The sequence below is a fragment of the Schistocerca gregaria genome, chromosome X (genome assembly GCF_023897955.1).
Source record: "Schistocerca gregaria isolate iqSchGreg1 chromosome X, iqSchGreg1.2, whole genome shotgun sequence".
In the NCBI taxonomy this organism is placed as follows: domain Eukaryota; kingdom Metazoa; phylum Arthropoda; class Insecta; order Orthoptera; family Acrididae; genus Schistocerca; species Schistocerca gregaria.
The window spans coordinates 794,011,743-794,300,100 of NC_064931.1; the positions used below are offsets into that span (position 1 = coordinate 794,011,743).

Genomic DNA, 288,358 nt, shown 5'->3' on the forward strand with positions numbered 1-288,358 from the left:
GGTTCATAAACATTTTATTTTTATTTGTTATTACTCTTATGTTGTAATTTCATGTACTAACACGTTCTATGACCTTGGAGATTTGCTCCTCAATTTGGTAATATGGAATTTGGCGTGTAAATAAAATAATGATAATATTTTAAAGTGTCTCAGACTGCAACAGGAGGGGGTGAGGCCAAAGGAGGAGGTAGCAGAACGTAAGACATGTAATCCACTGTGAAAGAATATAATTAACATAGCTTGCTTTTACATGACTGTATCATTTTAACTCATATCAAAAAATAATCTTGTGCTTCACTTTTTAAATCAAGTTAGCTCTTCAGATACTGAATTTTTTACATTTCACTTGGACAACAGAAATAACCTTAACATTATATGTGACACACATTTCTGCAAATCCATTTATAATACTGACAGTAATTTGTAACATATAGTGCTTTATAGAATAAATAGTTTGATAAAAAGAAAGACTGTAGTAGTGCTTGAGCATTACTCTTGTGGAATGCGATCTCGAAGGTAAGATAGCAGTGATTCAGTGCCCTGCAATAATACGCACTGACGGGGATGACGAAAGCAATTTCCTTCCAACTTCACAGTCCTGTAGGACAGAAAAACCATAGCAAAAGTATACAAATTACATAACACATTAGAAACATTTTGTGCAAAGTTAACAAAGCACTAAAGAACAACTGTGGCCCATCAACCTTCTTTGGAAAAGAAGTCATTCATAAATAGCAGTGCAACAGAAAGGAAACTTTTACATGTAATATTGTTCACTATCAGGACTAGTTAGTTGTTTGTTTACCCCAGGCACAGTTCATGATTTCCATCCTGGGGAACACAGCAACAATTATGTTTTGGAACTAACCTAGTAGACATCTGACTAGCTACACATCAATCTGTCGCCACAACCAATATTTTGAGGAAGCAGGGGAGGGGGAGGGGAGGGGAAGGGGAGGGGAGGGGGACGGTGAAGGGGGAGGGGGAAGGGGGAGGAGGAGGGGGAGGGGTGGTGGTAACAGTATCACACTGTAGCCAAAAGTTTATATACTGTATCTTTTTTCCATTTCATACTCTACCACTAAATAACACCAATGTTTTACACGATTTCAGTCCTAAATTTGGGACAAAATGGTTCAAATAGCTCTGAGCACTATGGGACTTAACATCTGAGGACCTAGGATCTTTTTGCAAGGACTGTACAGAAAGAGGACCATGTAGTGATAGTGGATTGGGCATATGACATAGGTGGTGCCCTGGACAAGATAGCTTCCCTGACTCATGGCACCTATGTGCACTTTGTTGGGCTGTTCCGGCATCATGATGGAGCTGAGAGGTGAATCAGTGTGGGGTTAGGGATGGCTCTGAGGACGGCCAGTTCAGGTTTCTCTGATGCCTGTCGACACTATCAACAGATGGGGTTTCACTAGCATTGCCAACACCTAAACGGGATTGAGAAGGGAACATTGGTACAGCTGATTCATGAAAGTATAGGGGGATGGATCTCGGGCCACACATGGTCAAATACCTGTTGTCATTGCTAGGAAAAGTAGGTCTTTTTAGGGTAAACCCAGACAGCGGGTTCCCCTGCCTAAAGAGTATCTCCAGCAGTTTCAAAAATACTGAAACAATCACTCACAAGGCAGATTTTAAAACTTCAAATACCACACATACCAGATGTCACAAAGAGAAACAAACCATTCGAAAGATTAACCTGAGGCATTTCACAGAATTAACAATCCTCCATCAAAACAATCAATCAATAAAAAATAAAATACAACTATTAGAAGTTGAGCTCCCATCTTTGAACTGCACAGTAGTTTGTGTTACTGAGCACTGATGCAGAGACACAGAAATCCAACATGTAGTATTATCACTGTATGAAAGGGCAAACTCTCACTGCAGAACTGCTTCAACGGGTGGAGGATCATGCATTTACATCAGAAAAGGAACAGTTCAAACAAGACATGACCTCAGTACAGTAAGTGAAGACAAACACTTTGAAATATCAGCTATTCAATTAACAGGGCTTGATATCACCAAGAAATTAATGATTTTGTGTGTGTATAGATCTCCCAGTGGTAATGTGGACTTTTTTTTCAATGAATTAACAGAAGTTCTAGATAAAGTCTCAAGTATAAAGGTCAACATAATTCTGTGTGGAGACATTAACATCAACACTAGTATCATAAATGAATCCAGCAGCACCTTCATAAACATCCTTTCAAAGTTTTGACACGTCCCTATTGGTCAATAGTGCAACAAGGGTTACAACAATGACTGCATCAGCAGTTGACCATGTGGCCACAAACATGAACAGGGAAAAATGTGATGTAGCTGTAGATGATCTAGGACTATCAGACCATCTATGTCAAATAACAACAGTAACATCAGGCATTGAATCATTCCCTAAACTCCAAGCCTATAAACGACATCTATCAGAGATTTTTCAAAAGAAATAGCAAACAAAAGCTGGGATGAAGTGTGTAAAGAAACCAATGTGACTAGGAAACTCTCTAAATTCTCCACATTATTTAAATTGAACTTTGAAAATGCATTTCCAAAAGTATGCATGTCTGTATCAATATCTCATAAAAACAGATGGGTGACAGCAGGTATTAAGAAGTCCTCCCAAACACTTAAATACCTCAGTTCCATGAAAAAGAGCAACAATGATCCAAATTCTAAAATATCTATCACAGATGCAAAAGATCTATAGGAAGGTGCTGATTGCTGCAAAAAAGTCATTTGATGACAAAATAATATATCATGCAGAGAATAAAAGCAAAGCAATCAGGAATGTCATAAAAAAGGAAACAGGGAGATGCAAACAAATGCAGAATAACATGCTGCTAAGGGAGTGGGATAAGGTAATAAATGATCTATAAAACTTAGCAAACTATGTAAATGAGCATTTTTTCAAGTATTGCAGAGAACTTAAAAAAAAAATCTCCAAACAAATCTAACACCTGTAAATAATGTTGCATTAAATACAATGATGTTACTTCCAACCACTGAGAATGAAGTCAATAAAACTGTTCAAAAACTAAAAAATAAGAAGTCAGTAGGCTTAGATGAAGTACCAATGTGCGCACTGAAACAATGCATACAGATTATACAAGGCCCTTTAACAAATATAATAAATTAATCCTTCACATCGGGGACATTCCAGAGTAGTTAAAACAGGCAAGAGTTGTACCTTTGCTCAAGAAAGGTAACACAGAAGGCATAGAAAATTACTGGCCCGTCTCCCTGCTGTCACTATTCTCAAAAATAATAGCAGCAATTATGAAAGACAGATTAATGAATTACCTGGATAAATACAATCTTTTAAGCGAATCACAATTTAGTTTCCGAAGTGTCAAAAATACAGAGTCAGGCATAGCAGAATTCACACAAGTTGTACTTGATGCTCTAAAGATGAGTGTGTCACAGGCATATTTTTTGATCTTTCTAAGGCCTTTGATACAGTCGACTACAAGATTCGATTAAATAAATTACAAGTATTAGGAATAAGAGGGGTAGCTAATGACTGGTATCAATCATACCTAGCATATAGGGTACAAAGAGTAAAAACAACACATACTTCAAATAGATCCAAACATTTAGTAGAACACTTATCAGAACCAAAATACATTAATATAGGGGTTCCGCAAGATAGCATATTAGAACCAATACTATTCCTGATATACATCAATGACATTCCCAGTAGTGTTACTCGTGGTGAAAAAATTCTCTTTGCTGATGACAGCAAATGAAAGCAAATGAAACTCTCAAGGAAGTTTATGATTGGTCAATAAGCAATAAAGTGACATTGGACATAAAGAAAACTAATGCCATGAATTTCAGTTTGAAGAGGAAAAATGACAAAATTAAATGTAGATGGCACCTCTATAGACTGTGTAAAACAGGCAAAATTTCTAGGAATGAATATTGATTCTCATTTGAAGTGGTGTGAACATACAAGTGTACTTGCAAACAGAATGTCATCAGCTTGATATGACCTTAGAACCCTATCAGTGTGTAACATGCAGCGTCTTTCAGTTACATACTATTCATATGTACACTTAGTTCTTAGCTATGACATTCTTTTTTGGGTAACAAATCCACAAAATATGAACACAATTTTCAAACTCCAGAAAAGAACAATAAGAATAATAACCAAAAATAGTAGTCAAACTCATTGTAAAGATCTGTTCAGAAGACTGGGCTTTTTAACTGCTCCATGTGAATACATTCACCATTCAGTTGTACACATCAAAAATAACATTGTTAATTACTGCACAAACAGCTCTGTCATGACCATGGAACAAGAGCTAGACTCAACTTACACTTACCAAGAAAAAATAAACATGAAACTCAAAACAGCATTTTCTATCAAGCAATAAAACTTTACAATAAATTACCAAGAAAGATTAAAGAAATTACAAAAATACACTTACTTAAAAAGGCACCTAGAAAGTACCTGTTATGCAACACACTTTATGCATAGAAGGATTAATTAGATAAAACAGATTTGGGGTTTGGTAAAAAAAAAGTTATACAAATAAATAATGATGATAATGATTATAAAGCATCCAACATCCAACATCCCACATAATACCTTCATATTATTATTTTTTTCCTTCTTTTTTCCTTTTCTAGATGTACTTAACTGCAAGCTATGCATAGCACAATACTAACATCTCTTCCTCGTTCTGAGCTCAGCATCTCACTCACTGTAGAGGGATGCCAACTCAGTTTTTCAAGATATCAAATGGGAAGTTGCGAATTGTGGTACAGAAAATGGCCCAGAGATCACCAGTGTGTGTGTGTGTGTGTGTGTGTGTGTGTGTGTGTGTGTGTGTGTGTGTGTAGTGAGTGAAGTGTTATGAAACGATGTGTGTATAGTGTGTGCAGTGACTCATGGTGAGATATGAGTGAACAGTGTGGCATTGCATTATTTAATAAGTTATTTGCAAAAAAAAAGTATTGTATACCAGGAGTAAATCTAATGATTGTGTCCAACTAGAAGTCCGTAAATGTATGTGTATACGAATTAGCTTATTTCAAATTGGTCTAAACTTGTAAATACTTTGACATGTCCTATATCCTTGTAAAAAATGACCTACATATGGATAAAGCTGCTGCTGCTGCTACTACTACTACAACATATCTTTTAAATGGAAATTACACTGCAGATTTATCAATTATATCTTAAAATGCATGGAGCCACTTTGAACTAAAACAGCAAACAGTCTCAGAAAAAGCTAAAAAACAGATGTGAGATTTGCATTGTCCTTATGGTAGATTATGGAGATTATTTGTTTTTGCCTCTCTTTCAGTTAAGTTTAATTGTAAAAGAATTTCATTGAGAACAATGTGGCTTGCACAATACTAAGCTGCTAAATCAGTTTTATTTCTTTTTTATTTTTGTAGCTGTATTCTCTTGTACCAAATTCAGTAACATTATGATATTGCTCTTCATGATGTATTGCACAAAACTCCAAATTTCCAAACTTCCTAATATAGATTAATATGAAACCAAGCTGCAAGCAAGCTGTTCAATGTTTCTTGCAAGACTGCACTGCAATCTAACATGGGGCATTCAGAGTTCCCCCATATTTCTTATCATTTGCCATAGCTATTGCAAATATCTCATTCTAGATTTTTTGGCAAATACCAATTTAAACAAAGTTACAATATGGAACTCGCCTTAACTGCCTCAAGTTCCCAAGTTGTGGTGGAACAGATGATATGTTATTGTTTGATAAATCGAGTACTGCAAGTCTTCTTAGCTGAGAGAGGACTTCCATATCAATTTCTGCCAAGGTGTTCCCTTTCAAATCCAAAATTTCCAAACTTTGTAAGGTTGCAATAATAGGTGGTATATATTGAAACCTGTAATGTCAAGAATTCTTTCATAGCACAAATACATAATAATTACTCTTAAAGAAATCTGTAATGTGAATAATTATGTTTCTCCAACTAGATTTTTGATATCAACAATTATTAAGAACACAGATAAAAATCAACGCTCTTTCTACCAATAATCTTACAAGATGGTGCATATGCAATTTAAGACAGGAATAACTAAATGCATTATGTCAGCATTTTAAACTTCAGCTAAAAACCATAACTGAAAACAAAAATAAAGCAATTTAAGCAGTTACAGTTCACAAAAATCAGGAGTAAGAATACTGTGTACAGATGCTAATCTGATATTACGCAGAGGTATCTTCAAATGACTTATGACATTTACTTTTCAGTAATGTTTGAGATGAACAATCCAAGTATGTTTCACATAAAATATGATTTGCGCATCCAGAACACGACCTGTTCTTACAGTGTAGTGTGCAGTGCCCTAGCTTGTGAGACATGGAGGTGAGCCATATCCGGATTGAATCCATGCAGAAGATTAACAACTGTTGGCTGGTACACTGACCAGTTGAAGAGTGGATTTTGGGCAGTTTCCTACACTTGTTGAGGCAATAGCACGGCTGGTCCCCACATCCCGCCTCAGAGAATACAATACACAAACAGTTAAAATATGGTATCACCCAGAATTAAAGTTCACACGATTCACAGACAGATTTGTATCCTGACACAAATTAAATAACGAGAAGCTTCAAAACACAAATACAGAAAGAAAACCTGAACTTGTAAAATTTTGAAAAGTTAATTGAAAGTACATCTTTTTAATGGGGTCTATTATAATTTTAGAATCTGGAATGTTAACCTAAAAATGCTTATTGGCATTCTGCAGCATTATATAATTGTAAAATATGTTTCCATGGTTGCAAATATAAACAAAATAAGTTTTGCTCCACATCTACCTATGTCATGATATTTGGTGTTTATGCTGGTTCAGGGTCTGGATACAGTAATATTTCTGGTTATTTATGCTTTATATATATTTTTTCTTTGCCTCCTAACACTCTAGTCATCAACTAATAGAAGTCTGAAAACCTTAGGTAACCATTACATCTCAACTAACAGTCACCAAGTTTTGCATTTAAACAATACTTTAGTGCTATAAATGCTTTTCTTCCCAAATTGCACTGTTTTAATTTATTATTTTTGTTAGAAGTGATCATTACAAAAGTGTTAAATCTTTCATGGTCACAAATTGCAGAGTTAACACATGGCAAGCCTTCTTACATAGGGAAAGGTCACTGATGACCAGGTCCTTACATACTAAGTATTCAATCAGGATGGACAAGTATGGAGGAGGAAATTGTTTGTGACTTTGTTTAAGGTAACATTGTGCCATCGCCACAAGTGATGCACGAAATCCACAAAATATTTCAGTCAAGGAGGTCAGGTATGGTTTTGAGCCACGCTCCTCCCAACTGCATCCCAATCATTAATCTTATCTCATCAGAGGAAGGGCCACCTTTGAAAATAGCCATGTTTGCTGCAGTCACTGCATAGCTCTTTACACTAATATGACAACCTACCAGCTGCCCACCAGAATGAATGGCCACTGGAAAACTGTGGCCAAGAATAAAGTTGATGAACCATTGGCACAACATGCAGCTGAGCACAACATGCTGAATTTTAATGTCTGCTTCAGAACCTGGGCAGTCTGGTTCCTTCCCTCCACCACAAGCTTTTCTGAGCTATTCAGATGGGAGTTGTCACATCCTTCATTCCCATAACCCTTCTGGCCTCAGTCTCAGTTAACTAACTGTCCATACACTCTCTGCCCAACAGTTTCCCTTTTCTCTGTCATATCTTCCCCTCCCAATCCACATTTTCAGATCACCATCTTTGGGCGACACACCTCACTGCCTATTGTGCTTGTGTATCACATGGCTAACCTGTGAACCTGCCACCCCCTCCATTACACATTCCTAGATAACCAATCTGCTGTCACCTTCCAAGCTGCTCACTACCTACCGCCAATCCATTTTTCTGCCTCCCACCTCTCTCCCTTAACCACTCCCCCTCCCCCCCTCCCCACCAGACACAAACCCCACATCACCAGTCAAAGTGCAATCCTGGCATTGTGTGTCCATATGTGGGGCAGGGGTTGTACTGAGGCTCAAAAAGGATTTATTCTGGAAACTAGCTAGTTTTCTTTCCCTTTTTTGTGTGACTGTCGACATCCTTTACCCTTAATGTACTTACATTCCGATAGAACTTCCTTTACATATTTATAGCACAAAGATGGTATATCATGTCTTAAACATAAATGTGTTTCCACAGAAGAGGAGTGGAGGGGGGGACACAACTTCACAACTTTGTGGCAATTTGTTAATTGTCTCCGACAAATTCAAAAGCATACAATCCTGAAGTCAAAAAGTTACTTTAAAATTTCTTGACACAATGCAAGTTGCACATAATGAACATTTAATCATAAAGTAAAAAAATGAAAATTGTAATGCTGCCTCAGAAACTGTGGAAATGAAAGACAACAAAGAACCTCCAATTTAAACCACAGAAAAATAAAAATTAATGAAAGACAAGACAAGACACAGTATTTATATTAACTTAATGTACTTAAATACAGTGTACTCCATGATAATTACTTTAATACGACATCAAGTATTCAAGGAGACACTGACCTGTTATAAAATCTTATTCTATGCAAACAAATAGAAATCTCAGTATTGTAAAAGGAACTGGAATTTTTAAAAAAGTCCCTGAAAAGATAACCAACAATGAAGGAGATCTGTACTAACCTGTTGCAAGCAAGTACAAGTTCACGAAGCATAACAAGCTCTGAAATTGATTCTGGGAGATCTGTTAGTTTATTAAACTGCAGATTAAGGTACTGCAAGTATGGAAAGTCTCCTATTGAGACTGGCAGACTCTCCAGTGAATTACATTCAAGATTAATTTCTGTGGCAATCTTATTCAATTTAGACATTCTGAAAAAGAGCACATAATTAATGAAATATTTTATGTTCCTTCCTTAGTGTGAATCTACAGACACCAACTCTATTTGTATAGTATTCTAAACAATTATTTGTTAATGTGGAAAATGCCAAACTTCACTGTGGTTCAGGGTCCAAGCTTCACTATGGTTCAGGGTTCACTCTAAACTGTAGCTCCTTCTGTAAAGGTCGGAGAAAGGCAAAGGCTTATCCCCTCCGATTAAAGTATATCTAAGAAAGCACTGCTGTGTTCAAATAGCTTTACATCTTACTTTTACTACATAATGCACAACAAGAAATTGTAATTAAAATAATTATAATAATAATGAAATAAATATGCTCTGAACTACGTCAAACAAATGTTTTTACAGAAATGCACCAAATTTATTTGTTGTGATTGCTCTGCCAAAACCCAATCCTTATGGTGGTTGACTACATGCACTTTACCATCTGATCTCAGCACCTATAGGACACACTGCAGATCAACCAACCATATGCCACTCTAAAATCTACCTTGGATATGCAGAATTGCCATCATAAAGTCATAAGTTGAACAGAAAATCATGACAGTTACCAAACTACTTTTGTAGCAGCTTGTTAAGTTACAATATGTTACATCCACTATGGTTTAATAACAAAATTTGGAAGATGCTGAGAAAGCAGAGGCTGTTGCACTCTCAGTTCAAAAGAGAATGCACAAATGACGGCAAGTGAAAGTTAGTAGATATTCGGATGTCTGTTAAAAGATCTACACGTGAGGCATACAACTACCACCATTGCAACTTAGCAAAAGATTTGGTAGATAACCTGAGGAAATTCTGGTCCTACGCGAAATTGCTAAACAGGTCTAAGGCTTCCATTTAGTCCGTTGTCGATAAGTCTAGTGGCAGTTGAAAATAGCAAAATGAAAACCAAAGTTTTAAATTTCACGTTCAAGAAATCATTCATGAAGGAGAATCATGCAAACATACCATCATTTGACCATATGGATGATATAGTAATACAAATACCTGGCATAGAGAAACAACTGAAAGATTTGAAAGCAAATAAATCACTAGGTCTGGATCGAATCCTAATTTGGTTTTACAAAAATTCTACAGCATTGGCCCCTTATTTAGTCTAGATTTATTGTGAATCTCTGGCCCAACACAAAGTTCCAAGTGACAGGAAAAAAGTGCAGTAGACTCCTGTATATAAGAAGGGTTAAAGAACGGACCCACACAATTACAGACCAATATCCCTAACTTTGGTTTCCTGCAGAATCCTTGTGGACTTCCTAGGCCTGATATACAGCTAAACAAATAAATACATGAAAACTGCAAAAATACACAGAATACCCGGATAACAGACTCTTACATCAGCAATAAAAACAAACTGGTCAGTACATAAATTTAAGTATTTAAAACACATTTCACTAATGATTTTAAATATAAAGTAAACTGATGCTAGGAACTCATGCCAGCACTACATGTTATCTTGCTGTTCAAAGGAGAATCTCTCTCTCTCTCTCTCTCTCTCTCTCTCTCTCTCTCTCTCTCTCTCCCTCCCTCCCCCTGTATAGACAGAATATAAATCCTACACAATCTTAAAACTGTGCTCATCAGGAAAGTGAACAGAGGGTTTAGATCAGCATAGGTCATCAACATACAGTCATTCATAAAAGATAAAACTGAATCACTTCTTATATACACTGAAGAGCCAAAGAAACTGGTATACCTGCCTAATATTGTGTAGGCCCTCCATGAGCATGCAGAAGTGCCACAACATGACGTGGCATGGAATCGACTAATGTCTGAAGTAGTACTGGAGGCAAGTGACACCACAAATCCTGACACCACAAATCCTGCAGGGCTGTCCATAAATTCCTAAGTGTACTAGGGGGTGGAGATCTCTTCTGAACAGCACATTGCAAGGCATCCCAGGTATGCTCAGTAATGTTCATGTATGGGGAGTCTGGTAGGCAGTGGAACTGTTTAAACCCGGAAGAGAGTTCCTGGAGCCACTCTGTAGCAATTCTGGTTGTGTGGGGTGCCACACTGTCCTGATGGAATTGCCTAAGTCAGGCAGAATGCACAATGGACATGAATGGATGCAGGTGATCACACAGGATGCTTATGTACTTGTCACCTGTCAGAGTAGTATCTAGATGTATCAAAGATCTCATATCAGTCCAACTGCACACACCCCACACCATTACAGAGCTTCCACCAGCTTGAACAGTTCCCTGCTGACATACAGGGTCCACGGATTCATGAGGTGGTCTCCATACCCGTACATGCTCATCCGCTCGATACAATAATGAAATGAGACTCGTACGGCCAGGTAACATGTTTCCAGTCATCAACAGTGCAATGTCAGTGTTGACGGGCCCAGGCAAGGCATAAACCTTTATGTCATGCAGTCATTAAGGGTACACGAGAGAACCTTTGCCTCCAAAAGCCCATAATGATGATGTTTCATTGAATGGTTCGTACACTGACACTTGTTGGTGGCCCAGCATTGAAATCTGCAGCAATTTGTGGAAGGATTGCACTTCTGCCACATTGAATGATTCTCTTCAATCATTGTTGGTGCTGTTCTTGCAAGGTCTTTTTCCGGCCACAGTAATGTTGGAGATTTGAAGTTTTACCTTAATCCTGACATTCACAGGACACTTGTGAAATGGTCGCATGGGAAAATGCCCACTTCATCGCTACTTCAAAGATGCTGTGTCCAATCACTCGTGTGCCAACTATAATACCACATTCAAACTCACTTAAATTTTGATAACCTGCCATTGGAACAGCAGTAATCAACCTAACAAGCGTATACCAGTTTTTTTGGCGCTTCAGTGTATATAGAAAAAAGAAATATATTCTCATAAGTATCAATATATCCTATACACCCTTTGAAATAATTATAATCGGTTTGTGAACAATTATATTCCTGTATAGAATTACAAAAGTAGCAGAAAGATAAGCAGGCACAAAGGAACCTCTATACCACAGCCAGGCAATTCACTGGGTCACACTAACTTTGAAGAGGTATCAACCATTAACAATTTTCAATTAAATTACAAGATGAATAATTTTTTGGAATAACAAAAAAGATTATGGACTACGCCTTGTCATGTTAGGGTAGCTCAGAACCCAGCAATCCAGATGACAAGACGGCGAAGTTTAGCTCATTGCATTGTAAGAGGTGATGAGAAGTGAATTGGTCTACGATGTGGGAAATTCAACAGCAATGGAGGCAGCGACAGACACCATCAATATGGCAGATGAGGAACATCAATAAGGCAGAGTAGGCAGGAGAGATATTTCACAAAATCCACTTTACATCTGACCTGTAGCAAGGAGCAAACTGATCTGCATCTGACCACTAGAGTGTGGAGAGAATTCTTTTTTTGGAACTAAGACTCCACTCCTAAAAGACTGAACTTCAGTCTAAAACTTGAAACAATTAAGTTCTATGATGCATGACAGGAAATGAACCTTTACTGTAGGTGCTAACCTAGCCACTGCAACCAAGAACAGTATGATCACCCTGTCGGATTCTAGGGCATCTGGTATGACACGCAAAAAGGAGGGAGTTGGAGACCTCCACACAACTTGCTGCAACACCAAAGTGGCACACTAAATATAAATACCCTCTTATGTACAGGGAAGTTGTATGAGCTAGAAAAACCCCTAAATGAGCAAAAAATACAAATACTGGCACTCCAAGAAACTAGTTGACAAACAATAATGCAATGGATTTTGGGAACCACTGGCTTTTCAAAGGTAAAACAAACAAATACTGAAAAACGCACCACTTTTAGAAGTAGCTCATGCTGTCAAGAAAGGCATATTCACCCCTATAACACATTTGAAGCTTGTAAACAACAGACTAATGACAATCACCTTTGTGTGTGCAAATAAATCATGTCCACTAATCAATGTGCACATGGCAAAGTTGAAAACAAAACCAATCACAATAAAGTAAAGATATCATGGGAAACAATAGAAGAAATAGTGTTTAAAACTTCAGAAGTTCACAATAAAGAAGACACAGTTCCCCAAATTTGACACTATCTGGATCCAACCATCTCAAGAAAATGCAGCCAAAAAAATGGCAACAACTCAAAAACAAATTGATTGAAACAACACAAACACTAATATCTCTGCAGAAAATGAAAAAGTATCCCTGGTGGAATAAGAAATGCGAGCATGTAATTCAATCTCCACAGGCTGCATATGACGACTGGAATAGCAGTAAGACAGAGAACAACTACAAAACATTCCTTACTGTGAGGAAAGAGACAATCAAATTAATTAGAAAGACCACAAGGAAATTCATAAAGGATCAACTACTTGAAATCAAGAAAAACTTTGAAAGAAACAATACATATAATTTCTGTAAAATCTTCAAAACTTTTTCAGTCAGACAGGTTCCAACTGTTGCCTGCTACACACCTGCTGAGCAGCAAGTTATGCAATTAGTTCTTCTCTGTACTTTCTTAGTAGTGCTAGGAGGAATACGATGTGTTCACACTGTGTGTGGACACAGGAGGAGCTGTCCGCAGCTCACGAACAGATGAAGGTGCTTTTGGCTATGGTCAGCCATCTTCAGGCTGCTGCCTCAGAGTGCATCAGTGGCAGACCATGTGGCACATTGCATGGAACACCTCAGGTGTTTTATTTCACCCATAGGCTCTGCCGCCAAGGCACCTTCCAGTGGACCTGACACGGAACATCTGCCTTCACTGCAGGGTGAGTTGTGATTGGTAATGCGTTCACGTCACTCAAGGCAGAAAGCCAATGTGGAGTCCGCCATATGGCCTCACCTATTCATAATGCAAAACGACAGGTGACAACTTGTTCAGAAGGATCTGAGCAGACAGACACAGATGGGGGTGAGAGGGGAATTGGGGGGGGGGGGGGGGAGTTTGCAAGTTACTGTGAGTTACAATGTTGGATGCATTATGGAGCCTCTTAGGAAAATAGCATTCAGGTCTGGAAAGAAAGCCAAAGTGCACTCAGTATGTCTGCCAGAGGGCTTCACCTGAAATGTGGAGATCTTGCCTGTGGCTATTGAGCACACACAGAGTGTTGGCATCATGATGCCTGTTGCTTGGTTTCCAAGGCAATCCTCAATTCATACAGGCAGCTGTTAGTGGTGAAGGCTTAGCAGAGCTTGCAGTTTGATACAGTGTTCATAGGCTTGAACGGGGCCTTTAAAGTGGTGCCGAGTGGAGGATCTAAATAAAAGGCCTCATCGTTTCTGACAGTCTTCACTGCAGATATCTGGATGTGCATTAACAGGTGGGGAATTGGACTCGCATTTGTGCGTCAGAAATGCATTGCACAAAGGAAGCAGCTACCCAGGTGGCAAAGGACTTGTGGAGTGCACATGGGGGTTGTCAAGTCACAGTGATAGTTTGATTTACTCTGATTAAAACTCACCAGTCAAACATGCGGATGGTGAAATCTGACCACACTCAGAATAATGATATTTTGACCATCAAAATTTTATCAATAAATTGTTCAAGTACTCACAACAAAGTTCCTGAATTTACTGCTCTGCATAGAATTTGTCGCATTCAAATTATTCTTGGGATGGAGAGCTGGGTGAAACCTGAAGCAGGAAGCTCTGAAATACTTATCAAGTCTTGGAACATATATCGGAAACACAAATCAAACACCACAGGAGGGAAGTGTTCACCTAAGTCCAAAGAAATATTTTCTCTAATGATGTCGATTTTAAGTGGGACTGTGAAGTCATGTTGACATGCATAAGAGGTCTAGGTGGAAAAAAGATAATTGTAAGATGTTTTTACAAGCCTCCCAATTCTGCTGAGACAGTTTTAGAGTCATTCAAAGGAAGTCTACACTTGGTAGTGAGGAAATATTCAGGTCATGCAATATCAGTTGGAGATGACTAATCTACTGAGTACAGACTGGGATGTCTACAGATTCATTGCAGGGGTATGGAGAGGCAGTCTTGCGAAGTACTTTTAAACACATTTTCCAAAAACTGTTTTCAGCAGCTAGTTCAACAGCCCAATGCAATGGACATATTTTAAACCCTGGAGCTACAAACAAGCCTGAACTTCTTAGCAGTGTCACTATAGAGAAAGGGTTTGGTGATCATGTCATCATCATCATAGCAACGATGATGATGGTTACTAAAGTTATTAAATCAATCAAGTAGGCTAGGAGAATACTTTTCTAGAAAGAGCATATATCTGTTGCCAGCATTCCACTCACACAATGAATGGGCATCATTTGGTCCCAGTATGATGCAAATAAGACTAATTATGGACAAAGTTTTAACAGATTGCAGACCATGCCTTGGAGAGGTATGAGCTGAGTACATGGATTAAGGATGGGAAAAATCCACTGTGGTTTAATAATAACATTTGGAAAATGCTGGAGAAGCAAGGACTATTGTACTTTGGATTTAAAAAAGAACTCGCAAGTGAAGATAGGCAAAAGGTAGTAGAGATTCGTGTCCCTTTAAAAAGAATGTTGTGTGAAGGTTACAACAACTACCACCATCATACCTTAGCAAAAGATCTATCCAAGCAGCTGAGAAAGTTTTGGTCCTATATAAAATTGCTACGCGGGTTGAAGGCTTCTTCCACTGACTGACCTGGTACAGCAGCAGAAGACAGCAAAAGGAAAGCTAAAGTTTTAAATTTCATGGTCAAGAAATTGTTCATACAGGACGATTGTACAAACATACTGGAATTTAATCATCACATAGTCTCCTGTATGGAGACATAATAACAGGCATCCCTGGTGTAGAGATGCACCTAAAAAAGTTGAAAGCAAATAAGTCACCAGGTCTGGACACATTCCCAATTTGGTTTTACAAAGAGTACTCAGTGACATTGGCTGCTTGCTTAGCTTGCATCTATCACAAACCACTTACCAAGTGCAAAGTCTAAAGTGACTGGAAAAAAAGTATATATGACTCCTGTATAGAAGAACTGTCCCACAAAATAATAGACCAATAGGCTTAACATTGGTATACTGCAGAATTCTTGCACATATTCTCAATTTTATTACAATGAAGGCCCTCGAGAAGAGCAACAGAAAGATTCGATATTCCCAGATTTCAGAAAAATGTTTGACATGGTGCACCACTGCAGACCTAATGAAGGTACAAGTATACGTAATAGGTTCCTGATAAGAGAGTGGCTTGAAGATTTCTTAGGGAATAGGATCCCACATATTGTCTTTACTGGCAAACCACTGCGAAGTGCGATATGACCGTTATTCTTCTCTATATACATTCATAATCTGACAGACAGGGTGAGCAGCAGTCTGTGGCTGTTTGCCGATGACGCTGTGGTATATAGGAAGGTGTCACATCATTGAGTGACTGTAGGAGGATATAAGATGACTTAGAAAAAAATTCTAGTTGGAATGACAAATGGCACCAAGCTCTAAATGTAAGACAAATGTGAGTTAATGCAGATAAGCAGAATAGCAATCCCATAATGTTCAAATATCACATTAGTAGTTTGCTACTTGGCACAGTCAGGTCAATTAAATATTTAGGCATAACACTGCCAAGTGATGTGAAATGGAACAAGCATGTAAGGAATGTAGTAGGGAAGGTGAATAGATTACTTTGGTTTACTGGGTGAGTTTTAAGAAAGTGTGGTTCATCTGTAAAGGAGATTGCATATAGAACACTAATGTAACCCATTGTTGAGTACTGCTTGTATATCTGGGAACCCCATCAGGTTGGAATAAAAGAAGACATCAAAGCAATTCAAAGGCTAGATTTGTTATCGGGAAGTTTAGTCAACATTCAAGTATTGTGGAGATGCTTCATGAACTCAAATGTAAATGGGAATCCTTGAAGGAATGATTACATTCTTTTCGAGGAACTCTGTTGAGAAAATTCTGAGAAGAGAACATTTTTGAGGACTGGCATTTGAAGCTGACTGCAGAATGATCCTACTGCTGCCAGTGTAAATTTCACATAAGGACCATGAACATAATGAGTTATTAAGGCTCATATGGAGGCATACAGACAGTTGTTTTTCTCTCACTCTACTATTTGTGAGTGGAACAGGAAGGGAAATGATTAGTAGTGGTACCAAACAGAACAAATTCCAAAAGATTGTAAAAAAAATGTGTTAATTCACATGTTACACAAAAAGGGAGACAGAACAGATGTAAATAAATTCTGAGGAATTTCCCTTATATTAGTTGCATACAACATTTTATCCCAGTTTCTTCTCAATAAAGCACAGAAACAACTTGAACCTACAACTGGAGAGTATTGGGCAAGATTCAAACCAGGCTATTGGTGTCCAGAGCAAATCTTGAATCTAAAGCTAATTCTATGACATCAGGGTATTTGTAGCAATAATTTAGTCTCCATAATTGTTGATTTAAAAAAAGCCTATGACTCTGTTGACAGCAAATCACTCTTCCAAGTATTAACAGGACAAGGTCTAGATCTGAAAACACTTGCAAACATAAAACAGATGCTGACAGGCAATAATTCCAAGATTAAATTTAAACTCAAAATGGGAATAAGACATGGATATGAGCTCTCTCTGTTACTTTTCAATTGTGTCCTCGAGAAAGTGAAATGAGAATGATGCCAACAGGAATCAATCCTCACAACTGACCAACCAATTACTTTATACAGAAGCAAGTTATCTATAGATTGTCTACAATTTGCAGATGATTTAGCAATATTACCCACGACATTTCATCAGCCCAAAATTGAAAGTAACTGCAAGAGACAGGCGGTCTCCAGACATCCTCAAAAGCCAGAATACTTGATATCTAACAAAGATTTGTAAAATTTCCATATTCTGGCCCTAGATGGGCAAACTGCATCTGATTGACTGCTGTGTTATCTTCTGCCAACGGTGTCATCAGATGCAGTATGGAGTGGCATGTAGTCAGCACACCACTCTCCTGGCTGATGTTGGGTTTTTGACCTAGGAACCCTTGCTAATTTGTTGAGTAGCTCCTCAGTTGGCCTCAAAAGGCAGAGTTCTCTCACAAATGAAAAATCCCTGGCAGTACCAGAAATCTAATCTGAGTCCCCCACATAGCAGTAAGCCATGATGATCACTCAGCTACGGATGCAGACAATATACAACAAACAAGCACTAAAATTCATGGAGATGAAATATGACATGATTAAAAAACAAGTTCCAGAATTTAAAAATCTTTTTGTAGCCGTTCAAGAAAATAATGGAACAAAATTAGATGCCAAAAGATGAAGACGGCATATTAACTTACCCAAAATTTCTGTAACAAATGCATCACCAAGAACATAAAACTAAGATATTACAATACAGTAATTAAACCAGAATGCCTCTAATGCTCAGATCAGGATTTTGAATAAGAAAATAGCCATTGGAAACACTGAGAAAAGGGAATGCAAAATGGTAAGAAAAATTTTAGGTCCAAAACTTTTAGACGAAAATACCGAATAACAGGCAAACAGGAAATCAAACAATACACAAATATCTATAGTGCCATTTGAAAACCTAGCTTAAAATTCTATGGACACTCTAAAAGAATGAACCCACACAGACTTACAAAAACAAATAGCTCAGTGTAAAGTCAAAACAGACACGATGAAATGGATTGGCAAGGACAAAAATGATATGAAATTGGTAAACTTACAACAGAAGATATTCAACACAACAAAATTTGGCCCAAAATTCACAAATGGCAAGTTAACCAAGAGAAAAAAACCAAACAGCAACAACATGGTCTGAAGAGAGAAAAGAAAGCCATAGGAAAAGAGTGAAAGAAATATGGGCACAAAGGAAGACAAATGGCCACCTCTAATTACTTTCTGTAGTCCTAATGGGCTTATTTGTAAACAATAAAAAAGGAAATAGTCAATTTTATGCATGGGAATTTTTTTCTTTTTACACGCAGCACTGATATATCATGGAAATGAAATGGTACTGATGTACATCTTACAAGGATGGAAACCCTCCAAACAATGAGATTAATTAAGTGGTTATAAAATGTAGTAGTTGAGGTCTCTGTTAGAATGGCAAAAGAAAAGCTGTTGAATGTAACTCATTAATAACAAAAACAAACATATGGCAAGTACAAATTATCACAGGAATTTTGATACACTTACAATTTAATATGTTCTTGAAAGCAACAGATTATTCTTATTTCCTTTCTTTCACAGCCTCCCACCCTCAATTATTTGCTTACTTTGTACATTAGCCTTCTCTCCCTCAATCTCAATACTTTTGTTTCCCTCATTTTATTTTATTGTTTTATTATCTTTCCCTTTTTATATTTTATCTCCCACTCATTCCTTTCTGAGACCTCTTTTGCTTCTGATTTGTTTTCCTTTCCTGATTTGTTTCCCTCTCTTTGTTGGACACTGTGGAGAGATTTGGGATTTACGTCATATATTGGTGGAAGGTCTGATAATCAGGAACTTTATTCCACCACCTCTCCTATCCTTGCTAGCTAAATAATGATGATAAGCATTTTTCCACTACCAGAATTTGAACCAGCTACCTCAGAGTCAAGTGTCAACACACATGCATGTATTATCCCCTCCCCTTCAGTTCCACTTTTCTCCTAATATTATTTTTGCATTCACTTCTGATTTTGTTCATTTGCATCTTTCCTCATTGATCATATGCGAGTAATTTATTTTTTAAATTTTTTCTTTCCACATTTGGCTGATAAATCACTTACAGCACAATATTAGAAGTACTACAGTGTTTGAAAATATGTGGGTTCCAGTGTTTACTTGTACACTGAAATGAGTCTTCAACTTTTGTAGTCCTCAGTAGCATATAATATTATGGTTTGTTGATAAGTATTACTTTGGGAATGTCTAACGTGAACAAGTGAAATGAGAAAACTAAATTTCAAATGGTACTTATCAGCAGAAGAACAGCTGTAACAAAAAGACTAGAACACCTCATGTAGATCTATATCCATAAAACCTAGGAGTAGATTAGTTGGTTGGTTGGGTGTGGGATTGAAGGGACCAGACTGCTAAGGTCATCGGTCCCTTGTTCCACGATAAAATCACACGAAATAAAAACTGTCACTCGTTAAAAACGGAGAACTGAGACAAGGGACGACACAATACAAGAAAGACAGACAAAGACCAGACAAACGGAACTAAAATCACACCGAGTGTGAAGGTGGTTGGCCGACCATGAAAATAAGGAAAAGCCAACCACCAAATGACATTAAAACCTACAGTTTAAAACCACAGGCCAAAGGCCCAAGTCAATACAGGAAATAAAAGGACAAACACTCAAATCATACGATAAAAACCCCCTGCCCGAATAAAACTCAACACGAGGTCCGCCATAGCAACATCATCACATAAAAGGGCAGGGAGGGTATCAGGCAGCGCAAACGTCTGCCTGAGTCCTGTTAAAAGCGGGCAGTCCACCAAAATGTGGACCACCGTCAGAGCTCCCCCGCAGCGACATAGCGGTGGGTCCTCCCGGCGCAACAAATGGCCGTGCGTCAGCCACGTGTGGCCAACGCGCAGCCGGCAGAGGAGGACAGAGTCCTTCCGAGAGGCCTGCATGGAGGAACGCCACACACCGGTCGTCTCCTTCACCGCCCGAAGTTTGTTGGGCGTGGGCGGGGTGCGCCACTCGTCACCCCAGGCACCAAGCACTTTCTGGCGCAAAAGCGACAGGAGATCACACTCCATAAGGCCGAGTTCCAGAGCCGGTGAACTCACTGCCTGTTTAGCCAGCGTGTCAACCCGCTCATTGCCCGGGATGCCGACATGACCTGGGGTCCAAACAAAGACCACGGAGCGGCCGCAACGGGCAAGAGCATGGAGCGACTCGTGGATGGCCATTACCAGACGGGAACGAGGAAAGCACTGGCCAAGAGCTCGTAAACCACTCAGGGAGTCACTACAGATGACAAAGGACTCACCTGAGCGGGAGCGGATATACTCTAGGGCGCGATAGATGGCAACCAACTCGGCAGTGTATACACTGTTCCCGGGTGCCAGCGACCGCTGCTCACAATGATCCTCTAGAGTAAGAGCGTAACCAGTGCGACCAGAGACCATCGAACCGTCGGTATAGGCCACGGCAGATCCGGGATACTCGGCAAGGAGAGAAACAAAGCAGCGGCGGAGGGCCGGAGGAGGGACCGAGTCTTTTGGACCCTGTGCCAAATCCAGCAGAATGCATGGTCGGCGCACACACCAAGGGGGAAGACGGAGATTGGCCCGGAAAACAGGCGGGAGAGGAAAAAACTCAATCCCACACAGTAGAGCCCGGATGCGAACCGCGATCGTACACCCTGACCGGGGCCGCCTGTCTGGAAGATGGACGATCGAGTGCGGGAACAGGAGACGGTAGTTGGGATGCCCTGGCAAGCTACAAACGTGGGCAGCATAAGCGGCCAGAAGTCGGTCGCGCCGGATCCGCAATGGAGGAACACCAGCCTCCACAAGTAAGCTGTCAACAGGGCTTGTCCGAAATGCTCCTGTGGCGAGTCGGATCCCGCAGTGATGGATGGGATCCAGCAATTGCAACGCTGATGGCGATGCCGAACCATAAGCCACACACCCATAATCAAGGCGGGACTGGATCAGCGCTTGATACAGCCGGAGAAGGGTGGACCGATCGGCACCCCATCCGGTGTGGCTAAGGCAACGGAGAGCATTTAAATGCCGCCAGCATGTTTGTTTAAGCTGCCTAATATGAGGCAGCCAAGTCAACCGGGCATCAAATACCAGTCCCAAAGGCGTGGCTCAGGGTGAACCGTGCGACGCCGGCAGAAATGCATAACGCAGGTCTTAGCGGCCGAAAACTGGAAGCCGTGCGCTACAGCCCACGACTGCGCCTTGCGGAGAGCGCCCTGCAGCTGGCGCTCAGCAACTGCAATGCCAGCGGAGCTGTAGAAGAGGCAGAAGTCGTCTGCATACAACGAAGCTGCGACGGACGATCCCACCGCCTCAGCGAGCCCATTGATCGCAATTAAAAACAGGGAGACACTGAGGACAGACCCCTGTGGGACCCCGTTCTCCTGGACCCGGGAGGAACTATGGGACGCAGCAACTTGCACGCGGAAGGAACGAGACGACAGAAAATTCTGAATAAAAATCGGGAGAGGGCCCCTAAGACCCCACCCATGAAGTGTGGCCAGGATGTGATATCGCCAAGTCGTATCGTACGCCTTCCGCATGTCGAAGAAGACGGCAACCAGATGTTGGCGGCGTGCAAAGGCTGTATGGACGGCAGACTCTAGGGAGACCAGATTATCGACGGCAGAGCGGCCTTTACGGAACCCACCCTGAGACGGAGCCAGAAGGCCTCGAGACTCGAGGAGCCAACTCAACCTCTGGCTCACCATACGTTCTAGCAACTTGCAAAGAATGTTGGTGAGGCTTATGGGGCGGTAGCTGTCCACCTCCAGCGGGTTCTTGCCAGGTTTCAACACGGGGAGGACGATGCTTTCTCGCCATTGAGACGGGAACACACCCTCAACCCAGATGCGGTTGAAAACATCTAGGAGGCGTCGCTGGCAATTCACAGAGAGGTGTTTCAGCATCTGGCTGTGGATGCGGTCTGGCCCAGGAGCCGTATCAGGGCAAGCAGATAGTGCACTCTGGAATTCCCAGTCGCTGAAAGGAGCATTGTACGACTCCGCGTGGCGCGTGTGAAGGGAAAGCCTCCAACTTTCCAACCGCTCTTTCCGGGAGCGGAAGGCCAGTGGGTAATTCGTAGATGCGGAACACTGAGCAAAATGCGCTGCTAACCGGTCCGCAATCATGTCGGAGTCAGTACACACCCCTCCATTCAGCGAAAGGCCAGGGACAGAGACAGGCGGCCGATAGCCATGGAGTCGCCTAATCTTAGCCCAAACCTGCGATGCAGAGGTACGGACGCCAATGGTGGAAACATACCGTTCCCAGCACTCCTGCTTCCGTTGGCGAATAAGGCGTCGGGCACGGGCACGGAGCTGTTTAAAAACGATGAGGTTCTCCAAGGACGGGTGCCGCTTATGGCGTTGAAGAGCCCGCCGGCGATCTCTAATCGCCTCTGCGATCTCGGGCGCCCACCAAGGCACAGTCCTCCGCCGAGGGGACCCGGATGAACAGGGAATCACAGATGCTGCTGCAGAAACGATGCCGGTGGTGACCGACTGAACCACCGCATCAATGGTGTCAGGGGGAGGAGGTGCGATAGTGGCGAGAGAGGAGAACAAGCCCCAATCAGCCTTATTCAGAGCCCATCTGGAGGGGCGTTCAGAAGAGTGACGCTGTGGTAGTGACAGAAAGATGGGGAAATGGTCACTACCACATAAGTCATCATGGACACTCCAGTGGATGGATGGTGAAAGTCCGGGGCTGCAGATAGAAAGGTCGATGGCCGAAAATGTGCCATGGACTACGCTGAAATGTGTCGGCTCTCCCGTGTTTAAGAGGCAGAGGTCAAGCTGCGAGAGAAGAGTCTCGACATCTCTACCCCGGCCAGTAATCGCGGCGCTACCCCACAGGGGGTTATGGGCGTTAAAGTCGCCCAGTAACACAAAAGGAGGAGGCAGTTGTGCTATCAATGCAGCCAACACATGACGCGAGACATCACCATCTGGCGGAAGATACAAACTGCAGACAGTAATAGGCTGAGGCGTCCACATCCTTACAGCGACAGCCTCTAAAGGTGTGTGAAGAGGTACACATTCGCTGTAGACAGAGTTAAGGATGTAGACACAGACTCCACCAGATACCCTCTCATAAGCTGCCCGGTTCTTGTAATAACCCCGATACCCACGTAGGGCAGGGGTCCGCATTGCCGGAAACCAAGTTTCCTGTAGGGCAATGCAGAGGAAAGGGTGACTGATGATGAGTTGGCAAAGCTCAGCAAGGTGGTGGAAAAAAGTGCTGCAGTTCCACTGGAGTATCGCTTTGTCCATGTCCGAAAAAGGTGTGCAGAGGCCGAGGAGGCAGATCACGCCACTGGGTCACCTGCTGCCACCGATGGAGGACCAGTACAATCTGCTTTCATGGTGTCTGAGGGTCCGGCGAGATCCAGATCCGCAGCGGACGCCTGGATCTCCACCTTATCCTCGGACGCAGAGCCTGTAGGGAGCAGTGGGGTGGATGCCACCGCGTGGTCCTTGGCCTTAGAGGTCTTCTTCTTCGTCTTGTCTCTCTGGTCCTTGGGTTTCATTGGCTGGGAGGGCTCCAGAGAGTCAGTCTCCGGGACGGAGGAGGAGCGGGAAGCCCTGCGACCAGCCGCTGGTCTGCTTTTCTTCCATTGGCTGACGTCACCCTTCCCAGAAGCGGAAACCTGGGAAGGAAGGGACCCAAGGGACCCTTTCCGTGCTATGCGAGCCGGGGAAGTTCGAGGCTTCCCCAGCTTAGAAGTGGGGACTGATGTCCCCGATGGTTGGGGGGTTGCTGCTCCTGAGGCAGGTAGTGCAGGAGCAGCAGGGAGTGAAGTGCCCCCCACCATCAAGGGGGCAGGTGTAGCATTCCGGCTCTGAGAGGTGGCAGTCTGAGGGAGAGCTAATGGGGCCATAACAGTAGTAGCCGCGGCGTAAGAGGCAGTCATTCGAACAGGATGGAGGCGTTCGAACTTCTGCCTGGCCTCAGTGTATGTCAGGCGGTCCAGGGTCTTATACTCCATGATTTTGCGCTCTTTCTGGAAGATCCTGCAGTCCGGCGAGCAAGGCGAGTGGTGCTCTCCGCAGTTTACACAGATGGGAGGTGGAGCACATGGAGTATTGGGATGTGATGGGCGTCCACAATCTCAACATGTGAGGCTGGAAGTACAGCGGGAAGACATATGCCCGAACTTCCAGCACTTAAAGCACCGCATCGGTGGAGGGATATATGGCTTGACGTCACAACGATAGACCATCACCTTGACCTTCTCAGGTACGGTATCACCCTCGAAGGCCAAGATGAAGGCACCGGTGGCAACCTGCTTATCCCTTGGACCATGATGTACGCGCCGGACGAAGTGAACACCTCGCCGCTCTAAATTGGCGCGAAGCTCGTCATCGGACTGCAATAGAAGGTCCCGATGGAATATTATGCCCTGGACCATATTAAGACTCTTATGGGGCGTGATTGTAACCGGAACATCCCCCAGCTTGTTACAATCGAGTAACCGGCGGGACTGGGCGGAGGACGCCGATTTGATCAAAACCGAGCCCGAGCGCATTTTGGACAAGCCCTCCACCTCCCCGAACTTGTCCTCTAAGTGCTCGACGAAGAACTGAGGCTTCATGGATGTAAAGGATTCACCATCAGCTCTCGTACACACCAGGTAGCGGGGCGAATATGGTTCGCTGGCATCCTTAGTCTTTCGTTCCTCCCATGGTGTAACCAGGGAGGGGAACGATTTGGGGTCATATGTAGTTGCGTTGTATTGAGCCCTGGAACGCTTAGAGACTGCTGGCGGCTGGCCGCCAGCAAGAGATGATGTACCACGCTTCATTGCGGGTCATCCGCCCTGATGCCACCTACTCCGACCAAGGGCCCTCCCCACGGGCGCCACCCAGCCTCAGCAACGACCACCTGGCAGGATGGCCATTACCAGGAGTCCCAATGCCCCAAGGAGATAGGCATCTACTCCTTGGCATACGTGGGGAGTTAACGGCGCTGGCATCAGCAGAGCGATCCCTGTGTAGTCAGGGGGCTACAACCAACAGGGTACATGGCGGCCCCACCACAACGGACTGGCTACCGTGCTGGATTTCAGGTGATGTAGTCCAATATCGTCATTGGCGCATAAAGCGACACAGCATAGCAGACTGCAATAAACTGCACCCAGGAACAAATCCACGCCCAAGAGATGGTAGGTGAGCGGGACTGCTAAGCGATGACGACAAACCTGGCTAGAGATGGTAACGCATGATGGACACATCGCTCCTTGTAAGGTGCCCTTCCCCAATCGGCTCGCTCTTCAGAAAATTTAGAAGGATGGAGGTCAAACCCGTTAGGGGACCATCTCACAAGGCCAAAACGTTTGAGACTCCTTTTAGTCGCCTCTTACGACAGGCAGGAATACCGTGGGCCTATTCTTACCCCCGAACCCACAGGGGGGCTAGGAGTAGAGCTTCAAATTATATCAATATGACAGAAAAACAGAAAGTGCCACAAGTGTTTATAAGCTATATATACAACATCCTAAATGTAAACTAAATAGTATAGACAAAATATAGTATGAACAAAAATATGTACATATTCCAGGCCACTGAAGATCGCATGCAAAGAATAAAGGCCAAATGCTTGTGGCACAAAAATGGTGTTTCATTGAGTTATGATTAGATGGTCACAAAAATAATAATTACCAATGTACTGAAATAACTGAAATGAATATTCATGATAGCTGAGCAACAGACTTGCACTCAAACCTGGCTTCCTGTCTTTAATAGGCTACCTAGACCCATGCGTACCTCATGGGTTAGTTCAAAGCCTTAACATGTTGTGGTAGATACCACAACTTCTTACATTTCAAAGAACCCTTTCTGTATATCTTGCTGGACTAGCACAGCTAGGAAAAATAGTACAGTAGTGTAATAACTTAATAGGGTAGTTTAATAACTTACTCACTGCATAGAGAGTGGTCCCTAAATGAAATATTCACTCTGATTCAAAATGTACACTGAAAGAGATCTGCCACAGTACTAAAATTCGTGAATTTTTTTTTAAATTAATTATGCATGTGTATGCGTGTGTGTGGGGGGAGGGGGTTAAGATTACACTTAGTTGCTTTAAAAAAGTATGGAAAATTCAGATTTGAAGTTTGTTGCCCATGAGGTCGTTAGCACAAGCTCCAAATAAACAGCGATGGGGAAGGGAAATGGCAATGTCATTTTTAAAGGAGCCATCCCAGAATTTTCCATTAGCAATTTAGAGTAACCAAGGAAAATCTTAACGTAGTGGGGTTGGATGGTTAGCTCGACCTTGGTCCTACCAAATGTGAGTCTATTGTCTTACCACTGCACCATGTCACCTAATACATGCATGTGTGTTGACACTTGACTCTGAGGTAGCTGGTTCAAATTCTGGTAGTGAAAAAGGCTTATCATCATTATTTGGCAAGCAAGGATACGAGAGGTGGTGGAATAAAGTTCCTGATTATCAGACTTTCCACCAATATATGACGTAAATCCCAAATCTCTCCACAGTGTCCAACGAAGAGAGGCGAACATATCATTACTGAAGGGGATTGGTATGTTAGATTGGGATGTAAAGCTCAGAGGACACACTTCATGCTATTTGGGAGCATTATGTCACATGTGGACATTAGACTGTACCCTCTCCCTTCTGTCCCAACAACAGCTACAGCAACAATGATGACAACAATAACACAAACCTGAAACTAAACTTTATGTTCACTCTTCACTGTTACTTACATCTAATAGATACACTTAAGAAACATCACTAATACCTCAAAAAGGACAGACATGATGGTATGTGAAGAAAGACAACCTTTACAATTAAATGACTGAACACAGCCCGTCTCCCATCCAACAACTCAATATGAGTTTGAATTTCAACTAGCTATGCTAATAATAAGAATCACTTATTTCAGCAAGATATCGATAAAGATACTGAGCACACCCTCTCCAATTGCCGTCCTTGCAAGCAACACCAAGTAGCTTCAGCCAGGAAGTACTTCCAGCGGCATCCACCTATACAGCCATGCCCACGAATTCATTTGTACCTTTCAGGCCCCTTCATAGGTACACAATGGCTCATCCTCAAAAATACATATAGCAAATTTCCATATGGCTCAAGCATGTGGTCCATAAGTGCAGCAAAAACTAGTCAAACTATGGTTCGAATCTTCTTCATGCAGTGTTTACCAGTTGTGATCATCATGGATAATTGTCCCTAATTTTATTTCATTAACTTCTAATGGTTTCTTGAAACAAATAGTATTCAGCACCATTCCACCCTGCTTCTAACAGCGTGGTAGAACAGTTTCTGCACACTTTTAAAACACAAATGGCCAAGCAAAACTAAGACTACAATATAGAAGATGCTCTCACACTGTTCCTTGCTTCAAATCAGTTCACAACCTTATGATGGATCAGCTCATCTGAGTAGCTCCATGGTCACCCTCAATGGATCAACCTGTCAATAGTTAAACCAGTCACCCACAGCGACCCACTGCCAGTAGACTGCCCCCATTATTTTAGGCTCCACAAGAACGTTTGAAAGACAGTGATCAACAGGGGCAAACACAAGTGAGTTCCATCACAGACTGTGTTCCTTTTGGCCCAATCCATGGTAGAGATTCAGCTACAAAATGAGACTATAAGCAGAAAACACTCTGTCCTTGTACAGACTCAGGTGTCACCATTCACAACTCCTCCACATTTTCTTTTCCACAGATGCCACATCAATCCCCTAGCTGCTGGAGCAGGAGCAACCTCAGCCTCCAGGGCAGAGATGCACCCACGATGGAGGCCCCCATTCCAATGGATGTTCACATCAAGGGATTCAGGAACCACCACCAGAGGACACAACCACTGCAACAGGAATACAGGGAAAAAGGGGGGGGGGGGGGGGGGTTTAATGCTATGTCCTGCAACTCTGTCTATCCGCAATATGGACACCACTAGTGGGCTGCCTTAGCCCATGTTCCCTGCCAGCTTCACAACACAGATTAAATCTAGTGTATGTTAGCAGTAGGCCACTTATGCCCACTTCCAGCCTGACATTTCTGCACATCATATGGATGGACACATACTTCAGCCTGCTGGGTACATAAGATCAGGCACAGCCTCCAGGAGGCTGGTTTCAGTTCATGTTCCAGTTGAATTCCAGTTCAAGTTCTGGTATGGTTCATGGCGATCACTAAGATAGGCCAGGATGCTCAGTTCTGCTTTGCACCATCATTATGCCTACGATACTTCATGCAGGGCGCAGCCCACACGGACGGCGCCCTACAGCCATACGGAATAACTCCCACGGAGCTGTTGCCGTGACAGTAAGCTTTGTGTTCGTTAATCCTGTGATCACAAATGACCATCCAGGTTTTTTTTTTTTTTTTTTTTTTGGGGAGGGGGTGGTTGGAGACAAATGTCATTGTGAATTACTGCAGTTAATAAAGTGTATGTTTTGTGACATGACATTACTCTTGTAACACAGGAAGCAACTTTGTATAAAAAATATAATAGAAAAGTGGCAACAACTCTGTGCCTACTCGTGTTACAGTATGTTGTTCTAGTTGACTTCTCTTTCCTCACCTGCCTTGAGGTGACAAGCATAAAGGTATCTGTGTTCATACTGTTAGTGAGGTTTTTTGGTGATCTTCTCCCATCTGCCATACAGGGTACTGATCATGAGACTGTTTTCATGTGTGTTTCATTGTTCTTGCTGCAACTTAGTTTGCTGGAGTAGTGTTTTGTTTCTCTCATTGGTTGAGAGATTTTCAAGCATATTTATTTTTGCTCATATGTTGAGTCTTTTTAATGAGATAGGTTATTCATGCTTTTGGTGTTGACATAATCTGTATTCCGTGGTGTTAGTAACATTCTACAAATCTTCCGACGGTATCTGTGTCACACTGGTTGTCTTCCACCCACGTGTTGTCTCCAAGGAAATTCTCTAATTGGTGCTTTTTGTCTGTACTGTTTTCACTAGTTAGTGCCTTTTTTGTATTTCTGTGAGAATTAAAGTTCCAAGACTGGCAGTGTATTTTCGCCTACGGTTTGAGTTTCCTCATCCCACGCCTGTCCCATCGATGGAGCTGTCTGTCTCATATCATTCTGTCACCAGAGTAGCAAATTCAGACGTTGTTACAGGGCGTACTTCAGCTCACTCGAGTATCTGCCTCTACAACCATGTCTCGGCACACCATTCCCACATCTGTGTCACTTTATCGTGTGTTTAACAGTCAGAAAAAGACTGGGAGCTCTATATCAAGAGTTGGAGTTTGATTTTATGGCCTCGGGCATCAATAGTAAGCAATGCATTCCTCATTTTCTTGCCAGAGCAGATGCAGCAATTTTTCATTTGTGTTGTCAGCTTTCCCCCATCTCGCACCAGGAGGATAATGACTATAAACTCGATGTCATGCCATGCGTCTGTCTGTGTCCGTATGGCAGCAGTAGCACCACTCTCACCCAGCCCTTGCCTGTGGTGCCATTGGACACCACCTCTCTCTTTGTCAGAAGCCCTGACCCTGTTACGGCTGGCCCTCCTCTTGGCATCACTCCAGTTGGCATCATCCCTGTCCGGGCAATCCTAGTGTCATTGCCAAGCCTGTCTGCAATACATCAGCCCTGTTATTAGTCCAGAGATCGATGGCCCTCGTATAGTTGGCCATGCTGTTGACACCACTGCCAGCCATCTCGTACATCCTGTCACAGTCGGCCCTGTCTTGGCCAAATCTTATGCAGTTGCTAGCCATATTCCAGCTGGCACTCAAGTCGTCATCAGGCCTGTCTGCAACGTTATCCATCCCTTTGTCAGTCTTCTTGCCACTACACCTACTACAGCCAATCCTCCTGACACTGCCAGCTCTCTTGACTCTGATGCCAGCTGTCTTGTCAGTATGTTCAAAGCCGGCCCTGCTGTGGCTGGTCCTCTCGTCACCACCGGTGCTACTGCCACCACCACTGCAGCTGGCCCAGTTGTTTCCACTGGTGTTGCCGCAGCTGTTCCAGTTGTGGTAGCAAATCCAGCCACTGGTCTCACCATAAACTGCCTATTTCCACTGCCAGCCCAATGTTTCTGGTGTGTGGTGTTGCCTAACCATCGTCCGTAAGTGCCAGTCCTCCAGCAACTGTCTATTCGTACAAGACGGGCATTACATGTCACAACCCTGCGCTGTACACAATCATTTTAATATGTCATTTGTTCCAGTCTCCACCACAGGCAACAGCTATGCTTCTGAGCAGTGCACACACACAAAGAAACCAGTGGCACTGCTAGTGAAGAACAAACACTGTATACACACATCATGTGAACAGAAACACAGTTCTGCATGGTGGGTATGTAAGGCCTGGCACAGCCTCCAGCAGTATGGTTTCAGTTTGGGTTGCAATTTGACTTCCAGTACAATGCAGTGCAATAGGTGAGACACGCCAGGAAATTCCACTTTGCTTCGCACCACTGTTGTGCCTACGCAACTCTATGCAGCGTGGTCCCTCGTGGGTGCTGCCCTACAGCCATACGGGATGATGCTTCCCGCAGGTCTGTTACTGTGACAGCACACTTTGTGCTTGTTAATTCAGTGATCACGAATCATCTTTCAATAGTTGTTTTGGAACAAAAGTCATTGCGACTTTCTGCAGGTAAAAATAAAGTGTCTGTATTGCAATGTGCAACTTATCTTTCAACATACAATTCGTCTTTTAACATAGAAAGCAACCACATACAAAGAGCGGGACAGAAAAGAATCGTATATGGCCAACCAAAACAGGCCAGTCCATTTTCAAGTTAGATTCAAGTGAACACAACAGAAATATGCAGTGTCAGCTTCATCATCCATGGCATTTGCTTCATCACATGTGGTGCTACATGCACAAGACTATTTGCTTCCGCTGATCACACATCCGCAAGAACACCGAGCAAGTATCAACCATCCAGACCTGTATCTATGGGGCTGTCCAATCACAGAGTGGCCAGCTCCAACTGCAGCACCAACCAAGGAGGGTTACCACAACAGCAGCACAATTAGCTGCCAGCAGTTTCAGCCGGAGCCATCAACTCCACCAGCCTCGGCCTCAAGTGGACAGTGAACTCCTGGGATGGTATACATTGGTAAAACTTTGATTTTGTGATAGTGCCCAGTAACTGTCATCACTGACAGATGTCCAACCAGACTTACGTCAGAATAATTTCAGTGTTGTCCATTATCTCTGATGAACTAGTAACTTCAGAGACTTCCAGTTTCTTTTGTGAAACAAAAATCAAAGAGATTACAATTTGTGTGTGTTTAGATTTTTTGGAATTGCATCTCCGAGGACACTGCCATAAATGACTTCATTTCGTGATTTTGTAATAAATAGTTATTTATTAGTACTTCCTGGGAATCTTATTTGCATGCATGTACACACTCTCTTCGCTACACATGTGGTACTCAGTTTTTTTACGTCGTGTGACGAGGCCTCCCGTCGGGTAGACCGTTCACCTGGTGCAAGTCTTTCCATTTGACGCCACTTCGGCGATTTGCGCGTCGATGGGGATGAAATGATGATGATTAGGACAACACAACACCCAGTCTCTGACTGAAGAAGATCTCCGACCCAGCCGGGAATCGAACCCGGGCCCTTTGGATTGACAGTCTGTCGCGCTGACCACTCAACTACCGGGGCGGACTGGTACTCAGTAAACAGCATAAATGTCATGGAAGCAGAATTTACATTTGTTAGAGGAGGAACTTCTTGTGAGGACATGTTTATAAACGGGATTATGAGGCAGTTCCAGGAGAGGAAAGCTTGAGAAAAGTTATTGGTATAGGAACTGAGGGATTTGGTGTTGGAGCAGACATGTTTACCATGAATACCTGGGTAGGTGCTATGGGTTTATTGAAATAAATCAATAAAAACATAAAACAGATGCAAGATCATGGGTATTGACAATACAGAATCCAGAGAATTATCCTTGGCTGCTGAAGTCCAAAGCACAAGTAGTTGACAACGTATACACATTCATTTGTGTAGTAGTACTAGGGTGCATCATTACAGTCAGAGCAGTAACATCCAAAATAATGTAGTTTTTTTGAAAAGGGGGTAATGTGAAGACAGAGACTGTCTCACTTTCTTTTTCAGGGAGGTTTGTTTCAATGGCTGCTGAGTATTGTGTGGCCTTTTCTGGGAGCAGAAACAGTAGCTGTGACACTGGATCGATGGCCAGTGTGAGGTCAGCACACAAGGATAGGCCATGGAGGGTTTTTTGATGATTATAGCAACCAGAGCCCTCTGTATAAAACTGACAGTGTTAGAGCAAGCAGCAGCATGTCAGTACCAAAGACGCTGCAGCTGCTCCTGGAAGAGGCCACTGAGGGTTAACTCATTGGTGGATGAAGAAGCCTGGTGCCTGTCAAGCCTGTGAGTCCCTATTCTGGTGGCAATTGGCCACAGTACTGCAAAGTCATAGATGATATACCCAGAACTGCAGTGGCTGGAGCAGTGCAGTTAGAGCTCTCTCTTGTGGCTTCACTGGTGGAAGATCTGAATCAAACCTGACACTGCTGCTGGGTGCTGTCTGTGGCAGGGCTCTGCTGTTTCCCATTTGGCTGGGACCGGCAGTACACTCTTCCATTGACTGCTTGTGGTAGGTCCTTCTGATGGTTTGCGTTATATACAGTCTGAGTTCATGGGTCTGGGACAGCCAAGCTAAGACCCAGCTCAACTGATGGCTGAATATTCTCAAATATACTTGAGAGTTGAAGCTGTGGCAGGTGGTCATGCTCAGACATAAACAACAACAGTTGCAGATAATTACAAGCTGTTTTGGATGCACTGAAGTGCTTTCTAAAATTTCTGGATAGTGTTTGTTTAATACTGTTGTTATAAGTATCATGATTTTCTCGGTTTTCATTTGTTTCGTGTCTTCCATTATTTAAAAACTATGTCCAGTGAATACTGGTGGTGTGATTACAAGCTTGTGTTAATGTCTGCTCTCCATCTAATCTTTATGTGTTGTTTTGAATTCATTACATTTCGTTACACAATTTCCTGATACTGTCGGTTTTGCCTGGAAATCAGCTGAACAGTTCACCGAAAGGTTAGTTTTACTGATTATTACTCTATAATAGTTTAAGTGTGTTGAAGTGGTTTTTAGTTTACTGTAAGAGTAGGGTCATGAGTGACAAATGTGGATGTTGTCATAGGTTAATTGGTATGGGAGAAACATGGCAGGATTGTGGGTTGGAGTTCACTAGGGAGAATGTAGCAGGGTAGCCTAAAAAGTATCAGATGAGGCTCTTCTATGGAGTTGAGTATTATGTAGTTCAGACAAGAAAATCTTTGAACAGGGGCAAAAGATTTGTGCCCTTCATGTGGAATTACAGATGACATATTTTGAATTAGGTAGACTGAAGGAGGAAAGAGACAATGGGAGCTGGAAAGAGGTGCCAAGTAATTGGCAGAAGGGGAAGACCTCAGAGATCACATCTCAAATTCTGGTTAGCAATCAGTTTGACTTGGTACCTGAAGTAGGAGAAGAGCCTCAACCAGTTTTTGAGCAAAGTACAGTGCAGCAGACTTGTAGAAATATCTTTAAGGCTAGGTCAGTAGAAAAATCACGTAGAAAGAAAATGGACCTTGTGCAGAAATTTTGGTGGTGAAAATAAGATACTTTTAGTAGGACGAGCAGCTTAAAATATAACATTAAAGGTGACCTGAAGGAAATAGGAGTAGCAACAGCACACAGTCATGTGTGATTTGTGGAGGTTTTGCAGTGACATGACCAGCAATGGGATATCATAGCTATTGACCATGTGAACAAAGATCTGGGTGGATTGTTTGTGATGGAAACAAAGTTTCATACCTGTGTCATGCCTGTTGCTGCAGTTTTCACAGGAATACACAAATCTTAGCCTGCACCTGAATAGGTGGGGAAGGAAAGATTAGCTGGGCATCTTGCGAAAAGTGTAATGGGCACTACAAGCACACAACAGGAAATCCCTGTGATTACTTGAGTCAAAGGGGCAGATATTTTTTAGGTTAGAGTCAGTGACAGTCAGTCAGTATTGAAAGAAATTAGAGCAGAAAAGGGCAACAATATATGTAGCAGTATCAAGAAAAATAAAATAAATTTGTCTCATCACAACATCAGGGGGTTAAAAAACAAGACAGATGAGATTCTTGTATGCTTAGATGATCTGTGCCTCTCTGAATGTCATGTAACCACAGGGTTGGAGTATTTAAATATCAGGGACAAACCGAGTAGCATCATTTTCATGCAGAAATATCACAGAAAGAGGAGGAGTTGCAACACGTGTAAAAGTCGAACACTAAGTCAAAAACACTGAAACAAATTGTTTTTCTGTTGATCAGAACCTAGAAGCATGTGCTTGTGAGCTGTCACTGTAGAATACTTCTCTTATAATTTTAGCAGTCTACAAATCCCCTCTAGAAAATTTTCAGCTAGTTATGAGAAATCTAGATGCATTATTGAGCTACATGTCAGACAAGAAGAAACAGTTAGTAAATAGTTTTCACTGGTATTGGGTCACAGTCACACAATATTTTTTTAAAAGAATTAACTGCCATTTGACTGTGTATTACTATATTTAGCTTCTGTACTATACAGATTTCGGTATTTATGCCATTCTCAAGTAAAATGCTAAAAGTTGCTAGACCATTATTATGTCATACCTGTTAAGGCAGTCCAAAGCAGGTAAACAAGACTGAAAAAAATGTCTCTTCAAGTCCAGGTGAAAATAATTCTGCAGATTTAGTAGAATGATTATTCAAGTTTTGGAATGAGAAACTATCAAGCCATTATGAAACTTCCTGGCAGATTAAAACTGTGCCCGACTGAGACTCGAACTCGGGACCTTTGCCTTTCGCGGGCAAGTGCTCTACCATCTGAGCTACCGAAGCATGACTCACGCCCGGTACTCACAGCTTTACTTCTGCCGGTATCTGTCTCCTACCTTCCAAACTCTACAGAAGCTCTCCTATGAACCTTGCAGAACTAGCACTCCTGAAAGAAAGGATATTGCGGAGACATGGCTTAGCCACAGCCTGGGGGATGTTTCCAGAATGAGATTTTCACTCTGCAGCGGAGTGTGCGCTGGTATGAAACTTCCTGGCAGATTAAAACTCTGTGCCCGGCCGAGACTTGAACTTCAAACATCAACAGGAATGTAGGCGCAATGCTGTTAAACAGGAATCATTCAACAGAAGATGTGACATCCAGAAATACTGGGCATGATGGTGATGATAATGTGGCAAGGGTCAAAGGGCCACCAGCTGTGTGAGAAAGTCAGTCTGCCAAAGGGGCCACCAGGACCCACATTACAGCAGTTTTAATGTGGTTACATAAAACTGATCTTTTATATGCTGATCTGTTGAGGATGACACTTCAAATCATTGAAAAATTTTCACTATTGCTGACAGTATGATGTGACAGGTTACTCACACAACTATCATCCATAGATCTGATGATGATCTACTTTGACCAAAACTAGTTACATCACAAAAATCAATGTGCAACTGAGATAGAAAAATAAACAATAAAATTTTAAATCCTGTTTAACTGTTAATACTTTGTCCAACAATGGAGCAAAAGATTTAATAGCTGTAGAGAGAACACTCCTATTGCAGACAAAGTGATCCTACCCTTCACAGATGAGAGTGTCTGCATATGATTGTGTGCAGGCAGAGTTTGTGTCTACAAGCTAACAATGACAGCTAAGGCCGTATAAATCAACTACCGAAGTTTTTTATTGTCGTGACAGTAATTCATGTTAGTTAAATCCTAACCTAGTGGCTACCACGTGCATGTGTGTAATGCAATGAGTAGATGATCTGTCACGTTCCTGTAAAGGATAACATACCAGGACCAAGTCTGGGAACAATTTATGCAAATATACAAAACTTCTGGAGGGCAAAAGAACAAGAAAATTGCACCATGCTGCTCTGGCCAATTTACCTTGAAGGCCTCAAAATCTGTGATAAGTGTTGCAATAAATATCACATTCCAGTGTAGCTACATTAAATGGAGTAAAAGTTGAAAGAATTACTTGCTGCATTGTTTTCTGCAACTGCTGCTGGAGTGAATCTAGTTGTGACAGGGTCGGCATTGCTCAAAGTGTTGATTTTGCTGTTATAGAGTGTATAATTGCTTTCGAATCTCTCGTAGCTTGCCCGTTTTATTGAAGGAAGTCGAAGCAGATAGCCATCACTTGAGTCTATAGCTGAAGTGCAATAAATATATATGCAGCCATTGATGTAGTGAAGTTAGCATGCTACATTAGGCTCAGAGCAGTAAACTGATCACCAGGGCTAGAGTTGGCCATCTAAAATAAGGCTGACAGTCATGTGGCATGGCCAGAATTGGTCACATCCACTGATCGTGATACAACTGTAACTATCATGCTGAGGAAGTCACAGTAGTCATCTTTGCCTCCTTCATCGATACATTGTGTCCTCAGAGGCAGCTACTACAATAGGGAAAAGGCAATTTGATGTGGAATGGGTTGCAGTTGTCAAAGTTGATATTGTGCGTTATTTTGATGTGGAATACAGTTTGGGTTGAACCTCTGTAAGGTGGAGATCAACAGCAAGGGATGTGGCTCTTGATTTGAAGAAGGACCATGGAGGTTTAAACTGAAAACAGATGATTAAGCAGTTACAGGACATGGAGCAGTTGTTCATTACCTTGAGTCCAGACCATTATCATCAATGTATCTGTACCTAGCCAAGGTGGTCTGCTTCCGGAAGTTGAAGAAGGCCATTTCCGTGTCACCCATGAAAGTTGGCACAGGAACATGACCATTCTTTTTCTAACAGTGAACAGAACAGAGTGAACAGAAAAATCACTACACAGACAGAAAAACAAGATCTGCATAATAGTCAATATTTAGTTAATGGTAATGATATGTGCAAGATAGCTAAACTTAAGAACAAAATACTACTGATTTTAAAAATACTAAATACTTAAAGAATAAGGAATGGTGGTCATTAACATCTGGTGTAACTATGGCATACGCAGGTGACAAAAGTCATGGGGTAGCAATGTGAACATGTATGGATGGCAGTAGTATTGTGTAGACAAGGTATGAAAGGGCTGTGCATTGATAGAGCTGTAATTTGTACTCAGGTGATTCATGTGAAAAGGTTTCTGACATGGTTATGGTCACATGATATGAAATAAGTCTTTGAATGCAGAATGGTAGTTGGAGCTAGAGGCATGGGATATTCCATTTCAGAAATCATTAGGGAGTTTAATATTCTGAGATCTACAGCGTCAAGAGTGTGCTGCGAATACCAAATCTGAGGCATTACAACAGACAATGCAATGCAACACCTGAGAGTCTTCATGTAACGACAGAGAGCAGCGGCATTTGTGTAGAGTTGTCAATGCTATCAGACAAGAAACAATGCGTGAAATTAATGTGGAACATACAAAAAAGTGGATCCATTAGACAGTGCAGCAATATTCAGCATTAGTGGGCCATAGCAGTAGGTGACAGACATGAGTGCCTTTGCTAGTAGCACAACAGTGCCTGCAGTGCCTCTTCTGGGCTCTTAACCATATTGGTTGGACCCTACATGACTGGAAGACTGTGGTCTGGTCAGGTGGGTCTCAATTTTAGTTGGTAAGAGCTGATGGTAGTGTTCAACTGTTGTGCAGGGCCCCAAAGCCATGGGCCAAGCTCTCAAAAAGGAACTGTGTAAGTATGGTGGTGGCTCCATAATGGTGTAGACTGTGTTTACATGGAATGGATAGGGTCCTTTGGTCCAATTGAACTGATCACTGAATCGAAATGGTTATCTTCAGCTACCTGGAAACCATTTGCAGCCATTCATGGACGTCATGTTCCCAAACAAGGACGGAATTTTTGTGGATGACAATGTGCCACGTCAAGGGGCCAAAATTGTCCACGATTGATTTGAAAAGCAGTCTGGACAATTTGATCTGACCACCCAGATCACCCTACTGAACATTTATGGGACATAATGGTGAGGTCAGTTCATGCACTGGCAACACTTTTGCAATTAAGGACAGCTATAGAGGCAGCAGGGCTTAATATTTCTGCAGGAGACTTTCAATGACTTGTTGATCCCACACCATGTAGTGTTGCTGCACTATGACAAGTAGGAGGTGGTCCGACATGATATTAAGAGGTATCTGATGACTTTTGTCACCACAGTACATGTACACATAGTACAAGTATCACAAAGAATTATTTATAGAAGAATTCCCACTGAAATAATTTCATGAAGTACCAATGACTCTTAAATGAAATTACCACTCAAGAAATTATATCTAAAATGAAGAGCAGTAAGGCCCCAGGCCTAGTCAAATACCTGCCTGATTGTGGTTCTACTCAGAATAGACTATGGCATCTGCCTCACAGAACTCATCAGTAAAACCTTGAAATGCAGTGTAAACTCCAGATTTATGGATGGAAAGTACACTAGTACTTTCTATAACAAGTGGTTTGACACGGTTACAGATATTACAAAGGAGTTTCTGATCTGTAGTGTCAAAATCTGGGAGAGAACTGTAAATGACCACTTTCAAATTATTAACACTGACTGGAAACCAATGTGCTTCATGTAAAGTAAAGGCACTAGAGATCCAACACACTGAAAGAAAATTAACTGAAAACTCACATAAATACAGGGTGTTACAAAAAGGTACGCCCAAACTTTCAGAAAATATTCCTCACACACAAAGGAAGAAAATATGTTATGTGGACATGTGTCCGGAAACACTTACTTTCCATGTTAGAGCTCATTTTATTATTTCTCTTCAAATCACATTAATCATGGAATGGAAACACACAGCAACAGAACGTACCAGCATGACTTCAAACACTTTGTTGCAGGAAATGTTTAAAATGTCCTCCGTTAGCGAGGATACATCCATCCACCCTCCGTCGCATGGAATCCCTGATGCGCTGATGCAGCCCTGGAGAATGGTGTATTGTATCAGCCATCCACAATACGAGCACGAAGAGTCTCTACATTTGATACCGGGGTTGCGTAGACAAGAGCTTTCAAATGCCCCCATAAATGAAAGTCAAGAGGGTTGAGGTCAGGAGAGCATGGAGGCCATGGAATTGGTCCGCCTCTACCAATACATCGGTCACCAAATTTGTTGTTGAGAAGCATATGAACACTTCGACTGAAATGTGCAGGAGCTCCATTGTGCATGAACCACATGTTGTGTCATACTTGTAAAGGCACATGTTCTAGCAGCACAGGTAGAGTATCCCGTATGAAATCATGATAATGTGTTCCATTGAGCATAGGTGGAAGAACATGGGGCCCAATCAAGACATCACCAACAATGCCTGCCCAAACGTTCACAGAAAATCTGTGTTGATGACGTGATTGCACAATTGCATGCGGATTCTCGTTAGTCCACACATGTTGATTGTGAAAATTTACAATTTGATCATGTTGGAATGAAGCCTCATTCGTAAAGAGAACATTTGCACTAAAATGAGGATTGACACATTGTTGGATGAACCATTCGCAGAAATGTACCCGTGGAGGCCAATCGGCTGCTGATAGTGCCTGCACATGCTGTACATGGTATGGAAACAACTGGTTCTCTCGTAGCACTTTCCATACAGTGACATGGTCAATGTTACGTTGTACAGCAGCAACTTCTCTGACGCTGACATTAGGGTTATCGTCAACTGCACGAGGAATTGTCTCATCTAGGTCTTCCCCAGTCACGAGTCATAGGCTGGAATGTTCCGTGCTCCCTTAGACGCCGACCAATTGCTTCGAACGTCTTCCTGTCGGGACACCTTCGTTCTGGAAATCTGTCTCAATACAAATGTACTGTGCCACGGCTATTGCCCCATGCTAATCCATACATCAAATGGGCATCTGCCAACTTCGCATTTGTAAAACATTGCACTGACTGCAAAACCACATTCGTGATGAATACTAACCTGTTGATGCTACATATTGATGTGCTTGATGCTAGTACTGTAGAGCAATGAGTCGCATGTCAACACAAACACCGAGGTCAACATTACCTTCCTTCAATTGGGCCAACTGGTGGTGAATCGAGGAAGTACAGTACATACTGATGGAACTAAAATTAGTTCTAACATGGAAATTAAGCGTTTCTGGACCCATGTTCACATAACATCTTTTCTTTATTTGTGTGTGAGGAATGTTTCCTGAAAGTTTGGTCATACCTTTTTGTAACACTCTGTATATTATTTCAGTAGTGAATCAATTGAAAATACAGAGAGAGAGAGAGAGAGAGAGAGAGAGAGAGAGAGAGAGAGAGAGAGAGAGAGAGAGCATAGGGGGTGGAGGCGGGTGAGGGAGCATGAGTTGTGCATCCATGCTTTAGCTCTCAAGATGTATTTTGTCAGGAGTCTTAGCAATTTATTGCCCTTTGTTTGGTTCCTATCTCGTGCTCAAATTTCTTCTATTTGGTGAATCATGATGTATCCTAATGATTTGATTTCTTTATGATTGTATGCAGCACCATGTAAACAGTGTGTCATTGTGCTTCAGACACATTCACATGGAGATCTCTCACCACTATGTAAACTTATACTAACTTGTATGCAGTGATTATGTGATGTTTACAAAACAATAGTATTTACACACTTCATTATATTGGGAAATCAGGTAAGCTATGTGACTGTTTTATGACAAGAAATAAGTTTACGAACTGTATATATTTGTTTGACCGACAGGAAGAATTGCTGTTACAGAAAGGGGCAAAGTATATTATTAGTAAAAGATTGGTAGGTAAGCTATTAAAAATACTTTACCTCCCATAGAATTTGCAATGGACACAATCAAGATTTCGAAAGTTGATCAGAATAAAATTGCTATTGCAGCTGATAAAGTGATTGGTAGGGAGTCTAATACGACTAATGGTTGAATAAAAAATGATGTAAAGGTAGTAGAACGCATTAACAAGACGTTAGGTGAAAACAGTGCTATTAATGTTAAAGCAGATAAGGGTAATTCATTGACTGTGGTTACTAAATGTGAATATATTGAAAAATCCTTTAAGTTCTTTCAGGAGAATGGTATTAAAAGTGTTAATAGGGGCCATACTAATGAGACTAAAAATAAACTAACTGATTAGCTTAAGTCATGTAATGGAACTATCTCTTCAACGGAGTTGCAATATATTAAAGTAATGAACTCGCTAGTTCCCAAATTGAGGGTGCAGATTAAGGGCCATAAGGAACTGAAACTGGTGAGGCCAATTGTTGATGGTAGTGCAGGCCTCATATGTGAAGTAGCTACAAAAGTCTATGCTTTCTTAATGTGTATTATAAATTGAATTGGGAGTTTTCAATTAAAAAAACAGTGTTGAGTTGACAAGTTTAATTAAATATGTACCTATAACTGATGATATGACTTCCATTTCACTTGACATTGTGAACTTATATACTAATGTACCTGTGGATCAAACTCTTGATATTATCATCAACGGTCTTAGAAGACTGTGCACTTTTTTTTAAGCTGAAATCACTGAATTCATTCATTTGCTTTCTCTCTCTGTTTAAGATATATTTTTTTATGTTTAATGATAAAACATGTGTTCAAAAACATGGCCTAAATATGGGCAGTACAATATCTGGATTTTTAGCAGACATTTTTATTAATTACCCTGAAGACAGATTCTTTCATGAATATCCCAATTTGGCTAGTAAAATTATTTATTACTACATATACATAGATCACAAACTCTTGTTAATTAAAGGAAACAGAACCAACATTGATGAGATTTCACCTAAATTTAACAGTCTGCAAGAGAATATTATTTTTACAGTGGAAGTGGGTACCAGAGGAGCGGGTTGGGGTGGGGTGGGAGGGGGGGGGGGGGGGGGGAGGATGTTCCATTAACTTCCTTCACCTAGTCATAAGAAATTGAAATGTGAAAATAGTAATCATGATGGAATTTTTAGCAAGAATAATTGCATAGATGTTACTCTGGATTACAACTCCCACCATCACAAATAACATAAGAAAGCCTTTTTCAGTTTTACCATTAACACAATGTTTAACCTCCAAGTATCAGAACCTGACAACGAAACTGAGCTTCAAACCACGCAATTTATAGCTAAAATGAATAATTATCCTGATGACTATATAATGAATATTTACAATAAAATAGCTACGACTTATGAGTAGGGAAGAGTGACCGTAACAATTAATGAGAGACAGTGTAAAAAATTTGTTATACAACTATACTACAGTATTATGAGTACCAGGACAGCTTCCATTTTCAAAAAAATTAATGTTGCTGTCTCACTTATTACTGAAAATAGACTGGGCCATTTACAAACCAATAATACAAATAAATTTAATTTTCTTCGTGAATGAGGTTATACAGGGTGTACATAAAGTCTGGGAACACTTTCAATTATTTATTGCACAAGAACCAAACATTGCATATATATCTTACATACGTCACTTTGAAGACAAACCCTGAAAGTTTTTTTTCCCATGTATACCGCCACAACGTAGTTTGGTAATTTGCTGATAGTCAGCACTAGTCGCAAACATGGCAAGTTCAGATGCGGAGCGAGCTTTCTGTGTGTCAGAGTTCGACAAAAACAAGTGTGCTACAGTTGTTCAATGGATGTTCAGAACCAAGTACAGTAAGAAGCCACCAACAAGCAAGGCCATTTACCACTAGTACAACAAATCTGTTACAATGCGTTGCTTGTACCCAGCAAAGAGAAGCAGACGTCCCAATGTGAGTGAAGTGAATGTGGAGCATGTACGAGAGACATTCATAAGGAGTCCAAAGATATCGGTGCATCATGCATCCCGTGAACTAGAAATGGCTTCAATGACAGTGTGGAAAGTCCTGCACAGAAGCTGCCTTTGATAGCATTCAAATTGGAGCTAGTGCAGAAGCTCAATGATGATGACAAAGAGAAGCATTTTGAGTTTTGTTCGCAATTGCAACAATTGAATGAGGATGGGAATGGCATTATTGATTGTTTAATTTTTAGTGACGAAACCACATTTCACATTAATGGGAAAGCGAACAGGCACAATTGTCGAATCTGGGATACAAAACACCCACACGAATGCATTGAATTTGAGCGTGATTCCCCAAAGGTAAATGTTTTTTGTGCCTTGTCACACCGAAAACTGTATGGGCCATTCTTCTTCGCTGAGAGCCCTGTCACTGGACATTCCTACTTAGACATGTTGCAGCAAAGGCTGATGCCTCAAATGCAATTGGACTCTCCATTCATCTTTCAGCAGGATAGGGCACCACCCCATTTTCATTGTGAATTCATTGGTATCTGAACATGGAGCTGCAGCATCGAAGGATCAGCCATGCTACACAAGGGGACAGATGTTTCCTGAAATGGCCTCCCCGATCACCAGATCTCAGTCCGTGTGACTTTTTTCTGTGTGGACACATTAAAGATCTGGTGTATATACCACCTCTAGCATGTGATGTACCAGAGCTCCAGGAGAGAATACAAGAAGTGACTGCCATACTCAACAAAGCCATGCTGGGATGGGTCTGCTACACTGATGAGAAAAGGGCAGATAGTCCAATCTCCTTGAGAAGATTGGAGATATTCTGTAATCAAAAATCACCTGGTTACACCTTGCTTAATGAGCAGAGAGTAATTAGGAGCACCCATTTTTAGGGGTACTTTAAATGTGATCCAATTATTTTGAAAGTATGGGACAATCCACCAGTCCATTGGTGCCCACGATTACTCACGATGTGAGTACACATGATATAATTGATGTGTTAAGCTTCTCCTCCAATAATTTTCATTTTCATCTTGTTTTAAATGTTCAATAACATCAAACTATGTGATCATTTGTCCCACTGAGGGTTTGTTATGTACAATTACGGACATTTAAGGTATTTTTCTATGAAGTGTACCACAGTCGCTCACTACATTTTTTTCACTTAGAAGTAATAATTTACAGGTCAAGCAAAAATTAATATTAATATAAAATGATGGTGTGAAAACTGTTATTACTTATTGTATTTCTTCAATTATTAAATTAATTACAGTCATATAAACTTTGTTAATAAATGTTGGAGGTTTTGTGAATGGCAAGTCAGAGGGTGTCATTTCTCCTATTGATGTATCTTTTGTATCTTTTATATTATTTATATTCTTGATTTCTCAGGTTAAAAATGGCATTTTTAATTTTAATTAGTGTTTTACTGTTCTTTTGTATAATGTCTTGGCCCCCGTTTAAATAAAATATACTCTGTGTAATAAGTTATTTGAATAAAGAGGTTCTGTGATGCCTATGTCATGCACCAAACTTTGCTGCTTGTAATTGTAAGTTGCATGCTCAGTTCAAAATTTGTTTGTTAGCTGCTATGTTGTTCTATATTGACGCCATGTTGAAGTTGTAAATGGTGCTTTTATTACATGAGTCTTCAAGACTCTAATATCTGGAATGTACCATGTGTCTCATAAATGTAACCATGTGTCTCATAAATGTAATGTACTCAATGTGACTTATGCCTATGTTATCAATATGGACTTAATGTCTGATTTTATGTCTTATACTTTTCTTAGCATTGAAGTAGTCACATGATGAATGAAATCAACTTGTTGTAACAAATGATTTAAGACCTCTTATGACTGATGCTTACAATTTTCTTGTTTACAATACTAATATTTAATTAGCTTCCATAACTGGTTTTGTAGTAGGCACCAATCATCAGATGGCTATGAGTAATTTTTTCACCATCTTAACTGCCTGTGTTAAAGTGTACAAAATTACAGTCACCTGTAATTTAATACATTTTTTAGTTCCAGCGATAGCAGCAATCCAAATAAACAACAACAATGTCTCACATTGTTTATTACACTCACCTCAATGAAATTCCAACACATGATAAAAAGGAAAGACTTCCATTCAAATACACGATATAGTATTGCACTAATCTTAATTAAGGTGTATTTAATATGTCAGAAGAAAGATTACAGTATCTTACATGAATAATTAACTTGAGAAACATTTGTGCTAGGGGAAAGACATATTTATGGAATACTCATCAAATGCAAATATGAAAAAAAAGAATACCAACGATGTTTGGACCATTTTGAAAGAACCCAGAATATTTTGTATGTCAATGTTTTACCCTGGTTGATAGCCAGCAGTCCTACACACAACAGGCAAAGTCAGTTTCATCTGCCATGAATGTTAGCTAGTGTTTTATGCAATGCAAAATGAATTCTTCTTATTGATTACCTCTGAAAAGGTAAAAGAGTGTGTGTGTGTGTGTGTGTGTGTGTGTGTGTGTGTGTGTGTGTGTGTGTGTGTGTGTGTTTGAGGTTTACGGGCGCTAAACAGCGTGGTCATCAGCGCCCAAACGCATAGAAACAGGAACACAAGCGGCGAAGGGACGAAGACGGACGCCGAACAAGGAGAACGGCTAAAAGACACAGGCCTGACGCAGTTCCAAATGCGCACATACAGAGGCAAAACAAGAGGAGAAGAAACACACTAAAAAAGGAAAGGAAACACAAGGAAAAGAGAACAGATACCGAAGGGAAACAAGGAGGTAATCGTGACTGGCGGACCTCTTACCTAAAACCTGGGTGAGCCAGTCACCCAGCAGCACATTAAAACCTTCTCCCTAAAATCTGAGGCAACAGATTGGACAGGACACAAAACCGTAAGACCTTAACCACAGTCGCTGCGTCGTCTTGCAAAATAGAGGGCAAATCCGGTGGCAAGGAAACCACCGCCCTCTGGTCAGAGAATAAAAGACAGTCAAGTAAAATGTGGCGGACAGTAATCTGGATGCCACAAGCACTGCAGATTGGGGGGTCCTCCCGCCGGAGTAAAAAACCATGCGTGAAGGGACTGTGTCCAATGCGGAGGCGAGTGAGGAGAACCTCATCCCGCCTGTATGACTGGTAGGACGTACGCCATGGTCACGTAGTGGCCTTTACCAGACGCAGCTTATTGTCAGAAACTGCCAACCACTTCTCTTCCCATTGATGCATAACACGAAAACGCAAAAGGGAGGTTACAGCATGGAGGGGGACGGCACATTCAACAACGTGCGGGAGGGAACATGCATCTTTGGCAGCCACATCCGCCAGTTCGTTTCCCCTAATACCCACGTGCCCCGGCACCCAGCAGAAAGAAACCTGCCGTTGCAGGTGGAGTAGGGCATCATGGATGTTCTGGACGACCGTATCCGCTGGGTACAAGTGTTGCATGGTCTGAAGGGCACTCAGGGAGTCAGAACAGATGAGGAACTTAAGACTGGTAACACATCTCATCTGCTCCAATGCCCGCAAGATTGCAAACAATTCGGCATCGAGGATGGTAAACGCCGCAGGAAGCCATAACTTGACGACTCGATCAGGGAAAACAACAGCACAACCAACAGTGTCCCCCTGTTTAGAGCCATCTGTGAATACAGGTACATGGTCCGGATGCTGGTTTAAAATATCGTAAAATAAGGAGGTAAAAACAAACGCCGGAGTGCAGTTCCTCCGGTTCTCCGACAAGTCTAAAAGGATGCTGGGCCTCTGGAGCAACCAGGGAGGCAGGCGAGTAAAACCTTGTCATTGGGGGGCCACACGCTCCACACCAAGGGACTCAAGCAAATGCTTGGCATGAATCCCAAATGGTTTTGTTGCCCTGGGACGACTGGAAAAGAGACGTTCCATAGGCGGTCGGGCAACGGTAGGGTATGCAGGGGAGGTAGGACAGGCAAGGAAATGACACACCCGTCGCACCATGAGGAGTTTCCGCCGGATGGCGAGCGGCGGTTCCCCTGCCTCAGCACACAGGCTGGGGATGAGGCTGGTACGGAAGGCACCAGTGGCCAGCCTGATACCCTCATGGTGTACTGCGTCAAGGATCTTCAGATACGAAGGCCTTGCTGACCCATACACGGTGCAAGCATAGTCAAGACGCGATCGGACGAAAGCCCTATAAAACTGCAGCAGACGCGCCCGATCTGCTCCCCAGGACCGATGGCTCAGACACTTCAAAATATTCAGTGCCTTCAGGGCCCGCACCTTGAGGTCTTTAAGGTGAGGCAACCACGACAACTTGGAATCAAAAGTGAGGCCCAGGCACCTCACAGTGTCTCTAAAAGGAAGAACGGTGTCCCTCAGACGCAATTCAGGGGAGGTAAAAAGACGCCGAGAACGATTAAAATGAACACACACAGATTTGTCTGCAGAAAAGGTAAAACCCGTCTTTGCAGTCCATGCCTCTAAGCGCTTTATCGTAAGCTGTAACTGCCGACTAGCACTGACAAGACTGGAGGAAGAACAGAAAACAGCAAAATCGTCCACAAACAAGGAGCATTGGGCAGGACTCCGGATAGTGGACGTGATACTGTTAATAGCAACGGCAAAGAGGGTGACACTTAAAACGCTGCCCTGAGGAACACCATTCTCCTGCACGTACATATCAGATAGTACATTACCAACCCGATACCGAAAGAGGCGGTGAGAAAGAAAGGAACGAATGAAGATGGGGAGACGGCCACGAAAGCCACACTCATGGAGTTGATTGAAGATAAGGCGGCGCCAAGTAGTGTCATACGCCTTGTTAATGTCAAAGAAGACCCCTAGACAATGCTGGTTACGTAGAAAGGCCTGCTGGATGACCGCCTCAAGTAGGGTCAAGTTGTCTATAGTGGAACGACATCTCCTAAAGCCACACTGAGAGGGGCTAAGGAGCTGCCTGGTCTCGAGCAGCCAAACCAGGCGGCGGTTGACCATGCGTTCCAATGTCTTCTCAATACAGCTCGTCAAGGCAATACTCCGATAACTACTGGGATGCGTTCGGTCCTTCCCTGGTTTGAGGAGCGGAATCAAAATTGCCTCCCTCCACGAGTCAGGGTACGTGCCAGATAACCATATCATATTGAAACAGTTCAGGAGAACTTCCTTGGATGGCAGCAACAGGTGCTGCAGCATGCTGTACCGGATTTTATCATGACCAGGTGCAGTATCATGAGCCACAGACAGCGCAGAATCCAGTTCCCACATTGTGAAGGGGCAGTTATAGGGTTCAGAATTTAGAGACCAGAAGTCCAAGTGACCACTTTCGATGGCAGTGTGGTAGCGGCAGAAATCTTGATCACAGTTAATAGAGGCGGTAGATTCCGCAAAATGCATGGCCAGTGTCTGGGCAATGTCTCTCGGCGCCGTGAGGAGACATCCCTGATGCAGCAATGCCGTGACAGGTAGCTGGCCGAGTTTCCCGGAAATCCTCCTGATGGCTTCCCATACTTTCGTAGAACTAGTGGAGCGAGAGATGGAATTCAAGAACGATTGCCATGACCGTCGTTTGCTCTCTTTAATCACTCGCCGCGCTCTGGCCCTTGCCACCCGAAAGGCCGCAAGATTGTCAGCTGAGGGACGGCACTTGAAGCGGCGCAGTGCTGCATGGCGGGCGCGGATGGCTGAGTGGCACTCAGTGGTCCACCAAGGGACAGAACGCCTCTTGGGATGACCGGATGACCGTGGGATTGACAATTCAGCAGCATGGGAGATCACGGCTGCAACATGGTCTACCCATTCGTGGACGCTGGCACGGTGTTCCAAAACAGCCAGTTGGCTGAAAAGTGTCCAGTCAGCTCTGCAAAGGTGCCACCGGGGCGGCACTGGTAATGCCACAGCCTCATCCAGGAGGCGAATCCAGAGGGGGAAGTGGTCACTAGAATGGAGGTCAGCTGCAGCCTCCCACAGAGCAGAATCCGCGAGTGCTGGAGAGCAAAAGGAAAGGTCAATAGCCGATGACGATCCGGAAGCAGTACAGAAATGAGTGGGAGCACCAGAGTTGAGGAGGCACAGTTCTTCAGACATCATGATGCTTTCCAGAATGCGACCTCTGGGGCAAGTAGTCTGAGAGCCCCATAAGATATTATGAGCGTTGAAGTCCCCCAGAAGAAGAAATGGGCGAGGGAGTTGGCTAATAAGGTCCGTGAGAGCCTCAGAGTCTATCGCATCCGGAGGTGGTAAATAAACAGAACAGACTGTGAGCCTCCGACCCACAAGAATGTCAACTGCAACTGCTTGCAAGTCGGTGACGAGAGGGAGCTCAGATGAGGGGTGCAAGTCACGGACAAAAACCGCAACACCACCCTTTGCCCTTTGCCCCGTCAGATCATCTTTTCGATATACGGTATAGCCGCGTAAAGAAGGAGAATCAGTGGCCCGAAAATGTGTCTCTTGGAGACATAAGCACAAGGGGCACTCTCGTATAAGGAGTTGTAATTCGGCCACATGCGTCCTGAAACCATTCAGGTTCCACTGTAATATGGGAGCCAGTGATCAGGGTGGCTGAACTTTCACCCTGCCTCTGTGCTTTGGAGGAGAGACCGTACTGGCCGGAGATTTATTCCTGGGGCGAGAAGATCGCCCCCGGTCTACATCAATGTCCATAAGATCCGATGACGACCCATGGGAGATGTCAGACAGTACGATGGCATCATCATCGGACCGACGCTGACTATTCTCCTCAGGTGGCAGAACCTTCATCTTCTGAGGCTTTGTCTTGGGGGGCTTGGAATGCAGAGCCTTGTCAACAGTTGGAGGTTGACTCGCCTGGGCAGAAGGCGCCATATGGGGGGGGGGGGGCTGGAAGTACCTCAATGTCAGCAACCACGGCCTTGTCCGATGTAGCGGGGAGAGCCGCAGATTGCAAAACAACCGCAGCAGCACAAGTGCACTGGCAAGCGCAGGTTTTAGTGCTAACACTAGCAACCTCCGTATGTGTAGCAACAGTGGCCAGTTGTACCGGTTTTTTGAGACCGGAAGCGAAAGATGTTGAAAACACAGGAGGTTGCATGGCCTTAAAGAGCTTCTTGGCCTCACCATAGGGGATGCGCTTAGATGTTTTAATCTCCTGTACCTTCCGCTCTTCGAGATAGATGGGGCAGATCCGGCTCCAGACAGGGTGACTCCCAGAGCAATTCACGCACTTCACAGGCGATGAACAATCGGCTCCGTCATGGGCAGGCTGACCACATTTACCACACGTGGCTATCCCATTGCACCCCAACGTAGTATGCCCAAAGCGCTGACATTTAAAACAGCGCATTGGGTTGGGGAAATATGGCCGTACAGGCAAACGTAAGAACCCCGCTTTAACATGCTCCGGGAGTCTCGGGCAACTGAATGTGAGAATAAACGAGTCAGATTTGACGAGGTCCCCATTGACTCGTTTCATAATGTGCTGCACGTCAACAATTCCTTCGTCAGCCCACTCAGATTTTAGCACGTCTATGGGGATATCCACCAAGTCCCTACACGTCACAACACCCTTACTATAATTCAAAGTGGAGTGGAGCTCGGTCTCGACAGCGTACTCTCCTAGACAATTTGCTTTCCAAAGGGCAGCGACTTGACGGGAACTAGAAGTTTCAACTAACAGAGTCCCATTGCGCAGTCGCTTTACAGATTTCAGTGTTCCTGCAATTCCCTCAAGACCCTTGTGGATGTAAAAGGGAGAAACCCTCTCAAAGCTACCCTCCTTCCTTTTAATAATCAAAAACACATTCTGATTATCAGCATGTGCTCCGTTACTACATTCTGTTAAATCTCTAGCAACACCAGGCGCTGGAGGACTCGCAGCACGTAGCCGCTTTTTCGATGGGGTGTGTTTTCCTACCAGCGGCCCACCCAAGCCACTGGTAGGGGGAAATGTTGAGGTCGAAGGGTCCATTGCGGTCCCACGAGCAGCTAGGGAACTAAAAGTCCACTCAGACAGAGCCCCGCGTGCCTGAGTAAGCCTTATACAACTGGGGTGCGGCAGGTGCCCCAGAGGTTGCCCGCTTGCGACTGTTCCACCCCAACAGCCATGCATCTTCTAGGCGCGGAGCACACCGAAAGATTGAGGGGTTTTTATAGAGGTTGGCCTTCCTCGCAATCCAGGCGGTCAAGCCAAGATTACCATTCCCCGCACCACACAACATTTCACCGCCGCGCCGTACGGTGGTCGCTGAAGCATGTTCGGGGGTTACGGTGACAGGACACTGGCGGCGCAGACCAGTCCCCAGCTCAGGACCCCGGGGTCGCCAAGCCCGTACTCAGCAAGTGAATGCTGAGCCCCTGGGGGTAAGGTAAAAGAGTAACTGATGATCAACTAGACGGAAAAATTGAGAATATGTGTGGATTGAAGTAGAGAAAAGACCTTTCCTCAGTACAATGCACTTTTATCAGTGGGAAAACTGAGCAATCTGAAATACAAGTTGCTGTAACATCCACCTTGTGCACTGTAATTAGCACCCTCTGACTTATACCCACATCTAAAAAGAACTGTAGTTGGAATATGTTTTCAGGCCAATAATAATAATATGGCAGTCATACACGGATATTTTTCTTACCTACCAGAATAACACATTGTGGATGGAATCTGCAAAATGGAAAATTGTTAGACAACTTGCACTGACGTAAATGTGGCCTATGTCAAAACTGTGTATATTTTACCTAAAAAAACTAACCTTCATTGCCAGAGAAAAAGCTTTTCACCTTGTCCATGCATTTACTGGTGTTGAGTTATGGCTTTTCCATGTACTAATTTAATAATAAAAAAAAAATATGTTACAGAGGCATGTTTACTGAGAAGAAGGAAGGATCTCATCAGTAACACAGTTAGAGATGGAGCACAGGCTTAAATTGTGCAAGGGTGATGAAGCAAATTAGCTAAGTGGTTTCGCAGGAATCGTCTTGACATTCACCTAAAGTCATTTAAGGGAGTCACAGAATAGCTAAATCTGGCTCACTGGATGGGGATTGGAACTGCTGTCCTCAAATACAGTGTCTTATCACTGCACCACCCAGCTCAGTATTTCAGTGAGAAAGGATAAGCATAAAATTAGATACACTATAAAAAGTACTTACCCTTCAGGTAATTCAGTGAGTCTGTTTCCTGACAAATCAACGACTGTTACAGATGCAAAAGCAGCTTCATCAAATACATATGGGGGAACATCTGCTAGATTTTTCTTTGCCAGGTTCAGACAACGAGTTACTCTCAAGTTAAACCTGAAAGAAAATAAAAGCAGATATCTGTTGGTAGCAACACCATATAAAACAGATAAAGTAATTCAATAAAAACTAGGGTATAGGTAAAATAGTCATGGTTACTGAGACCATATATCATTTTAAGGCTGGTAATGAAATTCAAAACAAATGACATGAATGGCAAGGATGGGAAAGGAAATGGACTATGCACTTTTCAAAGAAATCATCCTGGCATTTACCTTCATCAGCTTTGGATATTTGAATGTCATTCTTCTCGCAAATACAAGTTTTAAGATGTATGTAACATTCCCAAAAATTTATAAATTGCAAAGCAAAAAGTAATTTATTTTAATAACAGTATAACTTATGCAATTATGGTCATTTGAAAGTAAGTGAGACATGGTGTCGATGATATTCTTGCAGCTGTTGTGTGTACACGTTGTTCCTTCAGTCTAATTATCACAACTATCTCAATGTTTCGTGATCAATGAAGATTATGTAAAAGTAGTATGTCCAACATTTAGACAAGATAAATATGATACACAGATCACCAATTTATTTTCACAATAAACAATTAACATGAATTATTTTATCAATTTAACCCTATCATAACTGTCCTCAGATTCATCCTGATCTCCTTACATTTTTACTGACCCCTAGCCCAGTATTGATCTCATTGAGCGTAGTATGCTAACCGCTGCACCCCTCAGTGTGCTGAACACTGCATGCCTACACTAAATAAATAAAAAATAAAATTACTGTTTCTGCTAATTTCATAAATGTTCTGACCTGTGTAATACTGTAGTGTGGTCCACTATATCAGATGCTTTTTCTTAAATAATAAAGAAATCTACTGTCCTCAACTTATCATTTAGTCAGGTGTGTCACACACAAAAAAATAATTTAAATTGGCGACAATTCTATCCTGAAGACAAACTGTGGGTATCACTACAATTCCACCTATCAAGATGTATTGGTACTCTTTTTATAGACGACCTTCTTAAATGATTTGCAAATCCTGTTAGTAATGAAATCAGTCTGTAATTGTCAGCCGGCCTATGTGGCTGTGCAGTTCTAGGCGCTACAGTCTGGAACCGCGTGACCACTACGGTCGCAGGTTCAAATCCTGCCTCGGGCATGAATGTGTGTGATGTCCTTAGGTTAGTTCCGTTGAAGTAGTTCTAAGTTCTAGGGGACTGATGACCACAGATGTTAAGTCCCATAGTGCTCAGAGCCATTTTTTTGTAATTGTCAATATTATCCATTTATTAATTTTTATACAATGGATTAATAAAGAGTATCTTCATCTGTCTGGAAACTGACTGAGGGGGTGGAAAAAGAGAGGAGTCCACAAATAGAGGACAGCACTAATTTGTCACACCATTAATTTCTTTGCTTTCCCAGGAAATATATGTATTATACCAAATAAGCACCTCATTATCGGTTCAAAATGAAGATTGAGAAATTTGTTATGGATATTTAAAAAAAAAAAAAAAACCTATCAGAGCTCAATTCATATCTAATAAAATGCTGAATGAGATTCCACAGAATGAGGCTGACTTTTTGTATATTCCTAGGACAGACTGAGTGTATGTTACAGAAATCCAATATGAAAACTATCTACATAATGACAAAACAAACTAGTGGGTGCCTGAGACTGACTATGGACAAAAAACATCTGCTCATAACACTGGAAATATATTTCATATCATGAATCTGCAGAAGAGTTTAAAACATAAAATAATCTATAAATAGTAGGATTCTGTTCACACACTGTAATGAATTCAGGCAGCAGCATCTAAACAATTCTGCCATACCAAAGTAAGTGTTATGTAGAGGTGATTATGTCATCAATTTCAGTATCTTAAAAATTTTGCCTAACATTGACAATTACCACATGTTGCACAATATAAATTATGTGCACAAAATATAATCTGTGCACTTTGTTTACAGTAATTCCTTTGACAACAAATGTTCATCATGTTAAACAAATTCCTAGAAGTTACAATGTATAGGTGTAGGTAATACAATAGTCAAATAGTTCAATCATTACTCATGTAATGGACTGACTGAACGTTCATTTCCATAATGTTAGGGACACTGTAGCTGGTGTAAAAGAGAGAGAAGTTATAAATTGGTCACACAACCCATATTTAATGGCAGATGAAGTCTGTAGGATAAACATCACATTTCATTATGACAAAATAATTTATATATTGATATAAGGCCAGCAAAATTTTCTGACTTACAGCATCACAGAAATAATGGAAAACCTTGGTTGGTTGGCACTCAAACAAGTACAGTAATTCTCTTATGAGGCCATACTAATTAATGCTGATGATGTGATTATGGAAAACAATTGCAAGAATATCCTGCAGTGCCCTACATATCACTTTTGTAGCAATCATGAAATAAAGATTAGGGAAACTACACATTGTACACAGCATATATGCAATCATTTCTCTGATGCTTCATCTGTGAACAAAATGGGAACCTCAATCAAAAGTTATGCTACATATTTTAAGATTACTATCAGGATACAGATACAAAATGTACCATAAAAAATCACAATAAAAATAGAGGCAAAGTACAAAAGGAAATAATGCATTGTAACTTCCCATTTCATATGCCTGAGAAGTTTATAAACAGCACTTGATTAAGAGCTAATCACATACTCAAATGAAATGCATCAAAGACAGTTATGCTGAACAATATAAATGCTATGATAACAAGAACCAAATTAGCAAACAGCACATAAAAAGATTAAACTATTGTGCCAATCTCCCCCCCCCCCCCCCCCCCAACATATACAAACACTTTAAGACAAACAAATTTATATTATAACACACAAGCTTCAAACAACTAGAGTACAAACAATTGATGAAGTGCAGTTAACTAAATAAAGATGTTAATTTTGATCTCAACAGTTGTTTAGTTATGACTTTGACAGAGAGAAACACAACACATAACATTCAAAACAGGCATTTTCTGTAAAGGTTTGCTTATCCACAATTTATGTGACCTATAGTCCTTCAGATTACAAACTAAGAGCAACACTGTGAAAATTGAAGAATCTAAGCTCTAAACATTTTTGGTGACATTAAAATCTCAAACATGTTCTTCCAAGTTTTACATCCATTTCATTTCATGAAACTGTAATTACCTGTTGGGAAACTCCACTTCTTCAACCTCATCAGCCCTGCCTTCAGGATGATTTGCCTCATCTAACTTCTTACGCAACCACTGCAGTAAGTAAGGCGTTCCACATAATACAACATCCCTACGTACTTCTGACAAAGGGTTACCATCTACATGCAAGCTGCTCAAATGTGGTAGCAGGGACAGTGTAGCAGGCAAACTGTAACAAAAAAAATATTAATTTCTATAAAAGCAGTACCCGTATAAGAAGGCGAGTCAGTAAATAATAGTATTATAGCTTAAATTTTTAATAAATTTTAATAATGTGTGTAGAATCTGACACTTTGAATATTAATGTGTTGATGAAGAGTGGTACCAGCAGGTGTATACTCCTGGATGACTCAAGACATTGCTTCAGACAGCCGCCACTAGGTGTTGTGTTCTGCTTGGTGTAACTAAAACTAAGTTTACAATCATTTGCACAGGCACTGACACAGAGACCAACGGAACAAACAGGCAGTACTGTGGTTGATGAGGAAGATGATGAAGATGAAGATGATGATGAAGTTCAAAAAGTGAATGCTTCACCAGAAGTGAAGTTCAGAGCATAACAAAAGGCATTGTAAGCATACGTAAACAGTCCTGGGAATGAGCCATACCAAAAGACATCAACAAAGACAAGGTCAAAAAATCTACTACCAACAGCACATATTGAAGGCTTCATAAGGAAAGGAAGGAAGATTAGGATTTGATTCCTCATTGACACTGAGGTCATTAAGAGACAGAGAACAAGCTCAGAATGAGTCAAGAATGGAAAAGGAAATCGGTCATGCCCTTCCAAAGGAATATCTCAGCATTTGCCTGGAGCAATTGGGGGAAATCACGAAGAACCTTAATCTGGATGGTTGGATGTGGATTTGAACCACCATCCTCCAGTGTGCTAACCAGTACACCAACCAACTCAGTAAATGGCTTCAGAGAACACTAGAAACTGTCAGGCAAGTGGAGGGCCCTACATTCTACTAGCAGTCTTGTATCAGTGGACAGGCCCAAGTTGTATACCAATAGCAGCAACATCTCTGCTTGAGCAAGTTATAACCAAAACACTAAGCATGAATATCTTTGACTTGACCTCCAAATCAGTACTCATGCTGAATGGGGAATCAAAACCACTGTCTGATACTAAACCCTCTCCCCCCTATAATCTGCAAGCAGGGTCATATAGGAAGGGGCGAGACTGGTGGTGGAACCCCACCAAAGGCTTCCATCATACTACACCTGAATCGGCTGGGCTGGATGTCAGTACCATCTGAGGAATTGTTAGGTGATAGACAATTCCAGTGGAGCAACTATGTCCTGCCTGGAGGAGAGTGGGTGCCGGCTGCAGTCCAGATGCGGACAGTAATTCTGCCTTTACAGGCACTGCAATCTGTGGATGCTCAACCTCTGCAGACTGCTTGGGGAGTGGATTGCTGGCACTGGTGAGACCTGAAAGTGGCTTATGGGGTGGAAGCAATTCCACCTCCATTGGATCCAATCACTGGTTATTGTTGACCCCCATGTTGGTGCCTACATTGAGACAGAGGTTGTAGCTGTGACAGGCAGGCTTGTCCCAGGTGTATTTGCCTGAATCATGCCCAGTCAGCTGCAGTGGAGAGGGGTGGGGATGGGGGAGGGGGGGGGGGAGGGGATATATTGCAGTGTGGGCAGAGCTGATTTTGATGTTTGACTATATGCTCCTGGCTAGCTGAAACCTCAAACATTTGTTGCCCCCTATTGCCGATGACGATGCTTTGGCTTGACTCAAGGTTCCAACTGAAAATGCATGTCCATATATGGAGGTCACAACGTAATAAGGCTGTGTGCACGGGTGGTGGGCTCGAGGAGTTGGGTGCACCAGGTAGAATAGGGGGCGAGACCTGTGCCTGTGTGGAATTTTGGCTGGACTGTGTACATTTACAGAGGGGGGAGGGGGGTCCAGTATGTTATGAGGGAGTTAGTGAATGCTTGCCCAATCAGCTGTCATCATCATCGTCATCATCATCATCGTCATCGTCATCATCATCATCATCATCATCATCATCGTCATCGTCATCGTCATCATCTCCTCGTACATCAGCATTTTGAAGGTCCTAACCATCTGCTCAGCTTCAGACGTGGATGCTGGATGGAATGAGGCGGTAAAATGCAGATGCTGTGAATTGAGAGATGTTGTCAGAAACCAGGATGGAAGGTGGCCCTTCTATTGCAAATGTGGTGGTGAGGGCACGGTTGGTAGCTGTTGTGGTGGTCAAATCCCTCTGTGTCACACATGGAATCTTAGAGAGGGCATTGACAAATAGCAACCACACTGATCCTCAGAATGGTCTGGCAAAATCAATATGACTCTTTTCCAGGGGTGATCAGGGCGGTGCGGATTGATTACGGGCATAAATGTGGCAGCTCTGGCTCTTACCTTCTATGGTGGCATCAACACTGGGCCAGTACACATGATGTTGCATTACTGCTTTCACTCTGCACATTCTCCAACATGCAGCTGAAGAGGCTTCAGCATGCAAGAGTGTAACTACCATCCGGCATTCAAATTCCCCCACAGCTATCTATCATTGGTTTCAATAATTCAGCATCATAACGAAAATCGTATGTGCCATCCCAGGTCTGCATCTTAGGCAAGTGCATTGGCCAACCCCTCCATACAGCAGACAACACCCTGGGAAGTAGCCTGTTTCTGTTGCTAGTTCATGTGCCATAACTGGAAATTCATTGAAGGTGTGTTACGAGTGGTGCCAAAAGTAAGAAACAGCCCTTTATGCTTATCAATCTCTGCATCTAGGCCATACATTAAGTAGGAAAGTGCACCAGCATTCGAATGCTGCATCGGGGGCGTACAATGGATCTCACAATTATCGATACCGAGGAACAATGGCCATTGCTGCAGCCACTCCACAATTTTATTGGGAAGTTTTGAGTGTGAACTAAATAGCAAAAAAGGGGGCTTGTGATTGTCGATCATGTGAAATTTAGTACCACTGCAATATATGTGAAACTTCTTAGTGGCATATACAATAGCCAATGCCTCTTTCTCTATTGGCAAATACATTTAATGTTCTCGATTAAAATGTAATGGGCTGTTCTGTGCAATCGATGTATTTATGAGACAGTATGACGGCAATGCTGCAAGCTGAGGCATCAGTCACTAGCTTTAAGAGTTTACCCATATTGGATGTTGCTAAACAAGAGGCCAACTGAAGGCACATTAAAAGATGCAAGAAAGCTTTTTGGCATAGTTCTGATCACACAAATGTAACTCCTTTTTTACAGAACTGTTCACGCAATTTATTACTCAAGCAGAAAATCAGGGCAGCAAGGTATAAATTCATCATAATCATTATCATCATCATTATCATTACCACTTCCAATACCACTACCACCACCACCCACCAAAAGTATTATGTCTTTTTTTGTTTTGTTTGTCATGGTACCCATCGCTTTCCTGGGCATTGATCCGAGACTGTTTTGGATACTACTAGTAACTGTGGAAGTTCACCTGGCTGCCTTACAAGTGCTGCACAAGTACAGTTGGTTAGGGGGGCTGATATTTTGCTGCCTTCTGACCTGCCTGATTTTCTTTTACGGGTTTACTCCCCTACGGAGGATGCCTTCCCTACACCTAAGAGTCCATCACACCCTTTACAGGGAATAAATTTCGCATTATAAACTACTGGCCATTAAATTTGCTACACCACAAAGATGATGTGCTACAGTCACGAAATTTAACTGACAGGAAGAAGATGCTGTGATATGCAAATGATTAGCTTTTCAGAGCATTCACACAAGGTTGGCGTCGGTGGCGACACCTACAACGTGCTAACATGAGGAAAGTTTCCAACCAATTTCTCATACATAAACAGCAGTTGACCGGCGTTGCCTGGTGAAACATTGTTGTGATGATTCGTGTAAGGAGGAGAAATGGGTACCATCACGTTTCCGACTTTGATAAAGGTCGGATTGTAGCCTATCACAATTGTGGTTTAAGTATCGTGAAATTGCTGCTCACGTTGGTTGAGATCCAATGACTGTTAGCAGAATATGGAATTGGTAGGTTCAGGAGGGTAATATGGAATGGCATGCTGGATCCCAACAGCCTCGTATCACTAGCAGTTGAGATGACAGGCATCTTATCTGCATGGCTGTAATGGATCGTACAGCCAAATCTCGATTCCTGAGTCAACAGATGTTGACGTTTTCAAGACAACAACCATCTGCCCAAACAGTTTGACGACATTTGCAGCAGCATGGACTATCAGCTCGGAGACCATGGCTGAGGTTACCCTTGATGCTGCATCACAGACAGGAGCGCCTGCGATGGTGTACTCGTTGACGAACCTGGGTATACGAATGCAAAACGACTTTTTTTTTTTTGGGTGAATCCAGGATCTGTTTACAGCATCATGATGGTTGTATCCATATTTGGCGACATCGTGGTGAATGCACATTGGAAGCATGTATTCGTCATCGCCATACTGGCGTATCACCCGGCATGATGGTATGGGGTGCCACTGGTTACACGTCTCGGTCACCTTTTGTTCTCATTGATGGCACTTTGAACAGTGGATGTTACATTTCAGATGTGTTACGACCCGTGGCTCTACCCTTTATTCAATCCATGCGAAACCCTACATTTCAGCAGGATAATGCACGACCGCATGTCGCAGGTCCTGTACGGGCCTTTCTGGATACAGATAATGTTCGCCTGCTGCCCTGGCCACCACATCCTCTAGATCTCTCACCAATTGAAAACGCCTGGTCAATGGTGGCCAAGCAACTGGCTTGTCACAATATGCCAGTCACTACTCTTGATGAACTGTGGTATCGTGTTGAAGCTGCATGGGCAGCTGTATCTGTACACTCCATCCAAGCTCTGTTTGACTCAATGCCCAGGCGTATCAAGGCCATTATTGCGGCTAGAGGTGTTAATTCTGGGTACAGATTTCTCAGGATCTATGCACCCAAATTGTGTGAAAATGTAATCACATGTCAGTTCTAGTATACTATATTTGTCCAATGAATGCCCATTTATAATCTGCATTTCTTCTTGGTGTAGCAATATTAATGGCCAGTAGTGGAATTAACTTTGCCCGGGAGCGACAGTATTTCTCTGAGGTTTTTGGAGCTGGTAAGTTACTGATTGTATCCACATGATCCCGTTTGGGTGTGAGCCCTTTTTTTTTACATAATATATGGCTTAAGTCCTTTACACCTGGCTCAAATAAACTATATTTATGTGATCAGAAGTATCCGGACACATGGCTGAAAATGATTTACAAGTTTGTGGTGCCCTCCATCCGCAATGCTGGAATTCAATACGGTGTTGGCCCTCCATTAGCCTTGAGGACAGCTTCCATTCTTGCAGGCATACATTTAATCAGGTGCTGGAAGGTTTCTTGGGGAATGGCAGCCCATTCTTCATGGAGTGCTGCATTGAGGAGAGGTATCAATGTCAGTTGGTGAGACCTGGCATGAAGTTGGCATTCCAAAACATCCCAAAGGTGTTTATAGGATCCAGGTCAGGACTCTCTGCAGGACAGTCATTACAGGGATGTTGTTGTTGTGTAAGGACACTGCCACTGGCCATGCATTATGAACAAGTACTTGATCATGTTGAAAGATCCAATCGAAATCCCCAAATTGCTATTCAACAGTGGGAAGCAAGAAGGTACTTAAAACATCAATGTAGGCCTGTGCTGTGATAGTACCATGCAAAACAATGAGGGATGCATGCCCTCTCCAAGAAAAAGATGACCACACGACAACACTACTGCCTCCGAATTTTACTGTTGGAACTACACAAGCTGGCAGATAACATTCACCATACCCACACCCTGCCATCGAATAGCCACATTGTGTACTGCGATTTGTCACTCCACAGAACGTTTCTCCACTGTTCAATCATCCAATGTTTACACACGTTACACCAAGTAAGGTGTTGTTTGGTATTTACCGGCGTGATGTGTGGCTTATAAGCAGATGCTCAACCATGAAACCCAACTTTTCTCACCTCCCACCTAACTTCATAGTACTTTCAGTGGATCCTGATGCACTTTGGGATTCCAGTGTCATGGTCTGGATAGATGTCTGCCTATTACACATTACAACCCTCTTCAACTGTCGGCAGTCTCTGTGAGTCAACAGACAAGGATGGCCTGTACGCTTTTGTGCTGTACATGTCCCTTCACATTGCAATCAGTGGACCTTGGGATGTTTAGGAGTGTGGAAATCTCGCATACAGACATATTGCACAAGTGACACCCAATTATATGACCATGTTCAAAGTGTGTGAGTTCCGCGAAGCACCTCATTCTGCTGTCTCACGATGTCTAATGACTACGAGGTCACTGATATGGAGTACCTGGCAGCAACACAATGCACTTAATATGAGAAACGTATGTTTTTGGTGTGTCTGGACACTTTTGATCACGTACTGTACGTAGATTCTGTACATGCTGTTCCCAAGTGCCTTCAGTATTAGCAAGTCATCCAAATAATTGAAACAACTGGGTGTACTTTGGATAAGTTGCTCAAGGTGTGTCTGACATTTCAGGGGAGACTGTAGCTCCAAATGGCAGTCCATTATAACGATATGGGCTAAATCATGTATTTATAACTAAAAACTGTTTTATCTTATCACCTACAGATAACTGGAAATAGGTACCTGCCAGACCAACTATGTATGTTGCCCATTAGTTACACTTTAACCTGAATAACACCACCAAACTTAAGCACTGCAGATTGCTTTAAGGATATGTTGGCTTGGAACCCTGTTTCACAGCCTAATGTAAGTTCAGACAGTTGCTTATATTGCAGATATGTGTTCTTTGAATCAAATCACGGCTGAAGCTAGATTCACTTGCTCTCAAATTCAGAATCCAGATAGTGCAAAACCATCTATTCCAAAAATGATAGCCATTGTCCAAGAGTTTACTATCCGGAGGGTTATATACAAAGAGATATTGTTATCCTTCACTTGGACTACAGTATGATCTCACAATGGAATCCAATGTCCACTGTAAGTCACCACTCTGTGCCGAGGATGGCACAAATGTGGGGAGCCAATGCACCAGAGCATGTCCACATTAATCAAACACATCAATTGGAATTCTACAACTGTTCCATTAATTTTCAGCTGCACCAAGAGTTCCTGCATCCTGTCTGCTGCTTCTGATATGGGCACTGGCAAAATAGTGTGGACCATGCTGGGGTTTGTTGTTGTTGTTGTTGTTGTTGTTATTGCCCACCAGCCAAAGGAGCCAATTGTTAGGTGCCCTGGTTTGCACATGAGAAACATCATTGATGCCTTGGGCCACAATATGGACTCAAGTTGATTGCAACAACTTTACTGAGACTCTTTGACAATAACGCGGAGGAAACTTTTGTATCAGTTTCTGTTCACTCTGGAACACACCAGCGGCTGACAAAGTGCTTCTATTGACAAAGTGCTTCTATTCATGCGTATCTACCAACAATGAGGGCGACGGACCATGAACTACTGCTCTAACTACTGATATCACTTTGCCAGGCTACCATACTGTCATATACTCAGTAAATCAGATGATGATGATGATGATGATGATGATGATGATGATGATGATGTAATGTCATGTGACTAGGGCCTTCTGTTGGGTAGACCATTCGGCAGCTGCAATTCTTTCGATTTGACGCCACTTCGGCGACTTGCGCATTGATGGGGATGAAATGACAGGGTGTATACGTGGACAAGGAAAAAAAATTCCCAGATTTTTCCCGGATCTCTCGGTTAAAACTACACTTTCTCCCGGGTGAAAATACACTTTTTCTGTGTTAAGTGATAGTATACTTTCCCTCGGAACTGTAAAATTTATCAATCATTTGAATGGTTATGGTTTTATACAGCGGCTTAGAATTTCCCAACACTTTAGAAAACGAAACTCAGGTGGGGGGGGGGGGGGGAACGTTTTGGAAAGTTCTTTGATGTGCAGCAACAAATACGCTGCATATTTTTGTAGTATGAAAGTACAAATTCTAATTACACTAAACACCTCATGTTACTTTCCGAAGAGTTGAAATGGACATTGCGATGCGCTTCTGTAAGCAGTTATAGCTCATGTCATGTGATCCCGCAAGCCGATAACAATGGGTATTAAAAACATAGGACACGTGATGTAGTCAGCCAATAGCAGCATCACTGTAAATTAGGGCAAAAACACGAACAGGAAATGTTAATGGTTTAAATTAATTTACATAGTTTGCTACAGGAAAAGCAAAGTTTTCACATAAAATATTTGTCGCGAAGCTTAACAAGCTACAAGAGAAGCTAAGATTTCACATATAATGTTTATGTTTTTTTCTCGTTTGCACATGCGTATGTCCAGATTCCCAACGAAGTAGGCCTCAATCTGATATTAAGCTTTTCAGTGTGGTTTTCGGGATGTAAATTTTCTTGGAGTACCAGCACTGTATTGTCTCATGTTTGGTTCTTTATTGTGGCATAATGCCATACGTGCTAAAAGATGAAAACGTGCACCTGAAATGGAGCGAACAGTTGAAACTAGCCAATATTGTGGAATTAAACACTTTGTTTCAAACAAACTACGTGCATCAGCGGAAAAGATAAATAAAAACCAAATTCCTTTAGCAAAGCGACAAAAATAACTTCATTGCTCTGCAAGGCGATTGATGCTTGACTGTCAGAAAGGTGGAAATTATATAAAACTCTGAAACTAATAACATATTTTAACCTTCCGTAATTATGTGAATGTATTTTAATTCACATGATAGCTCCCAGCCACAGAAATAACTTTTTTTCATTTGACGTGAGAGCAGTAAATGTAGAGGAAACAGCAAAATCACTAAACATAACCACAGATCATGTCCCCTTTTGTCTACAGGAAAGTTTATTTACCAACCTTTGGGAACATGCAGGAAACTGTTTTACCAACTTTCCAACATCCTCCACTTAAAATACAATGTTTGTTTTTAATATATCTAACTTATTTTTAATTATTCAACAGTGGTAGTTATAGTATATGTTTCACAACAGCATTTCTAAATTACTCAAACTTTGACTGTTGAAAAGGTTCGGTAAATATGTCTGACAACTACTGCCCTGTGCTACAGAACTTTATCTCATGCAAACCTTATCTATACTGCTCACTGACACAGTGCAACATCACGGCTAAATGTTTGCTTCGTCTAATTGTCCAGATCTGATAATTCGGACAGCACTTTGGTTGTCTACATGAAGAATGGTCTTCTCTTCTTGATTGTTCTTGTATATTATCTTGATGCTCTTTTTTTCTGGTACATTCTGCTGGTGCTATGTATTCTGTTACAGTTGATGATGTAGCTACTACACTTTGTTTCTTGAAACACCAACTAACAGGACCATCATTATACAGAACAATGTATGCACTTATACTCTTCCAGTCTCTAAGCCTTATGCCTAATCAACATTACAATACACATTTAGATGAATAGTATTATCTTTTTTCTTTTTGTGGGTATCTTGGAATTCTTTTGACTTTTGGTAATCCCTGCAAGTCAATACTCTGACTGATAGTTGGGCTTCTACTGATTCAATATGTGGATATGAACACTGCTTCTCTCCATAACTCTTTCTTCCATTTGCTATCGAAGATCACAGTTCCTACCTGGCTTAATATTATCACACACACACACACACACACACACACACACACACACAAAAACACACACACACACACACACACACACACACACACACACACACACACACACACACACACACACAGCCTCCCTGCTTTCCCATGTTTTTGCTTTGCTGTGTTTACTTTATTTGTGAAACTACTAGAATTTCTATTGTCTTCTGCATACACACAAACCAAATAAACAGACACCACACACTCCTAAAATCACACGACTCAGGTAACCCACATTCTGCTTTAAAGTCACAGCCCACGCTGCATACATTTGCTTACGTTGCTTAAAACATTGATTAAATTTGAGTCTAGTTTCAACATGGTTCTGGTTACTATAATAGGCAGCTAGCAAACCAAAAACATAATAAAAGCTCACACTGTTTGGGACCAAAAGTGGGAGGAATTTACATACAATTAGTGACAGAACTGGCAAGGCTAATTGTCTCATCCCTATGCTAAACAGCACAGCTTTACTGTCTGTTAACATAACTATATATGCAAGGAGATGAAGTACTAACAACATATTGCCTCAAGACAAATTCGAAAAACTATCCAAACACTTTCAGATTGTTTTGGATAATATAGGAGACTATAATGCTGCCAATTCTTTTATATCTTGTGTTTTTCTGTTGTGTTCAATAAACTAACAAAAAAATGTTATTTAGTATGCACTGCGCTAATGCAAACGAATTACAACTGATTATGATAAAGGTACAAAAGTCTTTTTCAATAAAGTAAAATGTCCCAAACTGTCAAGTTCACAGCATTACACGTAGCACATTTGGTTTCAAAACAGTCTGTACCTGTGTTCAGTCTGCAGTGATACTGAAGTAGCGTTACAGGAAGGATTACCAAAAGAGTGTCATTTGTCTGTCAGCAGTCAAGTAGCCCATTGGTAACCAGAACCTCCTTCACACACTGCCTGAGAAACTAAGCTGGGGGAAAAAATGCTTCAAAAGAAAGACAAAGGGAAATGTAACTGTCTGACCACTTACAAAAAAAACATGGGTGAGCCATTCACCCTGTTAACACATTAAATGCATCTTCCTAAAATTTTTGGAAACAAGTTGGATACATCACAAAATCTTAAAAGCTGCACCACATTCATCTGAAAGTCACTTAAAACAAATGACAGATTTGCTGGCAAAACGGCCACTGCCATCTTGACCAAAAATAAAACACAATCTAGGAAAATTTGGCACACAGTGGTCTGTATGCTGCAAGCACCAAACACTGGAGGGTCCTCTCGCCAGAGTAAGAAGCCACACATCAGGGAACTGTAGCCTAGGCAAAGATGTGCGAGGAGGACCTCACCATATCTTTGTTGCTGGAAGGAGGTACTCCATAGTCCTGCAGTAGGCTTTACGAGATGCAGCTTATACTCTGAGAGCATGAAGAGAGGTGGCACACTATAACAACTGAGAATCATGACACTCCTCCTTGGCTGCTACATCCGCCATTTCATTCCCTGCAATACCCGTGTGCCATCATACCCAGCAGAAAGATATCTGCTTTCCCAGCTGCTGTAGATGAAGGAGGGTGTACCCAATATTCTGGACAACTTTCCTGGGTACAAGCATTGTATACACTGAAGGACAATCGGAGAATTTGAACAAACCAGGAATTTAGCACTCGAAGCATACCTTATCTGCTCCAGTGCCTGAAAAATCACATATGATTCTACAGACAATAAAGTCTCTAAGCAGTCAGACCTTGAGGACACAATCAGGGAAAATAACACATCAACCAACATGGTCTCGTGTTCATTTAAAATGTCACAAAACAATGTATGAAAAACATATGCAGGATTGATCTCTCTCCTGTATTGCATCAAATCTAAAATTACTCTGGACCTCTCCAGTAATCACAGTGGCAGACAGTTAAAACCCTGGATTTGGGATTGTACTTGCTCCACACCAATTGACTCCATTACACACTGTACGTTGATACCAAATGGTGGTGTTGCTTGGGTAAAGTTGGAGAAAAGGCATTCCAGAGGTGGACAAGCAACAGTATGGTATGAAGGTGAATTCAGAGATGCGAGGAACTTACATGCTGGATGCACCATGGCTAGTTGTCACGGGACTGTAAGAGGAAGTTCACCAGCATAGCACAGAGACTAGGTATGGTGGGGGTCTTGTAAGCATCCATGGTCAGCCAAATCCCCTCATAGTGGACAACATCAATGATCTTCAGATAAGAAGACCTCCTGGAACCTAGCCACGATTCCCCAAGACCTGTGGTTAAGGCACTTCATGATGTTCAGTGCCTTCAGAACTCTGGCTTTCATTTCCTCAGGTGTGGCAACAAGCGCAATTTAGAGTAAAAAATGAGGCTCAGTAACCTCACTGTGTTTTAAAACACAGAATGGTATTGCTCATATGCAAGTAATGTAAATAAAACATATTATTAGAATACACTTATCTACAGAAAACTGAAAAAAGGTATTTGCAGTACACTCATCTAACCTCTGCACTGTAAGTTGCAACTGAGAGTCACTGTTGCAACACTGAAGAAGGGACAGAAAACAGCAAAATTGTCCACAAATAAAGAGCATTCTATAGGACTCTGTATGGTACACATGATATGTTAATGACTATGGCAAGGAGCGTAACACTTAAAACACATACCCTCAGGGACACCATTCTCCTGCTAAAAAGATCTGACAGCATATCGCCAACTCAGGAGCTAACAAAAAGTCAGTGAGACAGGAAAGATCATATCAAGAAAAGTCCCACTGATGCAGATGGCTGATAATATTGTGTCTCCAAGTAGTATCGTACACCTTACTAATATCAAAGAACGTACTGGTACACTGATGTTTACATAGGAAAGACTGCTGAATAGCCACTTCTGGCAGTGTCAGATCATTGACAGCAGACAAAATTCTGCTAAATCCACACTGAGAGCGGCTCAAGAGTTTCCTGGTCTTTAACAAACAGAACAAATGACAGCTACCCGTTCACTCCAATGAGTTTCCTACACAGTTCATTAAGGCAATCCTGCAGTAACTATTGTGTCCAATGTGGCCTCTTTCCACAAGTTGGGGAAGAGGAGACATTAGAGGAGAATTTCCTATAACACTGAATGCAATACCCGATTTGGTAGTGATAAGGTGCAGTATCACGAGTCTCAGACTGTGATGATTCCAGCTCCCACAGGGAGAAAGGGTAGTTGTAAGATTCAGACCAGCAGATCCTGGCTGGCATTGGCAGCACATCTTGCAAAATGCTCTGCCAGTGTGTGTGCAATGTCTTCAGGATTTGTTTGGACATACCACTGTTTCAGCTGTGCAATTATTGGTAAACGGCTGTGTTTATCAGAAATCCTATTGATCGTCCTCTTGATCGCTTCCCACACTTTTGTAGAACAAGTGGAACAGTTGATGGAGTCCAGGAACACTTGTCATAACCTTTTCTTGCTCCCCTCGATTAAACGTCGAGCCCTGGCTCTTGTGAACGAAAATGCTGCGAGGTTCTCTGCTGTTGGGCAGTATTTAATCCATTGAAAAGCCACACACCTGAGCAGGACTGCTGAGTGAAACTCAGCAGTCCACCAAGGTACAGGTTGCCTTGTAAGATGACTTGAGGACATTGAGATAGGTAAGTCAGCAGTATGATGGATTACTCGTGTAATGTGGGCCACCCATTCCTCAACACTCTCACAATATTCAAACACAGCTGCCTGTCTGAACAGTGTCCAGTCCCTTCAGGGAATACTCTATCAAGTACCTTCAGGGAATGCTCCATCAAGTAGGTGGATGTGGAGTGGGAAGTGGTCACTAGCATGAGGTAGTCAATTACATCCCACTGACAGAGTCTGCAAGGGCTGGAGAGTAGAAAGAGAGGTCGATGGCTGAGAATGACCCAGTGGCAGCACACAAATGAGTGGGAGGACCTGTATTGAGGATGCACAGCTCATGAAACATCATGAGACTCTGCAAAACTGACCCCAAGGACAACTAGACTTTGTGTCCCAGAAGCCGTGATGGGCACTGAAGTCTCCCAGTTGAGAAATAGTTAGGGGAGTGGTTCCAGGAGATCTATGAAAGCCTCAGAGTCTATTGCATCTTGAGGTGGTACACTGAACAAACAGTGATCCTGTGACACACATGAATTTCAAAGGCACCTGCTTGAAGGGCAGTAGTCAGGGCAAGAGCAGAGATGTGTTATTGATGAACACAGCATCCCCTCCCTTGGTTCTTTCCCCAGTTATGTCATCCTTGTGATGGAGCATATAGCCCCACAGTATAGGGGTATCAGATGCTTTAAAATGTGTTTCCTGCAAATGCAAGCACAGAAGTGCTAGAAGTTTCAGCTCCTCCACGTGTTCTGAACCCATTAAGTTCCACTGTATAATGGGAGCTATCTATCAAAGGGGTAGCACTTTCAGCCTGATCTTATGCTGGGGAGGGGAGCCTGTAATGGGTGTAGACTCAATCTTGGGGTGAGATGATTTCCCCAGTCTGATATCAAGATCCATAAACTCTGAAGAAAATTCGAGAGAGACATCAGAGAGGATGACATCGACATCGTGAGACTGTGTGTACTTCTCGTCTCCATCGGTGGGTGAGTCTTCGCATTCGACTTGGAATTTTTTGTCTGAGGAGGCTTTGGAGCCACAACCACAGATATGATATTGGCAGTGCTGGATGATGGACAAGACCGGATGTCTGGAGGGACAGGGAGTTCCACAATGTCAGCAACCACAGCCTTTTCTGAAGTTCTAGGGGAGGGGCAGGCTTCATAGCAACTGTAGCAGCAGCACAAGTGCATTGAAAAACACAGATAATACTGCTGACACTAGCAACCTACATTTGTGTAGTTGTATTGGTTTTCTGGACTGGCTGTTTGAGAACAGAAGCAAAGGAGGCAGTCAACATGGGCAGCTGCATGGTCTTGCATGTCTTTTTAGCTTCATCACATGGGATGCACTTTGTGTCTTTATCTCCTGGATCTTCCATTCTTCAAGAAAGACACTGCAGTCGCTACTCCACACAGAGTGAGCCCCAGAGCAGTTGAGACACTTTGGAGGAGAGGAAGAACCAACTCCATCATTGGTAGCTTTACCACATTTGCCAAGTGGCTTCCCCTTACAACCAAGAGTAGTGTGCCCTAAGTGTTTAAAACAGTGTGTTGGGTTTGAGAAATAAGGCTGTGCACTTAAGCGAAGGAAACCTGCCTTGACATTCTTTGGAAGTTTGGTGCTGCTCAGTATATGAATAAAAGAATATGGCTAGACACCATTGACCCATTTCATAATGTTTTGTTCATCCACAATGCCTTCCCGGGACCACTTAGTTTTCAGTTCTTCTAAGGAAATGTCAACTAAATCCCTGCAAGTCACAACACCTTTGTTATAGTCCCCAAGGCATTGAGATTTCTGGAGGATCTTCACTTGCTGGGAACTAGACATTTCGACCAACAGGGTCCCATTTTGCAAGCGCTTGACAGATTTTGAAGTTCCCGCAATATCCTCTAAACCTTTTTGTAAATAATATGGTGTTCTGTATATAAAATGGTGAAACTTTATTGAAGCTACCCCCCTCCTGTTTAACTATTGTAAACACATTCTGACAACTAGCCTGCATTATGTTACTATTAACTGAAGTACTAACTACCAAGTCCTCTTGTTTGATTTGGTGTTAGTATCTTCCAGTGGTCCACAATTTCCACTGGGAGGAGGAAGGGGAAATTTCAAAGGATCCATCCTGGTCCCACGAGCAGCTAGCGAAATAAAAGAGCCCTGTGGACCTAGGTAAGCCTTAGACAACTGAGGTGCAGCAGGCACACCACTGAGGGCAGAGGGCAGTTGGAGGCAATGTTACTGATGCAGCTTTATCTATCCACTGTGCAACCCAAGTTCTCAGGCAGTATCCATGGTACTCATACCTGTGTTGATGAGATTTATGTCTTAACATCTCATAATTCATCACCAAGAATGCTTTCATGTTACCTATGCTAATCGGACTAGTTATACTTCCCTCACCTTATCTGATGAATTGTCACTAAGGACACTTACACATAAGATCTACTAGACATATCTAGCTGCCAGTGAACACATGTTACCCTCATTTTTCACAGAAAACTTCAAAGGTAAGCAAGATGTGGTTTTTCCAGGGCTTTCAACACAGTTCCAAAGGGACCTTACACAATAGCAAATTCCTCAAATGATTGGTTGTTGCTCAGGACAATTACTTGTTATCTCTATATCATATCTATTCCAGATACACTAGTCACAAAGAAGGGATTGCATTGGGTAATACACAAAAGACTGAAGTGAATGCCATGTGATTTGTGTAAGGACTACATCGTGGCTCCAGAGGGCTCTAAAAACAGTGAACTTCACAACTTGTGCAGTCTGACACCTGCCCCAATTTGCGTCCCCCCCCCCCCCCCCCCCCCCCACATCCCACCTCCAGAATCATAAATATTGAAAATGAAAGACCAGAGTGATAAAGCTCCTCCAACTTGGGATTAATTTCTACTAACAATAACCCATCCATAACAAATAATTTTATGACAAAATGACATTCCCATTTATGCATTTGAAAGAGATTTACACAAAAGGGTGTGATGATACAGGGCATGATGATACAGGGCATTTTAAAGTATTAGTCAGTAGAGTAATGACATAAGGCAAGTGTTCACCTGAACATAATCACATGAAGTACAGCTTAACACAGACAATGTTTGTATAAATTACATTAATTTCTGTTCTGAAACCTACAAATGTGTGTGTTTGATGTTTCTTATTTTTCATAAACAGTGCAGTGGCTAAACGGCAGAGGAAGAAATCTTCTGCCTGGGCCGTAATGTTGAAGTCACTGGACGTAGACATCAGAGCGTCAACAGCCACGACCAGGAACAAGATGCTGGACACTTCCCTTAGATGCTACGGCCTATATTTTTAACGATGAAATTATGTTTCGTGAACGAAAATGTAATGTTTTAACTTCTGCCCCATGTCAGAGTTCGAAGTTAGCTGTTCTGAAAGAGCCACACTTGATGGCAGGTGTACACTGAAATACTTATGCAACAGTCATCTGTGTATGGTGTTCCAAAATAAAACATTTTGTGTCTTCTAAAAAGAAAAGTGTTAAGGAATTAATTATTTTGGAAATTGATGACTGCAGTTTACTTATACTGAGATGTGTGTGAAGATCAGAAAGAGTGGTGATTTTTACTGAATGAAAAACCTGCATACCATATGACACTGAAAGAAAGTGGCATTTAATCTCTGACATCAGTTTTATTATTCAAGAGGTATCCAAATTGAACATAAATTATATAATCAATAATTTCCTGCATTTGAGAATTTTAATGCACTTACCAGAGACAATAGTACTTACCAATCATTGTGTTAACAGTCGTCCTTGGTTCTCATAGTAATGGATAAATGAATAGAAGTTCTTTAGTCTTAACTCAAATAATTACACCAAATGATAATTTTTCTAAAGCACTACTACTATTCAGTGATCACAATTTGACTGCTTGGTGGAGTGACCCTGTCTTAAATAATAATTTTACTGATCTTCAGATATACAGAGATGTGGTTAGAAGTGATCTCTGTGAAGAAGGTAGTGGAACTTATTATGCAAGATATGCTCAGCCAGAAGAGTCTTTTAGTTTCTGATCTCTAATATACACTCCTGGAAATGGAAAAAAGAACACATTGACACCGGTGTGTCAGACCCACCATACTTGCTCCGGACACTGCGAGAGGGCTGTACAAGCAATGATCACACGCACGGCACAGCGGACACACCAGGAACCGTGGTGTTGGCCGTCGAATGGCGCTAGCTGCGCAGCATTTGTGCACCGTCGCCATCAGTGTCAGCCAGTTTGCCGTGGCATACGGAGCTCCATCGCAGTCTTTAACACTGGTAGCATGCCGCGACAGCATGGACGTGAACCGTATGTGCAGTTGACGGACTTTGAGCGAGGGCGTATAGTGGGCATGCGGGAGGCCGGGTGGACGTACCGCCAAATTGCTCAACACGTGGGGCGTGAGGTCTCCACAGTACATCGATGTTGTCGCCAGTGGTCGGCGGAAGGTGCACGTGCCCGTCGACCTGGGACCGGACCGCAGCGACGCACGGATGCACGCCAAGACCTTAGGATCCTACACAGTGCTGTAGGGGACCGCACCGCCACTTCCGAGCAAATTAAGGACACTGTTGCTCCTGGGGTATCGGCGAGGACCATTCGCAACCGTCTCCATGAAGCTGGGCTACGGTCCCGCACACCGTTAGGCCGTCTTCCGCTCACACCCCAACATCGTGCAGCCCGCCTCCAGTGGTGTCGCGACAGGCGTGAATGGAGGGACGAATGGAGGCGTGTCGTCTTCAGCGATGAGAGTCGCTTCTGCCTTGGTGCCAATGATGGTCGTATGCGTGTTTGGCGCAGTGCAGGTGAGCGCCACAATCAGGACTGCATACGACTGAGGCACACAGGGCCAAAACCCGGCATCATGGTGTGGGGAGCGATCTCCTACACTGGCCGTACACCTCTGGTGATCGTCGAGGGGACACTGAATAGTGCACGGTACATCCAAACCGTCATCGAACCCATCGTTCTACCATTCCTAGACCAGCAAGGGAACTTGCTGTTCCAACAGGACAATGCACGTCCGCATGTATCCCGTGCCACCCAACGTGCTCTAGAAGGTGTAAGTCAACTACCCTGGCCAGCAAGATCTCCGGATCTGTCCCCCATTGAGCATGTTTGGGACTGGATGAAGCGTCGTCTCACGCGGTCTGCACGTCCAGCACGAACACTGGTCCAACTGAGGCGCCAGGTGGAAATGGCATGGCAAGCCGTTCCACAGGACTACATCCAGCATCTCTACGATCGTCTCCATGGGAGAATAGCAGCCTGCATTGCTGCGAAAGGTGGATATACACTGTACTAGTGCCGACATTGTGCATGCTCTGTTGCCTGTGTCTATGTGCCTGTGGTTCTGTCAGTGTGATCATGTGATGTATCTGATCCCAGGAATGTGTCAATAAAGTTTCCCCTTCCTGGGACAATGAATTCACGGTGTTCTTATTTCAATTTCCAGGAGTGTACCTATAGAGAGATTGTGACATGACCCACCCTGAGAGAGTAACATCTCAACGGCAATCGTATTTACCCAACAATAAGATGAACTTGAATATTATGCTACCCTCTTTATTTTATTGCTAAAAAACATCTTAAGATCTGGCTACAAAATTTAACACTACCTACTGTACACAGTCACAGTGTTTCTTCGACAGCTTATATTACACTGATATGCACGCAGTTTTTCATCAAAAGCCATGGGAAGTCACAGAGCTAGTTTTGTTCTGCATAAGTCCCAGCCTCTCTATCGGTCACGCACCAGCTCATACGTGCGTTGAATTCCATGACACAAGCAACTGGAAAATTCCTCTTTATCTCCAGTGGTTTCATTTGGATAATTTCTCAAATAATTGAGAAGCCTTAGTTACATTCATTTCACACATACTATACAACATGCAGCTCCAATTTGTGAAACCTTCCCCGATTTGGTCCCCTGAAATTGTAGTGCACAGAACTTATCATCTATTATTTACAGTATTCTTCATATGACAGCACCTGTGAACATTCACTTCTGTGACAGCAACTTTTCTTCATACAGCAGAGTTGTTTTTGGTCTCCCTATAATGTAGCTTCATATTGTCTGTGTGAACTGCAAACTCATAGATCCACATTTCTCAACAGTCACGCTGTGATTTGCATCCATTATGGATCACTACACTTTACCATTCTTACAGCACTGAGCAAACTGAATAACAATAATATGTCAATCTCTTGACTCCTTAGTGATTAATCAGCAGATATGACCACTAACAGTGCAATTCATCATTTGTTATCAACCTTGAAAATCTGCAGTGCTGTCAAGCAATAGTTACTTAAATGCCATTGTTGAACCTTGTGTTTCATTTATTAAGACATATTGTGTGTGTTCTGCATAAACATATTTATGTCAGAATTAATTTTTCTCCTCGACAAATTTATACTACCACCGAGTATCTGTCTACTTGTTAAGTCAGATCAGTTTTGGCTCCATTTAGATTTTGGCGACATGCAGTTTAAATGCAGTAGATGTTCATACAAAACATGCATGGTTGGCAGCATGGCAAAAGTTGCTGCCCATTTGCCACACAACACCCCACATTCAGCCATGCTGGTGTCAATGCACCCCATCCCAACCTTTTGCAATCATTAAATTAAACCTACATGTGATCTCAACCACCAAAGCTTAATTTGAAAAAGTGAGACAACCCCTAGATTCAGCTATTACACAACATACAAATGTTGGCCTCAACAACTTAAGCTTTACCTGTGAATGTAAGACAGCCTTGTATTTTTCAAATGACAACTTTGGGGAAAAACCTTTTCTTAGTTGGGTAAACATAAACATGGAAATTTAGAAGGCTATATGAACCAAAATGTTCTGCAGATCAAGTTGAAACTTGGCTTACATCATTACGCAGCATGTAGCATTGCTAGAAAAACAAATTTTCATTAATATAATCCCATGTCTGTGTCAGAGAGATAAATTTACACATTTCCTTCATATGTGGAGAATTTTCTGCCAAGGTTTAATTTTTCTTCATATTCTGTAAATTTCTGTCAAGGGATGAAATAAGAATTACAGTAACAGTTAACTTAACAGTTTTGTCATAGGCAAGAGTCTTTCACAGTAAGTATATATATATATATATATATATATATATAAAGGGAAACATTCCACGTGTGAAAAATATATCTAAAAACAAAGATGATGTGACTTACCAAACAAAAGCGCTGGCGGAAAGACTTAGCTAAGTCTTAGGTAAGTCTTTCCGCTCCTGGGATTGGAATGACTCCTTACCCTCTCCCTTAAAACCCACATCCTTTTGTCTTTCCCTCTCCTTCCCTCTTTCCTGAAGAAGCAACCGTTGGTTGCGAAAGCTTTAATTTTGTGTGTATGTTTGTGTTTGTTTGTGTGTCTATCGACCTGCCAGTGCTTTTGTTTGGTATGTCACATCATCTTTGTTTATATATGTAGGTGCAGGTCAGTTGCCTGCAAAGAAATGTGACTCACTTTCTGCTTCTCTAAAAGTACTTTGCTTTAATTTTGATGTTACAATTGACACATGGTAGTAAAAATAAATAAAAAATCAAACTTACTTTTCTAGTCTGTTTCCTCTAAAATCGAATCTTACTACCTGACACATCAAATGAATATTTTCAGGTAGTGAACTCAAGCAGTTGTTATGCATGTCAAGCGTTTTAATCCCAATTAATCCCTCAACATCAGTGACAGAAAATTCCTGAAAAGGAAGTGGAATCTCAGTTATATCAATGAAAATGTTTTATAAATAAGTATGTGTAGAATCTGTGTAACAGCAACGCCAACGCAAAATATGTATGTTAAATATGTAACAAACTAAGTGCATCGTACGCAAATAAGTAAATGAAAAATGTGATAAACAATGGCTGAAGGTCAAACAATCAGTCACATTAAAGATGAAATGCTGCATGAGAGACTAGCTGAGAGGAAACACAAATGATGCATGCTAAGCTAGTAAATTTCTCTTCTTCTTCAGCCCATAAACATTTTAACAGACAGAGCCATATTCTCTTCCTGTTATGTATCTATGAATTATATCATTTAGTCTGGAAGATAGAGAAGTCAACAGCTTAATAAAAAATACTGTGTGACTGTGATAGATAACCATTTCATTTAGTTTTTAGCAGCAGTCGAAGTAACATTGTATGTGCCTACCTGCTGCTCAGCACTTCATGTAAAGTATAAGACATCTGTCCCAATTCATCTTATCATTTGTCTTCTATCAAGGACCTTCATTAATGTAATGGCATGTATGCTTAAATATCAATTACTTCACCTACCCATTCACATAGGCATCAACACATCCACTACAAAAGAAACTCTTACTGAAAAAGTAGTAAAGAAAAGTGATTCAGGGGAAGGGAGATGACTGTAATACTTATATACTGAGGAGTTATTAGAGTATGTGATTGATGTATGGAATTTGTCTGACAACAAGTGGTGTAGCATGTCTTTCACTCCACCCTCTGTATCAAACCTGTTGTTCTGCTGGCAGTCACTGTGGTGCTGTCTGAGGTGAACTGTTGTGTCAATCCTCATGCTAGAGCACAGCAATATCCTGACAATACACATCTTTTCCTGTGGCACCTGAATTGGACCCAGAAAGACATGTGGGGATACATAATAATTCAGGCCTAAAAATGTACTGTTGAGAGACATCATCTTGAAACTTGATTACAATTATCTGGGCTCTAGTCAGACTACCTCTTATGCCATACCACAACCATCAACATCATCTCTGGAGCCGAAAAAGCATTGACTGGAAATGAAATTCATGCTCTGTTATCTTCAATGGTGAGAGTGTTTCTGTCTGTATGTAAACAGCAGTCAAGTACTGTACGATGCAGCCCAAGTAAGTACCACTGTTCAAAGTAGTCTACCGAAACAGATAATGACAGCACGTTGGGCAATGGTGCATCTACAACAAATCATCTGTACCTTTGAGGTTTGAAGAAGAAAGAGAAAACAATGTCTGCAACACTCCACATGTTACTGATCCTATCCTGCAACCACTCATTTGACAGGAAGGGAACACAATGTTTTCACAAGGATTACGTTCATAGATTTATGGCCACCGAAGTGGGACACATAGTGTATCAGGCTTCCATACAGTTACTCGTTGACCAGTCTGGTGTGGCAGTAGAACATGGCAAAAGGAAAGATGAAGTTTTAAAATGCATGTTTATGAAATCATTCCTGCAGAAAAATTGTACAAATATATCATCATTTGACCATCACAAAGACTCCCATATGGACAACATAGTAATAGATATCTCTGGCATAGAGAAACAACTGAAAGAGTTCAAAACAAACAAGCCACCAGGTCCACACTGAATCCCAGCACTGGCCCCTTGCTTACCCTGCATTAATCATGAATCTCTCGCCCAGTCCCAAGTGACTGGAAAAGTGCAGATGACTCCTGTACATATGAAGGGTAAAAAAGCAGACCCACAAAATTACAAACCAGTATCCGTAACATCAGCTTGCTGCAGAATTCTTGAACATATTCGTAGATCAAAGATAATAAATTTCCCTGAGACCAAAAAATTTCTGTCCATGAACTCAGCTTGCCCTTTTTCACATGATTTACTGCAAACTGTAGATGAAGGGCATAGGCTGAACCCATATTTCTAGATTTCTGAAAAGCATTTGATACAGTGTCTCACTGCATACTTGACAAAGATCTGAGCATATGGAATAGGCTCCCAGATGTGTGAGTGGATTTAAGGCTTCTTAAGTAACAAAACTTAGTATGTTGTCCTCAAAAAGTGAGTGTTCACCAGAGACAAGAGTACCATCAGGAGTGCCGCAGAGAAGTGTGATAGGACCACTATTATTTTCTGTATAAATAAGAGATCTGGCAGACAGTGCGGGCAACAATTGTTTTCAGATGCTGCTATGGTGTATGGGAAGGTTGTCGTAGAGTGACTGTAGGAGGATATAAAATGACTTAAACAAAATTTTTAGTTGGTGTGATGTATCGCAGCTAGCACTAAATGTAGAAAAATGTAAGTTTATGTAGATGAATACAAAAAACAAACCCATAATGTCCGAAAACAGCATTAGTAGTGTGCTGCTTGACACAGCTGTGCTGTTTAAATATCTGGGTATAAAGTTACAAAGTAATACGAAATGAAATGAAGATGTAAGGTGGCCAGGAAGATAAATGATTGACTTTGATTTATTCAGAGAATTTTGGGAAAGCATGGTTCATTGTAAAGCGGACCACAATAGGATGCCACTGTGGCCTATTCTTGAGTACTGCGCAAGTGTTTGGGATCCACACCAGGTTGTATTAAAGGAAGACAGCGAAGCAATTCAGGGGCAGACTACTAGATTTGTTACTGGTAGGGTCGAGCAACATGGAAGTATTTCAGAGATACTTATGGAGCTCAAATGAAAATCCATAAAGGGCTGGCAGCATTCTTTTCAAGGAATATGACAGAGAAAATTTAGAGAACTTGCATTTGAAGTTGACTGCAGAACAATCCTACTGTCACCAACACACATTTCATGTAAGGACCATGAAGATAAGATATGGGAAATTAGGACTCATACAGAGGCAGACAGACAGCCATTTTTGCTTGAGTTATTTGTGAGTGGAACAGGAAAGTAAGTGGTACAGGATACCCGACGCCACATACTGTACGGTGTCTTGTGGAGTATGTATGTAGATGTGGATATACTGGGTCAATTCATACTGTAAAATGTGTACTTTATTTTCCATGGAATTATCATTTTTTAATCAGTCTTCATGTGGCTCAGTGGCTATGAGGTAGATTGCAAGTACAAAGATTCAGGATTTGATCACCAGTTCAAGTATTTTTTTCCATCATTTATCTTATCCTTCACTTCCACAATGATTTATTAATGTGGAAAATGCTGAGTTGCACCATTGTTCAAAGCCCTCATTGACCTGTAGGTCCCCCTTTAACTGGCTGAGTACGTCAATTAAAGATCAGATGAAGGCAAATGCATAAATCTCTAAATGATTATGCCTACTAAAGGACTGGGGCATTATGGCTGCACCACCTTAGGATTGATGACAGCTTTGTCTTTTTATCTTAATGAGAATATTTAATTCATGAGTATCAATGTTGGACAATGAATGGAAAATATTAATAGGTCCTTTTTCCAACTACTTTTAAGCTTTTTTTACCCGACACACATGGAGGTGTTTAAATTACAGCAACAAAGAAAAATATAATGACAGAAAATTAATGCTACATCTAATAATTTGATGATATGGCTTTTGTTTCCAAGTCATACAGAAATTATTCAGTACAATCAAAAGTAATTTATGTACTACATTACCTTACCTCTATTGCATTGTTTCCCATAAACAGTTCTTTCAAGCATTCACATCCCATAAAATTTGGGACTTTTGTGAGTGAGTTCTTTGCCAAATTCAGGAAATACAATTTTCTGAGCTCTCCTAATGGAGGAAGGTCTGTTATCTTATTGTCATTCAGCCAAAATTGTTTTAACACTGCAAGAAACAGATAATGATTAATATGTTCTGCAAATGACAATCTGAAAGCAATTACTCTATAAAACAGACACTAGCAGAAAATATTAATGGACCATATCATGATTTGATGTTTCAGACACCCATCTATTTTGCAAGCACAACAAAGCAAAATGTAACTGTTTTAAAGTAAAAATACAAGACAGGCAATCAGCAGGAGCTAGGCCCACGTCCAGACTGTCCAGGTCTAATTCTCCTGATTTCCTTAAGACATTCACAGAGAATATTGGAATGTGTCAATCAGAAAGATCATATCATATTCCTGACTTCAGTTTAATAGCACAGTATTTTGTCAAAATGGTAGTAAACACTCTTTAATATCTGCATTACAGTTTCAGGCTCAATCCTTTGTAACCTCCATCCTATGAGGTACAATAACAGTTTTTATATGTAATTAAAATGACAGCCACTAAATCTTCGCAGTCCTAAAAAATGCAGATGGACCAACCAGTACCTATACTTAGAAGACACTACTCTCAACTCTGCAGATAGAAACACACAAAACTGTACTCACATCTTCTTGTAACATAAAAGATACCAAACACTTCCTCCAACACCTGAAATCCATTCACTTTTACATCCTACTTCAAATCTTTCTTCTTATCATCAATGTGACCTCAATCTACACCAAAATCCAACAAAACTGTAACCTCTCTACACTCGAAAACTACCTCTCCCATCTCCCACCTGAATGTCTTCTTGCATAGTAGCCAGCCTCATCCAAATCAACAATTCCTTCATCTTCCACAGCCAGATCTACAAACAAATCAGAAGGACTGGCACAGGAACTAGAATTGCCTTCTTTTTTATGAATCTATTCATGCACCACCTGGGAAAGTGATCCTTGAACTACTAGGAGCTGCAAACACACAGTTACTACACATTGATTGTGATACCTTTGTGTTCATCATGATGATAACTTCCACTGTCTTCAATGGCCCATCTCTTTTTTTATTTCTAGATGTTAAGGCTTGCATTTCATATCTGGTCTGTATCAAAACCAACCAACAAGCATAAATATCTCCACTTCAATAACTGTTATCTCTTCCATATCAGACATTCTTTTCCATGTTGCCAATGTGCCTACAGTACGCAAATCTGGTCCAGTGCTAAATATTTTAATAGACAACTTCTTCCAGGGTTCTCTCACTCAACTACAGTACTGACCTAGTCCCACCTCCCACCCCCAACCCCAAAAGGGAGGGAGGGAGGGAGGGAGGGAGGGAGGGAGGCAGTCTTTCCTCCCTTACAAATACATGCAGCAAACTCCCTACTTCCAAAGATTTCAACTCCCATGAACCCCATTCTTACCCACTACTACCTAAGTCTTCCATACCTCAACAGATTACTCTGTCAGAAACACAATTTCCTCAAACAAATTTATCGAATGTGGCATGATACTGATAAAGGAGTACAAAGATGGACAACTTTGAGTGTCTTATACAGCAAACAAAGACAGAGTGGAGCGGTCATCACTAAGATCAGACAAGATGGCTGTCACTGGCAGAAAATCCAAAAGACAAATTCAAACAGAAACCTTTTATGTTTTTATACAAACTTTCATACTGTTATATGTATTACTAAATCAGATTGTAATGTTTTACTCTAGACAAAGAAAATAATTACTAATTTTTTGTATTTTTCTGAACCATACAAGGGTCTACAGTATTAATGTAAATAAGCAGGGTGTAAGACAACCAAAGAGAGCGTTGCTCAGTAGGGGCACTGGGTGGTGGAAGAGACATGATAATTGGATCATTGAGAGGTTGCCAGATGTACAGGCTCCCACTGTGTGTGGGTGAAATATGGGTGTTGTTCTGCACGATTCAGCTAAAGACAACGCAGTACACAGCTTCACTTGATGCTGGCATTGTAGATGACACATATGCTGCCATTTCAGAGACTACATCCAAAATTATGGAAAAGTCAGTTTGTAACACCTAGGCAGCATGGATTAGATGGATAATAGTTTCAGAAGTAAAGATCACTGCCATTTGCTGTGCCACATAAAGGAAGAGACCATCAACATCTTTTGAAATGACCACTGTAGCTTGAAAGACTTTCTGGAAGGACATTGTATTAACTGATCTTAAAGCTGCAGTGATGGTTCAAAACTACATTTATGTAAGCTACCATTTATGCTGAAAATACATTGTTCATATTTGATATTTGAACTAGTCATTTTATCATCTCCCTAGATTATTCTAAATTAGTTACTCTGCTCCATTAACAATTTACTTCCAGAAAATTTAGCGGTGAACAATATCAGAGCAGTTAGAGAACTTCGCGGTATCACCTCACCAAACTTAGGAAGACAAAGAGTACAACAGGAGGCTGAAGAGAAAGAAAGTGCATGCAATTGCAGCCCAGCTTGCTGCCAGGGGTAAAGGTTTTTCGTATGGCTTTCATGACCCTACTGCATAGAGAATAGTGTGTGTCACTGTCTACACAGAACATGCTTTTCTGTTGTCAATAACTTTTGCTGTAGCCACGCAAATGTTATAATACTGAATCTCACTCAATACTGTAACTAAAAAAACGCCCGATAGTTGAAAAATTGCTGGAAACTGAAGAATAAGGCAGTTTTTGTGATAACTGATATGTGGCGGATAATAGGTCGCAATTTAAATATCCCAACCATTGGCAAACATTAAATACCTACATGAGATATACACTATGTGATCAAAAGTATCCAGACACCTGACTGAAAATGATTTACAAGTTCGTGGCTCCCGCCATCGCTAATGCTGGAATTCAATATGGTGTTGGTCCATCCTTAGCAGACAGCTTCCACTCACGCAGGTATAGATTTAATCAGGTGCTGGAAAGTTTCTTGGTGAATGACAGCCCATTCTTCATGTGGTGGTGTACTGAGTAGAGGTATCGATGTCTGTCGGTGAGGTCCAGCATGAAGTCGGCGTTCCAAAACATCCCAAAGGTGTTCTATAGGATTCAGGTCAGGACTCTGTGCAGGACAGTCCATTACAGGGATGTTGTTGTCGTATAACCACTCCACCACAGGCCGTGCATTATGAACAGGGGCTCAATCATGTTGAAAGATGCAATCACCATCCACGAATTGCTATTCAGCAGTGGGGAGCATGAAGGTGCTTAAAACATCAATGTAGGCCTGTGCTGTTATAGTGCCATGCAAAACAAGGGGTGCAAGCCCCCTCCAAGAAAAACACGACCTCACAGTAACACCACTACCTCCGAATTTTACTGATTGCACTACATACACTGGCAGATGACGTTCACTGGGCATTCGCCATACCCACACCCTACCATCGGATCGCCACATTGTGTGATTTGTCACTCCACACAATGTTTTTCTGCTGTTCAATCGTCCAATGTTTACACTCCTTACACCAAACGAGGCACCATATGGCATTTAAGAGTGTGCTGTGTGGCTTACGAGCAGCTGCTCTACCATGAAATCAAAATTTTCTCACCTCTGCCTAACTGCCATAGTAATTGCAGTGGATCCTGATGCACTTTGGAATTTGTGTGTGATGGTCTGCCTAGATGTCTGCCTATTACACATTACGACGCTCTTCAACTGTCGGCAGTCTCTGTCAGTCAACAGACGAGGTTGGCCTGTACCTTTTTGTGCTGCAAGTGTCCCTTCACATTTCCACTTCACTATCACATTGGAAACAGTGGACCTAGGGATGTTTAGTAGCATGAAAATCTTGCATGCAGACATATGACACATATGACACAAGTGACACCCAATCACCTGCCCACATCAGTGAATTCTGCAGAGTGGCCCAGTCAGCTGTCTCATGATGTCTAATGACAACTGAGGTCGCTGATATGGAGTACCTGGCAGTAGGTGGCAGCACAATGCACCTAATATGAAAAACATATGTTTTTGGGGGATGGTCAAACCATCTTCTTTGAATACAGTTTCTTTAAATTTAACCAACAGGGTTTTACAAAAACTACACTGTCGTTCTTCCATGGACTCCTTACACTAGAACAACAGTCTAGAATTGGGCCTGTATGTGACACATTGCATTTTCCTAGAATGCTGGCAACAAATCTAAGTTTTCTATTCGACTCCCCAAATACTGTGTTCATCCCATTTCACAATGTCACTTAATATTATTCCTAAATGCTTATCCAACTTATGTGCTCAAGAAGTTCACCACTAATTTTGTAATCAAATACTGCCAGGTTCTTTCTGTTTGGCATAGGCATTATCTTACATATTTAACCATTTTGAAATTTAAGTAATATGTGTCATTCCTATGTTTTTATTTAGCTGCAAGTGCAAAATAATAATCGAACTATTTTTTGTGAAATGTAGCTATAGTGGGGTGCATGTAAGAAGACTGCAGCACGATGCATCCCGCGCAGAGAGAGGCAAAGAATACTTCACAGCATTGCCAATGTGCACGTCTCCATCCCATGCCTCTCACTCAAGCCGCTGCCTAATGTGGTAATTGACAAGGCAAGGGAGCATTACACATGGCCAGTGTTTCTGATTCTGACTCTAACTCTGCTGGCAGAACCAAAATACTAAGAAACCTACAGCTGTCACTTTTTAACGTAATACTTCTCGTGTTGGTTTATATCACCCCTCATGAACACTATACTGACTCAGCAATGTCGACATACCTAAACTAATGTGAAAATCAGCACTAAATGTAGTACACAAATCCCAATTTGTGTGCTACAGGCAGACACAGTAGCACGATGCTACTGGCTGTAGCGTTTTGTGATACACTGCTTCTCGCCACTGCACCGACCTACCATTATGTGCACATCAGTATAAGTGAAATTACTCTATTTGCTACCATTCTACTCCTTAGATTTTTTTCTCCTGAGATAATGATAATTTACATGTTACATCTATATAACATGTTGAAATTCTTATTTAGGACATATTCCATTGAAACTTATAATTCTGTAGCTCATTAAAGCTATGCTAATCCAAACATTCATTTAGTTGTATATCAAACGTCTTCTTTTCAGAGAAGTTGGTAACTGGCTATGTTTCCATGTAATGTGACCAGAAAAATGTTGTGAGTTAATGATTGTACATTCATAACAACCAAATAGCCCATTTGATAGCCCTAATTTCACTCTTTCCAATAATCAGTTTACTTTCTCTGAAAATTCATTAGCTGAAAAATGATACAGAATTAAATTTTTCACCCATCTGAAAAGACATTCATTATTTTATTATTTAATCCCCAAATCTAATGTTGTACTTCTCTTGCCCTAATTTTTCTGATCCAGATAAGATGTTTGATTACATAAATAAGATACTAATTAAGAAAATGAAGAAAATCACGAACCCTAGAAATTTACACGAAACTTGGTAAACCACCACCTAAGTATGCAGTGTATCAACAAATATTACACTGAACTGCATTACTTTTACCGTTTCCTAATACATAGTTAAACACAACTATTACTTGATTCAACAGAATCACATCACTACTAAATTTGATCCTTGCATCATTATACAGTAAAATTTAATTACTGATTTCATTATCATTCTTGTGCGTGTCTATACATACTACCACTAGACAATAAGTCAGCAGTCCACACTAAGCAAGCATCAATTTAACACGTCAATGTGCAATTACACTTGGAAATGATCACATTAATATTTAGGTGCAGAGATTCCATGTCTATGTATCATCCAATTCATATCTCAGTGCCAAAGTTCTCCAATATGTGAAGTTCTACATGTGAAAATCTGTGAGTGGCATTCAATAACATAAACATCTTGTTACTGCCATCAGTTATCAAACATTCTATTGTGGTCAACAACTATGTAATCAAATCCCACTTTGTGACATTTATCAGTCAGAACTCGCTTGCGAATGTGCACTGAAAAAGTATTGCCACTGTCAGAAAGCTTCTTAGTTTATCAGAAACACCTAACTGTAATTAACATTCTATTAGGGACCTTTTTTTCTCTAAAAAGAGCCATAGTCTGTAAAATGAAAACCACCAAAGGGATCATAATGCCATTGCCTATGGAAGACAGTGTGGTCCCTACAAAACTGCTGAGGCCCCAAACTCATCACTAAAAGGACATGGATGCACACAAATGTGACAACAGAGCAGACACCTGCATGCATCAACTTCCCACTGCATTCAGTAGTGCTGAGAACAGAAATGGAAGCTTCAGAAAAGAGCAAAGGGGGTAGTGCATTTCCTGGCAGCAGAAGGACTGCAGAGAATATAAATTCACAAAGAATGGCAAAGTGTATGAAGATCAACGCACATCCATTGTAAGGGTCAAGGCATAGCACAAGCAATTCAAGGATGGATAGATGTAGTTGGCCAATGATGCATGATGTGGAATGCTACACCACTTAACCGATATTATTGTCCAGCAGGTGGATACCTTCATTAATGAAACTGACGAGTTATGGTGGCAGCTGTTGGCCTAGAGGTCACACTGAGCATCAGAATTGCAATGGTCATTCAGTGTTCTCCATACACTTGTGCCAGTTTTCGACAAATTTCACTCTTCACTCTTTCTGCTGTAAAGAGCACACCATGCCTCTTCGATCATCTTTTGAAGCCTCTGTTTCTCTGTTCTCAGCACTAGTGAGTACAATGGACAATCAACGTGTGCAAACACTTTATGTGTCGTCATGCAAGTGTGCGTCCGTCTCGCTCTAGCAGCAAGTTTTGGGCCTCGGCACACTTATAGCGATCACCCCTTCTTCTGTAGCAATATCATTACGATCACTTCAGTGGTTTTCATTTTGCAGCCTCCACCTCATTTCTTTTTGAATGACCTAATATATTAAATCTTATAGACAAGCTGGTCATCATGTTGTCATGAATGATGATAAATGTGAATACCAATCAAAATAACTCAAGGCCACATTGCACCCATTATTTCAAAATCATGTTATAAAACCAGATTATAGCACGGCAATGGTGATCCGATGACTAGCTTCCGAGGGCAATCAATATCTCACAGGTAAAGCACATTCTAATTGGTAGCTTGATATTAAAATACCCCCAGAACATCATCATGAGGAGATAAAGACAGTTGTGCTTTGATGAAGCTCAGAGGAAGAAAGCACTGTTTACCCAGTAACAAATATTCTCTCTGATGATAAAGCACGGTTAGTTAGGTTGAGTAAGATGGTGCCTTACAGCATTGTACTCCTCAGTGGAAATCCATAACAATAATTAATGGTTCCAAAACCCATATTTTCAAAAACAGTTTACAAGATGTGACTTGGGATTAAGTTTGTAATGAACAACATGCTACCATTAAACTTAATCTATTCCACAATAAACTCTTATTGTTATTTAAAAATACACTCCTGGAAATGGAAAAAATAACACATTGACACTGGTGTGTCAGACCCACCATACTTGCTCCAGACACTACGAGAGGGCTGTACAAGCAATGATCACACGCACGGCACAGCGGACACACCAGGAACCGCGGTGTTGGCCGTCGAATGGCGCTAGCTGCGCAGCATTTGTGCACCGCCGCCGTCAGTGTCAGCCAGTTTGCCGTGGCATACAGAGCTCCATCGCAGTCTTTAACACTGGTAGCATGCCGCGACAGCGTGGACGTGAACCGTATGTGCAGTTGACGGACTTTGAGCGAGGGCGTATAGTGGGCATGCGGGAGGCCGGGTGGACGTACCGCCGAATTGCTCAACACGTGGGGCGTGAGGTCTCCACAGTACATCGATGTTGTCGCCAGTGGTCGGCGGAAGGTGCACGTGCCCGTCGACCTGGGACCGGACCGCAGCGACGCACAGATGCACGCCAAGACCTTAGGATCCTACACAGTGCCGTAGGGGACCGCACTGCCACTTCCCAGCAAATTAGGGACACTGTTGCTCCTGGGGTATCGGCGAGGACCATTCGCAACCGTCTCCATGAAGCTGGGCTACGGTCCCGCACACCGTTAGGCCGTCTTCCGCTCACACCCCAACATCGTGCAGCCCGCCTCCAGTGGTGTCGCGACAGGCGTGAATGGAGGGACGAATGGAGGCGTGTCGTCTTCAGCGATGAGAGTCGCTTCTGCCTTGGTGCCAATGATGGTCGTATGCGTGTTTGGCGCAGTGCAGGTGAGCGCCGCAATCAGGACTGCATACGACTGAGGCACACAGGGCCAAAACCCGGCATCATGGTGTGGGGAGCGATCTCCTACACTGGCCGTACACCTCTGGTGATCGTCGAGGGGACACTGAATAGTGCACGGTACATCCAAACCGTCATCGAACCCATCGTTCTACCATTCCTAGACCAGCAAGGGAACTTGCTGTTCCAACAGGACAATGCACGTCCGCATGTATCCCGTGCCACCCAACATGCTCTAGAAGGTGTAAGTCAACTACCCTGGCCAGCAAGATCTCCGTATCTGTCCCCCATTGAGCATGTTTGGGACTGGATGAAGCGTCGTCTCACACGGTCTGCACGTCCAGCACGAACGCTGGTCCAACTGAGGCGCCAGGTGGAAATGGCATGGCAAGCCGTTCCACAGGACTACATCCAGCATCTCTACGATCGTCTCCATGGGAGAATAGCAGCCTGCATTGCTGCGAAAGGTGGATATACACTGTACTAGTGCCGACATTGTGCATGCTCTGTTGCCTGTGTCTATGTGCCTGTGGTTCTGTCAGTGTGATCATGTGATGTATCTGATCCCAGGAATGTGTCAATAAAGTTTCCCCTTCCTGGGACAATGAATTCACGATGTTCTTATTTCAATTTCCAGGAGTGTACCATCACACATAAGACAATCGGTAAAGACATTAAACAGTGATGTGAAAAACCATGGATCACTGGAGGGATTAAAGCATCTTGTGAAAGGAGGAGGGTTCCCCCTTTAGTATCTGTTGCCAAGGACAAGTGAGTTCCTGCAGTAGTTGTTCATTACAAAAACTATGCTTAATTACTAAGAAAAGTTATTAAAATATCAACAAACATGCACATTGTGTCAGATAACAGTAATTCTGACAGCACACTTACAGCCACAAGGGCCATCCAGGAAATAAAGAATGATACAACACATCAAGATATTCATTAATAATAATAACAATAATAATAATAATAATAATAATAATAATAATAATAATAATACATAAACTACTTTTCCACTGATGTTTGGAAAAGTCCTCTGTCATACTGACAAAGGGGAGATTGAGTCAATAATTAAATCACTAAAGACTAAGAACTCTCATGGATATGCTGCAGTACCTAGCAGAATATTAAAGTAGTGTGCTGCACATGTCAGCCCCATACATAGACATATTTGTAATTTTTCCTTTCAGAATGGTCAGCTTCCTGAACAATTAAAGTTCTCAGTAGTAAAGCCACTTTATAAAAATGGAGAAAAGGATAATTTAGACAATTTTAGGGCTATTTTTAAGCCATCAGTATTTGCTACAGCTGTTGTAAAGGCTGTGTGTAAAAGGAAAATTGATAACTTTATTTCACATATTTTGCTATCAAATGTACGTTCGGTTTTAGAAGTGATTTAAGAACTGAAAATGAAAATGATACATTCTCTTTTGTATGTAAGGTACCGTATGGATTAAACAAAAGATTTCAAACACAAGGCATCTTTTCTGATTTAACTATGGCACTTGTGTTGATCATGAAATATTGCTCCAGAAGTTTGGTCATTATGGAATACGGGGAGTAGTTCACAACTGGTTCACCTCTTACTTTAGCAACAAACATCAAAAGGTCATTATCTACAGTGTTGAGAATTACTATGATGTGGGGGTGCCCCAGGGATCAGTGCTGGGTCCACTCCTGTTCCTTATTTATATAAATGATATGCCCTCTTGTATTACAGGTGACCCTTAAATATTTCTGTTTGCTGATTACACTAGTAGTAAAAGATGATGTGTGCAACACTGGCTCAGTTTCAAATAGTACAGTTCATAACGTAAGTTCATGGCTTGCAGAAAATAACTAACACTAAATCACAGTAAGACTCAGTTTTTACAGTTTCTAACATACAATTCAACAAAAATCGAAGTTTTAATTTTACAGAATGGGCATATCATTAGCGAAACTGAACAGTTAAAATTTTTTAGTGTTCAGATAGATAATAAATCGTAGTGGAAAATCCAAGTTCAGGATCTTGTTCAAAGACTTAATGCTGCCATTTTTTTCTATTCAAACAATATCTCAAGTAATTGATAGTTCAACATGGAGAATAGTCTACTTTGCTTATTTTCATTCACTTATAATGTATGGTATTATATTTTGGGGTAACTCTTCCCATTCTCAAAGGATATTTTTTGCTCAAATGGGTGGTTCGGGCAATAAGTGGTTTAAGTTCGCGAACCTATTGTCGACCCCTGTTCACTAGTCTGGGTATTCTAATACTGGCCTCTCAATGTATATATATTTTGCTGTCATTTCTTGTTAACAATATTAGCTTATTCCCAAGAATTAACAGCTTTCACTCAGATACCACCACGCAGAAACCCAATCTGCATTTGGATCACACTTCCTTGATTCTTGTGCAGAAAGGTGTGCAGTCTACTATTGCATCCATTTTCAATACGCTACGACAGGAATTCAAAAATCTTAGCAACAATCCATGGGCTTTCAAATTGAAGCTGAAGAGATTCCTCATGGGTCACTACATCTATTCTGTCGAGGAATTCCTTGAAATATTTAGCTTATTCCTATGTTATATTGTTGATTGTTTTGACGTAAACTTATGGCTTCTTTTTTTTTTGGGTTCATAAACAGTTTATGTTGTCTATTATCACTTTTATGTTGTAACTTCATGCACTGACACATTCCATGACCTTGAAGAATTGCTCTTCAATTTGGTTCTATGGAACTAACGTGTAAAATGCACTGAGGAGCCAAAGAAACTGGTACACATGCCTAATATCGTGTTCGGCCTCCATGAGAAGGCAGAAGTGCCACAACATGATGTGGCATGGATTCGACTAATGTCTGAAGTAGTGCTGAAGGGAACTGACACCATGAATCCTGCAGGACAGTCCATAACCCCGCAAGAGTACAAGGGGGTGGAGATCTCTTCTGAACAGCATGTTCCAAGTCATCCCAAATATGCTCAATAATGTTCATGTATGGGGAATTTGGTGGCCAGCAGAAGTGTTTAAACTCTGAAGAGTGCTCCTGGAGCCACTATGTAGCAATTTTGGACATGTGGGTTGTAGCACTGTCCTGGTGCAATTTCCCAAGTCTTTCAGAATGCACAATGGACAGGAATGGATGCAGGTGATCACACAAGATGCTCACGTACATGTCACCTGTCCGAGTCATATCTACACATATCAGGAATCCTATATCTGTCCAACTGCACATGCCCCACACCATTACAGAACCTCCACCAGCTTGAACTGTCCCCTGCTGACGTGCAGGGTCCACGGATTCATGAGGTTGTCTCCTTACCCGTACACATACATCAGCTCAATACAATTTGAAATGAGACTCGTTCAAGCAGGCAACATATTTCCAGTCCATCAACAGTCCAATGTGGGTATTGCTGGGCCCAGGCAAGGCATAAAGCTTTGGGCTGTGCAGTGATCAATGGTAGACAAGTGCACTTATGGCTCCGAAAGCCCATATTGATGATGTCTCGTTGTATGTTTCATACGCTGACACTTGTTGAAGGCCCAGCACTGAAATTCGCAGCAATTTGCGTAAGGGTTGCATTCCTGTCACAGTAAACAATCCTCTTCAGTTATCGTTGGCCCCTTTCTCGCAAGATATTTTTCCAGCCACAGCAATGTCAGAGATTTGATGTTTTACCAGATTCCTGATAACCCTGGTACACTCATGAATTGGTCATACAGGAAAATCCCCACTTCATCACTACCTCAGAGATGCTGTGTCCCATTGCTCATGTGCCAACTATACCACCACATTCACACTCACTTAAATCTTGATAACCTACCATTGGAACACCAGTAACTGATCTAACAATAGTGCCAGACACTTGTTACCTTATATAGGTGTTGCCAACTACTGCGCCATATTCTACCTGTTTACATCTCTCTGTATTTGAATAAACATGCCTATACCAATTTCTTTGGTACTACATAGCTGCCTAAGAAATTAGGACACTTTTTGTGTATACCCTCTTCGTATCATGCAGCAACCTGGACACTCAACCAGGTCACAACAGCATCCTTCAGAGCTTCATCATTTGTGAAGCATTTACCAGGTGCTACTTCAGTTTTGGAAACAGGGAAAAATCTGACGGTGCCAGGTCCGGACTGTAGAGAGGATGCTCAAAGATGTCACACTGGAATTTCTCATACAGCAAGGCCTGTGTATGCTGGGCAGCATGGTCATGCAACAGAACAATTCCACACGAGAGGTTGCTTCTGCAGCAGTTCTGGACAGCACAACAAAGATCAAACGGGTAGCACAGTATGCACCACTTTTGACTGTTTTGTTGTAGGGCATGAAATTAATGAGTAATAGACTGTAGGGATGTTGTGAGAAACCCAAGTTTCATCGCCTGTAACAATCCATTCAATGAGTGTGTAGTCATCACTTTCACTTTCATACCACTCCCAGAACACTAGTGCAGCACCCATTCTAGCAGCTTTCTGGTCATCCGTGGGCATGCGTGGCATCCACTGTGCACAGATTTAGTGGTATCCTAAGTGCTGAGTGACAGTTCTGTGCACAGTTTAATTAGACACTTCCTGACATTGTCCATGCACATCACTTACAGTGGACTGTCGATTCTCTTGAATGATGTGATCCACCTTTCACTTCAGCGCTTCTGCGATGACAGAGGGTTGCCCTGATCTATCTTCACCATGAGCACATGCTCTCCCATTCTTAAACATCATGCACCACTTTTGGACACTGACTGCATGCATTACATCTTTACCAAAAGTGATAGCAAGTCTGCGGTGAATGTCACAGGGTCTAACACTATCCGCCTGCAGAAACAAACACCACCTCACAGTCGGCGGGATTAACAATCAGCACAGCCATGCTCACAGCTACAAGGTCTAACTTACAACTGCATGCGGCAATTGTCCGCATCACAGTGAACACCAGAAACGAATGGGGGCTGCTAAAAGACTGGTATGTGGACCGTATGTTCTTTAAATTCTGGATGACCCTCGTATATGTAAAGAGAGAGAAAAGAGAGAGGTCAACCGGCCACAGAATGGGAAAACATCACTACGGAATTAAATGGAAAGACTATACATGATATCACAGACAGAAAATATGTTTAATAATAATTTCTTAAATATAGTAGAAAACATACGGACAAACAGTTCAACAGGAAAATCATAGCAGTATGTTGAGAAATCAACTCTGATAAAATTCAATCATACGAATGTCTCGCCACATTCTACTCCTGAAATTATTAAAATTATATATTTTCTCAACAATAAAAGTTCATCTGCATTTGATGGTGTTTCCAACAGAGCACTGAATATTTGTGCCTACATAATAAGTGCCGCCTTATTTGAAATATAAGGCGGGACTTCTTATATATCTCTAACCTGAAGCATTTTTCCACAGAGATTCAAATATGTCACTGTTAAACCCCTCTATAAGAAAGTTGATAGGAGAAGTGTCAGTAACTACCAATCTGTTTCACAATTTCATTTCTCAAAAATTTTGAGATGGTGATGTATTCTAGAATAGTATCCCACCTGAGCAACAATATCCTCAGTAAATCACAGTTTGGAGTTCAGAAGAGTTCCTTTACTGAGAATGCTATTTATAGTCATTCACCAAATTTTACAAGTATTAAATAACAAAATAATGACCTATCTAAGGCATTTGATCCTGTGAATCATAATCTTCTCCTACATGAACTGAGGATTTATGGGATTAATGGTATAGCCAATCGATGAATAATGTCGTATCTAACCAAACGAATGCAGAAAGTTGTACTTAGTAATTCAACCAATGTAGTTAAGCGAGATATTCTGACTGGGAAGAAATCACATATGGGGTTCCCCAAAGCTGTCTCAGGTCTGCTATTGTTCCTCATATACATAAATTATCTTCTGGAATATACAAGCACTCGCGACTCACTCTTTTTGTGGTGGCACTAGTATTGTAATCAATCCATACATACAGCAACAAAAGAAATGGCAATTCATGTTCTTAAACTATCACTGACAGGTTTTCTGCTAATGGTCTCACTCTCAGTTTAAAAAAAAGACACTGTTTTTAGTTCTGCATATCTAGTGGTGCTGCACCAATGATTAGTGTAACACGTGGTCAGGAAATAATAAATAGGGTGGAAACTTCAAAATTCTTAGGCATTCATACTGATGAGAATTTAAAAAGGAAAACTCAAATTTTGGAAGTCCTAAAACAATTTAATTCAGCCACATTTGCACTTTGAATCGTTGTAAATACTGGGGGGGGGGGGGGGGGGGGGGGGCAGAGAAATCAGTAAGTTGACATATTTTGCATTTTTTCATTAAATAATGTCAATATGGAATAATTTTCTGGGGTAACTAATCTTTAAAGAAAGAAACTCTCTGTTGCTCAAACACATGCTGTAAGAATAATATGCGGTTGTCTTTAGCACAAAAAGTGGTGTACAATGTCGCAAGCAAAAATTTTCATTGCTTACCCAGTGATGATAAATGACCAACAGCACAATAATACTTGAAAACATATAGAGAAAATTTCTCCTTGACAACTCCTCCTATTCCATCAATGAATTCCTGTTATTGTAATGTAAGTAGAAGGTGGTGGGTAGAAATTACTAACTCAAATCTGACATCTTATTTAAGGGCGGAAAAAAACCTTGTCAATGATCAGCAGGTAGCCATAATTACAAAATAATTTGAGTTATGCATATAAAACATGCTCATTCTATATCATTGTGATTTATCATACAGATGATCCATCTAACATGGAAATAATTAGCCATGATGTTATTTCAAAATCGAATAAATATTTCCCCCAGAAATCAATTACAAAACCTACTTTTACAACAACAACAACAACAAAATGCAAGTAAATTACATTTATCATCAGTTTCCATACAATACACATTACAGCACTAATCTGCATGAAAAGCAGTGACTTCATACTTTGGATTTTGTTCTCCATATTCAGCAATGTTTTCTTGCACTTGCCTATATGCTATAGGATCATAAAAATCTGGGAAATGACAAGTAAATGAACTGCAAGGATAGAGTGATACAACAGATGGTAGCAACTTCAACAGAATTATGAAATAGTAAATCTTCATAGAGTATATCCGTTTCACACATAAAAGGAGATAGTTTTATAAATTTTGTAGGATTTTTCTCACACATATGAGAACATGTTGTACTCAGGACTTCAGCCACCTCAAGTAAACTGCTATGCGCACTATTTTGGCAATAGAACTCCAGACAAATGCCAATGACTGCCAGTCTTCTCTTACGGTATGTAATAAGACAGAACAGCTTTATTCACAGTCACATCTAATTAATTCTCAACAATTATTAGATTTGAACCCATGGTCATCTTTAGATAGTCACATATGTAGACTAACAAAGGTATCATCAGGCTGATACACTGTTGCAGCTCATATGTTACAATGGAAAGTCAGTATTTCAAGAAAGTGTAATAAGATCTGGAATGTTCTCAACATATATCAACAGTTTAACATATAGGTTCAGCAGTAGTATAAAACTTTCACTGACAATGCTGTTGCATACAGGAAAGAATTTACCAAAATTTCTACTTGGTGTAACGGATGTGGATAAATGTACAATATTGCCTACACCAAAGACAATAAAAAGTAAGGTATTTATTGTAAGATTAGTGACGAAAATCTTGAGCACGTCACATCTCATATATATTTTTGGATAATACTAAGAAGTAACACGAAAAAAGGACAATCACATAAAATCAGTAACCTGGAAGATGTACTGACAGCTTAGATTTTTTGGAAATGCTCTGGGGAAAATGCACACAAGACATTAGAACCAAACAATTCTACAGCACAGTTACAGTGTTTGGAGGCCTTATCAAATAGCATGACACTATACATTGAATGAATTCAGATACATGCTGCTACAACTGAAGCAGGTTGGCACAGTCCAAACACAAGTGTAACAGAAATGCTCAGGGAACTTAAATGGGAATCCTTGGAAGAAAAAAGGTGTAATTCTCACAAAATCCTCTTGGATAAATTTAGAGATCCTGTATTCGAGGAAGACTATGCAAACATTATGCTGCCACCAATGCACATACATCAGAAACAGTTTTGCATCACCTCAGTTCTGAGAGTTCTGGAACCTGTACAGAAAACTGGAATAGAGATCTACATAAACATCATTTCCACACTTTTTATTGCTTATGAAAACCACACTTTGCATGTTGTACCACCATACAGCAAGACCTTCAGAGGCGGTGGTCCAGACTGCTGTACACACTGGTAGCTCTAATACCCAGTAGCACGTCCTCTTGCATTGAAGCATGCTTGTGTTCGTTGTGGCATACTATCCACAAGTTCATCATGGCACTTTTGGTCCAGATTTTCCCACACCTCAATGGCGATTCGGTGTAGATCCCTCAGAGCGGTTGGTGGGTCACATCATCCATAAACAGCCCTTTTCAATATATCCCAGACATGTCCGATAGGGTTCATGTCTGGAGAACATGTTGGCCACTCTAGTTGAGCAATGTCGTTATCATGAAGGAAGTCATTCACAATATGTGCATGATAAGGGTGTGAATTGTTTTTCATGAAGACAAATGCATCACCAATATGTTGCCGATACAGTTGGACTATCGGTTGGAGGATGGCATTCACATGTTGTACAGCTGCTACGGCGCCTTCCATGACCACCAGCGGCATACGTCGGCCCCACATAATGCCACCCCAAAACAGCAGGGAACCTCCACCTTTCTGCACTCGCTGTACAGTGTGTCTAATATGATCAGCCTGACTGGGTTGCCTCCAAACACGTCTCCAGCAATCGACTGGTTGAAGGCATATGCGACACTCATCAGTGAAGAGAATGTGATACCAATCCTGAGTGGTCCATTCGGCATGTTATTGTGCCCATCTGCACCACGCTGCATGGGACTGTGGTTGCAAAGATGGCTCTCACCATGGATATTGGGAATGAAGTTGCACATCATGCCGCATATTCTGCACAGTTTGAGTCATAAAATGACGTCCTGTGGCTGCACAAACCGCATTATTCAACATAGTAGTGTTGCTGTCAGGGTTCCTCCGACCCATAATCTGTAGGTAGCAGTCATCCACTGTAGTAGTAGCCCTTGGGCGGCCTGAGTGTGGCATGTCATCGACAGTTCCTGTCTCTCTGTGTATCTCCTCCATGTATGAACAACATCACTTTGGTTCACTCCGCGACACCTGGACACTTCCCTTGTTAAGAGCCCTTTCTGGCACAAAGTAACATTGCAGATGCGATCGAACCGCGGTATTGACCATCTAGGCATGGTTGAATTACAGACAACACGAGCTGTGAACCTGCTTCGTGGTGGAATGACTGGAACTGATTGACTGTCTGCCTCTCTACGTCTAATAAGTGCTGCTCATGCATTGTTGTTTACATCATTGGGTGGGTTTAGTGATATCTCTGAACAGTCACAGGGACTGTGTCTCTGATACAATATCCACAGTCAACATGTATCTTGAGGAGTTCTGGGAACTGGGGTAATGCAAAACCTTTTTTGATGTGTGTGTATATATATCACGCTGGGATCATGAATTTAATGTGAGAGAGATTAGGACACGTAACTGAGGCAGTCATTTTTCTCCTTGCTCAAAGTGCAACTGGAATAAGATAGAAAATCAATAATACTGGTACTGTGTATCCTCTGATATGTGCTATTCAATAGTACATGGAGTGTACACACTGCTGGTCACTAAAATTGCAACACCATGAAGATGATGAACAAATTGGCATGAAGTGTACTACATGCTTGGATATTCAAATGATTACCATTTCAGTAGAACTGCTGTAAGTTGTTTGTTTGTTTTGTTTTAGGGTGCAAAAACAACTGGGGTCATGGATGCCCATGTCAAAAGTATAGAACAGGAAGTCAGTGAGGAGTTAAAAAACGACTACTTGTCAATCCTAATCGACATAAGAGAAGACAGCTAAAAACAGGGACGTGGAGAAAAGTCTATAAAATACACCATAAAGAAGCAGATGTCCAGAACTAAAATTTAAATGGCCTTCACCCTATTGCTACAACAGATAAAAAGTAGAACATGGTTGACAGCTCATGGGTTGTTTGCTAAAATAACCGATAACTCAGACGGTAAACCCTAGTGGGAACGTAAACAGTTAAAAAGTGGGCAATCCGTAAGGAAATGGCAGACAGTTAGAACTTGGGCGTAATGTGTACAAAATGGTGGGGGAGGCGCACTTAACAAATGACGATGGCTAAAAAGGCAGTGCCAATATGCACCCTAATTAGAATGACCTCCTCACAGTGGACTGCTCAAAGTAAGTAAACACAATGTCATCTATATTTTGTATACAAGGAAAATTTACACAGCATATATCTCATTTAGAAATCACTTTTCTATGTTGATTGTTTGTGAGATCATGTTATACCTTGTGTAAGAACAAGAAACAGCTACCAGCACGTGTCAGAGTTTGACATTGTGGCCTACTGAAACTGCTGTTTATCATTCCACAATACTGTTGCTCACACTGGTTGCAATTGCACAACTGTCACGTGAACACAAATTCAGCAGGGCTATACTCAATGATGTGCAGTATCTCAGTGGCCCAGTGTGACTTGCACCAGAGAAAAACATACTGTTTGTTTGGCCATGCATGATTGTACAGATACATTGTGTACCACAAGTTAGCAAACAGTTCTTTGCATCAAGCAACTGTCAGCTCAATCACCACCGTTGCCACTTTCCTTGATGCACTACAGTGACAGTGGTGCTCCCAATGACAACACTGGACACACAAGTGGTACCATGCCATCTCTTCCAATACGACTCATTTCTGTATAAGGCATCACAATTGGGGGGAGGGGGGGGGGGGTCAATGTGTAGAGGCTCCAAGGAGAACACACACTGCCCAGACTGAATTTTCCACTGTCGAACAGTCACAGCATATGGCTTTATTATGTAGGTTGTCACTGGTACACAGCACAATCACCTCGAATTACCAAAGCCATTAATTTGGGCAGCAGTCATTACATTTCTGAGGTGTTAAGACCAGTTGCTGTGCCATATCTTCGACATCTCTGTGACATTACCTTTCCACAAGATAATGCAAGACCACATGATGTCCATGCTTCCCTGGACCACTTCAGAAAAAGGGATGTTTGGCTGTTTTCCTGATCAACATGTTTTACAGCTCTCTCATTAACTTAGCGAAGGTGGCTGAGAGACGAGCCTTTGCCAGCCACTATGATGAATTCTGGCACTGGTCGAAAGCAGCACGGAATGATACCCGCATTCGTCATTCGAGCTCAGTTCAACTCAATACCCAGCCAGGTTAGAGGCATTGTTGCTGCCAGAAGTGGCAGCACTGTATGCTAAATTTCACTCCCTGTATGACCCAAAATTACCTACAGCTATAATCACGTATTCTTTCTACTACATTGTATACACACAAGAAGGAAAATTTTGTTATTTTCTATCCATCCTTGTGTTCCTATTATAATGCTCAATAGTCTAAGCAAATGAAGTTGTACATGTAGGTCTGATTTGCCCCTCTTCCCAAGTACTATGGAGATATGCTGACACGTGGCCCATGAACTCCATCTGCAGTCGCTGCCCTACCACTACTGAATTCCAACTTTGCTTCTCACTGCTCTTCGGGCTCCAAGCACAGGCCCCCTGAGTTACGGAGTGAAAGCCCTTCAACTTTGTTCATGAAGTTGATTTGATCTAAATTTTGACTGGCCCTGGAAAATAAACTGTCCAGTCACATTAATGTGACTACCTGTCAAAACCCTGAATAACCACCTTCTGCAGTGCTAACTTGTGTGAGACATGCAGAAATAGTGCCAATAAGGTTCCGGAAGGTACTGACAGGGACTTGGAGCCACGCCAACTCCAGTGCCGTGGCTACCTGTGCCACGTTTCACAGTTGAGGGTCCGTGGTGTGACTAGCTCAAATGAGTCATCCCCCAGATTCTTGATTGGATTTAAATCCTGAGAGTTTGGTGACCAGGGGAGTACAGTAACCTCATCCTGATGCTTTTGGAAACAAGCATGGACACTGAGTGGTGTGACATGTTGCATTTTCCTGCAGATAGATGTCATTGTGCCGGAGAGAAACAAATTGCATGTACAGGTGGACATGGTCCCCATGGACACATGCATACTTGGGTTGATTTATCATGTTTTCCAGAATGACAAGATCAACCACGGAATGCCTTCCAGACTGTACCATTCATGCCAACAGCCAAGTGTCTGATGGTGCATAAAATGTGATTCATCTGAAAAGGCCACCCATTGCCTCTCAGTGGACAGCCAGCTGCAGTACTGGTCTGTAAGTTCCAGCCTTCATTGCTGATGGACAGCAGCCAGCACAGGTGCATGAACCTGGTGCCTGCTGCCGAGGCCCATACGTAGTGGTGTTCACTGAACGATCATTGAGCAGACACTGTTGCTAGCCCCTTGGCTCATCTGGGTGGTCATTTGCTCAACAACTGCACATCTATTCACCCACACATACTTCCGCAGCCGTCGTTCACCCCTGTCATCGACAACCCATTGTACACCACAGATGCCTTGGTGACAATTTTAAATAGCATCGTTCCCCCACGCATGGTATACTTTAACTATGGTGCCATGTAAACTCAACTGTTTCAGATACGCTTCCACTCTTGACCTGAAAGCCCAAGAATATGCCCTCTTGGAAGTCAAATAAATTGCCCCATGTCCACATTACAACAGCGACTGCAGTGTTTTCCATGTCCCCCTGACACACTTACATACCTTTGAGTGCTACTGCTCTCTCTCTTGTTTGTGAGAGTTTTTGCATGTTGACGTGCAACACCCTGTGGTCACCTTAATATGAGTGGACTGTACAAAAGTGATTGAACATTTATATTTTCTAAATAATAGAAGTAGAATAGATAACAAATCTACATGTTAACTGAAACGTTGGATCGTTGACAGGAACGTAAACGAGACTCACAAGGGACACCTTTGACCTCCAACACTCAGAACCGCACCATACCATGCTTAGACTAACACACTGTTATAAAAACAGCAGTGGTCTGTGTCATTTCCATGCAAAACTCTGCACTTGTCTGATAGCGCCATCAGATGGTGGCATGTTACAGCTGCAGTAACAAGTGCTTGAGTTGTGTGAATGGTATGACTGCAGTATGAATGTATCTCTCTGGCTCTTCACATGTGGGTAAGTGTGTAAACTGAACCCAGTTATATCATGAAGAGAATTAATCCTATGAATGTGATCCAAATATTAGGGACAAAGTTGTTATATGGTCAAGGATACAGAGTTTGCACATATTACACAATGTAATAGTTCATAAATATAAAAGGGATGACACACAAATACATAGTGCTATGCTGGATAGATATGCTGACTTTGCAGGACAGGAAGAACTTGAAGCTGAAGATGGCTGTTCAAGCAGTACACAATGTTCAATCTCCAGGGCATCACGAACAGTCCTGTCAGAGTGAGTACAAACTTTCTCCACCCAAACAGTCAAGCCACATTGTATTAGAAGATACTGACGGCAGCATTTATGAAGACTATTACAATCTTGGCTTCAGTTCCTATAGCTAACTAAAGAGGTGCTGTAAGTGCATCAGAAATAAATCAAGTTGCAGATTAATTCTAAATTGTGTGTCTAGCAAAAGGCATGCAGGAGCTTATTTCAAAGGAAAGACAGTGTCATAGTTACAACTTATACAGGAGCATCTAATACTGCAATTTGATACAGCAAGGTCATATGGATCTACAGTTCACTATTGGCATCTGAAAATGTTGACACTAGAAGCATCTAAAATACTTGACTTGGCCAATTTCAAAGTTTAGATGTCTTTTCTCAACAATCTTAAGGCTGAATATGGTGACTCAACCAGGCATATTACTAAATTTGTCACACATAAACACAGAAGACGATAACAGCAATGTCAGACGTTAAAAATACTGGAGAAGGAAGTTCAAATGGATCCAAGCACTATGGGACTTAACATCTGAGGTCATCAGTCCCCTAGACTTAGAACTACTTAAATCTAACTAACCTAAGGACATCACACACATCCATGCCTGAGACAGGATTCGAACCTGCGACCGCAGCAGCAGCATAGTTCTGGACTGACGCACCTAGAACCGCTCGCCCACAGCGGCCGGCTGTGAAGGAAGTGAGCTTGTTTATGACAGAGCAGGGTGTGGAGAAAAGAAATGGTATGAACATCGAGCAAAGTCATTTCCAGTATGAAATGTCTTCCTCATCAACACTGTCTCACAGAGGAGAGAAAACTAAGGTACTGTGTTGCCATCTGTACATAGCTCAAACCACAGCAACACAACTGATGTGACCTTATCACTTTTTTTTTTTTGCGGTTTTAGGGTACAAAACATCTAAGGTCATAAGTTCCCAGTATAGAACCAAAGAAGGCTGGGATCGTGAGGATAAAAAACTGTTGCGAGGTCCACTAAAGAAAGGAAGAAAAAAAACAAATCTCAAACGTCAAGACGTTACAAAAGAGTATCTAACAAGGGGAGGCCGCCAATTGTGAAATTCAGATTCGATTCATACTGCGCATAATAAAAGCTCATGGCCAGAGGTGTAATGTGACAAAGCACCAAGATGCACTTCTCAGCCGTTGTCAAGAAAATCGACAGTTAACAGAAACCGTTGCGGTGAAATACTCTCTACGATTAATAATTTCCTACAGCGTCGTGGCGCAGCAGTAAGCGCTTGGGTTCGTAATCCGAAGGTCGCCGGATCGAATCTTGCATCATGCAACTTCTTTTTTAGTATTTGTTTTTTGTGATTCAAATGTATACACACACACATATATATATATATGCCTTGCAGCCATACGTACAAAAGAAAGAATTTCTCCCTCTGATCGACTCTTGGGGTGGGCAAACGAACCCGGCGTTATATGATGAGATGTTCCAGGATGATAAGAAGTTACCAACATGCACTATAAAAGTCATTCCTCCAAATTGCACTCCTCTCGTTCAACCGTGTGACGTGTATTTTACCGACAGGTAAAAAATTTGATCAAGCGTCTTCAAAATTGTGCTTTTTTAATTGAGCGAAACCGTGACATCAACTCCAGAGACAATTGTATAAAAATCCAATCCATCATCCACCACCAGTTGTCTTCTCCGATTTTTGCCGGTATGATACGATACACGTGGTATGCATCAAACCTGAAGAATGATAGAACAATTTTTCAGAATGTCAATCAGGTGTGTTTTCCAACAGATAATTTAAAAAACCATTGTTCTTGTAAAAAGGCATCGTTTATCAGATGTGTTCGATGTTGTGCTGTTTTCTGCTTTCCATGTTTCTACGATAACTATCACTCTGGTTCTTGCGATACTCCAGCTACTTCTGGTCACTAATTGTTAATTATGTGCGAGTGTATACCGAACTTTTCAATAAATTGTATCCACTTAATATTATTTGTGATATTGTGTTTTATTTCAAGTACTATTTTTCCACGATAAACGACTTTCAACAACTTATTATATGCATAATTGTTGCAACTGATTGGCGGGGGAAAAAAAAAATATATATATATATATATATATATATATATATATATATATATATATATATATATATATATATATATATATATATATATATATATATATATATACACGTGGTATATATATATCACTGTAGAATACCATTAATCGTAAAGAGTATTTCACTGCAACGGTTTCCTTTAACTATCGATTTTCTCGACAACGGCTGAGAAGTGCATCTTGGTGCTTTGCCACATTACTCCTCTGGCCATGAGCTTTTATTATGCGCAGTACGAATCGAATCTGAATTTCACAATTGGCCTCCCCTTGTAAAAGACCTAGGCAAGACACCAGAGTCACCAGGTAGAAATCAAATCTCTTGTCTTATTACTGCTTTTTTTAAAAAAACTTAAAAGACGAGCCACAGCTCGCACATCATCTGCTAAAATGTCTGGCAAAGCAAGCAGCAGCCTGGCCCTGAGACATAAGTGGCTAAAATAGGGGCAGAGGATCAGGAAATGTCTGACTGTTAATGGCTGGCTACAGAAAGAACAGTTGGGTGCAGTGTTGCCACTCGACAAGTGGCGGTGACTAAAGCGGCGGTGCCCTATTCGCAACTGAGCTAACATTACTTCCTCACGGTGAGATGGCCGGGAGGAAGTCGACCAGGCTGTTGGGACAGATTTCACTTCTCTGAGTTTGTTCCCATGAAGGGAGCACCAATGGTCATGCCAAAGTGACATGATACATCAATAGAGAAAAGTACAAATATCTTACGAGGGAACAAAGTAAGAGGCAGACCAACCAACATGGATTACGGCCTTGGCTGCAGCATCAGCAGCGTTATTCCCAGGCACACCAACATTGCCAAGTCCCCACATGAACATCACTTGGGCTCCACCGTCCGGGAACAAATGGAGGCAGTCCTGGATCCATCGATTGATGGGGTGGATTGGATTGGGATCATCCAGACTCTGAAGGGCACTGAGGGAGTCAGAGCAGATCACACAGTGAGTAAGCTGGTGCCTCTGGATGTAGTGAACAGCCTGATAGAGGGCAAAAAACTCTGTTGTAAAAATTGTGCACTGGTTGAGAAGCCGATATTGAAACTTATCAGCCCCGATGACAAAAGCACAGCCAACACCATGGGCGGACTTGGAACCATCAGTGCACAAAAATATGCTATCGGCAAGTTGTGAGGGAAGTTCGAGAAATTTGCAGCGATAGGTCAGCTTGGGAGTCAAATACTTTGGGAACAAGGTGAGGTCAAAAAGAACACAAACTTGTGTCTGAAGCCAAGATGGTGAATGGCTCTCTCCCATTCAGAAAGTGGCAGGAAGGGTTAACTGCAGCTGCTGAAGCAAGTGATGAAAGCGGACGCCAGGAGGCCACAGAGAAGAATCGGACATCTCGTATTGGCGGTCAAGAATGTCATCAAAAAAAGAATCAAAGGTTGGGTGGCCTGGCATGGAAGAAAGCCGACACGCATGCCTACTGAGTAGGATGTCATGCCACTATGACATCGTCTTCTGCGTAGAGAGTCTCAACTGGGCTAGTACGAAAGGCACCAGCTGCGATACGGATCCCCAAATGGTGTACTATGTTTAGATGGCGAAAGGTAGATGGTCATGCAGAAGAGTAGACAATGCATCCATAATCCAACTGGGAGTGGACAAGAGACTAACAGCGGAGGAGGACAGTCCGTTCAGCTCCCCAAGAGGTACCAATCAATACATGAAGGGCACTGAGGGACCGGGTGCAGCGTGCAGCCACGTAGGACACGTGTGGAGACTAACTGAGTTTCCTATTGAACGTAAGCCCTAAGATCTTCAATGCATCCATGAATGGGAGAACATTTTGGCCCAGTCGCAAGGATGGTGGAAGAAACGCCTTGCACCGACAGAAGTTGACGCAAACAGATTTGGCAGCAAAAAAGCGGAAACCATTTGTGACACTCCATGAACAGAGATGGTCCAGACCACGCTGAAGACAGCATTGCAGGAGAAACGTCTGCTGGGAGCTGCAATAAATAGCACGGTCGTGAACGAACAGCGAGCCGGAAATGCCAGCTGGAAGGCAGTCCATAATTGGGTTGATGGCTATGGCAAAGAGGGCAACACTCAGTACAGAGCCCAGAGGCACCCAGTTTCTCCTGTGAAATTGTGTGGGATGAGTAAGAACCCACACATACCCAGTAAGATCAATGGAGCTTCCCTGGTGTCGTTCAGTCGAAAAGGACCAATGAGTCAAAGAGGGCTGAAGAGTCTGAGAGGGGGAAGACTGTTTACCTTTTGATGATTGTTTTGGCTTTTGGCGATTGGTGGAAGAGCGAGACAGCTGCGAACTCGAGGTACACAAGAAATCTTCCCAGGAATAATCCTTTTCGAATTGACGGGTCGTTTGCTGCGTTGCAACCATCTTCGCTGGTGAGGGCAAAGAACGGATGGCAGAATCTACAGCCCAGGAAGCAGGAGATGGAGTGTCAGCTTGAAGGCGAGGCGACTTTTGCCACCAACGAACCGGGTGTAGGGAACACCACGGGTTGAATTAAGTGCCCTGTGAGCCTCCACTTTTATACGATAGTCAGAGGGGGGGTGGGGGGGGTGGGAGTGTGCGGAGGGGGGGGAGGTGCGGAGAGGGGGGAATGCAGTACCGGGAAGACGCAGTACTAGAGAGAATATTGCTACATGCAAACGAACGCAAATGTGCTTGAAGGGCCCATGGAGGCACGAGACATCTCCCTAAGAGAGGGTAAAAGGACAGGGGAAGAGGATACGAGCAGCACAGAAAGAGAAGTGGAGCTGCGAGGGCGGGGTCCCCATGGTCACCAAGCACATACTCACCAAAGAACGGTGAGCCCCTTTGTGGGGGGGGGGGGGGGGGGGGGGCTTATCAATGACTGGCTGACTAACAAACAAGTTGTACATCTGCATTCTGATGTTTACTTCTTTCAGCAACATAAGCTCTGTGTGAGAAGGATTGTTTATTTTGTAAGGCTACAACGTGCCAAACCACAAGTGAAGATACATGGTCATTATTATGCCATCAAATGTGATATTGTGATGCTGAACAACAACTCAGCTGTACATCTGGAAGCTCACTATTAACCAGCACAGCTAGTTACCATAGTGCAATACAGAATAAGACTTTGGCTGATGGGAGTTTTTGGTGTTGTGTCTGTTGAGCCACTGCAAGTCATACTTGAAAAATCTCCACTCAGTCTCCAGATGTGAAAAAAGTGGCAGTGTATAAGCTGAAGGCAGAAATGCTGAATTTAATAGTAATGCTGAATTTAATAGGAATAAAGCCCACAGGCAGGCAGCAAATTCACAGTCAGGTCTTCCACCCATGGCAGAAAGATGGGATGATGTCCAGACAATGAGGTGCACCTATTGCTTTCTCCCAAGCATAAAACAGAGACTGGGAATGAGGCACCTGAATCCCCTAGGAGGCCTCCAACACACTCCTTGACAGGTGACGGGTCTTCTGCGACCTGCTGGCATTGAATTGGTCAATGACAAATCTCCGCATGTGCCTGTAGTGAAGAAGACTGGCCATAAAACATTATTTCTAGATGTCCACTATAGGTAGATGCTAATGCTGATTGCCATGGAAGACTCAATATCAAGCAGATACTGTGATGCTAAATAGAATGGCGATCCTGAACAATACTGCCGAAGCCACTTCAAGAAAGGCTTTGGTAGCATGTTACCTTATTAATCCACCCCTGTCTATTGCACTATGGGATATTGCGACAAAAGATTGATATCCAACGCAGAGAAGACAGCCAAGGTCAACATCTGTGACAGGACAGCCAACACTGCATGCACGGTGATTGTAAGACCAGAGTGGAAACATAGCTGTGGGCCATGCCTCATCACCCTAGCAACTAGAATATAGATGACGTGTGCTTGGATGTCTCTGTGCTTCTCATTGGCAGCAACCGAGCAGCCTTGGACCAGGGTTGTCAGCCCCTGCAATCATGAAATCAACAGAAGCAGCAATTGGAACAACAAAACTCTCTGTAGTCCTCAAGGAACTGGCATGTTATGTTTACAGACTGGGGAGCAATGGAGTGCATTGTAGACTGTGTCAGACAAGAAGTAATGTTGTTATAATAGTGGCAGACATACTTAGATTTTGTAACAAGTGTAGTTTCTTTTTAATAGTAGAATTACTTATGGTGATGGGAAGTAGTCAGTGTTGGGTGTAATAATGTATATTGTATAATTAGTTGCTGATGTATTAAAAAATAATTCTTGTTGACTGTAATAATTAGTGTAAAAATGAATACAATCTGTCTTTAAATTATAGGTAACGGGGTATAAATAAATAAAGAGTACCATTTTAAGATTTCTGAACAGCAAATACGAGCTAGTTATTTGAGAACAATTTTATTAATAGTCAAATAAAATTTGGTTTTGATCAGTGAGTGTCATAAAAATGTTTTCATATACATTACTTTATATTGCTAATGCTGTCACAGACATCAAACCTGCTTTTTCAAAATAAGAGAAAGTTACATCAGATGACAAATTTGAATACAATAGGGAATTTCTCCAACTAAGGGAAACAGAATGCAGTGGAATGAACAATATTTAGTATTCACAAATAACTTTGTGTGTACTACAGCAACCAAATATAGAATAGCAATATCTGCTAAAACCTACACAGGACCAGGTTTTCTTCTTAGTGCGGCTACTTCACACTGTGAAACAAGTAAAGCACCATTATAGGAGAAAAGAAGTTGACAATTATATGCAAGTCAATAGCTTTATTGTTAGATTAAAAAAGCACAGCAATAGTAAGCAGTAGAACCCTGCAAGCATGTGGCCCATCCGAGTGGTCTGCACTTGGCTGCAGTGTGCAAGACATAGTGTGAATACACTTCATGCAGGTTGGCGGAAGATGATTGATGCTGCCTCACTTAATAACCCAAGTGAGCAAATGCTTGTCTACGGCGACGTGGGTATCGCACACTTGTCCACAACCGTGTAGATAGCAAGCACTCACAGTCACTCACACACAGGCTTCGAATCTGCAGTGTGCACATGTGCGATGTGCTTCCCTTACCACCAAACTTGGCCACTTATTTATATAATTAATACAGATAAAAAGTATTATTTGTTAATCATAAATAACGGATAAAAACATTTATTCAAAACATTATTCACTTACATGAGCAAAAACATTTATTCACCTTCTGTGGATAAAAGTGTGAAGAATAACAAATAAATACGAAACCCAAGTACATTTACTGGTGCAGTTCTTTGTCTTTTATAAACACATGTATGTTTTGCTGCTTTTAGCCAATTTCCAGAACAACTGTTTTTAAACTTTATTTAATTTTGTAAGTAGTACCATTGTGACACACTACAGAAAATACATTCCACATCTTCAAAGAGGATATTGGTGTTTTATATCTCCTGAAACTGTCTTTATTTTAAGGTAAGTGTTAAGATTTTCAAGCTAATGGACACCAATACAGGAGAACTATTTGTTTTTAAATAGTGGGTAAGATGTTGCTGCATTAATTGCAGTTGGCGTAGAAAGGAGTCTTCCAATAATCTCTCAATATTTTCTCTATAAAAAAGTTGTCCGTGTGCTGCAATAATTCTGAATTATTTTAAGCACTCAAACCCAGCATCTCTTCCAAAAATTTTCAAACCTGAAGCTCTATGTAACTGCACAGAGGCACATCACATTAAAAAGAATTATTTCACAAATGTTTCAGGTGTGTGTCATTAGCAACCACTGAGCTTTTATTTTTTTCACTCATTTTGTAGCACTATAAACATGAAGAAACTGGATAATTATATTAAAAAAACACCTATATCCAATAGTGTTAGCATCCTTGGTACAAAGGAAGAGGGTGTTGCAGATTAAGAGCTTCCGTTGGCTGCATTCTCGCCTTTGGTTACTTATGTATAGTAACTTCTCATGTTTGCAGGGGAAGGGGGATGTACCAACAAGTGGAGAGTCAGTTGAATTGGCCAGCATTGGTCTTGTATAACAGCTAAGGCCATCTGCCTCTAAGCATTTTTATCTTGCATTTGTTACACTGTACAGCAAGTAAAGATGTAATCAACTGGAGACTGGTTTGAACACTATACTGCTTTACTAGGCGTGGTTGTGTGCCATTGACTTCCTCTCACCTCTGAACTGATCTATACAGACAGTCAGAGGGGAACCTACTATGAAACATGTACTTTTAAACATGGTGCATCTTCACTTGGTATTTTCTTATTCACTGCAGGCTTCAATGGCAAGTACCCGTGACATTGCTGATATTAGGTTTATGGTCATAAGGTTGTGGTCCAAGGCATATTTCTCTGCCTGAAATTTTGTCTTCCACTTCTGAAGACTTCATCAGAAGCTTTAACATCTCAGATAGCTGTTACAGACTCAAAACAAGTTCAGCAAGCTGAACTGTTTCTATATATCCATCCAACAGTCAGTTCGTGATGTCAGAAGGCTGCTGTTGCTGCTGCTGCCTCATGTATTGGTTGGTTGGTTTTAAAGAGGGAAGGATGGACCAAACTGACAGGTCATCGGTCCGTCATTCTGATTAAAATAATTCCACAAGGGTGAAAGTAAAATAATCGAGCCATACAAAACACAGCTGGAAGAAAGGAGAAAACTACAAGAATGACAGAAGGGCAACAAACATTAAAATGGACAAAATCAGACAAGAAAACCACAGAGAGATGCAAGAAACATGTAGAAGAGATAAAAAAAAAAGAGAGCAGATTACCATGGCTGACTGACCATAAGAATAAAAAGGAGAAGCCATCCACTTTGCAGCACATTAGAACCTCCACCCTAAAAGCACTGGGGTGGAGGACACAGAGGGACAAAGGACATTCACTAAAATCTAGATCAAATGATAAAACCTACCCACACAATTAAAACATAAAAATAAAGCTGCTGTAGAGGCATTGTCTCCCAACACCAGAGGTAGGGTTCCGGCAAAGTTAAAAGTCTGCTGCAGAGCAGCTAAACGTGCACAATCCAGCAAGAGGTGGACGACTGTCATTTGTGAGCCACAGGGACACTGAGGTGGGTTCTCTCAACAGAGGAGGTAACCATGCATTACCCACGTATGGCCAATGCAAAGCTGGCAGAGGACAACTGATTCCCTGTGAGAGGACTGCATGGAAGACTTCCACACATCCGTAGTCTCCTTGATGACATGCAGTTTGTTGTGCATACTGTTATGCCATTCCGTCTCCCAAAGCCAAAAAACCCGTGCGGTGTCAGACAGAAACCAGGTCAGTTTTGGAAATGCCCATCTCCAGAAGCAGTTTTCACGTAGCCTGTTTGGCCAGCCTGTCAGCAAGTTTGTTGCCTTGGATTCTGATGTGTCCAAAGTCCACACAAACACCACTGAATGACAGGACCATTCCAGGGAATATATGGACTCCTGAATGGATGCTACCAAAGGTTGACAAGAATAGTACTGGTCAAAAGCTTGTAGGCTGCTCAAGGCATCAGTACACAAGAGAAATGACTCGCCAGGTCAGGAGCGGATGTGCTCAAGAGCACGAGATATGGCAGCCAGCTCTACAGTGATAACACGGCAGCCATCTGGCAAGGAGTGCAGTTCACGGATGTGCTCAAGAGCACGAGATATGGCAGCCAGCTCTACAGTGATAACACGGCAGCCATCTGGCAAGGAGTGCAGTTCAATATGTCCTCCATGAACATATGCAAAGCCTATGTGACCATCAGCCATCGAGCCGTTCGTGTAAACCACTTCATGGCCTTGGTACATGTGAAGAATCGAGAGGAAGTGATATCGGAGAGTCCGAGGGTTAGGACCATGTGAAATGTCCAGAAGAATCTGTGGCCTAGGTGTAAACCATGGAGGTGTATGTGAATGGACATCGAGGAGAGGTGGTAACAGGAAGGACCCCAGTTGAGACAGGAGGGACCAGACATGAATAAGTCCTGACCTGGGCTGCCACTGCAGGAGGATGGTTGGGAAAAGGAGACGGTAATTCAGATGTGTACGAAAACTATGAACGTGTGCAATGTAACTGGTGAGCAGTTGTGCACAACAACTGGTGAGAAAATTTAGAGAACTGGCATCTGAAGCTGATTGCACGAACGATTCAACTGCTTCCAATGTACATTTTACGCAAGGACCATGTAGGTAAGAGATATTTGGGCTTGTACGGAGGTATATAGACAGTCATTTTTGCTTTGCTCTATTTGAGAGTGGAACAGAAAAGGAAATGAGTATTAGTGGTACAGAGTACCCCTGCTAAGCACATATGGTGGCTCACAAATTATGTATGTAGATGTAGATGTAGATGGAGGTATTGTTTTTGTATGAAAAGCAATGATTTTTTCCTAGTTTCATGATTATTTCTGAAAAGTATGGTGTAATTATGATAATTCCTGGAGGGATGTGGGGCTCTCAACACACTTCAAATAAAGACAGCCCTGGTATCTTAATTATGCAAGTCCTGCAAAAACAAAGTTAAACAATTTAGGAGCATTTGAATTAGTCTAACCCAATAATGTAGTCCCATCAATTTTCCAATACAGCTCCTGATAAAAAAGTATACTGCGCAGCACTGCAGTTTCTCAGAAAATCTTATGGGCAATAACTGATCTTGGAACAGGCAAGGTCACTTCTTATTTATAATTGGTGACTAGTTTCAACTGCATCACCTTCAACCAAAATATCCATGGTAAGGTGCCTACCATGGCAGCGTTGATAACGTAATTCCTTAAACTAGAAACCTGCCAACAATGCAGAGTGAACAAGTTACGTAACGGAGAATGTTTCCAACTTGCCATTTCCTCCACATTCAATTCTTTCAATCCAATAATCAAAAATCTGTGGTAATTTGTAAATACACAGAGAGTATGTCTATTATTGACTTTCAATTGCATTTCTGATGTGTATATACAATATCATCACTTTATCAAAGCATCTCAAACAATTAACATCATAAAAAGTATACAGTCCCTGGTCAATTTATTAGATGCACTGCAGTTTTCAAGCAAATTTTGATTTATGTGTAACGATTTTTTTTAATGCATAAATTATGATAAAATGATTATGTGTAGTCTACCTGATAACTAAGGTGATATAACAAATAAATAAAATGTAGTATTTGTTGAAAACCTTTTATTTCAATAATTACAACAAAAATTAAAATATCGTGAAAGTGAAAACATTAGTTTTAATATCTTGTTGAGCCTCCTTTTGCAGTTATGAGAGCCTTAATACGACACTGCATGCTGTCGATGCAGGACTGTACTGCGTCCTGCATTTGTGAATGATGATGCCACACAAGGATGATCTTCTCTAAGGGCTGTGTTTTTGTTGTGATGACATCTTTTGCCACCTTCCCTTTCATTAGTTCCCACACATTTTCTGTGGGGTTCATGTCAGGACTATTACCTGGCCAGTCTAACAGAGGGATATTTTGTTCCTTCAGAAAGGATTTAACTGACCTGGCTGTGTGACAGGGAGCTCCAGCCTGCATAAAAATAAATAGTTCCCCATTCGGCAACTGAGCTGTGGTATAAACCGTTTTTGCAGGGCTTCCTTGTATTGGTCTTGCCTCATTATGTCTTTAACCACGTAAAGACATCCTGTACCCTTCACACAGATAACAGACCAAATCATCACCTTAGTTGCATGTTTTACGGTTTGAATAATACAATCGGGACGAAATTTTTCTCCTGTTTGACGGCACACATACTGAGATTTGTTAGTTAAAATTTCAAATGTGCTTTCAACGTGGAAGCTTACCTGTAAAAAATCAAGAAACATAAGTAATATACTATGAAAAATGTTCATAAGTTATATCATATCGTAAATAATAATTTTAAAGTTTAATTACCATCTCCAGAAGTCCACATCCATACCACACCAGTTTAGCCCACTTCTGATGCTTTGCTTTCATTGTGGATGTTAACTTTGGTTTTCTAGCGAGTCAACAGGCCTTAAAATCAATATTCTTCAACTTTCTGCAAAAAGTTCATTCAGATGCATTCACATTAGCCTCTTCCAGTTGAGATTTTATTGGTTTCATTGTTGCAAATCTGTTTTTTAGGCAAATTCTTTTGAGAAATCTTTTTGACTTGGAGTGAAACTTGGTTTTCTTCCACATTCATTCTTCCTTCTGAGGGCTCAGTTCTTCACCTGAATCAATTTTCTTCTTTACGCGCCTCACGCTAGCTTCTGACATTTACAACCTTTGTGAAATTTCCTGATTGGAATACATTTTATGTATTAACGAGAGCTTTGACCTCAGCTTTTTTACGTGGTGCAATGTCTCCTCTTTTACCCATTTTTAAAGGTCACAATTTCTAACATCTGGCTGTTAAACAATCATTTGTGATGTCAATATTATGAAATTGATAATCTTAGCGAACAAAGTATTACATCAGTTACACGCAAGAGCACCACTGAACAAGTCCTTTCCTGTACACTGTACTCTGCGCATTGATACCTACATTAAGTCAACAATCCAATGTCACACATCAACAACAGATACAAAATTCAAGAATGTCATAATTGTCCTGAGTAAACGTCATAAATTTTCTGATTAATCGCATTAAATATAGTACTCAACATGTAATTATTACAAATAACATTAAAAATGTGCAGTGCGTCTAATAATTTGACCAGGGACTGTAACTTTCGAATACATGATTTACCTTAAAATTAGTCAATCATTTTACATCTCTTTCAATGTACACCAGCAAATATTCTAAATAACATAAATCAAGAATAAGAGAGAGAATAAAAGCAGAAAAAAGAAACAGTCTCAGAAATACTTTAACAGAGAAAGAGCCACTATGTTGGTTACACACACCCATCTTTTCACAGAAGTTATCTGGTTACTCTTTCCCATAAGACACCGTCTACTTTTTACTGTACATAAATGTCTAATTTATCTTGTGTAATAATGGAACCAGTTCTATTATTTCAATTTTAATTCCATTGTTAATTGTGGCAAGTAACAGTCTTAGGTAAACAGTATTTACAAACTTTATTGCTTAGAGGTTTCTTCAGTTGCAGCATGTGCCATGAATGAAAAAAGAAAGCTATTAATAAGTTCTAGTGTCAAAAGTAATTTATGTTCAGTCTAAGTATATACTAACAAGTTATGAAATAAGATTGCTACTGACCATGTAGTGGATATGTCGAGTCACAGACAGGCACAACAAAAAGACTATTGAACAAGTAAGCTTTTGACCAAAAAGCCCCCTTCTGAATTAGACACACACACACACTCTCTCTCTCTCTCTCTCTCTCTCTCTCTCTCTCTCTCTCTCTCTCTCTCTCTCTCTCTCTCTCTTCATACCCATACCACTGAGTCTCGCTGCTCAGGCCAGCCTGAGAGCAAATGCGCTTGGTGGGAGAAGCAATCCGGGTGATGGGGTTAAGGAGGAGGCAGAGAGAGGGAGGAATAGTAAGGAAGTTATCAAGAATGGTAAAGTGCTGTTTGTAGGAGCATATAGGTGTGAGATGGAGAGAGGGTAGGGCAGCTAGGTGAATAGACGGAGGGCCACGAGAGGGGAGGGGAGGGGAGGGAAGGGCAGAGGAGGGAAGGGCAGAGGAGGGCAGGGGAGGGGAGGGGAGGGGAGGAGAGGGCAGGGGAGGGGTGGGGTGGGGATGGGAGGGGAGAGGTGGGGAGGGGATGGGAGGGGAGTGGTGGAGTGGGGAGGGGAGGGGAGGGGAGGGGAGGGGAGGGGAGGGGAGGAGAGGGGAGGGGAGGAGAGGAGAGGGGAGGGGAGGGGAGGGGATGGGATGGGAGGGGAGGGGATGGGAGGGGAGGGGATGGGAGGGGCGGGGATGGGAGGGGCGGGGAGGGGGGAGGAGGAGAGACGTGAGAAGACTGTGGGTGTGTTGGTGGAATAGAAAGCTGTGTAGTGCTGGAATGGGCACAGGGAAGGTGACAGGTGAGTAAAGGACAATGACTAATGAAGGTTGAGGCCAGGAGGGCCACGAGAACGTAAGATATATTGCAGGGGGAGTTCCCAACAACTGGGTGGTCTAGCTGTTTCTTGGCCATAGTTTATCGGTGGACATTCATTTGGACAGACAGCTTATTGGTTGTCATGCCCACATAGAATGCAGCACATTGTTTGCAGTTCAGCTTGTAGATCACATGCCTTTGATGGGATAGGTGATGCTTGTGATGGGAGTGGAGCAGGTGGTGGTGGGAGGATGTACGGGACAGGTCTTGCATGTACGTCTATTACAGGTATACGAGCCTTGAGGGAAGGGGTTCGGAGCAGAGGTTATGTAGGGGTGGGTGAGGATATTGTGGAGATTTGGTGGGTGGTGGAGTACCACTGTGGAAGGGATGGGAAAAGACAGTGAATAGGACATTTCTCATTTCAGGGTACGAGAGGCAGTCAAAACCCTGGCAGAGAATGTGAATCAGTTCTCCAGTCCAGGTTGGTACTGAATTGGCAGTGATGTGCAGTCCCTCTTGAAACGTACCAAAGATCTCACTGAGGCCTTCATAGACTGTAATTACACTCCCAACCTTGTACAGAAAAACCTCCTGTGCATTATCTCTCCAATCACACACCACCTTCCAAAGTCATACTGTCCCCCCACAGAGGAGCATTCCCCTTTTGACTCCGTATCACCCAAAACTGGGGCAACTGAATCACATTCTCCACCATGGTTTCAACTACCTAACATTGTGTACGGAAATGAAGAATGTCCCACCCCTTCCACAGTGGTATTCTACCACACACTGAACCTACACAACATCCTTGTCCATCTCTACACAACCTTCACATCCCTGTAATAGATCTAAATGCAAGACCTGTATCACACATCATCCCACCACCACCACCACCACCACCACATACTCCACTCCGGTCACAAGCATTACGTATTCCATCAAAGGCATGTGATCTACAAGCTAAACTGCAACCTTTATATTGTGTTCTATGTGTGCATGACAACTAACAAGCTGTCTGTCCACATGAACGGCCACCGACAAACTGTGGCCAAGAAATAGCTGGACCACCCAGTTGCTGAGAATGCTGCCCAACATGATGTTCTTCATTTCATTGACTGCTTCACAGCATGTGCTGTTTCGATCCTTCCTCCCAACACCAGCTTCTCTGAATTTTGCAGGTGGGAACTCTCCCTGCAATATATCTTTCATTCTAGTAACTCTCCTGGCCCCCCATTAGTCATTGTCCTTTACTCACCTATCACATTCCCCATTCCCATTCCACCACTACACAGCCTTCTATTCCACCAACTCACTCACAGTCTTTTTACTTCTCTTGTTTTCTACCTGCCCACCTCCCCCCCCCCCCCACCCCCCTTTCACTCTCCGTCTATCCTTCCAACTGCATCCAAGCCTCCCCCTTAACCCCACAAGGCAGACTGCTTCTTCCATTATGTGTAGTTGCTTGCAGCCAGAGACAGTGGTCGTGTGCATGGGAGTTGCAGTTTTGTGTGTGTGTGTGTGTGTGTGTGTGTGTGTGTGTGTGTGTGTTTTGTCTCATTCAGAACAAGACTTTTTGGCTGAAAGCTTTCTTGTATAGCTCTCGTTTTGTTGTGCCTGTCTGCGACTCAACATTTCCACTATATGGTGGATGGCAATTTATTCTTTTCATGATATTATCATTAATTCATTATTCCTTCCTGGATTTTCCTATGTATATATTAACATTTTAAAGAGTCAGTCAATTTCTATGATACAGGAATAGAAGCATTAACAATGATTACGAAACACCACATAAAACTATATGTACAAATACTTGAACACACTTGGAAAACAAGTATACAGGCTGTCCAACAAAAAACAGAAAAGCATGCATACACAGTTCTCTCTCTCTCTCTCTCTCTCTCTCTCTCTCTCTCTCTCTCTCTCTCTCACACTCACACTCACACTCACACTCACACTCACACTCACACTCACACTCACACTCACACTCACACTCACACTCTCTCTCTCTCTCTCTCTCTCTCTCTCTCTCTCTCTCTCTCTCTCTCTCTATGCATGGTCCCTTCTACCAAATATTTATTTACAGAATTTACAATTCATTCACAAACAACAAGCTGAGATTATGGGGGAAGTCATTAATGTTTTGTACAATGCAAAAAGAATAGTTATTGTGTAAATTCTACTTTGCACCATACTAACCAAGAAGATTGACAAGGTCTGGAGGAATCTCGGTGAGTTGATTATGAGATAGATCCAAAGATGTTAGATGTGTTAAAAAGCCAATTCCAGGAGGAAGGAATGTCAGACTGTTGAAGCTGAGGTCCTGCAAATAGCAGCCCACTGCAGTACTTACAGAAATTATGAAACCATCAGGAACTTCCAGATAAATAACAGAACAACACAATATATACACTATAAATGTTAAACAAAACAAAGCCAGATTAATTGGAAAAATAATACAAATACTACAAAATACTTCACCGAAGTGTCACAGATACTCCATTTAACAGTTTTCTCATAGCTTTACAAGATTCAAAGGCACCAGATGTTTGAACATTCACAAACAACATGCAAAAACAGGTTTTTCAAGTAATTGTCAAATCCACAAGGGAGACAGGTAAATAAGCAAAGTACACAAACACTCTCTCTCTCTCTCTCTCTCTCTCTCTCTCTCTCTCTCTCACACACACACACACACACACACACACACACACACACAAACAAGCAAAACATCATAAATGACAACATATTTAAGAACATGGCACCAATGAAAGTTTTGTTTCTGTTTTCGTTTTCACATAGAGTATTTGCTAAAACAATATTTGCCTTTCATTTACACAGTAGATGATTTGTTTCTTACCAAACTGTTTGGTTCCTTTGCCCCAAATAATAAACTCAACAGACAAACAAAATGTGATCTTTGATCCTGTGAACAACGAATTGAAAACTACATTTCACACTTTTTTACAATTTAATTATGAAGTTGTGAGCTGAAAGCTTCCATAAATTAAAGCACTTTACAGTTTATTAAATTTAAAAAATATAAAGACAATCTGCAATAACAGTGTGTGTGCTGCCAAGACATTTATAGCCAGAAGATGTAAACATGTAACTAGTTCCAGAATTAGTTAACCACAACCATCAGGATGCTTCCAACCTAAGAGTAGTACATGCCCTATGAAAACACAGCAAAGAATTTTGCAATAGAATTTAACATGGTCTCCCAGCCATGCATATGGCACTGTAACCTGACTCGTGCCTCTCATCTGCAGCTATTTATATGTGCAGCCAAAGGCAACTTCATACACACCACATCTCATCTGCTTTAGGTATTGTATTCTGCAACTGAGATATCTGTGATCTGAACTTGTCTTTGGATTGCTGTTAGGGCTCCACTAGTGATCCTGCTGTGATGTACTGTGCTGGGTTTCTGATTTTCAAAAGTGACTCTCATTGGACCTTTTACCTATACCACCAACTATGTTAGCTGTGCTTGTATTGGGACTTGGAAACAATAACCACTACATGTATTTGCTTACAAGTGGTTCAACAAATATCTTATCCATGGCAAGAAAATTGGCAATGAGATAAAAGGACTTCAAGTATGAATTAAAAAATACTTTAGTTTCTACAACAGCATGTACAACACTGCCATTAGCTACTGAAACAACAGCACTAGCAATGTGAACAGCAGCACTAGCAATGTGAACAGCAGCACTAGCAATGTGAACAGCAGCACTAGCAATGTGAACAGCAGCACTAGCAATGTGAACAGCAGCACTAGCAAAACTAATGATATAAAAAACAACAGCACTACAGCACCACCAGTGTTTCAACAATACCTTGATCGGGGAAATATCATAATGTATAAAGTACTTTGATAATATTTTTGTTACTGCGTCTATTTAACACTTATCAAATCTATGCAGATTTTCTAAAAAAAAAATGCAGGCAGCTGAGTTACACTGCACCTCATGCAAAAGCAAATTCTTCCAGGCACAAGTAGAGTAATTACACCACATGCTTTACAATCACAATGTCTGTCCTGTAGATAACCATTTAAAAGCTATTGAAAAGCTCCCAATATACAAAAATATCAAAGTGTCATTACTTTTCAGATTTGCAATACATTCATTCCACAATCAGCTAATAAATCCCAACCACTAAACCACTGATGAAAAATTGAAGGAAGTAAGTTTAGGGTGTCATGTCCCACTGCCAGTCATGAAAAAAGATGGAACAGTTCTCAAGTAGTTAGTAACTTGTGACTGGATCCACTCCATGTCTATAATTTATGCCTATCTCCTTGTAAAAGTGATCCACAGATGAATAAAACCTTTAACCATCACAGCCAATGCATCACACTGGGACAAAAAGTGGGGAGCAGGGGGGGGGGGGGGGGTCCTCTCATCATAAAAGAGCACTGAGGGGCATATGCTTCGAAGATGTTGAGACCTGATCAAACAAATGACTCCCGACTAGAGGAAGTGCTTTCAAAACTACATTTCATACTACCTTTCATAAGCCCATTTATGTAGAAAACAGCAGCAACAAATTTTCATTAACTACTGCACTTTGCAGTTTACAAAGGCAATGAGAGATACCTCTAAACTTCTAAGTCCCATATGCCAACCAGAAACTGGATCCATAAACATGAAGCTAGTTCCAGAGCGAGAGTACAACAGTGATGGAAATGCATATGCATATTATGGACACACGATGCAAACATGGAGCTAGTACTACAGTTAGCCAACCACAACAATAAAGTTGGCTCCAAACCGATGTTAGTACCTGCACCTGGTGAACACAGGACAGATGACGCAACAGAGTTTCATGCGGTCTCCAGGTAACCTGAGACATGGGGAGTGTAACTCCTCTGAGGATGCATATGCACAGTGTTCCATAATTTTTGTTACGGCTTCTAGGGACTGTAGAGAGGACTAAGTACATAATGTTTTGACAGGGCACTCATGTCCTGAAATGTACAGTATGGATAGAAAATAAGTTTGAAGATTGGATCACCTCCAAATCTCCCATTTCACGGTACAGTCTGTAATGGTAGAGCTATTCAGTGCATGTATCGAGAATGTTTGCCGGATTGTCACAGTATATCATGTATCATTTTTGTTCAACTACAACAATGACAGTGGCAACTTAGTACATTCACAATTAGCAGAGTAGTTGTGCTCCACAGATGCACTCTAGGTCCACAGCAGTGGAGCAGTACCTGTAAACAAACTTATTTTATCTCCAAATGATACATATCTGGACACAGGTTCCTTATCAAAACTTTATCTACTAAGTCCCCTATACAACCTCTATAAGCTTGTAACGTGAACTGTTGAACAGCCTTTAAGTGCAACTGAAAGCCGCTACAGACTCTTCATGTCCAATTCTTGCAGTACCTTATCTGCTTCAAATACTACATGCCACAGCTGATGTTGCTCAGACATGGACTTGTCTTTTTATCATATTTCAGGCTTTACTGGTGATCATGTTTTGGCACACTGTGCTGTGTTACTGGCTTTCAAGCGTACCTCTCACTGGACTGTTTGCCTACACTATTAATGATTACACCAGTGGAGTATTTAGACTAAAACACAATGATCACAACCAGTACTTGCTTGATAATGTTCTTATATACGTACTTGCCACAGCTAAGAAAAACAAGTTCAAAGTAAAAAGAACTGAATATCTGAAGAGGTCATCAATGTACTGACCCATTTTAATTTGTTACCCCTCTGTACACCCATGAATTTGACACATGGGGTTGATGAAATAACAAATAGTATCTATTTATGTAGTGCTTATGTCACTATTGTTTGTCTGGAATGGCACAAAATTCAAGAATTAGCTTTTTTTGTAAACCAATTAAAAACTTGTGAAAGTGTTCTTGGTGAACTTATAATGTAAAACTGGTATAAAATTACAAACATTTGACATCATCACCCATTTTCTTCGATCGGGAATGCGTCTGACTTGTCAAAACGATAACATCAATCAATACCTGTAAATGACATTGTGATACTCCCTTGTAACTTACCTGATCTGCTTATTCCCCTTTGGTGTTCTTATATCACTTTAATGTTCTGAATCGTGACTTGAGCTTTACGAGTTAGACTGATATTTGTTCAAGAATGTACACTACACTGCAGCACATAGTTTTCAATTCCTTCAAATTTGTTGAACACAATTTTATGATGATCAGCTTTTTAATAGACAGAAGTTTCAGTACTTGAACCACAATGGCACGCTACACTCATCAACAAACAATTGCACATTTCATTGGTGGAAGATTAAATCACAGTTACACAAATATGTTGCATATACATAATTCTTCCACATCAAACAATGGATAATCCAGCTTCCAGAGACTGTGGTTTTATATATGTCTGTATATGTGTGGATGGATATGTGGGTGTGCGCGAGTGTATACCTGTCCTTTTTTCCCCCTAAGGTAAGTCTTTCCATTCGCGGGATTGGAATGACTCCTTACCCTCTCCCTTAAAACCCACATCCTTTCATCTTTCCCCTTCCTTCCCTCTTTCCTGATGAAGCAACCACGGGTTGCGAAAGCTCAAAATTTTGTGTGTGTGTTTGTGTGTTTTTTTATTGTGCCTATCTACCAGCGTTTTCCCGCTTGGTAAGTCACGGAATCTTTGTTTTTAATATATTTTTCCCATGTGGAATATTTCTTTCTTCACACACACACACACACACACACACACACACACACACACACACACACACACACACACACAATTTTCCCACATGGGAAAAATATATTAAAAACAAAGATTCCATGACTTACCAAGTTGGAAAACGCTGGTAGATAGGCACAATAAAAACACACACACACACACACACACACACACACACACACACACACACACACACACACACACACACACAAAATTTCGAGCTTTCACAACCCACAGTTGCTTCGTCAGGAAAGAGGGAAGGAAAGGGAAAGGTGTGTGTGTGTGTGTGTGTGTGTGTGTGTGTGTGTGTGTGTGTGTGTGTGTGTGTGTGTGAGGGGAGGGGGGGGGGATGTCTAGTTTTCGCAAAGCCCTTGGCCAAAACCTCATTTTGTGGTGCCTATCTGCAGCTCAGTATCCCCACTATATAGTGAGTAGCAAATACCATTAATTCTCCCACATAATAGTTCATAGTTACATAGTACTCTAACATCGGCCACTTTCAGACCAATTATATTTTTCCACAAAAGGTTTACATAGTACTGTACAATTTTACTATTGAAATCTGACCAGTAAACAAATTAGCTGCACATTTTGATTGGTAGCAATCATGAGATGTTAAGAAGTTGGGTACTTAATGCAGACTGACTAACTCAACGAAGTTCACAAAGAAATTCACACATGGATGTTCCCAGTTTAACTACTGGGCACTGATTGACTAAATTATTGTTCTGCATAATTATTTATTGATGAGCACATGAATAACAACTAAAATATGTTATATTTTTGATTTTCAACAAGAAAGAAAGCAAAATTAATAGACATGAAATTACAATGACCAAAGGAGTACCGTATTTACTCGAATCTAAGCCGCACTTCTTTTCTGGTTTTTGTAATCCAAAAAACCGCCTGCGGCTTAGAATCGAGTGCAAAGCAAGTGGAAGTTCTGAAAAATGTTGGTACGTGCCACCACAACTAACTTCTGCCGTCGAATATACGTAGCGCTACACAGACATGCTTTGTAGGCACAAAGATACTGGTGCCAAAACCTCTACGTCAGTAAATAAATTAAAAACGTGGTAGACAAGCTTTTATTCTCCGCCCTGAGTTTTGACCACTGCATTTTCATACATTATCCAACGAAGTAAATACAAATTCCGTATTGTTCATCTTCGAATGTAGCAGACTTTCAATTTACTACGAAAATCCGACAGGCAAGACTGTTTGGGATGTTTGTCAATATGGCCAAGTCTATGTTCTGAATTTTTTCCTACCTGTGAGAAGAGATGATTGCTAATAGGAACCTGACGAAATGTGAATCATATGCAGTATTCTCTTCACCATAAGAAAGAATACGAATATAAACATTTTGCCACGTATTCTTTCGTGTTTGCTGCTATCTCATTTAAATCCCGTTTGCCTAATAAACTACGAAACGATAGTGTGAGACAACAGCAAACGCGGAAGAATATACATATCGTGTCATGTTTATATTCGTATTATTTTTATACCTAATAGTGATACAGTCAGAAATGAAGCACGGCAACTGACTAGATTTTTAAATCTAAGATGACTCTAATTTCTGTGCACAATTTGATGTACTAAGGAAGCGGCCGCAAAGATTTTGAAAGGGAGAAAAATGTTCGCCTAACTCTCGTTCAGAACATCTTCTACCATACACAGTCTATTATTTGGTTCTTGTTAATCATTATCAAAGAAAGCAGCAGTGTAAGTAAGAACAAACAGCAGTCTCTTGCCATTGTTTCGCTAATTAGACGATTCCTCTCTTTTTTTTATATACTGTAAGCGGCAGTAGTGTGCACAGAACCAAGCCGTGCCGCGAGCGGCTACAGGCCGTAAACACGCACTATCAGAATGCGACAAACAATGCATGACACAGTACAGTAATGCATTTTCAGCTTAGAGTGACGTGAACACATATAACAAATAAAACAGCACTTATCAGATCAAAGCAAAATAAGCAATCGTTTCAAACCAGATGAAGCACATGAAAAAGGAAGGGTACCTGTATAAATATGGACGGAGCGCCTGATGCATAGCAATGGCTACCTGGTAAAGCTTAACTGTTAAGCTTACGACTCGAACCAAACTACTGTAGCTGTATCGTCTTTCATTCGACCTAAATTGTGTCTCGTATTACATTGGACCAACTTTGTTTCGATTTGGAGGTGCGGCCTAAAACTTTTCTCTCCCCTTGAATTTCGAGTCTCAAATTTTACGTGCGGCTTAGATTTGGGATTTTTTTTTTCCTTTATTTTGAGTCTCATTTTTCAGGTGCGGCTTAGATTCGAGTAAATACGGTAAGTATGTTTATATACGGTTAGAAAATTATAGGAAATATGTATACTCTCATGGGAGTTCGCAAAAATCACCAAAACTGGCTAAAAATGAATTTTTCTGGATTGAATAATTAGTCAACAAACAAGTTTTCCTAGTGAGTGTGGGCATTTTTTTAATCACAAAAATCAGTGATGCGTGGTTCATGGTGTGGATTCCTGTAGTCATGTTCTAGTTCATGAACCACAGACAATGTATGAGTGGCCAAGTAATTGGTCCCGACAGTCGGGATACCAGTTACTTTGGAATAAGGCTGGGCATCTCGGACATATTCTGAGTTGTGGTCACCTTTGTGCTCATACGGCAAAGACTACCAAATCCACTGGTTAGTCCCTCAACCGTTAGGGGTAAAACTCAATGGAACTCGGGGCAAGTAAGGCTAGCAACCTGCTTCCCTGGTACTTTAAATATGATGCTGGCAACAATCAGAGCAAAATGCCTCGGACCTTTGGAGGTGACGCAGTCCCACCTCTAACTGACAAACCAGGGACTCCTAAGATACGATTCGGCAAACAAATTGTAATGAGATGGGGAGCTATTAATATCAATGTGGGCTACTCTGGGAAGAAGGTAGAGCTGGCAGAGGCTGCAAGTAAGATGGGTCTGGATGTTTTAGCTGTTAGTGACATTCGGGTAAGGGGTGAGAAAGAAGAGGAAGTGGGAGAATACAAGGTCTACCTGTCAGGAGTCAAAGCAGGAATAGCACAATGGGGTGTAGGGCTTTACATCAGGAAAGAAATGGAACCCAGCGTAGTTGCAATAAGGTATGTAAACGAACGACTGATGTGGATAGATTTGACAGTGTCTAGCAAGAAAATTAGGATTGTGTCAGTATATTCGCATCGTGAAGGGACAGATCAAGATAAGATGGATAGTTCTTATGATGCACTCAGTGATGTAGTTGTTACGAGTAAAGGACAAGGACAGTATTCTGCTCATGGGTGATTTTAATGCCAGGATTGGAAATCTGACAAAAGGGTATGAAAAAGTTATGGGTAAATTTGGAGGGGATATGGAGGCCAACAGGAACAGGACACAACTCTTGGATTTCTGTGCCCGTATAGGATTAGTAATCACAAACTCCTTTTTTAAACATAAGAACATTCAACGGTATACTTGGGAAGGCAGGGGAACCACATCTGTCATTGACTATATAATAACAGATTAGGAATTCAGGAAGGCTGTGAGGGACACACGTGTATTCAGGGGATTCTTTGATGACACTGATCATTATTTAATCTGCAGCGAAATTGGTATTGTGAGGCTGAAAGTGCAGGAGGTCATGTCCATATGTAGGAGGATGAGAGTGGAGAAACTTCAGGATAAGGAAATCAGGCACAACTACATAACAATGATCTCAGAAAGGTACCAGTTAGTTGAATGTCATTGGAAAAGGAATGGACAAGGTACAGGGACACAGTACTAGAAGGGGCTAAAGAATGTCTTGGAACAGTAGTGTGTAAAGGTAGGATGAAGCAAACAGCATGGTGGAATGACACAGTCAAGGCAGCCTGTAAAAGGAAAAAGAAGGCGTATCAAAAATGGCTACATACTAGAACTCAGGTAGACGGAGAAAGTTATGTTGAAGAAAGAAACAAAGCCAAACAGATAATTGCAGCATCCAAGAAGAAATCTTGGGAAGACTTTGGAAACAAGTTGGAGACTGTGGGTCAAGCTGCTGGAAAACCATTCTGGAGTGTAATTAGCAGTCTTTGAAAGGGAAGTAGGAAGCAAATGACAAGTATTTTGGACAGGTCAGGAAAACTGCTTGTGAATCCTGTGGATTCCTTGGGCAGATGGAGGGAATATTTTGAAGAGTTGCTCAATGTAGGTGAAAATACGATCAGTAATGTTTCAGATTTCGATGTACAATGGGATAGGAATGAGGATGGAAATAGGACCACATTTGAGGAAGTGGTGAAAATGGTCAATAGATTGCAGTGCAATAAAGCATCTGGGGTGGATGAAATTAAGTCGGAACTCATCAAATACAGTGGAATGTCAGGTCTTAAATGGCTACACAGGATAATTGAAATGGCGTGGGAGTCGGGACAGCACACCAATCTTTAAACATGGAAACAGAAAAGATTGTAACAACTACAGAGGTGTCTCTTTAATCAGCGTTGTGGGTAAAATCTTCTCAGGTATTGTTGAAAGGAAAGTGCGAGTATTAGTTGAGGACCAATTGGATGAAAATCAGTGTGGGTTTAGGCCTCTTAGAGGTTGTCAGGACTAGATCTTTAGCTTACGGCAAATAATGGAGAAGTGTTATGAGTGGAACAGGGAACTGTATCTATGCTTTATAGATCTTGAAAAGGCATATGACCGGGTTCCTAGGAGGAATTTATTGCCTGTTCTACGAGATTATGGAATAGGAGGCACACTTTTGCAAGCAATTAAAGGTCTTTACGTGGATAGTCAGGCAGCAGTTAGAGTTGACAGTAAATTGAGTTCATGGTTCAGAGTAGTTTCAGGGGCAAGACAAGGCTGCAACCTGTCTCCACTGTTGTTCATATTATATATGGATCACATGTTGAAAACAATAGACTGGCTGGGTAAGATTAAGATGTGTGAACACAAAATAAACAGCCTTGCATATGCGGATGACTTAGTTGTAATGGAAGATTCGATTGAAAGTTTGCAAAGTAATATTTCAGAGCTAGATCAGAAATGTAAGGACTATGGTATGAAGATTAGCATCTCCAAAACGAAAGTAATGTCAGTGGGAAAGAAATATAAATGGATTGAGTGCCAAATAGGAGAAACCAAGTTAGAACAGGTGGACAGTTTCAAGTACTTAGGATGCATATTCTCACAGGACGTCAACATAGTGGAAGAACTGGAAGCGAGGTGTAGCAAACTAATGCAGTGAGTGCTCAGCTACGATCTACTCTCTTCTGCAAGAAGGAAGTCAGTACCAAGACTAAGTTATCTGTGCACCGTTCAATCTTTCGACCAACTTTGTTGTATGGGAGCGAAAGCTGGATGGGTTCAGGTTACCTTATCAATAAGGTTGAGGTTACAGATATGAAAGTAGCTAGGATGATTGCAAGTACTAGTAGATGGGAACAATGGCAGGAGGGTGTCCACAATGAGGAAATCAAAGAAAAACTGGGAATGAACTCTATAGATGTAGCAGTCAGGGCGAACAGGCTTAGATGGTGCGGTCATGTCACACGCATGGGAGAAGCAAGGTTACCCAAGAGAGTCATGGGTTCATCAGTAGAGGGTAGGAGGAGTTGGGGCAGACCAAGGAGAAGGTACCTGGATTCGGTTAAGAATGATTTTGAAGTAATAGGCTTAACATCAGAAGAGGCACCAATGTTAGCACGGAATAGGGGATCGTGGAGGAATTTTATAAAGGGGACTATGCTCCAGACTGAACACTGAAAGGCATTATCAGTCTTAAATGATGATGATGATGAATCAGTGATGTGGAACTATGAGACTGAATTTTGTAAATAATCACCAGTTAAGAACAGAACATTCTGGAATATGAAAACTTAAATTATGAATAACTTTTTAAACAGAATATTTTAGAAAAAAAAAACGGATGTTTACTAAGAAGATAAGGACAAGGGCTTAAACTGAGGTATAAATACATCAGTCAGAGCCCTCTATTAGCTCACTCCAAATTCCATCTGTGTGTTATAGAAGCACTTTAAATTAAGAAAATTTATTTTAGCAAATTATTTCCAAGTAATTTAACTACAAAATTATTGTTTGTGATTGAGAAACTATATACTGAACAATTAATTCTGATTTACTAGGGCCTGAATATGAAATTAACTACTTTCTGTATTTGTGTGACGTGTGTTCTCCAGAAAATGTGATCAAACACAGGAAAAAAATTTTTTTCACTGTTTCTCAGACAATGATTTTCTTTCCCAAATTGTTCAAAGCTTACCTGGAATACGACAAACCATACGCAACAAGTTCACCATGAACATTTCACACAACCAATCTGTAACAGATCTCTTTCCTGGTTAAATTATAATGCTGTACAGCTATTGTGTCTGATATATGTATATGATTACGCATTGTTTGTTAATACATGTGTGTGAACAACAAATATCATAGTTCTTTAAAAGTCTCTTAATTATTCTAATAGACCTTTTAGGGTAGTCAAAAGTAAGAGTGCAGCAAGTATGAACAATGTAGGATGACATATTCCACTTTCATTCACAGTGATTTTACAGTTTCTCCTTTAGAGCTACCATTTAAAGTGTTTTCTTTGGATATAATATTCCAGACATGCAAGTGGTGTGCTATTTGACACCATAATATCTTAGTTTCCATAGCAAAAATGTATGATATACACATCAAAAACTTTAGCAATGGTGAGAGAGGTTGACAGGAACATTGAAAACCCTTGCCGGCAGCCATCTGACACTCAAAGAAAGAAGTTTTAATTCTGACGAGAATCCACTTAGGAACCTCCCAGCACTGGCTTTCACACCTAAATATCAGTACAACCGAAAATGTAATGGTAAAAGTAGGTGGATAACAGCTCACACAGAGGTGCATAAGCCAATACATCGTACCTTAAAAAGTAATCTCTGCCATAATCTTATCTGCCATGATTCACAGTTTACAGAATAAGATTTAAAAAAGAATGAGGTGGCACTCCAAGAACAAGGGGAACCACTAATCTGTTATGCTGAAACATGAGGGACTCCAAGCTGCATGCTTTCAAAAACTTTTCTTCACATATGGAAACACATCATACAGGAAACAAGTTATTTTAAATGCAAAATCCTCAATGTGAGAATATGGTACACTAACCTTACTACTTAGCTATGTATAATAAAGTACAAGTAAATGAGGCATCAGGTTTCAATTCACATGTTATTTCTAAAACAGCTATTTGCCAGATAAGATGCTATAATCTGTGTAGTCTTCTAGATTTAGTGTCATATAGCATTAAAACGACACTTGGTAACACCAATTCCAAGATTAAATTGGGATTAGCACGTATAAAGAATTAAATCTAACAGTCTCATAAAGCCGTATGAGCAAGTGCTGAACAAATCAGATAAGTGAAATCAAGAGTGGTTTTTATGCGAGTTATCTTCAAGCAAGCACCAAGAAAACCAATTGCCAAAAATGTCACATCAGTCTAGGACATGAGTCAGTTAAGGTCTGGACATTGCATATGAACTCACACACAAACCATTAAATGCATATCAGTCAGAATGAATAGATGACAATTTATCTGTTTTGCTCAACACTTCCATCTCTTGGTTTTACCTTATTAGGAGCTATATATGACATGACATTTTTATTAGTAAAACTTAATCTCACTATAATAGAATGGGTTAATGATATTTTGTTGTAACAATATAGCAACACGAAAACAGCTAACATTTGATGGGAAAAGACTAGAATCCCTCAAGTTATTTGCTTTATACAAGGCAGAAAGTACCCATGACACGTTACACTCACAGTGTCATCAGCATCTCATCATGGGCAGTAACATCAATCACAATAGTCACATACAACATGCAGATAATTAAAAAAATGAAGAGAACTTTGGAACTTGTTACATGAACCTGTTGTAAATTTCATAAAAATGTATGCAGTTATGTAAGAAGTGTGTGTGACGTCAAGAAGGATACCTCACACAATAAGTACAATTCATGATTTAAGAGTGTATTCACTGTCAGGTGCAGATTGTAACAGATACTCAGAAAAATAAACAACACTATATATCCACTACTTAAAAATAACAAATTAAAAAAGAAAGTAAACACAGATTATTGATCATTAGTATTTCCAATATGAGGACTGAACTATCATTTAAAACTGTAAAATGAAGCTGCAGAGATTTTGTAGAATTTGAAGTAGCAATAAGGATCAATCATATAAGCTTACCAAAGTTTGAAGCATATTTAAGCATGCAATATCAAATGGAATGCTCTCAAATTCATTACGTCCTAAATTTAAAACCAGCAAACTCTTCAAATTTGACATCTCTTCAGGTACGGTCTTCAGCTTATTGTTGTCAAGATACAGTTCCATCAAATTGCGCAGCATGCCCATTTCCTTGGGGAGTGACTGCAGACTGTTGTACGAAAGCTGCAATTAAAAATGATGTTATGCCTTTGTTCATGTCAAGTTGTGCAAAACATGAGGACTGCTGGCAACTGTGTCTATTACAAAAAAAGTAATGCACATTCGAAAAAGGTGATCAATGAGACTTAAATGGAATACAAAGCCAATTTTCAGTAAACATAACCCATTAAATGATTAAACATAAAAGAGGAATCATATTGTATCTTGCATAAAGGACTCAGCTACATCTATTGTTGAACAGTAGTGATTATTTTTATGAAGTAAAATACTGTTTCAGTTAACTAGTGTTTTAATTAAAAGGAAATGACCCAATATATATTAATGTGCAAACAAAATATCTCACCACAAAGGAGTCATCAGAAAAGTGCAAAATTCAGCCAACATACGATTACTGTGCAGATAAACAGTGTATGTTGCAGACCAACAAGAGGTGGTCACCAACTGTGGCTCACAAATTTAGTAAAAATTTTGCAAAAAAATTCAGTGTCATAATCAAAATAAAGTGTACAAATATTTTGGCCTTTGGCTCTAAAGGCTGTAATTTTGGAGGAAATCAACATATCAGTGTTGGCCAAGTCCTAATGACTAACCACATGGTGAGCCAGTCTTGTGGGCTCTGCAGTTATTATTATTATTATTATTATTATTATTATTATTATTATTACTATTTTAATGTGGGTTCAAGTCTAGTGGTTGATTTTGACAAAAAAAAAAATTACATAAAATATACTTTTTGGAGAATTTAGAATTTCACATTTCTAAATAGTTTTATTCACTTTATATGGCAGAAATTATAAATATCAATGATCTCCATGTTTTCATTTCATTAGAAGTTAGATTAAAACAATTTGAAAATTACAGATAACAACAAACCTGAATTTGTGTATTATAATAAAACTGAACTGCATTATTTTGAGCAAGGGAGGCCACTCATAGAATAGCAGAAGCACTAAGATGGCAACAGGCACAGACTCCAGCTCAAGAAATAAAAATTATAAAACCTACGCCTCTGCTATATAGTGAGTGTTTTTTACCCCCAAATATTTACATCCTCCTCCTCCTCCTCCTCCTCCTCCAATGACAAAATATCTGCCTGAAATTTCATCCAAATTTGAGACCCATAATGTGTTTGCCTTTGTAAGCCAACTATCATCATACCCCTTCAATCAATTTTCTTTGTATCAAGACTCGAGTCCAAAGAACTGTCTGCAGAGTTCCAGAAATATTCCTTGGTTCCAACATATGACACTTCCCATATTGGGTAAAACCTCTTACTGTAAGAAGTACTGTCACATATGGGTTGTTGAGGTTGTTATTGCTGAACCCCATTTTCTGCACTCTGATCTGTGATTTGGACATGGTCCACCAACCTATTTCACTTATATTAACTGTTGATTATCACCACTTAGCCCATCACTAACAAGACTTATCCCATATGCAACTCAAAATCTGACAGACAACAGGTAAGTCTGTGTTGTGAAGAGCATTTGCACAGGCCAAGTAATCCAAAAAAGGCATTGTCTTACTGGAATGCACAAGGAGAAATGTGGTGAAGCATGGACAGAACTCTGCCCCTTGCATATTCTCAGATATTCACGTTCTTCAGCAGCACATTATTCGTAATAGTCTAGCCAACAACAAAACTTAAAAAACAGCACCTCATACCTGATTATCAGATTAGTATGGCATACCAAAAAATATACAGGAGCAGACTGCTCAATAACTGTCTCAGAAATAATTTCTATTTCAACCCAAGGTAAGAGAAATCAGTTCCACAGTGCAAATGCCATGTAACTATCTATATTAATGTTGCAAGTGCACTTAAGAATCAGTGTTTGAGGAACGTATTCCAGCATGGAAAAAGAGCCATTATGCTAAGGGGACAGCCCATGCTGTCTTCAATGGTCGCAATTTTTATGAACTACAGGTATCCTTAACAGAAACTGCTACAAATGGGCAGTTGTGGAGACCAAACACATGTTATTCTTTCAGGATACAGTGGTACTATAGTACAATGAGGAAACTGGTTTTATGTGGTCAGTGAAAACGTCGTCAGCAGTGCAGACCTATTTACCAAAGAATAGCACTTACAGTCAACACCCCTAGTTACTTACAACATGAAAAGAATAGATTGCTACTCGCCACATACAGAAGGCATTGAGATGCAGTGAGGCACAGGACAATGAATGCTAGAAATGTTAAACTTTCAAACTACGTCCCTCGTAAGTACAAAATACACGCACATTCACACAAGCACAACTCACACACACATGTCCAGTGTTGTCTCTGGTCACATCTCTGGCCACTAAGTCCCAACTCTTGGCAGCAAGCAGCAAGTTGGACCTTCACGCCCGGGGATGGCAGTGGCCATGTGTGTGTGTGTGTGTGTGTGTGTGTGTGTGTGTGTGTGTGTGTGTGTGTGTGTGTGCGCGCTTGTTACTTATGATGAAGGACACAGTCTGAAAATTGGACATTTCTAGCATTCTTTTCATTGTGCCTGTCTGCTCCTCAGTGCCTCCTCTATGTGGTGATTAGCAATCCATCCTTTCCATAATGTCCTCAATTATCTGTTAGATATATTCCAATCTCTGTCTTCCTGCTACAGTTTCTACTCTCCCACTAGTATTAAGGAAGCTATTCCTTGTCGTAACAGATGTCCTAGCATCCTGCCCCTTCCTTTCGTCAGCATTTTCCACATACTCCTCTCTTCAGCAATTCTGTGGAGAACCTACTCATTTTTTTAGTCCTCTTAACTTTCACCACAGTCATACAGCATCACATCTCAAAAACTTCACTCCCCTTCTTTGCCTGGATTTCCGCAGTCCGTGATACACTTGCACACAATGCAAGGCTCTGAATGTCCAATCTTAGAAATTTCTTTTATGTCTTCTTGCTTCATCTACCATGTGTTATTTTACTTCCAAGTAGCTGAATTCCTTCAGCTTTTGGCCTTAGTAGCCTCCTATTTTGATGTTAATTCTACTGTCAATCTTGTTATGATGCTATTCAGTAACTTTTCTGTTCTGAAGAGCCAAATATTGCATCCTCACTGTAAAGGATAAATGGGTGCAGGGTAGCCAAAAGACCTGTAACTTTTGGAATTTAGACAGGCAAGCAAAAGGGTTGTTGACACAAGTACACTTTAATCTATAAGGTATGGTCTCTCAGACTGCATGAAAATTTTCAAACTCGCTTGAGGTAAATTCTGGCAGAATGCTTATACACTTTTCAGACTGTCCTTAAATTGCCAATGCTATAATTTTTTGCCATTGGCTGCATTATTGTCTTCTTTGTTTGTTGTTGACATATGTTACTGACATCCGCTGAGTCTCCTAGAATATATCTCATGATCTACATATTTGTTTTCTGCAGTATAGTACTGCATACTTTATTTCTGTGCCTATTGGGTGCAGTTTAAAACACTAGAGTTTAGTTTTATGTGCATATTTACTTGTTACAAATGCTATAATTTTTCAGAATTTAAAATTCGGTTCTCTAACAATTAGTTCATATGTACTATTTAAAAAAACACAAAAGCACGTGACGTTCTGTGATAAAAAGTTAAATACTGCAGGCATTATTTAGTGCAACAAAATCAACAAGAAGTATTCAAAAAAACACTTAAATAACTGTGCAATTAATTGATATGTAATTTAAATTAAAAATTTCAAATGAATTGTGCTTTAAATCTCACATTAAACCTAGGGGAGCTAGAAACCCCACCCCATAGTACAGGTTACAAAACATTCACCCCATGAGTTAATGGTTAAATGAATAAATTTTACTCAACTTGTGAATGAAGAAGTGCTACACTGTTAACTTGTGGTAGATGCAGCAAGCTATAAGCAGAGACCTGACATGAGCATGTGTCTATGTACACTGAATGTTTGCTATTAACAACTCTGTGTAATGTTCAGCACCAACTAGTGACGCAGAAGTGATCTTGACTAGAAGTAATCTTGAATTAGAAGACTGGTACTCAGATACTCATCATTTATAACACCATCCTGGATGTCTTCGTTGGTCAGCGGCCCGGAGAATCTTCATTGGTGGCAATGTTCAAAGCATTGCTCACAGTGCCCACAGGAATCTTGGAGGTACTTGTTCCGGCAGTATCAATATGATACAATACTACAAATCTCATTTCTGCTACTCCTCAATCACTTTTATCTTTCTTCAGTTCTCTCTCAACTCACACTATCTGCTCTGCAGACTGATCATTCCATTCAACATGTCTTATAATACTTCATTACTTTCACTGAGAATTGCAATGGCATCAGTGTAGCTTATCACTGATATCCTTTCACACTGAATTTTAATCTCACTATTGAACCTCTCTTTTATTTCCACCGTTGCTTCTTTGATGTTTGAATTGAACAAGAGAGGAGAAAGATTGCATCCCTTTCTCACAAGCTTTTTAAGCTGAGCACTTAGTTCTTGGGCTTCCATTCTTAGTGTTCATACTTTGTTCTTGTTCATATTGTAAATTATAAGTTTTCCCCTCTAGTTTACACTATTTTCTGAAAAGTTTGAATATCTTGTAACATTTTACATTGTTAGACACTTTTTCTAGGTTCAAAAGAGTCGCTTCCATTATCTAGCACAACTTCAGAACTGCCCCTCTCAAGTCTATCTTTTCCAAGCTCAACTGAAAGTGACCCAACAGATCTTCAATCTTATTTTACAGTCTTCTGTGTGTTATTCTTGTCAGCAACATAGTTGCAGATCCTGGTAAGTTGATCATGTGAGAGTTTATGCATTTATACACTACTGCTATATTCGGGATTACATAGATGATATTTTTCTGAAAGCTTGATTGTACGTATCCAGGCTCACAGTTTACACACTCCAACTATCATTCAGTCATCACAGGAGGATAATTATGGTGGTGGTAATGATATTATAAAGGATAAATTTTATGTCTTTGCATGGTAGCAAGGACACTGCAAGTGAACACCAGTTCCCAGTGACAATAGTTAACAGTACATAATATGGTACGGCAATACTGACAGCTCTTCTGAATCTGGTTGACACCTGGCACAATACTGTGACATGGGTGCAGCTGGCTCACAGTGATGCTCAGGAGGGCACAGCATGCAAACAGCATTGGGGCAAGAAGGGCGCGACTGTCAGCATTGGTAGCTCGATGATGGAGATGTTGCTGTAGGCAATGGCGGCATTGCAGATGTTTGGCAATTGACTTTGTGGCGAGAGGGTGAGCCACCCAGTGAATCTGGCAGCACCAGTAGCCTGACGAGCTGGCAGTGGCAGCGGCAGCCATCAGTGTCAGCTGGGAGGTGATGGTCTACCAGTGGGACAGTCCATGATGCGAGGATACTGACCGAGTGCATGATTGTAGAACTGGTGATGATGTCGGTAGGCATTAGGAACCAAAGGTAGTGACAGCCTCAACCAATGGTGGCCCCCGAGAACATAGCAAAACAGGCAGGCCAGGGTATGATAAGGCTCTGACTGGTGGGCTGCATGTGGCCGGCATAACTGCCTGGCTTGTAGCCATGTCATAAGATGTTAGGAGGGACACCTGCAGAATTTTAACAAGAGCCCCACTGAGCAAGTTCAACATCAGCTCAGCAGAAGGGAAGGCTATGCAAGGCTTGATAGCAGACAAAGAACCCGTCATTTTACCTGCCGACAAGGGGAACGCCACCGTCGTCCTCTCACTAGTTGAATACAACAGCAAGATGGAGGCACTGCTAGAACGATCCTGCCTATCACAAACTAAGAGGGGATCTGACTGGCAAAATCCAGAGAAAAACATTAGATCTTCTCAAGAAGAGTTCTATTCCTTCTAAAGTGACCAAAAGCCTATGCCAACAGGCTGCAGTTTCCAAAGACTGTACAGCCTACACAAGATACACAAGGATGGGACTCCTCTTTGCCAAGTAGTGAGCAACATTGGAGCCCCTACTTATTTTATGGTCAAACATCTTACTACACTGTTGAGGCCCCTCATAAACTGTGATCACCATATCCGAAATTCAGAGGCCTTCATGGGTACCTGAAGACACTTAAGCTACAAGCATCAGATATTTGGGTTAGTTTTGACGTTATCACCTCTGCAGGATTCTTTAGAGCTTATCAGCAGGCAGTTTTAGAAAGACATTGTGGTATTATTTAAACACATGCTTACCTCAACTTATTCCTTATTCAATGACCAGTATTTCGAACAAGTGGACAGTGTTGCCATCGGAAGTCCTCTGCCTCCCATGGTGGCCAACTATTTTATGGAAGACAGGAAAAAACACTGCAGTCGGAAAGTCTCAAACCTTCCTGTTTCTGGCGGTATGTAGACAATAGTTTTGTGGTGTGGCCCTGCAGAATAGAGACATTACCTGTGTTTCTCTGGCATCTGAACGTGCTCCATCCCAATATATAGTTCACAATGGAGATGGAAAAGGATGGCACATTACCATTCCTGTATATCACAGTGAGAAGAAAAGCTGTTGGTACACAGCATCTATTGCAAATCAGCTCATACGGAGCTATATTTGCAGGCCACAAGTTGCCATCATCCTAAGCAACGCAGTAGTGTCCTATACTCTCTGGTGCATTGAGCACATGTAGTCTTAGATCTGACAGTCAACCTCAGGAGCTACAACACCTGAGAACAGTATTCCAACAGAATGGATATTTCGATAGGCAGATACCCCATGCATTCCGTCCTAAGCAAACCCTAAGCAGAGATGTAAATAAAGATGTGGAGGCGCCCACTGCAACAGCGTTCTTGCCCTATTTTGGCGGCATGTCTTCGGGACTTGAAAGAATCCTCAAAAAGCACAATGTCAAGTGTATTTTCGGCCACCAGCAAAATTGAAGAATTTATTATGCTCGGTCAAAGATGACCTTGGCCTTAAAAAATGTGGTGTGTATAAAATCCCACACCAATGTGGAAAACCTTATATTGGACAGACATGCTGAACCGTGCAAGAAGGTTGCATCGAACACCATCGTCATACATGCCTGGGGCAACCTGATAAATCATAGGTAGCTAAGCATTGCCTCGATGCATTGTATGCTTTACGAACAGACAGAAATTTTATCCACGGCGTCATCTTTCTTGTTAAGGAAGCCATACATATCCGTATGGTGGACAACTTACCAACAGGGATGCACGTTTTCAACTAAGCGCCACCTGGAATCCAGCACTGGCTTCCATTAAATCAAAACAGGGAAAACAAGAACTTCCAATTCATCACGTGACGCAATGTGCAACTGAGATTTAGTTCAGACTTTAACCACAGGAGCATCCGGCAGCACAGTCATTGTCCATAGTGCACGCATGGATGGCCTTTCTGTGGCTCCCTGCTGGGGGCGCCGCTTTCCTCCAGCTATGAGCGTCTTCTTGGACACGCATATTGCCTACTCTCAGCATGATAAATTTTGTCACTGCCATGCGATTACAATCAGTCGTACCTTGCAGCAGTGACAGCAGCAGTTACCACCACCTGAAGATGTCGAGCAGTTGCATCAATGAAATATGCTGCGAGTTACACAATACGATCCAGCAGCAAACTTGAGAAGCGTATTTGCAACAGTAAAGTTATTCATGGAACCTAGAAGCAGCAGTGCAGCACCAGGTTGGAGTCAAACCACATCCAAAGTCGGGTGTTGTCCAATGAATTGCACAGTCAACAGCTTCGCAACTGTGCTTGTGATGACAGGCTGCATGTGCTCAGGCAGAATCAGCCTGAAGGGAGTATTACAGCCCAGTTGCCCACAGTAGTTCTACCATTCCAGACAATTTGGTGTGGCAAAATGACACCACTGATAGTGTGAAATTAGCAGGGGGCAGCAGCATTTACGCCTGCACAAATCAGCTTGTCATCATCCAACAGAAGGGCATTTATGTGATGTCAGGTCTGCATTGTTCAGCGCCACACCAATGAGGTGTATGCATCTGTTGTCGCCAGAACCCAGGGTGGTCCCACACTTTGCCACCTTACCAGTAGTATGACATTAGGGTCCAGCCACACTTGCCCTCAACAGGGCACCATCACCAGGGCATCAACAGAAGAATACTATGCTCTGGGTCCTGGAACATGATGCAGCCCAATGTCCAGCAACCATAGCTGCCCATCACCCTGCAATGCAGAGAACACGAGAGATTCTTTCCTGCCGCTGTCAACACACTGCCTACACACTAGAGATACCAGCTTAATGCTCTGCCTCCCAAACAGCTTGTGTACACCAATTGCTGTACCTCATCGCCTGCAGCCACAGCACTTGAATATTACAAGATAACACTGGACCACGTCAGAGAATAGACTGCACTCAGGAGACAGTCTGAACTGAATAATTTATGTTGGTAAATAACGCAACCAGTCATAGATGAATTTAAAATACTTTTATTTCAGACTCATAACCCATTTCGGACATTCATGCCCATCTTCAGATTGCTAATGTCTCCAGTTACATAAATTTCATCAATAGCAGCGTGTTGTCAGCCGTAGCAGTATGTTCCAGCGGTTGATATTTTGTCTTGCTACAGTCCCTATACTCTTCCAGGGCACTGTAAAAGTTGTTGTATTGTAAACAGCACACACATTTAAATTAAATGCTGGGGCACATACAACAAACTCCAGAATATTCATCACTCCAGAATATTCATCACTCCAGAATATTCATCACTCCAGAATATTCATCACTCCAGAATATTCATCACTCCAGAATATTCATCACTCCAGAATATTCATCACTCCAGAATATTCATCACTCCAGAATATTCATCACTCCAGAATATTCATCACTCCAGAATATTCATCACTCCAGAATATTCATCACTCCAGAATATTCATCACTCCAGAATATTCATCACTCCAGAATATTCATCACTCCAGAATATTCATCACTCCAGAATATTCATCACTCCAGAATATTCATCACTCCAGAATATTCATCACTCCAGAATATTCATCACTCCAGAATATTCATCACTCCAGAATATTCATCACTCCAGAATATTCATCACTCCAGAATATTCATCACTCCAGAATATTCATCACTCCAGAATATTCATCACTCCAGAATATTCATCACTCCAGAATATTCATCACTCCAGAATATTCATCACTCCAGAATATTCATCACATCAGAATATTCATCACAAATCTGCTCTACACTCGATACACTAGCCATTTGAAGAAGGTTGTGGTTCTAAGTTAAAAACATTTTAAAATCATTTGTTGCTGGTTGTGCTATTCACAAACATTTATTAATGGCTGTGGAATTCGCAGAATTCAACATGGATGAAATAACACTGAATAAAATAATAAATAACTGTTGCATCATCACAGCTGGTTTGTCTGTAGCTTCCCCCAATTGCACCTGTCTTCCAAACCATCTATAGACCCTACATCACCCACAGAAGAATCTAGCACATCTTGACAAGCAAGAATTATCCACGACCCCTTTGCTGTCCTGTTATAAGTTTGTGACAGAAACAGGGTTGATTTGGAGACTGATGGATCAACGATGACCAACAAGATACACAGCATACTGATGGCAGAAGACTGGAAGCAGTGATCCAACAGGAACATCAAGATAAGTAAATAGAGCACAAACTCTTATTTTCACTTGTGGGATTCCCTACACCTTTTGGTTTGACCTTTCCCTATTTTCCCCATAACATTTTGGTTCAATACCATTGTAGTGTTCAGCAAAGGGCTAAGGATCAAACTGTTAACTCCAGTAGTTAGCAAAAGGGCACTTCGCAGGCCAGAGCAGAGAGTGTGCATGAGTCACACAGAAAATCTTTGGTATCACAAAAACTTTGGTAATTTCTTAAGGATAAGCCAGAATTGGCATAAGGTTTTTTATCAATACAAATTTTATAGAATAAATGTTTGAGGATGAATAAGGATGATGGGGGTAACATGTGTATCAGTAATTAGAGGCAGGCATGATGTAGGATTTAAGGTCATGGGTAAGCTAGGAATATGAGATATAATCTGGAGTATGTGATCCCCAGGGGAAATAGTTAACAGACACTTCTTAGTTCATTAAGATGAGTTTAAGCTGTAGTATAATGCTGATAAATTAGGTCCAGAATAAATTGCTTGTTTGGGATATAGTATTTTCACATAATGCGGCATTGCCCTAAAACAGTGCAGAGATACCACACAGATGCAAGATGGTTGATAGACGTAAGGTCATCAATTACAACACTCCATGTCTCTCGAGAGGCAATGCTCACGATAGCAGTAAATCCACCAGCAACAGCCAACCAAGCTAAAGAAGTGACATAGCAGGAAAGTCTATCAGATAGTTGAAAGTAAAGGCATTAAAGAATAGCACGTTCCTATACCAAAATGTTTAAAGGTTATCTATTGTACAACAGAGGTGGGCCTGATATACTGCCTGAAGATGGAGAAGAATTAAAGAGAAGTAAAGAGTTATTGTATGGTGCACGTAGAGTTGATATAGCTCATGTAGTAGGGGAAATCGTAGGAGTATTGTACGATACAGGTGGGTTGTATGAGTATGAGTGTCAATTATTATCCGCAATTTAGTTGTATTTTTGTTTGTTTTGGTAGTGCTATCATTTTACACTGATGACGCATGCTTTGTTTATTTCTTGTTATATCTTTGCAATTTTCAAGCTGCTAGGTTAGTTTCGTTATCACTGTCTATTTGCACCAAAGAAGAGCAACGTTCAGTGATCTGTTTTTTGTGGTCAGAAGGGGTATCAGGGGTCGAAATTCATCAAAAACTTTTGGTACAGTATGGGAAGAGTGTTTTGCCACAGTGGAGTGTCTATGAATGGACTGAAAAATGGTGGCACAAGTGTTACACACGATGAAGGAGCCGGACGACCGTTTACCGCCACAAATGAAAAAACCACTGAGGGTTCACGTGAAATGATTCTCTCAGGCAGACAGTTAACTATTGACGAAGTGGAACATCGTCTGCAAATTAGTCATGGTTCGCCTATGAAATCATCCACAACAGACTTGGCTTTCATAAAGTTTGTGCAAGATGAGCCCTGAACAATTCACACAATTGCATAAACAAATGCACTTTGATATCTGCAAAAAACATTTGGATCACTATGGTAATGAAGGGGACAACTTCTTAGACAGGATCATTACTGGTGATGAAACATGGATCCATCATTACAAACCGGAGAGTGAATGGCTGAGTATGGAATGGAAACATACAAATTCGCCGTGCAAGAAAATGTTTAAGACCCAACCGTCTGCAAGAAAACTGATGCTTATGGTTTTTTGGGATGCATAAGGTCCAGCACTGGAACATTATGCAGTAAGAGGCACAACAATGAACAGTGCATGTTAGAGTGAGATGCTTACTCCCAGGCTAAAGACTGCAATTCGAAGCAAATGCCAAGGATTGCTGTCAAAAGGTGTTGTGTTGCATGACAATGCCCATCCACGTACTGCTGCCACCACTGCTTAAAACACTCCAGAAACTCAAATTTGAAGTCTGGATCATCCTCCATATAGCCCTGATCTTGCCCCTTCTGACTATCACTTGTTTGGCCGACTCAAACAGGCATTAAGGGGCCGTTGATTTGCTTCGGATGAAGCAGTGAAAGAAGCGATGCATTCCTGGCTCGCAGCTCAACCTTCTTTTATGAGGGCATCAGGAAGCTTGTACAACAATGGACTAAGTGCGTTGAAACACAAGGAGACTATGTCGAAAAACAATGTTCTTGTAAGTTTGTGAATAATAATTGACTTACCCTAATAGTTATTCACCCATGTTACTGAACCTGTACACTGAGAAAGAAGAAAAGGAAACGAAAGAAATAAAAACTTTAATGTCTGCCAGAATGGATAATGCCTCAAAATGGGGTTATAAGATGGACATCAGAAGTTGAAAAAGTGTAATGGAATGTAGTTGAATGAAATCAGGTGTTGCTGAGTGAGTTATATTCGGGAATGAGACACTTAAATTTGTAGAGGAGTTTTGTTGTTTGGGGAGCACAGTAACTGACAATGGGAAAAGTAAACTGGATGCAAAAAACAGATTTGCGGTAGGAAGGAAAGCTTTCCTGGAATAGAAATATATACTTTAATGTATTGAAGTGTTAGGAAGTCTTTTCAGAAAATACCTGTCTAGAGCATAGCCTTGTACAGAAGTGAAACATGGATGACAAACAGTACATACAGAGAGAAAATAGGAGCCTTTGAAAATTGACACTACAAAAGAATGCTGAGGGTTAGATGGGTAGATTGGATAGGTAATAAAAAGGTAGTGAATATTTGGGCAACTTGACTAGAAGGAGGACACATCCTGAGGTATCAAGGAGAATTATTTTTGGTTATGGAGGGAAGTGGTGTGGGATGGCAAAAGGAGGAGTGGAGGATGGTTAAAATTGTAAAGGGAGACCAAGGCTTAACAGGTTCTATAGTTGCAGCAGCCACCAGAAAGATCGTGGGAGGTGCACATCGGCACGGTGAGTCACTGACAGTAGTTGCTGCAAGTAAGTCCCGTCTACCAGAGGGCACGCGAGAATTCAGCTGCACCCTCTGCCGGCGGAACAACAACTTAGACAGCACGGGCCGTGCCCAGTCAGTTTACATTGGGCACGCCTAGGAGACAGTTCCCGGTCTACAATATGTGCAGTGTGAAGGACATCGTGAATCGTGTTACTACAATAGTCAATAGTCAATGCAGAGACCAAGAGGCTTGCAGAGGATACATACTGTGGAAATTTTCATCAAATCAATCTTCAGACTGAAGACCACAACAACACAACATCAAATGCCTCTTCATTTTTATGGCCTGAGCTGGTACCTTCGGAATACATTGATTATGAAATGGCTTGGTCCTATTGGACAAAAACTTTATCTTACAAAATCATGGCCATGTGTGTCATTACTGTTATGGTCTTCCAAAACATTATTTTTTGTAGCAAGCTGTGTATCTGAATATATAATTACTACTGTCCAAGCTCATGTCATGATAAAGCATCAAATATTCGGGGCCTCCAGTTTGTGATTGGTGGGACACATTCAAATGGACACACATGTTGCTCCACATATTTCACTAGACAGCCATTTAATTTTACATAACAACTTCTAATCAGATTATGTGATTAAGGGGTATTGTCACAGTTATTCAACCTGATTCATTATTTCCTGTCAGAGAGATGACAGTGCACAGTAATTGATAGAAGCCATTGAGTGAAACAGAACTGATATTTCGCATTCCCAAAGAAGTGTTATAGGTCCTCCGCCATTCCTAATGTATACAACTGATTTAGGAGACAATCTGAGCATTCCTCTTGGATTGTTTGCAGATGATGCTGTTATTTACCATATAGTAAAGTCATCAGAAGATCAAAACAAATTGCAAAATGATTCAGACAAGATATCTTTATCATCACACAAACTTATAGGTTGTCAATTCAGCTAGAGATCTAGTGATTACAATTATGAACAACTTAAATTGGAATCATCATGTCAAAAACGTTATGGGGAAAGCAACCAAATAACTGCATTTTACTGGCAGAACACTGACACACTGTAGTAAATCTACTGAAGAAATTACCCTCAGTGCACTTTTATGTTCTCTTTTGGACTACTACTGTATAGTATAAGACCCACCACCACACAGGATTGACAGAGGACATTAAAAAATATGCAAAGAAAGGGAGCCTGTTTTACATTATCATGAAATAGGTGGGAGAGTATAACAGGTATGACATGTAAGCTGGGATAGCAATCATTAAAACAAAGGATTTTTGTTGCAGCAGGATCTTTTCAGCAAATTTTAACCACTAACTTTCTGTTCTGAATACAAAAATATTTAGCTGACTACCATCCATATAGGGAAAGGTGACAATCACAATAAAATAAGAGAAATCACAGCTCAAGTAAAAAGATTTAGGTGTTCATTTTTCCCCGAGTGCTTTTCGGGAGTACAATGGCTGAGAAATAGTCAAAATGGTACTATGAACCCTCTGTCCAGCACCTAAATGTGAACCGCAGCATAGTCAAACAACTGTAGATCATAAATCAGAAATTGCATAGATTGTTGAATGTGCACACTGAAGAAAGAAAGGTGTTCTGATATGAAATCCAATACCACTGTTCAATACTGAGCATAAAAAACCATTAAATTCCTTTAATTGTTAATAAACAAGATCTTGAATGAGTTCTCAGAACATGGCATTATTTTTGTTTCTGTGTTTGAAAATGGTATGTAACACAATCAGCATCTAAAGAGCATCTTCAAGATATACAGTAACTTTTTACAAATTCAAACTAACTACTTATTTCAGTCAATGTTGAAAAATACTTCAAGAACGAACACTGTACCACAGGATGGACCTTGTCAGCCAAAATGGTCACATAATCCTCAGCAGTAATGTGACCTTGCAAAGTAACCTTGGGGCCCATGGAATATCAAAATACGATTGCCCAAATCTGCAACTATACATACATCTACATATATATCCACACTCTGCAAGCCATCACACGGTGTGTAACAGAGGGTATTCTGCACCACCATTAGTAATTTTCTTTCCTGTTCCACTCGCAAATAGATCAAAGGAAAACCAACTGTATATTAGTCTCTGTACGAGTCCTAATTTCTCCTACCTTATCTTCATCATTCTTATGCAAAAAGTATGCCAGCAGCAGTAGAATCGTTCTGCAGTCAGCTTCAAATGCCTATTCTCTAAATTTTCTTAATAGTTTTGCTTGAAAAGACTGTCACCTTCCCTCCAGGGATTCCCACCCAAGTCCCGAAGCATGTCCATAGTACCTGCATACTGCTCGAGCCTACCAGTAACAAATCCAGCAGCCTCTCTCTGACACACTTCGAAGTCTTCCTTTGACCCAACCTGGGTGAGGATCCCAAAAACTCTAGCAATACTCAAGAACGACTCACACTAGCATCCTATACGTGGTCTCCTTTACGGATGAATCACACTTCCCCAGAGTACTTCCAAAGTTGATCATTCACCTTCCCTACCACAATCTTCACATGTTTGTTCCATTTTATATCACTTTGCAATATTATGCCCAGAGTTTTAAACAATGTGACTGTGTCAAACCGCACACTACTAATGCCACATTCGAACATTACAAGTTTTGTTTTTCCTACTCATTTGCATTAACTTACATTTTTCATGCATTTAGTACTAGCTGCCATTGATTACACCAACTAGAAATTTTGTCCAAGTCATCTCGTATCCTCCTCCAGTCACTCCACTTTGACAGCTTCACGTACATTACAGCACCACCAGCAAACAACTGCAGATAACTGTCTCCCTGTCATTTATGTATACAGAAAATATTAGTGGTTCTATCACACTTCACTCCTGGTAATACTCTGGTCTCCAATTAACATTCAACGCTGAGGACAACATACTGGGTTCTATCATTTAAGAAGACTTTGAGCCATCCACATATCTGGGAAGATATTCCATATGCTCATACCTTCGTTAAAAGACTGCTATGGGGCACTGTGTCAAACACTCTTCAGAAATCTAGAAATGTGGAATCTACCTGTCCCTCTTCATCCATAGTTCACAGCACATCATGTGAGTATAGGGCAATCTGAGTATTGCAATGCTATCTAAATCATCCCTGAATTCCTTCCATGTTTCACTCTTGGGATGTAAGCTTAGCAGAAGTTGGAAACCATAAAACAAGACTCATCCATCCAAATAACTGTCTCCCTTTGCTCCACAGCCAAGGTTTAATGGCTTCAAAACAACTATTCCCCGAGTCCCTGCGACATGCATTTGCATCACTGATATGTTTTTTTCATAATTTCAGCTCATCTTGTACTTCCCAGCATACGGAGGTACCTGACAGGGTTCGGAAGTGTGACTCAGTTCTGCAGTGAATTTTGCAGCTGTTGTCCTCTTATTTTTTTGTCAGAATCCACTTCAATCACCATCAGTCATGATCACTCTATACACACTTCTGTCGTATAATTACACATGGCCACACAAGATTATGTCTGAATATGTTCAATAGAAAGAAATGTATTTTGTTTAATCTGTAACACAGGTCAACATGTTCACAGAAGGGGAATAAAACGAAAATGATGATATTTGTGATGAATGATAAGCATGTGCTTATTAGAACAGAAACAACAGAGGGTGGTTGAAATACATACATATTTGGAAATAGTATTACCACTACTTCTGGAAGTGTCTTCAGTGTCTTGATAATGAGAAAATGGGAACAGGGAAATGAAAGAGCAAATGCACAAGTGATGAAGGTGAAATATAGTCACTCAATCTTGGCTTAGGAGACACTAAGGGTAAAGGAAGGAAATGGTTACGAAGTAACAGCAGAGGTACAAACTCTAGGTTACTACTAACAACAACCTCTAAACTCCATCTGAATAGGCCTCTGAGGAACCAATGGCGCTGACCAACTGCTGTTTTATCCTCAGCCTATATGTGTCAACTGGATGTGGATATAGAGGGCCAAATAGGCAGCACACCACTCTTGCGGCCATTGTCAGTTTTCTTACCTGTAGCCACTACTTCTCAATCAAGTAGTTACTCAATTGGTCTCAAAAGGGCTGAGTGGACCCCATTTGCCAACAGGTCTTGCAAGATACAGACAGTCAGCCATCGAAGTGCTAGCCAAGCCCAACAGCACGTTAACTTCAGCAATCAGATAGGAATCGGTGGTTATCACTGTGCCAAGGTCATTGGTGAAGAATAAGCTCTATGTGGTCAATGGGGTAAAGATGAGTTGTAAACTTGAAATAAATGAAGTCAGTATCCAGTAAACACACACACACATACATTCATCAGCATTATATTGCAGGAGCACACACTGAGAGGAACAAAAAAAAAAAAGCAAATTCAACATGAAACTGCCTTAATCCCCTACATTAAAAAATCCATCTAGAATTTAGCAATGTTGGTCAACTCATATTTTTTCCTCTACACGGTCTGGGAGTGTGTAAATGTGGATTATGACATAGTAAACTTACAATAAAATACAAAGGTACTCAACTCATTTATAACAAGGAAAGTTATCAAAATTACTGTTCAAATCACTGTAAATGCAATACCACGACCCTAGAATTACATAGGGACTTCAGGAAGTAAGTTAATCATCATCCCATACTAACACTGTTGTGGAATAAGAGCGGCAAATTATCAGAAGTGACTCCAATTCCGGAGGGAGATTCAATTATTTAATCCTGGGAGGACAAACCACTTTTCCAAAGAAAGCTCAGGACTGACGTAACCATGCAAGAGTCACCTGCTAACGTCTGGGACAATGGGGGCTAGGATGGTACATTTAGTATGAAGGGCCAAAAGGTGGGAGCATTCCAGCAAAATATGCATCACCATTAGGGGGTCCCCTGCAACTACGAACGAGTTGGGATGGAGGGGGGGAGGGGGAGGGGGGGGGGGGTCAACCTAGTACGGCTGATATGAAGATGGCAGAGGATGGTACATTCCCATGGGGAGAGGTGGAGGGATGAACGCCATGTGGCGCAAATCTCCTTCACAGCTAGAAGTTAATTATACAGGGGGATAGCCTCCCTAGAGTAGGCCCAAAATTGAGCAAAAAAAGGATTTGACAAAGCCACAAATCCACCACCAAAGGGGCCACCGAGAATGGGGGATAGGTGGCTGCCCCACACCCCAGCTGGATGACCCAATGATCAGAAAGTTCATTACCCCTGATACCTACACGGACAGAAACTCAAAGGAAATCAACTTAACAAGCAACATTGCAAAGATTGACAAGAAGGTTGTGGATGGCAGAGACCATGGGTGTGTTGGGGAAAACAAAACTGAACAATAGCCTGAAGGCCACTCATTGAGTCATTACATAACAAAACTTGGGTGAGGGAGGGCCATTAAATAAAGCAGACGGCCAGACAGATGGTCATGAATTCTGCACTAAACACCACACACATGGCAAGCAAGGATTGGTGTTCCATGCCAACAGAAGAAGTGAAGGCATATCCCATATGATCAGCAGATTTAGAGCGTCTGGTGTAAAAATCAATGGCATCCTGAAACTCCTGTAAGAGCAATCGGAACAAACAATGGATCATTATTGGAGCAATGGAGGCTTTTGAACCACGGAACAGATCCATCTGATTCTAGGGCCAATGAACTAACAAAGGGGGAGGGGAGTCAGTAGAGAACAGGGGGAAGAGGAAATGGCGACGGATCAAAATCACAGTGACGAGAAGCAAGGATGAGCCCAAACAGTACCCTCAGCTGAGGCTGGGCAGCAGGCTGGCAACATCCTAAAGCAGCGAGAAGAGTAGAATAAGAGGGATGAGCAGAGGAAGCATAAATAGTGATGGCATAGCAAACCAGGAGCTGGGACTGCTGAACCGGAAGGGGAGAGATCCCAGCATCAATCAGAAAACTATCAACAGGGCTAGTGTGAAAGACACCAATGGCTAAATCAATGTCACGATAGTGAACCGGATCAAACAGGAGCAGCGTGGAATGGCAGCTGCCCATAAACTTGAGAACCACAGTCCAGACGAGACGGAACTAATGCCCAATGAAGGTGGAGAAGGGCTGAACAATCCACGCCCCAAGAAGTGTGAGTAAGGAAGTAAAGAACATTGAGTTTACAAAAACAGCCAAGCTTCAGATGATGGATATGGGACAACCAAGATAGTTGCCACAAAGAAGACCCAAGAAATGGAACTGGGGAACTGTCCATGTGGAAACATGCTGGATGGTACCCTGGAGCTATCACTCCATAGAGGCTACTGAATGATCCACATACAAAGCAGGGGAGACGATTGGTTCGGCAGAGGCCACAAGACTATTAACAGCAATGAAGAAAATACTGTGGAATACTGTGGAATTCCATCCTCCTGGGTCTGCAGAGAGCTGAGAATGGTGCCAACCTGAACTGTGAATGACCAGTGAGACAGGAACTGGTGAATAAAAATTGGGAGGGGGCCCTGAAGACCCCACTCATGTCACGGAAGTAGGACGTGATATTGCCTAGCTGTGTCGTAGGCCTTACGAAGATTGTAGAAAACTGTGGCAAGATGGCAGCACTGAGAAAAGGCCTGCCAATCAGTGGATTCAAATTGCAGCAGATGATCAATCAGAGATCAGCCCTACCAAAAGCTGCACTGGTAAGGATACAAAAGGTAGAGAGATTCAAGGACCCAAAGGAGCCAACAGACCACCATCCATTCAAGTAACTTTCAGAGGATGTTGGTCAGGCTGACTGCCTGGTATCTATCAAGAGACAACTGGTCCTTGACGGGTTTCAGGACAGGGACCATAATACTGTCTCTCATTGGGAGGGGAAAATGCCTTGGAGCTAAATACGGTTAAACACCTGGAGGAGATATTGTCATTGTGGAAGACTGAGGTGTTGAAGCAACTGGTTACGAATGGAATCAGGGCCATGGGCTGAATCATGGGAAGTAGTAGTTCCCATTCAATAAAAGGTTCACTGTAGGGGTCCGCCTTAAAAGAGGTAAAACATATGTAGCAAATTTCAGTCACTATTTCCAGATTAGGAAGGCAGCTGGGTAGGAGGGTGATACATATGATATCGCAAAATGGGTCGTGATGTCTTCCACGAGAACCGATGGACGTGTACAAAGGCCACCTCGAAGGGCAAGGTCCAGAATGGAAGACAGCCGCTGACAACCTTGGAGGGTGTGGAGTGTTGCCTACACCTGTAACGAAAGGACAGAAGAACCTAGGGAGGAGACAAAGTGTTCCAATACACCAGCTTACTCTGTTTTATTAAGTAAGTGGGGTTTAGTGCAAAGATGTCTAGAGGTAATAAGACTGGTGGAGGATGGGTGCCACATAAAATGTTTCAAGGTGCAATGACAATGACAGATGCAGAGGCAATGGCTATGCCCCAGCACAGAACTGGCCGACAGCAAACAGTGCCCATCGAGTGGGGAACAGCAATGCCAGCCGCGCAAAATATTGTATCAGACAGATCACACATGACTTCATCAATAAAACCTGACAAAGCAGGTGTAAACACAACCTGGGAGATATACAGGGGCCAATCAGTACAATGGAAGTCATAGCCCGGTAACCTGGCCATCAGGAGGTGGGAAGGAAAAGAGAGAATAAACGTTTGCCTGGAGATATTTAGGGAAATCATGGAAAATGTAAATCTGGATGGCTGAACATGGATTCGAACAGTCTTCCTCTTAAATGCAAGTCCAATGAGCTAATCACTGTGCCGCCTCACTTGGTTGGGGTATGGAGGAGGGAGGACGGGGAAAGTATGAGACAGAGGTAAAGTTAGAAGCCACTGGTCAATATCACAGAGGTCATCATGTGGTGACTAGAGGAATGGTTCAAATGGCTCTGAGCACTATGGGACTCAACATCTGTGGTCATAAGTACCCTAGAACTTAGAACTACTTAAACCCAACTAACCTAAGGACATCACACACATCCATGCCAGAGGCAGGATTTGAACATGCGACCATAGCGGTCTCGCAGTTCCGGACTGAGCGCCTAGAACCGCTAGACACTGGAGGAAGGAAGGAAGGACAGGGGAAGTGAGTGAAGATCAACGGTAGAGGAAGTGCTATATGTAGCATTAAATGAGTAGGGGAACTATCATTAAGAAGGCACAGATTGTGGTCCACAAGAAACTGGTAACTGAGGAGCCCCCGACTAGACGAAAATGCATGGCCCCAAAAAGGTTGATGGACATTAAAATCCCCAAAGAGGAGGAAGGGAGTGGGAGTTGCTGAAGGAGGGCAGTTAGGGCAGCAGGTGTAGGTGGCCTGTCAAGAGGGAGGTAGCGATTGCAAACCTTTAACTGCAGAGTCCAAGTGGACCCACAAGACAACTACTTCCTATGTGATATGAAGAGGGAGCAATGTACATATACAGTACAGAACAATGTGCAAACACCACTAGAAGCCTTCAGAGGGCCAAACTAGTTGCAAAAGAAAGGATGGAACCCATGAAGAGGCAGTGAGTGAGCATCAGTTAAATGAGATTCCTGGAGAACAATACAAACTGCTGAGTAAGAAAAAATAAAGGATTGCTACTCTGGGAGGTGACCATGTCCATTACAATTCCTCTGAGTACGCACAGAAAGGAGAGGCAAATGGGCTGGAGCCAATCACAACACCATTTCACCATCTGTCACCAATGAGGATGGTTGACATCCATAAATAAGAGATCAGACTCAGGTTGCAAAAGGGGAGTCCTGAGACTTACTTTTCTTCTTCTCCTCCTCTTCTTCTTTCACACATTGAGGAAGGCAGGGCATGGAGGGAGAAGGCTTTAACCAGATCCGGAACAAAAAGCTCCACAGCTGTGTTGTGGTAGCAGGCCTCCAGCCTGGGACATGCTGGGGTAGGAGTACCTGCATCTGCATCTACATCTACATCACTACTCGGCAATTCACATTTAAGTGCTTGGCAGAGGGTTCACTGAACCACAATCATACTATCTCTCTACCATTCCATTCCCGAACAGCGCGCCGGAAATATGAACACCTAAACCTTTCTGTTCGAGCTCTGATTTCTATTATTTTATTTTGATGATCATTCCTACCTATGTAGGTTGGGCTCAACAAAATATTTTCGCATTCGGAAGAGAAAGTTGGTGACTGAAATTTCATAAATAGATCTCACCATGACAAAAAAGTCTTTGCTTTAATGACTTCCATCCCAATTCGCGTATCATATCTGCCACACTCTCTCCCCTATTACGTGATAATACAAAACAAGCTGCTTGTGAGGAACAGTGTCAAAAGCTTTCCGGAAATCTAGAAATACGGAATCAACTTGACATCCCGTGTCAATAGCGGCCATTACTTCGGGCAAATAAAGAGCTAGCTGCGTTGCACAAGAACGATGTTTTCTGAAACCATGCTGATTACGTATCAATAGATCGTTCCCTTTGAGGTGAAGCATTGGTTTGCACCAAAGAAGGGGACTACTACTCCAGCCAGGGGGGGAGGGGGGGGGGGGGGAGAGCAGCATGCAGAAGGGAGGGCATGAGAATCACAGGGGAGGGGGTGAGGAGAGGGGGGGGGGGGCGGCGAGACTGGGGGAAGGAAGGGAGATTGGGTTTACTGTTCCATCAACCTCAAAGTCATTAGGGATGGAGCACAAGCTTGGATTGTGTCAATGATGGGTAAGGAAATCAGTCATACCCTTTCGCAGTAACCATCCCGGTGTTTGCCTGAAGATACTTAGGGAAATCATAGAAAACCTAAATCTGGATGGCTGAACATGGATTCGAACAGTCTTCCTCCCAAATACAAGTCCAATGAGCTAATCACTGTGCCACCTCACTTGGCTGGGGTAAGGAGGAGGGAGGACGGGGAAAGTATGTGACAGAGGTAAAGTTAGAAGCCACTGACACAGGACGAAGTTGTTCATATTTCAGATGCGACTCAGTGTAGGATAAACGATCAAGGGACTCATACTCCTACATCTTCTATTCCTTCTTATAAAGTGGGCAATCTGGCGAGCATGGAGAATGATGGTCATGACAATTCACACACGGGTGGCTTCCCTTGTGGAATGGGTGTCCACATTCACTGTATAGAGAGTCCACAGTTTATTGGGCAGACGTGCCCCCAACACAAGCAGCACAATCACCTCATGGGTGGTGAGACATACAACTTCTTGTCATGTCAATAACACATGACCTTGACCTTCTCTGGGAGGGTAACATCCCCAAATGCCAGAATAAAGCATCTGGTATTGATGTCACTGACCTTACGACCTTCCTGAACACACCAAACAAAATGAATGCCCCATCGTTCAAGACTGGCCTGGAGTTCCTCATCAGTTTGAAGGATGAGGTCCCTAAGAAAAATGACTCCCTGAGCCATATTCAAAGATTCGTGAGGAGTAATGGACACCACGGCATTGCCAAGATGGTCACAGGCACTAACAGCTGCAGATTGGGCTACAGGAGAAGTTTTGATCAGCAGCGAACCACACCACATCTTACTTAGAGACTCCACTTCACCAAACTTGTCTTCAATATTTTCCACAGAAAATAATGGCTTGGTGGTGGTGAACATGTCCCCGTCAGTCCTAATGCAATCCAGGTAGTGAGGAAAGAGTTTCAACCCAAGCCAGAGAGCCTGACCCCCCTCCCAGGATGTAGCCAGGGAAGGGAGGCCGCCAGGTCATAAGAGGCAACATTAAATGATCCATTACCAACTGAAGAGATGTTCATACAAGAACAGCCAGTTTTTTGGAGCTCGACAGGTTTCATATGCTAAGCATCCGCCCTGATACCACCCACTCTGTTTAAGAACTCTCCTCATGGGTGTCACACAGGCACAGCAAGAGCTGTCTGGAACAGCAACTGTTGCTGAGAGTTCCAGTGCCCCAGAATGACAAGCAACCACTCCCAGGCATACATGGGGAGGCAACAACTCAGGTATCAGAAGGGTGATATCTGTGTTGTCAGGGGGGGCTCAGCCAGATTGGTACATAACAACCCCACTACACATGCTGGTGACCTAGTGGATTGGGGGAGAGGGGCCTCTCGTGGAAAAGGAAGAGGGGAAATAGGGGAAGAGAGGAATCAATGCCATAGATGATACAGAGGGAGTTCTCCCCCAAATGGCTCACACTATGGAGATAAAATTTAGAAGTAGAGATCAAAACCCAAAAGGAGGGACCAAAAATTTCAAAAAGGAAGGATGTAAAGGAAAAGGCATGGGGAACAGAAACACGAAGGAATACAAGACCTGGCTAACCACCGAGTTTCAACATAATAACATCTAGAGAGTGAAGGAGAGGGCAGAGGGGGAGGAACAAGGACAGGGAGGGAGGGGTACTGGGAAGGAAATGCAGCCTGGGAAGGAAGGATAGTCCACAATAGCTAGAGACCCAGTGAGAGCCATGCATGAACTCATGAAAGAATGGTGATTGGGAAAGAGGCTATCAGCATCTACTATAGACAACAGTGTTCAGTCAATTGAGTAATTCATCCACAGCATCACGGGTGATTATCAAAGACATGGCTTAGGGGATGTGCATCTCCCTAGGCAGCACTCATGCTGGGTTCCACTATCTCTATCAACTGCACACAAAGGCATAAGGTTCATCATGTTTCTGGACTTTCTTGAGCATTATTCCATGGAAGTCAATGATATCCTAAGCTGCATCATTATGAGCAATCAAACATGGGTCCCTTGTTCCACAGCTGAAACCAAGAGTGTGTGTATGTGCACACACCTCCATGCCTCTGCAAAAGAAATGCCAAATTGCACCATCAGCAGGGAAGATAACGGCCACTTTTTTCTTTGCCTGTGAAGGAGATGTATACATTGAGTTTATGGCACAGGGCATAACCATTAATGCCATTTTGTACTGTACAACACTGTCATCATTGCACAGCATCATACAGATTAAGAGGTATGGAAAATTAAGGAATGACATTGTTCTGCAAAACAATTCAACACTCTTCACAGTGTGCACGACAGAAGCGTAGCTTCATTTTCAGTGGAAGGTTTGGGAGCATCTGCCATACAGTCCAGATCTTACTCCACCCAAGATTCCCTTTTTTCAGCAAGCTGGAAGAATGCCCACAGGAAAGAGATTTTTCAACTGTGAGGACGTTCAGAAAGCTCTGTGAGCGAGGAGCGAGTTTCTGCTGGCGAGTAACTCAATGACTGGTACAACATTCTATCCACTGTTTACAGTGACTTGGTAACCAAATTAAAAAATAGTGTCATACACTCCTGGAAATGGAAAAAAGAACACATTGACACCGGTGTGTCAGACCCACCATACTTGATCCGGACACTGCGAGAGGGCTGTACAAGCAATGATCACACGCACGGCACAGCGGACACACCAGGAACCGCGGTGTTGTCCGTCGAATGGCGCTAGCTGCGCAGCATTTGTGCACCGCCGCCGTCAGTGTCAGCCAGTTTGCCGTGGCATACGGAGCTCCATCGCAGTCTTTAACACTGGTAGCATGCCGCGACAGCGTGGACGTGAACCGTATGTGCAGTTGACGGACTTTGAGCGAGGGCGTATAGTGGGCATGTGGGAGGCCGGGTGGACGTACCGCCGAATTGCTCAACACGTGGGGCGTGAGGTCTGCACAGTACATCGATGTTGTCGCCAGTGGTCGGCGGAAGGTGCACGTGCCCGACGACCTGGGACCGGACCGCAGCGATTCACGGATGCACGCCAAGACCGTAGGATCCTACGCAGTGCCGTAGGGGACCGCACCGCCACTTCCCAGCAAATTAGGGACACTGTTGCTTCTGGGGTATCGGCGAGGACCATTCGCAACCGTCTCCATGAAGCTGGGCTACAGTCCCGCACACCGTTAGGCCGTCTTCCGCTCACGCCCCAACATCGTGCAGCCCGCCTCCAGTGGTGTCGCGACAGGCGTTTATGGAGGGACGAATGGAGACGTGTCGTCTTCAGCGATGAGAGTCGCTTCTGCCTTGGTGCCAATGATGGTCGTATGCGTGTTTGGCGCCTTGCAGGTGAGCGCCACAATCAGGACTGCGTACGACCAAGGCACACAGGGCCAACACCCGGCATCATGGTGTGGCGAGCGATCTCCTACACTGGCCGTACACCTCTGGTGATCGTCGAGGGGACACTGAATAGTGCACGGTACATCCAAACCGTCATCGAACCCATCGTTCTACCATTCCTAGACCGGCAAGGGAACTTGCTGTTCCAACAGGACAACGCACGTCCGCATGTATCCCGTGCCACCCAACGTGCTCTAGAAGGTGTAAGTCAACTACCCTGGCCAGCAAGATCTCCGGATCTGTCCCCATTGAGCATGTTTGGGACTGGATGAAGCGTCGTCTCACGCGGTCTGCACGTCCAGCACGAACGCTGGTCCAACTGAGGCGCCAGGTGGAAATGGCATGGCAAGCCGTTCCGCAGGACTACATCCAGCATCTGTACGATCGTCTCCATGGGAGAATAGCAGCCTGCATTGCTGCGAAAGGTGGATATACACTGTACTAGTGCCGACATTGTGCATGCTCTGTTGCCTGTGTCTATGTGCCTGTGGTTCTGTCAGTGTGATCATGTGATGTATCTGACCCCAGGAATGTGTCAATAAAGTTTTCCCTTTCTGGGACAATGAATTCACGGTGTTCTTATTTCAATTTCCAGGAGTGTATATACATATATACGTCTAAATATGTAGTGAAGTGCAGCATTAAAGAAAAAGTTGCTCAGCCCATCATAATAATACATAGTTCACTTTTTGAAATGTCCTTGTACTTTGTACTGTAACATGTGAAACTCAAGTTACTTTTATTTACAATATCATACGTTGAAATGTTTACTTATTGATAACAGTGTGTCAAAAGAACACAATTGCTTTGGTAAACGATATGTTATCACAAAAACATCTTGAAATAAAGTACCGATTGTGCACAAGCCACTACAGCGATTGGGAATTGCATGTGAATTTTACTGTATTCAAACCCTCTATGAGACAGTTCCTTAATACTGAAAACGCTTGTTGATCATTTGTGATGACCACAAAAAAGGGGCATATGTCAGGTAACGACCAAAATTAAGTACACCACAACATACAGAAATCAGTCAACTTCATTTGAATAATGAAAGTTGTGTCATTTCTTTACCTCAATTGTGATAACTAACTTGCATGAAAGTATATATATGTATATACTAAAGCGTGGTAGACAAAGTTTGGGTAATGATAATTATGTAACTTATACCTGTAAGGCCAAAACTGACAGTGGATAAAATGGTACAATGCTATTTTCTCTAAAACTGACATGGTGAGACCGTGGCTGTGTACAATTAATGTAGGTTAATTCTTACAAAGAAGAAAACAGCAACCAGCCACTATTAACACTGCTATTTATTTAGGTAAATAGCGTCATTACCGGTTTCGAACTGTCAAGTTCATCATCAGACGGCTGTTCACACGATTTTCCGTTCGCCGTGTTGCAGCTGCGGTCCAAATGACGCCAACGTCCACATATCGTCTCATGCGCCAGAGTTTACACCTCTATCCATACAAAATTCAAATGCGGCAACCCCTCAGCGCCGCTGCCATTGCTGCACGAGACACATTCGCTAACGATATAGTGCACAGGATTGATGACGGCAATATGCATGTGGGCAGCATTTGGTTTACTGACAAAGCTTATTTTTACCTGGACGACTTCGTCAATAAACAGAACTGGCGCATATGGGGAACCGAAAAGCCCCATGTTGCAGTCCCATCGTCCCTGCATCCTCAAAAAGTACTGGTCTGGGCCGCCATTTCTTCCAAAGGAATCATTGGCCCATTTTTCAGATCCGAAACGATTACTGCATCACGCTATCTGGACATTCTTCGTGAATTTGTGGCAGTACAAACTGCCTTAGATGACACTGCAAACACCTCGTGGTTTATGCAAGATGGTGCCCGGCCACATCGCACGGCCGACGTCTTTAATTTCCTGAATGAATATTTCGATGATCGTGTGATTGCTTTGGGCTATCCGAAACATACAGGAGGCGGCGTGGATTGACCTCCCTATTCGCCAGACATGAACCCCTGTGGCTTCTTTCTGTGGGGACACTTGAAAGACCAAGTGTACCGCCAGAATCCAGAAACAATTGAACAGCTGAAGCAGTACATCTCATTTGCATGTGAAGCCATTCCGCCAGACACGTTGTCAAAGGTTTCGGGTAATTTCATTCAGAGACTACGCCATATTATTGCTACGCATGGTGGATATGTGGAAAATATCGTACTATAGAGTTTCCCAGACCGCAGAGCCATCTGTTGTTGACAATTGTAACTACTGTAATTTCAAAAGTTTGTCTGCCTGAAAATGTACTGTTGTCCCAAGCATATTGCAACAAACGGTGTATTTCTATCGCTGCTCGTTTAGTTTGTATTGCCGTTTCAAATATACCGGTCATTTTTGAAACACCCTGTATTTTGACTTACTGATTTCCTTCAACCCTCCACACCTACTACTTCATTTTCCTCTGAAACAACATTTTATGACACATATCTATTTCCCCTCGCACTACAACATTCAGCAAACACAGAATTTATAATATGAGAGGAAGGAAGGAAGGAAGGAAGGAAGGAAGGAAGGAAGGAAGGAAGATGGGAGTTAAGTTTTTCACATAACTATCCAATGATGCATAAATGGACAACTGGCACAATATGAAATCCTATACTTATATATTAAGTCTACCTAATATTCTCTCTTTTAAGTGTGTAAATTCTTTTAATAACAATTTCTCAAAGAAAACTAATTTAGGGAGTCAACATTACAATAAACCTTAAATTTATTTTATAAGATGATCATCAGCCATTAATCTGTTGTCTTAATGAAGCATAGTCCACAGTTTGTGATCCTTTATTTGTGGCTCATGATTGCCGCACATCATGTTCCTTCAAATGACTACTTACTCACTGCATGCTTATACTTGACACCTGAGCAGAGGATGGTGGGAGCAGAAGCTTGAAATCTGCTCATAGCACATTTGCTGCTGAGAGAAGCCCCACCGCCTCCTCCCAAAGCAGCCAGCTTACAGCTTATAAAACGAATGAACATGTAATAGGTTAATGCATCACAGAAGTGACACGAAAGTTGGTGGTGAGTCACTATGAGGACCAGGTACAGCCTCTTCGCTCATTTTTGTAAATAATATGAACAATCACTACTTGCACCACTGCACACGGATCAAAACTATATTCACAACAGCTGCTTATTCAATATCAATACATAGCGAATGTTGGCAGTGAGCATACACATTCCGGATCACAGATTGGCTATGTAAAAGTAAATGGATTTGTATTAAAGTGAAATTAGGTCAAGAAATTACTGGCCAGTTCTTACCTTCAGGAGGCAAAATGTGTAGTATTGGCGATAGACATGTATAAAAGTAAAAGGGACATGCTACCTCTCTTTCTTAACTAGTAGTTACTTCCTTGGGAAGCAGAGAAGGGATAGGTAGGTTAAGTCCAGAAGGATGTCGGGATGCAAGGACGTGTTGGTGGGGAAGTTCCCATGTCTGGAGCGTAGGGAAACTAGTATCAGGTGGGAGAATCTAGATAGCTCATATGATGTGCAAGCACGCAGGACCTTTAAGTTGCTGTCTAGAGCATTTTCAGCAACTAGGTGTTGGATGTCTGGTGATGGACAGTTGTTTTATTCTCAGTCACGCACTCTTTCAGCTTTACAGTGGTCATGCCTGTATGAAATGCTGTGCAGTGGACATATTTTTGTTGGTCAACAACACATTTTGTTCTGCAGGTTGCTATGCCTTTCATATTGTAGTGAGTCTGAAGTAGGTGCTATGAAGTAGGTGGTAATGAGCAGGAGCAACTGCAAAAGTAGGCCACTTTGGCCGCAGATAATGGTTTGGGAAGTCATAAAATTTGACTAGGATGTTACCGAGATTAGGAGATCAATGGAAAGAGGGCAGAGGGTGGTGTGAGGATGGAGTAAGGGAGAGTGGAACTCATTTCATGGTGTGACTCAAGAGAGTCACAGCCTTGGCGGAGTAAAGTATTGAAGAATTCAAAGTTTCAGTGGTACTGGTGACAAGGGAGTCATTCTGATTTTTTTGGAAGTGAGAACTGTATAAGTTGGAGGGTGAGAAGAGGATACTAGCCAGTAGATTCATATGTGAATATGATTTGTGGGGTAGCTGTGAGAGAGGAAAGCCTGGGGGAAGTTTTTAATGTAGGTGTTGAGGGATTCAGTGGTGGAGCAGATATGTTTGTTGTGGATGCCTAGGCTGTACGGAATGTTTTATGTGGAAAGGACAGCAACTGCGAAAAGTATAGGTGTGGTTGCTTATTCATTGGTTGTTGTACGGACTGAGATTTAGATGTGGGTTTTAGCGTGGTGGTCAGTCTCAAGGATGACGGCTTTGGATTTGGAAAGGGAAAAGGTGAATATGAGTTGGAGGAAGGAGTTAAATTGTTTCAGTAGTAGTTTTTCACTGTAAATTCAAACCACAAAGATCATGCTCAGAAATCTCTACCAAGCCAGATAGGACCTTACCCTCAATCACATCCTTTCATCCCAATACCCTCTTGAACTTATCTCCATTAACACATACTCTCTCTCTTTTTTCAACCTGTATTAACACACCCTACTCTCTTTTCTCATTCTGTCACATTATCTTTAGTGCTTACCAATGTACCATCTGTGACCCCCTTTCAGATGCCTGATGGAGGAGTTATACTGCGAGAGTTATTGAAAGACTCAATGGAAAATAAAATATTGCAAAAAATTCTGTTTATCCTCTCGCTGCCCTGCCCCCCTCCCCCCTCACCCCAAGGTACAAATTTAAGGGAAAAAACCAGGCCAATACTGAACCTCCTGAATGTGAATCCAATGACTTAATCACTGTGTTACATCTCTTGGTACTGAAAATGAAGCCAACTGGAATCAGTATATATGATTTAAAAGGCTAAATATAGAAGTTGTTAACCAAAAAAAAAAAAAAAGAAAAAAAAAAAACACCACTGAGTTAAATAGTTAGCTTATCAAAAAGCTTTTGCAGCCACTACTTTATTAAACAGCTGATGCCTGCTTAGTGTATTATTTGCAACAGTTTCATTAAGTTTCTGACTGAAGTTACCACATTAATTCACTGTTTATTCATGCAAAATATTTTGTTGCACAAAAATTGTTTTCCACGGCTCAGTGCAAAGAAGAGGTGTCGTAAAATGCTTGTAAATTCTTGTAGAATTGTACTAATATTAATATTTTTATTATTTCCTAAAAGTTATTTATTTTCCTGCTTGAGGCATTAAGTTACTATGATACCTTTCTATGAGGTTTGTTTCAATTCATCACGTTTACTTCCAGTATCAGTAGCATTCTCTTTCATACATTCCATAATCAATATAGCTTTGTTTAACAATCCGAGCTTTCAATGCACCAACAAGTACATTTCACTAAAATTACATTAAAAAGCCATGTTTTATCATCAGTGGACAGTGTTCTTGCAAAATAATATAAAATGTCAGAGCTTCAAAAATTTCAAGTATTCATAACAGTATATTAGTGTAAATATACTGAGGAACCTATTTACATTCTACAACCTATTTACATTCACCGATGAAACATTGCACTTGACAGTTCGCATTATTCAAATTAGGCTGGCCATTCTGCAATAGTGATGCAACAGCAAACGATACTAATTTCCATTCCATTCCATCACACAAATGTAAGCTACTGAGCAATAACAGTTTATATAACAATTCTTTTGAGTTGCTACCACAATGACTGGAATACTCTTTTTCAAATTCTGAAGGTGGCAAGCGTAAAATACAGGGAGCGAAAGGCTATTTATAATTTGTACAGAAAGCAAATGGCACTTATAAGAGTCGAGGAATACGAAAGGGAAGCAGTGGTTGGGAACGGAGTTAGACAGGGTTGTAGCCTCTCCCTGAAGCTATTCAATCTGTATATTGAGCAAGCAACAAAGTAAGCGAAAGAAAAGTTCGGAGTAGGTACTAAAATCCATGGAGAAGAAATAAAAACTTTTAGGTTCGCCAATGACATTTTAATTCTGTCAGAGAAAGCGAAGGACTTGGAAGAGCAGTTGAACAGAATGGACAGTGTCTTGAAAGGAGGGTATAAGATGAACATCAACAAAAGTAAAACAAGGATAATGGAATGTAGTCGAATTAAGTCAGGTGATGCTGAGGGAATTAGATTAGGAAATGAGACACTTAAAGTACTAAAGGAGTTTTGCTATTTGGGGAGCAAAATAACTGAGGATGGTCGAAGTAGAGAGGATATAAAATGTAGACTGGCAATGGCAAGGAAAGCATTTCTGTAGAAGAGAAATTTGTTAACATGGAGTACGGAGTTAAGGGTCAGGAAGTCGTTTCTGAAAGTATTTGTATGGAGTGTGGCCATGTATGGAAGTGAAACGCGGACGATATATAGTTTGGACAAGAAGAGAATAGAAGCTTTTGAAATGTGGTGCTACAGAAGAATGCTGAAGATTAGATGGATAGATCACATAACTAATGAGGAGGTATTGAATAGAACTGGGGAGGAGCTTGTGGCACAACTTGACTAGATGAAGGGATTGGTTGGTAGGACATGTTCTGAGGCATCGAGGGATCACCAATTTAGTATTGGAGGGCAGCATGGAGGGAGACCAAGAGGTGAATACACTAAGCAGATTCAGAAGGATGTACGCTGCAGTAGGTACTGGGAGATGAAGAGGCTTGCACAGGATAGAGTAGCATGGAGAGCTGCATCAAACCAGTCTCAGGACTGAAGACCACAACAACAACAACAACAACAACAACCACAATGACAGCAAATAAACAACTGCGTAATACTATAGATGTAAGTATAATAAAACACACACTTTCGATAAGTGAATAAAGAAATACAAGAAATAAGCATTTAAAGATGATCTGTTATCTTGCAAACAATATGGTACACTGTTTACAAAATGAATGAATAACCAACACTGTTTATTTTGTTTTGTTTAAGGGTGACAAAACAGCTTAGGTCATACAGACCATCTTCAAAACATTAGTTAAAAGTGACTACACATTAAGTCCAATAAAATAAATAAATAAGTAAATGTTGTGTGACTAGGGCCTCCCGTCGGTTAGACTGTTCGCCGAGTGCAAGTCTTTTGATTTGACACCACTTCGGCAACTTGTGCGTTGATGGGGATGAAATAATGATGAATAGGACAACACAACACCCAGTCCCCGAGCAGAGAAAATCTCCGACCCAGCCGGGAATCAAACCCGGGCCCTTAGGATTGACATTCTGTCGCGGTGACCACTCAGCTACCACAGACGGACTATTAAGCCCAACTGAGGGAAGGAAAGAAGGCTGAGAACAAGGACTTCCTCTTGGTGGAAGGTTGTAACACCGAAAATGCAATACGCATGGCACCTGCTACCGATTCATAATTATTTTTTTTTTGCTAAGTTGTATGTGAATATTTGTAATTTAAATATTTTATTTTAATTTAGGTAGAAGTCTGTTGACATTTCATTGTATTCATCTGCCTCTTAGAGTGAAACTTATAAACTCTGGGAAAAAGCCAAAGGAATTGTTATTTGCATCGATTAGCAACAATAAAAGCAGTGCTTGTGCCCTGTAAAATCTTTGGGTAGGGAGTTGTTACGCGGGCCGAGGGTGGTGGGTGGAGAAGTGTGGTGTTAACGCTCTTGTAGTAGAGAGTACTATTTCGGCGGCATCATGTACGCATGCTAGCCATATGTCCAGTAGCACGAGTAAGGACAGTGGATGGGCGGAAGAGGCTGCATTAATTACGATTGCCCATTCCTGTGATTAGCCGTGCTCCACAAGATGCTACCACCTTCAACAACAGTAGCAGTTCCAGCAACACAGATTCGTCATTGGCTCCAAGTTTCGTAGTATGCACAGCACTGAAGAAAGACTGTTCATTGGTGGGAAGTATTAACGGCTAACCCAGCAGCAGAGCTGAATGTGATCTGATTGATAAAATTTATTTAAATAATAATAAGTTAGTTAAACTCAGGAAAATTGTGTCCTCATTGTCCTCCGCCTCCGACATTGCTACCAAGCAGGGTCCTTGTTCCCCCCCCCCCCCCCCCCCCCCCCCACACCATGCTAAGCGAGTGTCATAAGAAAAATTTAATAGTTACAGCCAATTTACTAATGAGTAATTTCACTTTCAAGAATTTTGGCATCAGTTTACTTTCAATTAACTGTTGTACAACAGAGGTTTCAGTATATGAGTAAAGTAATTTCATTTTTCAAGTATGATTGGTTGGTTGGTTTAAAAGAGGGGGGGAAGGGACTAAATTATGAGGTCATCAGTCCCTTGTTCCTAATAAAACGATGCCACAAGTCTTACAATACAACAGACAAGACATATAACACGAAACGAAAGGAAAAATCACAAGAACGAAGGAAAGGCAAGAAACACTAAAAGGAATGAAAGAGGACAAGAAAACAGAGACACTAGAAACGGAAGACAGTAAAACAAGAAAGCAGATTACAGTGGCTAACTGACCATGAGAATAAAAAGGAAAAGTCAGCCACTCTGCAACACATTAAAACCTCCACTCTAGAAGCACTAGGGTGGAGGGACAAAAGACATGCACTAAAACTTAGATCAAATGATAAAACCCACCCTCACGCATAAAAAGTAAAACTAAATCAGCCAATGAGGCGTTGTCAGATAAAATGAGCGACAATGAGTCCGGTAACCCAAGATTTCGTCGCTGGGCAGTCAAAGTGGGACAGTGCACCAGAATACGGGCCACTGTCAACCAGGCGCTGCACCGACACTGAGGCAGGTCTTCACGGCACAACAGGTAACCATGGGTCACCCAAGAGTAGCCAATGCGGGGCCAGTAAAGGACAACTCATTCCCTGCAAGAGGCCCCCATGAAAGACTTCCACACATTCGTAGTCTCCTTAATGACACACAGTTCGTTGTGCGTACTGTTATGCCATTCCGTCTTCCAAAGCTGAAAAACCCTGCGGCCTAAGTCAGAACACAGGTCAGGTTCAGAGATGCCAATCTCCAAAAGCGGTTTCCACATAGCTGGTTTGGCCAGCCTGTTGGCAAGTTCATTGTCTGTGAAGCCGACGTGTCCTGGGGTCCACACAATCATCACTGAACAACGGAAACGGTCCAGGGCATAGATGGACTCCTGGATGGACACCACCAAAGGTTGGCGAGTATAGCACTGGTCGATAGCTTGTAGGCTGCTCAAGGAGTCAGTACACACAACAAAGGATTCCACGGGGCATGAACAGATGTGCTCAAGAGCACGAGATATCGCCACCAGCTCGGCAGTGAAAACACTGAAGCCATCAGGCAAGGAATGCTGTTCAATATGTCCTCCAAGGACATATGCGAAGCCAACATGAGCATTAGCCATCGAGCCGTCAGTGTAAACCACTTCATGGCCTCGGTACTTGTCAAGAATCAAGAGGAAGTGGCAGAGGAGAGCCGCGGGGTTAACTGAGTCCTTAGGGCCACGTGAAAGGTCCAGGCGAAGCTGCGGCCTAGGTGTACACCATGGAGGTGTACGTGAATGGACCTTAAGTATAAATGGTAAAGGCAAGGACTCCAGTTCAGAAAGAAAGGATCGGACACGAACTGCAACTGGAAGCCCTGACCTGGGCCGCCGATGCGGGAGATGAACCTCCGTGGGTGGGAAAAGGAGGCAGTGATTCGGATGCGCAGGAGAACTACAAATGTGTGCTACACAACTGGCAAGGATTTGTGCACACCTAACCTGCAATGGAGGCACTCTGACTTCCACAAGGACACTTGTCACCGGACTCGTCCTAAAGGCTCCTGTTGCTAGGCGAACGCAACAGTGATGCACGGGATCGAGTAAACGCAACGCTGAGGGCACCGCTGAACCATAAACGACACTCCCATAGTCAGGACAGGATTGAACAAGGGCTCAGTGGAGCTGCAGCAGTGTAGAGCTTTCTGCACCCCAGTAGGTGTTGCTCAGGCAGCGGAGGGCATTGAGGTGCTGCCAGAACTTATACTTAAGCTGACGAAGGTAAGGAAGCCAAGTCAATCGAGCACCAAAACGAGTCCTATGAATTGATATGTCTCCACTACAGTGAGTGGATCACCATTAAGGTAAAGTTCTGGTTCTGCATGAATGGTACGACACCAACAGAAGTGCATAACACACGACTTTCTGGCCGAAAACTGGAAACTGTGAGCTAGAACCAATGACTGCGCCTTGTGGATGGATCTCTGTATGCGCCTCTCAGCAACACCAGTACTGGTGGAGCAATATGAAATGCAGAAGTTGTCTGCATACAGAGAAGATGAGACAGACGGCCTACAGCTGCTGCTAGACCATTAATGGCCACTGAAAATAGAGACACACAGAATACAGAGCCCTGCGGGACCCCATTCTCCTGGATATGGGGGGAACTATGGGAGTGGGCCTCAGAGGCCCCACTCGTATAATGTGGCAAGGATGTGATGTTGCCAGGTCGTGTCATACACTTTTCGTCGGGCTTTAGGCGTCTGGAAAAGGCTGTTCGGATGGCAGACTCTAGGGACACAAGATTATATGTGGTAAAGTGACCCTGGTGGAAGCCGCCCCAACATGGATCCAGTAGGCCACATGACTCCAGGACCCAACCCAACCGCCGACACACCATACGTTCCAGCAGCTTACAAAGAACGTTAGTGAGGCTGACGAGCCGATAGCTATCCACAGCAAGTGGGTTTTTACTGGGTTTGAGTACTGGAATGACTGTGCTCTCCCGCCACTGCGATGGAAAAACACAATCACATCAGATCCAGTTGAAGATGACAAGGAGACGCCACTTGTAGTCAGATGAGAGATGTTTAATCATCTGACTGTGGATTCACGGCGGCGTGTAGTAAATGAGAGGACTATCCATTCCAGCCACCATTTTTGAGAGTGTGAAATGCTGGGGGTTGGTAGATAACATGTCATTTATGTTAACACTGGGAACACCTGTTGGGGTCTGATACCCAAAAACACATTTGATCTTTGCCCAGACTTGGGAAGGTGACGTATGGCACCCAATGGTCAAGACATCTCTTTCCAAACACTCCTGGTTCCATCGTTAGATAAGTTGGCGAACGTGAGCACAGAGCTGTTTAAAGGTGCTACAGGGAAGAGTGCCGCTTACGCCGCCGTAGAGCTCGCTGACGCTCCTTATTGCTTCAGTAACTTATAGCTACCACCAAGGGACTGTCTGTCACAGGGGGCACCCTAAAGAGTGAGGGATCGTGTTTTCTGCCATGGAAACGATTGTTATAGTCACCTGCTCAACCATCTCATTGATGTTCCCATGTGTGTGAGATTTAATGGTGACAGCAGAAGTGAAAGTTTCCCAGTCCACCTTGTTTAAATCCCATCTGGGCAGGTGTCCGTGGGCTTGACGCCGGGGATGTGATAGGAAGATGTGACAGCTGCTTTTGGGCTCTTCAGCCACTGGCAGGTGTCATCTTTCCCACTAACAAAAACCTGGGAAGGGAGTGACGCAAGGGATCCCTTCATAGTGAGAGCAGCCAAAGAAGTTGTATGCTTTTCCAGCTTAGAAGTGGGGACGAACGTCCCCGATGGTTGGGAGGGTGTTGCTCCTGAAGTAGGTGGTGCAGGAGCAAGAGGGAGGGAAGTGCCCTCATCAAGGGGGCAGGTGTAGTCTTCTGGCTCTGACAGGTGACTGGGGTTGGTGGAGTTGATGGGGCCAGAACTGTCGTAGCAGTGGCATAAGACGATGTCATGCATACAGGATGTAGGTGTTCACATTTCCCCTTAGTTTCAGTAGGTCAGTCGGTCCAGGGTCTTGTACTACATGATTTTCCTTTCTTTCTCGAGAATCCTGCAGTCTGGTGAGCAAGACGAATGGTGCTCTCCACAGTTGACACAGATGGGAGGCGGGGCACATTGAGTATTGGGATGTGATGGACGTCCGCAATCTCGACATGTGACGCTGGAAGTACAGTGGGAAGACATATGACCGAACTTCCAACATTTAAAGCACAGCATTGGGGGAGAGATAAAAGGTTTTAGATCAGCTTTCTAACATACAAGGAACCGGGGAGAGTAAGAGCCGCTGCCATCCTCAGCCTGATGTTCCTCCCATGGTGTGGCCAGGGAGGGGGGACGATTTGGGGTCATACGTCTGTGCACTGAATTGAGCCCGTGAATGCTTAGAGATGGCTGCTGTTTGACCACCAGCAAGAGATGATGTACTATGCTTGATCGCGTGTCATCTGCCCTGATGCCACCCACTCTGACCACGGGCACTACCCACTGGCGCCACCCAGCCACCGCAAACGCCACCCGGCAGGATGGCCATTGCGGGGAGTCCCGATGCCCCAAGGGGATGGGCATCTACCCCATGGCATACAAGAGGAGTTAATGGCGCAGGCATCAGCAGAGTGATCTCTGTGTGGTCAGTGGGCTACAACCAACAAGGTACATGGCAACCCCACCACAATGGTCTGGCTACCGTGCTGGATATCAGATGCAACCAAGCAAACAAGTCCATTGTCATCGGCAGTGTAGAAAATGATACTGCACAGTTCATGGAAAAATACACACCCAGGAGAGTGACCTCACCCAACAGCTGGAGAATAAGCGAAGTGCAGATCCATGTCGATGAAGGATGCGAGAAATCTCAGCACATGATGGACACGATGCACCATGTAAGGCGCCCTTCCCGAAGTGGCTCGCTCTTCAGGAAAATTTTGAAAAATGGAGGTCAAACCCTACAGGGGACCATCACAAAGGCCGAAACTCATTCCTTTTAGCTGCCTCTTATGATAGGTAGCAATACCTCGGGTCTATTCTAACCCCAGACACAAAGGGGGCTTTCAAGTTTGAGAATCAATCACTAGAAAAAAATCCAAATCTAAAGAAATGCAGAAATTAAGAGTGTGGAAGTTTTATTTATTTTACATAGAGCTTGGAGCACGTGGATGTCTGATTTGTTCAGACAATAATTTGAAATTCAATTTGCAAAATAAGTAACTGCAAAGTAAAAAGTTCTTGCTTTTTTGTTTAAATTTCTTTGATAACGTTATGTTGAGGTCACTGAAAGTCATTGTTCATGTAACAAAGTTCAATACTAACATACAGTTTAATTGCATATTTTCAAATCATAGCTCGATTGCCTTTTTTTTTTTTAATTTAATGACAAACATAATGTAAGGGTGACTTCTCAGTTTTCTTTATTATTACATACTCACTTAAAATTAATGCAAAAAAAACACCACACACACCACGTGGCAACCTTCAGTTACCAAGCCAGTGTTTAACAATACATGTTTTCTTTTCCCCTCATCTTGTACAGGATTTTGGATGTAAATTGCCCTAGTGGTCTGGCGACCGCTAATTATTTCCTTTTTGTTCATTAACGTAATTTTTGGATTCATGATCAGTAGTGCCCCTTTTCTGTCCAGTTTGTTCATCAGTGAATGCACAAAATAACTTTCATTTTTTCAAATTATAGCCCTGTTCAGTTTGATTACCTTTTAATTTTAGTAGACTTTTCCATCAGAAGGGTCTGTTGTACACTTTCCACACTTTCCTCCTACTTATCGGTATTATTTCTTCGGGAAAGATAGCCCTATCCAATAAGTAAAAATACATTAGGAATACACACGGTCAACGGTCATATTCTATATCGCAAGCAGGATAGCCCGATTAGTAAGGGGCAGGTCACAAGGTCCAGAAAATATGGCATAGAGACAATGGAGATTCTGAACCAAAGATTAAATCTCCTTCGCCATATTATGACAACGGATGCAAAGCAAAACACAGTCGACAGTCCGCACATCATTCACTAAAATGGCCAATAACTCAGATAGCAAACAGACACTAAACTGTAAAAAGGGCATTTGGTCAGGGAATGGTGCAACGTCACAGATAGATGACAATGAGCACATAGTGGTGGGGGGATGACCACCTAATGTATGAAAATGGCTTAAATGACAATGTCCTAGACACAGCCTCGCTAAAATGATCTCCTTGCAGCAAAAGGGCTGTTACTGGGAGAGGTTTAATTCCCTGGACTTCATTCCCACAAAAAGAGTACCAGTGGTGATGCCAAAGTGACACCACCTACCGACAGACGGCAACACTGATATCATTGGACGGAATGGAAGAGCTGGTGGGCCACAGGAGGAGGACTGCAGCCCTGGCAGCAATGTCAGGAACCCACATAAATGTCACAGCGGCTCCATCAAGAGTGAGCAAGTGGAAGCTTTCTTGGACCTGTTGGACTAAGGGATGAACAGTGTACAGCACACAAAGGCTCTGAAGGGCACTCAGGGAATTGGACCACACAACACAATTAAAAAGCCTGTGTCACTGGATGTACTGCAGGGGCTGATAGAGGGCGAAGAGCTATGCTGTAAATATTGAGCAGTGTTCTGGAAGCCAATACCGAAACCTGAAGCCACAACCGACACCGTGGTCAGTCTTAGATTCATTACTGTACTCCACGGCACTAAGTTCCATGCGAAGGTCAAAAAACTTACAGCAATAGATCAAATCTGGAGCAGTTTCCTTAGGAAATGACTAGAAGTCCAAGGTGAACCGGGGCCGCCACTCTAAGCCAAGATGGTGACGAGTTCTCAACCATCAGGAACATGGCAGGTAGCATGAAGTTAAGCTGCCACAGCAGTAGCCAAAAGCGAGCACTGGGAGCTAAAAGAGAATAATGATGTGCCCCATACTTCTGGTCAAAGGAGTCACTGAAGGAGTACGCATAGGACGGGTAGCTGGGCATGGCAGACAAATGGCACATGTATCCACTCAGGAGAACATCACACCGGTATGGCAATGGTAGTTCAGCAGCTTCTGCATAGACTCTCAATGAGGCTAGTGTAAAAGGCACCAGTTGCCAAATGGATTCCCTGATAGTGCACTGTATTAAGAAAGCATAAGCTGGATGGACGTGCAGATGTATAAACAGAACACCCATAGTCTAGTTCTGAATGGACAAGGGATCAGTACAAACGAAGGAGGGTGGTCCGATCTGCTCCCCAAGAAATACTGCTTAGGACACGTGGAACACAGAGACCGTGTAGAGCGGGCAGCCAGGAAAGTCACATGGAAGGACCAAAAAAATTTTCTATCAAGCATGAGCCCCAGGAATTTTGAAGTTTCAGCAAACAGAAGAGCAACAGGCCCAACATGTAAAGACAGAGGAAGAAAGACACTGCACCACTAATAAATCACACAAATAGGTTGCTTTGTCAGGGGAAAAGTGAAAGCCATTGTTGGTGCACTACAAGTAAGGACGATCAAGACATCAATGAAGACACTGCTCAAGGAGACAAGTCCGTGGAGAACTGCAATAGATCACAAAGTCACTGACAAAAAGGGAGCCGGAGATGCCTGGTGGGAAATAGGCCGTAATAAGGTTAATGGCTATAGCAAAGAGAACAATGCTCAGGATGGATAAAGATGTCTGACAAGACCAAACCCAAACATACCCTGAAAACATAGTCTTTTTAAAATTCCTGAAGGAAACAGGGCAGGTGGCCTCAGAAGCCCCATGTGTATAGAGTACAAAGGATACCAGTCCTCCAGCAGATGTCATAGGCTTTCTCCAAATCAAAAAATATGGCCACGGTCTGGTATTTCTGCAGAAAACCATTCACGACATGACCCGACAAAGTGTCAAGATGGTCAACTGCAGAACAGAACACACTAAATCCGCTTTGTTCAGTGGTTAGTAGATTGCAAGATTCGAACCACCATACCAAACCAGCAACAAATATGTTCTATCACCTTGAAAACACAGCTGGCAAGAGAAATGGGGTGGTAGCTAGAAGGAAGCTGTTTGTCCTTACCGGACTTAGGTATGGGTATGGGTATGGGTATGACAGTGGCTTCACACCAGCATCTGGGAAACATGCCGTCTGCCCAAACACGATTGTACGTATCAAGGAAAAAGTGTTTGTCCGCAATAGAAAGATGCTGCAACATCTGAATGTGATGGATAGGATGGAAGATCAGGATGAAGTGAGAGCATGATCTAGCTCCTCATAGTAAAGGTGACATTGTAGCCATCACAATTCTGAGCAAAGGAGGGTACCATCCGAGCCTCTTCCACTTGTTTTTGATGGAGGAAGGCAGGGTGATTGTGGGTGGAGCTTGAAATCTTCGCAAAATAGTGCCCTAAGGTTTTGGAGATAGCAATAGGTTCCACAATAACATCATCTGCTACAGTCAGGCTGGAAATTGCGGAATGGACTTTGGTCAAAGAAAGCCGTCACAGGTTGCCCCACATGATGGAAGAGGGAGTGAAACTGTTAAAAGAACCAGTAAATGAAATAAAGCTAGCATTTTTGTTATCCCGAAGAATGCTACAACACTGTGCATGCAACTGTTTGTAACGAATACAGTTCACCATCACAGGATGACAGTTAAAAACACAAAGAACAAGTCTCTGCATGCAAGTCATGTCCGGCACGTCTCAGTCTACCATGGGACTGAGGCACATTGTGGTAAAGATGAAGTGCGAGGTACGGAACATTCTGCGGTGGTAAGGATAATGTTCAGAAAGTATTCTACCTGATCAACACAACTGGGTAAATATAGTTCAGCGAAGGTTGCCAGGGAGGAGTAAAGCCTACTGCCACCCTTAGAAAGTTGCCAATTGGGTTTACACACAGGTCAGGTAGATGTCAGCAAACAGATAGCACACGGGAAATGGTCACTCAAATATGTGTCAGAGAACAAACCATATTAGACAATGGGCAAGCTGAGCAGTGCAGAATGAAAGATCCAAACGGGAATAGGTGTGCATGGAGTCTGAAAGGAATGTGGGTGCTCCAGTTGTAAGACAAATGAGGTTGAGTTGACTGAGCGGGTCAGCCAAGAGATCATTTCACCAATAGGTTCTGGGAGAGCACAAATGGGGATGGTGCGCATTAAAATCACAGAGCAGCAGAAAGGAGTGCGGGAGTTGCCCAATAAGCCTGAGGAAATTTGCCCTGGTGACACCAAAAGACATAGGGATGTAGACATAGCAAAGAGAAAAGATGAAGAGAGGAAGGAAAATGTGGACTGCAACAGCATGCAGCCGAGTGTTCAGTGAGATGGTTTGACTATGAACATCATCTCATATGAGCAGGATGACTCCCCCGTATCAAGGAATGTCTTCCTTGGGGGGGAAGGTCAAAGTGGACTGGAAGGAAACACGCGAGTTCAAAGCAGTTGTGTGGATGCAATTTTGTGTCTTGGAGGCAGGAAATAAGCAGACATGGCGGAGGTCTGCTGGGTGAGGGTGTCACGCAGCAACACCGTCAAAGAGGATTTCAGAGTTGAGGAAGGAGAAGATCATTTGTCTTTGTTTCATTTCTTAGAGCCTGTGTCATTGGCAGATGACTCAGAAGTTTGTTAGCTGGAAGGATGTAAGAAGTCTTAGCAGGAGTGTTGCCTTTGTTCTTTCCAGCCTGCCGGTTGTGAAGCAAGTGATTTCACTGCTGAGGGCGAAGATTTGGTGGCTTGTTGCACGGCTGGAGGAGAAGGAGACGGGGATACTAGCGTTATATGGGCAATTTTACAACTGCAGTGCTGAATTTCAGATTTCAAGTCTGTGTGGCCATTTATTTCATGGAGCGAGGTGTAGCAAGAAAGGTACTGTAAGTCATAGATTATAAAATGCAAGACTTTTGACTAACCAACAACTGGCGATCAACCAGGTAATGTACTTTTTCCTTCTTTCAGATCCCCTGGATGGCCTGCTCACTGAGATACACAGGACGTTCTCAGGCTGAGGCTGCATGGTCACCATTGCAATTGATACAGAGGGGAGAAGGAGGTGGGCAAACACCCTCGTGAGCACCCCTACCACAAGCAACACATATGGCCGTGTTTCAACAGGACGTGTGAGTGTGGTTGTAACGTTGACATTGGTAGCAACGCATCATGTTTGGAACGTATAGTCAGCCTGCTTTGCTCTTTGATGAAAGCACTACTCTATCAAACATGAGAAAAACAGTGTTTGTAGGCACTAAGGTTGCATCAGCCTATTTCATTACCAAATGAACTGCAGTGACACCCCGAATAGAGAGGGAAGTTTGGATTTCTCCCTCATTCAGACCACCGAGCAGCCAAGTGTAAGTAACACCACATGAAGAATTCAGCATTCGATGGACCTCGACAAGAAGGGATAACCATGCAGAAATGAAGATGCAAGTAGTTGTTTGGCTTGAAAATCACAATTTGTCTCCAATATCAAAGTTCCACTATGCAAACAAGAGCAGGATTTCACAGGGCTCACAATTGCACCAACACCTTTCCGAATAATAAAAGGATTAATTGTAGCGAAGGACTGACCTCCTTCAGTACATGATACCATGAGGAACCAAGTTATAGCTGGGAGATTCTTTGAATCTTTAGCCTCATTCTGTTAACTTTTAGTGGGCATAGACTGAGATAGTGATTGACTCACTGAGAGAAAATCCCCCATGATTGTCAGCATCTCCGACGACACACTCCTTCCAACAGGGGAGGGGTGAGGGGGGGGGGGGGGGGCTCACCTGCCTTAGGTGGTTGTTCACACCTCAGGTCACAACTCCCAAACTCCTGAACAGAGGGACCAATTGGCAATTTCGGAATGTAACAGCTCAGGCCATCACCCCTCCCTGGCCTTGGCCTGCACCAGAGGGTACATTTGAAACCTACCTGTCTACTCGAGGTTGGGAATTACACATTACCCAGTCACCTGTTACACGTCAAATGTTTGGGCCAGCCTTCAGGATTGCACAGGGAGGAAGAAGAAGAAGAAGAAGAAGAATCATTGTGGCATCTCAAATGCTGAAGCAGAGGAAGAGCAGGAGATGGAAAATGAAAGAAAGGAAAAAGAGATGAGGGGCTGTTCTGGCATCAGGTTATTAAATCCCCAGCACACATTCTCAAAAAAATCTCAGCCATGTTCCCCAAAGGAGTGAAAAAGGAATAGCAGAAAGATAAGACATGTAGCATGGAAAGGAACGAGATGCTGCAAAGGCTGCGGCCCCATGGTAGCCATGCACGAACTAGCCAAAGAGTGATGGATGCAATGATGATGATTGTTTTGTGGAGCGCTCAACTGCGTGGTTATCAGTGCCCGTACAAATTCCCAGCCTTTGCTCGGTCCAAACTCGACACTTTCATGAATGATGAGGGCAACAAAAAACCCGGTCGGCTCGAGGCAGGTGAAAATCCCTGACCCCACCGGGAATCTAGCACGGGACCCTGTGCTTGAGAAGTGAGAACGCGACCGCGATACCACGAGCTGCAGACAAAGAGTGATGGAGTGATGAGCCTCCTGAGGAGTAGGGGGGCCGGAGGAGGAGGGGGGGGGGGGGGGGCGGCGAGACTGTAACTCCTCACTAAGTTTTATTATGACAACGATTCAATATGTAACAGATATTCATTGCTTTTCACTCACCAATTTACGGCAACAATGACACAGTTCCCTCCAGCTCCCCATTGTCACTGTTGTTGGAATCAGTACCAAAACCGTCTTCATTGTTGTCATCACCAAGACAAACCATTTGCTGTTCATGGTCACTAATGGTACCTCCCACTGTCTATGCTGCTCAAATAAGTTGTTCGACATGCCGAATCTTTTTCCTTCACGAGAATACATCCACAGTCTCAAGAGTTTCACACAACAGCCTTTCCACTAGCATTTTTGTGAAGGACTTGTTATTGTTCCTTACGTACGTCTTCACATACTAACTCAATGGAGTTGAAATGGCAGTGATACAGTAGCAGTCTTATTACGATATTATGCTGCTCCATAGCAATTTACTCTATCGTCTATGTAGGCGTCATATGCTTATTTTCTTTAACAAGTTAATATAACAGAAGCTGCTTCATGCTGATACCTGAAGCAATATTTTGCACCTGTAACTATTGTACCAGAACTCCTTTGAGGTCGTTTGTGGTTGGGGTTTTGTGCAGTATCACTTAATGATTTAGAGCATTGTCCATTACAATTGTTGTAGTGATATAAAACTGTTTTAAAATGCTATTGAACCACTCAACAAATAGTGTGTGGCCATGTATTCATGGTATCCACTTATCTTTTTGGACCGAAAAACTGAAAGTGCATGAGGAACAAAACCACTGGAAGAACCTGCATGGATCACAATTAATCTAGCTCCTCTTCCTGGTGGCTGATGACTTACTTCTTGGAGTGTCATCTGTCCAGCATTTACCGACAGCTTCCCCAGCATTAACCCACATTTCCTCTTGCCATATTATGGAATGACTGTCACTGTCTACAATTCTGTGCACGAATATGCTTTGAGCCATAACAATATGCACCTTTTATAACATGACTTTGCATCTGTCTCGTGCTTTGTAATGGAAACCCATATTTTCATCTCAGTTTTTAGTGATCCCCCCCGGAAATTTCCTGCTGTAGAGAGCATAAATATACCTGCGAACTGCATCTACATCTACATCTACATTTACATTTATACTTCGCAAGCCACCCAATGGTGTGTGGCGGAGGGCAATTTAAGTGCCACTGTCATTACCTCCCTTTTCTGTTCCAGTCGCGTATGGTTCGCGGGAAGAATGACTGCCGGAAAGCCTCCGTGCGCTCTCGAATCTCTCTCTAATTTTACATTCGTGATCTCCTTGGGAGGTATAAGTAGGGGGAAGCAATATATTCGATACCTCATCCAGAAACGCACCCTCTCGAAACCTGGCGAGCAAGCTACACCGTAATGCAGAGCGCCTATCTTGCAGAGTCTGCCACTTGAGTTTGTTAAACATCTCCGTAACGCTATCACGCTTACCAAATAACCCTGTGACGAAATGCGCCGCTCTTCTTTGGATCTTCTCTATCTCCTCTGTCAACTCGACCTGGTACGGATCCAAGACTGATGAGCAATACTCAAGTATAGGTCGAACGAGTATTTTGTAAGCCACCTCCTTTGTTGATGGACTACATTTTCTAAGGACTCTCCCAATGAATCTCAACATGGCATCCGCCTTACCAACAATTAATTTTATATGATCATTTCACTTCAAATCGTTCCGCACGCATACTCACAGATATTTTACAGAAGTAACTGCTACCAGTGTTTGTTCCACTATCATATAATCATACAGTAAAGGATCCTTCTTTCTATCCTTTCATCAGTCTGGAAAGAATCTAATTCGGTGACAGAGTGAGGCTGCTTTTTCTCCTCTCCAAGAGTTGGTTAAAATACATTGTCTGATTCAAATGCCTCAGAATAATTATGGTTCAAAGCTATATCTCTCAAATTTTGCAATAACATTTCCTTACTAGCAATATCGCTACTGTCTTTAAAAGAAAGTGAGCTTTTCAGTGATGGGAAACACCACAAAAATTGTGCTGAAAAGTATGGGTTTCTGTTATCAAGTGCTAGACAGATACAAAATTATAAAAGATGTATATTGTAATGGATCAAATTATATTCCTCCACAATGCGTCTAGCACAAATTGTGAAGCTTTAATCATAATGTGACTGAACTACTGTTATTTCAGTAACTCTAGAAAAATGTAAATATGTTTGTATAATTAGATTCTACCTATAGGGAAAAAAAATTAAATCTGTGGCACTTGGGTGTGAGTTTGTTACAGCTTGTGACATAAATTTTAAACTTTTAATCAGTTTGTAGTGAAAAAAAAGTGGAAGATTATGGGATGTTTAACACCTACCTGGACCAACAAAACATTGCACTTAACAGTTGATGTTCTGTGAAGTTAAGTTGGCCAAACTGCAATAGTGACATCAACAGAAGCCTATATACACACAGAAGATGAAACATATTTCCATTCTGTCTCGTAAATGTATGCTACTGAGAAATAACAGTGTATATAAGGATTTATTTTTGAGTTAGTACCACAATGACAGCAAATAAACAACTGCATAATACTGTAGACCATAACTTATTTACTGTTATTTGTGGCTGAGGCTTTGTTCAGTATCACTGAATGATATGGAGCATTGTCGGTTAAAATTGTTGTAGGGACAGAAAACTGTTTTAAAAGGTTCCTGGACCACTCAAGAAATCATGTGTGGTCCATGTCTTCATGATAATCACCTGTCTTTTAGGGCTGAAAAACTGAAAGTGCATCAGGATCAAAACCACTGAAAGAACCTGCATGGATCACAATCTAGCTCTTCTTCCTGTCGGATAATAACCATTACTGCTTGGAATATCGTCCGTCCAGCATTTATTGACAGCTTCCCCAGCTTTAACCTGTGTTTCATCGAGCCATATTATGAAATTAATGTCCTTGTCCACAATTATGTTTCAAAGAGCTAAAAAATTAGTTTAGGTGAACAACCACAGCAAAGATTATAAATAGCAAAGAAATACCAAAGTTTCTGCTGTAGCCGTTATTAAAATTTGCCACTTAAACCACTATTTCTTAAATATGACAAAATGTTTATTAAAACTCCTGCCACTACTACCAGGCATGCTTCATGTTTTGCACATTCAGAGTGGCTTCTAAGGTTTGAAACCAACATTGGGATACTGAAACTTACAAAAACAACATTTCACTTAGCGAACAGGACCATATTTATTTCTTTATTTAGGTTTTCTTCAGGAACAGTTAGTCCTTTGGTTAATTCAATTGTAAACACACTGTTTCTTTTTGTCGTTTTAAGGTGAAAATTAATTTAATGGACAATACACAAAATTGCTAATTCTGACACTGAATTTCATCTCAATTACAATAGGAGATGTCCAATGATGACATGGCTAGTGCAAGCTCTAGAGTTGTAATTCATATAAAATATCTAGAACATAGAACAAAACATCTAGACCTCATTAGCTACAAGATATTACATATATGGTGAATAAAATAATGAGTGAAAAAATAAAACACACAAATTCATGCTATGAATTTTGGAAGAAAACAAAAGGTCAACATCAAAAGTACTTAGATCTAGATGCAAAATATATAAGTTGACAGCAGTGAGTGCGACAGAGAAGTTACTGTATTGAATGAAATAACAAGTTCACTATTACTAGTCACTGTTTAACTTATCTCCACAATGCATTTCAAAGGTTTAAAACCCTATCATCAGGTAGATTTATTTGTATTAACGTTTATTTACCTACTTATCCATGAAATCATGTTGATGATATGATATAAAAATTATAGCAATACACAACTGAATGAGCACAAGCCTTTTTGCAACACAGATTTCTAAATATATATGCATTTTGAAGGACACAACACACACACATTTACATTACAATAAGTTTCTAATCAGCAATCTCTATTTTCAAATACAAAGACAACCTGAGAATTATTATTATTATTATTATTATTATTATTATTATTATTATTATTATTATTATTTAATCATCTTCACACTCATTGTTAATACATTTTGCACAGAATTAAAGATCCAGGTGATGTAAGTTAGTCTCCATAAATTTGGCAACAGTATAAAAATGATGCTAGAGCATTACGTTGGTAACATTCTTCCTGAAACAGTTTTTACTATTTTTGATTGGGCAAGGTAATTTATTATACAGTGTGCTGCCCATGTGTCTCACATCGTTTTGTCATTTACTCAGTCTCCGATTCATCATGAAATGTTATCATCATTACAGGCGTGATGATCATGCAAGCCATTCCATGTTTTAATGAGATGGAGATCCTTGTTTACAAATGAAACAGTCTCTAAGATGTATATGCATGGGGCAGATAATATTCCCAGTTCCTTAAAGATTTGCTTGTTAGATGTATGTGGTGGTACTTGAATCATGATCTTGACAATTTGTTTTTACATAAAAAATATTTGCTTATGTACTGTCCCACAGAAATGAATACCATATGAGATGACTGGGTTAACTAGTGCACAGTACACTGTTTTAATGGTAGTCAAGTCACACCTTTCACAAAGAACTCTACAGGCATAGAAGAGGCTACTCGGTTTATCTTCATTGATATTCCACTTTACTGTGTTGTCTATTCAGAGCCCCAGGTAGTCTTATTTATGTGTATGAGAAGTTTCTTGTGTATGATTAATGATTCTATGTGCTGCATGGTCCTTTGATGGACAGAATATCATGAGCTTTTTTCCATATTATGTAAGAGATTGTTTTCATAGAGCTTCCACAGCTGTCAACGAAGTTGGCTCTCATCTGCTGTCAATAAATATTACAAGATAGAAGGTTTGTATCATCAGCAAATAACACAGGTGTTGAGGGTATACATTCTGGGAGGTCATTAATAAAGAGAAAGAAGAGGAGGTGGTGGAAGGTCGAGCCCTGTGGGACTCCTGATGTGATTGGTATTACATCTGAATAGCATGCTTTTCCATTGTGTCATTATTTCTACCAGCTGCCCTTTGATTGATTGATATGACTGAAACCATTCATTACACATGCCTCTTATACTGTCAGCATCCAGATTACACAGGAGTGGTGTGTGACTGACTAGATCAAATGCCTTCGTCAGATCAATGAAATGCCCAGAAGCATGTTATTTTTCATTAAATGCATTTATTACCTGGTCAGTAAATGAAAATAGCCTCATTGATGGATTTATTTTTGTGAAAGCCAAACAGTTGTGCTGTTAGTGGGGAGTTATTTTCAAGAGAAGGGCATTACTTGAGTATATACATTTTTTCTGTTATTTGGGACACTGCTTGGAGGATGGATATATGTCAGTAGTTGTTGACCAAATGCTTGCCCACTTCTTATGTAATGGAAATATTCTGGAGGTTTTCAATGCCTGAGAGAAAATTCCAGTACCCATGGAGCAGTTTATTATGTTGCAAAGTGGTTGTACTACTTCATCAGCAACCTGCTTTATTACATAGCTAGATAAACCATCAAGGCCATATGAGAGGGAATTTTTCCTGCTCCTAATAATTAGAAGAACCTTCTTCAAAGTTGCAGGTATTAAAAAACGTGATCTGTCAGAGCTTTTACACTTTGGAGGGAAGGAGTTTGTTTTTTGGGAGAGCAACCAATTGAAAGACTGCAAATAATTCCAGGAAAGTGTTTATTGGATGTATCAGAAGTATGTTTGGTGTTTTATTTGTTCTATTATATTGGAGAGATTCTTCTGTTTTCTGTTTGTCATCAGTTTGTAAAGTTTTTTCCGGCAATACCCCACATGGCTTTACATTTGTTACTAGAATCATTTATATAAGCTTTATCTGTTAGTTTATGAAGGATATTCTTGCACAGTTCAAAATAACTATGGAAATTTGGATCATCTGTTTTTATACCTTGCGCACAGAGTGACCTCTTGGTCTTATGCGACATTCTTATACCCTTTATGACCAGCCTGTTATTAGTTTTTCTGGCTCTATGTTGTACTTTGATTTGTTTTACTGGAAAAGTCATACTGAAGTGACGACCCAGTATGTTAATGAATAGTGAAGTTTTCCTAGCTATGTTATCTTTCTTGTAAATGAATTCCCAGGACAGACTGAAGTAACTTTTTGAAAATGTCGATATTCTATGGCTTTTGGTCTGTCTTCTGTAGGTGGACTGGATCAGTCCAGGAGATTAATAAATGGGAGAAATTTTGGGTCCAGGAATATTGCATCTATACAACTGCTTGACTTACACAAGTTATTCTAGTTGGATCCTTTACTATGTTTTGGATACTAAAAGTTGCTAGAAGGTTAAGGACACCACTCACTGTACATGAAATGTTACCAAAATTTATGTTAAAATCACAACACAATATGAACTCTTTACCTCTCTATTTGTAAAAATACATTACACTTGCTAGCCCATTCAGAAACTGTCATATGTTGCCATGATGAGAACGGTAAATACAAACTACTATTATGTTAGACTGCTTGATTTCTACAGCACAATGCTCAAAATGTTCCTTGATATTTAGGTGGTCAGTTTTGTTGCATGCGCTGAGGAGGACGAGGAGATTACCGTTTAACATCTCGTCGACAACGAGGTCATTAGAGACACAGAACAAGTTCGGATTAGGGAAGGATGCGGAAGGAAATTGGCCGTGCCCTTATTGCATGCGCTGAAAAAACATCAATGTTGATACTGCTGCCTTACAGGTAGACTTCAGCTTCTAACTGTTTGTTATTTATTGATGATACTATATAATGATAACCAAGTCTGCGGAGCAAGGGCGGGGAGGGAGGCTGTATTTCTACATCGCATTTCCATGTTATTTTGTTGCTTTCAGACCAAGTTCCATGGGAATTTATCATCTCTAGTTTCCCTGTGTAGGAGAATCCAGGGCAATAACAGATTTATTTCCACTTTTGTTAATGAGAGAAATCTTGTCGAGAGCTGTGCTTATGTCAGAATCTACAATCCTGCTGCCATATTTGTTGAGATACATACTGTGCCATGTGAAACAGTTTCTGGCATAAAAGCTAATGTCTAACAATTTCAAATTAGTTAGTCTGAGTTCTTTGTTTATGCATGACCAGTCTCGTAGGTCATATCTTAGTGGTAGCATCATTGAAATAAAATTGGTAAAGTGCAGGAGCTGCAGTACTGTGAACATATTTTGATACTGGCACTAGCTTCATTTCTATAGACATCATTAGCAGCACCTATAAGTAAAAAACAATCATTTCTTGTGAGACCAGAGCATTCTTTGTTTAAACTGTCCAAATTAACTCCACGTTTTACACGGAAAGAAACACAAACACTGTTGTTTACACTGTTTATCAATGACAGTGATACATTGTGTGCACAACTGTCACCAAATAGTCTCACCTTTTTCTGTAGTCATTTTTCTCCTAGTGAACAACGGTTTATCACGCTTTTAGCATGTGCTTCTGCTAAACACAAAGTTGAGATGTCTTTCATAGTTTCCTTGCAATTACAAGCATCTCCCTTTGATGAGATATCGGTACACTTAGTAGAGCTGATCAGCTTGTTTGCACGAATTTTTATCATCAGCAGCAGCAGCATCTGGCAATTGAGGAACTCATGTATGTTGTGTTATGGTTTTGGGTAAACCTGTGGACTTGTCTCCAGTGGTCACAGGCTCATTTCTCTGTAGTAATACATCACATATACACTGTTACACATTATAAATAGACACACCACATTCATTTATAATATGTGACAGCATATAGGTGATGTATTACGACAGAGACCTGTGACCACTCCAGACAGTACCACAGGTTACCTAAAGTCTTAACACACCGCACATATCACATTAATACATAAAAATCCATCTGATGGAGGTTTAAACCTTTGAAACACATTGTGGAAATAAATTAAACACTGACTGCTACCAGTAAACATTTATTTCATTCAATATCAAAAAATGTCGCAATAAAGCCTAACCTAAAATGTTCACATTTACAGGTTATTTTACCAAGTGCACTATATTTACTGCTGGTATATTTGACATTTTTAATATGTGACCAAACAACTGGGCCAAAATGAAAGAAAGGCAGGGGATGCAAGAACAACATGATCAAATTGGGACAGTTCACATCAAAGCAGTACCCCTAGTAGGTCTACTCATACATAATGATGTAATGAAATACATTAGTTTCCATATGATAGGGATGAAATGTTTTTGAAAAGAATAAACTATACTTGTGGCAAATAAGTAACTAGAATCCAAAATATAAGTAACTAGAAATCCATATACAAGAAAAGAGATGAAATCAAACAAAAATGAACAAAAATCACACAAAAACACACATGGATTAATATATTTACTTTCAATATGGTCAAGGCATCCAAGTTTGATATATCAGGAGGAATTCCCACAATGCAATTATGACTCAGATTCAGTGTTGTTAAAGGTGAGTATTCCCACCACTTCTCTCCTTCATCCTGTTTCTCCATGTCAACATTTAAATTTTTACATTCAATGTCATCTAGGTTCTCCAAAGTCCACACTTTTTCTGGAACTAAATCAGAAAATGTATTTGTTTTTTTACAGAATTTATATGAAAGTTTAAAACCTATTCTACAGTTCTCTGAGTATAAGTAAGAACAACAATGATTCTGATGATTAGTTCAGAAATATTTTTAGTATATTATTATGCTTATCTCCAACTTTAATTTGGTATATTTAACTAGAATAAACACAAATTCAACAAAAACCTGAAGTTACATAACACCAACCTTATGCAAAATTGATTTTTATCCTTACTTCAAATTCACATTTCATTCTCCTGTGTAATATTTCAATCAAAATAAGCAGCATAGTTTCTCCCCTTATAAACTAATTACATACGATGAATGTTCTATCTTCAAAATGAGATACCTGCCCCTTCTCCGCAAAAGTTGGCAAAATGTATATTATTTTATTTTATCAGTCACTAATATCACGATATTTCGGTAACGTGTGTGTATATTAAGGTAATATCCATTTTATTTCCACAGGTTTAAGAGCAACTGTTATGAGTTTTTGGCAGCACCAGTGAGCACTCTAGTAACCTCCACTACACTTCAAAAATTACAGAGGAATGACAGCACATATTAAAATATACCTTCATTTATCCTTCAACTGTCTTAAAATAGGAACATTCAGATTCACACTGTCAACTTTCACATTAAAATATATAATGAAAATTAGGAGGCAGATTAAAATTTCAGAAAGTTTGATTACTTATTTAGAAACTGGTAGTGTATCCTATTAACCAGGTATAAAACAGCTGAAGTACAGCTGTTTCTACATCAACACATTTATGTTAAATTGTGCAGTGTGGGTCATTAACGCTCAGAAAGAATGTGAAAAATATAAAGCTGCAACAATGCTCAGATTCTATGTTAGACTGCACAGCCTCGTAAACTGGCTGTGAGAAATGGCCCTCAGGTCACGTGGACGCTTGAGAATACCATCTCTGAACTGTCCTCGTAAAACACTGCAGTGTTCAAACCAACTTCAGAGCTGATAATTGTTTTATACATGTGAAACAACAAAATAACCATCCCATAGTCTCCCTGTAAATTACACCATTCCTCTGATGGCATATTTACAGATATGACAAGTTGTTTAACAAAATAGTTGTTAGTGCAGTTCATCAAACCTTACCACCAGCTAAATTTCAAACATTCATTTTTTTCCCTTTCACTGGAGAAATGTAATTTGGCAGTGTGCTGTCTTAGTAGTTACAAATTGTCCTAGGATGGCTGGCTGACTTCAAATACACACTGAACTTCAAGGCTTCAAATACAAGCTGAATTTCAAGGCTCACAAATTTTGTAGGGCTAGGAAGTTGAGTTTCTGTATAGTAGTTAGCCAAGAAAATTCCACTACTTTTACTTTCACTGGATTTAACACATAGCCTACATACTGGTAGGCTTGTGACATGATGCTGTGTTCCGTAACTACACTGTTGACTTGCAAATGTTTAAAACAGAAAACAATGAAAATTTTAATAACTGAAACAGGTTGTACATTTATCTGTAGGAACATTATCAGCATCAAATTATATTTTAAAAAAAAGTATTATGACAGCTCGTACTGAGTACATTACAGCAAATAAAATATTTCCACTCATGAATGAAACTAGCAGAACAGTATTAAGCTTACGCTGTCTTCTCTATCTGAAATATTTTTTATCCACAATAAGCTTTTTTCTATTTTTAGCTGAGATTCGGATTTTCAGTGTACTACACACAGGTGTAAACAGAATACAAACACTGATGTGCCAAAACACTGACTGCTGTCCACTGCAAGACTAAACGCCATCTGCTCACATTGTGGGCACATTATAGGGTAAGAAAAGTAAATAAGTGGAGCAGAGATGAATGGGGAACCTTGCTAGTGGTGGTACAGGGGACAAATCAGGAAATTCATTGACATGAGCAACTTTGACAAAAGGGCAGATTCTTATGGCCTGACTCATGGGAACCATGTATCTCAGAAACAGCAAAACTTTCAACTGTTTGTTTTCTACTGTCACAGCTGTCTACAGAGAGTGGTTGATGGACAATGAAATTACATGCAGAAAACCAGATGTTAATTAAGATGTGATGCGTGTCAATGCTAACTAAGACTGTGGTCTACAGTAGGTTTGATGACAGAGTATAATGCTGGCACAGGCACAAATGTTTTGGTGCACAGTGTTCAGTACAAACTGTTGAACATTGGTCTCTGTAGCAGTCAGGTAGGCCTGTTCCCACGTTGACTCAATGATATCTTCAAGTATGATTGTGGTGGGCATCAGATCAAGATTGACCCATGAATCAATGAAACTGTGTCATCTGATCAAATGATCATGTTTCTGGTTACACCAGGTCAATGATCATGTTAGGATACACTACCATCCAGGCGAACATTTACTCGAAACATGCATCATATGCCAGAGACGAAGACCGAAAGGGCCAGTACCGTGCTACGAGGGACTTTCAGGTGCATTTCCATGGAGCTTGCGATAGTTATCATATGCACCTTGATAGCTATTGACTATATGAACATTATTGGGCACCACCAGTATTACTTCATGCTCGATGCCTTCCCAGCTGGTGATGGCATCTTCCAGCATGATAACTGTCCACATCACATGGCCAGAATAGCACCTCAGTGGTTTGAGGAGCACGAAAGCGATCACACAATGATATCCAATTCACCTGACCTGAAGTTAATAGAACACACCTTTGGTGGTATCGAGCTCAAGCTCTGAGCTGACAAGCCATCACCAATTTTTCCTGATCTGAACTTGAGGGAACACATCTAGTGTGCTATTAACCACCAGCTATGGGTCAACAAACCAACAGTCAATAATATCAGGGAACTGTGTACATGTGCATATACATTAGGTGCCACACACGTATAGAAATCTACCACGACTTAGTGAAGCCATTCCACGCAAAATCCCTGCTGTGTTGTTAAAAATGTGAACCAACTGCTATGAAACAGGTGGTCATAATGTTTTCTCTCATCAATGTACTCTAAGATGATTATTGTTTGTTTAGATATCAAGCTACATGCTTCGCTAATAAACTCTGTGATTCACAGTTCCTTTCCTTCTCTCACTGTCATCTTTATTCACGTGCTCCCACTCAATTTTTTGACACATTCGCTCAATTTGAAAACGAGTAAAAATTTACTGGCTTTTTCACAGAAACTAACGTACAATTTGATATTCCAGTCCAGCAGTTTGTCTTCACCTCCACAGCAGTACTCATCCAAGTATTCTCCCTCATCCACACTGAAGTTCATGACACTCATTTTACAAAATTATAACCTAAGCTAATGGTTTTATTCAGGGTAATCAACTTTACTGGCTAAAGAGACTCCAGAGATGATTCACGAAATGGTTCGAATGGCTCTAAGCACTATGGGACTTAACTGCTAAGGTCATCAGTCCCTAAGTTTACACACTACTTAACCTAAATTGTCCTTAACACACACACACACACACACACACACACACACACACACACACACACACACATGCGCGCGCGCCCAAGGGAGGACTCTAACCTCTGCCAGGACCAGCTGCACAGTCCATGACTGCAGCACCTTAGATGGCTCGGCTAATCCCGCACAGTGGGCCTTAACATCTGAGGTCATCAGTACCCTAGACTTAGAACTAGTTAAACCTAACCAACCTAAGGACATCACACACATCCATGCCTGAGGTAGGATTCGAACCTGCAACCGTAGCAGCAGCGCAGTTCTGGGCTGAAGCTCCTAGAACCGCTCAGCCACAGCAGATGATTCACGAAATTCATGAATATGTCCTATGCAGGTATAATAGACAGTTCTGGTGATACTGTTATACTGATCAAGTGTCACTAGGCCATTGCTTAGAAACTCTGTAACTATTATTTTACTGTAGATGTGAAAAATCTTTCAGGTTTTCTGGCTTCTAATTTGCTGGCCAATGTATTTATTTTGTCTGCAACTTCAATTACAGTTACACTTTCTTTTTCAATGCATACAACACTGCTGCAGAAAAGTATTAACTGACTTGGAAAGGAACGGAAAGGTGACAAAGGAGATTCCTGCATTCTACTTCAGCAAACTCACAGAATGGCTTTAGTTTTTTTTTTTTTTTTTTTTTTTTCAATCTGTGCAGCATAAATATAGAATTGTTGGTATATTTTCCAATTAAGAGCTGTATACCAACAGGCAAGCCACCTACACCACTATGGACAGCATTGTGCAAAGTATCAACACAACATCCTCCCCTTATTAAATTATTTTCACTTTTTTCTTGCAACTTAAAATAAAAAAGATTGTTTCTATTTCCCTTTTCTTTCCTTGATAATTGGTATTCAAATTGTCAATTATAATTGCTACACCCTTTTCTCTCAAGACCAAACTTTTCCAACCATATGAAGGCAAATGCTCGGCATTTTTGACACGATAGTTCACCAACTCCAACACATTCATTATGATGTCTTTACCTGGCCGGTAAAATGTAATCACTACACAGTCCATGTGGCTGGAAGACTATAATCACTTAATTAAGCTGTGTTTCTTTCAGATCCTTCAAGTTAGAACACACCCAATTTTTTACGTCACAGTACCAACGAGTTTCCGAGAGATTCAGTATATTATATCGAACTTGTCAACCGATACAGTTTAGCTTTTGTGTAAATGAACTGTAATGTCAATGTTCCAAAACTTTAGATGAACAAAGAATTGTATCGGGATAGGTGATTAGTTTTGAAAGAAGAAAATAGTCATGCTAAAAAAGATGAAAATCTGGAAAATTTCACTGTCCCCAAAGGTTATTTGGGGAAATTTTGTTAAAAAACTGGAACTGTTCTGAAAAAACTGGGATGAATGGGAACCCCATGTCCTTTTCAAGTTGTTTTCCACAAATCATTGAGCAGTATTTGGTCACAAATGGTGGTGCTGCCCCCAGTATTCACTGCTCTGGCTACCGGAACTTAGCACAAAGAAGCTCATTCTTCATGAAGTTGGTGCTGGGACACTCTTCAGGTACAGATATATATCAATTATACCACTAGACTGTCCACTAATGCTGCTCCAGTGAGTGCTCATGTCACTGCCAAATTAGGATTGTGTGCTCAACACTTGATAATTTAAGTACTAAAATGGCATGACTGTATTTTAGTAATGAAATAGAGAGTAAAATTTGCCGACAATAAGAGAAAATGGAATGGTATTGTCACAGGCAAAGGAAATTGTGTATTTGGGAATTAAAAGTGTCATTTGTCATTTGAGGGGCAACAGAACATGAAATCACAAAAGTACTGATTAGGCAAACAATTTTATCATTGATAATGTCACACAGCAGTCTACCACCGCAAAGATCCTACATGTCCAGGAAGCATCACAGGTGCCACCAATTCGGATGAGGCTTGTGCCATGCCTCGCAGGAATTGTGAGGTGCCACAATCATGCAGCAGTTATGAAATATAACCTCAAGGACAAGTGTGGTAGTTCCTCCTTGTGTTCCACCTGAAGTAAAGTTAGAGCTCCATAGAGTCATTGTGTCATTGCTCTGCCAGGCTTACATCAAACTTGTACATTCAGAGTGTTTACTAGTGTCTAATGCACAGTGTTTGTAGTAACTGGACTGAGAACATTCAGAGTGCAAAATTTACAGACTTGCCATATCAATGTTTATTGTAAAATTATGTCAAAAACTTGAAAGAATGAGTGTGTGATTTTTTCCAAGGGCTTTCCTTCCGTCTCATAACCCTGTACTGTTTCCTTTATCACTATTCTCTAACTACTTTACTTTACTCCGTGTCCACCAGTTTCTTTCTGTTCTTTCCTATGTTTTATTGTTGCCTTCTGAACTACACATGCCTCGACTTCCGAGCCATCCAGTATCAACTATCACACCTGCGCAGAACACACATCTCCATGGCCGTGCCAAATGTAGACGTGGCACCTTGTGTCACACATTCTTCCCAATTATTTAATTATTCCTGTACCTTGAAACTGTTCACACTACCTCACTTCCCTCTCAGTTATTTTTGTATGTTTTTCTGTGGCTTTCTGTGTCACTTGAATTTTGTTGCTCCCCATACCTAACCATCCCTTCATCTCTTGTCCCTTATTCAAGCATGTACATACTGACCTCACTTAATCCAATTACACCTGCTGCCCCCTATCTTCACACATATCCACCAACCAACCTGCACCCCACTATTATCGTCTTTTTATATACCCCCGCAATGGCCTATACCCAGTCGTATTCCATCAATCCATAGCCCCCACTAACCTAGTCCTGCAAAACTATACATCAGGTCCAAATCTCCTTGCAGCTCCTCCTCTACATCTGTAAAATTAACATGCTTTGCAATTCCAAATTCCCGCATTCTATTTCTCAGATTGAAACCCTTGCCCTTCCGGAACTAGTGCAGCATGCACACTGCCACCTCAAAAAACCCTCCAGTCTGTTCACTTAATGCTCCCACTTTGGACTACCATTATCTACTACCTCCACAGAAAGTTTCCTCAAACCTCCCCTCAAGGCTGCCAAGCCCCGCCCTGCAGTTCTACTACATTTACCACACCCTCGTAATCTCAATTCCACCACCACACAGAACCTAGAACCTAAACAAAGAAAAATACAACACAATAATGAACCTGTCCTTCAAAAGCATGAGTCCCACAGAAGTATATTTCCTTTCCAAAGGCCTTACTTCTCCCCTACTTTCAAATTCAGTCCTGCTGGTCTAGTTAAAAACCTTATCCCCTTCTCCTGACCCCAGGAGTGGAAACATTTTTCCACCACCAGTCCTACCAACCAGACTTAATTGGATTCAACATTGGACCCTGTCTGACTCACAAGGAAACATTCCCAGTTGTAAATAAACAGCCTTGTGAAGTGTATAATCAACTATTGTAATAATTAGCAAAATACCTCACCACTTTTAATTAGTTCCAAAATATGAAACCTTTTGTTACAACATAAATTAAAGAAGCTTTCATGCCACAGCCATTCATGTGCAATAAGGCTGAAGGCTGATTTTTTAAAAAACAGTTTTGGCAATTAAGCTATATTTACTGATCAGCCAGAACATTATGACCACTTGTCTAATAGCTTGTACGTCCACCTTTTGCACAGATAACAGCAGTGACATGTCATGGAATGGAAGCAATGAGGTCTTCGTAGGTCGCTGGAGGGAGTTGGCACCACATCTACAAACACAAGCCTACTAATTCCTGTAAATTCGGGAGCACAAGCCTACTAATTCCTGTAAATTCGGGAGGGGGGGGGGGGGGGGGGGCGCTAAGCTCTTCTCACGCCACATTCAATCACATCCCAGATATGTCTGATCAGGTTCACACCAGGTGAGTTGCGGGGTCAGCATGTCAACTGGAACTCACCACTGTGTTCCTTGAACACTTCAGCACACTCCTGGCTTTGTTGAAACATGCCACTGCCACCAGGAAATATGATTGTCATGAAGGCATGTATGTGATCTGCAATCAGTGTACAACATTCCTTGGTTGTCAAGGTGTCTTGCATGAGCGCCACTGGACACATGGATGGTTACACGAATGTTCCCCAGAACACAATGGAGCCGCTGCCAGCTTGTCACTGCCCCGAAGTACAGGTGTCAAGGAGCTGTTCTCCTGGAAGACAATGGATTTGTGTTGTCCCATCACCATGATGAAAAAGGTATCAAGCTTCACCAGACCACGCAATGCTCTGCCACTGTGCCAATATCCAGTGCTGATGGTCAAGTACCCATTTCAGTCTAAGTTGCTGATGCCATTGTTTTAAAACTGGCACATGCATTGATCGTTAGCTGTGGAGGCCCATTGTTAGGTGTGTTTGGTGCACTGTGTCTTCAGACACACCTGTACTCTGTCCAGCTTTGAAGTTTGATGTTAGTTCCACAACAGTTCACTGACTGTCCTGTTTTACCAGTCTGTTCATGCTACAACGCCCAACATCTGTAATGATGGGTAGCTGCCCAACCCGCAACATCTGGATGTGGTTTCACCATGTGTTGAGGACACTCACCACACCACTCCTCGAGCACCTAACAATTTGTGCAGTTTCTGAAATGCATCATAATCTGACCTCGGTCAAACTCAGATAGATCATGTACCTTCCCCATTCGAGAACATACCTTCACCGAAGAGTCAAGCAGTATATTGCTCCCTCCTACGTATATCTCGCGAAGAGACCATGAGGATAAAATCAGAGAGATTAGAGCCCACACAGAAGCATACCGACAATCCTTCTTTCCACGTACAATACGAGACTGGAATAGAAGGGAGAACCGATAGAGGTACTCAGGGTACCCTCCGCCACACACCGTCAGGTGGCTTGCGGAGTATGGATGTAGATGTAGATGTAGATACACATGTACAGCATGCTCACTGATACTACATGCATGGTGCATGTGTCTGAATAGCCGTGATTCCTTGCCAGGTGACACTGCTATTGCCTGGGTGGGTTTATATCGATAGCAGGTCAGTGGTCATAATGTTCTGGCTGATCAGTGTACAATGTGCTGAAGAATTATTTTCAACACACCTAACTGAATTATCTCAAGTTCATCATCAATCTAATTATTTATTTTACTTATTTTTTCTGAATTGTTATTTGACATTCATATTTCTTTTTTATTTTTAGGTTTGGTTTCACAATGTGTACTTTGTTCACTGAAAATAATACGTAACTTATTATTATGCCACAAAATCATTACCATAATGAAGCTCTGTAAACAAATGCTTAAAACATTGCAATTTTTTACACCACACACATAACATGAACAAAATTTCTTCCCATAATACAAACAACAGGCAACACAATATAAAACAAAATGTAGTAGAATTCGCAAATTTTCGTGGGTGATCCTTTAAATATCCTGATTTGTTTCAGGCATCTTTCAGTACATTGGAAAACATTGACGAAGAGACACTGATTATGTACTAGTGGCTGCAGCTTGATTATATTAATTTCTGAAGTAAAGATTGAGATCATAATCATTCAGCAGAACTAGATAAGAAAATCTTCTCATGAAGTTCTTCCAACATTGAATGCCATACATGTCTAACTGCTGTACCTGTCCTGATGAGCCTTTTCGGGTCACCATATGAACAAGTTCCTTGTCCTCATGAAAAAACTCACAACAGTTCTTTCACAGTGACCACCCGAAGAATCTAAGAATAATACAGATTTTTCTCCTGGATGGGGACAGAAAACATCTACCAAATATCTTTTGACATGATCGTACCTGAGAATATGGACCTTGATCATCTGGCGATTCCAAAAGGAACAACATGATGGTACAGCCGTTGGACGTATACAGTTTTCAATGTTGGAAGAACTTGGCAATAAAATTCTCTGATCTACTTCTGCTGAATGATTACGATTTCAATCCCCACTTGAGAAACAATATAATCAAGCTGCAGTCACTAGTATACAACCAACTTTCTTCGTCAATATTTTCCAATATACTGAAATATGCCTGATACAAATCAGGATATCTGGAGGATCACCCGCCACCATTTGAAATCCTGCTGAATTTTATTTTATACTGTGTTGTCTGTCAGGTGTTACATGAAGATATTTTGTTGATTTTATATGTATTGTGTAAAAAAAAAAAACAAGTTTTCACCATTTCTTTACAGATTACCATTGTTGCAATGATTCTGTTTCATAATAATGAGTAACTTATTATTTTCAATTAACAAAATACAAGCGTACGAAACTGTAAACTAAAAAACAAAAAATATTTATGTAAAATAACAACTTAGAACATAAAACAAAAATACATATATTAAATAATTAAAATGATAAATTTTGAGATGGTTTAGTTAGGTATGTTGCAAATAATGCACCAGCATGTTGTACACAGCTCACTTTCCAAAAATGGTACCTCAGAAACCTGTTTTATTATGCATGTATGGATATGGTGTGAAAGCTTCTTTAATTCATGTTGCAACAAAGATTTTCATTTTTCAGAAATAATTAAAGGTGGTGGGGTATTATGCAAAATTTCAAATTATTACAGTAGTTGATTATACAGTTTTTAATGTTAATTACATTTCAGTTTCTATATGAAATTTTTTTATATATATCATTGTTTCTAAGATAGTCTCTCTAAACTTAGTGTGTCAAACTACCTTGCAGACCACGTTTTAGCCCTTAATAGTGAAACTGGGAAAAAATAAAAAAAATACGCACTGCATTATTTTGACCCCCCCCCCCCCCCCCCATATAGATGACAAGTTTCAAAGATCATTTATTTATATTCAGTAATGTTCCCTTGTCAGTTTATGCCTCCACCAAACCATGATCCATCCTCACTGTCCGCAAATCAGCCCCTGTTAACTTTTCAGAATTTCCTGACCTCAAACCTTGCCTCACCATCATTCCCCAAATCCCTCAACATGGAGACCAACCTTATATCTGCAGAAAGAACTGCAATCCTCTACCTAAAAACAGACACTGACCTTACAACCCTACCTTCCGACAGAGACTCCATCGCTGTGGTTATGAACCACAGATATTACTTTGGGAGGGACTCCATTAGCTGTCAGATACATCCACTTACAAGCCCTCCCACAGTGACCCCATTCCACAAATCCAAATGGCTCACCAGTCACTCTTCAAATCCTGAGGTCCATCCCAGAACATCTCCCCCTCCCTCTCTCTCTCATTCCCTCCCCTCCCCCCTCCCTCTACTGCCCCACTCACCCCCAACACTCCCCACACTCCTACCTTCTACATGCTTCCAAAAGTTCATAAACCCAACCACCCAAGATGCCCCACTGTGACTGGTTACTGTGCCCCACAGGGGGATCTCTACTCTTATGGATGAACACCTTCAGCCTACTACCCTGTGACCTTTCCCCTTATACAGAAGATAGCAACTATCTCCTCCACTGACTATCTACATTTCCTACTCCTTTATCACTCAGTGCCCTTCTAATCACTATCGATGCCACCTCCCTTTACTCTAACAACCTCAACTTGCTGCTACTGAACACTACTTTTCCCAATGCCTGACTAACTTCAAACCTACAACCTCCTTCCTGGTCACCATGACCAGCTAATTCCTTACCCACAATTACTTCCCCCTTTGAAGGCATCACCTACAAACAAATCCATTGTACAATGGGCACCAACATGACACCATTTTATGCCAACCCATTCATGGGCTATCAAGTGGAATCCTTCCTAACCACCCAGAATCCCAAATCCCTCCCCTGGTTCAGATTCAATGTTGACATCTCTATGATCTGAACTGAGGATGAGGACACTCAATCCATATTGTTCCAGAACCTCAATAACTTCTCTCCCATTCACTTCATCCAGTCCTCCTCAACCCAACAAGCCATCTTCCTCAATGTTGACCTCCACCTTAAGTATGTCTAGAACAGTACTGCTGCTCACCTCAAACCTACCAACCACCAGCAATACCTCCACTTTTGACAGCTACCACCCATTCTGTATTGAGAGGCTTTTCCATAAAGTCTAGCCACCCGTGGTCTTTGTATTTGTAGAGATGAGCAGTCCCTCTCCAAATACACTGGGGTCTGATGGTATTCACAAACTGAAATTACACTGACAATCTTCTCCAGAAACAGATTTCCCTTGCATTTTCTCCAGTCACCTCCCCCTTCCACATACCCACTGTCTGGCCACAAAGGAGCACTTCTTTTCTCTCAGTACTACCCTGCACTGTAGCAACTGAATCATATTCTCTGCCTGGGCTTCAACTACCTGTCATTGCACCATAAAAATGGAGACTATCCTCCCCACCCATGCCACAATGGTATTCTGTTGGCCACCAAACCTACACAATATCTCTGTCTGACACTACTTCACCCATGCTTTCAGCCCCATGGCTCATATGCCTGCAATAGACCTAGACGCAAGACCTGTCCCATACATCCTCTTACCACCATCTACCCCGTGAGGGAGGTCGTGTGATCTACAAACTAAGTAGGAACCACCGTCTCACTTTCTACATGAGCATGACAATTAACACGCTGTCTGCCCACATGAACAGCCACTACCAAACTGTGGTCAAGAAACAGTTGGACCACCCAGTCACTAAATATGTTGTCCTACAGGATGTACCTCACTTTCATGCTACTTCATGGCCCATGCCATCTGGATTCTTCCTACTAATACCAGCTTTTCTGAATTGTGCAGACTGGAAATCTCCCTGCAACACATCCTTTGTTTCCATAATCCACTGGCCTAAACTTCTGTTAGTCCTTCTCACCCATCTGCCCCCTTCCCTGCTTCCACTTCAGCACTACACATATTCTATCCCATTATCACACAAACATACCTACAAGTCCTTCCTAATTATTTACTTCTCTCTCCTCCCCCAAGCACAATCATCATACGGTGGTGCATCTAACAGCTCTGTACCATGCCCACAAAGTCCTGCACACTCTGTTAGGCAGTACTAGCATTTTCGCCCACCCATACCCTGCTATCCCTCCCCCTACCCATTTCATGCTTCCTCCATATCCCAACTGTTCATTTCAGCAGTCTGCTGCTCCATCAGATGCAGTCATACTCAGGTTCTAGTGCCCTGAGACAGGGTCCATGTGTGAGAGTTGTACTTCTGTGAATGTGTGTCTGTTTCCTACTGCAGAAGAATGATTAGTAGGAAAGCTTTAAATCTGAGCTGTCTTTTTGATTGTCCGTGTCTGTGATTCAACAACTCCTCTGTATGAAGAGTAGCAATCTATGCTTTCCATATCGCTGGTGTATGGAGTTAACAATTTCCTAGTGGAGAACTTGAATTGATGTTAAACGCTGTCCAGTCACATTCATGTGACCACCCGTCAAAAGCTTGAAAAAACAGGTTTTGCAGGGCGGACCACTGTGAGACATGCAGGAAAAGAAACAATGAGGTTCTGGAAGGTAGCAACAAGGATGTGGAGCCATGCTGATGTCAGTGCCATGGCCAATTACTCTACATTTCTTGGTTGAGAATCAACAGATTTTTGATTGTGTTTATATCCAGAGTTTGGTGGCCAGGAGAGTACAGTAACTTCATCCTCGTGCTTTTTGAACCATGTACATACATTGCACGGTGTGTAACACATTGTACTGTCCTGCTGGTAGATATCATTGTGAGCAGGAAAAACAGACTGCATGTAGGTATTTAGTTAAAGAAAAGCACTGACCTTTAGTTTTAGTATACGACAAACCTACTCGATTATGCAAGCTTGACGAATGCATACCAGGAGTAAAGTCATGCTTGTATTTTAAGGTTGCACTTTATACCATCCATTCACTATGAAAGAGAAAAAATATTTTGTAAATGTTTTTAGGAGTAATGGAAACAACTCATGAAACAGCAGGGGCATTTGAGTTGTCAAGAGACACACACAAATGAGATATGAAAACTCTTCTAGCTTTGCTTACACACACACACACACACACACACACACACACACACACACACACACACACACTCTCTCTCTCTCTCTCTCTCTCTCTCTCTCTCTCTCTCTCTCTCTCTCTCTCTCTCTCTCTCTCTCTCCCCCCCCCCCCCCCCTCCTGTAAGGTGGTGGTGTGCAGTTTCAGTTGGGGTGGGGATAGTGTCCAATGGCATGGGTAGAGGGAGAAGGAGGCAGGAGTATGACTTGGATAAAGGCAACTAGCACTGGGAGGGAGGCAGCAGAACTGCAAGATGGGAATGCTAGTTAGTTACATGTTCTATAGATCATCTGCATAATTATTTTATCAAAATGATGTGGAATGAGTCAGTTTATGGGACATGTGTAGTGTTTATCTTTATTGTTAAAATTACTGTATGTATTTTTTAGTCCTACTCATGCAACTATACTTACTCTACATGATTAATCTGCTATTCACATTAAAGTGCCTGTCAGAGGGTTCAATGAATCACCTTCAAGCTGTCTCTCTACCGTTCCACTCTTTAACGGCGTGTGGGAAAAACAAGCAATTAAATTTTTCTATGCGAGCCCTTATTTCTCTTATTTTATCATGATGATCATTTCTCCCTATGTAGGTGGGTGCCAATAGAATGTTTCCGCAATTGGAGGAGAAAACTGGTGATTGAAATTTCATGAGAAGATCCCATAGCAACAAAAAAAACGCCTTTGTTTTAATGATTGCCACTCTTATTCCGTTACTTAAAACTTGGTTGTACTACTACTACTACTACTACTACTACTACTATCATCATCAAAATAATATGGAATAACTAAGTTTGTGATATGTATAGATATTTAATGTTAAAACTAATGAACACATTTTTAGTCCTACCCATGCAACTATATTTAAAACTAGGTTGTATTACTACTACTACTACTACTACTACTACTACTACTACTATTATTATTATTATTATTATATGCCACCAGCTCTTAAATACAAATTCATCCATGATGTAGCAGTTGCCCAAGAGAAATGATTTAAAACTTGCTTTGCTACCTGTCAGACATTTTATATTGTTGGGATAATGATTAAAAATTTTTGTGCTGCACATTGAACTCCTTTCTGAACCACTGACAGCTTTAAAAATTGGTAACAAAGGCCATTTTTCCTCTAGTGTCATAGAAAATTATTCCACAAAACATTATTGTGTGGAAATATGCAAAATATTTCACAAGGCTGGTTTGTTTCTTTCCAAGACTTGTAATTATAGACTAGTGACTGTAGTAGTATATGGACTAGTAATTATAAATATAATTAGAGTTGGGAAAGTACCAGAGTTCCAAGTGCTAATAGGAAGCACTGATGTTCAAATCGTTATGGGTACTGAAAGCTGGCTAAAGCTGCAGATGAGTTCAGCCAAAATTTTTGCTAAAAAACGTTATGGTGTTCCTAAAGGATATACTAAACACAGTTGGCAGTGACATGCTTGTTGCTGTTAGTAGTAGTTCATCATGTAGCAAAATTGGGCAGAGGTCATTCTTTGCAACCAGAATAAAATAATAATTGGAACCTTTTACCGGCCTCCCAACTCAGATGATACAATTGCTCAATGGTTCGAAGAAAACTTGAGTTTAATTTCAAACACATACCCGACTCATACAATTATAGTTGGTGGTGACTTTAATTTACCCTTGATATGTTGGCGAAAATACATGTTTAAGCCCAGAGGTATGCATAAAACACCATCCAAAATTGTGCTAAATGCATTCTCTGAAAATTATTTCGAGCAGTTAGTTCATGAGCACACGCAAATAGCAAATGGTTGTGAAAACATACTAGATCTTTTAGCAACAAATAATCCTGTGCTAATAAGAAGGATCGAAATGGATACAGGGATTAGTGAACACAGGGTTGTCTTAGCGAGACCGAATATTATAACTCCCAAATCCTCCGAATATAAATGAAAAATATACCTATTCAAAAAAGCAGACAAAAATTCACTTGACACCTTCCTAAGATACAGTCTTCACCCCCTTCCAAATTAACAATGTAAGTGTAGACCAGATGGGGCTTGAATTTAAAGAAATATTATCGACATCAATTGAGAGATTTAGACCAAATAAATTAACAAATGATGGAGTTGATCCCCCTTGGTACACAAAACGGATCAGAACACTGTTGCAGAAACAACAAAAAAAGCATGCCAAATTCAAACAAATGCAGAACCTCCAAGACAGGTGATCTTTCACAGCAGCTTGAAATTTAGTGCAGACATCAATGTGAGATGCTCATAACAGTTTCCACAATGAAACTTTATCTCGAAATCTTAAAGAAAATCCAAAGATATTCTCGTTGTACGTAAAGTATGCTAGTGGCAAGACACAGTCAATGGAAATACTATCGACGACAGAGCTGTGAAAGCAGAATAACTAAACACAGAGTTTCGAAATTCTTTCACCAACGAAGATGAAGTAAATATTCCAAAACTTGAATCAAGAACAGCTGCCAACATGAATAACTAAGAAGTAGATTCCTCAGAGTAGTGACACAACTTAAATCACTTAACAAAAGCAAGTCTTCTGGCCCAGACTGTATATCAGTTAGGTTCCTCTCAGAGTATGATTTTGCAACAGCTCCATACCCAAAGACTGGAAAGTTGTACAGGTCACACCAGTATTCAAAACAGGTAGTGGCAGTAATCCACTAAATTACTGGCCCACAAGAACAATGTTTCATACAATTGTGTTGACTATGTGTCAGTAGACCATTCTCTTCGGGGTAATTCATAATGTTCAAACACAGAGAATAAGTTCCAAAATCCTGCTGCATATTGATGTTCATTAGTATGAACATTATGAATTACCCCAAAGAGAACGGTCTACTGACAAAGTCAACACGGATGTATGAAACATTGTTCTTGTGAAACACAACTAGCTCTTTACACACACTAAGTGTTGAGTGTTATTGACAAGGGCTTTCAAATTGATTCCAGATTTCAAGATTTCCAAAAGGCTTTTGACACTGTACCACACAAGTGGCTTGTACTGAAATAGCATGCTTACAGAATATTGTCTCAGTTATGTGACTGGACTCATGATTTCCTGTCAAAGAGGTCACAGTTCATATAACTGATGGAAAGTCATCGAATAAAACAGAAGTTATTTCTAGTGCTCCCCAAGGTAGTGTTATAGGCCCCCTGCTGTTCATAATCATCTATATAAATGATTTAGGAAACAATCTGAGCAGCTGTCTTAGGTTGTTTGCAGATGATGCTGTAGTTTATCTTCCAGTAAACTGATCAGAAGATCAAAACAAACTGCTAAACGACTTAGAAAAGATATCTGTGTGGTGCAGAGATTGGCAATTGACCCTAAATAGAAGTGTGAGGTCATCCACATGAGTGCTAAAAGGAATCTGTTAAACTTTGCCTACACGATGAATCAGTCTAATCTAAAGGCTGTGAATTCAACAAACAACCTAGAGGTTACAATTATGAACAATTTAAATTGGAAAGAACACACAGTAAGTGTTGTGGGGAAGGCAAACCAAAGAATGCATTTTATTGGCAGAACACTTAGAAAATGTAACAGATCTACTAAAGACACTGCCTGCACTACACTTGTCCATCCTCTTTTGGAGTACTGCTGCGTGATCTGGATCCTTAGCAAATAGGATTAATGGAGTACATTGAGAAAGTTCAAAGAAGAGCAGACATTTTGTATTGTCACAAAATAGGAGAGAAAGTGTGACACACATGATACACAGATTTGTAATGGACACCATTAAAACAAAGGTGTTCTTTGATGCAGCAGAATCTGCTCACGAAATTTCAACCACCACCTTTCTCCTCCAAATGCAAAAATATTTTATTGATGCTGATCTACATAGGGTGAAACACCCATCACGATAAAATAAGGGAAATCAGAGCTGACATGGGAAGATACAGATGTTCCTTTTTTCCGTGTGCTGTTCGAGATTGGAATAATAGAGAATTATTGTGAAGATGGTTCAATGAACCCCCTTCCAGGCACTTAGGTGTGATTTGCAGAGTATCCATATAGATGTAGATATGATGAGCAAATGTAGCTGATTTTAAATGTTTCAGACGCTCAGTAATAGGCTCCTTCCAGTTCAAGTTTTCATCAATAAGTAAGTCCAAAAATTTGTTGCATTCTACCCTATTTACTGACTCTGTTCATGTGTTACATTGATCAGTTGCATGAGTATTTATTGTGCAGAGTTGAATATAGTGTGTTTTCACAAAATTTAGGGAATTTCATTTTCAGAGAACCACTTAATAATTTAGGAAAAAGTAATTAACAACCACTTATGCTGCTTTCTCTCTAATGAGATTTATTGTAACACTAGTATTCTCTGCAAAACGTATCAATTCTGCTTGTTGAATGTTAAGTGGAAGGTCATTCACATATACAGCGTGATTCAGCTGCCCTTACCAATGCTTAATGAGTCTACACTGTTATATCTGGCCTTCAAAAACCACACACGAGTTTCATATTCTCTTGCTCGCTATGCAGAAACTATTAGTCCTGTAGAAAAACTGAACAGGAACTTTTTGTGGGAAATTTAATGTAGTTGAATTTTGTACTGGGAAATGTTTCCACTGGAGGCTGTAGCTTTTTAGTTATTCAAGATAAACACACATAAGAGACCTTCAAATGTACCTCTACCCCCACATCCATCCCTCACCTGTCAATATTTGTAGTATGTTGTTTGTGGCACTCTCTCCTACAACCATAAACAAATTTTTTATTCACAAACTATTCCCGGTATTCTCTTTTTTTTGGGTTTCTATAGATTGGGCTATTATGGCACTAACAAGACAACTATTTCATTAACACTGTCAATTTAAATGTGCCCATGAGGATAATCAAACAAAAAAGATTTCTGTAAATGTTATGCTAAAACTAATTTTCTTTGACAATTCAATTCAAACTTAACCCTTAAATGCACAGTAGTTTCGTAGTCGAAAGGCCTGACAAATACAATGATGTAATGGTTTACTTTATGCTGTTACAATTCACAAAACTGTAACTTAAAATTTACACAAACACCAATTTCACAATTTTTAAGTGCTCAACTAAGCTGGTGGTGTAGTAAGATCAATCAATGAAGACCAAAATGGGGTGAATATGGGAAATAATTTGTGCAATTGCAAATTTAAATTTTGTACACTGATAGGATGGAGTGCCATGGAGAGACAACATACTGGAAATCCTGACTGGTGGGGGCTGAATGTGGGAGTGGGAGTGAATTTAAAGTTAACTTCTATACATTTTTCTTGAACAACTTGAGAGCTTCAGCCTCTAGCAAAAACGTTTCCCAGTATAAAATTTAGCAACAGGGTGATCAAAAAGTCAGTATAAATCTGAAAACTTACTAAACCACAGCATAATGTAGATAGAGAGGTAAAACTTGACACACATCCTTGGAATGACATGGGGTTTTATTGGAACAAAAAAAAGGAAAAAAAAGAAGAATAAAAAAGGAAAAAAATTACAACAAAGTTCACCAAATGTACGACAGATGGCACTGGACAGCAAAACGTCAGTAACTGCTACCGTGACGGGTGAGAGGTACGCTGATATGTTACAGAATCGCATCATCCCCAAACTGGCTGATAAACACCTGCTGGAACATACGGTGTTTATGCACGATGGCACTCCACCCCATATTGCTAGACGTGTGAAAGATGTCCTGCATGCGTCGTTTGGTGATGATCGTGTGCTCAGCCACCACTTTCGTCATGCTTGGCCTCCCAAGTCCCCAGACCTCAGTCCGTGCGATTATTGGCTTTGGGGTTACCTGAAGTCACAAGTGTAACATGATCGTCTGACATCTCTAGGGATGCTGAAAGACAACATCCGACGCCAATGCCTCACCATAACTCCAGAAATGCTTTACAGTGCTGTTCGTAACATTATTCCTCAACTGCAGCTATTGCTGAGGAATGATGGTGGACAAATTGAGCATTTCCTATAAAGATCATCATCTTCGCTTTGTCTTACTCTGTTATGCTAATTATTGCTATTCTAATAAGATGAAGCGCCATCTGTCGGACATTTTTGGACTTTTGTATTATTTTGGTTCTAATAAAACCCCATGTCATTCCAAACATGGGTGTCAATTTGTACCTCTCTATCTACATTATTCTGTGATTTATTCAGTTTTCAAATTTATACTGACTTTTTGATCACCCGGCACATTAAATTGCCTACAAAAAGGTCCTGTTCATTTTGTGTGTGTAGCACTAATAGTTTGCAAGTAGCGAGTAAGAGAACATGAAATCTTGTACGGGGTTTTGTAGGTCAGATATAACAGTGCAGGTTGCATAAAACAACATTGGTAGGGGCAGCTGAATTTTCCTTTGTGAGGAATAAGAGTAGGCCAAAAATTGAACCCTGTGGCACTCCCTTGGTGATTTCAACAGTCACTAAAATTTTCTATCCTTCCACATTGTTTTAATTATTCAGCAAATGCAAAGGAGGAGGAGGAGGAGGAGGGGGGGGGGGGCAGCTGGTGTACAGGCTGGCCACATGACAGAAGTACTGAACTCTGCTAGGTGCAGTGCACATGGAAGAGGCGGGGAACCTGCTATGCAAACATGTTTATGAGCCATCTGGAGGTAATCTTCCTAACCTCAAAAAATACAGATTCACTGTCTAGTTCAGGTTCATTCGTGATATGGACTTAAGGCCGACACACTATTCTCATTCCACAACCTAACACCTCACTGCTGCCCACTTCATCTGGTCCTGCTCAACTCCATGTGTCACCTTCCTGGACACTGACCGCCATCTCTCTGATGGCTCCATCCACACCTCTGTCCATAATAAATCCACTAATCACCAAGAGTACCAACATTTTGACCGCAGTCACCCTTCCAACATGAAAAAATTGCTCCCATACAACATGGCCACCTGCAGATGCCATATCTCCAGTGATAGCAATTCCTTTGCCCAATATGCTTCAGGTCTCACTAAGGCCTTCACAGACAGGCGTTGCCACCTGAAAACACAGTGTGCAAAACAGATCCCATATGCCATCTCTTCAAATACCCCTAATCCTCTCAACATACCCAAAAATTAGCTGCAAAGGAGTGCCTCCCTTGTCACAAAATATCACCCCAGGCTGGAACAACTGAACTATAACCTTCATCAGCACTATTATTATCTACCATAATGCCCAGAAATGAGGGACATCATGCTCAAGATCGTTACAGCCTTTCCTACAGTGGAATTCCATTGCCTACCTAACCTACACAACATCCTGATCCATCCCCATGACACTCCCAACCCCTTGCCACAACACTCCTAATCCTGTTGAAAACCCAGGTGCACAGCCTGCCCTGTCCATCCACCCAGTACATCCTACACCAGTCCTGACATGGGCTTATCCTATCCCATCAGAGGCACAGCCACATGTGAAAGCAGCTCTTTCATATACCAGCTGTGTTGCAATCAGTGAACAACATTTTACATAGAAATGACAGTTATCACACTGGACTCACATTTGGGAGGACGATGGTTCACACCTAAGATCAGCCATCCTGATTTAGGTTTTTTGTGTTCTAAAACTTCAATTTACATTACATATTGAAATGTGTGTGTGTGTGTTTTTTTTTCTGTCATTGTCAGTTACTTTGCTGCCCAAACAGCACAATTCATCTACAACTTCCATTGTCTCATTTCCTAATACAATCCCCTCAGCAATGCCCGATTTCATTCAACTACATTACATTACCCTTTTGTGTTTTGTTGATGTTCACATTACTACCTCTTTTCCAAACATTATCCACTACATTCAAATGATCTTCCAAGTCCCCGCTATCTGATATAATTATGTCACTGGCAAAAACATTAAAGCTTTTTTCTGCTTGCTTAATGTATAGATTGAGTAACATGGACCACAACCCCTCTCACTCCTTTTTTAATTCTAATCAACAATGTGAAAAGCTTTCTGTAAATTTGCAAATACTGTAAATGTTGGTCTGCATTTTTTACTCTATCTCCTAGTCTTTCCACTCTTCTGTAAATAATTCATACAAGTATTTTCCATCCATTACTTATTAAATTGATAGTTCAGTAAAACTAACACCTGTCATCACCTGTTTTCTTTCCAATTGGGGTTATTGCAGTCTTCTTGAAGTCTGAGCATTTACCCTGTCTCGTATATCTTGCATAGCAAGTAGAACAGTTTTGTCATGGTTGGTTTTCCACAAGGAGGGAACGTTGTCTACTCCAAGTGCCTTGATTCGACTTATGCCTATGTGCACTATCAAATTCTTCTCATAGTATTCTACGTCGCACCTCATCTTTATCTACTTCCTCTTTCCTTTCTATAACCTCGCCTTCAAGTTCATTTCCCTTGTATAGCTCTCTCTCTCTCTCTCTCTCTCTCTCTCTCTCTCTCTCTCTCTCTATCATATTTTGCGCTCCCTGTAGATTCATTTTTTATGAGCATTCAAAGCCCTGTACCACTTTCAGCTCACTTAAACTGAATAATTCATTTTATCCCATCAGACATTTTTCAATCTTTTCATCAACTGTGGAGCTAGTAGACATATACACTTTTACTACGGTGGTGGACGTTGGCTTTGTGTCTCTTGATAACGATAATGCGTTCACTAAGCTGTTCATAATAATCACCTACATTCTTTGACTCACCTGACCAAAAGTCTGATCCTTCCTGCCATCACACTTCACTAATTCCCAATACGTCTAACTTCAACATAGCTCCACATTTCACACTCCAACCCATAGAATGCCAGTTTTGTTCTTTCTGATGACAACATTCTTCTGTGTAGTCTCCACATAAACATACAAATGAGATTATTTTCCCAAGAGGAGACAGTTATTAAACCATCATGTAGAGCTGCATGTCCTTGGTAAATATATTGGCTGTGGTTTAACTTTGCTTTGTGCCATTCTCAGCAACAAAATAATAGCATGAAATTCACTAATGTTACAATACCCATCATCCATACTGTAGCCCCTGCAGCTATTGAAAGACATTATTGCTCCACCTCATGAACTCTATGTTAGTCTGTCCTCTCCACAAATACCTCTCAAATGCTGTGACATCTCCAGTATGGCGACCTATATCACTGACCGAAATCATCCACCTTGTGGTAAGGTGTTGGTTCAAAGAGGGTATTTCTGTGAAACATTAATTTCCATCACATTTGTTTCTAAAAGACAACTCTTTGAATGAAGCTTAAAATGCAATTTTAAGTGTAGATTATTACTGGAAAGTTACTATTTATTTGGAGTGCAACAGTGTGGTCTGCAGGTATGTGGGATACTAAATATAATTTTTTATGCTTGTCGCATTGTAAGGATGATATCTGATAATATGTCCTGACTGGGAATTCGAATGGTCCTAAATGCCACCATAATCAAATTAGCCTAATCCCTACAGGTATGATGTTCTAGTAAATCTGTAAACCATTCATCCACACTCAAGTAAGGACTATAAAAAGCATCAATAGAACTAGACCAGACAATGGACTTCATGTGAGGTGACCTCGTAAATCTCTTATGAAAAATGTGAACTGGAAACCACACTGAACATTTCAAATTTTTCAATAGTGTCCTCATTCCAAAGTCAGGAAGAAAGAATGATGATAACCACGGAAAATACACAGATTCTTATGGCAAAGATATAAAATCAGTTTTCAGTATGGAGTCTTCCAGCTTTATAACTGTCATTGAAATTGAACTAAAAATTGATACAGCACTGATGAATAAAGGGCAGTGAGCAAGGCTTTTACCATGACTTTAACATTATCTATGTCTAGCTATTACAAAGAGAATGGTACCTCAGTGGTACATAATTATCTTCTATAAAATGATTGGAGTTACGAAGGACCATAAGAGATTAGAACTATCAGTGGAAGTCTCATGTGGAGCTGTCAACAAATATCATGCCCCCAAGTAGTAGTAGTAGTAGTAGTAGTAGTAGTAGTAGTCCACCTGGAAGTCGGGGAGAAAAAGAAATAATAATAATAATAATAATAATAATAATAATAATAATAATATTAGATAATGCCTACATAGGAAAACCTGCCTCAAACAGTGTCGTAAACGGTAGACTATTTCTTGAGCCCACATTGAAAGTCATTTAGAAGGCGCATGTAGTCTAAGAACTAGAACAGCTGGTTGTTGACCTTCTTATCCAGCATCTTTCACTCAGCTAGTTATGGCAAGACTACAATGGCTAGTTGGAAATATTAAGTCCTTCTCAGAATTAAAGACGAGAATAAACAAAGCTTCCTTTCACAAGTCAGGAAATTTTTTGTCTCCCACATTAAGTTAAGAAGTTTAACGAAGTTTCTCAGCATTCCTGGTAAGATGTAACAACATCCACCTTGCGTATAAAGAAGGGGCAGTTCTGTACTATGTTGTTATTAGGTCTGACACAATTGATTTCAGTTGACAGTGGCAGAAAAATAGATCCTGGCTGTCTGTGGTCTTGGTAAAGTCTTCTATGATGGCCAGGAAACTCCCATTTCTTATTACGAGGATTGCCCAGAAAGTAATGCACCACATTCCCCCGAATACTACCAATGCAGAACATTACGTATGTTTTATTTGAAGTCTCCTGAGTGAGCGCGCCAAGTTTCCGTCACTTCCAACAGATAGCGTACTGTTAGTTGCTGGACACAGAGGGTGAGTTCATCAGAAGGCGGTTCAGCTAAGCTCCACAATTTGCAGCAGTCGGGGAGACCATACACGGCTGTCACACCTGACGTGTTGCAGTGAGCTGCCGCTGCCATTCACAAGGACAGACACATTACGACTCAGCAGTTGGCGCTGCATCTGTCAATCAGCAAAGGAAGTGTGGATGCAATTATCCGCACTCTTGGATATTCAAAAGCGTGTGCAAGATGGGTCTCGTGGTGTCTAACGGTGGATCACAAACAGCACATAGAAACATTTGTCTCAATTTGTTGCATCGCTTTGAACCTCTATCTTTCACTGATTTTTTTCCCTGAAATTTATCTTACTCCATTATTTTTACAGTTAAATTTTTTCTCTAGAAGTCATAATGTAATGAAGACTAAATGTTACATTAATATCATCTTAGCCCTTCCACCTCATTGATGGATGATTTGAGAGGAGAATGACTACCTGTATGACAAAAAATGGCATGCATATACATAAATTTCTTAACGTTTAAGATTATAGTCCTTAAACTGTTTCATTTTTTTAGGGTGCATTAATTTTAAGATTATATTTTTCCACTATGCAGTACACTTTTGCTGTTTTGCTCAAGAGTTAATTCTTATTATGTGTTTGAGCCAACCAATGATTCATAAGACAAACATCATTAAACCTTCTAAATTGTCTCATATTATCCTGTCTGATAAGAACTGCATACAGGTAGATAAATGTTTGAATACAGCATCGTTACGGATCTGTAACAATGCTGAGAGGAAATAATATATGAACTTATCATGTATCTGTTTTGTTATTTTTTTTATTTGTGCGTATTACATTATATTTCTTTATATCATTAGCCAACGGCTAAACCTTCAGAGAGCTACTAACATTATGTACCAACTAATTTATGCATAATGCGTATAAAATATGTGATCAAAGCCTTTGGTCTCAAGTCTGTCTGTTCCAAAGACGATGGCCACATAATTAACAATGTACAGGACCTCCTTTATTGTTATCACTGTTCATAATCTTCTATAGAGACTTTCAACTAATTTATAATACACCATAGACAGAATTAGCTCCTTTCTCCAAGGCATCATAGAAAGCTGTTGCCACATCATAATACCAGTTGATTTGACATGTTCTGATGTCCTAGTTCACCCCAAAGATTTTGGATGTGATTCAAGTTGGACCTTTGACCAGACTAATACAGTACATACATGTCACTTTTTTCAATCTATGATGCAATAGTTCTTATTCTGCAGACAGGAGGATTATCACACTGCTACAGAAAATGTCCAATTCCTGATCAACTGCACAGTATGAAAACGATGTAACTGTCTAAGATGTTTTAATTATTTTATCAATTGTCCAACAGGAAGATTAGCCCAATAAATCACTTCACGTGCTCGCACACAAAATTTAACAGTCGACACAACAGACTCTGGTAAATACTATTTATTTAGCATGTACCACAAGTACACATGCTCCTCTGTGTCCTGTGAATCATCACTCTGCAAAATTGCATTTCACTGCCTCACATGTTTATTTCAACACTGGTTTGAATCACTCAAAACAATAGTATACATTTATTTTCACGATTAGTGGCTTTTGCGTAGCAGTGCAAACCATAAGACCTGAATGTTTCCTGCTTTTGACAGATTTTTCTGGGACTGAACTCTGCAGCTCCAACATTCTATTCATCAGTCCTACTAGACAAATGGACTGGATTTAAAGGTTCCACTTAAAAATACCATCTCTAACATAAAACTTAATCAAATTAACTTTTTCAAAATCTCTGTAAAGATATACTCAATGTGTAAACTGCTATAATCGAGTGCTATCGAAATCATTTACCTCCGCTCATTCATTCTGATAGAAAACACATTACACTGCCAATATATCATGCCTGCACCTACATACCTTCAAAAGCATAATCTGACATCACGCAGAGAGTGTCCAGAGACTTTTGGTGACCTTTTACACCACGACACAGGTCCTACAGTCGATCTGACCTAATTATTCAACTCGTTTAAATATCTAGATTATTTTTAAAATATGAATCTAAAATAAAAATTTGATAAATGTAATCCAACCGCTTCACCCTGCCTACTCAGAAAATCTATGGGGTACGGTTAGTTCTCATGTACAAATGGTTTTAATTTGATTTTAAAATTTTCTTTATCTACAGCTCCTTTAACTCACAGTAGAGGTTGTTAAAAATTTCATGCATACTTTGCTCACTTGGATACTGGAGGCTAGTTTGGTCTCAAATGGTGTATTTTATTATTTTCAACTTGTGTCTGATCTTTTACAAGAAACTTCATAAGAGAGTAAATCCACTGTGAGGCTGTTGTCAATATGCCTAATTTTTTGAACAGGTTCCTACACAAAGTTGGAGGGTAGGCAATAGGTATTATCATTACAGCATGTGTCTGTGCAATGAACACTTTGTACCAATGTGTGGAATTGCACCATATAATTATTCTATATGATGATAATGAATGGAAGTACGCAAAGTAAACTACCTTTCTAATATTTTCGTCACCAAGATTATAAATTCCCCACAGATAAAATGTTGCTCAACTAGAGGATTTGAAAAGATCTATAATATGTGATTAGTGATTCAGATTCTGATTAGTGTGCACAATGAGAAATTCTGAACAATCTGTTTTACACATTTGTCCTCCCCTGTCCCGCATTGATAATGATTACGACATTTCTTGCTTCTTCTTAGTTACGTGACAGGCCATCTACCAAGAACCAATCATTAACATTTTTGACTATTTCACTTATTGTTCCTTTTGTTGCAGCAGCTCTGTTGGGGGTTGAGAGCATTATTTCTGCTTTATCAGGGTAAGGCAGAAGGTCATTCATATCTAACAAAAATGTAAGTGGTCCTAGAATTGAACCCTGTGGAAATCCAGAAGTAACTTATCACCACTGGCAAGAAAAGTAATCATGAGACGCTGCAGGAGCTGTCTAACATGACCTTTTCCCTCCCATTAGTTACATATAAAATGAACTACAAACTCACAAACTCAATGTACTTTGAAAACTACAAACTTATTTGAAATTTCTCATTATTCAAGATGGGAAAGAGCAATGAGAAACTTTTAATAGCCAAGATCAAATTCTGTTTATTCCTGACGAATGGTTTCAACTCTTAAGACTATTATCTTCTGACCTTAAAAAGCTTGTTCTTACATGTCCTGTTCCATTATGACTGTATCATATCTGTCATTCTGACAGTGTGTAGTATGTAACACATTCCACATGGGTTTGTAAAAAATAGGAAAAAAACAGGTTTGTCACAAAGTAAAACAATATGGTTAAAAAGCACCTAGTGTAACTAGGGGTGTTCACACACACAACCTGCCACTGATGCTTCCAACTCTGTTCATTTTTACCACTTCATATGCACATTTTTAAATGATTGTGGTAACTGTAATATAGCCTTATTAAGTGAAATAATTTCAGCAAGAAAAAATGTAAGATTTCAGCCCTTTTGTCTGTCCCCCTTTCCTACTCGATTTGCAAATGAAATTAGGGAAGAATTATATCTGGTAAACCTCCTTATTACGTGTAAATTCTTGGATTTTTTCATTGTGGTCATTTCCAGAGAGGTGTGAGTGAGGAAGTAATAAATTGTCTGCTGCTTTCCAAAATGTACTCTCTTGGAATTTCAATAGAAATCCTCCTGTGATGCACATTGGAACTCTTGTAGCATCTGCCACTGCAGATTATTGAGCATCTCTGTAATGCTCTCGTACTGACTATATGATCCAGTGACAAAACATGTCACTCTTTGTTTGATATTCTCTAGTTCTTCAGTTAATCTAACATAGTAAGGGTCCCAGACCAATGAGCAACACTCAACAATCAGCCGAACAAGTGTTTTGTAAGCCATCTCTTTCATGGAGGAGTTACATTTCAATAAGATTCTCCCAATGAATTTCAAGCTGCTATCTACTTTTCCCACAATTTCCACTTTAAGTCACCCTGGATGATTACTCCAAGTTATTTTGTGGTAGTTACTGTTTCCAGCAATTTGTTGCCAACAGTGTAGTAGTGGCCCTCTTCATCTATTTATGCACATTATGTTACACATATTTATGATCAGGGTCAACTGCCAGCCCATGAACTGATCATTGATCCTCTGCAAGTCTTCCTGCAATTTACTACAGTCTTTTGGCACTGCTATCCTCTTATAGACAACTGCATCATCTGCGAACAGCCTTATTGTGCTTATGACATTATCAACTAATTCATTTATACATATGGTATACAGTATTGGTCTTACCACACTTCCTTGGGATATTCCTGAAATTAACTTTTATGTATGTCAATTCTGTTCTGTAGACAGCAATGAACTGAGTTCTTTCTGCAAGGAATTCCTGCAGTCCAATCACAAATCTGGTCTGATACTCAGTAACTAAAATTTCCTTCACTAAATGACAGTGCAGAACTGTATCAAATACTTTCCTGAAGTCAAGAAACACTGTGCCAACCTGGACACTGTGTCTACAATGTTCTGAATCTCAAGGACAAAAAGAACAAGCCTCGTAAGATATCTCTTTGTGGAGTCCACACTGATTTTTATAGAGATTCTTGAAAAACATCATAATAAATTAGTGTAGCATAGAACAAGTTCCACAATTTTACAATCGACTGATGTCAGTGACATAGGCATCTGCCCTATGACCCACCTTGAAAACAGGAATGACCTGTGCTTTTTTGAGTCTCTAGGTACCCTTCATCACTCCAGCAATGAATTACTACTGGAAGAGGGGCAGGTCCTTCCACATTATCTCTGTAGAGTCTCACAGGTGTCTCATTGATCCAAACACCTTTGTGCTACTAAGCAATTGTAGTTGCTTCTATATTCTGTGATCACATCTCAAAAAATGGTCTTTCAGTGTCCATGTAATGATTGAAATGAGAAACTGTTTTATGATTTTTCACAATGAAATGGTTTTTTGAAGACCAAACACAGTATTTCTGCATTCTCCCTGTCTACTACTGTTTTGCTGCCAGCATGATCACTGAGTGTCTGAATAGATGATATCAATCTGCTAGCTAACTTTACATAAGACCATAACTTCTTGGGGTTTTTAGTCAGATCAGCTTGCAAAATTTTACACAAGTATGCTGAAAAGTAGTACCTCCAAATTTTTTATGTGAAAGTTCTATTTAAAAGACAAACTTTATTAACATTCCACATCTTTATTCTTGATGTCTACTTATTTTTTTCTGAATGCAGTCACCTTGGCAACTAACACATTTCTCCCAATGAGAGACCAGTTCATTGATACTGTCACTGTAGAACTTTTTTTTTAAGGGGCCACAACCTCACCTCTGCTTCCAATGCATCATCACCAACAAAGTAAAGTCCTCAAAGGTGTTCTTTAACTCTGTTTGGCGTGTGCGTGCACGCAGGAACCCCCACACAAAGTACGAAAAAAAAAATCCTTGCCTAAAACTTGAAAACCCAGTAACCACTAAGCCTTTTTCTCAGTGCACCTATCTGAATACTGTAGACAGAGTATCCATAGCTACAACAAATGAGACAATTCATGCTGGCTCAGACTTCTTATCAGCAAGACAGCATCTCATATCTGTTGTTATGGCACATGAGAATACTAAGATGGCTTGTACCCTCATTTATGTTTTGACATGAGATTTGCAACCTATACATGATCTGGCTTCCACCATCCACAAAGACAGTCTCATCAGACAAGGAGTATCCGGCGAAATAACAGCTTTGGATAGACCAGGTAATTTTCAAGGCACTTATGGAGATAAAACCCATCACATTGGCATTTCCTTGCCATAACAACCCAATCAGCAGCCTGAGGCCTGTGGACTACAATCATCAAAGATCACAACTGTTTTGAATAATGTCTTACAAATCTACAAGCAGGAAGTACAGTGTCCACCAGTATTTAAAATGAAACTAACCTAAAGTCACTAAAGTACAGCCAAGGCTTTGCATGATGTGCACTAAAATTGAGCAATGGACAAAATTTGATCACTTAATCATAAGCTCTGGCTTGTTAAAGGAGTGACTAGATGACAAACAGGTGAAGTAATTAAAAATGTAGACCATCACACATAATGAACACCAGTTAAAAAGTGTGACCAGAGCTCTACATACTGAACACTGTTCTCCCAATAGAATGAAATGATCATATGGCATTTATTGGCCAGGATACACCCCTTTGGGGTTCAGCTGCCTAGTGCAAGTCCTTTTTAGTTAAAAATGCCATAGTGTTAATATAAACTGTGTAAAAGGTGATGTGTCAGAAGTAACACATAGCAATGGATATTCTCACAAGAGCTGAAGGTCAAAAATTAGCTAGCAATGATGAGTACGTAGCTGAGTTTGTGTTATCTTATCCCATTCTGGCAGGTTAAAGATCTGAACTGCATTACTATATAGTTTCACTAGCCAAAACTTATTGTAGAAATTACACCTGTTATGTGTGAAGCTGCTGCGTAAATTATTTTTCATTGCTTGTATTTCACTTCAATTTTCCAACAACCTTTTTATCCAAAAATTTTCCTGTAACTATGACGTGTATATCACAGGTACTGGAAAATGGTCTCTGGTCAAAATCAATTGTACAAAAAAAAGGAAAATTGTGCAGCAGCTGTTACAAATGTCACTTCCACAATTTATGAAAGCTGTGGAACACAAACAACAAAAACTATTTAGAAAGTTTGTAAAGTCTACTTTGACAGGCCCACATAACCAATCAATAAATGATATTATGACTTTGTAAGTAACAGCTGCTTGCAATGGGCAGCACAGGTCCCTTCAGACCACAGATGACAGTTTCATAAGCTCTTGACTCCATGCTGCCCAAAGCTAGCAGAAAAACATTCCTTCTCCTCGCATTGCTAGGAGAGAGGGATACCAAAAGCAGCCTGGAACATTTTGTATGCTGCACACATGTAATGAATAACTCAAACAACTAGAGGAACTGTAGCATATAAGAATTTTTTGAAGACCGCAAATTAGCTCTGTGCTGCAGTGCTTTTGGGAATGTACACAGCAAATTTATGGAGGGAATGTAAGCAGCAAATTTATGAAGAACTAAAATATGAAGTACTGTAGAAAATGCCCCCTGCCCTCCCCACATACATCTGTGAAAAAATCCACTTAGAGTATACAAACTGAATTATATCACTTACACAAATTAAAAGTCAATTTCAGTGTATATTACACAGACTTATGCAAATGATATATACTGAAATGTTTACTTCCCACTGTTTTAAATTGCATATGCTATTGCAGTTCTAAGCAAACAAGCAACAGATGTGAAAGCCACACATATAGCCTATGAGATTGGTTTGAAATTATAAAAGGAGTAAACACATGATAGGTTAGGTTTTATAATGTTAAGTGAGCTTTTTAGGGAAAGAGTTTCATATTGGCACCATAATTTTAATTTGCCAGTTGGGTGTTGTAATACAATTTTGTCATAACCAGTCACATTCAGCAGACAAAGTAAATTTTAGTTTGCACTTCACAAACTTAAAACGTCATTATTGGTGGAACTGATGTTCCAAGCACAAATTATGGGTGTTCGTTCCAGCTTCCATTAGGGAAGTCTGCATCCTCCACCATTTTAGCCACAGCGGTAAATGATGTTTCAAATGATTGTAGTTTAATAGGCTCATGGACTTCCGTCACTTAAGGATAATGGATCCTCATTGTGACCTGAACTTCTCACAACTCCAAACCGTGTAATTCCCAGAGCATATTTCAGAGAATGATAATGATGAACTTAGTATTCTTGTCTCATACACAGCTTTGTCACAAGTTGTATGACCATAGCAGCTTAAGCAAATGCGTCCATGTTGTGCAGACTGACCTGAAGTGGAATGACCATATAGAACTACTCCCAGGAAAAGCAAAAGAGACTGGTAGTCATTGGAAAAAAAATCATACGAAAATTTAAAATAAGTAGGAATAAATAAATTTAAAATAAGAAAATTTAACTCACCCACAAAAGAAGTGGCTCATGAATCACTAGCCCAGCTAATTCTTCAGTACTGGTCATCAGTTTGGGAACATTACCAAATAGGACTAATAGATGAGATCCACAGAAGAGCAGTGAATTTAATTGCAAGTTTGTTTATTAAACATGAGAGCACTACAAGGATTCTCATTATAGACAAGACCTTTTCGATGACCTCTCTGGTACAGTTCACAGAGTACTTAACTTGAGAGTTAGCCTCCAATGACCTTTTAGTTAGTTGGGCAGTTGTTGGTCCCAGTAGGTACACCTATCCTGATGGAAGTATTTTTGGTTTGCGACATAATAACCTTTGAATCTTTCAGTTTCCACATAAGACTAGGCAAATACAAACTGACTATGGCAAATACCTGCATAACTTATCAAGCCTAATATTACTAAGGTGCCCCAGATACTGCACATTAATAGCTGTTAAATCTCAACAGCTATCAACACGAGCACACATTGAGGTTCAGCTTGTGTAAATTTGTTGAGGTCTACACCATCTGCTATATGAGCAGTTCAGACAAACAATTTCCCACTACCACACCTAACAGTGGTTGCTGCAGCATACCTACACCAACAAAGGACTGGCAAAAGAGGCAAGTTCACTTCTCAAAAACCACAGATTTCCCAAACTCATACCCAACTAAGACTGGCAAAATTTCTCGTGATGCTCGCAGTTTGATGCAGCTCAGGTGTCACATGCTGTTTGCTGAATGCAAAAGAAACAGTGAGGATCCCTCCCCTTCCTCTTATGGCAGTGGCAAACCTTAAAGTTTGTCAAAGAATAATCAGAAAGGGACTGCAGTATGAAAAGTAGAAATGAGACATTTGGTGCTGGTTTACTAGCACTGACACTGTTGCATACACAAGTGGTTCTACAGGTACTTGTTACAAGTCTAACATTCTTGAGCTGTACATCATACATGACCTCTAAATGTAGGGGCTGCACAGGTCTATGCAAATAATATGCAGAGAAATCCTTTTATCATTCTTGCACATGCACTGTACATTCAAAGACTCTTAGTGAAATATGCCTGAGTGTGGTTTAGCAGGCATATCATTAATTTTGAGACACTACAACATCACTGCTTCCTTTTGAATAACGACTTATTACATGCAATCTGTAAAACTAATTAGTGAGACCTGTACATTTTACACATGTCAGCTTTCTAACAGAAAGTTCAAAATCAACTACGTCACAACTTCAGCTTGTATATCATTCTGTATATGAAGATAATACATTGTCTTTCTAACGTTATTCTGAAATGTGTCTTCTCCTGAGCTTGGTCCATGAGAAATATACAAGTGATGAAACCAACCACAGAAAATTACAAGAACAGTTCCAAAAAAAAAAAAAAAAACATGAAAATTTAAAATTGTTTTGCAACACTACACATACAGTCAGTACCTGTATTCAGCTTAGGTCCACATCTCTCTTAAATACAAACAAATGTGAGGTGTCGATGTCTAATGCTTTTTATGACTCACCATTAATATTAATAGTATATTATCTACAATGTTAACACATACAGGCAACAAACAGAATACTACCACGATAAAGAGTAAACATAGCATTAATTCAAGAAGTTCCACACACATGCATATAACCAGGTGACCAAATTTATGAAAAGATGGAACAGTTGGATAAACTTTGTGAAAAATTTTGATTCTGGTAAACCTGTTGTAATCTGTGCTGGGTCTCAAGATGTCCCCAAGGATCAGCCAGAAAACATTCTTACTTCTGTTCAGGAAATATTCCAAAAACTATTTCACAAATGTGATCATCATACACCAGCCTCAAAGAAATTATCTGAACTCCAGGCCTTGCATAAGAAACTAATTGAAATAACACATGTAAAAATTAACAATCTATGCACGAGATGTAAGAATACTCATGTTTTAGATAGAAGTGCTTTAGACAGATCCACACATACAAATTGTGGGTTTCACTTAGGAAAACTATGATGAAAAGTCTTACATCTAGAGAAATACGTAATATTTAGTCAATAACTATAAAAAAAATCTGCAAACACTCCTGACATATGGCTTATAAACTACACTAAGAATTGTAACACCCAAACAGGTATGTCTTTTTCAGAGAATCATCTTCCACCACAGGTAATGAGCTAATGTTTTAAAATTAGCAAATCATAATGTCAAGTCACTACCAAACAAACTTTAGGAACTCAGTGTTCTCTTTACTGGTGACTGGAGAGATGTTTCAGTTTTATGCTTGTGTGAACATTGGGTGTGTAATGACTATCTACAAAACTTAAAAACTGAGACCCTTAAGCTTCCACAGAGCTATTTCTTAACATGGAAGAATTTGTATACACGTCAAACAAAATACAGATAATAAGAAATTAGACTCTGCTTGTAAATTAGTAAACGAGAGGATATTTGAGGTAACAGCCATAAAATTAACTGTAGTGGAGGTAGTAATTTTGTGTATTTACAAATCACCAGTCAAAAATATTAATGCTTTTTTTCAATTATCTTGATCTTGCCTCAAGAAACATGAAAGTTATAAAAGAACTGTAGTACTGTGTGGTGATTTTAATATAATTTTGTAAGTAGTAGCACAGAAAGAACTTTCTTAATGTCATTAAAAATCATAACATGCTAGTAACCGTGAACTCTTCAACCCACGTCACAAAAACTAGTGCCACACTACTTGACATTGTCTGTGTCAATGTGGATAGGTAGTCAGCACAGATGTTTAATACAGGATATAGTCATCATCTGATACAGCTATGCATAGTGTTCCTCGGCTACACTTCGCTCAATCTATTTTATATAAGAGGAACTTCAGCAATGGAAATATAGAACACTAGCAAACCTGACAATTCTTCACAACTGCTAAATGTGTCTAAGAATTGGACATAATCCTGAACTCCTGTTCCCCTTTCCCTCTGCCCATCTCCTCCTCTTAGCCCCCCCCCTCCCCCTCTCTCTGTGCATCTGCCTCTCCTCCCCTCCTTTCTGTCATCTTACCCCTCTCTCTGACCTTCAGCCTTGTTTTTGTTATTGGAAATTAAACTCTGATTTGGAACTGAAGTCACTTAGAATTAATGGGTAAACTGATTGGGATCACTGGTATACAGTGTATGAGAGAGACCTCTCCAGCTTCTGGATCTAGGAGGACAGTAGCTTGAATAACAGTACTTCAAACAGTTTCAATCTGTGATGGGTAGGAGTACAAAGTTTCGAATGATTCAGATTCCGTAATAGTATTCTAATCATGAGCCAGAAATACAACTTTCCAGTTTTCTGTAAAACCAGTGGCAAGGAAGATAAGGGAACAGCACATTGTTAGGTGTACAATTTTTGTTTGAAAGTATAAATAAGGAAATAGAATATACATGGGAGAAACAATTTGAGTGCTTGTTTAATGCTCTTATCGTAGTTTAAAGTGACAGCAGGAATGAAATTGCAACCACACTTTTTCACAGCATAGCATTTCCTTTTTGCAGTCAGTTTTAACAGAGAACCATTACATTGTCATTTTAAAAGAAGAAAAAATATAGCCTACGTGTGTCTAAATGTTTGTTAGAGTATTGTGAAAAATTTGAAGTTGACTGGTTAAGAACTTTTTTAGATTTTTGATAACATTTCCCCTTGATATATTATATACATATTTATAAAATACATACATTAAAAAATATGTAGCCTACGATGTCTGAATGTTCATTAGAGTATCATGTAAATTTTTTTAAGTAAACTGGTCACAAACTTAGATTTTTTGTAACATAGTTAAATGACTGTTCTTTATATAATAGTATAGATCTTTTGCTGTTGCTATCTAATGAATCATGTGATTATGATCTTTGTAAATCTGATACAAATGACAAGTTCTACTATTTAATAACACAATTCACGAATAATTTTAAACAGCCTTCCCTAAAAATAAATTCAAATGTAAAAATATAAACAAACCAAAGAATTCATTTACAGTAGGAATCAGTGTCCTGTGACAGGAAGAGAGCTATATTTAAACTTTCAAAAGCAAGCCATGCTCCAGAGTTTCTAAATGATTACAAAAGTATAAATTAGTTCTTAATCAGGTCATAAAAGGGGCAAAATTAAGATAAAATGACCAATATATCAGGGAATCATCAAATAAGACCAATACACTATGAGAGGCTGTACGAAAACTTATTGGGAAGAAGGAAACTCAGAGCAATATTTCTCTGTTCCATGATGGAGGCCTTGATACTGACCCAAAATTGGCTGTAGATCTTTCCAACCAGTACTTTGCTGCAGGTGCAAAGGATTTAGAGACTAGAAAAATTGGAAAATTACATGTTAAATACACCCAGGAACGTGCAAATCCTGAAGTCAACAAAAACAGCATGTTACTCTCTCCTGTTTGTCGAAGGAAGACTGGGCTTAATGTCAGTCACATCAAGATCATTAGCGACAGAACAATCTCAGACTGTGTCAAGGGTGGGGAAGGAAATCAATCATGCTCTTTCAAACAAGCCATCCCAGCTGTCACCTGGAGCGATTTAGGGAAATTGCAGAAAACGCAAATCTGGATGGCCAGATGGGGGTTTGAACAGTCATCCTCCAGAATGTGAGTCCAGTGGGCAAACCACTGCACCACCTTGATCAGTCTGTTTGTCAAGATGAGCTACTAAAAAGCATACAGTACTCTCATTAAAAAAAGTCTTTCAGAAGGTGTTGAAGAGATCCTTGATTACATAATAATGTCAGCAAACTTTATTCTCACACCCTTATTAGACATATAATATTCTCAACGTCAGAGGGCATTTTCTCTGACCGTCTAAAAACTGTTAAAATAATAGATGACCATTATACAACAAATGACTCTCAGTGAAATTGTAGACATATATCACTATTATCTGGTTTTTCAAACATTATCGAACACCTCTTTCTAGCTAAGATAACAATTCTTTTTCAGTTGAGATATCAACAGCACAGCATTCCACTGAGACTGCTACTTTTACTCTTGTCCAACACATCAAATGTACTTGACAAACATTCCAAAATCTCGAGTATTTTCTTAGACTTGACAAAGATTTTTGATGTTATAGATCATTCAGTTCTCATAAAAAAACTTTACTGTTATGCAGTGCAAGGTTTGCCAAATGAGTACCTGAAATATTACTTAAGTAATCAATCTCACATCACAGAAGTCAAACGGAACCACAGTAGCACCATGCGGAACTGCCTGTTTCTTTTTCTAGTGTATAGTAATGATCTGCCCTTATGTGTAAAGAATGTAGAAGCTGCCTTATTGGCAGATTATACCAGTGTGCTTATTGAAGCAAAAAACAGAGAAGATCTAACTACTTCCGCAGATATCATCATGATTGAAGTTTAGCTGTGGCTCCATAGAAACAGGCTAATCTTAAACCAACAAATAACTGTTAATACATTTTCACTTATGATATGGTTTTATCTTTCTGGGTAACTCTATTTGTGCCATAACAACATTCAGGAAGCAAAACAGAACTGTCAGAACAATAATAAAAGCAAACAATAGCAGTTCGAGTAAGGCTTTTGAGTCTTCCTCTTCCCCCTATTTTCATTTTAGAAATTGTGCTATTTGTAAAGAAAAATATGGTGATGAAGGATAATGGCTTTAACCCAAACACTACTGTGCATAAGTACCATACTGTGCCACCGAAAAATATATGTAAACAGTTCCAGCACAACTCTGTGTCAAAACTGTGTTTATCATTCAGGTCTAGTATTCTACAATACGCTACCAGTAATTATCACGACCACCGATCAATTAAATGCACTCCAACAAAAAAAAAGAAGTCAAATCCATTATATTAAAGAACTATTTTGTAATGTGCCTGACCATCTGGTAAATAAATTTGGAAATTTGTGGTAAGAACTATGGAACCAAACTGCTGTGGTCATCGGTCCCTAGGCTTAAGCACAACTTAATATAACACATATACCCATACCCGAGGGAGGACTCTAACCTCCGACGCGTGGGGCGGGGAGGGGGAGGGAGGCACGGACCGCGGCAAGACGCCGCTGACCACACGACTTCACCGCGCGGCTACAGTAAATAAACTAGAATAATTGTCTAATGTTGGTATACTATAAAATATTGACCAACATCTGTTATACATTGGATGCGTAAAAAGATATACTGTAACTATATAAATAACAAAGAGCTTACCAAATGCCAAACCATTCTTCGATAAATCCAACTCTCCAGTTCTTCTGGTTTCCTTGATCAAATCTGTTGTTAATACTTTATCACACTCTTCCTTCCCCAGCCTTGAAAATAGTGCAGAATGTCGCATTTTCGGTTACCACGTTTGTACGTATCGGCTCGGATATTACTTTCCCTGCACACAATAACACACAACGAAGCTTATTACATCATATTTTCTAATAACTCCAAAACACGATAATAGCGCTTAACAGGTCAACCACTTGTTTTGACAACTATGACTTCTGTTCTGTTTCTGATCAATACTTCACAGATTTCGATGTAACAAGGCACTTTCGACCTTCGATCTATGGTCGATAGTGGCCAGTGATTCCAATATCAGCGCAATGCATATTGTTGGAATCCTTATCACCTTTATTATTATCTTTATTACCAGTTCTATATCATTCACCAGCCATGACTGGACAGACAGTCTCAGGCTTACAGTAATATATAACATATAAAATGAACACAATATTGCAGCAAAACAAAGTGATAAGACAGCCAATACTAGACATATTGCTGTTACTGTTGCTAAGTCAACATCGTTCACTGGTCGTGGCCAGTCATATTGCTTCTCAATTTAGCGACTGTATATTAAAACCATGTGTCGCAGTTATGAATCTCTTGTCTCTTGCAAAAGGATCCTTGGCTGGTTGATTTGAGGGAGGGGGAGGGGCCAAACAGTGAAGTCATATTAGGAAAGACTGGGGAAGGAAGTCACCCATGCTCCTTCAAAGGAACCATCCCAACATTTACCTGAGGCAATTAAGGAATATCATGGAAACCTAAACCAGGATGACCGCACGCCGGTTTGAGCCGTCGCCCTCGCGAATACGAGTCAAGTATGATAACCATTGCCACATCGCTCCATCAGAAGGATCCTTCAGTTTCTTTTGTGTAGACAAGAGAGCTGAAAAACTGTTGGATAATATTGTCCCATCAGAAAGATTGGTGATTTTCTTTTATATAGATAAGAGGGTTGAAGACATATTGGACAATATTGTCATTATTCCTGTCAGCTCGAAAATGGGTCTACAGTTGTCAAATTTCTTGCTGGAACGTACTATTCTTACAGCCTTCTTTTGAAGGAACTATATGCTTTTACTTCCATTATAGTGTCTCCATAGCAGCAATTCATATGTGATGTGGCTGTGGTAGAGTGCATAATATATTGTGATTAACCCTGTAACTATGGCTGATTTCTATGAAAGTCCACTGCAATCGGGCCTGGCATATGGTGGACTGCTCTAGAAGTCGGCTGGGAAGCAGACTTGCCCTCAGATGGACTGCTGTAGCAGTCCGGCATTTAGCAGCTCTGTGCGAGCGGAGACACTTTTTTGTACATATTACAAGTCCATTGCCTCCATTCTTAGCTGCAAATATTTCATTTTGTGTAAGGTTTTTACTTTGAATACGAGCAAGCTTTTTTACTCAGCTGAATAAGCCTTGCAGTTGCTATTAGACAGAGATTTCGAGGTTGGCAGTGAAAATGAATCTGACAATGATTCCGAACCACCAGCAAGTGCTCTGGCACAACAGTCACCTTCTGTAGGTTATTCGATGACTTCTGATATACCGGCGACGTTGGTGTTTTCTGGCCATTCAACAGTACCAGACCGAGGAATATCTAATGACTCATCAGAAGACGAAGAGAACTACAAAGAAGGCACCACGCCTTCGCATGTGAAACAGAAATTGGGATGGATAAGTAATAATCTAACACCATGAAAACATCAGTTTACATCCATAAATGCGGTCTGAGGCGTCTTGTCACAGTTCGGGCGGCTCCCCCCGTCGAAGGTTCGAATCCTCCCTCAGGCATGGATGTGTGTGTTGTCCTTAGTGTAAATTAGTTTCAGTTAGATTAAGTAGTTTGGTCACATAAGTCCTTACCACATATCTCCAATTTCCATCCACAAATTCTGGACAGAAAAGTGTAGCTGATACAAGAAGTTTCTTTGGCTTCTTTTCCCTGTTTGTAAGTACAGAAATTATGGGCCATATTTGTAATGAAACAAGTAGGTATTTTACTCAACTTCTGAATATCTAACAGACAGAATGAAGAAATAGCTATGTCTGAAATATGACAAAAAAATTATCTTTATCGCAGTACTGGTCAAAACATTCACTTCTGGAAACTCTGTTTTCTTTCACTGCTTCTTTTACGTGATAGACATTTGCGTGTCCTATGATTTAATGCTAATATTGTGAATACAACAGACTACTTGTTCAAGTTTCATCCTATTTTGCGCCACTTTCGTATTGTTTTCAGATAGCATGTACACCAATTTCAAAACCTTTGCCTGCATGAATAACCTTCTTCTGTTGAATGGGTGACTAAAAATAAAACAGTATATCACAGCAAAGTGAAATCGAAATTGTTTTAGAATAAATTCATTGTAATTCATTATAACAAGTCAGTGGGAAGCATTGACTGAAGCGATATGATCATGAAAACCGTTGAAAGTGTCAGGAAGAGTAGCAAATGGTATCGAAAAATTGATTTGTGACATTCAAACAAACTATATTTAGAACTTCACTATTTACTACAGAAGTTACACAGATGTCACAAAACACAATCTTGGTGTCTCTAGAGACGTCATCGCCACGCTAATTGAGCCATATATGCAGAAGGGGCATATGTCGTTTTGTGATAATCGGTACACCAGCTCAGCACTCTTCTGTTGGCTCTATGAACGGACTACTAATGCGTGTGGTACAGTATGGCGCAACAGAAAAGACATGCCCAAAACGGTAGAGAAATGGCAAAAGGGAGGATTGACATTCAGGTCTGTTTTAGGGGTCTGTTTTAGGCCTAATGTTGGCACTCAAATGGTGTGACAGAAGGGATATCTATATGCTGTAGACTTTTCATTCAGCGGACGTGCAAGAGACACCTAGAAAGAACTACCGAAGAGTTGCAAGATGTATGACACCTTCCCTTGTAATTCATTATAACAAGTCAATGGAAAGCATTGACTGGAGCAATATGATCGTGAAAACCGTTGAAAGTGTCAGGAAGAGTGGCAAATGGCATCGAAAAATTTTCTCCCATCTTACACATATGACGTTCTTCAATGCACTTTATCTGTGCAAACTGTCATCTGGTAAGCTGCTGTATGCGAATTTACAGCTGGGATTGATTCAGGAAACACTGAAAAATACTAGGTCAACGAAAGAAGTCCAAGAGGGGGTGGCAGTCCAACTGATGTCCCTGAGAGGCTGGCGTCTAGGCTTCACCTTCCAGGTCAACTACCAATGTATGTGACATGTGTTGTTTGTAAGAAAAGATACAACAAACGAAAGCAGACAAGAATTTTTGAAACCAACCAAATTGTGGAAATAGACGCCATTGTGGTGCTTAATTTCATGTTTTCTGTTTGAAAACTATCAGATATTACATTGCATAATACACATACTTTATTATCAGCATCAGCTAACACATTTTTCGCGTTATACAGCAGACACTTTAAGAAATATCTCCATCTGCATAAATGAATTTTACTTTCTTTTTGTTTCCATTTCAGACAAACGACAGGTATATTATTTACACTATTCCGGAATCTAAATGGTAGAAACAAAACTCAGTTTTTGCAACAATTTCACACCTACTTTTCGCTTAATTAAGTATTATTTGAGAATACAGAAATAATAGAATGTCTACCGCTTATATCTGGGTTTCACACAAAACTACAGGTGTAATATTTGGACACATGACGTTAATTTATTTATCAACAACAGGTGATGTGTTTTTCACTACATGATGCATAGTAAAACAGGGAAATTCACATAGTATCCTGGAAGATAAGTCCAGCAATCAGCCTTTGTGGCACATCAATATGTCAGTTCGACTGCCACAACCTCTTGCACTCCTTTTGTTGAATTTGAGTTTTTTCCAGTTCACCCAGTATGAAATGGTGAAAATGAGGTTATCAGTTACCACTCATTATACAAAAAGTCGGATTATAGCGTCGTAATTGAGGAGCTAACGATGATAAAATGGTATGGGGAAAATAATATGTTAAGCAACGAAATTAATAATTTAGACAATTGTATAAAGCTGCCATCTCTGTGATACAAAAGGCTACACAAAAGAAAGTTTCAAGTTAAATTCAAATTTGGTTGTATTTCATCATGATGCACAGTTACTTCCAAGTGAAGTAGGTGATATTCAACTACTAGTATTAGAAAATGAATCAAAAGGTACACCATTATTATGTATGACTTGATGAGAAAGAACTGTAGATGGTGGGTTTCTCAAATTATGCACTAAGTTGTAATTTTTGTTGAAAAAATTATAAACATGGTGCTATCTGTATCTATGTAAGAAACAATATATATTCTGAAACAATTCACTTTCCTAAAGAAACAATTAAAGATAAAGATACAGAGATACTAGAAGTTTAAATATTAGATGCAAGAATAGTTGTAATTTGTTCACACAGAGCACCAGCTGGTGGTACTAATGAACATCTAAAAAGTTTAGAATCACTGCTCAACAAACTAATGCATAGAAATAGTTCAGTAATTCTATGTGATGATTTCAATATAGACTTTGCAAAAGAATCAAAACGAATAAAAGGATACTGAGTCCCGTTTTAACCTTCAGCTTACAAGCTATTATAGAAACATCAAAATGTATCACAAAAACATCAGCTTTGACAATTGATCAGATATTCATTTATATGCAAATGAACTATCTAGCAGAAACACTGCACATAAACTTTGGGGACCACATAGCGCAAAACCTATTCCTCAGTTAGAAAATCAAATTAACTAAAGAAACAGCTTAATAAACACCAGTAGGTGCTACTGTGATGACAATATAAATTACGTCCACCACTGTCTGCACAAAGAAAACTGCGAAGAAACATATAAATGCCCATACACCGATAACATATTCAATAGCTTCATTAGCAACTTTACTTATTACTTTCACTTCTGTTTCCCCCTCAAAAAGAAGGAAATACAAAAAGGAAAATAAGAAAATCCAATTATTACTGGAATACAAATATGTGCAGACAAAAAAGATTTACTATACAAAATGTCCAAACAGAACATATCTCCAAAGTTTCTAGACAAGAAATGTCTGAGCAAGAATGAACTGTCTTTAAACAGATTATGTTTGATGACCCTCAGCAAAGTTTTTATCGATTTTTGTAAAATCAGTAAAAATATGGGAACTAATACTTACTGGAGAAGATGCAAAAGAAAATTAACTGTTAGCTCAAAAGAAAGCTGCTGAAAATTGTTTATGAAGATGTATGCTTAATAAATTAAAATAAGCAAAAATTCTTATTTGAAGCACTATAATATAAATAACTTAAATTCAAAATCTTCCAGCAACTTAAGCAACAAACTTGATGACTTACGAATTATTATCTTTCAATGTAAAAAAATAAAAAAAATATTTGTTTATATAAACATTGGCTTAGCTCTAGTAGAATAAACATTTGAAATAAAACTGAAAATTTCAGTGTTGCAAGCACCTATTGCAGGGAATAGAAATTTTACAGAGGTTTCTGCATACTCCTGGATTCTTCCATAAGCCATGAACTGAAAATAGATTTTAATTGTTTAAATAAAAATGGTATATTTGAAAGGTATTATGTAGAGCTTAAAGATCTTAACATGTTAGTCATTTCAATTTATGCAATTCCAGAAAGGGCATTAAATACACCATATGTCTCTAAATTCCGCTGCATAGAAGATAAGCTAAAGAAAGTGAAATAGAAAAATATTGTAACAGCCGCTTATTTTAAAATAAACATTGTCAATGCAGAAAAAGGATCAACGCAATCTATTGCTTCAATTAAAAAGTCTGGTTTAGGAGTTCACCAGAGAAAATATTCAGTCAGCAACATGGCTTTATAGCACTGTAAGAGATTATTCCTTTCATATTGTAGACAAATACTGTCTGAAATTAGAATTTTCTGATCACTCACCCTTGTTTGTCACACTGTCAGAAACTGATAAACATAATGGAAGAAAAAATTAAATCAAAAGAAGTTTCAATAAAACAAATAATGAAAAATTCTATGAGACACTATGTAAAGTTAAGTGGTCTCTCAAGGTGGATGATTCAACGAATAAAAACTTGAGTAAATTTTTAAATACTTTCCTGGAAATATATAATGAAGCTTTTCCTTCAAGAACATACTGAAATTAAGCTTCAAGTAAAAAAAATGAGTAAAAATTTTCAGAGAGAGGCAAAGAAAGTTACACAATCATCTGAAGTACAACTAAAGTCCTTACTTTGTAAAATGTGTTAAAAACAATAAAACCATTTTTAAAAAGTTGAGAAAGTTATAAAACAAATGGCAATTGATAAATTCTTTATAGGGCAACAAATAAAACAAAGGCAGTATGGCTGTAATTCAGTCTGAATTAGGTAACAAAAATTACAAGCAAGATATTTCAAAAATTAAATTTAAGGAAAAATATGTTGTAAATTCAACTCAAATTTTTGAGTGCCTCAATGAGTACTTCATAAATGTAGCAACATCTGATTTACGTATAGCAAATTATGAGCAGAAAGTAAGTAGTTCTGGACTGAAAGGCAATACCAGAGAATATTTTTAAAAATTCAACACTCTCAACAAAAGTTGTTGATAGTAGCATACTAGCCTTGAAAGAAACTCTGCATGTTGGGTTGCATAATACGTACGTAGCAATCTAGTAATACCAATACTTTGTATGCTAGCTTGTCAATTAATATTCTTACTCAATTTAAAGAAGAATTGGTTAAAGAAAATAGATTAAAAGAAGCAGAGCGTTCAGCGAGAGAAGCTGAGCGAGAAGTGGAACCTTCAGCGAGGGTAGCTGAGCGTTCTGCTAGAGATGCTGAGCGTTTCGCTAAATTGGAGGAAAGTATTGCATCCAAAGAAGCGGAACGTTCAGCGAGAGAAGCTGAGCATACTGCTAGAGACACAGAGCGTTTCGCAAAATTGGAGGAAAGTATTTCTGCTACAGAAGGAGAGTGTTTTGATCAATTAGAAGAGAATATTTTAAAAGAAAATACGAAAGTAGCCGATAAACTGGATAACATTGACTCAGATTTTAAGAAAAGATCTGAAAAAGTCCAAGATGATGTACAAGAGATTACTGAAAGGTACGATGCCTTGAGCATTAAAGTTACGCATTTAGAAACGAATCAGGAGCAGATCGTAAAATATGTTAATAACCTCGTAAAAGTTGTTAATAATTTGACCAACAGGATGGATAAATTAGAATTTAATACTAAAGAAGCTGTAGATAATTATTTAGAGGAACAATCGAAGGACGCTGAAGAAAGATTATCTAAATGGTTTGAAGAGATATCTTCCCAGCTTACTAAACAAGCCTCTGATATTGTAGATGATATTCAGTGGTCACATCGGGAAATTATTAATAATTATAAGCAAGAATTTAAATTAATAAAGGAAAGAGCGTTAGAGGAAGTATCGCAACAACATTTAAATTCAAATTCCAAAGTTTCTAGTAACGAAATTCGTGATGAGGGAATGGACAGATTGGATACCAGAGTGATGGAAACCGATATGTTTTCTGACCATGATTTTAATTTTAGACCGAAGAAACGGGTGAAATTTGGTGGAGAAGTGAATGAAAATGATGTAATGTCTGGCTGGGATTCGGAACCACAAATGCAGAAAGGTTATTTATCTAATTTAAAAATTGAAACCAGTATCTTTAAAAACAGACAATTCCCCACGTTTTCAATCGAGAAAAATAGTGTTCAAATTCATTAGTATTCATTAGTTGCTTTAAGAGAGTATTTCCTCAAGGTTGGACAGAAAAGGACAAAATACAGTTTATTGTCTCTAAAATGGTTGGAGAAGCAGCTATATGGGCTACCGACGCAAACGAATGATGTTCTTCATGTCAGGAATTTGAAAGGCTATTTCTGGCAAAGTTCTGGTCATTTAGCAAACATGAAAGATTACTAAATGAGGTTTACAATCCTGAGATATTCAATCCTAAAAAGGGCACTCTTAGGAATTATTTTGAAAAGTACATAAATAAAGCGAAATTCCGGTATAATCCTATTTCGTTTAGGGAAGTAATACGAATTTTAAGATTTAGATTCCCAATTTATATTCGAGAACGTCTAGTAACGGTGCCTTATGACGGTCTTGAGTATTTTTTGTCCATGGTAGATGAAGTAGACATTCTGTTAGAAGATGCTAGACATCAGAATATTAACAATAATTATTGTCAATTTAACATAGGTAGTGGTAATGGCAATAACCTTAACTACAACAATAACAACTTCGCTCAGGAAAACGGCAATCTAAATGGGAATAATAATAATGTTAATAAAAGGCAAAATTTTAATTCTGGGCAAAGGTATAGACCTACTTTCGGGAACAATAATCTGAATTTGGGTAACAACCATCATTACGTTTCTAATAATAATAATTTTGAGTCAGGAACGGCAATAATACATCGAACGATGTCCAGAATAGGAAGCATAGATCTACAGAAAACTTATCACAAAATTTTTACAGAATGCACAATATTTCTGCACCGAGTACATCTTGGTCACATAATCGAAATATACAATGGGAGGAACCACGTGTGAGTAACGGTAATAGTAATTTCAGAACGAGTATGAATAGTTCTGACAATTTAACACCGTTATTCGATAGAAAAGTTTTTAATAATTCCAGTGCTTTAGGTAACGGTCAACATACACTGAGAATAGTACAAGTACACGAAGAACACAAACTTATGATTGAAACTAGGGAGGTAAACTGAATCCAGTCAACTTAGGCCTTCCTCGGTTGGCTGGAGGGAACCAGGAAGGCAAATCGTGTGATACGTACATACTCTGATATAATAATGAGAAATATATCTGAGAAGAACTGTTAGAGGAAAGACACTGTACAAAGACCAATAAAGAGACTTTATTAGCCATGGCGGAGGTAAAGAGTGGAGAAATTCCTGTGCAGATATTGATAGATACTGGGTCCTCAGTGAATGCCATGAATTACAGTTTCTATAAGCAGATTTCTCGATGTAAAACGATGCGGACTTTACCAGTACCTGGGTGCACGATCTCTGGGGCATTTAGTGCTGAAGCACAACGTGTTAGGATTCAGGTTCAGGTTGAGATTGAAATACAAGATGGTCGACTAATAAGCGACTCCTTTATTTTTGAGAAACTTTCTGTAATGTGTATTTGGGGGTTGGAATTTCCTAAGAGATCACAGTGCTGTCTTAGATATTGAAGAAGGTGTGTATAAGTCAGAAATAAGCGATAAATTTGTTGAATTAAAGTTCATGATAAGATTTGACGTTCATGGACCGTACTGTAGTAGCTTTAATATAAGATTGTTGAATAATGACATTTTACTGCAAGGTTGTAATGATCATTGCGAGGACCATACAAATGAAATCAGTGAATATATTATTAATGATAAAGTATCGGAATCAGAATATCTCACAAATTTTCAAAGGGAAGATTTATCTTCAGTGTTAAGGAAGTTCAAATCCGTTTTTAATAAAAAAACAGGAGTAATAAAAGGGTGTGAATATAACAAGGGTTTACCCACATAAGAATTTTTGTAGAGTAAATTACTCAATACCTTGGTCAAAAAGAGAAGGTGTTCAAAAAGAGATGAAAAAGATGCTAGAATGGGGTATTATTGAACCGCCCAGTTCTGAATATTGCATTCTGTTGTTGGCAGTGGAAAAGGCAAATGGTGATCTAAGATTGGTTCTAGATGATCGAGACATCAATAAAATTTTAATACCCGTGAGAACACGACCTGAAAACATTGAGGAATTGCTACAGAAATTCTTTGGACCTCCGAGCTCCTTATTGGCAAACAAAATTAATGGAGGAATCACGCAAATATACGGCATTTGTTTTTGGTGGCTGGTGCTATCAATTTAAAGTCATGCCGTTCGAATTAAATATTAGCGGAGGAGTTTTCATAGCCACACTGGATACAGTCTTGGGAACTGAGTTACTCAAAGCAGTGACTGTATATGCAGACGACTTATTGATAGCTACTTAAACTTGGGAAGAGCATTTATATTTGTTAAATAAAGTTTTAGAAAGATTTAAAGAGTATGGGGTTACTGCTAATTTAACAAAATCTAAATTTGGGGCACATTATTTCACCTAGTGGTATTATACCCGATCCCAAGAAATTAGACAGTCTGAAGAATATTCCTTATCCGAAATCTAACAAGTATTGGTGTCATTTTTTCGAAAGTTCTTACCTAACCAAATTCTTAATAATGACGTTTTATTAAATTTATTACAGAAATATGTGTCATGGAATTGGACTACTGACTCTAAGGAAGCGTTTGATAATATTCGCAATTCCTTCTTACAAGCACAGATTTTGAGGCATCCGGACTTGGAAAAGGTTTTTTGCATTGCAGCTGATGTGTCAAACTTCGGACTGGGTAGTGTTCTGTTCCAAATGGAGAACGAGAATGATCCTAATACTATTAGAATTATCAGTTTTGCAAGTAGAATTCTATCAGCGTGTGAACGGTCGTATAGTACTACCGAGCTGGAAGTCCTGGGCGTTGAAGAAATTTAGGTATTTTGTTTATGGTAAAAAGATTATGGTTTACTGTGAGCATCTAGCAGTGTCATTCTTGTATCCAGTAAAATGTTACAAGGCAGGTTAACTCGCTGGGTACTACTGTTGCAAGAGTATAAGATCAATGTAAAACATGTGAAGGGTCGAGACAACATAGTAGCAGATGCGTTGTCCCGTTTACCTAAAGGTTTAAAAGAAAATAATTATGACGACAGTGAACACAATTTTAAATTATTTTTAATTAGATCAACATCTTATAAAAAGGAGTTTGATGAAATGTGTAACAAAATCACTGAATTGTAATGTGCCGATAAGAAGTGGGGCAATATAACACGATCTCTGAAACAAGCGAGTAACGTGAATGGCAATAAATATCAGCTGATCGGCGGGACATTGTACTATCGTAAAAATGCAGATTCCAGCTATTTAATATGCATACCTACTGAATGTTTGACTACATTTACTTGGTATACTCAATTAGTTTGGGGACATATGGGTGTAAAGAAATGTGTAAGCAAATTATTAAGATATTGTTTTTACCCAAACTTGAGAAAAGATGCAGTACAAATTTTGTCTAGATGTCTTTTGTGTCAGAAGACTAAGCCAAGTAATATCAGTAATAAAGTAAAATTACATACTATCATTCCGTCTAGACCACTGGAATTGGTTTCGTGTGATGTAATCGGGTTGTGGCCGATTGTGAAGGGAAATTTTCGATATGTGTGTTTTCGAAATTTATTAAGTTATATCCTATAAGAACTACGAATATAAGACCTACGTTGAGGATGTTTGTGAATAAATATATTTATGGTGTAGGGAAACCAGAAAGAGTAGTTACAGATAACGCGTCATATTTTATTAGTAAACGTTGGAAGCAAGTGATGTCCGAACAGAAAATCAGGCATACCTTCATCTCCAAGCACAGATCTCAAGGTAGCCCGATAGGGCGGGTATTTAGAGAGTTGAATAGATTTATGAGGGCTCACATTTCGAAGGACCATGTAAGATGGACTGAAATGTCGCCAATTTTCGAAAATATACATAATAAACTACCACATATCTCTACAAATTGTACGCCTAATGAGGTATTTTTAGGTAAACAGGATTCCATAAAATGGTTATCTAATCTTCCGATAACGATTAGATCTACTATGAAGAAAGAAGATTTGTTTAAAGTAGTACATCAGTCATTAAAGCACCAAGCCTGTATTATGAAAAGACAGTTTGACAAAAAAGTGAAACCTGTATCTTATTATAACATAGGGGATAAAATGTTAGTACGTTAATACCCAAAGTCATCGATCTGCAAGAGGATCAATAAAAAATGGGAATATTTGTTCGACAGACCTTATCAAATGATAGGCAAACCTTTTCATGTAGTTATGTATTAGCAGACTAGAAGAACCGTGTAAGAACAGGCATTTATCATCATGCGGAAGTTAAGAAGTTTATTTTGAAGTAATAATAATTTTATGATTTCAAATGTTAATATTATTGTGGTTATTATATAACAATTATGTGTGTAGAAGTCATTTGAAGTAACTTCAAGTTAATATGACAGAGAAATCTTTATTATGAAAGTTATTAGTTGTGTAGGTGGGCTTTACGCCTATGATAGGTATTAATTTTGTTCTCAATATAATAAGTAGATTTGTTTAAAGAAGTCAAGGCGTAGGAAGGCTTCACGTCTTCAATAAATTTGTCTTATTATTTGTTTAGAGGATTCTAGGTGTAGGAAGGCTTCGCGCCTTTAATAAAATTGTTTTATCATTTGTTTGAGGTATACTAGGTATAGAAAGGCTTCACACCTTTAAGAAAGTTATCTCATCATTTGTTTAAAGAATTTTTCAAGTAGGAAGGCTTCACGCCTTGTGTGAAGTTATTTGAACATTTGTTTAAAATATTCTAGTTGTAGGAAGGCTTGACGCCTTTTGTAAAGTTATTTGAGCATTTGTTTGAAAAATACTGGTTATAGGGTGGCTTTATGTCTTCAATAAAGTTTTCTTGTAATTATTTGAAGAATACTAGGTGTATGAAAGGCTTAACGCCTGTGTATAAGAATTATTGACTGTGAGGAAGTTACTTAATTGTTATTGAAGTTTGGTAAAGAATTTTGTTTAAAGGATACTATCTATAGGTATGTTTCACACTTTGAAGGAAGTTTGTTGTGTCAATTAGAAGAACAGTAATGGTAGGAAGGCTTTGCGCCTCAGGAACTTAATTAAAAGAATTTGTTTAAATAATATTATTGTTTAAAATCTTTAGATTTTAATGAGAAATGTTTACAGATTTACTTGATGATTGTTCGATATAGATAAGATTTGTTCTTGTGTTGATGTTTCTTGAGTTTGCTATTAGGTTAAAATATGATGTTATCCATAGATGGATTTTTAATAAAGGAATGGTAGAATTACAAGGATTATGCTGGCTTTACACCTGAAGATAGTTGAGATTTAAATCTTCAGTTATTATTTATTTATTTAAGGGATAAAAATTCTAATGTCTAATGTAATGACATCTGTCACCTTTGTTACAGTATTAAGTTTCAATAGTTAGATTATGTTAGGTAAATGTGACACAAGGAAATGTCTCTGAAAGTTTTCTGCTGGTAGGAAAGGATGTTTTTGCAAGGTTATCGAATTCTCTTGAATAGTCATTTAACAAAGATAGTTCAGTAAAAAGGAAGTGTTTGTTTTAAAAGAAAGTGTCGTGTGAAGTGTCAGTGGTACGATATATTAGTGATGAGGGAAGTATGTTTTCATATAAAATAGGGAAAAACTGCTAATACGATTTCTTCATGAAATGAATAACTTAAAACGTCTTAAGTATGGAGTTAGAATTTATAGAAGGTTATGAACCTTTATTAGCAATCGAATGACTAACTGTCGGCCTCTGACGCATAGATTGAACTGAAAAATGTTATAAACGTGGGGGGAGGGGGGACATTCAACAGAAGGTATTAGAGAACAGAATGTGGACAAATTAATTAAAAGTCAATGGAATACTTTGAATCTATTGTTCCAACCTAAAATTGAGCAGTAGTGTGGTAATGTCGGTTATTATCGTCGAAGATACAGTTATTAACATCTGAATACACAAGAACGTCGGACTTCAGGAAATAAGTCTCGGTCGCAAGTCAAAAGAAGTGGCAGCCGAGTGAAGAACCAGATCGAAAACGCTGCGTGGACGATCTGGTGCAGTTGGAACGTCTCTTTGCGAGTTTCATCACCAGAATTGACGTCAATTGTCTGTATTAAGCAATGAGATACAGACGTTCGTAATTCTCGGTCGCAAGCCAAGACAAGAGGCGGCCGAGTGAATAACCAGATCGACAACGCTGCCTTGTCGATTGTGTGCAGTTGGCAGCGTCTCTTTGGCAAGCTTCTTCGAGTGACGACAACGTTAATAGTCTGTATTAAACAATGGGATACAGACGTTCATAAGTGTCAGTCGCAAGCCAAAAGAAGAGGCGACAGAGTGAAGAACCAGACTGTACAATGCTGCCTGGTCAATCTGGTGCGGTAGCAGCTTCTCTTTTGTGCGTATTAGCATCAGCAGAAAATTCAAGAAATTGTTGAAGCTGAATTTTGTAAAATTTGTTTTGTATAGAATCATGATATTTTTTAAACAGAGCAGTCCGCTAAGGCTCTATATTATAAGTTTAAATTTAAATTATTGAATTGTGTAGTGTCAGTTCGGTTAGGCCAAATTATCTATTTTATTACAGGTTGTGTCTTAAAATATTTAGTGGGCAAATCTGTTAAGCACTTTTGAAATTTTAATGTTTGTCAAATTTGTTGTAACCAAATTTTGTATGATGAGATTGATGTATGAAAGAGAAATGAAAAAAAGAAATAATGGAAGAAATAACACCCATTGTTAGGACCATGATAAGCGCAGACAGTTTACACTTATCATAGTCTTGGGGGGGGGGGGATTAACACCTACAACGCCTCTCGGTGTTAATAAACAAAAATAGCTCCCAAATTAGCTCCCATGCCCTCGAAATATAAATTAAGAAAATGTCCCAAGCACCTACACAAGTAGTAATTTACGAAATAGAAATAAGAGACAAATAGGGGTAAATCAATAGTAGAAAAATAATAGAAAAAGAAAAGAATTTTAATCATAAATTTTGGAAAAACGATAGAAACGGTTAAATTATTAGTTATTCTTATATATGAGAAAATCAATGTTATAGTCACAGGACGTAGGTCTTGAACACCAAAGAAAGCGTTCACTAAAGTATAAATAGACATACAATGCAATTATGATCCTCCAGTCGCTATCCTCTAGTCTGTTCAAAGTCAATTAGGATGTAAAGCTTTGGAAAGCAACAATAGGAGCTTTATTAAACCAGGGCGCAAGAATAAATCGCGACTATATTGTTTTTTGGGAAGCATTAATTTCAGATCAAAATTAGAACTTTTGTCATATTAGAGGAACAGGGTGGTGATCGATAATCTCTCTGACTTTAACGTCACTTTGTGGGAAGATTTAAATATTTTACGGAATTAACGATTTTTGGACAGATTCGGACTTTGTATTGTGATAGTGGAAAAACTTTACTTCACGCGACTAGTAATCATAGTTCGTGACAGATTATGGATATTAAATGGGAACAATCTTTTTATCGAACCCCTTTGAATGCGATCGTGTGAATGAACTGATTTATTAATAATTATTGACAAATAAAATAATGTGTTAATTAGAAACTGACTATTCGTCTTGAACTTTACTTCGATTTAGGTTCATCAATAATTAGGTTACATAATTTTCACCAAGAATAAACTGCAGACTAGTAACTGAAACAAGTGAATGAGAATCTATTGAAGATACAAGTATTAATTTACTTATGGCATTTATCTTCAGAATTGGGAAGACAATACGTGTAGCAACACACTGGGGTTAATTTAAGAACTAGCCTTGATAAAACAAAACCCCTCAATACCAGTCAATGTATAGATAAATTAATATTCCTACTTTCATGCAAATTATGGAAGTCGGGATAAAAAAAAAGGGTCGCTACAGTTGGGATACCCACCAAAATAATTAAAAAAGCTTACAACGTAATAGCTCATCCTCTATCTCACATAATGAACTAACTGTTTCAGGAAAATTATTTTCCTAATCTTTTAAAATATGTGTATGTAAAACACCATTAAAAAGGTTTAAAAGTTGAGATAGGAAATTATTGTCCCATTTCTATATTCCCAATCATATTACATATATTTGAAAAAAACTGCTGCCTTACAGATTGAATGTTTCATCACACAGTACAGTATCATTTCAAATAGTCAATATGGCTTACAACATGGTAAACGCACAGTAGATACCATATTTGATTTTATTGAAAAAAGTAGTTCAATATTAGATAGGAAAACTAAAGTTACAGGAATATTCTGTGATCTTACAAAATCATTCACCTCTGTAAACTCAACAGGTATGGAATAACGGATATTGCTTTGAAATGGTTTAAATAACAACTCATGGAGGGTAATCATCACGTCAAATGGAGCAGTCTACTTCTCAGAAACGAAAACTGTCACACAAAGTGTTCTTCAAGGCTCAAGTCTTGGGCCAGTTTTATTCATGTTATAAATAAATGACCTGTCTCTCAATACAAATACTCATCTAATATTGTTTGTAGATGATACATCTGTCCTAATAGAAAACAAAAATGCTGATAATGTACCACAGATTGTCATAAAAATGTTAAGTAACTTGAAAATATGTGTCAGTCTAATTGGATTAATGCTAAATAATTCAAAAAGCCATATGAGAAGTTTTAAAACCAAACAGTCAAAAACTGAAGCAACCTGTATTAATCATAATAATTAAAAAGTGAAAGAACTTAACTCAGCAAATTCCCACGAATAAATATTGACAGAAATTGGAACTAGAATACAGAAATAGAATATATAGCAATAAATTAAACAGTTTTGTATCTTAAATGGAAATTTTAGCCAGTGCTACTCACATGGACAAGAGGAAGGTAGCATACTATAGGTCGTATTTTGAATGTATTATTAGATACACCATAATTTTTGGGGACTCTCAGGAAACATTACACAAATCTAAAAGCTGCAAAAATGAACCATTTGCAACATATGCACCACACAGCCAAGACAGAAAACTTTATGCTCATATCACATCGCTAAGAATTCCGTGTCTAAACTCCTCAATGCGTAGGCATGAAAATTCACAATGGAATAACATGGCGTGACATAATGAATACGAGGCTAAATATTTTAAAAAGCAAGGTACAATATTTTCTAGTTGAAAGATGCTATTTCTCAGTGGACGATTACATGGAAGACAAATGTGATACTTTGAACTGTATCCTTAAACCAAATACACACTCCTGGAAATTGAAATAAGGACACCGTGAATTCATTGTCCCAGGAAGGGGAAACTTTATTGACACATTCCTGGGGTCAGATACATCACATGATCACACTGACAGAACCACAGGCACATAGACACAGGCAACAGAGCATGCACAATGTCGGCACTAGTACAGTGTATATCCACCTTTCGCAGCAATGCAGGCTGCTATTCTCCCATGGAGACGATCGTAGAGATGCTGGATGTACTCCTGTGGAACGGCTTGCCATGCCATTTCCACCTGGCGCCTCAGTTGGACCAGCGTTCGTGCTGGACGTCCAGACCGCTTGAGACGACGCTTCATCCAGTCCCAAACATGCTCAATGGGGGACAGATCCGGAGATCTTGCTGGCCAGGGTAGTTGACTTACACCTTCTAGAGCACGTTGGGTGGCACGGGATACATGCGGACGTGCATTGTCCTGTTGGAACAGCAAGTTCCCTTGCCGGTCTAGGAATGGTAGAACGATGGGTTCGATGACGGTTTGGATGTACCATGCACTATTCAGTGTCCCCTCGACGATCACCAGAGGCCAATGTATGAGATCGCTCCCCACACCATGATGCCGGGTGTTGGCCCTGTGTGCCTCGGTCGTACGCAGTCCTGATTGTGGCGCTCACCTGCACGGCGCCAAACACGCATACGACCATCATTGGCATCAAGGCAGAAGCGACTCTCATCGCTGAAGGCGACACGTCTCCATTCGTCCCTCCATTCACGCTTGTCGCGACACCACTGGAGGCAGGCTGCACGATGTTGGGGCGTGAGCGGTAGACGGCCTAACGGTGTGCGGGACCGTAGCCCAGCTTCATGGAGACGGTTGCGAATGGTCCTCGCCGAAACCCCAGGAGCAACAGTGTCCCTAATTTGCTGGGAAGTGGCGGTGCGGTCCCCTACGGCACTGCGTAGGATCCTACGGTCTTGGCGTGCATCCGTGCGTCGCTGCGGTCCCGTCCCAGGTCGGCGGGCACGTGCACCTTCCGCCGACCACTGGCGACAACAGCGATGTTCTGTGGAGACCTCACGCCCCACGTGTTGAGCAATTCGGCGGTACGTCCACCCCGCCTCCCGCATGCCCACTATACGCCCTCGCTCAAAGTCAGTCAACTGCACATATGGTTCACGTCCGCGCTGTCGCGGCATGCTACCAGTGTTAAGGACTGCGATGGAGCTCCGTATGCCACGGCAAACTGGCTGACACTGACGGCGGCGGTGCACAAATGCTGCGCAGCTAGCGCCATTCGACGACCAACACCCTGGTTCCTGGTGTGTCCGCTGTGCCGTGCGTGTGATCATTGCTTGTACAGCCCTCTCGCAGTGTCCGGAGCAAGTATGGTGGGTCTGACACACCGGTGTCAATGTGTTCTTTTTTCCATTTCCAGGAGTGTAATTTATACTAGATACAGTGGCTACAAATTCCGAAATAGTGTAAGAAAGAACCTACTACAAATTCTCCAGTTAGTTATATTGTTAGTTTGACAAATTTTAGCTGAGGAAATTCTTCAACAAGTAATATTTTAAAGTTTGACAAAAATTTTAAATAAGTATATTGCAAGCCTGATGTGCCTCCTGTACATTAGGCTATTTTCTGAAAGTCTGTACATTATGGGATGAATAAAACACATTCGACATTAATATGAATTTTCTATTCTACAAAAATCCTCAGCAGGTTCATATAACAGGGAAAACCAATAGCAAATGATAAATACATAAAAAACATCGAAAATAAAGTAAAGGCAATGTGGAATGTTGTAAGAAGAGGAACAGTAGTAGAACATCAAGAATTCCAAAATGTCAACCTCTCAGAAAGCTCAGCTGTATTGTCAGACTCCTGAAAAATTGCAAATTAATTTATTACATTCTTCACACAGGTGGCAAAAAAATCTTGTACAGCAAAACTCGCTGTATACGGTAGTGAATTATTTCCAATTTAGATCTAATGATAAGATTATCTTTCGATACTAGACTAGTGAGATGGAAATGCTAGACACAGTTAAGAAACTCAAATCAAAACACTACTTTGGTATAGACAATATACCTGACTTTATTATAAGGAAATGTGCTCTCTCCATAGTGAAGCCTGTAGTCGACATCTGTAGCTACAAGCTCTTACAGAGCGCATAAAAAGAGTGATACAGCCATACTAAAACCCCTCTACAAAAAAGGATAAGAACAGATGTACCCAACTGTAGGTCCATATCACTCCTTTCTGGGTTTTCCAAAATAATGAAGACAATCTGCTATAAGACACTAATAAACTTTAAACAAAAAACTATTTCTCAAGCTCTGAGCATGGTTATCCGAAATTCAAATCTAAGACTGACATCTTTGCATTCCTGAATGAAACTTTACATGGAAATGACAATAAAGGGCATATTTCGGCAATTTTTCTAGACTTCTCGATGGCATTTAATGTCATAGGCCACAACATCTTGTTTACAAAACTGGAGTGTGTAGGTCATAGGCAACCAGCTAATGACTGGTTAAAAACTTACCTACAAAACAGAGAGCAAATATTTGAACTTGTATTCCAAGAAGGGAATAACATGAAGACTTATCACTCAGAAAAACTTACATTAAATATTGTGTACCACACGGCTCGATTCTGGGACCAGTTTTCTTTGTTTTTTCTCTAGGAAAATGAACTGGAATTAGTTAGCCCACATCATAAGTATATTAAATTTCTTGATGACACAGATGAGTTAGTCAAAGGAATGACTATACAAGAGTTGCAAAATGAAATCAAAACATGCACTGCAGACCTTACAAACAGATTCTCTGCAAACAGTCTGCTAATAAATATGCAAACAGCTACTATGGATCTTATCACAGTACAGAATAAGCATCCATTCGCCACACCTGTGGAATTATTCTCCAGAAATCTGGAAAATGTGAATGCTACAAAGATTCTTAGAATATGGATCCATGAGGAATTGAGATGGGTCGAACACAGAAAATATGTAACCAATAAACTGAACACCATATGTTGTTTCATGAAAATTCTTTGAAGCCCAACTCAAAGCAAACAATAAGAGATGTGTAATTTGCCAAAGCAGCAACCCTTATTTAATATGGTGTAATCTTCTAGGAAAACTTCAGTGATAGAAAAAGTTGTTTCACAGCCCAAAAGAGAATTGTATGAGCTGTGGAAAGGGCAACTCCCAGAAGCTTGTGCAAACCTTTCAGAAAACTTCCAGTCCTTGTTTATTTTGCAAGAAATATTTTACAAGGAACATCTTAGATGATAACAGCCAACTTGTAATTATAGACCAGGATACACATGCCCAACATTCAGGTACAACACTGAAAGAAAATGGGACATTCCACACAGGCAACAAGCTCTACAACACACTACCTTGTAATATTAAAAGCAGCTATTCATACCTACCGACTTTAGAAGCGTTATTATAGTGTGGCTGTATATCTGTTACGTTAAAACTGAAATGTACACATTATTATTGTAATAGTAATAAATGATGATAGTGAAAAAATTCTGTAGATTGTGAAGTGTGGAACAGTACAAAACAAGCTGCAGAATTCAAGGATCTATATGTAACTATCTCATCAGTAAATGTTCTTACTACAGAAATAAATATTTGTTAGCATAAAGTACTAAAATATCATACAAAACATTTCCATCATGATATGGTATAAAATGTAAATATACTTTAATTTTCAGTTTGTGTCTTTTATACAAAAAGCTGCGGTTGTAAACTATGATCACAAACAATTTGCAAAGAGTATAAATCGTTAAACTAGGTTAGTTGTTCTAAATTTATAAGTAAAGTAACATGTTGTAGTGTATATTTGTGGCTTTTGTGCAAAAAGATATGATGTGAACTATGATGATCCGATGTGGTAAGAATGAAACATTCAATTGCTTTTTCGTGTTCTTATTGAGAGTATCCAGCCATGTATGTGTTTCCCTTGAGGTTTAGTCACAGTTTAAATAAAAAAGTATATGTGTGCAAGTAATAATTCGTTTGTAGCTTTTTTGTATATAAACATAGATTGACCTCTAATAGATATAAACTTTATAACCATTACATTAAGTCATGTTGCGTTATCTGATGCTCTCATAATACTGACGTGCCCTATTATCAGTGTAACAATAGTAAAGATGAGGAGGATCAATAAAACAATACGATACAATGCAATATTGATGGCAAAAGGGAATTTCATAACGCATGTTCTTGATCAGTTTGTGTGGTAAAGTGCTGATAAGAGAAACAACATTTCAAAACCTCGACATGCTAGCGCAAATATACACATATAAGTACACCACACAGTATTTGTAAGGGAATAAACAGAACATGTTTGTCTGAACCTTTATGCTTTTTCCTTAAGTAATTAATAGCGTCGTAAACACCTGTGCTTTTCTCTTTCATTAGAGCTACCTTTTTCACTTAAAATGTTATTTAATGAAAATCACTTCATCAACAAATTTTATTATTTATATAATGCATGGGCGTCAGTTCTGTTCTGTTACTGTAAAACCTAAATAATTTTTCGCTTTTAGATGTCTGACCTCGCATGTGGAAGAACACTCAATGGCAAAAATATTCAAATCGTCATGGAACATTCGCAGTTTGCCAAGAAAACAGAGTCCAATAATGAAATAAAAACTAAGAAGACGCAAAAGCATAAAATACACTTCAATCAAATGATTGAGTGTGTCGAAAATAGGTTAACTTCCGATGTTAGCAGATGATGACGCCGTCTTAACTTTCTTACTTAGAAACTTCGAAGTGATGTGACAGTCTGTTGACAGTCCGTGTGAATGCCACCATCTGAAATACATTTTGGCGTGTTTTCACTTGATGTGACGGCCAGTGTGAATTGGCCTTAAGTTGGTTGGTTGTTTTGGGGAAGGAGACCAGACAGCGTGGTCATCGGTCTCATCGGATTAGGGAAGGATGGGGAAGAAAGTCGGCCTTGCCCTTTCAGAGGAACCATCCCAGCATTTGCCTGGAGTGATTTAGGGAAATCACGGAAAACCTAAATCATGATGGTCGGACAATTGGCCTTAAGATTTCAGTTTGTATTTGCAGTTAATTTTGCTCTTTGTTAGATCTGTCACATCACAGGGTAGTTAATTAGTTACATGCTTCATCGCTCATATTTACGAAAAACGTTCTGTTGTGGAATGTGTCAATAGAAGAAACATAAAAATATTTATATGGATACATGCTAGCCATGTACAACTTCAATTGTTTAAAATTACTAATTACTACTGCTCAAGACTTCATCTATGATATAGAAGGAGTTGTTTAGGAGGAGCATCTACAGTCCACTTTTGAAAAGGCTTCTGTAATCTGTCAGATGTTTTATTTCCATGGATACATTGTCAAAGAGTTTTATAACTATATATTTCACTCCTTTCTGAGCCAAAATTAGATTTATTAAAGGTAATACTGATCAGTTTTCCTTCTCATGCAATAACTGTGAATCTCTCTGTTACCCTTACATTCAGATGGATAGTTGATAACAAATTTCATAAGTGAGACTGTGGTTAATTTTGCCAGTTGTTTAAAGCGATGACTGTAAGATGTATTTGTCTGAATCATCACATAATTATAATCACTTCTTTTGTATACTGAGTATTGTTTGCCTAAGGCAGGACCTACTCCAGAATATTATCACATAAGACGTGAGTGTTGGAATATATGCAATATATAGTATTTTACTGGTTCCCATATCCCCGAAGTTGGCAGCTATTCTTATGACCTAAGTAGGCTAACCTAAACGTTTTGAGAAGTCTACGATACAGCTTTTCCACTATAAGTTTTCATCAATGTGCACACCCATTAAGTTTCCACATTACTTATTATTTCTTGGTAAAATATAAACATCGTGTGACTAGGGCCTCCAGTCGGGTAGACCATTTGCTGGATATAAGTCTTCCGATTTGACGCCGTATCAGCCACTTACACGTTGATGGGGATGAAATGGTAATGATTATGAAAAAATACCACCCACTCCTGAGTGTTGAAAATCTCCGACCCAGCTGGTAATCGAACCCAGACCCTTAGGATTGACATTCTGTCCCACTGACCACTTTTTTTTTGTTAGTTGTTGATCGTTGGGTTCGGTCATTCGGGTCGTCACATGATATTCGGTCAAGTTAGTTTACTGACTCGCGCTTCTAGGCGCGCAGTCCGGAACCGTGCGACTGCTACGGTCGCAGGTTCGAATCCTGCCTCGTGAATGTATGTGTGTGATGTCCTTAGATTAGTTAGGTTTAAGTAGTTCTAAGTTCTAGGGGACTAATGACCACAGCAGTTGAGTCCCATAGTGCTGAGAGCCATTTGAACCATTTATTTAGTTTGTTGATCCTTCCACTCAGTTTTTTTTTTAATTACAGAGGCAACCAGCTCTCTGACCAAACACGCTGAGCTACCATGCCGGCACCACTCAGCTACCGGAGGCGGACATTTCTGGGTTAATAGGAGGTGGAATACTTCTACAGCACAAAAGAAGAGGAGATGTGGTTTTTCCAATTTTAAAGCTACTGTGTTTATACATAACCGGTCAGTAACTTTCACAAAAACAGCATTTTCGAATTCCTCTTTTGGTGCTTCTTTGCTCGGCTGCACAACAAGGCTTGTTTCTACTGGAAACGTACTAATTCTGCCTCCTGATTCAAATAAAACTCACACCTCATTCAAATAAAGCGAGGAAAATAGTGTGCCAATGATTCAACACTATGGCATTATCATTACCATTGAAATTTCTTCCCATGCAGATGATGTGGTATACCTCTTTGTATTACTCTAACAGCCTAGGATAATTACCTGCATTGTGTTTCTTTAACAAGTCCTATACCAGGCATAGGCTGAACAATAATTCAAGTGAAAAGTTCCATGTGTAGCACAGAGGATATTGTGGTACAAAGCAGAGCCCAGAAGTGCTTGAATGAAAGAAGTAAATGTGATGTTAACATTTATGAGTGTAAGAACAATAAATGCAACTAACTGAGATTTAGTGGATGTCGTTATATATTGCAGAGAAATGGTTATGCACCTGGAAAGATCAGACCTTTTCGGGTGAGTGTACCAAAATTGTACCTGTCATTAACAAGGAAAAAAATTTACTCATTATTTTTGTAGCCAAACGGTTGCACATCTTAAATATTTGCAGAGTTCTCATACAATAATATTAGACTTACTTGAAAATTTAATATCAGTTTATTACACGATGTCGTCTTCCTATTGTTGTCAATTGATAACTACTATGTTAGATTTTTTCTAAAAAAGCTAACTTTTACGTTTTTTAGCTAATGTGCCATACAAATCTGCATTTATCTGGTATTTTACCCATTTATTGCTCTCACTACATTATAAATACATATAAACATAATATGTAACATATATATTTCATTATATAAAAGTATGCAGTGGTTACACACAGTTTGTCGTTACATTCACAACATCTTCCCTCAGACCACTTCGAAATAATCTAAGGTTTACTTCACTCCTGTTTTACTATTCTTACTCATATCGGTCTCGTATGGTACAAAACACCAAGGAAAGCCGAAAATTTTTCAGAATCTTTCTGTTGGCAGTCTCGAGCTCTCTGTGAACAGGCTGCTACAATTCTTTCTAGTTCTTGGTTTGTATATTTTAGAATGCATCTGTCTGGAAAAAAAACAGGAATACAGAACAGTTTCTAATGTTTTGCTTCCTCCTCTAGACCAGGAAACAGACTTACAATACAACATTTAGGCGAGCAGTTTTTGCTGTGACGTTTTATGCTTGAAAAATTTTGTTTTGCCATTTCTACATTGATCCATGTCACGATCTGCAGAAATTCAGAGTACAATGGACACAATTTCATAATCGCTATCAGACAACTCTGTGTCTGTGTCGACCTTTTCACGTCCTCTACGTGAATATTATCATCTAGTGGCTACTGTAGCTCCTCTAGCTTCTTGCTGTCACGAACATACAATAAGAAAAATTCGAACCCAGACAGAGGCCTGTCAGCAATACGTGTTCCCAAAAAACAATTCGCGACTGGAGAAAGAAAATGGGGAAGTGACACTGGTACACTGCAAGGTAGCTTGCGGAGTGTAAATGTAGATGTAGATCAATAATTGTTCGTTTGACAGGAGCCTGCCATATACTTAGTGTATGCAACAACACCAATCAATATGTAAAACTTACTAAGAACACTTATTTTGCTTACAAAAGTCGCGATAGATACAGAATACGACAAGGAGAAAAGGTTAATCCAATCGCACGTTACTACAAAAAAAAACTCAAAGAAAACCAACACCCTGTTTCAGTATTTTACAAGAAATTGTTGTGTAGTAACTCACGTGCGAGAAGAAATCTAACAATGCTCATTGCTTTATACAAAGCTACAACTAGCAGGCCTTACAGCTTTACTTGTAATTTGACCAACGAAAGACATGTGGACATCAAGGCAGCATTGATAGATCAATACTTGAAAATCGTTAAAGGTATATGGATTGAGTTTTTCGATGAAACAATCGATTTTTGGGCAAATACATTTTCGAGAAATTTAGACTCTCCCGTTTAATACCATGTATAAAATATTTGGATGACGTGAATAGAACTATTTTAAATAAGTTTTTAAAATAATTTCGACACACCTTGTATATGAGATGCGAAATATACCTGATATAGACAGCCTTGCCAGAGATATAATTGAGCACAAGAGAGTTAGCTTTTCTGTTGGCTACACTGCTAGACAGTTGACAATAGATTCTGCACCATCTGTATGGTTTCCTTTGTGAATACATCCATGTCATTGTTGTGAAAGTCGTATGTGGAGAAGTCATTGAGTTTTCTTTCCTTCAACATGCCAAGACCTAGTCTGAACGTATTTAGAAAGCGTGTACATTGGCGCAAGAAAGTAAAGCGTACTAAAAGTTCGTCTGATTCATCTTCATCAGTATCTGATGTTCCAGTAGCGACTAACCTCAACACTGGTAGTGATACATTGAGTGATGCTACTGCCACTACACCAGAAAGTGCTTCAAGAAGAAAACTAGCTGGAATTGAAGAAGAATACAAGAAACTAAATGCTGGGACTACAAAATATGAGGTAATTATTGTCTCTTTATTATCAGACGTTTTGGAGAACAATGTGTGCTGCAAACAATGTGGAAAATGTGGTGTTTCATTGAAAACAAACTTACATGTAGGACTTGCTTGTGAATTAGAGTTGATGTGCAGTTATTGCAAGCACAGTGTTACTTTCTTCAATTCCTTGCATGTTACTGCAGATACAGGTAAACTATATGATATAAACATTAGACTGGTTTACGGATTACGGTGTATATGAAAGGGCAGGGCTGCAGGTGCCATGTTGTGTGGTGTGATGAACCTCCCTCCTCCACCTTCAAAATTTAAGAAACACATAATTGCAATAGGCTCTGCTGTAGAAGATGTGGCACAGGAAACATGAAACATGCTGTTGAGGAAGCAGTTGTTGAATATAATAATAGCAGAGACTTGTTCATAGCTTTTGATGGAAGCTGGCAGAAGAGAGTTCACACATCTCTGAATGGTGTCGTAACAGCTACAATTGTGGACACTGGTAAGGTAGTTTATGTGGCAATACTTTCCAATCATTGCAGATGCAAGGAGAAAATGAAAAATAAACATGAAGAGGAGTGCATGGCAAATTACTATGGGTCAAGTGGTGGTATGGAAGTTGCTGGTGTAAGAAGTATTTATCAACGCTCAGTAAAATGGTACAACGTTAGATACATAAATTATATTGGAGATGGCGACTCAAAGGCCTTCAAAGAAATTGAGGAACTGAGACCCTATGGTAATGATGTGAAAATTTCCAAACTGGAGTGTGTTGGCCATGTTCAGAAAAGGATGGGATCAAGACTTCGACGGCACAAGGCTAGCATGAAAGGCAAGAAATTGAGCGATGGGAAAACTTTAGATGGGAAAAATAGACCGACAGATGCTACAACAGATCATATTCAGAAGTGCTATGGTCTAGCAATAAGACAGAATACAGCAGATGCAGAATTAATGAGAAGAGCAGTCTGGGCTATGTTTTTTCATACAGCTTCAAACAATGAGAATCCCCAAAATGGGCTATGTCCAAAAGGAGACGATAGTTGGTGTAAGTACAACAGAGGCAAGGTAACTAAGAAACAATACAATCAACCTCATCACCTGCCACCTGCCATAGTGGATGAAATAAAACCAATATTCCGAGACCTCGCAGATATTAGTCTACTAAAGAAATGTCTTCATGGCCGGACTCAAAATCCAAATGAGTGTGTGAACCATGTGATATGGAATAGACTACCTAAAACTGTGTTTGTGGGTATAAACACACTTCACTTTGGCGTTTATGATGCTGTTTCATCATTCAATCAGGGCAATATAACAAAGTTCTGCAGAAGTTGGGGCTCTGTGTAGGACTACGAACTGCCGCAGCTATGCTTTGTTTGGACAAGGAACGGCTCAGGTCTTCAGATAATGCCATAAAAGTATATTCAAAGGTGGCTAAACAGCATAGCAGAGCCATCAAGAGGAAGCTGTTGGACGATTCTGATGATACAAGCTATGGCGCAGGCTTGTACTGAAGTAAAAACTTTGAAGCTAATTTCCCGTAACTTTAGTTTTTGTGTATAAGGTACATTTTCTCAGGGCCTATTTATAGTAGAAATATGAAATTTTCTGTAGTTGTTCCTTAAGACCTTCTAATATATCTGAATTAAAAGATATGTGGAATTATTTTGTACTAATGGATGTAAATTTTAAAACACTTGTTAAAATGTATAACTTTTTTTAACATATACAAAAAATAAATTATCTGAAAAACTATACATAATTTTTCAAAATTAATAATTCAACATAAAAGCAGAACATATCTCTGCGTTCTGTGAAAAAGCAAGAGTATCGTCCAAATAACACATGAGAAAATGTTCCTAACTTTTAGCTCAATTTAACATTGTAAGCATAGGGCGTTCTGTATACCTTTAAAATACATTGAAGTATTTCGGTAAAGTAACGAACGTTAAATTTTTTATCAAGTGGGGAACGACCATGGGTTAATAAATATTTTACTGCTGCAAATCATCAGTTCCTTTTTACATGGCAGAGCTTCCTACTACGCGATAGGTATTTTGTTCTTATAGAGAGGAGTAAAAGATATTTTCGTCTACAACATCCAGATGATTGCATTGCCAAGATCAATGAGAACGGATTCCTTGTCTAGAAAGTGGAATCAGAGTATGTCAGGTATCTCAACACTAGACCAAGGGTGTACATAGACTCCTCAAAATAACGAAGTATGTGTGGCAGCAAATTTCATCTGACGATCTTGTTACACTGGAAGAAGAAAACGTGCTAACAACCTGCAAGTGTGGATTTACCAGAGTATTTCAAAGAAGCTGATAGGTACTAGGAGAAAAAATCTGTTGCAAGCAGACAATTCAATTTTCCCTATTTTGTATAATAAATATCTCCAGTCAAAAGCGGCTAGAAGAAATAAATGATTTCTGTCAGCAACTAGGAAGTGAGTAGTGGATTTGCACATCAGTTTCGTTAAAGTCATTGACTGACTGAAAATACAGGGTGATTCCATGATGGTGTTATAAATTTGTTCAGTACAAGCTTTGTGTTTCATAGTAGTGAAGATGAACAAATGGTCATAAATGCACTGTAGAGTCCATGTTTAATGAACATTTTGTCTTGTTTTAGTCCATACTACATCCTCTCAAAATACGGACATCCAAGAGCTTGCGATAGAAAAGGTCCACTACCAGACATATCAGATTTTCGCTTATAACTTTCGAGTCAGTACTTGCCAGATGTGGGCCCTTTATCTCAAACTGATGCATTTACCCTTCTCCATCATCTCTGAAAGTCTGTCACTTCACCATAAAATCACACTCTATAATGCTACATGTACATTTTTAGTGCATTTGCAACAGAAAGGGTGTCAAATTATTCAATATCTTCTGGTATTTCAAGTTTATATTTAGCTTGCAATAAACATTAACTGTTTTGACCAGTTTTGTTTTATTTCCTCAAATTGAGCTTTCTATTTCTGCAATGAGTAACCCAGTGTTTTTCAACAGTGATACGCTGTAACTGCGCACATACAATGTTGGTTGTCAAGGAAAATTAAAAATGGGGTGTTCTTTTCTCTAAGATAATATATGCCGTTGTGTAATAACTCTTACAGACGTATGTACAGTTGCGTTTCAACTTCATATATACTGCCTGCTTCAAGAAAGTCCAAATTTCTACTCATAATTTTTATTTTGTTAACCTGAAAAATTTGCTTTTCGTTAGTCACAACATTGATCTGGTGAATGATTCAATTATTAAAAATATTTTGTAGATACGATTTGTCTTTGACAATACTCCTATTCTCTTTAACAGAAATAACGCCAGCCTCTGTGTCTTCTTTCTCTATCTCCCTCTTAACAATATTCGTAATGATTTTATTGTTTGATCTGACAATTTCAGACAAAATACGCTTACTCCTGAATTTCTTACAAGTTTTCTTAAAATGTTACATTAATGTTTGGAACTCTAAGGTTCCTTCAGTGACTTCCCATTATTGAATTTAATTAAATTTGTATAAAAACTGCTTTCAATAAGTGGTACAGACTCACTGAATTTAGAACTATCATTAGGCTTGTTGTAAACCACCTATCAACAACTTCCTTTAAAAAGGTTTCCTTTAAAACCTTCAGTACCTCTATCAGTAATCTGCCTCACTGTTACCTTCAAGTGTTTCTAAACTGTAGACAGAACTAAGTTATATAAAGTGACTAATTGTGCATCATGAACTGACAATTGGTTTGCTGCAGGATACCTACTCATTTACTTACCTTCAGCTTACCTTACCTTATGACTCATTCTACATTCTAAATAGAGAAGTTTCCTCGAAAAATTTGCATTCAAATTACTGAAAATCAATAATGCATTTTTTCTGTCTGACAGACATCATAATCAAGCATCAAAATTCTTCATGAAATTTTCCCTACATATCATAAGCATTACATTGTCCAATAGTAAATGACAAGCACATGCACTTATTTGTATAAAGAATTTATTTATTTCTATATTTTTCTATATATATACCATTTTTATGAACGTGGCAACTCCTCATTTTTCCATACTGGGTCTAAATGCATATGCAGCTAATTTCTTGCCACTTACATTAAGATTTACTATCTATGTGGTTATATGCTGTTGAGACAGACAAATTCCATCAGTTTCTTTCAACTGGTAAGGTTTTGTGAACAAATTAACAACTCATTTACTTTATTTTTAGCACATACTATTCTGAGGAAGCAAGTTGATTTCACCTCTCCCTTACTGTTACTAGAGTCTCTGTCGAATTAATTGCCTTTAATACTGTCTGTGTGAATTTTGAACTTGACCTAAAGTAGGGGTGTCAACTGATCCTCTTATTTTTGTACTAATAGATTTGCTTATTTCACAGACTGTCAAAGATCTTTATGGTAGCAAAACCCCACTGACTTCTGTGCAATCCTAATATTGAATGATAAATGATGTAAGTCATTTCTACTTCCAGTATTATGTTTATGAATATTACTAATATTTTCGATGTGTTATTTCCTATTGCCAACAAACTTCATAAGGGAGTAATTGTGTTGCTAGGCTGCTGTCAGTATGCTGAAAATGTACAAAAGGTTCTAGAGTGGACACAACATATGTTCCTTACTCCCTACTTCTGTGCAACCATAGTTTCTTCCTCTATGGCTAGTTACCTCAGAATTTGATACCATTAGACAATGGTGAATGAAATTACGAAATGAAATTTTCATCTTCAGACTGTGATATTACCAGAAAAAGTTAAGTACTCAGACATTTATGAAGATCTGTAAGATGTAACCTCCAGTTCAGGTTCTTGTTAATATAAAAACAGTAGAATTTAGAATTTTCTGTAGCATTGTTTATACACCCTCAAGTATTATCTCCAACGGTGTAGTCACAAATCGTGTAGTACTGAATTGCAAGTATTGTGTTTTATCAGGTGTCAGTGACTAACCATCTGCAAGCGACTAGTTATTCATTTTCAGGTAGGTATTATTTATACTTTCTAATGTTGAAGTTTCTCTTATTGATTTGATTATAATTTATGTATCATCAGCAGATGGAGCTATTTCTGTTCTACATCTTCGTTGTATGATAGCAGGTAATTTGTAAACAACAAGAAATGGAGAGTTGTGCCCATTCTCAGTTCTGACGATACAGTTTCGTTGTGGACATTCCTTAGGTTTTTAAATGTGTCAGTCTGCTTCCTTTAAGTTACAAAGAATGGAGACTAGTTAGCAATAAGATCTCTGATATGACAAGTTTTTAACCTTTCTAGGAGATTACTCTGAAATTAATAATCAAATGCTTGTGCTAAGTCAAAGAAAATACCAGTTGGCAGTATATTGTTATTAAAATGTTGTTTCATTTGTTTATGAATTGAAAAATGTTATGTTCTTTAAAGAGCAGAAGACAACTTGTGAGAGCAGTTGTTAATTAGTAATGATTACTAATATCTATCTTACTACCATCCTTTTGCAAGTGGCTGAGAAACCTAGGATACAAGGTATGAATACGAAAGAACAGGACTGATACTGTAATAGAGCAAGTACACATGTGCCAATGATGAAAGACCAATAGTCATGAAGCATGAAATCTTCTCCGTCGAATACAGCACATCTGGTGTCTGCAGACAAGTGAATGTGGCTATGGCCTTCGTTTGTATACGATCTATTATTTTGTTTTTTCTGGAAAACTGATAATTGTAATGATAAAGCAAGAAATTGTTGTGAAGTTTTATTGAAACTTGGAAAAACTGCTGCTGAAAACTATCTTTTGCTAAAAGAAGTGTATTGTAAAGTCTGCTTATTATGGTCGTGGAGTCTTGAATTGTTGGCGGACAAGAGACTGAAAATTTTTCACGGCTGGGACACCCTTCAACATCAAAAACAGATGAAAATATTGAAAAAAAGTAGGTAATCCGATCATCAGTTGAGTATTCGATCGATTGCTGAAACTGTAGGAATTGACGAAGAATGCATGGGGCAAATTATGCATAACCAGTTTAACACGTGAAAAGTGAGTGGGAAAATGGTACCGAAAATTCTCAAGATGGAACAAAAAGAAGTTTATGAAAATGTTTATACTGACACTTTGAATGCTATTGAAAACGATCCTTATTTCTTGGAAAGGGTGATAACATGTGATGAATCTTGGTTTTTCACTTAAGATCCAAAAGCTAAGTTTCAATGTATGCAATGGGTGTGCACAATTTCACTGACTTCGGAAAAAGCATGACTGAGCAATCAAGATTCAAAGTGATGACAACAGTTTTTTTCGATATTCATGGAATTGTGTGTCTTCGCTAGGTTCCATAAGGTCAAACGTTTTGTGAAAATGGCTACCTTATAGTTTTTCCTCAACTCCATGGGAAAATAAAAAGAAAATGACGCGAACTACATAGGAACAAGTCATGGGCTCTGTATCAAGACAGTGCACTGGCGATTACCACATTGTATGTTAAGAGGTTTCTAGCTAAGTACAGCATCCCAGTGTCAGATCACTCATTTTATTCTCCTTTCGTAGCACCATGTGACTTTGATCTATTCTCTAAGGTCAAATCTCCATTTCAGTCTGTTGAAGCGATGAAAGAAAAGGCAGCATGTGTCATCAAGGAGCTCACAGAGGAAAACTTCTAGCACTATTTCCATCACTGGAAAATTCATGTAGAGAATTGTAGGGATAGAAGAGAGTAGCATATTTTGGGTGATAATAACTAAATATGTATGTTTTTGAAATAAAATGCTTTATAGCAATAGCCCCGTTATTTCACAGCCACCCTCATACTGTTTGTTTCACACAGTGACAAACGCTCACTTGAGTTACCTCACTTTAACATTTGTGTACTATAGGGAAAATTTATGGTATTCACAGGCACATACATGTTTTGTGAATTTATAGATAGATGGTAGGTAATAACGTTTTATTAAAAAGTAATAGAGGGATTTCGATGTCATTCTAGGAAACAATATCCACTGTTTCTGCTGCGCTGCCCCCTCCCTCCCCCCTCCCAGGTCATGAGGAACTTGTGGACCCTTGTTGCAATCAGTAGTGATACAAGGAAAGTTCTATTGATAGACATCAAAACCCAAACATCGATGAAATCTTTCTGGTTAACTCACTCAGCCACAGTGTTGTTCTCGACAGGCTATAAATTCATGTTGGAAGAAGTAAAAGGTTGACAGCACTACATCAGGCTAGACAGCATAGTTGCGCTCTTGTAAATATAAGTTATCTAAAATGTAATAGCAGTTATTTTAGTACAAGTTACTTATTAAATACGTGTGTTACTGCGTTTTTCAAGGTTATCATTAAAGGACTCTCTTTTGATAAAGTTATGTTCGAGAAAACGAGGAAAGATCATAAGGTCAGGTTGTAGTTGTATTTTTGTTTACAGCTAACATAGAGAAGGTTCCAAACAGAAAGCAATTTGGACTAGACAGGTTGTAGTAGGAAAATTATCATGGGAACTGGATAAAGGTAACAATCAATGTGCGAAAGGGGAACACCTCTTCAAGTTTTTCGTCTACATTTGAGATAACAGTATAAAATAAATGTGGCTTGTTGACTGAAGAAGGAGGGAAGAGCCTGATCCGCCTATTTGTCACAGTAGGGTGCAGCAGATTTCAGTCCAAAAAACTAAGTGTAATTCAGTACAAAAAAGGAACAGGGAGAAAAGAGTCTTGGTTCTAGGTAGTAGACATGACAGTGTTGAAGACCAGATGGTACATAACAAATTAATAACAGGGTACCAAGTGCCAAGTATTGTGAGGCGAAGTCCTAGCGTTAGTCAGGTGTCAGATGACATAGGGCATTTGTACAAAGACTATCAGGTTATTGTAGTAGGTGGACTGGGGAACAGCATAGCTAAGGACAGTAATTACAGCATTAGGAATGTCCTGGATGAAACAAGAGTAGCAACTACACACAAACGCGAGTTACGTGGTGATCCTACTGCTGGGAGACATGTAAACAATGAGTTGAGCAGGCTGCTGCTGTCTGAAACGTAATCTCTTATGAGTGCAAAGCTTGTTGCTACAATTGGGAGATGGGGATATATTAGCCATGGCCTTCTCTTGAGTAGGAGAGGGAAAATAGGTTGGCTGAGCTTCTTGTAGAAAATGTGTGGGGGCTGGGGCACCATCACACAGAGCAACATCCTTATGGTTACTTGTGTCAGAGAGGTAGCTTTTTTAGGTAAGAATCTGCGTTCAGCCACCATGTCTATAAAGAAGCGAAAATAACACAAGAAACTCACAAAAGGCTTAAGAATGAACAGAAAAGTAGAGTTAGCATATTTTATCAAAATATTAGAGGACTAAGTAATAAGGTAGAAGAGCTTCTTGTGTTTTTGGAAAATTTAGAGAGCTCTGAAAACATGGACATCCTGTAAATGTCTGAACACCAAAAAAAGTCAGAGTTAGCTAAGTTATATACACTCCTGGAAATTGAAATAAGAACACCGTGAATTCATTATCCCAGGAAGGGGAAACTTTATTGACACATTCCTGGGGTCAGATACATCACATGATCACACTGACAGAACCACAGGCACATAGACACAGGCAACAAGAGCATGCACAATGTCGGCACTAGTACAGTGTATATCCAATTTCGCAGCAATGCAGGCTGCTGTTCTCCCATGGAGACGATCGTAGAGATGCTGGATGTAGTCCTGTGGAACGACTTGCCATGCCATTTCCACCTGGCGCCTCAGTTGGACCAGCGTTCGTGCTGGACGTCCAGACCGCGTGAGACGACGCTTCATCCAGTCCCAAACATGCTCAATGTGGGACAGATCCGGTGATCTTGCTGGCCAGGCTAGTTGACTTACACCTTCTAGAGCACGTTGGGTGGCACGGGATACATGCGGACGTGCATTGTCCTGTTGGAACAGCAAGTTCCCTTGCCGGTCTTGGAATGGTAGAACGATGGGTTCGATGACTGTTTGGATGTACCGTGCACTATTCAGCGTCCCCTCGGCGATCACCAGAGGTGTACGGCCAGTGTAGGAGATCGCTCCCCACACCATGATGCCGGGTGTTGGCCCTGTGTGCCTCGGTCGTATGCAGTCCTGATTGTGGCGCTCACCTGCACGGCGCCAAATACGCATACGACCATCATTGGCACCAAGGCAGCAGCGGCTCTCATCGCTGAAGACGACACGTCTCCATTCGTCCCTCCATTCACGCCTGTCGCGACACCACTGGAGGCGGGCTGCACGATGTTGGGGAGTGAGCGGAAGACGGCCTAACGGTGTGCAGGACCGTAGCCCAGCTTCATGGAGACGGTTGCGAATGGTCCTCGCCGATACCCCAGGAGCAACAGTGTCCCTAATTTGCTGGGAAGTGGCGGTGCGGTCCCCTACGGCACTGCGTAGGATCCTACGGTCTTGGCGTGCATCCGTGCGTCGCTGCGGTCCGGTTCCAGGTCGACGGGCACGTGCACCTTCCGCCGACCACTGGCGACAACATCGATGTACTGTGGAGACCTCACGCCCCACGTGTTGAGCAATTCGGAGGTACGTTCACCCGGCCTCCCGCATGCCCACTATACGCCCTCGCCCAAAGTCCGTCAACTGCACATACGGTTCACGTCCTCGCTGTCGCGGCATGCTACCAGTGTCAAAGACTGCGATGGAGCTCCGTATGCCACGGCAAACTGGCTGACACTGACGGCGGCGGTGCACAAATGCTGCGCAGCTAGCGCCATTCGACGGCCAACACCGCGGTTCCTGGTGTGTCCGCTGTGCCGTGCGTGTGATCATTGCTTGTACAGCCCTCTCGCAGTGTCCGGAGCAAGTATGGTGGGTCTGACACACCGGTGTCAGTGTGTTCTTTTTTCCATTTCCAGGAGTGTATAATAGATGACACTGTTGCACCTTACTCATGAAGAACAAATATGGAAAAACAAGTAGTTGTTATATGTATTAAGGCAGAACACAAGTTTAGAAACATGGAGACAAGCAACTTTCGTAATGACCAGAACTTAGAAGTGTGTGCTTGTGAACTGATACTGAAAAATAATTTACTTTTGTTGTAACTGGTATACATTGCCCAGTCACATTTAGTGACTACCTGTCAAAAATCTGCATAACCACCTTCTGTAGCGTGAACCACTGCAAGACATGCAGCAAGAGAGTCAATGAGGTTATGGAACGTATCAGCAGGGATGTGGAGCAACGCCAACTCCAGTGTCGTGGCCAGCTGTGCTAGGTTTCTTGGTTGAGGATCTGTGGCGTGAAGAGGCCCATTAAGGTGGTACCACAGATTCTTCATTGTGTTTAAATCCATGGAGTTTGATGGTGAGGGGAGTATGGTAAACTCATCCAGTGCTCTTTGAAAGCTGCTTGGGCACTATGAGCTGTGTGACATATTGCAATATCCTGCTGGTATCTAGGTGTCATTGTGCTGAGGAAAAACATACTGCATGTAGGGGTAAACAGGGCCATCAATGATAGATGCACACTTTGTTAATTCATTGTGCCTTCCAGAATGACGAGGTCACCTAGGGAATCCCCTCTCGCCAGGACCCTTCCAACAATTGTTGCAAGGTGTTTGCTTTAAGACGTTTCATGGCATACACGTCAATGGCCATCTGTCTGGTCAAGCATAAAAAGTGATTCATATGAAAAGGCCACCTGTCGCCTTTACTGTATATGAAGATGGTATCTGTTCTTTTGGACAGACTAACTGGTCATTGACCTTCTTCTTCTTTGCTGTTGAGTGGTTACTTAAGATATGTAAATAAATTAGTGAAATCAATGTGAAGTAAAGTAGAAATTAGAAAATAAATGAAAAACTTAGTTTAAAAGAATTACACACTGGCAAACAGCACACAGAGCAGCAGTGGCAATGTCCAGCGCTTGCAAGTCAGCACGTTCAAGAGAAGCCATCGCCCTCCCCACATAAGTAGAAGCTGTCGATTCAGACGTCAGGGCATCGCCCGACCGGCTCACGTGTTTCTCAATTGTCACATGTGATCAAAGGCCCTCTCCTACAATCCAAGAGCCAATGACCGACGTTAAAAAGATTCTTCGAGAAGCTTTTCAACGTGACAGAAGAGGCAATGAGCGCGAAGTCGTTCACCTCCAGTGAACTGAAGTAAATAAATACGTGAGACGCAGTGGGCCTGACAGTAGTTTTCAGTTCAGTTCCAGTACAGTTCAGTCGGTGCTGAAGACCGTCATGCAGGAAGAGACTACATAGTACACAGAAGCACCAAGTCCGCCTCTGTAATGGAATAGCAAGCAGCAGCCTCGCCGGCAGAAGACAGAAGTTAGAAGGTATTTGAAGACTGATTTTTACATACCCGGGTGACTCGTGAGGAAGGGAAGGAGATGGCCTCACATCAGCAGTCACCTGTGAGCTGGTGATGAAGATCTGACAGCCGAAGACTGGCAAGCTGGAGTCTGTTGTTCGAGTCCGGGACACTGGCCTTCCCCCGCCGCACCTCTCCACTGGCCGAAGCACAACACTGACACACAAGGTCGCTTACAGAAGAGAAACACTGGGACCCCACATCCAAGGTATCACCATCAGATTCCCGACTTCATTCTCAATAATTAAACGGGTCACAGCACGATGCGTGTCTCCAGTCAACTGGGCGATACGGCGACACGAGACACAGACCACCAGGCGTAATCAGACGCCACCGCTCATGCAGCAAAAGGCTTCGCAAACGACACAGCTGCAGCTCTCCCAGCCAGAAAAATTCAGTAAGGAAACCATTGTAGAAATCTTTCAATAAAAGTTATCTTATGTAAAAATGCTGTTTCATTCTACCTCATACCTGAGCCGAGGAAGAACCCACCCCGCCCACATATTGTTAAGAGAGTAGTATTTTTCACCCTAACATAATGCTTTAGAATCAAGTGCCCTTTGCAGTAATGCTCACCCTGACAATTGATTAGCATCAAAAGAGAAAACCCAGTTACAGTGCGGATACACACTCATTGCCCAAACTCTTATGGAACTCAGTAAGATTGTCCACCATGAGTAATGAGTGTAATGGGCAGGGGCACTACGAATGTAGTGTGTTGACATAAAGTAGGAATGTGGGTCTCACGGGGAGCATGCAAGGGATAAGTCCCTGCCGTCACTCTATCCTCTGTGCCCTCGGCGGCTCAGATGGATAGAGCGTCTGCCACGAAAGCAGGAGATCCCAGTCGAGGCACACGTTTTCTACTGTCCCCGTTGATGAATATCAACACCTGTCGACAGCTTCAGGTCTTCATTTAATTATCATTTCATAACAACTAATGTCTCTCCCTGCATTGGACTCAAAGTAGTTGGCACATGTAGGACGTAGACAAACAGTGACATGTCAAATTTAAGGGTCAAGTAGCCTATGTTGCCTACGAGTCCCAGTCTAGCACAAATTTTCATTGTCACTACTCTACAGTCAACTGAAGTCGACTCATATTTGTAATTGTGAATACATTTAATTCATTTCATACAGCTATCATTCGCAGCAGTGTGTGTTTCGTCACACTTGTATGCATGTCTGAAGAATATTGCAAAGTTCATCATCTAACAAAGACACTGTAAGTACTATTTTTAAAACTAGTTTGCAAGAGATGACCTGGGATTAAATTTATAATGAACAAAATGCTACCAAAAATTTAATCTATTAAATGATAAATTCATATTATTATTTGAAAAAAGGGGTCTCCATAAGCTAACTGGAAACGACATTAAACAGCCACTTAAATGACTATGGATCACTAGAGCTATTAAAGTATCTTGGCAAATGAAAAGGGAACTGTATCACCTGGCAACAAGTAGGGATTCTGGAGTAGTTGTACACTACAACAACTACTCAAAATTTCTAATAAAAATTATTAAAAAAAGGAACATGCACATATGTCAGGAGTCACTAATTCTGACAAAAGTCTGAAGGCTGTAGGGAATGTAGTTAAAAGAGAGACGGAGAATCTGTGACCAAACAGGATAACATCACTACTGAACTGAATCAAAATGCTATAAATCACAAGTTGTAGGTGGAAAATGTATTTATTAATCATTTCTTAAATACAGTAGAAAATAAAGGGACAAACAGTTCAAGAGAAACAGCATAGCAATGTGCAAAAAAATGTAACTTTCATAAAATTCTCTGATATTACTGTCTCACCAAGTTCTCCTTCTTAAATTAAGAAAATTGTACATTTTCCCAAAAATAAATTCTCATTCGGTTTTGATGGCGTATGCATTAGAGTACTGAAGATTTGCTCCCATATAATAAGCCTGGTCTTATTTGAGATATGTAATGCATCACTAGCTCAAGTCTTTTTTCCAGAAATACTAAAATATGCCATTTTCAGACACCACTTTAAGAAAAGTGATAGAAAAGATGTCAATAACTACCAACCTGTTTCACTGCTGATATAATTTTTCAAAATTTTTGAGAAGGTGATGTATTCTAGAATAGTGTCTTGCATGAGTAAAAATACTGTCCTCAGAAAATCAGACTTTGGATTTCATGAGAGTTGCTCTACTCAAAATGCTATTTACATGTTCAGTCAACAAATTTTACAAGAATTAAAAAAATAGTGACTTCTGGTATTTTCTGCGACCTATCTAAAGCATCTGACTATTGGAATCGCAATATTCTCCTAGATAGACTGAAGTTTTATGGGATTGATGGTGTAGCCAACTAGTGGATAATGTCATATCTAAACAAAACAGTGCAGAAAGATGTACTTAGTAATTCAACCAAAGTAGTTCAATGACTGGGGAGATATCATCTATGGGGTTCCTCCAGGAGCAATCTTAGATCTGCTATTGTTTCTCATATATGTTGATGATCTACTTAATATACAACAAGCAGAACTAGTTCCTGTTGCAAACGACACTACTATTGTTATCAATCCAAACACACACATAGCAACAGAAGGAATGGCAAATAGTGTTCTTAGAAGTACCGTTGACTGGTTTTAATGGTCTCACCACCAATTTTAAAAAGATCCAGCACATTCAGTTCTGTGCATCTAGCGGTGCTACACCAGTGATAAGTGTAACACGTGGTGAGGAAATAGTAACTAGAGTGGAAACTTCAAAATTCTTATGTGTCCATATTGATGAGAATTTATACTGAAAAAAGCACGTTTCGAAGTACTAAAACAACTTAGGTCAGTCGCATTTACTCTTAGAATCATCGCAAGTCGTGGGGAGAGACATGCCAGTAAGTTGACATATTTTGCACATTTCCTTTCAGTAATGCCATATGGGATAATGTTCTGGGGTAACTCATCTTTAAAAAATAAAGTCTTCACAGCTCAAAAACTTGCTGTAAGGATAATGTGTGGTGTTCACCCACAATCATCTTGTAGACATCTGATTAAGGAGTTGGCCATTCTGACTACTGCTTCACAGTATGTTTATTCTCCCATAAACTTTGTTTTAAATAATCCACTGCAGTTTAAAAGGAACAATCAGGTTCATGATTAGAATACAAGAACAAAAAATGATATTCACTATTCCATATTAAGGTTGTGTTTAGCACAAAAAGGGGTGCACACTGCAGTAACTAAAATTTTTGATGACTTACCCAGTGATATAAAATTACAGACAGAGGCAAAGTAAAATTTGGAAATGAACTAAAAAGTTTCTTCTTGACAACTCTTTCTAATACCTAGAAAAATTTCTCATTATTTTAAAGTTTGAAGGCTGGTGCAAAGAAATTACTAACTCTCATCAGTATATTTAATTATAAAAATAGAAATAAAAAAATTATAAATGTTCAATGTGTAGTCATATTTACAAATTAAATTGCAATGTGAAAGTGAAATGACTCATTCTACTGCAAATGATCCATGAACATGGAACTGACTGACTAACTAATTACGACAGAGGCAGTGGGAAAGACCTTTTGGGTCCCAGTATGTATTAATAATTTTGGCCAAGGAAATATAGAGATTTGATTTGGTACAATACTTGTTAGTGGCCAGGAGGAAGAATTTCAGTGTGGGAATCTGTTCAAGAGCGAGAGAAAGAAGCAGTAGCTCGCAAGTAAAATTTTTCGCCACTGCACCCCTGCTTAAAAACAAAATATATGAGAAGTTAGCACATTTCCCAAACTCAGAGCAACATCTTTTGTACACAGTTACAGGAAAATATACTTGCTTGTCTGAGGAACAGCAACCTTTGCCAGTAACTGATCTCATACAATATAAAATTCCAACTGCCAATTACTCAGAATACATATAGAGTTCCATGTCACCTACAATCTGTTGTTGACGATACTATCCAACAACAGTTGGCTGCAAGAATATTACAATCGTCTCCAAGCATTTGGTCATTACCTGTCGTCTATATGTTGATATGAAAGCAGTAAGTAAGGTAATCACACATTCTTACCCTGTGTCTTGTATCAACGTAACACTAGACTGATTGGGGAGCTGCAGGTATTTTAGCACTGTTGACATGCCTAACACAAAATTCCGATTGCATCCGAAGACCCGTAAAAAACCGGTTTTGTGGGCCACTCGGGGTTGTATAAGTTTTTATGCATGCCTTTTGCCCTTACAAACGACTCCGCTACCTTTCAGAGATCTGCTAACTTGCAATGAGAACTGGAGCCTGCTATAGGTCTGATATATTTCGATGATGTTATTTTATTTTCATGAACTTTTGAGGATTATGTGGAAAGGTTGAAAAATGTACTGTCAAGGTTACAGTGTCACATTGAAGTCTAGAGATAGCGAAGTACAGTTTGCACTATAACCGTTACAGTACCTGGGGCATATTATCAGTTCAGATGTGTTTAACCCAGACCCACGGTTAACACTCACTTAATTGAAGTACTTGGAAGTTTTCTGTTATCCATTAATGTTAAGTAGGTTGTAATCTTTTCTATGACTAACCAATTATTGTCATCGTTTTGTGAAGGATTGAGTCATGCTAGCTAAGCCATTAACTAAGTTGCTACAAAAGGTACAGTGTTTGAATGGACAGAAGAATGTGAGTTAACTATGAGAAAAATCAAAGATGTTTTTTGAGAAAATCGTCTTTATTAACATATCCTGATTTTGAAAACAAAACTTTTATTCTTCCAGGAGACACTTTGGATTTACCTGTCAGAGCTTTGCGGCATGTAAGGCATGATGATTTAAGTTGGGACTAGTCGATCTCAATTGACTGGACTGCCCTGGCTCAATATGTGAGACTCCTCTGGGGGAGAAAAAGGGTTTATATGTGGAACAGGCAAGCTTTGAAGGGGGAAGGGGGAGGGGAGGCCAGAGGGTGTGGGGAGAAATGACAGATGCAAGGAGATGGAAGGAACTTTGGCATATATGCAAAGTAAGGCGCCAAATAAGTGGACTGATTTAGCTGATGGAAGCTACCAAGATAACAGTGGTTAGTTTCATGGGGAGAGGAAGCAACAAGCTCAGTGACTAAAAGCAGACAGAAGTGCATGTAATATGTCTCAAGTGGTTATAAATGGGAAATATTAATGCAGCTACTGGGTTAATGGCAAGTTTGTAAAAGTTAGTGTAATTTTCCGACATTATAGGGTCATCAGCTTGGTGAAACATTAATTTATGGTACATCAGTATCACACTGCTCATCCTTCTGGTTAAAACCTTGTGCAGCCTTTGCCTTAGAAACTAACTGGTTGTTTGAGTGGTTTATTTCAAAGAGATTCATACAGTTGTGGTTGTCACTAATTAACTAATTAGTTTTCCTCACTTGTGTCTAGTTGTCCATTAAGCATGCTGGTATATGTATAGTAGGGACTGTGGTGTCAAGTAACTACATTGGACGCTATTTGTCTCCTAAACATTATTATTATTTCTGATCTTTCATACTCAAATGTTCAACATTTCAGGTGTAATAGCTGATACTGTCTTGTTTTTATGTGGACTAAGGAAGATGGATGGAGCATATCATTGGACAAGATGTGTGAGGCAGTAGCAGTTACGACACAACCAAACATTACTAAAAGGAAACAATATTCTATTCCTAACTGAATCAAAACTAATTTTAGTGAGCATTAAGATCATTTGGTTACCACTGAGTATTCTGTAAGTCCTAAACTAAAATTGAATATTCACACATATATTCTCAAAAGTTTAAAGATCTGATAGTTTATTGCACCTCTTGAGTAAGTGTGGATAGGAGGCAGTTGATTACTGGTTTAAGTGAGATTAAAGTAACTGAAATTTCTAAGGAAGGGTAAAACTGAAGGACTTGCGTGAAAGATTCAGTTTTTAAGATGTTAAATTGAAAATTTTATTGATATGGTTGTGATACTTTTGTTAAATACTGATTTGCTTAAGGAAATCATTTAATCAGAAGCGCTTAAGCAGTGTTGTTATTGGGTTATCAGTAACCATGTTGCTCTGGGTTTGTAATTTTAAAATAAACGTTTAAAGTGTTAATGTTCTCCCTACTCAATCAATCATTCCACCCTTTTCCATTGTGGCCCAGTTACTTCTAACACAGTTCTTAAGTTCTTAATTAAGAATATAATGGCGAGGAAAAGGCCATAGATAATGCTTCTCATCCTTTAAATAAAAAAGATGCTAATTACAGTACAACTGAGAAAGAATTACTAGTGCTTGTATATGGAGTGAATTATTCCAAATGTTATGTGTATGGAAGAAAACTCACTGTGGTCATTGACCATGTTGCTCTTTTGTGGATGCTAAGTTTAAAAGACTACAGTAGTGATTTAACCAACTAGACACTAATATTTTCCAAGTATGATTACTAAATACACCACAAACCGCGCAGATTACATCGAAATGCAGGTACCCTAAGTTGAAAACTCAGAGTGATTCAGAAAGGTAATGTTTTAGCAGAGTAATTGCGAGACACACAGGAGAGAGATGTAGAATGTCCCTGGTATGCATCCCTTCCAGCTTTTGTGAGACAAGACGCTATTTTATACCGCAAGAGCCCCTTGGCAATAAGGTAGTAATCCCTAAAGAGTTGCAACCATGCGTAATAGGTTAATGCCATGCAATTTGCCGGCATGCCATAGTGGATGAAGGGCTAAGAATGCTAGAATAGCCACATGCTTTCGGTGGAAAGGCAGATGGTATTATGTTCAGAAGTATATACAGAACGGTCTCCCTTGTGGACAAAGGACGCCACGAGCAAGAACCCAAATCCCTACGAAAACTCTTCCAGAATTTACTACACCATTTCATAGCATTGTGTTAGATAACGTCCCGCGATACCACGCAAAGTGAAATTTTCTAAGTCGTTTCACTTCATAGCTTCCTAAAGACTGAACATCCACTTTCACGTCTCCAGCAGCACTGTCCCTCTGCCCGTCCCCGGCCGCGTTTCCCGCGCGCCGAACATCCTCCCTTAACTGACTACTGCAGTTCCCTTTCCTGAAGCTGTCCATCTGATTGGCTACAGTTTATTCTACATTATTTTACATTGTAACATATCTGATTAAGTAATCAAACTTGACCACTTTCACATTTTAAATAAAGTGATGATGATATCCATTAAATAATAAACGTTAAATTTTTTTACATCAAACCAATACAATTTCCTTCTTAGCTTTGAATGACATTGCCAGTAGCCTTGCACCAGTGTGATTACTGATAAATAAATAAAGAAAAAAGTAGCTATTATGCACTAAATTTTACAACAAATATTTCATTACCTAATGATTCAATAAGATGTCATGCTGTCATCGTTCAGTGTGTTCTGTGTGGAGGAAATGATGATCTGATGGTTAACTGAAATTACTGTTCATTTAAATTTACTTTATCTTTTAGACAAAGAAAGTTACAGATTTGATATTTACAACATTTGTCATTTTAATGATGCCCTTCTATATGAAATGTCGATCGTTAAGAACTTCCAAAGCGTTCAGATTCTAGCATTCAGGTCTCTGTTACAAAGCTTGTTAATTTCACGATAACAGTTAATTCTAAACTCGTCTGTCTCACTCTCACACTACAGCACTTAGGCCTCATTCAGCACAATAGACGCCTGTGAAGTTCCCTATCTCGTGGCGAATCTGCGCTCTTTGTGCCCCACGGTGCTGGACTCTTTCGCCAATATACTTAAACGAGAGCGAAATGCCAGTTAACTAATACACCTCCACTTCATAACATGTTGGCGTGCCATGTATGTTATGAAGTAGCACCCTAACTTACAAGACACGTATTCATAATACAATAACATAAACATCGTAAGTGCCAGATCACTAGTGTTATTATTTGTAAATGTTGTTGATGCAGCATGTTTAAAATTTAAAGAAACTTATATCTAACATAACTTATGAGCTGCAGCATGTTAATTAATGCCAAATAAAACTATACATTTATCAAAATCGGCTGGCTATTGAAATGCCGCAGAAATATCTTTGCCACTGCTCTCACTTTCACAGAACGTTTTCGTCACAACAAAGTCTCCAGCGCCGATCTGCAGATTCGTATCCGAGTATCCCGCCAAAATTCTGTATGGGTCTGCATTCCATCGCCATCGTATTGCAGGTACAAATCTGTTGTAATTCAAATCGGGTGTAGATTCCAGAGAACAAACACTTCCCAAAACCACCCAGAATCTGCACTGAACACTTCACCCAGTGGAATCGATAGAAACGGGTCTAAACTAAACAGTAAACAATTGATTTACAGCGTTTGTAAGATGCTCGTAAATACTTCAGTGATTCTGACACGTTATTCAAGTAACACTACAGACATGCATCTCGTGACAGATTCCCAATCGACTTCATCAGCAAATTAATATTTTCTTTCAATTTAAATAACACCCTTAGACAAAAAACTAACAATTAATATGAATAAATCCCACCACTCGTTTAAATCTGTGAAGTGAAACTGCGTACAAAAATCGACATTCCATACAACAACAATACATTATTCCCCCAAAATATTCTCAGATAAGTATATAAACATACATCTGTCTTCCTGCACCTTCCTTACTAATTTTCATTTTCCAAATTTCTCTGACCTCCATGCACCCAAATTGGTGTGACCATAACTTACAATTTGGAAATTACAAATAACATAAAACATCCAAGCTTAAGCCTAACACATATACACACATAAATAAATTCCTTATATACCACCCCCCAAAACCCAATTTATATGCATACTGCACACTGACTTTTGACTTTATACCATTCACCAACTTCCTTGCACCCAGATGTGTGTATAAACTATCTCTTCATAATTGCACAGACCTTGCGCCAAAAAAATCCTTACGTGACAAAACAAAAAAAAAACAAGCTACAATAAATGCTGAAATAAAACATTGTAAACCACCCCTCCAAATAATCTTATAATCTAAACACGGATACACGTATTTCTTAACCTGCTTTCCCCTTCACAATTTACAATCTCAACTCTGTCACATTTCTTAATCCTAGAAGTTTTCCTGAAACAGGGTATTTGAGTCGGTAGGCATTAGGGTGTGGACATTCTGCCACTACAGCTCAACAACTTTTTTATTTCTCCATCCACTTCACTGGACATTTCTTTCATCTGTACTAGAACTTTGTCTCCTACTTTGCATTTAATTGGTTTGTACCACCCATCATGCTGTTTCTTCCCTGCCGCTGTCAACTTCATTTTTCTCCCTTCCAGACCTCTCGCTATCTTAAACTTCTCTCGAATCTGCAAATGAGGCAATAACGATAGTAATGTTCTATCGTACCACTGCCAGTCAGTTACAGTAAAATCACACTCCTCCTTAAGATACCATTCTGTCCTAATATCACTTTCTATATTAGAATCAAACTCACTGTATTCTCCCTTAAAATTATCGACATTAGTAGCTACAACATCATTATTATGAATTAAAGCAATACGTTTTACTTCCACATCACTACAAACACCTTCACAAACAGCACTTTCAACAGTCGCTGATACATCATACAACTCGCTACATAAAACCTCATCTACCTCCACCGACAAATCACCAATATAAGAACCATTCATAGTATCACCATCCTCTGCCGTTATATCACATAAATTATAGTTACAGCATCGTGCAATTTCAGAATCAACAGTACCACTACATTCCGCTGCGTTTTGATTTAAACCTGAGAATATTACCTTTTCCTCTGCTAGCCGCTCGTGTGCCACATTAATTTCAGATTGCACATCAAATTCAGATCCACATTCATTCTCAAACTAACATTCAAGGTCCACAGTTCCATCAAGACTTTCGGGTTCACCTCTATTAGTAGAAAGAATCACACAGATTTTTTCCTTTGAAGTATCAATACCAGCAGCTTCAACTTCCGTAACTGCAACACATAAAACATCATTACTACCTTAAATAAAAATAATTCACCAGTATCAGCAGATGTTGTTGTTGTTGTTGTTGTTGTCTTCAGTCCTGAGACTGATTTGATGCAGCTCTCCATGCTACTCTATCCTGTGCAAGCTTCTTCATCTCCCAGTACCTACTGCAACCTACATCCTTCTGTATCTGTTTAGTGTATTCATCTCTTGGTCTCCCTCTACGATTTTTACCCTCCACACTGCCCTCCAATACTAAACTGGTGATCCCTTGATGCCTCAGAACATGTCCAACCAACCGATCTCTTCTTCTATTCAAGCTGTGCCACTAACTCCTCTTCTCCCCAATTCTATTCAACATCTCCTCATTAGTTATGTGATCTACCCATCTAATCTTCAGCATTCTTCTGTAGCACCACATTTAGAAAGCTTCTATTCTCTTCTTGTCCAAACTATTTATTGTCCATGTTTCAATTTCATACATGGCTACACTCTATACAAATACTTTCAAAAACGACTCCCTGACACTTAAATCTATACTCGATGTTAACAAATTTCTCTTCTTCAGAAACGCTTTCCTTGCCATTGCCAGTCTACGTTTTATATCCTCCCTACTTCGACCATCATTAGTTATTTTGCTCCCCAAATAGCAAAACTCTTTCACTACTTTAAGTATCTCATTTCCTAATCTATTTCACTCAGCATCACCAGACTTAATTCGACTATGTTCCATTATCCTCGTTTTGCTTTTGTTGATGTTCATCTTATATCCTCCTTTCAGACACCATCCCTTCCATTCAACTGCTCTTCCAAGTCCTTCGCTGTCTCTGACAGAATTACAATGTCATCGGCCAACCTCAAAGTATTTATTTCTTCTCCATGGATTTTAATACCTACTCCAAATTTTTCTTTTATTTCCTTCACTGCTTGCTCAATATACAGATTGAATAACATCGAGGAGAGGCTACAACCCTGTCTCACTTCCTTCCCAACCACTGCTTCCCTTTCATGTCCCTCGACTCTTATAAGTGCCATCTGCTTTCTATACAAATTGTAAATAGCCTGTATTTTACCCCTGCCACCTTCAGAATTTGAAAGAGAGTGTTCCAGTTAACATTGTCAAAAGCTTTCTCTAAGTCTACAAATGCTAGAAACATAGTTTTGCCTTTCCTTAATCTAGCTTCTAAGATAAGTCGCAGGGTCAGTATTGCCTCACATGTTCCAATATTTCTATTGAATCCATGCTGATCTACCCCGAGGTCGGCTTCTACCAGTTTTTCCATTCTTCTGTAAAGAATTCGGGTTAGTATTTTGCATCTGTGACTTAGTAAACTGATTGTTCGGTAATTTTCATATCTGTCAAGACCTGCTTTCTTTGGGATTGGAATTATTATATTCTTCTTGAAGTCTGAGGGTATTTCGCCTGTCTCATACATCTTGCTCACCAGATGGTAGAGTTTTGTGAGGACTGGCTCTCCCAAGGCTGTCAGTAGTTCTAATGGAATGTTGTCTATTCCCGGGGCCTTGTTTCTACTCAGGTCTTTCAGTGCTCTGTCAAACTCTTCACTCAGTATCGTCTCTCCCATTTCATCTTCATCTACATCCTCTTCCATTTCCATAATATTGTCCGCAAGTACATCGCCCATGTATAGACCCTCTATATACTCCTTCCACCTTTTGGCTTTCCCTTCTTTGCTTAGAAATGGGTTTCCATCTGAGCTCTTGATATTCATACAATTGGCTCTCTTTTCTCCAAAGGTCTCTTTAATTTTCCTGTAGGCATTATCTATCTTACCCGTTGTGAGATAAGCCTCTACATCCTTACATTTGTCCTCTAGCCATCCCTGCTTAGCCATTTTGCACTTCCTGTAGATCTCATTTTTGAGACGTTTGTATTCCTTTTTGCCTGCTTCATTTACTGCATTTTTATATTTTCTCCTTTCATCAATTCAATTCAATATTTCTTCTGTCACCCAAGGATTTCTACTAGCCCTCGCCTTTTTACCTACTTGATCCTCTGCTACCTTCACTAGTTCATCTCTCAAAGGTACTCATTCTTCTTCTACTGTATTTATTTCCGCCATTCCTGTACATTGTTCCCTTATGCTCTCCCTGAAACTCTGTACAACCTCTGGTTTAGTCAGTTTATCCAGGTCCTATCTCCTTAAATTCCCACCTTTTTGCAGTTTCTTCAGTTTTAATCTACAGTTCATAATCAACAGATTGTGGTCAGAGTCCACATCTGCCTCTGGAAATATCTTACAATTTAAAACCTGGTTCCTAAATCTCTGTCTTACCATTATATAATCAATCTGAAAACTATCAGTATCTCCAGGCTTCTTCCATCTTCTTTTGTGATTCTTGAACCAAGTGTTAGCTATTATTAAGTTGTGCTCTGTGCAAAATTCTACCAGGCTGCTTCCTCTTTCATTCCTTGGCCCCAATTCATATTCTCCTACTAAGTTTCCTTCTCTCCATTTTCCTACTACCGAATTCCAGTCAACCACCACTATTAAATTTTCGTCTCCCTTCACTATCTGAATAATTTCTTTTATTTCATCATACATTTCTTCAATTTCTTTGTCATTTGCAGAGCTAGTTGGCATATAAACTTGTACTACTGTAGTAGGCGTGGGCTTCGTGTCTATCTTGGCCACAATAAGGCGTTCACTATGCTGTTTGTAGTAGCTTATCCGCACTCCTGCATTACCTCTATTTTGTATTTATAACCCTGTATTCGCCTGACCAAAAGTCTTGTTCCTCTTGCCACCGAACTTCACTAATTCCTACTATATCTAACTTTAACCTATCCATTTCCCTTTTTAAATTTTCTAACCTACCTGCTCCATTAAGGGATCTGACATTCCACGCTCCGATCCACAGAACGCCAGTTTTCTTTCTCCTGATAACGACGTCCTCCTGAGTAGTTCCCGCCCGGAGATCCGAATGAGGGACTATTTTACCTCCGGAATATTTTACCCAAGAGGACGCCATCATCATTTAACCATACAGTAAACCTTCATGCCCTCGGGGAAAAAAAATTACGGCTGTAGTTTCCCCTTCAGCCGTTCGCAGTACCAGCACAGCAAGACCATTTTGGTTAGTGTTACAAGGCCAGGTCAATCATCCAGACTGTTGCCCCTGCAACTACCGAAAAGGCTTCTGCCCCTCTTCAGGAACCACACGTTTGTCTGGCCTCTCAACAGATACCCCTCCGTTGTGCTTGCACCTACGGTACGGCTATGTGTATCACTGAGGCACGCAAGCCTCCCCACCAACGGCAAGGTCCTTGGTTCTTGGGGAGGTATCAGCCGATACACACACAAATTCATCAACAGCTGACGAGACTAAGGCTACGCCGCCCTTATTAACCTCCTTAACAACTTTTGCGGTCACAATATCACCTGGAACACCATCACCTTCATCACTATAATCGTTACCGCTGGTTAGTACCTCTTTAGAATTTTCTATAGCATCTAAGTCCACCAAATTCAGCTCCACCTCAGCCTCCTTTTAGCACATAGAATCTTGCATTGTATTAACATTCACACACTCTTTCGTCTCACATTCATAAAACATATCATGTAACCCTAAATCGTCGTCATTGCCTTTATTGTTATCTTTCATTATCTTAGGATTACGTCTTTTACGTACGATCTGATTTGAAATTTTACCTATTTGATTCTCATCTGTTACTAATTTCATTTAATAATCCTGACGCCATTCCGCCGATTTATTGACACCTATCACATTTCCGTTTACTCGCATCCCATTCATCGCAAGTTTATTTTGGAATCTCCGAACCTGAGAGGCGGCGAAACTTAGTTTCCCAATCTCCCATGAAGCTGGTTAATTTCACCAGGTACCGGTCCCTCAGATCGACGTTCTTGGTGTCGATCCCTGTCACGAAAGTATCCGTTCCCATTACCCCTTTGAAATTTATCATTGAATGCATTCCTGATACCGTTTCCCTTACCAAAACTGCTGTTTGCGTTCCATTGATAACTTCCTGGATGTCTTTCATAATACTTACTAGGACTGTAGTTATGATTTCCACTCTAAAAACTATTTGTCTGCTTACTTTGCGATTTAAATCCGTAGGTCCATTCTAATTTTTCTACAAAGTCCAAAAATTCGTCTATTGAGCTGCTACGAGTGTGTGCTACATCCCACTGAAAATTTCCCGGTAACTGCCTTTTCAACGTCGTAATTTCAGTAAGCACTCCCAATGGACGTTTCACATGCATTAATCTCGCAAGTTCGCGTTTGCAAATTCTCGCATTGACCCGTTCCCGTATTTAACTGTTGGCCTGTTCCGAAACTCATTTTGAAGTCGCGTTTGCTTCGCTTCACTCCAGACATTGTTCAGGAAGCTGCTTTCAGATATCCCGTAGGTAGTGAACGTACCACTGTGTATATTTTCCCACGACTGCGGCTCACCTTCCAAACGTCTTTTCTCGAATTTTACCTTCGCCTCGTCGGACATTCCCCTCATAAAATCATCCCTGCATGGTGCTAGAAAATTTATTGGGTGGTATTTCCGTCGCCTCCAAAACATTTGGCCGTGCCCGAGTTCATTCACGGAACGCTGATCACTGTAGAGGTTTGATGTGCAGCTATAGAATTCAACTCACTTTTTATTTGATTGATTTGCTTTTTAACTTCACCACTTTCAATTTTGATTCCTTATTCTACTTATTCCTTTATTTTATCTACTTCTTTCTCCCCATTACCTATTCGAACGGATAACTTGCTAATAGCCTCTGATGGCTCAGCCATTAGAGCATCTTGCCTACTCATAATATTTCTTATGCTGCCTTCCAGATCTACCTGCAACTTTTCCACTTTATCACTGAAATTTTTTTCTTCTTGATCTACCTTAGAGTCAAGCATCCCAACTTCATCAGAAATTTTGCCAATTTCATCCTGAATGGTTTTCAATTTTCTGTCTATCAATTCCTCGATTCCACTACTAATTTTACCTACTTCATCTTTCACAACCGAAGCTATTTCAGAGTGAACCGAATCAATTTTTAAATTTACATCACCCATATCGGTTTTAACAGAATCAATTTTGGATCGAAATCCTATAATCATTTACATTAATTGCGACATCATGTCTCCCCGAAATTCATTCCAGTTGCCTGATTTCGGACGTTTAGACAGTTTGTCCTTCTAAATTCACCGCCGATCTTGCTCTCCCGCTCCGACTTCGGGCTAAGTGGCTCGCTAGTATTTTCGGACCTGACTGCTTAACATTATTGACATATATTATTGGCGACTGAACTACAGAATCGTACATAATGTTGCTACCAGCGCAGGTATCTAACTTTCTCGTGCTGGATCCTTCTGCCATGGTATTGCTGCCGATGTTGCTGTTGAAGCCGACACTGAAGATCTCGTAGCCCATGCTATGGTGCTGCAACCGCCGCTGCGCGATGAATCGCCGTTGAAGATGTCGCTGCTGGGTGGAACCACGTCTCTCGATGTCGCTTCTTCTTCCGTGTTACTTTTTTATCACTCCTAACCACTACTAAAACTCAGTGCACACAACTGTTGCAAAATTTGTAGCTCAGAGCCCCCACGCAAACTGCCTAAACTGCCACAGACTTGGGTCCTAGATCACAGAATGTCGTTAACTGTGAGAATTACAATTGTAATTTCACAACTATCAAGAAACCGAATATTAAGTCCTGTGCCAAACTCACATTTAAGTTTTGCAACAGTTTCTGCCAATCGAATTTCAGATAATACTTTTGGAAGCACTTTGCAGAATTCAAATACAATTCTAAACTTTCCAGAATTCATATGCCGCAACTAACACTTTCCAAAATCCAACCCCTTTCCAACACTTTGCAAGATTCTTATCCCTCAAATAACACTTTAAAAGTTCCTATCCCGGAAGAGTCGCCAATTTCGAGCTAACATCCCAAAGATGCTCGGGCTCACATGTGGTTCCTCTTTGGTGAAAAGTCATGGCTCAAACTCGTCTAGGGATTGAACCGCATGTGTTGCATGTGGCCCTTTGGTTAAATTGTTTGGATGATGGCAAGTTTGTGGAATTGTGTGGAACATATAACGTTAATATAACCTATAACAACAGTAATAATAATATAGGGAGCTAAATTAACGACCCATAAATGATGTAGGCCATGCAGTTGTGATTTGGTTAGAATAATGTTTATTCAGAAATCAAACTAATAGCGAAAGTGGTCGTATTTAGAGTTACTGTTACACTCGAGCGCATATCCATTTGACACAGTTCGATCATTCACAGTCTCATCATGAATTACCAGTCCAATACTCCACCTCGTTAACTACTTGATAAGTTAAAGAGTTCACACCAAGCGAAAGGCTGCTCACTGCCCAGAGACAAGTACCGCGATACCACACAATGTGAAATTTTGTAAGTCATATCACTTCCTAGCTACCTAAAGACCGTCCGTCCACTTTCGCGAATCCACCAGCATTGTCCTCGCTTAACTGAATAGTGCAGTTCCCTTTCCTGAAGCCATCCATCTGATTAGTTACAGTTTATTCTACATTACTTTACATTTTAACATACTTAAATAATCAAAGCTTGACCACTTTCATGTACTAAGTAATGTAACAATAATATCCACTACATAACAAATGTTAAATTCTTTTACATAAAACAAATACAATTTCCTTCTTAACTTTGAATGCCACGGCCAGTAGTTTTGCACCAGTGTGCTTTCTGATAGATAAGTAAAGAACAAAAGTAACTATTATTCACTAAACCCTACAACAAATATTCTATTACCTAATAATTCAATAAGATGTCATGCTGGGATCGCTCAATGTGTTTTCTTTGGAGGAAATGATGATCTAATACTTAACTAGAAATACTGTTAATTTAAATTTACAGTATCCTTTAAACAAATAAAGTTACAGAGTTCATATTTACAACATTTGTCATTTTAATGATGTGCTTCTATATGAAATGTCGACCGTTAACATCGTCCAAAGCGTTCAGATTTTAGAATTCAGGTCTTTGTTAGCAAACTTGTTAATTTCACTTTATCAGTTAATCCTAAACTAATATAGCTATGATCAATATTCAAGTTTTATTAGGATCATTATGAAAATTTACGAAAGAGGGAAGATTAAAATTACTGTGTCTCCATTCCTTGAATTACTACAGAATTAAATAGTTCTCATAAATGTTTCTCTTTATGGCCGATCTTACGTCCAACATACTTAACATAGCTACGTCTCCCTGGCCACAAACAGCTTCTACAGGGTTTTCCTATGACGTAGGTTCTCATCTGTCTCACTCGCACACTACAGGGCTTAGGCATCATTCATCACAATAGACGCCTGTGAATTTCACCATCTCGTGGCGAATCTGCGCTCTCTGTGGCACACGGTCCTGGACGACAGGGTTCATTTCACAATTCCTGAAGGCTGACTCTTTCGCTCCTATATTTAAATGAGAGCGAAATCTTCGTTAACTCACAGTAGGGTGTAACCACCCAGCTCATGCAATGCTAGTTGGAGGCGACTAAAACCTCCTGAATATATTGGGATGTCTCTGGATTTCATGCAGGGTTAGAGACAGACACTCTTGCGAAGCACTTGTGAACACGTTTTCTAAAACTGTCTTAAACAGTTAGCTCAGCAGCCAACACACAATATAAATATCTTAGACTATGCGGCTACAAACAGACTGGACCTTATCGACACTGTGATCATGCTGTCATTATAGCAACCATGATTACGAAAGTTAATAATTCATTCAAGAACAGTGAGATAGCACAGGTCGTTACACTCTCGGATCAAAAGGGAACACCGAGCGAGGTGGCGCAGTGGTTACACACTGGACTCGCCTTCGGGAGGACGACGGTTCAATCCCGTCTCCGGCCATCCTGATTTAGGTTTTCCGTGATTTCCCTAAATCGCTTCAGGCAAATGCCGCGATGGTTCCTTTGAAAGGGCACGGCCGATTTCCTTCCCCATCCTTCCCTCACCCGAGCTTGAGCTCCGTCTCTAATGACCTCGTTCTCGACGGGACGTTAAACACTAATCTCCTCCTCCTCCTCAAAAGGGAACACACAAATGACTGCAGGCAAAGGTTAGTACAGACATATACATCTGTCAAAATATCTGTGCGCGAAAAATACAATTACTGCCATACCCTAGTAAGAGTTGCATATGATAATTTGAGTAAATTCTGATCCTATGTAAAATTGCTAACCGGGTCTGAGGCTTCCACCCAGTCACTAATTGGCCAGTCTGGGGTGGCAGCTGAAGACAGCAACATGAAAACCAAAATCCTAAATTTCGAGTTTAAGAAATCTTTCAAATAGGAGAATTGTACAAACGCACCATTGTTTGATCATTGAACAGAGTCCCGTATCGACGACATGGCAATAAGAATTCCTAATGTAGATAAACAAGTGAAAGAGTAGAAAACAAATAAATTACCAGGTCTGGATGGAACCCCAATTCGGTTTTACAAAGAGTACTCCACGGCACTCGTACCTTACTTAGCTTTCATTTATTGTGAGTCTCTCGCACAGCACTAAGTCCCAAGAGACTAGACAAAAGCGCAGGAGACTCCTACATACACAAATTAAAATAAGTTTTGCATCACCCCAGTTGCCAAAACTCCTGAATTTAGACGTTCACTGTGGATATTGTGTCACAGACACAGTCCCTTTGACTGTTCAGAGATTTCACTAAACGCACCCAAAGATGTAAACAACCATGCATAAACAGCGCCTATTAGACGGAGGGGGTCCAACAGCCTATCAAGTCCAGTCATTCCACTAGGAAGAAGGTACACGACTCGTGTTGTGTGTAGTACAACCATATCTATACGGTCAATACTGCGGTTTGATCGCGTCCACATCGTTACTTTGTGCCAGGAAGGGCTCTCAACAAGGGAAGTGTCCAGGCGTCCCGGAGTGAACCCAAGCGATGTTGTTCGGACGTAGAGGAGATACAGAAGGACAGGGACTGTATGACATGCCTCGCTCAGGCCACCCAAGGGCTACTATTGCAGTGGATGAGCGCTATTTACGGATCATGGCTCGGAGGAACACTGACAACAACGCTACCACGTTGAATAATGCTTTTCGTGCAGACACAGGACGTCGTGTTACGACGCAAAGTGTGCACAATAGGTTGCAAGATGCGCAACTTCACTCCCGACTTCCATGGCGATGACCATCTTTGCAATCACGACAACGTGTAGCGCGGTACAGATGCGCCCAACAACATGCCGAATGGGCCGCTTATTATTGGCATCACGTTCTCTTCGCCGATGAGTATTGCATACGCCTTCAACCAGACAATCGTCGTAGACGTGTTTGGAGGCAACCCAGTCAGGCTGAAAGCTTTAGACACACTGTCCAGCGAGTGCAGCAAAGTGGAAGTTCCCTGCTGTTTTGGGGTAGCATTATATGGGACCCATGTACGCAGTCGGTGGTCATGGAAGGTGCCGTAACGGCTGTACGATACGTGAATACCATCCTCCGACCGTTAGTGCAACCATATCGGCAGCATATTGGCGAGGCATTCGTCTTTATGGACGACAATTCGCACCCCCATCGTGCACATCTTGTGAATGACTTCCTTCAGGATAACGACATCGCTCGGCTAAAGTGGCCAGCATGTTCTCCAGACATGAACTCTATCGAATATGTCTGGGATAGATTGAAAAGGGATGTTAATGAACGACGTGACACACCAATCACTCTGAGGTTCCGGAACTCTCGGAACTGAGGAGACGCAAAACATATGTTGAAGTGTGTATAATAACAGTAAAAGAAAGGATCCGCAGAATTCGAATATTCTTAACATTGGTTTGCTGTAGAATCCTTGAACATATTATTTCCTGTTCGAATTTAATACACTTTTTAGAAACCTAGAAGCCTATGTCCACACATCAGAATAGGTTTAGAAAGCTTTGCTCGTGTGAAAACTCAATTTGCCCTTTTCTTACATGATATACTGCGAACTATGGATGAAGAGTGACAGACAGATTGCGCATTTCTAGGTTTCTAGAAAGCATTTGACAGTGTTCCACTGCAGACTGTTAACGAAAGTATGTGCTTATGTACATATGGAACAGTTTCCCAGATATGTGAATGGCATGAAGAACCTTAATTAATGGAACACAGTTTTTTGTCCTCGATAATGAGTGTTCAACAGAGTGCCAAGTGTGAGTACCAGGTCAGCAGCATTGTGAAGCCTAGCGCACGGTCGGCTCAGGTGACTGACGGCGTAGGGAAGTTATGTAGGAATTTTACAAAGGAGTATCAGGTAGCGATAGTGGTTGAAGCAGGCAATAGTCTTGATATGGACGAGGAATGTGATGTAGGTGGTGACATGGTAAAGATAGCTACTCAAGCTGGTGGCACTAATGTGCATTTTGTGCAACTGTTTCAATATCATGATCGGCCTCATCTTGATGCAGCTGATAGGCGTATTAACATGGGGCTGAAGAGGACACTGATGACAGAGGGCATGGGTCACATTGCAGTGGCGCCAGTTGAGTCTGTCAGTAGATTGGGTTTCACTATGCAATGCCTGCACCTCAATAGGTATGGGAAGGGGAGGCTGGCAAAGCTTACAGGTGACAGTGTATTGGGTGGTGGTGAGATTACTCTTGGAAAAATTCCTGTAGTAGTTGGTTTTGGAACTGTACCTTTTTTAGACTGAAGTGAGCTGATATGTATACCTGCTTAAAGGCAGTCCCTCTAACTAAGGAATCACCTACAGAAGACCTCATGTTTCCAAGTAGGGAAGGAATTAGCATATTTCATCAGAATATAAGAAGTATTAGAGATACAGTCAGTCAACTGCTTATAGGCATTGACTCTGATATTATTGGTATATAGGAGCAGCACTTACATAATATGACAATTCAGAGGCTTCCTCTACCAGGATACAGATTAGCTGGCTGTTTTTCAAGGAGTTTCTTGCAGAGTGGAAGAGTGCCATGTACGTAAGAAACAGTATTCCATTTCAGTCCATAGGTGTATCACGGCACTGCACTGAACAGATGTTTGAATGCTGTGCAGGGCAGTTGAAATTAATGAAACTAAGCTTCTAATTGTTGTTGTTTATAGGTCCCCTAACTCTGACTTCAGAGCATTTCTGCTCAAGCTAGAGAGGGTTATCGATTCACTTTATAAAAAGTATCAAAAATTAGTTATATGTGGTGACTTCAATATTAATTTTGTATATGATTGTGCAAGAAAAAGGATGTTGGTAGATCTCCTATACTCTAATCTGATACAGACTGTGTTTTTTCCAACCAGTGTGCAGGGGAACGATAGCACAGCCATAGACAATTTTTTTATCCATTCTTCATTACTTGATGGACATTCTGTTAGTAAAAGGGTGAATAGCGTTTTAGACCATGATGTACAAATATTAACACTAAAAGGCTTTTGTACTCAGACAAATGCCACATATAATTGCAAAATGTGTGTGAAAGCTAATCCAATAGCAATAGATAGTTTTTTTAAACCTGATCAAAGAACAAGAGTGGCAGGGCGTATATAGTGCCAATAACATAAATAACAAAAATAATGTTTTCCTTAATACGTTTCTTATGCTCTTTGAGGGTCGATTTCCATTAGAACGTTCTAAATGAGGTTCTAGCAGTAAAAGGCAGCCTGAGTGGCTGACTAGATTACATTAGATTAGATTTACTTTCATTCCAATTGATCTATAGTGAGGAGGTCCTCCAGGATGTAGAACATGTCATAAAAACAACAATACATGACAAATATTTACAACTCAAACAAATAATCTAATGTACCATTCCACAGGTCCTAAGTGGAATGGTCGTCATTTTTTAATGAACGCTATATGAAACAATCATGTTACAAATACTAATGCACTGAATTTAAAATAAAAAAGTTTTTTTATTTATTTAGAAGGTAGTAAACGTGTAATACAACTACTAAATACTTATTTACAATGGGCACATTACTGCACTGAACCGGTGCACAAGTTACCGCTGGATATATTTCGTAAACCACATCAAATACTGACGAATCAATTCCACAGACCGAAAGTGAGGAGAGGGGCTAGTGTAATTGTTTAATACAAACCATGCAAAAATGCACGGTAGTATGTCTCTTAACACAAACCTACGTTTTTTTAAAAAATGGAACCACCCTAGTTTTGTTAGCACATCTGAACATATAAACAAATACGTAATCAGTGCCGTTTGTTGCACTGTAAAATGTTAATTACATCCGGAGATATTGTAACCTAAAGTTGACGCTTGAAACCTCCGACGTTCAGTTGCGTGTTGTAACAAACATGGGCCACAGTCGCCGAGCAGCATCTGCAGGGACACGTTTACAATGACGACCGTGTTTACAAGTGTGGCTGTAGTGCACTGTTGTGGTTTGGTCTAGTTGTCTCAGTGTCCGCATGTAGCGCTTGCTGCTATTGTTATTCTGCATTCGTCTCCGCACACAGACCAACTGTAGTACACCGTGTTACCAGACGTCTGTGATAGTTTAGTGTTGTAGGAACTGTGACCATGGTGTATTCGAACTCTGAAAAGGTGGAGATTATACTCTTCTATGGCGAATGTCAACGAAATGCAGCTGAAGCCTGCAGGGTGTATGCAGAACGGTACCCGGACAGAGAGCATCCAACATGCCGCACATTGCAAAACATCTACCGCCAACTGTATGCAACAGGTATGGTAGTAGCACGCAAACAGGTCCGTAACAGGCCCATCACAGGAGAAGCGGGTGCAGTTGGTGTGTTAGCTGCTGTAGCCACACATGAGTACACGGGACATTGCAAGAGCCGGTGGACTGAGTCAAAGTAGTGTCATCGTCACCGCTTTCACCCGTTTCATGTGTCGCAACATCAGCAATTACATGGTGATGACCTAAATCATCGAGTGCAATTCTGTCAATGGGCATTAACAGAGAATGCGTTGCAGTTTTACCTGTTTATCAATGAAGCGGGTTTCACAAACGACGGGGCAGCGAATCTACAGAACATGCATCACTGGTCCGTGGACAATCCTCGCTGGCTAAGACAGGTAGAGCGACAGCGACCGTGGACTGTAAATGTATGGTGCGGAATAATTGGCGACTACCTCATTGGTCCTCATTTCATTGCAGGGGACCAAACAGCTGCAACATATTACGGTTTATTGATAATTTTTACTTATGGACCATCTGACAGCAATTGAATAAAACACAATTTTAGTGCCACTTGGCACTTTAGCACTTTGGCACTAAAATTGTGTTTTATTCAGTTGCTGTCAGACGGTCCAAAAGTAAAAATTATCAATATACCTTAATATTACACGCAACTGAGGAAGACAGGACTATAAAAGTTGAAGATGTAGCTGCAACATACATCGCGTTTCTACAGAATGATCTGCTAACGTTGCTCGAAAATGTCCCACTGGAAACGCGTCGACGTATGTGGTATCAGCATGATGGTGAACCTGCACATTCGGCAATTAACACTAGGCTGACCCTTGACAGGATGTTCGACGGGCGTTTCATAGAACGTGGAGGACGCATAAATTGGCCAGCCCGTTCTCCTGATCTTACACCTCTGGACTTCTTTTTGTGGGGTACGTTAAAGGAGAATGTGTACCGTGATGTGCCTACAACCCCAGAGCATATGAAACAATGTATTGTGGCAGCCTGCGGCGACATTATACAAGATGTTCTGCGGCGTGCACGACATTCATTACGCCAGAAATTGCAATTGTGTGCAGCAAATGATGGCCAGCACATTGAACATCTATTGGCCTGACATGTCGGGACACACTCTATTCCACTCCGTAATTGAAAACGTAAACCACGTGTATACGTGTACCTCACCCCTCATTGTAATGTACATGTGCATCAGTGAAAAAGACCAATAAAAGGGAGTTTGCATGTGGACGTAATGTGCTGTTCCAGTCTCTTCTGTACCTAAGGTCCATCACCGTTCCCTTTGGATCCCTACGTAATTCAGTGCTCTCCGATACACACGATCGAACAGCGGAGGAGTGGTACTCAAGTGTCAACTTTAGGTTACAATATCTCCAGATGTAATTAACATTTCACAATGCAACAAATGGAACTGATTACGTATCTGTTTATATGTTCAGATGTGCTAACAAAACTAATGGGGTTCCATTTAAAAAACATAGGTTTGTGTTACAAAACATACTTCCGTGCATTTTTTTATGATTTGTATTAACCAATTACACTAGCCCCTCTCCTCACATTCGGTCTGTGGAATCGATTCGTCAGTATTTGATGTGGTTTACGAAATATATCCAGCGGTAATGTTAGGTGACTCACCCTGTATATATATATATATATATATATATATATATATATATATATATATATATATATATATATATATATATATATATCAGTTGGTTCTACTGAGAAATTCATCAATAGAGTAGAAGGAGTTGGCCACCAATAAATCCTTTAGGCTGCTCATGAACTGAATTTCATTGGTGGTTAAGCTTTTTATGGCTGCTGGCAAGTTATTTAAAATGTGTATTCCTGAATAATGCACACCTTTTTGTACAAGACTAAGTGATTTTAAATCCTTGTAAAGATTATTCTTATTTCTAGTATTGATTCCATGAATTGAGCTGTTGGTTTAAAAAGTGATATATTTTTAATGACAAATTTCATTAAGGAATAAATATATTGGCAAGCAGTAGTTAGTATCCCTAGTTCCCTAAACAGGTTTCTGCATGATGTTCTTGAGTTCACACCACATATAACTCTTACTACACGTTTTTGTGCCCGGAAAACTTTTGCTTGGCTTGATGATGTGGGATAAGGATATCATGTAGCCCAAAGAGAGGATTATAGCAAAATGTTGGAAGTAGTCACAATCAAGTAGCCCATTACAGACAGTACTGTAAGATGCTTAAAAATGTTATTAGGAAGGCAAAGAGTATGTGTCACATAAATGGAATAGTTATTCGCAGGATAAAATTAAAACTATATGGTCAGTTGTGAAGGAAGTGTCTGGTCAGTAGCACAAGGTCAAAGGTATAAAGTCAGTTCGTAGTAAAATATTTCTGTTACTGATTCGTCAGACCTCTTTACAGTGTTTAACAATCATTTTCTGAGCATTGCTGTTGAATTATATAAAAAATTAGTTTCTACAGGGAATCATATAACTCCCTTGGCAAATGCCTTTCCGAGACTGATGTCTGTATTGCTCCTCTGTGATACTGACAAGGGGTAGATTGTGACAATTATTAAACTGCTGAAGACTAAGGACTCTCATAGATATGCTGGAGTGTCTAGCAGAATACTGCAGTACTGTGCTGCACATGTTAGCCCTGTACTTAGCCATATTTGTAATTTTTCTTTTAAGAATTGTCACTTTCATGAACGATTATAGTACTAAGTAAAAAGCTGCTTCATAAAAAGGGGAAAAGGGATAATGCAGAAAATTTTAGACCTATTTCTATGCCATCCGTGTTTGCTCAAGTTATTGAAAAGGTGTGCCTGTAAGGATAATTGCTCATTTTATATCACATACTTTATTACCAAATGCACAGTTCGGCTTTAGAAGTCGTTTAACAACTGAAAATGTGACATTCTCTTTTCTCTGTGCGGTACTGGATGGTTTAAACGAAAGATTTCGAACACTAGGCATATTTTTTGACGCAACTAAGGCGTTTCACTGTGTTGATCATAAGATATTGCTCCAGAAGTTGGTCCACTGTGGAATACAGGAAGAAGCTCACAATTGGTTCACCTCTTACTTTAGAAACAAACAGCAAAAGGTCATTATTCACAGAGTTGAGAAAGGCAGTGATGTGGGGTTTGAGTGGAGTACGATCAAATGGGGGGTGCCCCAGGGATCAGTGTTGGGGACACTCCAGTTCCTTATTTATATAAATGATATGCCCTCTAGTACTGCTGGTAATTCTAAGGTATTTCTGTTTGCTGATGACACTAGTTGGTAGTAAAGGATGTTGTGTGCAACATTGCCTCAGATTCAAATAGTGCATTTCATGACATAATTCCATGGCTTGTAGAAAATAAACTAACGCTAAATCATAGTAAGACTCAGTTTTAATATTTTATAAGATGCAATTCAACAAAACGCAACCTTTTAATTTCACGGAATGGGGAATATGATTAGTGAAACTGAACAGTACAAATCTCTAGGTGTTCAGATAGATGGTAAACTGTCGTGGAAAGTCCACATTTAGGATCTTGTTCAAAGACTTAACGTTGCCATTTTTATATTGGAACGGTATCTGAAGTAAGTGATCGATCGCCACGAAAATTACTTTACTTTGCTTCTTTTCATTCGTTTATGCCTGATGGTATTATATTTTGGGGTAACTCTTCCCATTCTAAAAGGATAATTTTGGCTTAGAAACAGGCGGTTTGGGCAATAAGTGGTGTAAGGTCCTGAACCTCTTGTCGACTCCTATTCACTAGTTTATTTATTTTTTATTTATTTATTTACACGTCAAGTTCCGTAGGGACAAATTGAGGAGCAAATCTCCAAGGTCATGGAACGTGTCAGTACATGCAATTACAACATAAAAGTAATAACAAAAAAATAAAATGTTTATGTACCAAAAAGAAGTCAGTCCATAAGTTTAAGTAAACACAGTCAATAATATGACAAGAATCAGCTTAATTTTTCAAGTAACTCCTAGACAGAACAGAAGGAGTGACCCATGAGGAAACTCTTCAGTTGAGGTTTGTGAGCGCATGGATTACTGCTAAGATACTTGAATTTGAGTGGTAGCTTATTGACAATGGATGCAGCAGTATAGTGCACATCTTTCTGCACGAGTGTTAAGCAAGTCCGATCCAAATGCAGGTTTGATTTCTGCCGAGTATTAACTGAGTGAAAGTTGCTTATTCTGGGGAATAAGCTAATATTGTTAACAAGAAATGACAATAAGGAATATATATATTGAAATGCCAGTGTCAAAATACTCAGACTCGTGAACAGGGATCGACAACAGGTTTGTGAACTTACACCACTTATTGCCCAAACCGCCCGTTTCTGAGGCAATAATTTCTGGATATTCCCGCAGTGGTCTCTCAATATATATTCTTTACTGCTGTGTCTTGTTAACAGTATCAGTTTATTACCAAGAATAAGCAGCTTTCACTCAGTTAAAACTCGGCGGAAATCCAACAAACATTTGGGTCGCACTCCCTAGACTCTTGTGCAGGAAGATGAGCAGTATACTGCTGAATCTATTTTCAGTAAGCTACCTCAAGAATTATAAAATCTTAGCAGTAATCAACGCGTTTTCAAATCGAAACTGAAGAGTTTCTTCATGGGTCACTCCTTCTAGTCTGTTGAAGATTTCCTTGAAAAATTAAGCTGATTCTTATGTTGTATTGTTAACTGCATTTACTTAAACGTATGGCTTGACATTTTTGGGTTCATTAACATTTTACTTTTATCTGTTATTACTTTTATGTTGTAATTTCATGTGCTGATATGTTCCATGACCATGGAGATGTGCTCTTCAATTTGTTCCTATGGAACTAGACATGAAAATAAAGAAAGAAAGAAAGAAAAAGTTATCGTTGGGAGTGCTTCTGAGAAGTGTGACAGGACTCCTGTTATTTTCTGTGTACATAAATGATCTGGCAGACAGGGTGGGCAGCAATCTACAGTTGTTTGTTGGTGGTACTGTAATGACGGGAAGGTGTTCAAGTTGAATATACAAGACGACTTAGACAAAATTTCTAGTTGGTGTGATGATTGGTAGCTAGCTCTAGATGTAGGAAAATGTAAGTTAATGTAGAGGAGTAGAAAATGCAAACCAATAATATTCGTATACAACTTTAGTAGTGTCTTGCTTGGCATAATCACATTGTTTAATTATATGGGAGTAATGTTGCAAAGTGATATGAAATGAAACGACCATGTGAAGATTGTGGCAGGGAAGGCGAATGGTCAAAGTCGGTTTATTGGGAGAATTCTGGGTACGTTTGGTGCATGTATGAAGGAGACCGAACATAGGCCGCTAGTGCGACTTATTCTTGAGTATTGCCTGAGTCATCTGGATTCATATGAACTTGGATTAAAGGAAGACATCGAAGCAATTCAGAGGCAGGTTCCTATATTGGTTACTGTTAGGTCCATACAACACACAAGTGTTACAGATATGGTTCAGGAACTCAAATGGAAATCTCTGGAGGGAAACCAACGTTCTTTTCGAGAATAGCTATTGAGAAAATGAAAAGAAACGACATTTGAAGCTGATTGCAGATAGATTTCGGGTAAGAACTAGGAACATAAGACAAGAGAATTTTGACCCTGTGTGGGGGCATATAAATAGTCGTTTTTTCCCTCGCTCTATCTGTGAGAGGAACAGTA

At 40.4% G+C, this 288,358-nt stretch overlaps 1 protein-coding gene across 3 annotated transcripts; it reads right to left on the minus strand.

Annotated features, from left to right (window-relative positions):
• Positions 1–210: 210 nt before the first annotated feature.
• LOC126299467 (leucine-rich repeat-containing protein 40-like) lies at positions 211–223,168 on the minus strand. Of its 3 annotated transcripts, XM_049991387.1 has the most exons (11): positions 222,702–223,168; positions 184,262–184,455; positions 130,963–131,166; positions 118,232–118,355; positions 80,237–80,406; positions 76,475–76,617; positions 55,607–55,801; positions 52,321–52,464; positions 8,667–8,855; positions 5,695–5,880; positions 211–598 (listed from the first exon to the last, which is right to left on the minus strand). In XM_049991387.1, the coding sequence occupies exons 1-11, from the start codon at positions 222,826–222,828 to the stop codon at positions 490–492; spliced, it is 1,785 nt and encodes a 594-aa protein (XP_049847344.1). In that variant the 5' UTR covers positions 222,829–223,168; the 3' UTR covers positions 211–489. The 3 variants fall into 3 exon arrangements, with proteins under 3 accessions (XP_049847344.1, XP_049847345.1, XP_049847346.1); XM_049991388.1 differs by lacking the exon at positions 184,262–184,455 and having other exon boundaries at positions 222,702–223,024; XM_049991389.1 differs by lacking the exons at positions 211–598; positions 5,695–5,880; positions 8,667–8,855 and adding an exon at positions 37,101–37,269 and having other exon boundaries at positions 222,702–223,027.
• Between the last annotated feature and the right edge of the window lie 65,190 nt (positions 223,169–288,358).

What these genes read in the sequence shown, in the direction of transcription:
- LOC126299467 (XM_049991387.1), bottom strand. Translation starts at nt 222,828, where the DNA reads ATGCGACATTCTGCACTATTTTCAAGGCTGGGGAAGGAAGAGTGTGAT. An exon ending in TGGGAAACAATGCAATAGAG is followed by an intron (nt 76,618 to 80,236) that starts GTAAGGTAATGT and finishes CTTCCTTTTCAG; the next exon opens with GAATTTTCTGTCACTGATGT. An exon ending in GGGAACTTGAGGCAGTTAAG is followed by an intron (nt 599 to 5,694) that starts GCGAGTTCCATA and finishes TCTGTCCTACAG; the next exon opens with GACTGTGAAGTTGGAAGGAA.